The 288,358-nt window shown below is 41.1% G+C and overlaps 15 protein-coding genes across 29 annotated transcripts; 3 read left to right on the top strand and 12 right to left on the bottom strand.

The window, feature by feature from the left end:
- Window positions 1-39,082: 39,082 nt before the first annotated feature.
- smad7 (SMAD family member 7) lies at window positions 39,083-58,618 on the bottom strand. The gene is made up of 4 exons (XM_080477275.1): window positions 57,026-58,618; window positions 56,069-56,122; window positions 51,744-51,815; window positions 39,083-39,974 (listed from the first exon to the last, which is right to left on the bottom strand). Exons 1-4 carry the CDS (start codon window positions 57,489-57,491, stop codon window positions 39,436-39,438), a joined length of 1,131 nt encoding a protein of 376 aa, XP_080333401.1. The 5' UTR covers window positions 57,492-58,618; the 3' UTR covers window positions 39,083-39,435.
- Window positions 58,619-70,360: 11,742 nt separating this feature from the next.
- On the bottom strand, window positions 70,361-124,793 carry dym (dymeclin). The gene is made up of 17 exons (XM_080477706.1): window positions 124,578-124,793; window positions 122,812-123,018; window positions 121,285-121,337; window positions 120,974-121,067; window positions 119,617-119,753; window positions 118,442-118,514; window positions 116,073-116,198; window positions 114,138-114,277; window positions 105,365-105,550; window positions 105,045-105,223; window positions 103,460-103,585; window positions 103,238-103,351; window positions 103,051-103,145; window positions 99,516-99,615; window positions 85,835-86,017; window positions 82,591-82,704; window positions 70,361-71,748 (listed from the first exon to the last, which is right to left on the bottom strand). The coding sequence occupies exons 2-17, from the start codon at window positions 122,949-122,951 to the stop codon at window positions 71,599-71,601; spliced, it is 2,010 nt and encodes a 669-aa protein (XP_080333832.1). The 5' UTR covers window positions 122,952-123,018; window positions 124,578-124,793; the 3' UTR covers window positions 70,361-71,598.
- Window positions 124,794-125,665: 872 nt separating this feature from the next.
- Window positions 125,666-127,310, bottom strand: c21h18orf32 (chromosome 21 C18orf32 homolog). Its single transcript, XM_080477232.1, has 3 exons — window positions 127,186-127,310; window positions 126,237-126,446; window positions 125,666-126,026 (listed from the first exon to the last, which is right to left on the bottom strand). Exons 2-3 carry the CDS (start codon window positions 126,408-126,410, stop codon window positions 125,961-125,963), a joined length of 240 nt encoding a protein of 79 aa, XP_080333358.1. The 5' UTR covers window positions 126,411-126,446; window positions 127,186-127,310; the 3' UTR covers window positions 125,666-125,960.
- On the top strand, window positions 126,883-131,860 carry rad1 (RAD1 homolog (S. pombe)). 6 transcript variants are annotated; one of them, XM_080477229.1, is made up of 7 exons: window positions 126,883-126,938; window positions 128,170-128,371; window positions 128,492-128,600; window positions 128,712-128,869; window positions 128,970-129,070; window positions 129,478-129,576; window positions 130,525-131,832. In XM_080477229.1, exons 2-7 carry the CDS (start codon window positions 128,177-128,179, stop codon window positions 130,700-130,702), a joined length of 840 nt encoding a protein of 279 aa, XP_080333355.1. In that variant the 5' UTR covers window positions 126,883-126,938; window positions 128,170-128,176; the 3' UTR covers window positions 130,703-131,832. The 6 variants fall into 6 exon arrangements, with proteins under 6 accessions (XP_080333355.1, XP_080333357.1, XP_080333353.1 ...); XM_080477231.1 differs by lacking the exon at window positions 126,883-126,938 and adding an exon at window positions 127,304-127,414 and having other exon boundaries at window positions 128,543-128,600; XM_080477227.1 differs by lacking the exon at window positions 126,883-126,938 and adding an exon at window positions 127,304-127,414.
- bxdc2 (brix domain containing 2) lies at window positions 131,096-133,838 on the bottom strand (the record flags this gene model as incomplete). 2 transcript variants are annotated; one of them, XM_080477225.1, is made up of 10 exons in its annotated part: window positions 133,684-133,838; window positions 133,210-133,321; window positions 133,092-133,135; window positions 132,931-133,001; window positions 132,783-132,832; window positions 132,621-132,694; window positions 132,370-132,420; window positions 132,165-132,266; window positions 131,664-131,792; window positions 131,096-131,555 (listed from the first exon to the last, which is right to left on the bottom strand). In XM_080477225.1, the coding sequence occupies exons 1-10, from the start codon at window positions 133,819-133,821 to the stop codon at window positions 131,307-131,309; spliced, it is 1,020 nt and encodes a 339-aa protein (XP_080333351.1). In that variant the 5' UTR covers window positions 133,822-133,838. The 2 variants fall into 2 exon arrangements, with proteins under 2 accessions (XP_080333351.1, XP_080333350.1); XM_080477224.1 differs by having other exon boundaries at window positions 131,307-131,792; window positions 133,684-133,826.
- Window positions 133,839-134,266: 428 nt separating this feature from the next.
- On the top strand, window positions 134,267-142,180 carry dnajc21 (DnaJ heat shock protein family (Hsp40) member C21). 2 transcript variants are annotated; one of them, XM_080476325.1, is made up of 12 exons: window positions 134,267-134,672; window positions 135,492-135,585; window positions 135,944-136,067; window positions 136,641-136,775; window positions 136,919-137,223; window positions 137,313-137,470; window positions 137,598-137,691; window positions 138,331-138,501; window positions 138,597-138,645; window positions 138,744-138,883; window positions 139,518-139,602; window positions 139,736-142,180. In XM_080476325.1, the coding sequence occupies exons 1-12, from the start codon at window positions 134,576-134,578 to the stop codon at window positions 139,892-139,894; spliced, it is 1,611 nt and encodes a 536-aa protein (XP_080332451.1). In that variant the 5' UTR covers window positions 134,267-134,575; the 3' UTR covers window positions 139,895-142,180. The 2 variants fall into 2 exon arrangements, with proteins under 2 accessions (XP_080332451.1, XP_080332450.1); XM_080476324.1 differs by having other exon boundaries at window positions 139,515-139,602.
- LOC308117439 (alanine--glyoxylate aminotransferase 2, mitochondrial-like) lies at window positions 140,319-147,607 on the bottom strand. The gene is made up of 14 exons (XM_080476326.1): window positions 147,462-147,607; window positions 145,792-145,880; window positions 145,389-145,579; window positions 145,162-145,285; window positions 144,985-145,079; window positions 144,548-144,641; window positions 143,179-143,272; window positions 142,840-142,940; window positions 142,593-142,685; window positions 142,153-142,285; window positions 141,950-142,038; window positions 141,691-141,840; window positions 141,374-141,472; window positions 140,319-140,704 (listed from the first exon to the last, which is right to left on the bottom strand). The coding sequence occupies exons 1-14, from the start codon at window positions 147,562-147,564 to the stop codon at window positions 140,603-140,605; spliced, it is 1,557 nt and encodes a 518-aa protein (XP_080332452.1). The 5' UTR covers window positions 147,565-147,607; the 3' UTR covers window positions 140,319-140,602.
- Window positions 147,608-147,874: 267 nt separating this feature from the next.
- On the bottom strand, window positions 147,875-155,935 carry LOC308117440 (alanine--glyoxylate aminotransferase 2, mitochondrial-like). Its single transcript, XM_080476327.1, has 14 exons — window positions 155,653-155,935; window positions 154,165-154,253; window positions 153,709-153,899; window positions 153,490-153,613; window positions 153,297-153,391; window positions 152,948-153,041; window positions 152,655-152,748; window positions 152,000-152,100; window positions 151,639-151,731; window positions 151,134-151,266; window positions 149,977-150,065; window positions 149,723-149,872; window positions 149,237-149,335; window positions 147,875-148,902 (listed from the first exon to the last, which is right to left on the bottom strand). The coding sequence occupies exons 1-14, from the start codon at window positions 155,750-155,752 to the stop codon at window positions 148,801-148,803; spliced, it is 1,554 nt and encodes a 517-aa protein (XP_080332453.1). The 5' UTR covers window positions 155,753-155,935; the 3' UTR covers window positions 147,875-148,800.
- Window positions 155,936-156,491: 556 nt separating this feature from the next.
- On the bottom strand, window positions 156,492-170,190 carry prlra (prolactin receptor a). The gene is made up of 9 exons (XM_080476323.1): window positions 170,033-170,190; window positions 164,989-165,076; window positions 164,539-164,671; window positions 162,807-162,976; window positions 160,407-160,573; window positions 159,657-159,798; window positions 159,088-159,184; window positions 158,757-158,826; window positions 156,492-158,638 (listed from the first exon to the last, which is right to left on the bottom strand). Exons 2-9 carry the CDS (start codon window positions 165,056-165,058, stop codon window positions 157,583-157,585), a joined length of 1,905 nt encoding a protein of 634 aa, XP_080332449.1. The 5' UTR covers window positions 165,059-165,076; window positions 170,033-170,190; the 3' UTR covers window positions 156,492-157,582.
- Window positions 170,191-175,041: 4,851 nt separating this feature from the next.
- On the top strand, window positions 175,042-228,459 carry nedd4l (NEDD4 like E3 ubiquitin protein ligase; the record flags this gene model as incomplete). 7 transcript variants are annotated; one of them, XM_080477395.1, is made up of 31 exons in its annotated part: window positions 175,042-175,385; window positions 177,834-177,907; window positions 186,442-186,523; window positions 188,111-188,149; window positions 188,797-188,850; window positions 199,699-199,749; window positions 201,641-201,702; window positions 202,184-202,286; window positions 203,734-203,888; window positions 204,622-204,757; window positions 204,881-205,069; window positions 205,241-205,318; window positions 207,573-207,632; window positions 210,487-210,624; window positions 211,609-211,797; window positions 214,367-214,564; window positions 214,837-214,914; window positions 217,098-217,152; window positions 218,026-218,084; window positions 219,225-219,290; window positions 220,795-221,024; window positions 222,257-222,378; window positions 222,502-222,572; window positions 222,836-222,931; window positions 223,025-223,098; window positions 223,231-223,291; window positions 223,495-223,554; window positions 224,273-224,380; window positions 224,998-225,094; window positions 225,984-226,056; window positions 226,438-228,459. In XM_080477395.1, the coding sequence occupies 31 exons, from the start codon at window positions 175,341-175,343 to the stop codon at window positions 226,538-226,540; spliced, it is 3,006 nt and encodes a 1,001-aa protein (XP_080333521.1). In that variant the 3' UTR covers window positions 226,541-228,459. The 7 variants fall into 7 exon arrangements, with proteins under 7 accessions (XP_080333521.1, XP_080333518.1, XP_080333517.1 ...); XM_080477392.1 differs by lacking the exons at window positions 175,042-175,385; window positions 177,834-177,907; window positions 186,442-186,523; window positions 188,111-188,149; window positions 188,797-188,850 and adding an exon at window positions 193,288-194,382 and having other exon boundaries at window positions 207,576-207,632; XM_080477391.1 differs by lacking the exons at window positions 175,042-175,385; window positions 177,834-177,907; window positions 186,442-186,523; window positions 188,111-188,149; window positions 188,797-188,850 and adding an exon at window positions 193,288-194,382.
- A 2,809-nt stretch (window positions 228,460-231,268) lies between these two features.
- alpk2 (alpha-kinase 2) lies at window positions 231,269-241,349 on the bottom strand. Of its 2 annotated transcripts, none has more exons than XM_080477268.1 (10): window positions 240,595-241,349; window positions 237,828-239,334; window positions 237,592-237,739; window positions 235,592-235,719; window positions 235,453-235,497; window positions 235,068-235,366; window positions 234,235-234,323; window positions 233,929-234,146; window positions 233,791-233,839; window positions 231,269-233,498 (listed from the first exon to the last, which is right to left on the bottom strand). In XM_080477268.1, exons 1-10 carry the CDS (start codon window positions 241,345-241,347, stop codon window positions 233,255-233,257), a joined length of 3,480 nt encoding a protein of 1,159 aa, XP_080333394.1. In that variant the 5' UTR covers window positions 241,348-241,349; the 3' UTR covers window positions 231,269-233,254. The 2 variants fall into 2 exon arrangements, with proteins under 2 accessions (XP_080333394.1, XP_080333395.1); XM_080477269.1 differs by lacking the exon at window positions 240,595-241,349 and adding an exon at window positions 239,549-239,834.
- Window positions 241,350-248,914: 7,565 nt separating this feature from the next.
- Window positions 248,915-253,456, bottom strand: oacyl (O-acyltransferase like; the record flags this gene model as incomplete). The annotated part of the gene is made up of 15 exons (XM_080477756.1): window positions 253,384-253,456; window positions 251,917-252,050; window positions 251,732-251,814; window positions 251,533-251,664; window positions 251,215-251,415; window positions 250,880-251,088; window positions 250,708-250,810; window positions 250,521-250,622; window positions 250,254-250,419; window positions 250,090-250,169; window positions 249,871-249,981; window positions 249,612-249,735; window positions 249,340-249,526; window positions 249,099-249,241; window positions 248,915-249,010 (listed from the first exon to the last, which is right to left on the bottom strand). Exons 1-15 carry the CDS (start codon window positions 253,448-253,450, stop codon window positions 248,915-248,917), a joined length of 1,938 nt encoding a protein of 645 aa, XP_080333882.1. The 5' UTR covers window positions 253,451-253,456.
- A 1,626-nt stretch (window positions 253,457-255,082) lies between these two features.
- Window positions 255,083-264,345, bottom strand: znf532 (zinc finger protein 532). Its single transcript, XM_080476701.1, has 9 exons — window positions 264,285-264,345; window positions 260,307-262,659; window positions 259,839-260,020; window positions 258,947-259,123; window positions 258,258-258,420; window positions 257,831-258,145; window positions 257,502-257,614; window positions 257,119-257,251; window positions 255,083-257,025 (listed from the first exon to the last, which is right to left on the bottom strand). Exons 2-9 carry the CDS (start codon window positions 262,626-262,628, stop codon window positions 256,528-256,530), a joined length of 3,903 nt encoding a protein of 1,300 aa, XP_080332827.1. The 5' UTR covers window positions 262,629-262,659; window positions 264,285-264,345; the 3' UTR covers window positions 255,083-256,527.
- An 11,387-nt stretch (window positions 264,346-275,732) lies between these two features.
- On the bottom strand, window positions 275,733-278,806 carry rx3 (retinal homeobox gene 3). The gene is made up of 3 exons (XM_080477748.1): window positions 278,187-278,806; window positions 277,660-277,880; window positions 275,733-276,612 (listed from the first exon to the last, which is right to left on the bottom strand). Exons 1-3 carry the CDS (start codon window positions 278,449-278,451, stop codon window positions 276,160-276,162), a joined length of 939 nt encoding a protein of 312 aa, XP_080333874.1. The 5' UTR covers window positions 278,452-278,806; the 3' UTR covers window positions 275,733-276,159.
- Window positions 278,807-280,929: 2,123 nt separating this feature from the next.
- cplx4a (complexin 4a) lies at window positions 280,930-286,818 on the bottom strand. Its single transcript, XM_080477280.1, has 3 exons — window positions 286,338-286,818; window positions 284,561-284,648; window positions 280,930-282,002 (listed from the first exon to the last, which is right to left on the bottom strand). Exons 1-3 carry the CDS (start codon window positions 286,499-286,501, stop codon window positions 281,775-281,777), a joined length of 480 nt encoding a protein of 159 aa, XP_080333406.1. The 5' UTR covers window positions 286,502-286,818; the 3' UTR covers window positions 280,930-281,774.
- Between the last annotated feature and the right edge of the window lie 1,540 nt (window positions 286,819-288,358).

Here is a 288,358-nt window from a genome sequence, read left to right as displayed (position 1 = left end):
TACACACACACACACACACACACACACACACACACACGCAGACACCCACAATCATGGACAGCTTTTTGAGTCACCAGTTAAGCTGAAATGAATGTTTTTCAATTGTGTCACGAAACAGAAACGAAAAGCACACTGGAGAATTCTTTGCTGTGAGGCACAAGCACGAAACTCTTCATCGCCATGAGCCTTGCAGCCGGTGTACCTGGAAAAAGAAGTCCACAAAGACACAATGTTGAACACTAAACCGCCGTTCCGCTCTTATAACCAATAACAACCTGCGTCCGAGGCTCGGGGGGGGGGGCGCAACTTTGGTCGGTCAAACTGTAAACTTTCTGAGAATTGGTTTCACAAACAACAGAGCTTTGTTGGTACTTGCCGCTCACTGCTTCACTTGGAATAAAAGCGCAAAAAACTAATTATAAGTATTAACAGAGACTAAAAACAAAACCGAGTAACAAAACATTGTTTCCAAGGAAACTCATTTTTGACGTAACTCCATACTGAATAATGGATGATGTATCACAGCACCTAAACTGAATCAAACTATTGCACACCGTTTTGAATTCATATTTCATTCGTGCCATCCCATCATAATGTCATCTTGTTTAGTTTTTTATCTACATAAAATCAATGGCAGACACTCAAGACACGGTGAAGATAACCCACCAACAAAAACATTCAGTGACCAAAATGTGTTTTTGACGGAAAATTGGAAAATTGCCAGACTGGTTGATGGTAGAAACACAACAGTAAATCAAATAACCACTCGTTGCGCCCAAAATATGCAGGCGACCATCTCGTTGCACCTGCGAGCTGAAAGGCTTGCAGCAGCAGAAAACCACGCCGGGTGCCATTCCCGACAGCGAAGAACAGGAAATTGAGGCTACGAGTTCAAACAGGCACACCAAAACTGGACGACAGAGCGGCGGATGCGCCCTGGTTTGATGATTCTCGAAGCCTGCTCTCACATTCAGGGTCAGAGTTTAGTGTAAATAACATGGAGCTCCAGCCTGCCTTGTTCACGCTGCTTCTGGTGGTGTAACCGGGTGGGGGTATCTTTTTGGCACACTTTGGGCTTCTTACCACCAATTAAACATTTGGCTGACGGTAAAAGGAGCAAAGTTTACCTAATGTTTTGCCAGGTGTGCGTAGATAGAATATACACAACATATTCATTCTATTACTGATTACTGATGTAATCTCATGCAGGATAAGAGGAGAAAGAAGACGGACAGAAGGACAGACGAAAAAGCAGGTGGACGGATGTCTAAACGGAGAGATAGCTATACAGACAGACTGTGGAGATTTGGCTCATGCTTGTAATTCTGCCAACAGTCCTGGGAAATCGTCCTGACAACTTGAAAAATGTGCTTGAGGAGCCAAAACGCTGAGTTAATTGTAAGTAAAACCGCATCATCACGTCGACTATTCCGATTCACGGTAAGAACGGTTTTGTAGTTTTCTTGTATGTTCTAGACTTTTCCAGTGCGTGAAGGATCACCACAGAATGCTTGTGTAAGACTCAAATGGTTTTTATTAAGGCCCCACGCACTCTCACTTTCAAGCTGTATCAATAATCCGGGGTCCTGCGAGTCAGTCGTCTTAACCTTGTGTGGACGGTCTCGGGGCTGATCCCAGGATTGACTCGCTGGCCTCTCCTCTCGTCCTCTTTTGAGATTTGATCGACTTCGACCGTCAGCCCCGTGCCTTTGTAAAACATGATGGAAAATATTCATCCACAGACGCGGTGAATGAATGTACCGCGGCTCAAGGCTGACAGAAAGAGAAAAGATAGAATATTAACACCGAGCAGAGAGCTCAGCTTAATTCATCTGCCAGAATTTTTTTTTATTTTTTATTTTTTATTTTTTTGTGAGCGCATCAGTTCATTGTAACACGGCGGGTCCCAGCTGAGCTTTGAAGTTTACTAACAAACCAACAGTTAAAAGTGAATTAATAAATACAACACAATTGGCCAGCATGTAAATTATTTACAGCGTCTTCATTATTTTTGTCTGTTTCCATTCCAGCAGGTTAATTGCTCTGAAGTCTTTTATCTTACAGTAGATCCAACACTGAAAGAAATGTTTTCATCTTGCTTTTTTTTTTTTTTTTCCTCCCCCTTCATCTTTTCCCCTCGCTCTTCCTCTCTGCCTTACGGTTTCCAGTACTATATAACAATGACATACATTCACTGCACATACAAACGGCACGCATGAATATCAGGTGCAGTGGGCGTCTTTTACACATGTTAAGTCTGCCGGTTCCCTAGTAACCAAAGTTGGTGCAGCAAAAAAAAAAAAAAAAAAGAGCTTTTTCAGAAAGACACATGAAAGAGAAGCTCAAAGAGAGCCTGTTCTTTCATAAGCTACCAAAACACAGAGGAAGAAGATACAAGAAACAAGGTGAGAAGTTAGGGGAGGGGGGGGCTATTTTCTGAAGGTATTATTTTTTCACTGCAACATTTCACAGAGTGTTCAAAATTTTTTTTGCAAAAGTTTTTCTTCGTAGCACAAGATCATTACCAACCAGGATCCTTCCATATATTATCAAATGATAAAAACAATACAACAAAAAACAATCATTATACCACCTTGTTGAGATCAAGATATATTAGAATACAGTTAACACTATGTGACCAGAAGCAGCTCCTTGAATTTCACTGAATTTGCTGAAATGGTTTTTTTTTTTTATCATTTCTAAGAATCTCCACTGCTTTCTGTTTTGGTGTCACGCAACATGAGCAGCAGGGTTTTTTTTTTTCTTTTAGATGTACGTTGGACCTATAAAGACAGTTATCAGTATCGATCATCTGCAATGTTGAAATGTTTTGAACCCAGAATTAAAAAAAAAAAATTGCATTATTTTGCAGTGCATTCAAAATGGAAGCAAAAACAGACCCAGTGATCATAAGTCTAATTCAGGACTACACAGAGAAAAGCAAGTCAGCTGTTGGATTCTTTTAAATCTCAATTCAATTTGAATTTCTTTCCATGCTGAGCTTTGAACGATTTGCTGGTTGAGTAATTTCATCGTTACTATATACTATCCTGTCTTATTTACCATAAGATTTAACATAAGATTCAGGATACTATTGAGAACATGCCCTGAAAGGTGATATTATTATTGGGCTTTTCATTGTGACAGATGCTTTTGCTGGATTTGACGTCCATCAACATTTCAAACTGTCATCAATGTCAAGAAACCATCTTTCAGTCTCCTCTAACTCTGTCTGTCAGAGCCTATTTATAGAGAAACTGTTTTGTTACGACATATCTTCTCTTTTCCGATGTCAAACATATGCTGACATGAAGAAGCCATTTGTTTTTCATACTAATGTTCTTGCCTGGCTTTAAAAGGGCATTCTATATTTATATATGGCCTCAATCATATACATTTTTATGAAAATAAAAGCCAGATATGAGCTTTGACCATTCAAGTGTTTCTTCATCTCTGCATGTCTCCGTGCATTCCCGCAGATAATTTCATCTTCTCTGTCGTCGACACGACAACATGACTGACTCGGAAATCTGTCCAACTGTCCCTGACGTGTGCACGCGTGCACACGCAACACACACATGCACACACACACACACAGACATTCAATTTGAATTTGCACAATTTCTTAAAACTCACCCGGTAGTTCCACTCACCTCAAGCTCACGCTGATGTTTCCCAACATGCAACCTTGGTCTAAATTGAAAAGATGCTTTCATGTAAAATCAAAGTCCCTTTAGTGTGTGAAGAAACAGACTTAGTCGCCCACAGCAGTATAAATACCTGTAAAACACCACAAGTCATGCAGAAAGAGATTCGCTCATTTGTGTTTATAATCATGTTTTGTCCTCATTCAAGGAATTACTAGAGATTTCATGCCAACATAAGACAACTATATTTTTACTAAACAGAAAGCATAAATAACGCATCAATTCATTGTCTGTACCAATTTCTATACCATTAAATACCATGACCTGGACAGGTCACCCTTCATCACGGGACAAACAACCAATTCTTAGGATTCTCAGGAGCCAGAGGAAGAACATGCAAATTCCACAGAGAAAGTCATCTGGACTCCACCTCGCTGGGAGGGGAGAGCACTAATCACTACACCACCATGCAGCATAGCATGACTAACATAATTAATTTTTTTGAGAGGAGTCTGATTACCATGATTGATTATTAAATTTGAAGGTGAGCTCAATGCCGTGCTCTAAACTCCTCTAACACCACGACCATGAGCACGAACTTCCACCCTTATGATGTGCAGATTTATCTCAGAAACTCCACTTGTCCATATCAGGGATGGGAACTGATCACTGTGACGGCCACAACATTGGACTCATGCCTACTAACTTTATGTTAATTACAGAGAATTTATATTTTTGGACTCAGCCAATTTTAGGAAAACTCTAAATAAGGTTAAATACACTAAACAGATACACAAGAACATTCGAGTTGGTTGGGTGGTTGTGTTCCAGTGGCATTATGCCAATAAACAACAAACAAAGGGAAGAGAAACCTGGATGGCCATGAATGTTTAGTACGTCTGAAGTTGACTTCTCCTATTTATTCGGTTAAAGAATTAGGGGAAATTGCACAAGAAATGAAAGAAAAGAATGCCTCATTTTCCTGAAGGCTGGCGGGCTGAGGCTCACCTGTCACATCTCACTGAGGCGGAGGGTCACAAACACAAACACGGGTTCGGGGAGACGTATTCGTCACGTAATTCCCTGAACTGCTTTCAGTCTAGTGGGGCAGCAGACATGTCAACATCTTCTATCTATCAATTGCTTTTCTAACGATGAATGCGCCATTGTGGAGTCAGACTGAGGGGAATAAAGTATATTTTTTTCTGTCTGTCTCTGCTGTGAGACAGGGCAGACGATTCACCGTAATGTGTCTCACTGATGTTTTCAGCACAAGGGCACTTAGCGACAACAAGGAATAAAGATTTATTTTTTTTTTTTTCTTCCCCTAAATTTTATTTTCATTGTACAAGAAAGTAACATTTTCAACAAGCAAAAAAATCTTGCTCAACTGTCAGCCGGGCAAAAGCTTTTAGTCTAAACCAGATTCAAAATTAGATTTGTAGTGAGGCGTTGAATTTCTATTACAGCATCTTTATGACTCCCTGAGGTAACAATGTATATTACCACCCCTTTATGACAATAATAGCATGTTTAATGAGATCACATATGATGCGCGCTCTATATGGCCCAGTAGTCTTCATCCAACAGTCACACTTTCATTAAATGTGTACCTTTTTTTGACATTGAGCCATGAGTGAAATGCCAATATAATATATATGATAATTACATCGTGTGGGCTGGAGCATCTCTCACCTATTTAAAGTCGTTCATTATCCATCTCCCCAGGTTTCATATCTGAGCATCTGCGTGTGGAAGCAGATGTATTTGTATATGCTGGTAAATGCTTCACTTAATGTAATCTGTATGAAATGCAGACATAATGTTTCAGTCTGGCCTCTACCCTTAACCATAGAGTATCTAGTAGATGATGAGTGGATGCTACAGCGTGTGTGTGTGTGTGTGTGTGTGTGTGTGTGTGTGTGTGTGTGTGTGTGTGTGTGTGTGTGTGTGTGTGTGTGTGTGTGTGTGTGTGTGTGTGTGTGTGTGTGTGTGTGTGTGTGTGTGTGTGTGTGTGTGTGTGTGTGTGTGTGTGTGTGTGTGTGTGTGTGTGTGTGTGTGTGTGTGTCTGTGTGTGTGTCTTTGCCGGAGCCTCCATGGCTGCACTTCATACACGAGGCTCACAAACAAAGGACCATTCATCCTATTCAAGAGATGGCGAGGCCTCTCTTGGAGACACTGGGGCTGACACCGAGATTGGCGGCACCGGGCGCCACAATAGTGACATTATTTGGTGTCAGCGAGGCTACGCCACACTTCTGAGAGGAATGACTCCAGGCTCCAGCGCTGAATGCTAAACACACACAACGGCGTGTATGAGTGTGGGATGTGTTTGTGAATCAGTGAACAGTGGCGTGTGTGTGTTTACGTGCGTTAATGTGTGTGTGTGTATGTGTGCGCGCGAGTGCTGGTGTGATACAAACTCGTACAAACAAGACATTGCCATTCTGAATGCGTTTGGCAGTCGTGATCCATTTCTTGCTCGTTTCCACTCGCAGGCGCGGTGGGTGTTTGTAAGTGTTGTCATGGTAACTGAATGTTTCCCTTCTCACTCAAGGTGATCAGCTTGGTTCACGCGTCTTTGCGCCGCCTCATAAACACCCACTGTTGTCTTTGATTTGTTATGTGGCGAGCCGGTTGAAAACTTCACGGCTATTTGCAGTTCTGGTTTGTTTTCAGTCAACATTAAGCAAACTCAAGTTTGTTTCCCTTCATGGAACAGCAGGGGTTACTTTCCTGTTCTCCATCATTTGGACTGACTGTCACCGCAAAAGACAGAGAATCTGCCCTCAGTGATTTAATCTGTCAAACTGAAGTACAACCTTTCAATTTCCCTCCTCTGTCATTGTTAGAAATATGTTAAAAAGTTTGGCTTTGGTGCGTTTCTGCTGCAACCATCCAGGGTTGTCAAAGCAGATTATGGGTGTTGCTCAGCAACAAATGTATATTGACTTGATTATGTATGACTTGTAAATACTAGTATTTTATATTTTAACAGGTTTTGAGGATAGTAAACATCAGTAGTAATGGAGGCACTGTTTCGGTTCCTACAAAATGTTATTTACATGAACCAACATCATCAAACTTAATTCAAAATAAAACAACTAAGACCCCATTTGCATGATGTTTAAAGTGAAATCAATGTTGTTGGGTTTTTTTGCATTTTTGTTTCAGAAAAGTTTCACGTTTACACGATAACGACTGGGAGTCATGCCACTCTGGATACCGCCATTGTTGTTAATGTCCATCTACTCGCACATGTGTAGAAGAACTTTTTACTGCGGTCGTCGTGCGCATGCACCGTAGTAGCGCCTCCACCATCTACACTGAGCACGATGCACACGATGACGGAGTTGAAGCGTTTTTGAAAAGTTCCACCTTGAGAGTTGCATTTTAGACGTTGTCGTGTGAACGGACACCCAATCACTCCCAATGCAGGAACCTTCAAAATGAAAGTATTGAAGGTTCCTGCATTGGGATTGATTGGGTGTCAATGCAGGAACCTTCAAAATGAAAGTATTGGACAGATTAATGAAAGTTGTATTTTTGCTATTAATTTATGCTCTAATATTGATAGACCATATACATAATCCACTGGGTTTGCGAGCGCGTGTAAAAAAACCAACAAACTGAATGTTACGTTCAGGATTACAGACAAATGCACTGAGAGGCAGCTAAAACGTTGTTCTCAGTTTACATTAAAAATATGACCGTGTCTCGATCTGCAAGTGGAATAAAAATGGCTCCGCATAAAAATGCAGCAGACAGCATCAACTAATCTGAACATAACCACACTTAAAAACTGTAATGGACTGTGGGTGATGCATCGATCAGTTTGTAAAACCTCAGCCTAATCGCGACTATAAGGAATACCTCCACTAAAATCAACTTTATTGACAAACCTTTTAGACAATCAGATAAACTTGATAGATTTTTCTTAAACCGATTTGTGTATTATTGATAGTCATGCCTTGCTGGTTATGGTGAGACATTACTGCACTTGATTGTGCATCATCATTTGTGCTTCTCCCAGACAGACTGATTAAGTTATTGATTGGTCACTGCAGAACATGATCACTGTGGCGAGCATCTCCTCTGGCATGCGTTTTGTCCTCCATAATGGGAGATACTGCTCTGAATTATTAATTGAGCTCAAAACCTTAATTAAGATGAGAGGATGTTGATGGAAAGGAGGTAAAAACCCAAGGAAGGAGAAGAAAAAAGAACAAAAAAACACTTAGCGAGGAACTAGAAAAACAGAAGATGGCCAAAAGAAGCAGCTCAGATTCATAAATGATCTCAGCCATGTTCTCCTGAGCCTCGGTGAGCTTCCTTGCATCCTTGTCGCACTTTAATCCCCCTTTTCCTCCCGTGTATTCAAGGTACTGTTTAACTTGCCCGAGGAGTGACTGCCTGGCAAGCAATTAAGCTCGAGTTTGTCTTAACACTCACCTCAGAGCCAAGGGAAACACCAACGTGTCAGAATTAACATACAGGTGTAAAAACCTGTTTGGCCTGTAGTTATTACAGAGCCACAGACTTGGCTGACATAGCCACGTTTACACACATATCTGATAGTGCGAGCTGACGAACGCAGGCCAAGATCTATTTGAGAGTGCATTCAGAAACCTTTTGAAAATAAGCTTACGTCAACAAATTTGACCCTAAATCAAAAAGCCACATCGGGAAGCAGGTTAAGAAAGTAAAAGTGCTTCATTTACTTGTTATTCTTTTAAAAGGTCATACGGGTGTTTTCTGTTAATTAACAGTAACATGTATAATCGCTGCTTTATGGGAACGGCTGGGAAACAATAATAAACTTTTTACGAAGCATGGCATGATTGTAATGTTTTGGGTCAAAACTTGAGGCGGCCCTGCATTCCTCTGGCTTCTGTATGTTTCCACTGGTCATTAATAAAAACTACACACGTACAACGCTGTCTTTGTGTATTCTATATGGGACTGTTAGGTTGTCCATCCACTGTACATTTAGCTTTTTATTATATTGGAGCTATGATAGCCATGATTGCACTTTTACCTTCTTTATTAGTATTAATTCAAACATTCTCATAAAGTATAACTGTGTGTTTGAGCTTTGGCATAACATTTCATTTTCTGTGACTTGTTGTTTCTGCATATACAACCCCATTGGTTAATCTGCAACTATGAGACTTGATGTGAGCAGAAATCATTTTTCCAGCTCTCAACACAACATTTTAAAATTAATATTCACCTTTGTTTTCATGTAGTTCGTCAATTTCACCAATGTGCCATACATCTGACGGAAAAAGGTTGTTGGTGTCTCGTCCTGCCGAAGTACTGCGACGCTCCCTCATAGCAAAATCAAAAAGGTTTCTACTGCTATTTGAACATTACTGTTGTGCGCTTCTGTCTGGCATTCAGACTATGGAGCAGCGCCTGAGTTTGAAGTATTATGTGGCGAGAGACAACAATTCTGGATTTGCATTTTAGAATAGAATAGAATAGAATATAACTTTATTTATAGAGCACCTTTCACAGACAGGAGTCACAAGGTGTTTTACAGCACTAAAAACTAAGATAATTAAAACTTTAAAATACAGTTTTCCAGTGTTTCTCTTCTGATCGCATTTTTTTTCTCAAAATCCTCTGCAGTACCTTCCAATATGTGAGAGTTAACGTTTATCTTCATCAAATCACTTTTACACGAGTATTTATTTCTGGGTGGGGGGACGACGACATCTCTCTCTTTTTCCAAGTGTTCTGCTGTATGGATCCTGTGATATGAGAGACTGTCGTCCTTGTGATCTACACGGCCCAACCAATGCTGACGTCCACGCTGCAGCAAGACGTACACTGTGATGTGTGTTGCCAGTTCCTGGCTGTCATTACAGAGGTTCTTGTCTCCAGTGTGTCGTCGCTCCTGATCATGCATGCGCTGTATCGTTTGAGCACTTTAAGATGTGTCCTCCAATATACGTTCCTGGACACCTTTGACTGCGTTGTCGCTGCTTTGACCAAGCGCTTCCTTTGCTTTGCAAATTTTCCATATTCAAATACAACGCAGCGACTTATTTAAGCCACATCCACCTTAAAAAGTTTTAATTTCTACATTTACATCTGGCATACACTGCACTAAGCCCTTCAGGAGAGTCATTTAAAATGATTTGCAGTCCCTCGCAGAGTATATCCCCCTGTTTGACTTGGTGATTTGGTTGGATCTTTTGTAAACAAATGCAGGATTTTGTATGATACCTTAGCCTTCATGCTCCTTAACACTTTGTCCTCGCAGTGGAGTTGCTCATTTTCCTGTTGTGATGGCTTCTTGCTGCAAGAGATAAGAGACTTGGCACAAGAATAATCTGCCTTCTCGTCGTCTGACTTTCAGTATCAGTCTTACGTCAATGCTTTTCACATAAAGAACATCTTCTCACCGTTTCTTTGCTTTCACTGCTGAGTTGTTTGTTTGTTTTTTATGGGGCAACTAATCAACCAACTGCAGAGGAAACAATCAGCCTCCTGCATGTCCACTATATGTGACGAGTTGCTCAATGCACGTTCATGTGTGAACTGTTTTATTATTTCTGAAATTGTTCAAAAATGCATGTAACTGCAGAAAAATGCAAGAAATAACAGAGGCCCTACAGTGAAATCTACACTACAACTGGAGGCTGGTAGCGATGAAGAGGTGTCACGTAATATGTAAGTATGTAATGCTTTGGAAAATGTGTTACACAGATATCTAAACCAGTCTCATTTTTGACTTGAATCACGTACACTGAAATCTAATTAGTGGAAAGAAGAATACATCAGTGTCATTTTAAATACATAAGAATCTGGAAAAGAGAGTCAGTTAGAAGGGTGGGTCGGTTTTGATCTCAGTGATGAGTTTAGAGATTCTGCTTTTTGGAGGTTAGGTTTCAGGTAGTTATGAGGTTAAAAGCAGAACAGACGAAGAAGGCGGGGGGAGGGGGGCGCTGAGAAGATTGGATTTAGGAGCAGTGAATAGTGCAACGTTAGCTTTAGACGGGAGAACTTTTTCACCTTAATGACAGAGACAGACATGATGGATACCCCCAGACAGTAAGCTTATCTACACCTCCGTTTCCTCAACCGATGTGAGGCTGATAGATGAAACCTTCGCAATAAGCACGGGACGCTTTCTTCACAACACCAGCTTTAGCGTCCACTCGTGCGCACGCGTTTGTGTGCGTCTCCGTCTGTCTCTTTGCATCATCGCCGCTCTCCTGGCCCGCAGCCTTCCTGTTGACAAGCAAAGCAAGAAGAGCAAGAAAAAAGGAAAGAAAAAAAAAATAACTGTGAAGCACAATGTGGGAGACATGCTCGATGAACTAACTTCCTCAGCCCACCCCCATAACACACACACACACACACACACACACACACACACACACATATACGTACGCTCACGTACGCACACTCACTCTCGTGCACTCTGCTCTTTGTCTCTGCTTTCTCTCTCTCTCTCTCCTATCTTTTACTCTCCTCCTCCCCCCTCGCTGCGTCCCTCTATTCAGCCTCCTTCCTCCCAGTCACTGCCTTTGACCTCAGCACCCGTATAAAATCTAACCTTCCACGTCAGAGGAAGGTCACGCACACACGGGGGGGGGGGGGTCAAGGAGAGGTTGAATCTGTGCCCCGAGGCGCTGCCTCTGTCCCAGAGGACCGCCGGCAGTGTGACAAGGACGAGGTGGGGGGGCTCCCACTTGACCTCGGGGGGGGGGGAGATGTGGATGTTCAGCTGCACATATATACAGCTCTACACTTCCAATGCCTGAAACGAGACGACTTTCACATCAGTCTATCATTCACATTGTTCCTCAGATATTGAGAAAAATTTTAATATTTATTCCATCAAAGGCAGAAATATCTCAAAACAATGGTGTGTGGTTTTGAATAAAGGTTCAGATTCACATTCAGGAGGGTAGTTTTCACTGTATACTGTAATTCATCATATCTGTAACCAAATAAAAATGGTAGTAGCCTTTTCTCACCCACAGGGAGAAGATAATGGTACTATATCCTCATATTTTAAAGCAAGACTATTTTATATATTTGCAGGGGGAGAAAAAAAGAATCACACTTACATTTCTATCATCTTTCTTTATTTCGTGTGCGTGTGTGTGCGTGTGTGGATCCACTGATTGTCTGCCTCCTCCAAACTGATCCGTCTTCCTCAGAGCAGCGTGACAGGTCCCTCTGTGTCTCACAATAGAAAGACAACCCCCTCGTGCACACACACACACACACACACACACACACACACACACACACACACACACACACACACACATACACACACACACACACAGAGTCACACTTACCAAACAGCCAGATGGGCCTGTGTCCCCCATCGCCAGACAAATTAAGTTTGGGCCCCCAGATTAATATTCAGGCAAAGCACTGGCTCTATATAATTGAATCACAGTGCCATGAGTGTACAACAGGGGCTACTTTAGATGCAGCCACCAAGTGCGCATGCACGTGCGCACACACACGCACACACATCCACATACACACACCAACACCAACACTTGGCTGCCAGCTGCGCTCAGTATCCTGTCTGCTGGCTACGGATAAGTCATGAATACACAATCACAGCTCTCTGTGCACTGTGGTTTTTATGGTGGATTGTACCTTTAAATCTCTATTCTACTTCTGAAACACAGTGCAAATGTGGGTGTTGATTTCTGAGGCTCTTTTTCTATCACTCCAGATAAGTAATAAAGGTTATTTTGTTTTGGAAATATTTCCTGCATGCAGGTGCGTGTTATTGTGACACATCAAGAACTGTAAAAGCAATAAGAGTGGATTAATTCAGACAATTAAATTGTCATGTTAAAAGCTTAGAGGAACTTCATCATTCGGGGCTTGTCTAACAATTCCTAGTGATATTATTAGATATCACTAGGAATTGTTAGACACTATGTTCACACTGGAATTAAGTACCATCCTTTGTAAGACTATAAAAATCATAACGCGTCTCGAATCTAGCTTAATGTGTTTATCTTGAAAATAAAACGTGATTTTTTTTCTTTTTTTTTCTAAATATGTCTATATACGTGAGGGCAAACATATATAGATGAATGTTAATAATTGGTGAAGGAATAAAAGTTATTTCTGTGCTGCAACCTGAATGTTTCCGTTCGCCCGGCCCCTGATGGCTGCTCTTCATCTTCATTAGACGGGGAACCAGCTGGCTCGGAGAACTCCAATTATGTGAGTCGCAGCAGCTCCAGCTAATGTGGCCCCCACATCCCGGCTGCTATTGTGCCACCTTACATCAAAAAATTTAACTTAAAAAAAGAAAAGAAAAAAAACAACAGAAAATACTCCCTTGAGCCTGTGATGGCTTCACATATGCTGTTCCCGTATGCTGTGTATAGTGCGCGCAAACTATAGGTGAATGGAATAAAATATTTACGCTGCCTTTTGATAAGGGTTTCTTTTTGATTAGTTATGCTTTTTGAAAAAAAAAAAAAAGTTTCACTTTGGTTTTTTGTTTTTTTTTGTCTTTCAATTTTTAACAAACATGATTCTGTGTAATAGCCTCAGAGCTTCGGGATTCCTTTGTGCCCAGCTTGAAATTCATCATCGTTCACCAGCAGGATTTTAGATGGAATAAAGCAATTTTAATTTGAGGAGGGGGGAAAAAAAAGAAGAAAGACACAACAATTATTCAGTGGCTCAGCTCCTTCAAAAGACACCTTTTTTATGGATAAATATTTAACCGGATCGGTTAATTTAGCTCTTCTGTGACTCCCGGAGGGATCAACCAAGTGTTCCAATAAACCATCTTTTTTAAATGTCTGTCAAATAATCAAAACATATAAAATAAATAAATAAATACAGTGGTAATGATCTTCATCTTGACACACAAAGTGCTTTTTATGTAAAATGGGGGAAACCAAATTAAAAGTAATAATAGATGCAAAGTAAAGTAAGTAAAGTAAAAAGGCTAACAGACTACAGAGGGTAACAAGGCTATTTAAAAGCTAATATGAACACACAGTCAATAGAAATCAAGATTAATACGCAAGCTAAGCATCGAAAACAAAAGTCAGGGATAAAACGTAAACAATTTTAAAATGCCTTTAATTATTTCTAAAAACTCTTTGACGAAGGTGCTTGTCTGACATACAAGACTTCCATTCGTCTTATAGCGATACAGCTTTTATCAAATTCACGGTTGCAGAAAACTGGAGTCAATCCCAGTTGACCAACGGGTGAAGGCCACAAGTCCATCACAGACAATCGCACAAACACGTCGACACTAACAGATCATTCAGATTCCCAAATGAACCTGGAACACGTTTTTAAACCGCAGGAGGAAACCTGGGAAAAGCCAAAAAAAAAAACCACACTGAGAACATAACTGAGCACAGAAAGACCCCGAGCCTGGACTCCAAACAGGGATGTGATGGCCGAGAGACAAGAGAGCTGACCACTACTCCACCGCATGAAAGCATATGTGCATATTTCATCTTTGGCATGTTGAGCAGAGCAGAAAAAGAGTGCGCAACATATTAAGCCACATTCAGAGTGTGCATACCTAGTTACACCAATACCATGACACCAGAAATCCATTTAAGAAAAATCCTAAATGCTCCAGGCAGCCAGTGTAGTGAAGCTAAACATGGAGTCCTGTGACCTCATATTCTAGATTTTGTGGGTATTCTAGTTGCAATATTTAGTACAAAGGGTAGTTTATGTATGCCCTTCGCGTGAAGACCAATAAAATATAACATAGTATATATAACGTAGCTCAGAAAAGAGAAAATACTCAAAGAGGCAGGATCAACAAAAAAGAAAAAAAAACTCTTTATCTAATAATATACTTTTGATGTCACATAATCGCACTAAAATACACTTTTGTGCCATAATTATTACTTAGCTGTGTCTAAATGTATGTTTGTAGCATTCAGTGACTCCTCCTAAAACTAAATATTAATGCTAATAATAGGCTGAGTGCAAGGCTGCACTGCTCGCTGTGAGACTGCCCACTCATCACACACACACACACACACACACACACACACACACACACACACACACACACACACACACACACACACACACACACACACACACACACACACACACACACACAGTCTCCCCTGCTTCCTGTTCTCTCACAGGCTGTCGCCCTCTCAAGTTTTGGAGCAGAGAGAGGAGGTGACACAGACCCACCCACCCATATTTCTCACCGGGCTTTTTTTCTGTTCCTCCCACACCTCCTCCTCCTCCTCCTCCTCCTCCTCCTCCTCCTCCTCCTCTCTCTTCTTCTTCTTCTTCTTCCTCCTCCTCTCCGTCTCTCACACTCTGTCACACTTTGGGTTCAGTCGTGGGTTAGCTGGCACTGCCTCCACATATTGGATTTCATGTCGACTACACACATGATTTCTACGTTTGTTTTCATCAACACTAGCATATTTCATTAGGATTTCACATCCTGAAAGAGGCACGGACCCCAAATCATTTCTTTCCATCCTCATCGCTTACGGATAATGCTGCAGTAGATCCTTATTCCTGTCTCTGTTTCAGGCCCATAGAGATAAAATGTTGAAGACCTGGTGGCATAAAGTGGTAATGACTCTCCATCAGCACCTCTTTGGCCATATCCTGAGTGAGGGGGACGCTTGAGATGAGTAAATGCATCAATAAGAGTCATTTTGGCATGAAGGCAACATTTACTCCTTCAACTGTTCCTGCCTAGTCTCAGCACAGAAAGTGAGACGTACAGCCTTGGTTAGCGAAGACGCTCCCACATCCAGCTCTCAGTGTGTGATTAAAGCCTTAATGCCAGGGAGGCAGAGTGTGTGCCGCGGCAGAGGGGTATCTGTCATCCACAGCTGTTTGTTTGCTGTGTGAGAACCATCACAGTTGATTAAATCCCCGTGGTCATCTTATCTGAAGGCAGCAGGACAGGTAAGTGCGCTCCACTGGCAACCGTTAATCTGAGGGATGTGCTGCACATTTTCAAAGAGCCGCCCCAATTATACACACCACTTCCCGCGCGGATGCTTCGGTTACCAGGACCAGACCTAACTTCTGTGAATCTGTCCACATTGAATCGGCTGTCTTGATTCTGTAGAGCTTACAAAGAAAGAGGAGCACCAAGACAAAAATGGGATTTTCTAAAGACTCACAAATCTACCAAGCAGCCAGGTGGGATATAGATCTGTCCCACCACTCAAACATGTTGGCAGACATGTTGCATTCTCCCCAAGCACAGAAAGTATTCCTTGTTTTCTCAACATATTTCACATCTTCGATGAAGCTTTGGGCCCCGTCCACACGACAATGCCCTTTTATGTGACCGCATCGTTCCTGGTTGATCATCTACATGGCGCGGCGTTTTAGGAGTCTGTGGAGAAATTTGGAAACTCCGCCTCAGCTTTGAGGCGTGGATGGGCATTTGCGGAAAACGATGATGTCGTCGCCCCACCTCGCGACCCGATAACCCCGTGACCGTCCCTGCGACGTCACTTAACAACAACGATGGCGGACTTCGTGTTCCAGGTAGTGCTGCAAAGCTTCTGATGCTATTTCGTTTTAATAAGGCTACGTATATGTTGGATTTGTCGGTTTCTCCATTCTTGTGTGGTCCGTGTCTTCTTCTTTTTTCTGTGCATTACTGTGGTGGCATTACAGCACCACCTATCGGCCTGGCATCTTTACTACATCGTTTTTTGAGTAGTTTTCATGGTGTCGCATGGACGCAGATGTTGATCCATAAACACAAGACATCCCCTCTTTCAACCGCGCCAGTGTTTCCCCTGTAAAGTCTTCAGGCCTGAAAACATTATTTCAGACTATTACAAAACATGTGGCAACCAATACTGTGAAACAGCTCAGGGGTCAGACTGGTAGTTTGTCAAACTAGGAGAGCAGAACAGCGTTGCTGTGGAGGTCAGCACCATGTTAAATGAGAACAGTGGAGAGTGTTACACTAGAAGAGTAGAATGCGTTTGCACTGGAGGACCCTGGAACATTTTCAGTTTGTGGGGGACTTTTTTAGTCGTTAAACCTGGCTGGGTCCGTCCTTCCGCTGTCTGAAGTGCAGTCACATAGGTGTCAGTGACTAGTCAAATGTGTGCTCGGTGCTTGGGCATCCATGTTTAAAAATCATCCATCCGTCTCCTATAATGCTTTATCCAGCTTAATATTGCGAGGGGCAGGAGCCCAATCACCCTGGACTGTGGATGACGTAAGGTACAATCATTTTTGAGAGAAAAATTAACCTTAAATATATGAACTGTGGGAGGAAACCAGAGAAAAACATGCAAACTTTGTATTTCAAGGCCCTCCAGCTCAGACTCAAACTGGGGATAGTCTCCCTTTGAATTCTTTGTAAATAAGACGAGCGCCTCTCTGGCTAGTAGAATTTGTCTAAAAACATCATGTCACTACAAACAGTCATAAATAAACATCTCTCTCTTTTTTTGGGGGGACATATTTACACTTTCTAATGTAGAAGGACAAGAATGTACCAAAGTCTTTCAAGCTAGAAAGTGGAGCTTTCTGAGCAGCACACGGATGCAGCATTATGTAAACTGTAGCGTCGCCAACAACAACTACACAGTCCTGGCTTTTATTAACATTAATGTGTCTGGACATACTCGGTGTGACTAAACGTCGGCAGAAACAACACAAATCTCTTCATCAACACGGCCAACGTCACTTATGCTGCGTTGCGTCATTTCAAAAGACCCACTGGTGGTCTCAGGCTGATTTCTTTCTTTTTTTTAAAGAGAAGAGTGTTATGAGGAGACGCTGTGTTGAGAAACTAGAAACATTTTCAGTATAGAATATCTAAAGCAGGCTTAATAGTCCTGGATCCCAAGTACTGTCCCCCAAACATTATACTTTAGGTCTCTCATAACAAATGGATGAAAAAAATGTGCGATTGTTTCGTTAGACACTCACTCGGTCATGCGTATCTTCTCAAACATCTTTTTCGTACCCTGTTTCTACAAAGCAACATAAATGCACATGAGCACACCGACCGAATGAATGAAAAGGTGTAGAAGATGGAGGGAGGATGGATGTTTGTATATTTCCTTGTAAAACTTGTACAGGAAATTGTTATGATGACGTGTCACAACTTGAATTGGCATTTTAAGTTGCTAATAGAGCTGAACTCTTCTCTACAATGGTGTTGATGCATCACAAAGGTAAGAAGGCAGCATAAAGATTTCGAAACAGCAGTTCTGTTACAGAGGCTTTAAGCATAAAAGACTTTGTTTAACACAAATATAGAGACCCATGCATACATTAAAAGGCACAATATAAAGACTGTATTATGCATTTTTCAATAAACTGGCTCTACTTAAGATCCCTTATTTAATATTGATAAGCCACACATTGCTACTACGCAAAAGCATTTAGAGCTGCACGATATTCCCTTCAGACATTAAAAGCAAGCTATTTCCGTGGAGTACATGTTACATGTTTTTTTAAACCATCACTAATTGTGGGTATCCTTCATATCTTGGTGTTATTAGCTACATATAGATTCATTCCTAACAATTTACAATCTTTTGGTCATTTTCTTTTTTTCTTCTTCCATTTAAAACTTCTCAAAGTCTATATTTTGAGAATTAATTGAAATATCTTGAATTTACATTTTACATTTTGTCACATTGAATTCTAACTGAACATTTAGATTTTATTTTTGTACACAAACTAAAAAAAAAAAAAAAAAAAAATCCTAAATGTGGACTTAATGCAGCATTGTAATAACAAACAAAAACAAATTGCCTCATTTAAATAAACACCTCTTTGATGTTGTTTGACGCCCTTGACTTGGAGTAACCATCACAATCATCAGTAAATAGCATGTTTAATGATCATAGTCGCTGCCATATCGACATGCCACAACACAAGACTTCACACATTAACAAACACTAATAAAACCAGAGTGCAAATTATTTTCGAGACCCAGAATAAGAAAACAGCGGCCTACACTCAGAGCGGCATTTTCCATAACAAATGGTACACACCCAGAAACTTAGACCTATAACAACAACAAAAGCGCCACTAATGATATGCTTTTGAATGCCACACCTTTATTAGTCCACATCATAACGAGCCGGAGCGCGAGAGGCTTTGAGCTGCAGTGCACCAGTCAGCCCCACGCACAAAAGCTCTGCCACTGTAATCTACTGTACTCCTCCTGGCCAGATGAGAGTATTAGCAGCATGAATAATTAGGCCAGACGTCCTGCTCTGAGCCAGCCACTTTCCCAGAATTCAATGCAAGAACATGGAGGAGAGTCCTCAAAAAAAGACAAGCACGGGACGGTGAAAGGCAAAGGGGAAAGCACAACAAATGGTTAAATGATATCAGGGGAGAGGAGAAGAGAAGAGAAGAGAAGAGAAGAGAAGACAAGACAAGAGAAGAGAAGACCTAGATATCACTGCAAGCCCCCGCAGTCATGTTTTTCAATGTCTGAACCACTTAGTGAATGAGAGAGAGACAGAGCGAGACACAGGGAGAGGAAGAGCGAGAGAGAGTGACACATACCACATCTTTCCTGCACTAATGCAGCAGGGAAAGTGGCAGCTCTGTTGAAAAGCACATGAAGCCCCAAGGCAGCTTTCTGGACCTTGGTAATCTTCTTCAAATCTCATGCCTAATGCTCCCTCACACCCAAACACCCATCTGAAATGTTCCAAAAAGGCCGGCCGGCCGTCTGGATGACTGGATGGTCAGCTAATTGACTGGGTGAGTGAAATCAATGTTGTGAACTGGATGTGCTTTTCAGCTCCACTAGCAGTACACTGGTTCAGTAAGAGTTCAGCATGCCACAGTAAATGGTCCTGGGGATTTGTGTGTGCGTGTGTGTGTGTGTGTGTGTGTGTGTGTGTGTGTGTGTGTGTGTGTGTGTGTGTGTGTGTGTGTGTGTGTGTGTGTGTGTGTGTGTGTGTGTGTGTGTGTGTGTGTGTGTGTGTGTGTGTGTGTGTGTGTGTGTGTGTGTGTGTGTGTGCATTGGTAGGACACAGAATGGCCGCTGTTACCATGAACCCACCGCAGAGGATGCTTTACTGACACATGGCAGCGAAAGGTGAAAGAGTGCTTCGGAGAATTGTGCAAAAAGAGGGCAAATGGAGGAGAAAAGCTGGAAATAAACACATAGGAAGTGTAATGAGGACTCTGGAGGAATATATGCAGGACTACGTCTTGGCAGAGCGAACTGATTTCTCTCCCTGCTATTACTGTTTAGCGATAATGTAACAGTATGAAACTTTAATGTCATAATTACGACAAAAAATATCAGCCGTGTTGTTGTAAATGTTTAAAAAATACTGCTGCTCATACTAAAACTCGACTCTTAACAAAAGAGGAAAACAATTTGCTAGAGGAAGAGAAGCCTCGTAAAGAGTGGACATCTATCTGTATTAGACGATTCTCAGTTCACCGAGGTTTATCATACCAGACTTTAACATGAACCAAGTGAACGGCGAGAATGTGGCCCTCTTCACAGCGTCGGTCATAGGAAGCAGAAGCAGTCAATAGCAACATCAAGTTCACTCCTGAGGATGACACTTGAGGCAGTCTGGCCTTTCTAAACTGTGTGATGCATCGATAAAGAAGATGAAACATCAATATTAAGGTGCACACTGATCAATAACCACTTTTGGGCTCTCATCACCTGCTGGAACACAAGCTGGAAGTCACCAGGCCCCCGACACCATTGGGCTGGTAATTCCACCACAAGGTCTTAAAACCTGTGGGGGTCCCAAATGGACATTCTTTCAATCCATAAAAAGATAAAGGGCAGTCAAGAATAGACTTTTTTTTTTTTTTTTTTTTTTATGTTGGAGGTGTGTTGTGAAGCTCAGGAGAATTTTAAGAACCATCCCATCCTTGTATGCTTCAAATCCTGCCATACAGGCAGAAACTGGTTCACCCTTAGAACAAAAGCTCAATAGAAAGAGCACAAGCCTGCGCGCTGGGAGGACAAATCAACAGTTGTACAAGTGGAAGGCAAAACACAGGAGTCCGCTTATGGCTGAAGTACGAAGGACATTTGTTTGAGGATGGCAATTTTCACGCTCTGTCCAGAGATGACCAATGGTTGGGAGATTTAATAACACTTTGGATATTAACAGTTCCAATGATCTGAATTCAGATTTTCCAGGTAGAAGTGATCAAGTGGGCAAGCTCCGTTTCACATTTAGCAACGACCAGAGTGCGACTGTAGTTCACAATTCAACCAATTATCGTGTAATTGCTGTGAACGACAACACCACTCAGTGGTCGGATGATTTTTAACCATCAAGAAGGATTCGCCCAACTGTTTTTCCTTGCCTCTGGCTGCCATGCAAATCACCTTCTGGCCTTAGCGTTATACTGAAGAAGAGAGCGAAGTGTTCTCCTCACACGTTCCACAATATCTTGGGTAAACATGTTTGGAAATGTCAACAACTTGGTTTAACCAGGTCCAGCTGGTATTGGCTTTAACCTAAAGTGTTTTAGTTGTCTACTCAAAAGGTTACCTCAATTGGGTTGTATTTATTTTTTAGGTATTTCTATTTTCAGAAATGATTAAACAGGAAACCAGGACATTGTGCTTCACTGCTTTGTGTTATTATTGAGAACACTACATTAAGAAAAAAAACCCAATAAAAACATGTGTACCAATTCACTCCCATCACACCTTGGAGATTACGTAGGAAAATTGGTTCATTGGTCTACTCATGTATATCCGATAGTTTCCACGAGGAGGAGCTTGCACCCGTCCCAAATGCAAAATTTGATCTGGCTTTTGATCGTCACATCCACACAAAGCAGGTAAAAAACACCAAAACCACCTGTCAGTCGGCAACTGTCACAATTGCTCATATCCACTCACGCAATCACACTCTGTCTTAAACTTGTGACCTCATTGCATTTGGTTTCCTCTCCTCTAATGTTTCATAACGACGGTGGAGGGTTTTCTTGTCACGTCTCATTCTCAGCACACACACACACACACACACACACACACACACACACACACACACACACACACACACACACACACACACACACACACACACACACACACACACACACACACACACACACACACACACAGTCACAGCCACACACTGACACGACTGCTCCAAGACAGTTTCAATCAGTCTGTGAGAAAATGTAATTTCTTCCGCTGTTTAAATTCTTTGAGACAGGCTTAGCCACAGCAGGGTTGTGGTGTCTTACCCCAAACGAGCATCAGGGGGACGTGCTGAAGACCAAGTACGATACATGGAGCGCCCACTGGACCTGGATGGCAGATACAGCAAACCTTCAGAGGTCTAGTGGAGTCCATGACTCAGAGCGTGCGGGCTGTTTTGGCAGTTTAAGAGGGGCCTACATAATATTTGACAGGGGGGGTCATAATGTTATGGCTGTTCAGTTTACGTCTCTGTATGCCAACATGCTGAGCATAACAAAGTTTCAGAGTATTACAGCAGTGTGAACAGAGGGCCTCATAATGAAACAAACAGCATATTTGACATCTGTTTAAAGTGTTACATGCACTCATAATTAATCAATATTTTTGCGGTGCTTTTCTTTTTCTTTTTCTTTTTTTCTTCACTCGAGTGAACACTGCTTGGCGTCTAAAACGCACGGGAGCTCAGGAAGCTGATGAAATTGTGTTTCTGCGCTGGCAGATATCAGTCGATGTTTTGATTTGCAGTCTGATGGGACCGCCACGCTCAAAGAAATCACGTGTGTGTGTGTGTGTTTATGTGCCTTTTGTGTCGACTGCCATAATCACTATAATAACTTCTGCGGAACGTCACAGTCCCCACGGGTGCTGTGTTTGTGCATCGGGGACCAATGTAGGAGGGGGCTGAGATCGAAAAGACTGTCAGACTCCTGTGTTCTTTCTGTTGTGCCTTTTTTTTTTTTTTTTTTAGACGTTCCGTCTGTATAGGATCCCACACATCTTTCTATCCACCCATGAGCTTTTTCCTTCTTCCCTTTAGCTCACCATTATGGTCACAGGAATGAAAGAATTTCTGCCGGGTGTCTGGCCAAATATTTGATAAAGCTTCACATTGCCCAGATAGACCTTGGACTCATGGACAAATTCCTTTGCTAACAAAGGGGATTTCATTACATGAACAGGCTTTGCTGGCTGGGTGTGTGTGTTTGTGTGTGTGTATGTGTGTGTGCGCGTGTGCGTGTGCGTGCATTGCTTAAATTGAGAGACTAAATCAAGCCAATATTGGTAAAGTAAATTCAATGCATTCTCATCAATGACGCTCACTAATCTCAGCCTTGTCTACTTCCCGTTTAAATTTTCATGCTCTGCGTTTGGACGTCATCGGCTTCAGACGTTTGTTTACAACAAACTGCCTTGAGCTCCGTGTTTCTGCCTCTGTTACTAATAGATTTAATCACCACTGGTTTTCTGTTCTCTGCCCACATCAACGACACTGACTGTATGATATTATAGATTGTTTTAATTATGAACGCGCCGCTGACGTGGAACTCGTAGGATTCGCCGAGTTTCACTCTGTGAACCAATCAGGCTCGGACAAAGGCTAGTCTCATAGGCCACTCCCAAAGTCAGCTCGGAAACACAAATAGAGGTAAAACGACAATGAAAATTGAGACGCTTAAGACAAAATACTAAAATATAATTTTACCTGAATGGAATGGATGATAGAGGGAAAGCCAGTGTAAACGGATGCGTTTTGTGGTGCAATTTGAAGGTAGGTAAAGATGTAAACATCCAGACGTCCTGTGGGCGAGTGCTCCGGTCAACGGGAAGAGCGGCTGAAAGATCTCAAGAGAAAAGCAGCAGAGGAGGACCTGAGCGTATGGGAGGGTGCGTGTCTTTCTAGAGGGTTCAGTGAGGTGTGACGGAGCACGATTATGGAGGGCTTTCAAAGTGATGAGCGGGATTTTACAGTCAATATGAAAACAGATCTTTTTCAGCCAATCAGATTGAGACAGAGTAGGCGCTCTTGTACAAACCTGTATGAACAATTTCCACAGAAAGGATGGTAATAAAGACACAAAGAAAAAGGTTTTGTAGGGCTCATAACGCCGAACGCTGAATATTGCAGCTTGAATATTTTCATTCTGTGATGTCATCATGTGCAGAATTAAAGCATAATTGTCATTGAAAAAAAAAAGAAAAAACACATGTAAAATTTCTTTTCTGGAGTTATTTTTACTTTTATTTTTGTTATTCTTGACACACAAATGAGTCAGTCCTGCTTGTATTTTTTTATTTTTGTTTTTGTAATTGCTGGAACAGAATTCAGTGGAAAAATAGGCTTTCGGGGTGTGGTCTCACTTTTCATGTCTGGTGTGAATGAAACATGCCCGGTGGATTTGTGTAAATGAGGAAGCTACTCTTGAGAACCAAACAAGACCGTTTGAAAAGCCGCTTTTGGCGCATTTCCAAAATGCCATTAATGCAGTTCAATGTAAGTGTGACTGCAGTCACGCAGACTTCAAAACAAACCACTTACAGGATGCGTTGGGCGCCAGTGCCGATCTTTCAGTTTCTGCTGGTGTTTTGACCTGCTTGTATATTTTTTTAAATGTTCTTAAAATGTGTATTGCATTTAGGTACAGGACACTGTATTGTTGTTGATTTTATGACATTAAGTCTGATGTTAAAATTGGAAACTGGACTGGAAGCTACATGCATGAATTTAAAATTTTTCAATTTATTGATATATTTCTCACTTAATTCTTGCTGGAGGGACAATCATAAAAGTGAATTTAGCCTATTATCAACAAAATGACACTCCTAAGTCCATTCTGAGCAAAAAGAAGCAAAAAGCAGATTCTTCCGTCATTATAAATCAGCATATAATCTATGTGGGCAACACACTGGTGCAGCAGTTATTACACTTGCCTCATGGCGAGAAAATTCCCGGTTTGGGCATCCGATCGGACCCAGAGTCCAATTGGGGGCTTTTGAGTTTATATGTTCTCATTGTCTTTCCAAAAACATGTTTGAGGTTAATTGGGGTTTCCAAATTGCCTGGAGGTGTGAATGTGTGTGTATGTGGTTTGTCTATCTCGCTGTTTGTTCTGTAATGGACTGACGACATGTCTGTGGTGTGCCCCGCCATGTCCTTAGTCCTTAGCGTCCATTTTTCTCGCATATAGTAAGCTGCATTTATAAGCTCAGACTATCAACAGTATAGCAGCACTTTTTGAAGGAGGAGTCTGAGAGCATTCTGCTTGTTTTCGTTTGACCAGTAGTTGGACAAGGAGCTCAATATCAATTTCATTGGCGTATGTTCATTTCATAAACAGGTTTGAGACATGTTTCGCCTGCTCGATCTCAGGTACTATCCTTCACTACTTAATTCAATAGCATTTTACTTACAAACATTATAACACTTCATGCCAGAACATTTTCACAAACCTGGCCACTGTTTAAGTCTGCTTTTTATGCTGAAAAACATTTTAGATTCTGTTCAAGTTCAGCTTTATACAGTAGCAGTCCCATGTATTTATCTTATTCAACTCAGCTAAAACACGTCCACTTTTCTATAATGTGAAAGCTTGCAGTGAGTAACAATGGCAGAAAACTGTAATAAAAAACATTTTCTCAGGCTCATTGCGGAGGGAGACCTACACATCATCAGGCATATAAAGCTTGTCAGCACACTTCTTTCTCCGTCTGTGATTCTTCTCAATAACCCCTGTTGCCCAGATGAATGATGGCAGGTACTGGATGAAAGCCAGCGCCGGCTTCACTTCGGCTAAAAGTCTTTCTCGGCTCAGCGTTTCATTCAGTACCATTCAATATCAGGCATCGCTGCACAAACCAAAGAGAGATGTGTAATAGAGAGAGAAATAATAAATGGTATAAGATAAAAGAGCGCCCGGTTACTTGCCTATGATTAGCTCTATCAAGTGTGACTGAGGCAATTTAGTGTGCAGTGTTTGTCAATACACTGCTCAAAGGCAGAAAAACAAAAACAAACAAAAAAAAAAACACACAGAGAGGCAGCTCTTTATAATTTCAGCTTTGACCACTCAGAGTCTGCCTTAATTGTTTTAAACAATTACTCACAACAAAACCAATAATAGAACAGTTTAATTTAGAGTAGATGATTGATTACACTAGTTTATTGACATAAAACTAGGATGAAAACCTCGGCTGATATGCATCCACAATCTACGCCGGGCGACAATTTCCAATTACATTTCACAGTAATGAAAATAAGGTTATTGTACTATTCTATTTGATAGAGAGAAAACTTTAGTGGAAAAGATCCTATTCATTCTACTGATAAAGTCTGACGTTTTCTACTATATCTCTATCTACCAGCAGTGTAGCGTGGCCTTTTCTACGCAGTAACTCAAACTGTCTCAGGACTCTTTTCTGTGTCTACTATCTCATTTTAACAAACATTCCCTCCCTGGCGATATGTCTTCTTTCCCATCCTCTTTATCTTGATCTTCTCTCTGCCAGTCTCTCTCTCTCTTTCGCTCTCTCTCTCTCTCTCTCTCTCTCTCTCGCTCTCTCTCTCTCTCTCTCTCTCTCTCTCTCTCTCTCTCTCCCTCTCTCTCTCTCTCTCTCTCAGCCTGTTTGTTTGGAGAGTACAGCTCGTCCAGTACAACATGGAAGTACGTCAACGAGGCTGGCTCCTTCTTAGAAAAGAGCAACAGGAAAAGACCACTCAGAGAGCGAGCGAGAGGGGAGACAAGAGTGGAGGTGGAAGTGGAGGAAGAGGGGGCCTGATGTCATGTAAGAGGGAGAAAATATATGCAGGGTGAGGAGAGGCCAAGAGGTGATGCGCAGCACGTGACATCAATGAATTTATGACATCATAAAGATTTTTGTGTCTATTTACTGCTTCTTCCGGCCCCTCCTCGTCAGATTCATTGCTCTGAACTCTGCCTTCGTGAAAATAAAAGTGACATGATTGCGCCGGGGCTGTACTGTGGTAGATTGGTTGGCGCTCCGCCATCGTGCTTTGTGTCTGTGGAGTTTGCATGTTGTACCTGTGTGTCTGTGGGTTGCGTCGGCGTCCTCCAGCAATGACGTGAATTTGTCTGTCACCCATCGTCACTGCTTTTCACCTAAATCAGCTTCGTGTCCAAGTGACCCCAGAGTGAGTAAAGTAGGTGCAGAGGATGAATGGATGAACCACGTAACAGAAACCCAACTTATAACACCACGAGCACGAAGCAGGGTAGATTTCACATTTAATTGGTTGAGGTTTGGCCACATGCAACATCCATTCAAGACTTACCCTTCAAGCCCAGTTTTAGGGTGAACTTCCATTTAGCAGGTGTGTCAAAAGGGGTACATGGTGGGTAGTACTCCCTCCTCAAAGCAAATACATCCCAAGTTCAAATCTGGAATTTGGGTGCTTTTTAATGAGCACTTTGCATGATCTCCTTTGTGTGGCTTTCGCAAGATTTGCTCCCACAATCTAGAGACGTGTGTACGAGGTGAATTGTGTCTAAATTGACTGTAGATGTGAACGAGTGTGGGGCTGTTTCTCTGTCTTTGCCCTGTGATGAATTGATGACCTGTCCAGGGTGTGTCCTTACGTTTGTCCCTCTCAAGCTAAGATTAAAGCGATTGATAAGAGCAGTTTGGTTTTTTTGAGCCACCCAAATTTTGTTGCACACGAACATGAATGGTTCCTCAAAGTGTCTCAGTCCAAACAAACCGCAGAGCGGCTAAATTATTGCAGCATGGACCAAATAAATCTAATTCTTCAATGCAGTCAGCACACGATCCTCTGCCAAAGACGAATTACATCTGCAAGTCCACGGAAACGGGGTGAAGTATCTTGCTGGGTGAATCTGGTGAACGCAGTAAAATAGAAACCAGCAAAATACTACTTCACAATTCAACAAATAAATTATTGCTCCAGTTTTGATTTCTCTCGGCGAATCCTCCGCAGGAAGAAAAAAAACAATGTACATCATAATAATCTGCCAGCTGCATTCAGCTCAGCATGCGGCATTGTTTCGCAAGTTACAAAATAATGAACAATATCAAAGCATCTATAATTTATGTTTACTTCCTTTCATCTACTGTCAGAAATGCTAAAGGTAACGTGATGCAAGTTGCATGGAAGTGTCATCTCTTCTTTCTGGGTTATGCCACAGTTTGAACCAGCAGCCAGCACAAGCTGGAGAACAGACCAAACTGCTAAATATCATCGCTCCAATAGCCACATTATGTTTTTGAAGTGCATTTTCCTTCTCAGCCCACCCAACACTGAGGCAACACTGAGGCATGCGTTACCGTGATGTTGTCTGTTGCGTGAGGACGACAGTGGAGACGTCAAAAAAATCCATCAACAGATCCACTTGTACGAGCTTCATCAGTGTTCGAATAACCTGCGGGGTTTATGTCACTTAACTGTAAACTTGAAATGCTTGGCTTGAGTTTGGAACAGAGTGAAATTCAAGGAAAAAATAAATATCATCTTTTCACACCTATAACATGAAAAAAACAACCTACAATTAGAATTAACATTTACAGCAATAATCGCTTTATTTTTATTGTAGACTTCAGTTTCTTTTCTGCTTTAGTGACACATAGAACACGTTTTTCCTAAAGTAACATTTTTAAAATACTAGTCGCATGGTTTCCTTGTTTTCGAGCGGCACTTCTTTATCAAGATTTTCCATTTTGGGGGCTTTTTAAGACCCTCAAACTTAATTATTTCCCTACTTAATCAAACTGATGTCCTTGTTCATTCAAATACAGTATATTACAAGAATTTCATTAAAACATTCAATTATGGCAACAGTTTATTATTTTCTTTTCCCCAAAAAAAGCTCTTGAACTCTGTACGACCCACAGAAATTGATGGCAGATTTTCTCGGAAGAAAAAGGGCACCCTCATTCAAGGTGAGGTCTCTGGATAGACTTGACTGCCAGGTATCAAGGATATATTCTCTGGCAAAAGATGTTGCTTTTGAATCTCTTTAATAGGTAACAGTCAATGTCGTGAATAGCGCTAAAGAAAATCCATTCGAGTTTATTGTAGCCCGATGGTGACAGAAAGCTCAAAATCTGTCTTTACACACAGAAACCATGGAGGTGAATCGGTATTTCCACCCCGAGGCCAACAGTGAAGGGGAAAGTCGAGTGCGCTAATGATGAATAGGCGGCCGTTTCTCCTCCGCTCGTATTCTTCTGGCGCTGAGTGAGGAGATAATTAGAGTAAAAGCAGAAGTTATAGCATTCATCTCGGGATGTTCATTCTTTCTCTCTCTTTGTGTCTCCTTCTCTTTATCGCTTCCTCCTGCTTGGATCAGCACTCCTCCTTTGATCTGGCTCTTCACATAACAAGGCCCCAGGGTCTACTGTACAAGACAGCAGAGACGGTCCAAACTTCTGTGTGTGCGTCTGTGCACAATGCCACGCACAATCCACTGCGTGTATACATACTTAAAGTGTTGAATATCATCTTGCTTGTGTCAGACACTCGCCAAATTTCCCCTCAGGGATTAATTCTTCCTCGGGTTTTTTGTTTTTTTCTTTTCTGAGATGTTCACTCAACTTTTCGCAGTAAGAGATGCCACTATATATTAGAAGTACCTCGTGTGTTTGCAGTTCAGTACAGCAGTTAATTAATTGGCAAGAAAGAGATATAGCTGAGCCCTCACTGTAGGAGACGATGAATTGATTGCTATTAGAGGTAGAAAGGTTACAGTGGTATTGTTCAGTTTATATAATTGCTATCATCTACACATTCATTATTCCAGCACTCGATTTATACAAAATATTTTCTGCAAGTGACATTGACACTTGTCGAGTGCCAATTTCGAGTCGTGTCATCCTGTACTTGATCGGATCATTTCATCGTCACCCCATTAGGAGAATTTACAGCAGAAGGTTTTGTTCCAGAGTGGTGAGCTCAACCATCCGGGAGCGACTTGAAGCGGAATTGCTACTCGTCCACATCGAGAGAAACTATTTGAGGTGGTTCTGGCATGATGTTAGTATTCACCTGGTTGCGTCCCGTGGGATTGGCACCTCCAGCTGGGAATAGAGCCAGAGGTCGGCCCAGGACCCGCTGGAGACTATTTCTCCCGGTTGGTCTGAGAGTCTGAGCTGGAGGAAGTTGTGAGGTATGTCTGGGCTCTTTTAGTTACATATTCAACATATTCAGTTTTTCACGGTTATAAACGATCAGCTGTCAGCACAAGATGCTTGATTTTGAAAATGCCTGGATTAACTCTGATTTTATGTCTGACCTTCCCGTCTGGTTCGATCTGACGCAGCTTTCATTAAAAATATGACTTGCCTCATATTGTCCATGGAGTCTAGAGACACTTCTGGGAGGCCCGAGTCAAGAATAGTTGCTGCAGCGGCACCTGAGGAAAGTTAAGTGTTAACTAGGAGCATCATCAAGCCACCCCCCCTAAAAAACTAAACAATTTTACATACCTTCAATCATCAAAATAGGATTGGCACAAACCTATGCACTTTCTCCAGCACTCTCAGCTACAATTAGCAAATACACATATAGAAATAATATCTACTCTTCTTCAATGATGAAGACGTGGGAAAAACATTGTGCGCCAATATGTTTGATAAAGATCAACCATTTCATTTGCATCCTGTGGCATTATGTCTAGTCTCCAATACATTAGTGTTGTGGTTGGGATGGTGAGGTGGTACCTGCTTACGCAAGCGCTTAGGTTGTAAGTATTTTTCAGTGAACAGCAAATAAAGTGGCTTTTTCCAAGGAAACTGTATACCTTTTATATATGACTGTATTTTTGCTTCAGTTACTGGCTCAGCAGCTTCCATATGTGATTTTCAAGTTGCCAGCTAACAGCTGTACTAGGAGAATTCAAACCCTGCTTTATGAGCTGACACTTGAAGTACTTCAACTGTATCTCATCCGCCTTTTTGATGTTTTATTGTGAAATAATCGTGCTTTGTGTCCAAAGAAAGAAAGGGAAGAGCAGGTCTCCGTCTGCTTCCAGATGACCTCTGGTGCCGTTGACTATAGCTGAATCATATTCAGAGCGCAGCACAAACCAAAGACCAAAAAAACAGGATGTGACAGACTGCGGAAGCCGTTTATGTTTGCAGCATAACTGATGTGTACAAATTACTCCAAGTGTTTTGACTCCTTGGTACATAATTCAAGCTGTTGGTGAGACCCAAACTGGAAAAACTCCACAATAACCTTTCATGCATGTAAACAATTTAAGACTAACACAGAGTCTTCTTCCAATTTCAAGGTTAGGGGTTTGATCCCCGTCACTCCCTTTGTCTTCGTATATGGAGGTGCTCTTGGGCAAGACACTGAACCCTCAACGGAGTTGAAGCACCTTGCCCGGCAGCCGTCTCCATTAGTGTGTGAACGATAAGACTGATCATGTGAAACACATTGAGAGTGTTTAAGTGGTGTTCGGTTCAATTAAAATGGCCTATAGAAGCTGTCTGCAACATTTTGATTAGAAATAGAGAGCTAACTTTTTTTTAAATAATTTATGGTTTGTTGCAGCCAAATGTGCATTTTGGGAGCTGTCAGGTAGATTGTGTGTGAGCGGCAGGCTGGACACTCTGAAGGCCTGTTTTGGGTTAAAGGGGCAGGAGGGGGAGGGGAAGGGTTGTTCTGTCCCAGCCAAAGTGTCTCCTGCAGGAGGTGGTGTGTCGGCGTGGAGGGATTCCCGTCCCTCTGAAGTCTGGCAGTTGGTATCTGGTTACTCCTGTAGGTCTGCTATGATTACCCTGCACTCAAATTCCACAGCCCTCATTTACTCCAATCCACTCAGGAATCCGACCGAGTCAGCATCACACTCACAACAAACACACACATACAAACAAACACAAACCTCGCAGTCAGATTTTACACCGGCTCTCAACTCGAAACATTCATCCCAAGTTACCGTGTTTGCCCCCCCCCCCCCGCCCGGTCTGTTTGCCCCAATCACAAACCCTTTGTCGACTAATACAACACAACGCGAGTGTTTATATAACGACTTTGACCGTGAGTGAGGTTTGTGTTGCCGCTGTAGTGCTAACCTGGTTGTAAAATGCCAGATATGCTGTAATCCACATGGAGGCGTTTGTCACCTCACACCAAACTGTAAGGAGAGAAGCGGTAAAGTGGTGGTTTAGCCCTCGACCTCGTCTGTTGCCCTCCTGCTGGAAGGAATGCTGTCACAGACGCTTGACTAGACGCCCAATCAGCTGCTCGTGTGGCCACATGTTGCACAGTTCCTCTGTGATCAGGACTTTGTGTACTTTTACGGGGGCCGGTCAGATTTACGGCATCAGTATTTATACTCGTGTGTGCGTGCTCGTGTGCGTGAATAGGAGCATTTTTAACTCCGTGCCGCCAGCCTCGTACCGGAGAGTCGTCTCGCCGCCGCACACCGCTTCCTTCCTTTGAAAATGAATTTCCCACTGCTTTATTAAAGTCAGTTAGTCTGACATCAACCCAGCACCTCTGTGGGGGTTTTCTGGCCTCTGGGAGAAAGACCCAACAGGACAGAGGACAGTCCAGCTCACAATCAACAGGCAACCAAGGAAATGCCTCGTTTCTTACGAAGCGTAATTGAAAAAGAAAAGGGAGAGAAAATTGTAGTCATCGCAAACTTGTCTCCTGCTGATATTGCACCCATCAGTCATTTTTCATGGGTTATATTTTGTGTGTTCGCTGACATTTCTCTTGATTTATCATAGTAATAATATACACACACTATACAATAAGAAAGAGAAGCAGCATCACAGAGGGGGGTGTATGCAGTGATTTAATGTGATGTGATGTGCGTGCGGGGGTGTAGAGGGCATTATATGGAATTATAAATGAAATGACGGAATATGGACATCTGAACAATTATTCCAGTGCAGAGGATTTTATGCTGAAAAAACAGGATTTGGAAGGAGAGTCTGTTCTTAAAATATTCACTAGAACAGTCATTCAGTGTGGGGGTGGGGGGTTTAGCAAGAAAGAAGGAGAAGACAAGCATATCTAAATGAAGACAAAAATAGAAATTAAGTAGGATTGTTCTTGACCTAATTAAGTTCAGGTAAACTCTTCTGTTTATTGATTCAACTGTGGACTTATGCACAAAACATTCAGTCGAACTTTACAACTGTGGTTTGTATATGATCGGCTGAAGCAAGTTTTACTATACAAGAGCGTTTCCAGTGAAAACACGTTTTCTTCATTTTGGTTTCAGAAAAGTTTCGCCTTTTAGGAAACGTTTGGAAAACGATGTTCAAAACGCATGTGCACCACCGCCATTGTAGACAGTTCTTCTGCGACTAAATTGTCAATAACAACAATAGCAGATTCCAGAGTGGCGTGACGTCCAATGAATATTCTCTTGCGACTTGGAAGTTTTATAGTTGAGTCTCCCATAAAAGCAATCTAGCTTTGTCAGGTGTCCATTGGAATGTCTGTGTACCCGCCATTGTTCATTTTTGTAATGTATTGTTATTTCTGTACGTGTGTAGTTTAATTTCACAAACAACCAACAGTAGCCACTAGTGGCCCATCATGAAAACTACATTGTTTTCACCCTTTCTGAAGTTTACATGTAAACAGACACTTTTTTTTTCTTTCTTTTTTTTTTAAACAAAAATGCAACACCGATGCATTTACACTCGACACGTGGTCATGTAAACGGGCCTCAAGACTCTGTAATGGACCAATCCTTCTCTTAGAGTTTGTTTAGTTGTCATTACATTTAAATTATATTCAGTTCAAAGGTTTTGGTTTTAATGGAAATTTTAAACTTCATCGGCTAATATTTTATATTTCCATCTTCTCTCTCTCTTCTCTTTCATTTTATATTGTTTCGGCATTTGTCACAATGTTTACGCTTGTTGGCGTAAAGCACTGTAAAGTGCCATGTCGAAATGTGAAACACAAATAACGTTGCCTTGCCTGTCCTGAAAAACAATCATCATGATAAACATAATACAAATCATTTCATCTTTATCTCACAGAAAATGTGGTAGCAATTACCTGCATAATGCAAGAAACTGCTATTTGCTCTACATGCTCCGTGGTCATAAAGTGGTGAAGGGGAAACATCACTTCTTCCTGAACTCGTTCCTGGAGCTCGTTTGTTGCACGTAATTGTAACCTGGTGCTTCTGCCATCTCGGCCGGGGCTAAAAGTGATCCTGCAATCTCAATGGGACCCTCCTAGTTGCATGAGGAAAACGTTTTGGGTGAATTAAAAGAACCACTGATAGGTGACATGATGATATAACACTAAAACTGTCTAAAAACTAGTGGCAGCAAAAATAAAACACATATGTCTGCTTTTCAATTAGTCTGTGTCTACAAATCTGGAGTTTTCATCTCCAACAGCAAAATATTCCACTACTTAAAATATTTATGCACAATATTAATATGCATTTATTGACAATGGAAGGTGTTTTCTAGACATAAAAGCTCAACATTACTGTCAAGATGTCAGATTGTCAGAATGGATAATGTCTAAATGTTTCCCAGATGAAATGGGTCAAAACCGCCTGTGTGTACATAAACAGCAGTGTTGTAGGTGAGCAATAATAAAAACAGTAGTAAGATATTAAATCATTAAGTGCAAAGAAGCTGCAAATGCTGCCATTAGAAAATTGGTATTAAATGTCAGCATTGAAAAAAAAAAAAAAAACATGTGCATGTATTCCTAGTTTAAAAAGGACCTTTTTGTTTCAGCAATCTTAGAACTTTATTTCAAAAACTTCTACGACAAGCAACATCAGTATTTTTTATTTTTTTTGCACTCTCTTCTCAGTCACATGTCGTCTCACTAAAGGAGAATAACTTCTGGCATATAAACTCACTACTTATGGTTGTGACTGCAATCCGCGCACATAAAGAGCCCCGACATGCGACTGTTTCTTGTAACAGAACAATATTGGCTTGAAATTGACAATGAGGGGAGCTGTGCTCTTTCTACTGTCAGTTAAAGTCACACCAAGTCTTCTAATTGACCACATTTGACTGACTGGCTGTGAAGACTTTGAAATCAGAGGGTCTGCATTTTGCACCAGAGGCAAGGAACAACCCAACACACCTACGTAGTACATACACGAGTACACATGTATTTGAACCAATGGGTATGAATGTAAATGTTTTGTGGTGTTGTTTATAATTCTCGGAGGTTAATAAAAACATGACTGCAGGCCATGTGGGGGCTAAATAACCATATGAATGGCAGAAGTGGCCATCACCTTCTTTCAGGCTCCAACCAAGACTTCCACTGTGTAAACATGGCTAGACGGTCCCCACCCCACAACCCCCGTAACCTCCCATCCACAGCCCAAGCCCCCCTCCTGCTGCGGAGCAGGCAGTTGGACAGACTGCGTCTTATCTGCCCCCCAGGGAAGGGGAAGAGGGGGATGGGGTGGGTGGGTGGGTGGGTGGGTGGACGAGCTTTGTGTCTACCGGCGCGGGACTTTGTGTTACACCCCCCACTAACAGACATGTGTGCAAGAATACAGACACACACACACACACGCAGAGGTGGGAAAATAATATATGACACTGAGCACGCAAATGCAAGGACAAAGCATGCTGATTCCTTTCATCTATAAATACTGCATACCAACATTAAAACGGCTTAAGATGAGTCACGGTCAAGCAAATCTACAGCATACTACCTAAACAATCAAAGGGATATTTGTATCTAGTTCAGTGTGAGAAAAATAAATAAATAAATAAATAAATAAAAAATCACTGCGAGCATGAAAAGGTCAAGGCACATCCACACACAAAGAGAGGGCTGCAGCAACCCCCCACTAACCCCCACCTAGACAGGCCTCATCCACACAGTAATATATGATCCCTTTGAGATTTTCATCCATGTCGACTTGACTGCATCACATTATTTCTGCACATTTTGTACCCCATCCCCAAAGTGTTCAGACGTGAGAACCGCAGATCTGCCGTCTTCATAAAACTGTCTCCAGCCATTAGAAGATGGGCAACTAGCAGTCATAAAGGGACTCACAAGGTCAACAACAGAACCCCTTTCTTTCAGCCAGTCCGGCCGTTCCCTTCTGACCTCTCTCGTCAACGAGCTGTTTGTGTCCGCAGAGCTGCCGGCCACTGGATTTCTTTTTCTTTTTTTTTCCTCCCCACATCTTTCTGAGTAAACTCTCAAGGCTGTCGTGCTTGGGAATCCCAGGAAATCAGCATTTTCACTCAAACCAGCCTGTCTGGCACCAACAATCATACCACAGTCAGAGTCAATGAGCTCACATTGTGTCTGCTCTCTCTGATGTTTGATGTGAACATGACATGACCTGCGTTTCCATGATTGTATGCTATGAACTGCTGCCACGTGGTTGGGCAATTGGATAACTGCATGAATAAGTTTGGAGCCTGTGTGGTGAATGTCAATTTATTATCAATTTCCAAAGATAAAGGCTGTATTCTGTTCAAAAAGAATGTTAGATATGCTATTTTTTTTTATTATTTTATTGATTTATTTATTTCTTAAATGCTTTCATAAATCACATGTGAGGCTCTTTGGGTTATATTTACTAGCTGAAATATGGTATGAACTAAAGATTCACTGAAAGAACACAGCACAATGAACCACTGGGCACTGCAACTAATTCACGGCATGATCCCAGTGAACTGGAATATGAACACAATCATGTCCCGATAGTGATATCCCAACAATGTTGTAGGAAACATTATGTTTTAACTGAATCACCTCAATGAGATTCCTCACAATTGAAATGTGACTATCTTCAAGCAAAACCCTATAGTCCAGTTTCACAGTGCTCCAAGCAACTCAAGGTCACCACACTGTTCCTGTTCAACACAATATTGAGTTGCTTAACTTGCAACAGCCATTTGCTCCACAAACACCAAGAACCAGGGACCACAAGTTAAATGTTCTCACAGCATATTTATTCAGAACAACTGTCATAAAGCAATAATCTCACACGTTAACAAAGAAAAACAAAACAATTTGTGCATCATTGGATGGATGATAAAGACTCATTGAAATTGTAGATAAGTAAACGCTTACGTGAAGTTGCTCTGAAATTGTGTGGAATAAATCCAGGTGATAGTCTGCTCCTACTGTCTCTGGCTTTGTCACAAGGTTTCCTTCTTTTCTTTTCTTTTTTAAATCCATTTTAAATATTCAATAATTGGCTTCTATCAGGTCCCAACGATCAAGGCCGACAGGATGAACCTGTTTGGAAGGTAAGAGTTGTTTCTTTGTTTATTTGTTTGTTTTTGTAGGTGGTTGCTTCAGAGACACTTCTCCCAACACACACACACACACACACACACACACACACACACACACACACACACACACACACACACACACACACACACACACACACACACACACACACTGGATTTTCACCGGAGGGGCGCTGTTTCACACACTCCTCCATAATAGACTTACTGAAAAAAATAAACTTCTAAATTGATTTAAAAAAAAAAAAAAAAAAAAAGTTTTTCGATTAAACTCGAAAAAAGCCACATCATTTTTAAATGTATATATGTGATGTGGATTTTTTTTTTTCCTTTCATTTTTTTATCATCTTATCTGCATGTATTTGTATTTGTATATTTCACATTTCATTAAAATTCATTAAAATTTTCCTGTGTACTCTAGTTTTCCCTTTTCCATCAAATGCGCCTGTGTCTTCACTTCAGCCCATTTAATGTGATTTGTCTGTCAGAGCTCTTAATAAACTTTCTTTTTGAAGGTGCTTTATGAATAGAATCATTCATATTATCTTCAGTGAAGCCAAGGGCTTCCTCTCTTATGTGTATCCTTGTGAATAGTTTACATTTAAAGATAATGAGCGCACCTTAAAATGTCTTTATTAGACACATTTTTCCTTAGAGGAAGTTCAAACAAATATTTACTTTGTGAAATGTGTACAAGCTGGTACAAATCTGCAATACTTTAAATGGAATTATTGAATCGGGGTCACTCCGTCTGAGAGAAGTCATGGGTCATGGATATACGGCTGCATGCGAGTGCACACACACACACACACACACACACACACACACACACACACACACACACACACACACACACACACACACACACACACACACACACACACACACACGCGTGCGCGAGCGCACGCGCACGGCTCCGAGCCGCTTTAGTTGTATTAGCAAGGTGGGGGATTATTGAGAAGAGAACATGCAGAGATCCATGGGTTTTAAATGCATCGAGCCAAAGAAACAGGTCCCAACGTGTAGAAATGTTTTTTTGGCATGACCACACTGTTTCTTTAAAATTCTATGATAGATCCAGACATTTATCTGGGGGCTAAACAAAGGATTAAATCAAACAGGCGGAGAGGAATACGTGGATATATCATTTCAGAATTACATTGTCTTGTTATCGAGAGGAAATGGCAGTAAACTGAATTCCTGTGTTTGACATCTATTTGTTTCATTATTTAGATAAATCCAAGACTGAAATTTAAATCTAGAAACAGCGGACGAGACACGCAAAGATGCTCCGTTTCACATCCACTCAGTCACCGTCGATAAACATGTCGTTTATTCTCACGTTTTCCATCAAAATCCATGTGTTCTTGAACAGAGTGCGGGACGGCGGGTGTGAGTGGATGAGAGAGGGGGGATTGGATGGCGTGGAAAGTGGGTCTTGTGAATGTAGGTCTCTGAGACAGTGTGTGTGGGTAAAGCAGGCTTACAGTAGTAATCCTCTTCACAGACACCCATCTGACTAGCAACAGGACGAGGCCCAGACAGACACACAGGCACGCACACAAACACACACACGCACACACATAAATACACCCAAAAATGTGTTTGTTAAAAGGGAAATCTGATTAGTTTTGTCTTGTTTTTAGATACACAATAGGTCATAAATAGGCCATAGTCGCTCGCTGATATACGAGATGCTGATGCAAAGTTGTAATCTTCCAGTAAGTCCATTTCCTCAGGTGTGGCACAAAATTCTTTGTGTGATTGTTCAACACATAACAGTCGCCTCCTTTTTTTTTTGTGTGTGCATTTGAATAAAGTGGCTCCTTCAGGAAACCGGACTCCCTCTGTTGACTTTATTGGTTCCTGAAATTTGTCATTAGTTTCCCCGACTGTGAAGTCATCATTGTAAGACGGTTAATGACAGAGCGGAAGAGGGACATTCATGCCCAAATAACTCAGGAAAAACAGACAATTTTGAAAGGCGTAATGAGCCTGCAGGAGCCGGGGACAATGAGTTATGGCTCCGTCATCGCCTGACTCATGTTTGTCTCAGAGGTAAATGCTTTTAAGAGCCACAGTGTGACATCAAAGTCATTCAGTGGCTCAAAGTTAAGCCACGGTTGGTTTTTAGTGGCAATTATAATGAGGAAGAAATCAAACAGGCCTCATTAAAATTACCTGAACTGAATCCTATATATTATCTGCAAGAGGAAAAACAATCCAAACAACTCCAGACAAGAAAATATTATTTGTATTTTTTTTTTTTTATTTTGGCATTTCTTGTTTTGCATTTATATTAAGCAAAGTGCATCTTCTTTTCTTTTTCTCATCAACACATTGCACAATACATAAATAATGATGCATATAAAACGTCTTCATATTTACAATTAATAATATATTTATATATAACATAAAATACATTTTTTCGCTTCTTAATTAAATCTTAGTCATTTATTAAACAAAGTCCACCAGAATTTTATACTTTCTTCTTCTTTTAAATCCTTTTTTTTTTTTTGTGTGTGTGTTTGAACCTCTGGAAAAAAAAATAAAAAATGAAAAAAGGATGTCAGTCTGTTTTTGAAGGGACCAAAAAGGAGGTGATGGTGAAGAAGAGGAAGGCTGCTGCTATCGCGTGTTGAAGATGACTTCCAACCAGCACGGGCAGCTACTGATGAATTGTCTGGTGTAGCACTGTCCCCAGCCTTTGACAAAGCTTATCTGCACCGTGAAGCCCGTGCGAGGCTGCTGTGTGAACTCGTGGTCGTTCGGCCTCTGCAGGCTGCAGGCCTTGTCATAGTCAAAAGCTTTGATGGAGAATCCGGGGAACACCTTGTGCACCAGTAGCGTGCGCGAGTCCGGGTTGTCCAGTGTGGCCGACTTAATGAAGATGGGGTAGCAGCTGCGGTTGTAGACCCACACCCCGTCCGGCTCGCGTGTTAGCTGGATGCCATAACCGATCTTGGCGCGCACCATCTGCACCAGTTGGGACTTGTTGTCGGAGCAGAGCTGGCCCAGGCAGAAGCCGTTCCCCTGAGGTAGATCGTAGAAGATGTCCAGAGAGGGCTCCTGGACTGAGTAGAGGCGCCCGACGCGTGTTTTCTCCTCCCAGTAGGCCACCACGCACCAATGGGCCCGCTCGCCAGACTCCTGCAACGCCAGGGAATCTAAAGGAGGGAACAGAAAGAGAGAGAGAGATGGTTAGATCTACGGAACATGCCACCGGCAAGACACGATGAAGACATAAAGACTGCAAAATGTGCATATGGAGAGGTGAAGAAAAAAGACACGAGGGAGAAGATGGGGGGGGGGGGGGGGGGTTCTGAGTTACTGAGCAACTTCTTCCTCATCCCCGTCTGGGGGAAAAAAGGAGGATTTGCTTTAGGTCAGAGCCAAAACAAGACTGTCATCCACAATCTCTGCCATACAGGAAAACCATGTTGGAATTCCTGGACTTCAGACAAGAAAAGCAACTCAGACACTGGCAGGCAAGTGTCCACACGCAGTACAATATTTATCTAGGCATTAAATGCTTATCTTCTGTCTGGCTCGCTGTATTTTTGTAGCTGCGTGGCCAACAATGTACTGACGTCAACAGGCCGCCCTGATCATCTCTCTCTGCAGCAATGTGCTTCGCCCTGCTGGAGGAAATTAGAAACTATCTGTGACGGACAATGATGGGGCCGCCAAAACCGAGGCAGCAACAAGACGAACAAGACGACTTTCACGTAAACACATAAACCATGTTGGGCAGACGAGCGAAGCAGCCCGTTAACTCTCGAGCCTCGGTGTCTGAATCGTTGACAAGCTCGTCCTCTCTGGTTTAAAGTTTCCCCTGAGCGTAAAAGAAGTGTAGCATTGGCCATGCTCCAGTTTCCAAACTCCTCCTCCCTCTCCCGTCCCCCCTAAACAGTGCCTCCTGCGCCGTCCCTCTCCTCGTTTCATATCTCTATTCCACAGAAATCTGGCTCCCAGCTACTCCCTGCTAGAAAAATGGGAGCCAGTCAGGCGCAAGGGAAATAGAGGGAGACAGAGAGAGCGCGAGAGGAAAGAAAGAGGGGGCGGGGTGGGGAAGAGAAGGAATGCTTTTCGCATATTTTGACTGTTACTTTTGCGACTTTGCTTCCTCTCCCGAATTCTCCCGTGCTTATGGGGTCATCGCCTAATTGCTGCGGCTTCTATCAGCCACGCAACCACCTTTTATTCCCGCTTCCTCACTCATCCAGCCTCAATGAGACTTTCAAAGGTTAAGAAAACTTGGCAAGGGGAGACATTTGAGGGCGAAAAAAAAAAAAAATGAATAGAGCCCAGCTTCAGTTGCACCCATCCTTCCCATTCGAACCCCCCCCCCCCCCCTTCATCTGGCAGTAGCTGTGAATGTAACTGGTAATTTGGAAGGTCCCGTCTGAGACAAACTGCAACGTTAATGCGGCAGGATCTCTGCCGGCCCAAGCGGACTTACCCCGGCCTGTCATTAGCCTTCATTAGACGCGGGGAGAAGTGGGGGGGAGAGAAAAAGACAACATTGGGAGAAGAGAGACAGAAACAGAGGAGAAGAAGGAAGGGGGCAGAAAAAAAAACTGAAAGCATGCCTTTCCATAAAACAAGAGGGGCTGTGTGCTTTGAAGTTGGTCTGAGCCGAGCCTCGGGGAGTTTATCGTAAATCCGTCCTCGTGGGGCGCAGGGGGGAAACTAAGTACCCAGCTATCTACCTGAGACTAAATGGAGGAAAAAGGCATTTATCTTTGAGATAAGAGACAGAAAGTGTCTTTTGTGTCTCAGGCTGATGTCAGACAGACTCCAATCTTGGCCGAGCGTTGCTCCCCGGCCTGCTTTACATGTACGTACAGGAACAGATAAGGAGGAGGACGCGTTGGACTTTCTTAACAGCTGACAGTCGGCCTGCTGGTGGCGCTCACCTGTGTGTGTGTGTGTGTGTGTGTGTGTGTGTTTGTTATTGCTGAGAGAGACAGGGCCTGGCGTCAGAGGTCATTAGAGCGGCTGCCTGTCTGAGCCTGTCATTGCAGCCTGAAAACACCCTGCTATTCAGGACTACACTAACTGCCCCGTTTCCCCTCCCTCGTCGCCTCTCCTCCCCTCACAGAAACTCAGACTGGTGGTAAGTGAGAACCGCAGAGGAGAGAGAAGTGAAGGAGGCATAAAAGCAAAGGGTTTGAGGATAGAAAGAGGAAAATATAATGAGCTGCAGAAAGAGCGGCGAGTTAAGTAGCGCCGTTAAGTATTGAGATGATTTTCCCATGTAGAACTCACTACACTTCATGCCCTCTCCTGGCAGATTTGTGGCCAAAGTGTACAATCTGTGAAAAACGATGTCTTTTAGTTCCATGCTTGGATCAACAATAGATCCATCACCTCCCATGGTGCCATATGATAGTCTCTCCTGGCCTTTTCTCACTGACAAATGTCCCTGTATTTTTAAAATCCATGCCCCCAGTTTGTATCACAGACCCCAGCTTGAATGACCCCCACAGGTAAACAAACCCTAAGTTTTTTTTTATCCTCAATACAGCAGCAGGGAGAAAGCGAGACGGGCCAGACTTCCATCTGCGGGGCGCCGCCTTGTGAAGAATATGTTCACAGTTTGTCCTGACAGCAGATGAGCTTACACCTCATGAGTAATGCTGCCGAGACACAGAACATCACACACACACACACACACAGCACTTGCATACAGACAAATTGTATATAAACACACATTTATTATAGAGGCCTCACATCAGCGCGCTTTGTTCTGACTGCAAGTTTCATTTAACCGAATTTGAATTTTTAACATGTCGTGTGTTTGCGCGTCTGCTGGGCGAGCTCCTCAAGTTACAGTCTGACACTATTTCAGGTGCATGTCACATAGGTGTGTGTGACGACACCGCCTGACACGCACGCACACACAGAATGTCCCTCCGAGCAGCGCCGGGTTTCCATCAGCCCTCGAATGCTTACGGGGCCGTCTGTCTGTACATCTGTCTGTCTGCCTGCTCTCTGGATGTCTGCCTATCGGAGCATTAGCCTGCGTATCTGTCTGCCTCCCCACCTGCTCGTCTGCACCGCGGCCTTTCAGCCCTCGTGTCTCGGTCCTCTTCTTGCTGGAGATAAGCTGGCTAGCTGGCAGCCCGAGGCCATCTGTCACCCCTGCAGCCTTTTCTGTTCTGCTCCTGTCAGTTGTCTGCTGCTGCTCGGCCCCAATCTGGGTTGTCCCACAGGCTCCACATGCAACCCCCTATCCTAAGTAAATACCTCTTTCCTGACAGATCCACCTCAAAGCAAAAGGCAGAGGGCGCCTAAAATGTAGACAGATCAAATATGTGCAGTGCAAAGTGGTTACTATAATTAACAAACACTGCATTTGCAATGGAAGAAACTGAAGAAAAAAAAGCAGGTTTTGTGAGCTGATGTGGGTGTTAGCCATTAGCAACCCTGCAGAAGCAAAGGCAGAGTATTGGTCCTGTGTTTTCTTTGGTGTTTAATGGATGATCAGCTTATAGGGTGTGGGGGATGGGTGTCTACAGCAACATACCAGAAAGTTGTAAATATCTGCTCTTAAATAAACACCCAAGGCTTTGTAGACAGCAGAACATTTTTTTTTTTTTTTTTTTTTTTGCTCAAGGACAGCGGATTTGGCACACGGACAGGGTGTGAGCCCCCCCGTGGTGTTTAAGGGTCCTCTGGCTTTAAGAGTGGACGCCACGCTAGCTGAGACAATTGGACTCGAACGAAGGGAGGAGGGACGACAGTGGAGGGGGGTGACCAGTAGTGGGGGAGGCAGACTGGGTGCTTCTCCCAGGGCCAGAAACACAGTCTGGAAAGGTTAATCATTACCTCTGTCTGACTCCACACACACACACACACACACACACACACACACACACACACACACACACACACACACACACACACACACACACACACACACAGACGCAAGGGTGCAGAAACACATGCACACACACACACACACACACACCAGGCACGCACGCACACACGCACACACACACCAGATTGCCGCTATTCTTAGAAGTCAGCACAGTCACAGAGTAACACGCTTACACCGTCATGCACACAGTTTTCAACCTTCAGCTCTGAACACAACACTTTCCACGTCGGTAAATAGCGAGGAGGCTCCTGAGAACTGTCTCGCATCGATCCTTGAGAGCTTTGTATGTGTGTATGTGTGCGACTCTCTCGGCTCAGACGTGTAATGACCCTGTCGTCATCAGACACACACACATAGCGCCTGAAAGGAGGAATGAGGAAGACAAGAAGGAAACAGCTCAAGGGGGGAGGAAGGGCTCTACACGGTGCCTTATTTTCTAAGTCAACACCCTCTCTCGAGCTGGGGGAAAGTCTATTCCAAAGGTCAAGGGTCAGCCTGGAGGCATTCCTTTTGTTCTCTGCCGTGCCATATACGTTCATCCCCGTCTGTGTATTGAGTCCTCAACAGACGGCCTGCTATCTGTTACGGGATGTTGTTGTTGATGTTGTCTGTTCAGGTCACCATTCTTCGGCGACATGAAATTCAATGACGGGCCACAGCATCCGAAAGAGAAACGTCAGCTGTTCTGTTACAGTGCAGAGAGGATTGTAGTTGTCTCGCATCAATACCACAGCCTCGTAAATGTAAGCTGTAGACTGTACACACAGACTGTTTTTTTTTTATTGAGGGGTAAAAGGTTGCAGGCCAGTCTGCACTATGTTGGTTATCAGTTGGTTACTACAACTGAAGCCCTCTATTGCTTAAATGAAAAAAGACCACTGGACTCCTATACGTCCGACAAGATGGGTTATGCAGCATGGATCTCGCGATTTTCTTGATTTTCAAAGGCGTTATCCTATTCTCCTATATGCATTCCTCATTCACATACATTGCCCATGATCCAAACGCACAGCTGATAGTTATAAATTGTGTGTCTATAAAAAGTGTGCAGTGTCAGTCAAAGCGAATGTAGCTGTGCGACAAAAGCCTGAAGCAGAGGAGCAGGTGACAGATCCGATAGACTCACTTCTATTACTTCAATAGATCGACTCAGGTGATATGAACCAGCTTTGTGGAAGTCCCTCATATTTTTTCACCTACACAGGTGTACTATAAAAAAAACATGTGAAGAAATGCAGTGCTGAAGATAGAGTTCATTATTATTATCAGATATGGGAAATAAAGAACACTGCAGAGGGGGACGCTGTCACTGTATTTAAGCTGTGTTTAGTTTTAGCTTTACGTTTTTATTTTTTTTGTTAATTTTAATCTACCTTTACATGGAATGTGCTTTTGATGCATACGTGCATCATTTCCTAATAGAAAGATTGACTTAAACCTAAACAAATTATAATAGCGAATGCAAAATATGCCTCCTTTACATTTATATTTGTGGATTTGATACAGGGCAGACATAGGAAGACAAACACAATGTGAAACGCATGAATAGACCAAACAACAAGAGAGAGTGAAACATTGCCGCATAGAAAGTGTCCGCTGACTGTGGCGTTAATGAAAAGCCGATATAGTAGACGTATAACCAAAAGTAAAGCAGGTTAGCAGAGCAGCTACACATTCACCATCCACGGCTTCATTTAAAAGAACCCGGTTTTGGCAATTAACTCTTCAAACTGGTGCAAATATCCTATGATATATGGTATAGTTTTGGAGTAAATTTTAAAACCTGTATTTCTTTACTCAAGTAAAGGAGCATGTGTACTTTTGCCATCCCTAATTATAAGTCATGAACAAACACATTTAAAACGGTAGTTTTATTGCCTATCAAGTATCAAAAGTATTTAAAAAGTTCAGTTCGTGGTTCTGGCTTTACTATTATTACAGCTACGATGAGGAACTGAGATCTTGTTCAGTGCTGATAGGCAGATAAATAGGCAGACAGATGGATGGTAGTGGGTTTAGTATAGCTGCAGAGAGGAAGTGCCGCTTTTAGGGTGGCAGATTACGTAAGGCATGAAGTCCCCCCCACCCCCCATTTCAGGAAACCTAAATAAGCCCCGATGGCAGGAAAACCACACAGGGGAGTGGCACAGTTTTGCTATCTACAGATCTGAGGCCTTGCAGAAACACAGATAGAGCGAATGAGTTGCAGACACGCCATCTCTAACATGAACCATCCGGCCACGGCCCAGGAGAAGATAAGGAGAAAGAAATGGTGCATGTTTTCCCGATGCCTCCATCCACGGTATAATTTTCTCAGACTAGACGTTTCTGCTATAATTACATGATCCACATGTCTTGGTGTCACTCAGGCACGGTGTTTTCCTCGGCTCGAGATAAAACACAGGAACATTTCGTAATTAATTGGGCACCATCTCCCATCTGGACCCACATTATAACAATATCACGGCTTAATACTTTTACACCAAAGGACATTTTGTTCCCCAGTAACACCTCCTTCTTAGTCCTGCTGAGTTATTATTCCAACACTTCATCATGCTGACCCTTGCACGCACGCGCACACACACTCAACCACTCCCTGCAGCCCAGACTTCCCAGGGTGACAGGACAAATAAACACTAGCTAGTTGGATATGGGGTGCCAGGCAGGCTGTAATGATGTCATCAGCTCACTTTTGCAAACACACCAGTCAGGAGATTGCCCGCAGGATCTGTATCTCTGAGCCTTTTGCACACACACACACACACACACACACACACTCACACAGGCAGTGCCACAGACAGATGGACAGACAAGCCAAACAATCACGCACATTGTTGTGGTGCTAAAACACCGTGGGAACTTAATAATACAGGCCGCAACAGCGAGACAGACAACTAGCAGAGCGAGTTGTGTGTGGTTGAACCTTTTCTGTTGTATTGTTATCTTTTTTTTATTAATTATCATGTACATCTGTGTGTCGGCAGAGGAGTGTTTGAGTGTGTAATTATGCCAGCTCGTTAAGTCTGCGATAGAGATGTGGCGACTCACAGGGCCCAGTCTGTCACCGAAATGAAAAGGGAGCGAGACTCAACTGAACACAAAAGACAAACCGACAACATGAATGAGTAGGACGGAGGGAGGAGACAGCAGTGCTGTGTGTCACAGCAGAAATCTCTCAGACACACACACACACACACAGACACACACACACACACACACACACACACACACACACACACACACACACACACACACACACGCACACGCAGGTTTACAGGCATGTGTCTCCACTTATTTTCCATTTCCGTTTTTATCCTGCTAAAGAGGATTTTGAACGCTTTCTTCCTCCTCTCGGTTTCACACGTTCTCCCTCCTTCGTTCATATCTTCATGCATTGAGGTGATGTCAAAATTCCCTTCCACAGAGTGACTGCAAACCAAAACAATGTTCATCTTGTTCTGGGCTTCCCTCCAGCTCTGGCTCGGGGCCAAATCTGCATCGCCCTCCTTTCAATCAGCAGGGCTACACTAAGGTAGGTTAATGTTTTCAGCTGGATCTTGATGCGACCAGACAAAGAATCAAAGGCTGAGGGGGGTAAAAACCCAAAGGCACACTTTATTCTACCCCCCACCCCCCCACACCATTCTTTTTCTCTGTCTCCATCCTCTGCTGTCTGTGTGCTGTTTTTTCGATTTGTGCAGCATAATGACACAGGGTGGGGAACAGAGGACGGCCAAAACCAAAATTAAGTCCCTTGCCAAGAGGCGGCTTGGCTGCCGCGCAAGGAGAGGAAGTGGGGAGTAATGAGAGATCCTGGCCCGGCACGAAGCGGCTCGGCTCTGCTCTGCTCAACTCGCTGGCTAACACACAGCCTCCAAATTACAGAGAACAGAGCAGAGCTGCCGGCCATCTCTCCCTCCACCCAAAGCCGCCATCTTCTCTCCCTCTCTCTTCATTCCTTCCCATTACTGTTCAAGCCGGGAAAGAAATAACAACAAAAACTGTTATAGCGAACAAAGTGTTGGATTTCTCTGAAACAGTCTCAGTCGTAACTCATTGGGAGCTTTTAGATTACATAAACATGTCTCTCTTTGTAGAAAGCACACAAATGCTCACTTTTTGGTACCCACTCTCTATTTCTTGTTTTACTACCTCCCTCCTTTCTGGTTGGTGTACTCCAATGTTAGTTTTCTGTCAAGATGAGGCCTCGGCTGCCTCCCTGTCCGCTCGCCTTTTCCTCAAAGACATGAGGTCATATCCTGCGCAGCCCTTTCCTCTCCTGGCTAACCCAAACAAGGCAGGAATGCTGAGGGAAAGGAGGGAGACTGAGGGTGCTCTGTTTCTCGGTACAGCTCTTAATTGCTTAAAGTTGGTTTTGAAAAAAAAAAAAAAAAAAAAAAAAAGGGAAGAAAAAAAATCAAAGATAGTGTTTTTTGGCATCACATTAGCTACATGCCGTTTAAAACCTCCAGTCGTGATAATACCCCATAGCAAACTGATCCAAAACAACACACGGGCCATCCGTCTCTCTCCGGGTTTGTACTGAAAATGGGCCGTTTCTTTGGGGCCTTCCGTCTGACAGCAGAACTAGTTTGATTTAATGAGCCATGGTGCCAAGACTAAATTTAATCTCTGTCAGAGCCCCTGATGAAGGTTATACCTCCAGCCGATTCACCGGATGACTAATTGACTGACTGAAGGGCTGGCCGACTGTCTGTCGAGTGAGGTGACTGGCTGGTGGTATAAGAATACAACTCGGCCTAAATTTAACCTGCAGTAGGAGGAAGCGCCTGTGTGACAGTCGGCTGTGCGCCAGGGCTCGCACCAGGTCATTCTATCTGCCTGCGTGTGTGTGTGTGTGTGTGTGTGTGTGTGTGTGTGTGTGTGTGTGTGTGTGTGTGTGTGTGTGTGTGTGTGTGTGTGTGTGTGTGTGTTTTGTGTGTGTGTGCGCGCGCACATGTCACCACAGCCCGACTGGATCTTCTTACACACAGGCACTCCGGGTCAGTCCCCAATGGCACCAACAGGCATGCCACCGACCCACACACACACACACACACACACACACACAGACGCACACACCGACGCTACACATCCATGAGTTTGGCATAAACAGAAGTCTATACCGCGACTTTTCGCCTCCTGCTATGGTGCAACAAACTGACCCATTTAATAGTTGAAAGAAAAAAAAAAACCCTAAACATATATATTTAAAACCAAAACCCGAGTTCTCACCCACCACACCTGTAAATGACTTTTCTTTCTTACTGGGGTTTCCTGTTGTAAAAACAGTCAAAGTAAAATACCAGAGAGGAACTAGTTTATAAATATTATGTATTTTAGTGAGATTTAGAAAAGACCTAAAAGAAAGAATATATCAAAAACCATCCTGATCGTCTATTTTTTGCTCACATACAGGAAAACCTGTATTCTTCATTCATTTGAAATAAACCATAATCTGTGAAGTATGAAAAACTTGATTAAACTCAATAGTAATGTCGCTAAAAACAACAACAGAAATAGAGAAACCACTCATGGATGGGTTATAGATGTGGTCCAACTGAACTGGAAACTGGTCATAACATAATTACATAACACAAACACAGTGGCTGGAACTGATCTCGTCACGAGCTTGAATGTTTGGTGAGAAACTCATAATCCTGTTGACCTATTTTGTGATCACATAACTCCAGACTTAAGTCCAAAAGCTGTCAATGCAGAACAATTAGGCAAAGTATTCCACAAAATGCATTGCTTCAAAACCCAGAGTCATGATGTGCTCCAGCCCTCACCCAGAAAATAATCAGAATCAGGCTTTCAGAACTTCACATCCAATTCAGTGGCTATGTGAGGCTTTAAAATCTCAGAAAAACTTTCACAAAATGGTCTGCTGGTGACGTGAATGCTAACTCAGAGGCTCATAAACCCAAGCAAAGTCAAGGTGCGGTCTCTCTAACGAGTTGCTTAACACGCCACGGATTCATAGCCAGCAGTTCAGTGCCCTCTCAACCTCGACCTGATCTCCATTTCAAAATCTCTCTTTTGATCTCTCACTTCAGTTCCTGAGCGAGCCTAAACCTCTGAGCCCTAAGTCCCCCGCCACAGCTCCAACCGGGACCAGCACCCAGACACCCTGCTCCATTCCTCCATCCGGCGGCTACCCCACCAACAACACCACCAGCTCCGCCGCCTCCCTCTTCTTTCCTCTTCCCTCCTCTCCGCTCTCTACCAAGCTGATGACGTGAGCGAGCGAGAGGAGCTTTGGAGCTGCTAGCCTGGCAGGCAGCCTAGTTTGCATTTGCGCTTGTCGCTGTCGCAGCTCACTTTTAACTCCTTCTAGCCTGGCCTTTCCATGATGGATAAAAAAAGAGGAAGACCTACATCTCCTTAGCTCTGTTTGAGCTGTATGTTAAGGTGAAGTAGTGCTTCGTGCACTACGTGCTCCGCTCCATAGTCGGACAACAGCTGCTCAACCAGACCACTCTGGCAACAAGAACTTAATTATTCCACTACAATGCTTGAGAGTCAAACAAGCCTTGTAGATTTCAAGCCTTTGCGACTCTCCTTCCCTCAGAGCCACCCTCCCTCCTTTTCCTTCTTCCTCTCTGTAAATATGTCTGGAGAAGAACATAAAAAGGGCAGAGTGAGTGAATTAGAAGGTCAGCAGCGGGCCTCTGGGAGAGCCATGTTTCTTTTGTCAGGGCCCCTGAGGGAGGGAGCAAAGAGGGAAGCAGGGAATGAGGGAGGGAAGGAACCAGAGGAGAAATGGATTAGCCTTTTTTCTCCTCGCCTTGCCAAGGAAAGAGTGGGGCACAGCTCTCCATCCATCCTGCCTCGTCCTTCTCTACCTCTACTGCTTTTACCGGGGAGGCCCGTTCCATGAAGCGTTGGCTGCCACTGCCATGTCATCCTCGCCAGGAAGGAAAACAGGGGAGGAGGTGGAAGAGAAGGGGAAGGAGGGCTTGACTGAGGGAGGGAAAAAAGGAGGGAGCTCAGAGGCGCCTGTTAAGACTCCACTTCTTAGGTTTCACAGTTTGAACTGGGTCTAAAATGTGTCTTTAGTTAATGTGCGCTGGGAGGAACTTAGTGTCCATCTGATGGTGTGGGAGAGGAGGTGGACAAGAGGGGCAGCTGGTTTGGAGCCCCTCTATTCTTGTAAGCATTGCTGCAATATCTTTTCTCATCTCTGAACCCACACACACGCACACAGGCAGGCAAAAACCCTCCACCCCCACTACCACTAAACAAAGGAGGGGGGAAAATGGGCAGCGAACACCAACTGACATAAAACAGGCTTTAAAGGCCCAGTAATGAGAACCATCTGAGGCGACGGAAAGCAAGGGAACAGCACAGAGAAATCTCAGGCAAACGGAGAGAAAACCCGTTCTCTCATGAACACTGTCTTATTTCGCAGCCTGCGGACAAGGGCGATGGGTAAAGGGAAGCAACACTGCCAAAGGGGGATTACAGGAGAAAAGCTGAGGAAGCCTAAAACACGTCCTGCATGAGAGTTGGAAGAAAGAAAGGCGCCTGTGTCTTGCCCTTATCCCCACAAAGCCCAGAGGAGAGTTAACCGTCTACAAAGACATCCCCTGTATGCACAAACACACCCAAACACTCAAATGTTGGTTGAAGCACCCCCCCCCCCCCCTTTCCACAATACCGCACGAACACAACATATTCTTCTCCAAACAACAGTTTGGCGTGTTTGTCTTCCATTACAACATAACACGGAAAGGGATGAGAGGGAACGAGAGAGGGAGAAGAGGCGAAGAGAGGAGCGTTGTTCAAAGAGCCAGGAGGGAGGAATTTATGTGGATGTGGGAGAAATACACCACCCTCCTTCACTGGGCTTTTTTATTACAGAGGGGAAGCAGGGGCCCCCACAATCACTGCCTCATCATCACAAGTATGGAGGGGAGATGACTGTGTGTATTGGGTGGAATGCATAGGAGAGAGAAAGGAAAACAGAACGAGGAAAATAATAGAGCAAGAGCAGAAAAAGACCAGAAAATGGGTGATATAAAAATCCATTTGTAGGAGTATTTACCTGAAAGCCCCACAGGGGCAGAGTATGTCGTTCCCCCAGTATCACTGGATGAAGGTCCAGAGTCTGGAGAATCTAATGAAGAGAGAGACAGTGAATTAGTACTGTGTGTGTGTGTGTTCCTGCGTCTGTGTGTGTGTTCCTGTGTGTGTTTGCATGTGTGTGAGGGGAGACGGCGAAGCAGCAGCAGCTGTGAGGCCGTCAATCACCCCAGTGAAATCAATGCCTAATGAAGACGCTGACGATGAAGCTCACACTCTCTCACACACACAGAAGACTTACAGCAGAGAGTTCCTTACACCCCCGATAATCCCCCATAATCCACTGCTTCAGGAGGAACGTTAGCCCAGAGTCTCTGCATAGACGAGCTGCTGATCTTCAGAGAGCTATATTCTTTCTGCTAATGACTGAGACGACTGGACGGTTTGGACCGGACACTTTCATCTTCACTCAATGACCGAACACAGATCAAATATTAGAAGACTGCTCAGGCTCTTAATTGACTGTTAATTGCTTCGCTGCTCCTGAATATGTGCACATTTCAGCGATTTCACAGCCACTGTCAAGTCAAACCGAAATCAGAGCCTCCACGCCAACAGCAAACAAAGCTTCCAAAGATGCGTCACAGATACAAAGTGTGTGGCTGGATTAGAATTTTAAATTTAAGCAGCAAAAACAATGAAGCAGACAGCGCTTAGACGGGCCTCCAACGATGTTTACTAGCGAACTAGCAGGCAGACAGGAGTGAAACTACCCATTCCGTCTCTACCTTTCCCTTTGCATTTGAATGCTGAACTCCCACAAAGACTTGTAATGTGGACTAGTTTCAACATGACACCTGAATGGAGCTTTAACAAAAACCGCTGTGTGTGCCGAGTGGAGTAGCACACTGCTGGGAGTGGGCTAGCCCCACTGCAAAGCTGCCGCTGGTTGCTTGGTATTCACTAATGATACATTCCTTTTGCCGCACGTCAGCTCTGCACTACACCTACTGTCCATTGAAACACACACTGTGACATGGGTCAACTCTCGTCTCGAGTCAGGATGTTGGTGTGGAGCATTTTCTAAAGCTCCATGCAAGTGACTGTCCATCACAGAGAGGAATCTAAATAAATTATGTGAATAGTCAAGTTATTAGTATTGGTGCGGTATTGTTATACTTACAAAGCACAACATGTGTGATTGATGACTTTTAATAACATGTCCACTATTTCCTGTCTTTATAATGTTAGTGGACATAACAGTAAACCTTCAACCAACTAAAGTAGCTCATGTAGAGTCTAGGAAGCAATCGCTGTGCTCAAAATCTTCATAATGACATTATCATCTTGTTAAAATGTGCTTTAAAATCACAGAAAGTAAACTTTGATGATGTATTAAAATGTATTTTACGTTGGCCATTTTTGTAACTTTTGATTCCATGCTTTGTATAAGTGACGAGATGAGGTATACAACTATTTATGGCCACTCAAAGCCAGACAGCTCTTAATTTGCAATGGGAGTTTTATTACACCGAGGTTCTTTCTCCATGGTCTACAGACTAGTAATTGCCTCCAATCAAGTTTTCTTCCGCAATCTTGCAAAAATAAAAACATGGCTTAAGTTCAGACTTCATCCTGGCAGAAGATGTAAAGTTGGAGAAAACAGATTTTTGACATATGGGATACTTGCTGAATTTGGTTGTAGAAAAATTTACATGGTTATAACATTGCAAACTCTGGGACCAAACATTCCTGATGAGGAAGGATATGACGGTGGTTTTACTGTCCGCTTCTCTCCTCCAGCTACTGAGCTGCAGCAGCCAACAGGCAATGACCAGAGTGGCCTGCGCTCCCTTGCACCCTGCCCTGTCCGGACGCCGGCCCATGCTGATGTGGTCGCAGTAACGAGATGCACGAGCATAACCCGGCCTGCCTGGCTTTCATTGGCTGCCAGCAGCCTTTGCCCTGGTCTCCCGGGCAACAGTTCACAGCTGACCACAGGGCTGAGGGGGCATCATCAGAGAGAAAGAGCTAAACAGTGTGTGATTTATATTCCCCAGAGCTGAAACAAGGTAGCGTTTTATGTCAGAGCTGCTTTCATATTGACCGCTGCCGCTGCCGGAGCGGACAGGCACCCTGACACATATAACCCCGACATCCTGCTCGCCGAAATCATAAAACTATCATCATATAATGCATGGCTCTTTCGTTCCGTGCAGATATTTACAAGGTCTGATTGCCTTCTAAAAGTTAACTATGCTGATTTCTTAAATGTCATAATGATTTAACACTACATAATAAGAGGAAAATACAGAGAGAATAGTGTGGAAAATTGTAATAACCTCCAGTAATGGGAGGGAGCCGATGACTGACAGCTCCCCGAGGCAATGGGGGGAAAAAAAAAAACCCTGTCTTTCTGCATGATAAGCTCATCTGTCCTGTGTGTTTGTGTGTGTGTGTGTGTGTGTGTGTGTGTGTGTGTGTGTGTGTGTGTGTGTGTGTGTGTGTGTGTGTGTGTGTGTGTGTGTGTGTGTGTGTGTGTGTGTGTGTGTGTGTGTGTGTGTGTGTGTGTGAGACTGCGAGCGTGTGTGTACCCTCGAGCATGCTCCATTGTCCTATTAATATGTCTTTCACCCTCCTTGGCCAATACAGAGACGCGCAGACAGATGCACAGACAGACAGAGTCTCCTTTGACTAACCACGACCGCAGCTGCACAGACTGAATGCAACTAAATGAGGAAACTGCATAACAGGTGAGCCAGTGAGTGCTGCACCTTTGCACTTCAATACTGGCGATATGTCTATAAAGAAGGAACGGTAAACTCTTTCTAACAAGTTGTAGACAGACGTGTAACAGATTATCTTCTGTGACTTTTTTTTGGCAACACTTAATTCTCACAGTCGGGTTTGGTCAGTTTTCTCTGAGAAGGGGAAACGGGGTGGTAGCATGAGTTTTATAATCATTTCCTTTGTCCACATCCAGCTTGCATTTCCTATTTACCTTGTTGTTTCCTTTCATCGCTGGAAAACCTCCAACTGAACTCTCCGGGCTCGCTCCTCAATCAGACAGACATCACATCAGCAGAGAGCTCGGTGTCTAATGTTTACAACATTTTAAGCCTCGTTCTAGCTGCATTTTGGAGCTTTAGAACAGCTCTTCAAGTACAACAATATTGCAAGAGCGCGTTAAATAAAGATGACAAAGACCGGGGAAAGGGGGGCTTTGAAGAACCACAGCTGCAGCTGCAATGACTTCCTATTGTTTCCACTCACTGAGAGCCACTTTCTCCTCCTGACTAACTGGCTGGCTGGTCAGCTGGCTGACTGGTCATTGTTCAGCTCCGTGCTTTTCCTGCACTGATGGTCTCGCTAATAGGGCAAAGAAGCGAAATTGACAAAAAAATAAAAAATAATGGAAAAACAGAGGGCTTTACAATCCAACACTCAGCCATTTATATCTTTGTCACCTTCTCTGTGAGATGAAGAGGGGCTGCTGTACGTCTCCTATACTCTCCTCCCTCCAGTCTCGCACTATTCTGGTTATAGTGTGAAATTTAACACACTTCAAAAACCAACTTCATAGGCGATGACATAACCCGATGCCATTTTTCAACACCGGCGGGTAGAATGACCACCAGAGCTGCATGCAGAGTCTGGCACAGGTGGAGGAGGAAAACAATTACTCAGGATCAAAACATGTTTGGAGGGGGGGGAAAAAAAACTGCCGGCTGCACAACGCCGTAGGCAGAAATTAAACTCCACACAAATGGTCTCTTTCACTCCCTGAAACAAACATACAAACAGAAGTGGGACGCTGACACCCGAGCCGCACACAAACAAGCAGTCGGCCTTAATCTGTTGATTAATTCGGCTGATAAAGGCCGGCCGGCTCCAGAGAGGCTGTCCTCTGTCTGTTTGCCTCTGTGCTGCGATTCACATTAGATAGACGGACACACAAACAACAACCCCCTCCCACCTCTCCCAGTCAGACACACTGCCCCTGGTGATGTGCCAGTCAGTCTATAGCTGGTATCTCAACTTTGTACTGCCTTGCCCTGGCTGTCAGCCACGCTCAAACTGGCCAGCCTGCCAGGCGTGCCACTCCACTGCTATCATAAATCACAACATAACACGGAGCCATTTCCTACACATGCACACACACGCACACACTCACGCACACACACAAATGTACCGGCAGCATGTACAAGACTGTATGTAATGTCAGTCATATAGTCAGACAACACATAAACATTCATGAATATAATATGCTCCTTTAAGATGTGAATAACAATGACAATAAAATATACATGGGGAATTCATGTATTTATGCATGTACATGGAGCTCACCTGGTGGTTTAAGATAGTCCATGGGATAGCGCGAATATGGAGGAGGAGGAGACTCTGCATGGAGGATATAAAAAAACAAAAAAAAAAAACAAAGAGAAGCATAGCATGAGCAAAAACACAAGGGGAGAGATGTAAAGTTTATGATAAGAGTAGTCATTCTTCGGGGAAAAAGATTTGTGTCTGTCAGCTCCGCCTGGAGAGGCAGGCAGGCGGAGAGGCCGGCCGGCGGCTATTGCCTTTCATTGGCAGGCAGATAAACAGGGGGCCGCCTGGCGCCAGAAGGGCCACTATCAGCGTCTAGGACAAACTGAGATACGGGCCTCTTTTGGCCCGGGACGCCAAGCAAGCGAGCGAGCCCGCGCGCGCACGCATATACACACACACATAACACACACGCACACGCACAGTCAGAGCGCCTGGAAACTTCACCGTGGAAAGACTGTAAAGCCTCAGCTGAGTCGCTCTGCACTTTGGAAATGCCACTTATGACATGTCGGAATAGCAGATATGGCGGTTTGCTTTCAAATTAACCTGCTAATGTCTCTCTCTTTAAAAAAAGAAAATAAAAAGGTGTGAATTAACAAGATCAAAGTATCAAAAGAAGCGAACTGATGCGGTGGAATTAAAGTGGATATCTATTAAGACGTTATTAAATAAATAGGTTAAAAAAAACTCTACTTCTGAAAACATGAAGGAAAACCGTTTGGCACACTTTGGCCAACTGTGACCTTAATGGAAACTCAATACAAGTGTGCCAAAGGAGGTTATGTCATTTGAATTAGGCTAATTGGCCTTTTAGGAGTCTGGTAATTCTTTGACATAATGTCACGGCGTTTGAATTTGCACTTGATTTCAAATTAGGCCCGACCACCAGAGACGCGAAAGGCAATTTCCAGAAGTTTGGTAAAGAAGGGGGGGAGATGTTATAATTGCTCTAATAGTAATAATCCAACTCACCGAGTTCACAAAGCCTGCTCATGTGGTGCGGGTTGCAGCAAACGAGCTCTGGGTTGATTTTCCCGTAGGATTCACAGCAAGACAGCCTCTTCAGCTCCGAGGAATGCCTGAGGTCCGGCCACCTGAACACTTTGTAGAGCAGCATGGGGAGAGAGTAAGACTGTTGACCCACTTTGGCGTCCACTTTGCTGGGCAGGAGCAAGCAGGGGCTTCGGGCACCCCCCTTGGACTCCACCGCCTGCAAAAGCACCTCTAATTGTTTTTCTTTGATCTTTTTAAGGATCGAGTGGGTCAACGCCTTCAGTTCAGCCTCCGATCCGGCGTTGGACTTGGCCACCTTTGTCGTTTTGCCCATGCAGCAGCCCCCGGAGCCATGCGTCCCTCTATCCGCCTCCCCGTCGCCCTCCACGGGCGCACGGCTCCTCCAGAGTCGCCGGACGAGCCCCGATCGTTTGGTCCTAAACATGCGGGATGAAAAGAGGGTTTCCCGGCTAAAAAACGAGCATGGTGTCCGCAAATCATGAAGATTCCGGGATCCGAGTCCAGGCAATGACAAGCAGCCTGAGAAGATACAGTGGAAAAACCGGGAGGTGGATGAGCGGAGGGAATCTGTAGCATACGCCAGTCTCTGTCTCTGTCGTCTTCTCCTGCAGACTAGATCACCGAAAAGCAGTCAGGGTTCACGGGACAGTCAGCGATTCCACCGGGGGATGAACCACCATCACTGCCGGGCATTTAAGACTAGTTTCAAACAGTAAGAAGGGCTAAAAAAATGTAAAAAAAAATCTGCTACAACCATGCAGCTTGGATGTGTTACAATTTTTCACTTGGGGATGTGGTGCTGTGATCTGACCCCTTTAAAGCATGCTCCGTGCTGGTTTCCAGCAAATGAGCACAGCCACAAATCTCTCCATCTATCTGTGCGCATTGGAAATAAGAAGGAGAAGAAAAAAAAAAAGAAACCGGGGCCTAATTATGCCTATCACAGTTATCCCATGAAAACCGGAGCTCGTCGCCGTGTCTTCAGAAGCATTAATCCACAAAATCCTTGATCCGACCCGCACAGAGTGTAGCTCTCTCTCCACCGGGCTCGCTTTCTTTCTTTTTTTTTTATCCGTTTATCGTCTAAACGTGCCAGTCGTCTGCTTGCGATGAGGTCTGCCGGCTGAGAGGAACCTCGTCCGAAGAGCCAGGGAGCAAATCCAGGACTGAATCTCTTAACGCGAGTGGAGTTGCATTTCTAAAAAGCCAGCGAGAAAAAGCGAGCGAGCGAGAGAGGCAGGGAGAGAGAGAGAGAGAGAGAGAGCGAGAGAGAGAGAGAGAGAGCGAGAGAGAGAGAGTGAGCGAGAGCGAGAGAGAGACCCGGGGCTTTGCGTCCACGCACCGAGAGCCTCGTAACCTATTTTCAGCTCGAGTCCCTTTTTCGAATAAAATAATCCAACCTCGTATCTCACACGAAGTTTTCGCGGAAGAAAAAGCCGAGCCGACGAGTGATCCGGAGCGGCTCTCTGTCTGTAAATGAGGCGGATGGTTTGGGTGCCCTTGCTCCGTCTCCAGTCTCCAGTGCGCATTGACGCGCCCGGTCACGTGTGTGTCTAGACACCCTGTCGCTTAAAAGAAATGTGATTGTGTTGCCCACAGCGTGCGCGCGCGCGTGCGTACACACACACACACACGCACACACACACACACACGCAACTGTAAAAAGTTCACGTAATAGAGGAACTAAGTTCAGAAAACATAACAGATTGAAACTTTAACTACTTATAAATGTGTGTGATTATTCTTCTTTAAGCACAACTATAATCCGGGTTGTTTTAGTGCGTTTACCACAAGTATTCCATTTATGTTTCTATGCTGGAGTTCGTATGAAATTGCTTTTTATTTTTATAAAAATGTTAAGCTTCTCCTTCAATTAGAACATTTGCAGTTAGTTCAGAATAGTTGCGCTCATTTCTATCATGGCTCACATCAGTAGATTGGGACTCCAGTTTGGAATTGCCTCATAACAAATAGGCAAAATGTGTCTGCGAGCGCACACTCGGGGTGAGAAACACATATTTGACATGTCCTAAAGTCATACATGGGAGCGCACTACCGCCGCCCTCTGGCCGTTTGGGTTTCCGGGTGGGACGAGTTGAGTTTGTCCGTCTTGATTATCAACGCAAGCCGTTCCCAGCCGTCAGAATTTACCCAGTGAAAAGGGAATCAGCTGAGGATCAATTTCTTTCGTGCCTGACAGCAGATCCGTAACAGGATCAGCCTACTTTATTATTGTCTTTACAAGCAGAATCCATATTTATTATGACAGGCGCGGCGGTTTGATTTGATCAATTTACTCTATTATGTGCAGTTTCAGAGGCAAACACACACCAACACATTTATTTCAGTGAGACTTTTCATTCCTTTTTTATAGTTTATTTATAGCCTATATGAGAAGGGCTATGGTTACCGAGTTAACTCTCACGATTGCTTTCATATTAAACATTATAATGCGAAGTTAATTGTGGAAAAGGAAAAAAGAGAATCTCATAAAACTTTCACATTTTAAACAAGAGGACCTCTGTTGGAGGGAGTCTCCTCGGTGTCTCCCAGTCACATTGAAATGTATGAGCTCGGATGCGGGATGAATAAACTCTCTTTATTCCTAATATACGTGAGCGTCTCCTCCCTCCACAGACTGGAGGTCCAGAAGAGGCGCAGCGGCAGTATGTTAATGTGACAGTGTCGCTGCAGGGCAGATGGGGGGTGGGAGGGCTGATAATGATAGTGGCAGAGAGATGCACAGGGGTCGAAGGTGTGTGTGTGTGTGTGTGTGTGTGTGTGTGTGTGTGTGTGTGTGTGTGTGTGTGTGTGTGTGTGTGTGTGTGTGTGTGTGCGCGCGCGCGTGCTCGGATGGGGGGTAGTCAATAGTTCATCCCCGCTTTGTCCCAGGATCCCCCACTGGCGCCGAGCAGGAGCGACGACGCAGCAGCAGCCCGACCGGTGCGCCGCTTTTACAGGGAGTCTGGAAGCAATCAGTCAGGGGAAAAGGTTCGTCAGAGGGTTTGTGGAAGTGACTGCAAAGAGTGCAGACTCAAACTGTCCCCGCCTCTCTCTCTCTCTCTCTCTCTCTCTCTCTCTCTCTCTCTCTCTCTCTCTCTCTCTCTCTCTCTCTCTCTCTCCATTTCCCTTTGAGTATGTGACTGTTCTCCAGACTCCAGGAAGTAGCCAGTTTTTATCTCACCGTTTTCCATTTCAGTCTGGCCCAAGGAGTCTGCACTGTAACCCGCATAAAGGTGCAGGCCAGGACTTCTGCTTGAACCAGGAAACATGATTTATTTATGTCAGGCCACTAATGCAAATTAATAATGGCAAATGCGCTTATCATCCCAAGTAACTCAAAATCCTGTAAAACACAACAAATTCACCTGAAAATTTCCAAGGACAAACATTTAAATGGAATTCTAGAGCTTGATCGGTAGACTTTCGGATTATTTCTTCCCATTTCCAACCCATACCTTCCCAAATTCCACAAGGAAAGCCCCGTCTGCCTCATAAACATCAGCAAGGTCTCTTGAAATATCTTTATCCAGTTTTCAAAGAGCTAATCCACAAGGTGCAGGCTTCCTTTCAAATTGACTGTGATATGTTCTAAAGGCATGGGTGGACTAAACACCTCTTTACATCTGAAACCATTAATGTATTATTTAGGACTGCATAAAATGGCAAATGGATTTCACATATATGGCACTTTTCCACTGCCTGGGCACCCGTCCAAAAAGTGCTTTATACTGTTAATCACATTCACCCATTCACACATGCATTCACACACCAATGGAGGCTGCCATGCAAGGTGCTCAGTTCATGCACTCGAAGCAGTTTTGGGGGATTCAGTGTCTTGCTTGAGAACACTTTGACGAGTGGACAAAATCTGACAAAGGACAAAAAAAAAAAGAAAGAGTATATACACCAATGTCAGTGCCCAAATGTTTAAACGAGAAACTACCTCAGCAAATGTGTATTCCAAAGACTGCCGATCCGATGGTTACAACCTTCACAATCAACTTGTAGCTCCTGAAACTGCTGGATTTGGAAGATGTGTCAAGATGGCAAACGTCCGGCCTGCAGGGATGTTTCCTCCACATTGCCCTCTCACTGACACCATGTGTGCTTAATGTTTTGGCTCACGGCAGTGTTTAATTCAAGACTTCATTCGTTGAGTCAACATCCTTTAGCTTTAGTACCCTCATTACCAAACAGGAAACATTTGAGGACATTTCTTTAATTGTGGACTGGTAAAATTTGAGATGATTTCGTGACTTCATCCGGTCTTTATTGAAATCATCTATTCCTCTACTTTCACGCTCTCCTGTTCAGGGTTCATATCAATGAATGCTTCATGTGAAGAGTACACTCATAAAGTCTGAGTCAATGTCAATTCCACTCTGATCAGACAAGGTGAATTTAATTAAATTTTTAATTCATGAGCCCCACACATCTGTTTTTAACAGTTTATTGAACTTGTTCAATTCACATGCAGTATAACTGTTTTTGTGGTTTTAGTTAAGGTGCGTTTAGTATTTGTCTTCACTTGGACTTAAATGCAAATCTGTTGTCATTTTATGACCAATTATTGCAAGAAAAGTCAGAAGTTTTACAGGGTTCATGCACTTTTCTTTTTTGCCATTGTAATGGCCTTGATGCTCATTTAACTCCTAACCAGAAAGTAAACGAGTGCACTTCCAAAAATGCTGAACTATTGCTTTAACAGCCTCCTTAAGGTCTATCAAGTGGCCCACGGAGCTAATTGAAGAGAGGGCATGCAGAGGGGTAAAACAGCATTACGGAGAAGGAGGATGATTAATATTCCTGATAGCAATCCTGGCCTTTACTATAATTTATTGACACTGTGACTGCTTCCAGACAAGGGGTCACTCATATGCAATTAAAGAGACTCATTCTGTGTGAATCACAACACTCAGAATAGGGTGAAGACGGCACCGGGAGCTGGTCAATGCAAGATAAGGCTGATAAAAAAAAAAAAATAAGACAACTTTAATTAAAAAGATAGAGGAGCTGTTTTTTTTTTTTTTCCCTCTCCACCCCTCACACATCTGATATCTCGTCAGGAGAGAGCAAAACTGCTCACATTGGTAAATGTCACTGCATAATTACAAAAATGAGGATCCAGAGGACAGAAGTGAATAGCTCGATGGCTCTACGTCTGCTTCTGGAAGGAATTAAGTGTTTGTCAGAATCTCCAGTGATGAATAAGAAAGAGGGTCAAAGCTCCGGTGTGATGTCCTACAACACGCTGCTATGCGACCCATATTTCATCCCAGAATAGCTGTACGTAGCTCTACCTGTCCCATACCGAGTTGATCTGTTCCCTGCTATATTTTCTCCAAACGGATGTTCATGAATATGGGGTGGGGATTTATCTTGTTGAATACTTTCCCTGGAACGTGAAATTGAGTAAAATGTAATCTGACATGCCAATAATGAGCTGCCAGTGACAGCTGAATATGAGCCCCACGGAGGTCTAAGAGCTCATCTCATGTGTTCACAGAGTGAAATATTACCGTGTCGAGTCACCAGAGCAGCTCAAGAAAATATTGGTCAATGATATTACATCTCAGAGTGCAGGAGGCGACAGATATTATAGATACAGATCACAGAAATCATCTCAGCAGCACGGATACTGCTGCAGCCAACCATTATCTTCATTATAGATTCCTCTGCAGATTATTTTCTTATTCCATTAAACCGTTCACACGTTCGGTAACATTTCAGGGGAGGATTTGAAAATCCCCACCGCTGTTTTCTAAAATCCACCGAGATATCACCGTAACAAAAAACACACCTAAACTTTAACATATTCACTTGATCGACACAGAGGAAATTAAGAAGTGAAACTCGTCAGTGTTGATAGTAAAATTCACCTGAACGAGGACATTAATCCCCAGAGATAATTTAGATTTTTGCTTGAATCGTTAAAAGTAACTCATGACTAAAAACAGATGCAACAGAAAAAAATGAATATTGGTGTTGCACATTACAAGAAATGTGCAATACGTTATGAAATGAAACACTATTCTATCCTCTCAGACATCAAAATATGGAGGATGATTCTGAGGCTTACGCGTAAAAGTGTTCACTGTCAGCTGAAGTTGCTCTTGGAGGGGAAATAATCTCGAACACCGGTGCAGGTACATTGTGCAAAACAATGAGCCTGGTGTCAAATCACCATCAGGAGGATGTTATAGGGTACTGAATATGAAAACAGCTTATAATGAGCAACATTCAACCCTCAAATTACCCATCTAAGGGTTAACTTTTAGAAAAAGCTCAATAGAATCAAAACGTTAATAGAAGGTCAATGAGTACTATCTACATTGTCAGCTTCTATTGGAAACGTTGACAGCCGAGCTCTTCATTGTGGGGTTAAAGTGTACACCAAATCACGATCTTTCACTGTGAGCTACACGATACAGACAACGCCAGTGATTAAAAACATGCTCGGGTTCTCCTGGTGTTAACTCTAATACAGTATACACATAACTCAAGTCTTCCAAATGACTGCCAATATTAGGCAAATGAGTGTCATCCCGTCAAAGGAAAGTAAAACAAAGACATGCAAATGTTTGTGTCCTCAGGCAGCGGAATCCAACCTGAGGGTTGAGGCCCCTCCAGGGATCACGTGATAAATCTGAAGGGGCGTGAGATTAATAATAATAATATTGAGAACAGGTTCTGCAGCTGAAATCATGCACTGTCTGTCCCGACTCAGCTGATTTTCATTTTCATAGATAGATAGATAGATAGATAGATAGATAGATAGATAGATAGATAGATAAAATCATTGATTTAAGATTTATTCTATATAGGCTCAACAGTGCCTTGCAAAACAATGAAAAAAGTACATTCTTATGAATCTATATATATCTTAGCAGTTTCAATTCTCTCCTTCTTTCCGTCTTTCTTTCAGAGAAATGGACGACAGTGTTTCTCACAGAGCAAACAAAAAGAAAACAGTGAGCCGCAGTACGTATTGAATTCTTCAGAAAGGTTTCTGCAGCTTTATAGGCCGGAGCTGAGACATTTTACCTCCAACAGAAGTCTGTTTTTGAATTGTGACACTTCCTATATCTACTACCGCTCCACAGATGTGAACTTTAGGATTTAACTGCACTGGAAAGGTCACCAGAATTAAACCCGCACAGTTTACGAGGTAAAGAGGAAGCTAAAACTGAAGCAGGCCTGCAATAAAACCAACGTCGTCAAGGTTTTAATGTTCGGTTTTCGGTAAAACCTGTCTGAGAGGTTTTTCTCCGATCCCTCATTATCACTTTGGAGGGCGTCTACTGTTGTATCGCTTCAGATTCTTCTGCTTGCTTAATAAACTGCAGCTCAGTATGTAGCTCACTGCCGCAGACGGCCGTCAATAAAAAAGAAACGCCTCAATACAATATTAATTACTTTTAATCGATCCAGACTTTTCTGATGAATCAAGGTCAGACTGAAGCACTGTGATGCGTCGATGCATTTCTTTCTATCATATCGCCAATCATACATGTGTGCACTTGTTAAAAATTGATATGTAGCCAGCCATCACAAGCAATTATAAGGAGCAGCGAAGCAGAAGAAGATATTCAACCTTACATAAGAATCCTCCTGCTATCACAACCATATATGATTTACTCTGGCCATCATTTTTGTGTGTGAGAGTTTCTCCTATTCTTTTTATGATTATTTTTATTGAAACATATATTTCACGTGTAATTCATGTTATAAAGCTTCGCTATAGGGAACTTAAGCAAAGTAATTTGTAGCTCAGAGTCGACTTAGCAGGAGGCCCCAGTGAGCCTTTCCACTGTGGTGAAACCAGATTAAACATCTGCATCAGTCTGATAGTTTTACACGCTGAGGCCAAACGGTGATACGAGCGGAAGTGCTCCAGGTGTAAAAAATGAAGACTGCTCTGAAATCTGGTTGGGACACGCAAGGATGTCCAAAGGATGGATGTAGAATATTTAACATCTTTACCAACAACCCCCCCCCCCCCCCCCAAATATATAATAAAACTAGTAGCTAAATCCAAATTTTTATTTTGTGCTTGTGTTCAAAATTGTGTGTTGTTATAATGCAACACTAGGATTAAACCCTAATCTGTGCTCGTGGCTACAGTTTTAACATTGAGGAGACGTGAAAGGCTCGAATTGCTTCGATGAAATATAAATACTTTGTTGCATATATTGCTCTTATGTACATCCAACTTTATCAGGTGCACTAAGATATCTTTAGTGTCCATCCATCCATCCATCCATCCATCCATCCATACATCCATACATCCATTCATTCATTCATTCATTCATCCATCCATCCATCCATCCATCCATCCATCCATCCATACATCCATACATCCATTCATCCATCCATCCATCCATCCATCCATCCATCCATCCATCCATCCATCCATCCATCCATCCATCCATCCATCCATCCATCCATACATCCATACATCCATACATCCATTCATTCATCCATCCATACATCCATACATCCATACATCCATCCAATACAGAGAGCAAAGAATTCCAGCTGTTATGGACAACTTGCTCCCGGATAAGATTTCATAATTTCTTTTTGAGAAAACAAATCCTGTACAATGTACTTTTACACATTTTTATTTCTAAAATCTATTTGATATATTTGTCATATATCTAGTAGATGTGTCATATGGCTTTGTTTCTCTCTCAAATTTAGCTTAGCAAACCTCCTACACTGGCCTGGTCACACCTCAGATCTTACCCTAACCCTAACTCTAAAGGCTGCTTCAGAATAAAATATATATCTTATGTTTTTTTGTGTCAAATATACTTTGAAATCCTGCAAATCAACAATGCTGACAAAATTAGCCGTGGACGAAATGTCCGGAATCACATGGATGCGTTGTCCAGGGTTGTCCCTGGCTTGAGACTTGGAATCTTAATTATTGAAGTGTTGATAATTTTAGTGTGAAATTAAAAAAAAAATCAATCACTACATGGTTTTTCCTCTGTGGATAACCAAACAAAATGAATGTGTTAAAGTCCCAACCCGAATTGAAATGTATCAAGCGGATTCATGCATCACGTAAGTGAGAAGTTGGTTCAGTACAAGACTGAGCAAACAGTTTGTTGGAATTCTTATTATCGTTCTAATGAAGCACAGGTATCACTTGATGTCATCGTGAGCATTCACAGCCGACATAAAGCACAGCTTCATCCGGTTAACCCCCAATGATTTCAAGAAGAGAAACACAAATGTGTTTTGTTCACCCCTCACATTACAGGATCCTATCACCACACCCACGTCTTTCTTTATCCTGTAAAATGGCTTCATTACAAGCTGTTGTTGGTTTCTCACCTTCTCTATTAGTCATATCGTAAAGACTATGAGGGATTTCTACTATTTGATGGACACCAATCGTGTGAAAAACTACATTGACCTTTAAGCTTAACTATTACAGCGTTGATAATCCCCTTATGTTTCCTCTGACGTTCTCATCAGATCAAGATTTCGATTGGGCAGATTTATGCTTTTGTTTTTTTGTTTTTTGTTCATTGTGATTTGAAGATGAGCTCAACAACAGAGATGTTCACATACTAATATTGTGAGCTTAAACATGATGCCGTAAATATTGTTTTACCTGTTGTCTTTGTTTTAGATTCCAGTAGCTTCCGTTTTGAGATATAGTACAAATGTGATACTCTATTGGTCTGAATATAGCACAGGCTTATTTTCTAGGTAATAAATGGGGTTGTCTTATATTTGAAGTATAATATTCAGCTGTAATTTCAGGTGTATTGATTTCTTCATTGCAGCACAAGGGCCTCAGGCTCTGTTCACACAGCAGTGCTTTCAAGTGAAATTTGCTTGGGTTTTGGCTGTTTCATTGTTCGACAACGGCTTTGGAAGTCAGAAAACATTGCTTAAAAAAAAAGGAGCAGATTGACAACAATTAAAACACCCCGGAGTGCTGGTGCTGTTCACTCTTTTGTATTTAACAGCGCTTAGATAATAATAATAATCCATTTTATTTTCAGTGCCTTTCAAAGCACCCAAGGTTGAAGCAATTAAAAACAAATAAAAAAAACCCAACATATCAGTAGCACTAAAAACAAACACTAAAAACCAACATTCTGACATTTGTAGCAGACCGACAAAGATTAAGTGTCCAAGCATTGGATGCTTCTGATATTTGGTGGAAGTGAGTTCCAGAGCTGGGCCGAAATGTGTGTGCCTTTACATAATGTGTACATTTACTAAATCGTCATCTGGATCACATGCTGAGACTCTCTTGTGACATAAGCCAGCTACATGGTGGATCTATGCAATGAAGACAGATGGCTAGTAGGACCTTTGAATGATATCATACTGTTCTCTGCGTGCATGGTCGTACTAGAAACACACACCCACTATTGCCGCATTTGCTGCAGACGATAGCATTTCCAGCATTTCTATATGTTCGATGATCATTATTAAAGTACTGCTGTCAAACTTTATGACTTCGTATTCAGCGGGATGAGGAGCTCGGTCCAGGTAATGGACGCTGTTGATAATAAGTCATTCAAAAGCTGATGACGGCAGCAAGGAGGCGCTGTGAGGAGCAGGAGCGTGAGAGCGACGATAGCTGGAGAGAAACCAGCGAGGCAGGAAATCTGTCTGGAGAAACCACAGACCTCAGACTGAATATATAACGATGAATATATGTAACGAGGAAACAGCCGACATGTTTGGCAAAGTTACACAGTTTGCTGTGTGTTGGCCCGCACCAATGTCCGTGGGTGTATTTACCCTATTCCAGTATTTAAAATAAATGTTTACAGCAGTTTAATTCTGTGTTTTTATTGTTTTATTTTCTTAAAGATAATCGAACCACGTCTTCAGAATACCAAGCTTTTGGTTTGTGAAAATGTTGTTCAAATATTAATAGTTTCAAATTCAGACCACTTGAGTATATTCCAATTAGAAGCTAAAAATCTCAGTGTGAAGTTTAAAACGATCTGATATTTCCTGAGTAAAGCCGTGGTTGTTGACTCCAGGTGATCGATGTTGGTTATCTGGTGTCTCACAGTTGTCAACATCCTGATGGTCCATTCGTCTCTTCTTTAAACCCCTTCGGGAGATTTGTGTTTGTTTCTTTATGGGTGGTTCAGCTCTTTAAAAACTCTGTTTCATGCCAGGGAAGCTTTGTAGGCAGCAGCGACAGCAGGTGGCCCGGTGTCTGTTTATTTTTATATTTATATCGAAGTCTCTGTTGTTCTCATGCTGCGAGCGAGCTCGTTTCTCGCTGTGACCTCATCTTAAAACCGCTGAGCCTGACGACCTCCCAACGTTATCATGGTAATCTGTCATATTAATGAGTTCCGTGTCGAGGTGGGGGAGTCGGGGGGGGGGGGGGGGGGGGGGGGGGGTGAGAGAACTCGTACTTTGGCAAACTGGTCTCCGGTGCCCTACTTTCTACATCACTCAGCAGACTCTGATCTGCGTATGACCTCCGAATCGGTGTCACACTGCATCTGGCAGTCAACACAATCTCTCGGCTGGACCTCGAGGAAAAAGGTACCAGCATCCAGAGAGAAAACTACCTATCCCACAATCCCCTGCTCCATCCATCTTCCTGCTGTCACCTGAAATGGGAGCCGATGGTAAGGTGACCCCAGAGCCATAAAGGAACAAGGAGAGCCATGTCACTTTGTGAAAACCTCCGCTCAACCATCTGGCACTACGATAATAGGGCTGGAAGCAGGTGAGAGTCGGCGCGGCTGCAAAGAGAGCGAGCGAGAGAGAGCGCCGCGGTCTCCTCGAGCGTGCAATCTCGCTGTAACCCACCGACGACCCCGCGCTGAAAATGAGCCATTCTTTACATCCAATTGCGTCCATTATATTGTCCTTGAGAATAGGAGAATTTCAGGCATGAAAATCAATACAATAGAGACGAAAGGCATGAAATTCTCTTGGGAAGTGGGAGCTCCAGCAACACAGTGGGTGCCATTGTGTTGTAAACTTTTCCCCTCCGAGTGGTTTTTCTGCCTCTGTTTCTGCTGCATCTGCAGCTCTGACAAGAACTGGCAACGATAAGCCGTGAGAGACGCATTCAGCGCTCAAGTGTAATCATTTTCCGGGACACAGACGTAACTGGGCTTGACAGTTGGGGTTTAAAGCTGATATTTCTTTTGCGTTGTTTGCTGCTCAGAGGTACAAAAAAAAAAAAAAAAAGGCACTGTGGGTTTATTGAGCCAAGAAAACAAGTGAGGAAGGCCAAATAGGAAAAACATATTGGTGTATTTGCCAATTCTGTTGAAGCGATCTGAGCAAATGTATGTGATCTGCCTTGACTTGAAGATATCAATTCTGCAGGAGAGAAAGGAGCCAATCATTGGATAAATCTGAAAGGTCTTCATGATTCAAAGATCAGGACAAAAAAAAAACAACCTCTGTTACATAACAGCATTTTTCTAATCTTTCCTTCACTGCAGTTCAATATCTTCAGGGTTAAATCAAATAATCTATAAGACTGCACAAGGCATGTTTGGAAGATATCTTCATTTGCGATCATGGGAATTAAAACATGATGTAGTGCTCAGATATTAGTGAAATATATATGAGAATTGAGCCAGCTGCTGGTGAGTTTAGCATAAAAAATAAAAATGAAGGCATGTGGCTGTGCTGGCTAAAGAAACTTTATTTTCCAGGACCTGAATGTCCACTATAAATAAGTCATTAAATGAGAAAATATTGATAGGAAAAAGGAAAAATGAAACCAGACATTTTCAGGACTTGTTAATGTGGAATTAAAATGATAAACTTTAACAACAGTTGCAGCCTGTATATAAAGACCAACAACATTTTGAATTAAAAGCTTGTAACAAGTTATGTTAGTTAATGCTTTTGAAACTCAACAGCTGTTATCCAGAAAGTGAAAACGATTAGGAAATATGGCATTAAACCCTAATTTACTCCCTGGCATGAGACAGAAACACTAGAATTAGTTCAAATTTTCCTCCCACACAGAGAACCCCGGGAAAACAGAAATAGGATAGAGAAAGTGTATTCATTATACAAATTGAAGAGGTTTGTCTCTTCTGCTAGGGTCCCTTATTTGCTATACATTATCTTTCCCAAAAAACAGGATAAAAAAATGTACAAGTGGCATTCAAAAACTAATATTTTATCGAAAGCATGTTGGCATGTTTCTAATAACAATGATGTAAAAAATCTGTTTGAAGGTGAATATTCTCCCTCGGCTGCTGTAGAGCTTCTCCAATAACCACACGACACTGACTTTCTTGTTTCATATTTTTATTTAAACCCCCATCTTCAAAGAATTTTTTTTGCCATAAAATGACTTTTACAGAATATGTAATGATATAAAGCCAGTTTCCCACCTGGGAATCATCAAAGGGTCGTACCACCAATTTTTTTTTTTTTCTGTCTACCGTAGTTTCAATACTACTAGCATGTATATTTTTAGGTTCCGGATATATATTTATATATAAAAAAAAAAAAAAAAAACAATATGCATGAAAATAAATAACTTAAGTCTCTAGTTAAACATGCAAAAAAGTAACAATGTAAAAGGGAAACGGTAATTATGCACATGGGGACAGGAGGTTTAACGGCTGTCCTAGTTTCAGTGTATGTCGAGGGTTACCATCAGGAAAAAAATTAAATAAAAAAAATCAGAGTGACAAAGACGGGTTAAAGTCAAACAAAGGAGCTGGAAGCAACAATGAAATCACATGAACCAGAGTGATGCAGATGGTTAATATTATCCAGGGAGAGCAATGAAGCTTTAATTAAACTGGACTCCAACAAGACGCCTTTAACATCCAGCCTCCACCGTTTTCAGCAAAACAGACTTTCCGACAGCGATGAATTCTCTTCCAAGTTGCGACACAAACCCCCTGCATTCACGGGAGTATCATGTGGCAAACAATTTCACAGGATAATCGCACTGAAAACTCGCTATAATGAAGGATATTTAATTAAATTTCTGTTGTGTCTTTGGAGACGTGCGGTCGGCCTTGAATATTAAGTTGGAGAAATAGTTTAGCATTCGGCGCAGCGACGAACGAACCAAAGCAGTCGAACACTGCATATGTTTTAATTGACCTTTTTCTTTGTGAGCAAGGCGAGAAAAAAAACAAACAAACAAACAAAAAAAACCCGAGGGATTATCCATCGCCCAGTTCCTGAGCTCCTCGCTATGACAGGCGTCGGCGTGTGCTGTGGACCCAGGTGCTCCGATGTTAAATAGGTGTTTAATACAGGGCCGACTGTACACGGGTGGGAGCTTCACAGTGTTGAAGCACAGGACTCATTACTATGATATGGGGGGGGGGCATAAAAAGAAACACCATCCTGTACAAGGTCGAGGCACTTTCAAAAGCAGCGTGCACATACTATAAAGGGTAATGCACACACACACATACACACGCGCGCGCGCACACACACACACCCTTAAAACACACACACCCACACTACCAGTCCAGTCTTTTATTGAATGGGGGTGAGGACACACAGTCTGCTGCCGTGGGTTTTTCTCAGCCGGAGTCCATGCTGAACAGCTCGATGCCGTGCGGGCTCCAGTGGAGGCCGACTCCGGAGTTGAAGACGAGGGACCAGACGTACGGGATGAAGAAGTCCTCCGGCTGGTCTTCTTCCACGTACTTGAACTTGAGCTCGGGAAACTTCTATTCACAAACACAGAAAGGAAAACGAGAGAAAAATCTTCATGATGCACAAAGAAAAGAAAAGAAAAGAAAAAGACATGATGGCTTCATAACAGCCTTCATGAGGAACGGGACAAATCGAGGAAAATGGATCACAAAGGACAGATGCAATTAGATAGCTGTGCAATATGTAATATGTCTTAATTTGGAATATGACGACAATACATCAAACATTTATATCAACTTATATGAACGACAAGCCCGAACATATGCACATACAACGTGATAGACAATACACAGTAATGTTCAAAGTGCAAATCACACACTTTATTATAAAACATTAGTTTCGTCACTTGTTAATGATCAAACATTTATAGAAATCGAGTGAGGACTTTATCTTCAGTAGATAAATTGTGAAATATGTAGTATTTTGGTCAGTTGATTTATAATGACAAAAGCAACAATTTATTGAAATATGTGCCACGGAAACTTGGAGCTTTACTTCCAGGTACTTTTCTCCAAAGTACCTGAAATGATCCTGATACACTGGGGTTATATGTCAATAAGCCTGTTGCCACGAGGGAAAAGAACTGAAAGTAAATGCACTTCAGCTACGATTCAGTCTGGCGATAACAATACCACCACCGTCAGACACCACCTTCTAATTCACCGACCGTTCACATGGAGGAGGTGCAACTTTTTGACTGTGCTTCATCACATTGTAAATGGGTTAAATGAGACAACAATAGAAAGGAGATGAGATGAATAGCGAATTCTCAAATCCTCCAAAATGATCAATTTAAAAAAAAGAAAACAACAGGCAACTGCTGAGGCTGTTTTTTTTTTTTTAAATACTTGTTGAGCAGTCATCTAATCAGATATGTTCAGTCCTGCCGACCCCACCCAAGAGTGACTGAACCTGTTGATAGAACCATTGAAGGAGTTTGTTTGGAGGGTAAAGAAAAATACCCGTGGATCTCACCGTAGACCCTGGATCCACCAATTCCAAACACCGCTAAAGGTCATCCAAGCAAGGAATAGAAATAACTCACAAAAGAAGCCCAAATACTCGGATTTCTTCCAGAGAGGGTGGTCCAGTCTTTACAGTCCACATCATAAATCCAACCCTGTCCATGTTCGCTGCAAAGAAACACTAAATAAAATCGTCTAGGTGCACTTCACAGTTCCCTACAGATAGTTTCTGTTTTATGAGGCAGTTCTGATCAGGGTCATAAAGTGTTTTTACTCACTGACGCGGAATACAACGTCTGACAGCAAGAACAAAAACGTGTTTTGTGGCTGGTTGATCCAGCCTCGAAGCACAGTCACTTCTGCATGACAACTGATGTTCCTCATGTTTGTACCGTGGCGTGTCGTCCGTCTTTGTGTACAATCTGCGGTCACGGCAAGAAAAGCACAACCACGATTAAACATCACGCTGGGTGTACCAGGACTCCAGTTATTGGATCTACGTACACCTGTGTAAAAAAGTTAAACCAACGGTTTTTCCTTCTTCTGTGCGACTTTGATTTGGAAATGGAAAAAACAAACAAAAAAGAAAACATCCCATCATGCATCATGCTTTCACTGATGATCTGTTATTGTATTCTTGCATCAAATGTGAGGAGGTCCACTTTAAAGTGACACATCCACGAGCTTGAAAGGCTCATTTGAGGACTGAGCACTTTGTAGCAGTTCACCAGAGTCGAGCTATGGGAAAAATAATTTTAAGTGCTCCAGATTGCGCACGAACAAAAAAAAAAAAAAAAAAACCAAGAAAGAAGAATAAGAATCTGCTGTTACATTATTACCACAGACTGTGACACATGACACACACCTGCTGCTCTATTCTACACTCCTGGTTGACTCACCAAAGGATTATAACTGTGCTGGAAAATGTCAGAGGTACAATTAAGCTTCACTTGCAGCTCCAATTAGTTTTATAACAACGAGAAGTTTTATGTTCATTTTAATTTTAGGCCGCCTCTTAACTGTACAACAGATAGAAAATTAGCCGTTACCGTTTCTGTAAATATGTGAGCGCAAGGGGATTGCAGACTTGGATCAAATTCAAAGGAAAAAAACCAAAAAAAAACCCTGCTTGTATTGAAATATCGTGAAAGGCTGAAAAGTAGCAGTGCTACCTATACACAAAGGTTAACAGCTACAGTTGAATAATTTCTAATTAACATCCGGACCGTCTTGACATTTCAGGCAGAAAGCTCAGAATGAGTCCCGTGATTCACTGATCCAATCACATCTCCGGTCCAGCCGCTGTATTGACATCGAGGTATCAGCCAATTATTTTCATAATGAATTAGGTTCGGTTGATCAATTAAACAAAGGTGTCAATAAAATGTCAGAATAGAGTAGAAAAAAAACTCATTATTACAGCCCAAGGCCAAACCTGACTTCCTTCAATACCAAAGACTCAACTTGCGCTTCAATTTACAACAATATAAATCAGAAAGGTAAAGCAGAAATGATTCTGGTTTGATAAGTTAGAATGAGAAAATGTGAGCTGCTGGACAGACTATGGATACAGTCTGCTTTATCCTGGCTGTTTAGGTCTCTTGGTGGCAAACATTATATAAATAGCCCTGCGTCTAAACATTTGTATGACAATTACTTTTTTTTTTTTTTAACAATAAATCTTTAGAATATTCCAGTTAATCTGAAAAGTAAGACTAATGAAGCCATGCCAAATCGAGAATGGATTTACAACGCTTGCGCAGACATGAACAATTTCCTTCTGTGAGACACGGAAACTCTCAAACACGCCACAAAACAATTTGGAGACTATTAATATGGACCGGAATCCTCAAATGTATCACGGCTGAGGTTTGCGAGTATCTTACAGTGACAATCAAGCAGTGTGTTATTGTGAAGCCAGTGTCACGCGATTATCGAGTATTGTGTGCCGTGCAATGAACACTATTTCATGGCAGTTCTAACGACATTTGGATGACATGGGCAAAGTATCTATTCAGACAAATCATTGCAATATTGCATTTTTGCCCCCCCCTCACATAATATTTAGTCTCCAATTAAATGGAAGCTTTATTGTTTCACGAGCCTATTGGCAGCAAGTAGAAAGACTAATAGAAAGAAATACGTTTTCCACAGAAACATTCCTCCACTTGCGTCAATATTGATCAAGAGCGGCACGATTAACAACAAATCAGTATCAGCGTACGACTCTGAAGACATCACAGGAAAAACAAAGGCAAGAAGGCATTTACCTAAACAATGAGACAGAATATCAATCATCAACAATCCTCAACCGTGTATAACCTGACATTCTGACTATTCTCCAAGACACTGAAAGCAGTTCAATATCTCAGAAAGCATATTCTTGGACAAACACAAGACCACCGAACGGACCGAGCGTCTGGCAGCCCACCTAACAGCAGGTAGGCTGCAGGAGAAGAGCATCAATAATAGAGCACTGCCTCATTATATCCTCCTGTCTTCACAAGCATGTATGTGCGTGCACAGCCAGTAATCAGTCTGCGGTGAAAGACAGACGCTGAGGGCCTTTATGCGACGGTCCCAGTCCGGTCTATTGAGTCCTGACTGGCTCTATTCAAAGCCTCACTATCGGTATCATAATGACACAGACAGAGGGGCTACGGGGTCACAGGCCATATGCCGGGCTACTGAGGCTAGACCACACACACCACGGCCATTGTGATTGGGAGACACAATGCAGGACCTGTATTATCTGACTGGTATTTGTGTGTAGGTGACTGTCTCAAAGCCTGGACTGATCAAATGTTTATACGACACTGATGGTGACAGTTACCCAACCGTCACTCACTTTCACATCCTCACACAAGGGATTAAATAGGGTGCTTTATTTGAATTAAAATTTCAATTAGAAGCTATTATTTTCACCGATATTGATTTACAAGCATAATTCGGTCAACACAGAGGATGACAGCAGATCGGATTAATGTCCTGCTCTCATCATGGTGATATATGAAACATAACCAGTTATGCTAATAAGGTAATTAGGATAATTAATGCATTAATCAGCAAATACTGCTATACCAGCACACTTCAAAGCAGCATTTGTGGTATTACTGTGGTTCTATTTTTAAGCACTAAAGAATTACAATTTCGCTCATTAATATGCAGATATATGTTAATAGTGCTCCAAACACAGACCATCTAGAAGAGGTTGAGGGGTAAAGAATCTTTAATTTCCCAGTTGTGTCTCTGCAATCAGACTGAAGACATATGGGATATAATGCAAAATCAAACATGTTTCCATAGCAGCAGAATGTCAAGACAAAATATGATGTTAAGAAGAGCAAGTATAGCAATAACGTCGAGCTTGGGGGCTCTTCTGTGTGGATTTTCTCTGGGTACTCCGGTTTCCTCCCACAGTTTGAAGAACTGTTGACTCTGAATTGACCGGAGTGCGTGTGTGTGTGTGTGTGTGTGTGTGTGTGTGTGTGTGTGTGTGTGTGTGTGTGTGTGTGTGTGTGTGTGTGTGTGTGTGTGTGTGTGTGTGTGTGTGTGTGTGAGACTGTTTGCGCTCTGTGATGGGCCAGCGACATGTCCAGGTTGTACCCTGTCCTCACCTGCACCTCAGCTGGATAAATTGGAGGATGGATAATACTGTGACGTGACAATACTGTGACTATACTCAAGTGATGTCGTATTTCAAAAGAGACCAAATCTGGACTCTGGAAGCAACTTTCACATTACAACTCGGTGACTGGGTTAATATACCAGGTATCAGTCATTGGCTAAATACCCCCCCCCCCCCCCCTTTCTTTTTTTTTTAATTCAGGGATGAGAATTTAACTTCTTAAGTTTGATTAATTCATTAAGAAATGATGCCATTCATCACTGTTTCTCAGAGCAGAAAGTTCTTTTAAGTTTCCAACATGTTGATCATTGTGCATCCATGTGCTGCTCAGAACAGTAGCAGGCAAATGATCTGATATATATATACCAGATAAGAATGTATTTCTTGGCCAAGTTTAAATTTCTTTTTTTTTTTTAAATAAAGTCCTACTAGTAGTTTTATTTTTTTCAAATGTAGTTCGACAGTGTTCCTTGCTACACAATCAGATTTTATGTGACTACCTGTGTTGTTATAGAGAATACGTAGCATGAGAGAAGCTTGTTGTGATGCAGACTGTCAGACAGATATTGTGATTTGACTATGTAAATGTCATCACCCTTTTCCTCATCATCTGCATAACATGGTAAACTGGTTTAGCGTATCAATGCAGAGCTGTCTAGACACGGCCCGGTCAGTAAAAACCACAAACCAAACCACTCGCGTCTCTTTAAACACCTGCCAGACGAGACGCTGTATGCAGACGGCGTTGGTTAAAATAATAAACCATATATCTACAGATAACAACGCCTCCTTTAATCAACTGTTTCTATCACAAACAGAAGATGGAAGAATGAGAAAACAGTGTTCAGTGAACCACTGCCACCAACTTATTGATCGTATAATCACATAATCTATCATATAATATGCCTCAGAGGAGGCTGCCTCTTTTTATGATTGAGCACTCATGTCACGGCTTGACAATTGAAGCGTACAGTACGAAAACATGGCCGACGATTTACTTGGACGGTAAAAGACAAACCAACTTGCTTGTCAAGTACACGGTCTTAAAATGAAGTGAAACATCTCACAATCTATTCTTATTTTCATTTAACTCTTGGCACAAAAATGAATGGACGTGTCTCCCAAAAGTGGAATTGTTGCGTTAATGAAGTCGTTACTGTGCAGTTATATCAGAAAAAGTGGAGCGTAAAGTAATCTCACAGGCTACCCAGAGCCTGAAAAGATGATGCAGGCTGTGTGGCTAAAACAAACATCATTTATCCAAACAAGCGTTGCTCAAAACAGGTGCCCACTGGAGAAAAAAAAAAAAAAAAATCATAAACCTACATGGCAGGAACATCAAGTCCCGAGTGAGCATCAGATCACTTTCACTAAAGAGTGAGCGCAAAATGAGAAGACAGCAAAATGATCCCACAATCACAGCGACCACCATTTTCCTTCTGACTCTTATAGTGGACACAGACACCGGGGGATTTGGTACGATGGGATGTCTTGGATATCACTACATGCCTCACGGCAAAAATATGTCTTTTCCAGGCTTGAGTGCTTTCTGGGAAAAAAAAAAAGAAAAAGATTCAGAGCGTTTCCAGACTGTCACATCCCATTCTAATATCATAACTGTCCCTTTAGTCTGTCGTTACTGAAGCTTCCTGTCTGTACATATCTAGTCTGGTTCTCTGCTGCCTTCAATCTCCCTCCCCTTCTCTGTTATGGTCTCCGTCTGGCTGCTGTCTGGGCCCAGTTGGCTCAGGCTCATATCAGTTAGTTAAAGGTCCTGGCAGGTCAGGCCCTCGCCCCTCAACATAGACTCACTGGCTGGCCTCATATCTTCACTCGGGACTCTGTGTTCCCGTTCTTCCTCTGCACGCCGCTGCGCTGTACGAGCTCGGCCAGACACAGAAGAATGCAGCGGGGGAGCAAATATGAACCTGATACACACAAACACAGCTACGTGCAGGTACGTACACAAACACGAGGAGGTTACGTTTCAAATTCCAACCATCAAGAGCTCTGATACAAAAAAAAAAAAAGAAGGAAATTCACGTCTGTATTCTGGCCATTCAAATCATTTCACCTCAATGAGCTTGCGATAAATACAAATATTTTCAGTTTAACTTCACTGTCCTTGTATACACAAAGTGCACTACTAAGTTTCAAAACAACACAGAGGTGTGGGAAAGACACTGCGCGTCTCAGCTTTCAATGACTGGAAATTAAAGATCTTTGGGATAGATGCATTTATTAAGCTATTAAAGTTAATATTAGCTATTTCTCATTCTATTTCTAATCATTTGTAACAGACGCTTCCAATACACACACACACACACACACACACACACACACACACACACACACACACACACACACACACACACACACACACACACACACACACACACACACACACACACACACACACACACACACACACACACACACACACACACACACACACACGTAAAACATAAAACATGTGTTTTTAGTCTTTTCTGTCAAGGCTTGCATCAAGAATCTGCACGCTGCTCCGCAATACTGTACTACCTTAAAAAAAAAAAAAGCTCCCTTAAGCATCCACATGGCTTCTTAAAAAACGTTAATGAAGCCAACGTTATGATGGACAGTATGGGAGTGTATGTAACGCCACAGGTGAAAGAGAAAATAAAAGCTTGCAACTCCAAACCTGCCATCATCCCTGGAGGATCAACCAAACTACTCCAGCCACAGTGAACCGGAGCTTCAAGACGGCATTGCGTCACTGTGAGAGGAATGGATGGTGAATGGAGCGCACAGCTTCATGGCAACCGGATAGGATGTGACGTGCAACTTCCCAGCAAGTTAATGGATCGACAAAGCATGGACTTCATGGGTTCAGAAAGGCTGGACTAACTACGACTGATGCCGAGTCTGACGACAGCAAGACGGTGCTTAGTTAAGTACCGGACGTATTCAACCTGTTGTTCCATGTGATAATAAGCAATTCATTTTTTTTTTTTTCATCTTCATGATGCATTTTTTGACCGATGCGATATATATGCGTCGGACATCGGGACCGAGAGACCCGGCTTTTTCTTTTTTCTTTCTTTCCCGGCCGTAATCTTAAACCAATGTTGAGCTACTTTTTCAAAGGAACTATGTGTCATTATGTGTAAAAATACATTACTATTCATCCTAGGTTACTGAAATGTTACAAATAATTAACTTAGTATAATAGGGTGTCTAAATGTGAAGCGTCTACCTGGGAAGCACCTATCTGGGAAAAAAAACCCTTGTGTCTAACTGGGAAGAGGCTATCTGGGACGACACCGAAAATGTTCTTAAGGTCTTTCTTTGCAGAATTTGCATGTGGCTAAAGAAAACAAACAGACTATAAACTGTAATAGAGCATCAATTATTTTCGTGTTTAACCAGATGAACACAAATGAACATCAGTCCGAGGATACTTTGTGATGAATGTTAACGTGCCAAAGTAAGAAGGTCAACATCTTGCCCATTCACACCATGTCAAACACGTCTTCTGAAGCCACCACTCCCTTCATCTGGATAAGTCTTCAGTCCTCAAAAATGCATATTTGCTGGTAATGTGTGGGAAATAACAGCAACAAGCTATCAGGGTGACAAAGGTGCCGGGTAACAGCTGCTAATCTCCCCTCCCCACCCCTGTCTGTCGTTCACCCGGGAGCCAGGGAGTCTGTAGGCTATCGCTGCTCAATAAGGCGGATTTCAGCTGGACAGGCGAAACAACACATTCCACAGGCGCTGCCCATGAGCGCCACTCGAGCTTGCACACCCTGAAAAAACACATTCACAAAGAACGACAGACAGACAGACAGTTAAGTGAGGAGGCAATGAGGGTCGTCTCTGGGGTTATTTACCACCTTCCTTTTAACCCTTTCTTTCAGCTGGGAACTAATTTCCATGTCTGCGTCTTTGTATAGATGCTTTCAAGCCCTTTAGGTAAACACATCTTTTGTAGTCTCATGCCTATGATGCCCCCCCCCCCACAACAACACAAATCTGTCAGCAATATCTCAACAAAACGGTTTAGTTGACATGTGGCAAGTCGGGTTCAGGCAAAGACTGGTATACAAATGTCTTTCAAATTATTAAGACCTGGATTAACACTTTCATGTGTGGAGTTGGACGTGTCAATGTGTTTTGCATGCAAAAGAACTCTTAAAAGACACTTAACAATTAAATACATCTGTTCGAAATGTATGTGGGAGGAAGTAAATTATGTGGCACCCCGCACTACAATCATTGTACTGGGATACGAGCAAATGTTGCATCACAATATATGTAATGCACAATTTATTGCAAAGCAGTCTGGGTACTTCTTGGACGGTTATCTTTTCAAAACATAACAATGCTGGTATTTTTGGATTGTAAATAGTCTTCTCAAAAACTTTCAGTTTTGGTTGTTAATATAGGATTAGATGCAGCTTGATGAAATGAATACCTGTAACATAAACCAATCTGCCATAACATTATGAGGTAAAGTGAGGAACTTGAAGTATCTGGTTGGATATATTAAACGGAAAGTGAAAATCTTTTAAGTGTGAGGAGAGAAATAACTGGGCAAAGTGTAGGAATATGAACAAGCTTGACAAGAGGCAATTTGTGATGGATCAAATAATCTCCAAAACTGCAACTCTTATTGGGTGTTCCAGGTCTACATCAGTCAGTATCTATCCAAACGTGTTCTGGTGAAGAAAAGGTGAACTGGTGACACCATCACCAGCTGCCAAAACTCAGTGATGCACTTCCACCAGTTAAATCTGCTCCTAACGTTGTGGTCATTATATTATAGCTCATAGGTGTATGTCATTTGGTAATATTCAGTCATAGAAAATGACCACAGGAGAGAAAATCACCAAGAAATGAACGTGGGAGTTGTATAAACATGTACTCGACTTGGTTTTCCAGAGAGAAACAAATATCCTTACATCTTCTATATATCTGCCCCCCCACCCCCACCCCGCAGGCTCGACTGATTGAGACACCAATACTCTTTTTATGAGTAATTACCAACTTATTGGTGATTCCACACAACATTAATCTAACCTATGGATTTTCACAATGGGGGCTGAATGGCAGAATGAGCTCATAAGATGAGGGGAAGCACGAGGTGGAGAGACAGCTGTATGTTTGAGCGATGGTACTATCAAACGGCGGTGACTTCTCCCAGAGGAGGCATTGCCCAGATTTTCTTTTCGCTTCGCGTCACCCTGCAGAGCTGGAACAGCACTCAGATGGTGGGGCGTCATCGTGAGACTCCGCGGCGCTTCTCTGCACAGAAGCAAAGACCGGCTGTCCGCTCGTGGCCAAACGCAGTGACGATGACACTCAAATTTGATGACAGATAGTCATCACGGAGACACGCATTCGCGAGCGACACACGCGCACATTCCCTCCGACTGCGTGAGCTCCAGGTACGGCACTTTCCTGAAGGACGCGAGAGGGTTATCCACACGGCTCCATGTGTAATTCTCCAGCGTTACGCTCGACCGCTACATTAGCGCTCCGAGGTGCTGACTTGAGAGTGAGACAGAGAGCACATGGACTCGCGGCTGTGCGCCATCCCTCTTCCACATCGGCTCGCGAGACAAATGCCTTGCAGCCAGCCGCCAAGTATAGAACATGAAACACATGATGAAACATGCAATTAAGAGCTTCTGTGCTGGTGAGGAGTGGAGTGTGGAGACTGCTGGTTACATATTTCCTCACTGATTAATGGAGGAGCATTCGGAGGGGAGGGGTTAGCGAACCCGCCAGGAGTGTTGGGTAACGAGGCAGGGAGGCAGATTTATGTCGCCCACCCCTACCCCACACCCCTTCGCCGATCTTATGTGCCCATGACAAAGTGCCCTCTAGCCCCCCGTCCCATCTCCTTGAAATGTCATTACATGTTCGTGTGGAGCAGGCCAGCAGAGATGGAAGGAAGATGGGCATTAATGCTAATGAGAATTGGGCTTTGGCCTTTTGTTTGAAGTCCCGATGGGTCCTTCCATCTTTTCTCTAGCCCCACTCCATACTCTTATCCCGAACCTTTCCCTCATTCACCTGTTCACAAAAACTAATTCTCTTGCTTCAATATCCCCTGGACCAATTTGCCAAACCCTGCAGTCTTTGACAACAGATTGTACCCTCTGCACATGCATCTTGCTGTCCAATGAGTGCCACTCCTTTTGTCTTCAGACAGCCTCATGTTTCAAGCCTGCTCGTCGCCGCTCTCTCCCGCTCCATCTACTGTGCGACTGAATTACCTTCAGCCTGTCTGTCGGCAGCGCCTGGGCTCCTTTCATGATGACCTCCTGAACCCTCTCGACGGAAAGGTCGCTTCCAGCTTGCTCCAGACGCTGACTGAAGAAGCCGATCACCTAAAGGTCGCAGAGGAAGAAACAAACTATCACAAATTTGGTAATTGTAACATTAGAAAATCCCTGTTATTGAAACAGACATCACTAAAGCACATTTTCTTTGAGGTTGGGTCTGTTATCTGTTGAGTTAAGTTTCGTTACGGAAATTGTTTTTGTTTTTATATCGGAAGTGAACTGGATACACCAGTCGGCACACGCAGTCTTTTCTTGTGTTAATGCGTCATCAATTTCTGTTTTAAATTTCTAAACTTGGATTAAAATAGAAAAAATATTTGAAACCATAATTTTTTTTTTTTTTTTTTAACTCGTGTAAAAGCTCGGAATAACTCTGAAACGTCAGTAAAATTATCTTAACGGAATCTTAACTACTATCATAGTTCTCCATCATTCTCCAGTCTCTGTGTAGTAAAACGGATGAAGCAAAGAATGACAAAGATAAATTACTGTGATTATTTTACACTCGTTTGAAGAAATTAGGTTTATTTTCTTATTTTCCAACGGTAAAGACACATGCCTATTTATCCATTCAATAAAAAGGAAGATCCAGTGAAAGAAAACTAAAGAAGTAACTTCCAGGATTCTGTCAAGTATCCACCAATGAACCAATACTAAAATTTAAGTACAAAAAAGATGTACAGAGATTTGTAGAAGACAAATATCTGTATTCTAAATAAATACACTTGTTGATGTCCCGCATTAAACATTAACTGTTCTTTCTCATTGTATCTAAGAATTAGTCAGTAATATGAGCATTCGCCGGAGAACTGCGGAATTTAGCGTTTCTCCTGTTGGAAACTGCACACGCAGGCCCCAGAACCCATTAGGGTTTCATGTGAACACCGAGTACAATCACAGAGCTCTGTGACTCCTCTAATCCCACAGTTTGGAGCTGTCACATTAATATTGCAGCAGCCACACCCAATATGATGACACTGGGTGTAACATGGAGATCCAAGAACAAAGTGGCATCATGCTACATGTCAAGACCAAAGAGAGGGGGATACTCTGTAAACAATAACACTGATGAACATTCAGAGCTCGTAACAGCATAACGTCTGAGAGTAGTCCTTGTTAAGCCTATGTAACTACTCTTTAACAAGCTTGTTTTGATATGTTTGATTTCAGACATTTCAGACAACATTTTGTAAAATCAGCCAACAGCCAATTAGATGTACGCATGGGCTGTCATGTGTCCTAGCAACAGTATGTCATTCTAAAATGGAGCAGTGTTTAATGTAATTATATATATATTAAAAAACAAATAAATGTAATGGCAAACAGTGGAACACTTGCAAATAAGCAGAAAAGATAAGTAAATAAGTAAAAAAAAAAAACTAAACAAAAAAACAAACAAAGATGAATCATGCCCTTTTGGTCATAGGACACAAATTATAAATTCAACATTGGGTTTCTTCAACATGTTTTATCTCACTTGAAATAAGCACTTCAGTGGAGCTCAAATTATCTGATGCCTTCTGGGTTTAAGCTCAAACATGAAATCAAGCAAACAGTATTTTGTGCTTTCACTGCAGTGCTCGGGTCTTCCCCGGAGAAATGTTTGATGTTTGATAATTAAAAAGCTTTAGATTTTACTGATTGTTTTTAATGTTTGTTTTTTTTTTTTTGTCAAACCAACAGTGAAAAATGCTTCTGCAGGCAATGTTTTCCCTGCTCATGCCCCATGGTTGCTTTAGAGAATTCAACACACCACAGCGCATGCGAGCTTCAGTGAGTGTGTGTGTGTGTGTCGGTGGGTGTGCGTGTGTGTGTACATCTATCTAATACTAATCTCTTCATTAACTCTGAAGGCCTCCCATATGGGGTTAATTTAGAGGAGCAAAAAAGCAGCCTCTCATCCTGAATCTTGTGCTCACACACATGGATTTGTGAGCGCGGGGAAGGCTTCGGAGAATAGCCTTAGGGAGGCTGACTTAACCGAGGGATTCTAGCTAGCATGCCTCCCTCATACTTATGGATAACAGCAAAGCCCATGGCAATGTATGCAGCAACCCCCATCCCTCGCACATACACACTCATGCACACCAAAGCTTCCTTTCCTCCTCGACATGACTAATACGGGCATGAATGACAGCTTTCTCTTTCACTGTCCCTTCCTCCCTATGAACCGCACACTCTCAATGAATTTTTGAGATGGAGCCTCTTGGCACAAAGGGCCTGATTAATTCATCGATACTACTTAAGTTCACAGGGCCAAGTGTGCCATTCACTCAAACTGCACACTGGCTTAATGATGCACTTCACACGTGTTGCAGAGGAGTCTGAATTCTCTTAACCCTCTCCAGCAGAGAGGAGCGACATTGACAGAAAATCTTTAGAATCTGTGCAGTAAATATAATAAATCAGCTAACAGCATGCAATAAAGAGCCATTAGTCAAACCTGTGTTTAGATCAAACAAGAAAAAAACAGAGAAACATTTTCTTCCCGTTTATGCTGCATCCAGCATTTCTAATTCTCCCGAAACATGTGAACAGATGGCCTATTGAACACTTTTACAACTTTATAATGCGACACATCGGAGCTGTGTATTGGACCTTGATGTACTCATGAGATTATTGTGTATTTTTACCAGCGGAGCTCTTGATTGCGTTTAAAGTGTATAAATGAACGAAAACAAAGGCAGGAATGCCTCCATTGTGCACACAAACAAAGGCATTCTGCAAGGTGACAGGGATTCCAGCGTCTGTCAGATCTTACATTGGGTTGATTTAAATCTCCGAGCCTCTGGGAGGCGTTACAGGAGTCTCCGGAATAAAGTCGCCAGGTTTCAGGAACAGCTTTTCCCCTGACGGCTGTCTTATTCCTGAAGTTTGTCTGCATATGATACATATTGTGCATATTGTATTTACTGCAGCATGAAGCACTTCCTTTCAGGTGCAATACGGATTTTGATGATTTGTGTGGCACATGCAATGACAAAGGTGAATCTGAATCTTATGTTGGGTCTTTGCTCTGGTTCAACTGAATTGCATTCCCAAAGCCACATGGCTTTATCAGTTCATGATGTTCTTTGACTAGACAGTCTCGTCAGGAGAACAGTGTAAACTGATGCAACACAAGTTTTAAGTCACGGATTCTGGGTGACTGTTGGGAGGAACAAAGCATACTGACCGTGTCGAGGTTCTGCATGATGTCCTGGAAGGACGGATGCGTCCTGAATTGCTCGAAGAGCTCCCTCTTGTAGAGTAGCGCGTACACCAAGTTGGGATTGTGGTGTAGAGAGTTGCACAGGCAGGAGTTGATGATTTCCAGCATCATGCGGATAACCTCCTCAATCACATTTAGATCTTGGGCCTGGAGGGAGAAGAAGGATGTAAAGGTTAATTGGTTTCCCACAACACTGATTTTACTTATTATGGGGCTTTTTTTTGCACTTCTTTTTTTTTTTTTTTTTTATATAATTATGTCCTGATAGAAAGACCATCAAGGGGAACGAGAGATGGAAGAAATGACAGAAGGAAAGGAAGGACGCTGAGGGGGGTAAAAGGGGAGGAATGTCAGCCAATATCGAGAGCCAGAGGTGAACCTGCGAGCTGGAGATCAGGTCACATTGCAGTTTGCTTCCTCTAGGGGCTGAGACGAGTGACAGGTGACAGTATAGGAGGAGAGTGGTATAGGACTCTGGAGTGAAGGATGTAGCCGGTTGAGTGACTAACATGATGAGTTATTTACAAAGTTTCCCATACTAAAGCAGGCAAACAATGCCCCACAAACCGGTAAAGAACGGGAACATGCATGCACAAATGTGCTGTAGTCATAACAGCTGAAACCTAGAATATATGCCGAGAAAATAGTTTGACATGTGAAATATATTCAGGAAATGTGGCTGGTTATTTGTGTCAAACAAAGTTGAAATACCAACAGTGTCACATTGAGTAAAAGATTGAGCAAATCCATGGCTGTAGCTAAGATGAGTGTATGTTACAGCTGCTCCTTTTTGGGATCGACACAATATTCCACAGTGAGTCTAATTTGGCCAGCCTTTATCGCTTGACCCAACGTAATGATTGAAATACAGTTGAGTGCAATAAAATCCACGTGCTAGTACATAAAAGGTTCAATATTTAAAACACCATATCTCGTGAGTTTTATTCTTTCAAACACTGATGTTAAAATAAGAAATAATCTTTTGTATTGTATTTGTGCTCAATTGGTATAAAGTATTAAACGTGTAACAGTCATTTTCTTTGCCAACCGAGTCAAACACATTGGCGTGAGCAGAGTCAAAAAGAGCAGGAGCGCCAAAGAATGACAAAAATCATCAGCTGCGGACAAAAGCAGTACCAATCAGTATGCATTTCTCCATAAAGTACACACATTTTTACCACCCTCCATCACATCGGTTGGCAAATTAAACAAATCTATGGGAATGCCCCAGTTTAATTTTTTAGATTGCGCCGACTCATATTCTCAGTTTATGGCAGTTTGTGAAAAAAAACTAAACAAAACCCTAAAGCAATGAGAAAGATGTCAGTTTTTAATAAGATTAATCAAGAAATGAGGTTAAAGATAGATTCTCTATCTGGCATAGTCAAAATCCAGTCACTTCAGCTAGTAAGTTGCATTTAAACAGCACTTTTCACAGACATCACCAAATGCCTCAAATCAATGTGAAGCATGTGCCTTAAAAGTGCTCACCAGTTTAGGTTAAAAAAAATTTTTAAAATTCAACTTCAGTACCAGCGATCAAAGACAAACACACAGCAAAGACGTATTTGTTCTGAAAAAGACCCTTTCATCTTTGCTCCAGATCTCAACATCAAAATGTTCAGTCTCATCAGACAATTTGCTCTAAATGCAGAAGCCGTAGTTTCAGAACAAAGATGCTATCATGAGCTGTTCTTTGGTTAGTGCGTGTTGAACAATGTGTCTGCAAGATAGACGGACAGACGCCACCATGACCAGAGCACGCCTTGATTGGCACGCTCGGCTGTGGAAGACGCACAAAGAAAATTGCAGAGACTGTGGAAAAAGGAATAATCTTTAATGAGATTACAAAAAAACAACAGGCAGCAATGAATTGGCCAGCACAGTTCAAGAAATGTTAACCAGCCTCCCCGTGGTGTGACAACTGTGCTCACAAATTCTATCATGGACTCATGGTATTACAGATAAGATCCTGACATGATGCAAGTTTCCATCCCATTCTAAAAATACAAAAAAAATAAATAGCACCAAGAATAATCTCAATACAGCCGAGTGCTGCCTTCTTAATGGACATGAGGCAGTACAGTCTCCTTTTTGATTTCACTTGTCAAAAAATTGGAGCAATACAGCAAGTGCCTCACATTTTGGTAAAATTTATCGGACGAGAATTTATAAAAGTGTAAAATTAGTGGCTAAGAAGCTTAAGAAATAACACTAGCTGCATTGTACTGGCTTTAATCTACAAACAGTACACAGTGTCCATGTCGGGCGACACCGAGCCAGAGATCTGACTGGTCAACAGCTAAGCTGAGCTGAGACAACAAAATGTAGACTCGCAGACTCAGAACGCAGGAGTCAAGAACATTCAAAGCAGCTTAGCCAATGCCACGGAGTTCTAATGAAATCAGTCCAGTGTAACGCACGGCAAAGATTATGTGACGGGTTTCACTGCTGATACTGGCGGCATATGATTAGCCGGCATCACAATGAATAGATGTGTGTCTCGTAGCGTGAACATAGATACAAGTACAGGACGTGGACATAAACAAGATAACGCTGGGAAAAAAACAAAAAAACATTATGTAACAGACGCAGGTTTACAGAAAATTATGTCTACTTGTAAGTTCACCTCAGTCAGCTGGTCAAAACTTTAATCACCATCTTGGGTTTACGGGAGACGTCGCCAGAGACGGGACTGATCTGCATCTCCCCGTGAGTTTATATTCTGCCGCACTACCAACTGGAAATGAGCAAAGTGTATTCCCCTGAAAGTATTGTAAATCCTGTAAAATACATTAATATAAGGTGCTGAGCAAGACAGTTTAATCTTTAATGCATATGAATTAGTCAAGCTTCATGATAAGAAAAGTGTCTCTTCTGCACTATTGGACACATTTCAAATTCCAGAAAAAGTAATAAACATTCATAAAATTAGGCTCCTCTATGAGATAGAGGGGCTTTTAGGTTCTTAGTGGTCAAACTGGTGCTTCTGGATCCAAGGAAACCAAGGGTTTTTTCTGACAAACACCATTGTTCTCATGATGACCTGTTTCGACAGAGTTTTCAAGAGCAGATTTGATGCAGCAAACCCAGAGTGATATCACAAGCCGATTGGGAACTGAGATTCCACCTCCAATCTGGGCTAACCATCTGTAGCAGAACTGCATGTGGTAGCATTTTATATTCCATCTTCTGTGCCCTGCTTTGGAAACAAGTTCTTATCTTATAAATAACTTTGCTCCCTGTGTGGTTCTTTTTTTTTTTTTTAAATGTGTATATATTGTGGTCATAAGCCCCACACACACACCCACACACACACACCTGAAAGTAGCCAGGGGGATTAGGATCATTTTAAATAACTGTCTTCTGTTGTGTACTGACCATGAATTACGCATGCAACACAGATGCAATAATGTAGTGCATCGATTTCCACAAGCTGGCAGACGAAGGTGTGTGCAGCTTTAACATGCAGACGTGAAGAGGCGAAAGCAGGAGAGTCAGTTATAATGAGGATTGATTGTGCGTCTAGAAGCAGAGGTGGCTCTCTGAGCTCAACTCCAGTTCTCAGCCAGACCTGCTCCATTCTGTTCCGCCGTGGCAGGCCATAATTAGACAGAAGGCAGGGACGGATTCAGGGGACAATTGAGTGGGAGGAAGAGGGGGCAGAGAAAGGAAGACAGCGATAAAAACGGGAGTGTAGGAGATGAGAGTGTGGGGGTGAGCTGATGGAGAACACGGAAAAAGAAAAGACATGTGCGGGAAGGGAAGGCAGAGTAGGAGTGAGGGATGCCTAGTGTGTTTGTTCTCCAGCTCTGCACCCAGCTTAATGAGATTAGTCTGGCAGGGAAAAAAAATGCCACACTGGGGAATTCAGGTCACATGAAAATAGGCTAGCTAGACGTCTGCCTGGCCCTGTGTGTATGTTTGTCAAGTGGATGAGATTAAGAGGTCCATGGACTACTTGAAACCCAGACAGGATTTAAATATCTTACCGGCTCCTCCTCTAGCTCTTCCACTCCCTGTTCTGTCCTCCTGCACTTGTTTTCCCCCAAAATGTACCCTCCGACAGTCAGAAAACCCCAGATATGTGTTTGTTTGAATGCATAAAACTATTACTGCAATTCCCTCCCCTCTGTCTCTCCCCCTGTTCCTCTTCTTATCGTTCCCTCCCCTCTGCTTTTTCTGCTCCTTCTCCTGCAGTCATGTGCTATTTTCCAACCTCCAGCATTGTCATTTAGTCACAACCTCTCACGCTGCTATTTAATGTCTTCTCTCCACCCAGGAAAATACAGGCCTCAGACATGAGCTGTATCATTAGTCTCAATGATCCTGTCCCATTTCACTTGTTTTACCATTCACCCAACACACACGCCAACTGTAGCAGCGTGAGTGTGAGAGAGCGAGAGTTCTACTGCCAATTCTTCTATAGGCTGGACCAAATGTGTTATGTCTACAGGTTTGTTTAACCTCTGCCATGCTACCGACTACTGAAGTGATGAGGCTTTGGCAAATGCAATCTGCGACGAGGAAGGACACACGCGAGTGTGTGTCTGGCCATCCTATCATACCCACGCATGTTTTTATGCAAGTGTTTGTGTGTGCGTATAAGTGTGGACAAGGGTGTTTAGAGGCACAGACATGTAAATCCCTGTAAAGTAGGAGCTGGCATCATTAAACCAATAGCTTAGTGATTCCCTGGCTGGCCCCGCTGCTGACTGCAGGCTGTTGCAGGGCAGACAAACCAGACATATTAAGAAAGAGGACTGACAAAGACAAAAGGAGCACAGATACGAAATAGACACACAGAAAAAGGCAGACCAAAGGAGTGACAAGCCACACCTCAAGACCCAGACCTGCATGAAACCTGTTTGCGGTGACAGAGCAGAAATATTTCTAAGACTTTATAGACAAAATACAGCAAGGAAAAAAAAAAAAAAAAAACACTAAGCGGATGCAGGTTCAAAAACTTACAAAGACTCAAATCAAGAACTTTAAAAAAGCAGGGTTTAATAAGAGGTTGTGAAGGGAAAAAGGTGCCACATGGACAGACAGAGAGGGTCAGACTGGCTGAGCAGCAGCAGCCTGCCCTGTCTTTTGGGAGTTTTTTAAATGGGTCATTGTCTGACCTGCATTATAGTACCAAAGCCATGTCATAATCATACCATTTTGTAGAGCGCTGTGGCCGGGTCAGTCTCTCATTACCACACAGCCTCACACACACTCTGAAGAGTACATACATACTTTCAATTAGGCAGAAGACTGCTTGACCTCCGAAAACAACTGCAGTATCAACACACTTTGCCATTTTAGGTCTCAGATCGGTCCAAAAAAAGCAAATGTAGCATCACCTCTGCATTCCCGTCACGGTGGAGGAAAGGTCAAGATTATTTGCAGATTCATATCTCATTATCAGTTTAAATAAGCATACTACTTCTCGGGAGACTTCTCCGGCTAACAGTGGGAGCCATGGGTGGGGAGTGGAAGCAAAACAGCAGTAACGTCGACGATGACGGGAGCAATAGTGATTAAAAAAAAAAAAAGAAAAAAAGAAAAGATGATGCCAACAGCTGCAACGGCACTCTGGCAGATAGGTGGGCAGTGCTAATTGATTTGCTATGAGGTGTGCAGTGTGTTGCAGGGGTTCCATCACGGAGAGACCAGGGCGCAGCAGGGGGGCCCTAATTACCATTTGGAAGCAGGCAATCATTAGGACCCCAGAGCACCTGCTGCCTGCAGGGGTGGCACTCCTACTGTCCAAGAATAGATACAGAAAGAGGCAGAGAGACAGACAAAAGAAGATAAGAGGACAGACACATTGAGAGAGAGGCTAACAAGTAAACTAACAACTAGCTCTGTCATATTTTTCTTTTTTTTTTTATCTACTGGGCAGGTGAAGAAAAAAGAAACATGAGAGACCACAGAAAGGGGGGGCTATGCTGCTCTCCACGCTCAGCAGGATACAGACTTAATGAGAGTTACACAAGGAAACAGATTTATAAGTCGGAGAAGAGAACATAATGAGCTACTTAAAGACTGGTAAAAAGGTTAGAGGTTACTTGTAATATGTGATAATAGTATGATTTAATTCACAAGAGATGTCGCCATTTAAATCGTGAGTTTAGTTTATTTAGTGCAGCTGACGACCCTCCTCTGGCACATCTTACAATAAGCCGGTTTCTAGACAAACATTTCTTCAAACGTCTGCAGGTGAATTCTGAGAATGATTGGCGAGTATTAAGGTTCTTCAGCCGCCAAAATCCTGTGCACAGACGGTTACAAAGAAGTGGTTCAATACGAAAAGTCAGCACCAGCAACATGCAGGTCATCACTATGCTCAGCACTAGAACATGTTTTGTGACTGAGGGAGGAAACCAAAGTACCAAGAAAAAAAAAAAAAAAAAAAAAAACACAAATGCACAAAGAGACAATGCAAAATCTTCACCGAAAAGACCAGGCTCAGGTGCTTGTCACTACATTACGTTTTCAAAAAATTACTTATATCAATTAATGCTGATGCTAAAAGTATAGTAGAGTATGATTTTCTAACTTCAGTGTCACGACAAGGAATTTGCAGATTCACCACGCTATCTTTTTCAGCAAAATGCATTCCAACTTATTATGATCTTTAAAATGCAATAAACTAAAAAAAAATGTAAAGCAGGGATGGGTGACGTTGATCATGCGAGGACAACAAACATTTCATCCTCAATAGCCAAGGGCCAAAATGTGACCGAACGCTTCTGTCACAAAGATGTCTGATAACTTTTCCAACTAATCCGATAATGAATATCATAAAAACAAAAGGAACTAAATCTATGTGTCTAATCTAAGTTTGAAAACCAAAATGCTTTTGTGTATTCAGTGTTTTCGGCCAGCAACTACCGAACAAATCTGGAGGTGCATGTGATGATGTCCGATATTGGATTTAGAAGAGTTTAGAAAAACATATGAAGGAAATACAATTCTGAAGAAGAAAGTCTTTTCATGGTGTGAGGATGTTATTGCCCCTGACAGCTTCTCATTTGGCTACTGTAAAATCTTCAAAGACACCAGAGGTGTATTTACTAACAAATAGATTGATGAGCCTGTAGAGTATCCAGACCCTCTGATACAAATTTTACTATAAAACCCTTCTGAAATCATAAAATCTAAAAACACAAACACAATTCTGCTTAGAAACAATTACAGTGAAATCAGGATTAGCTTGGTGCACGCTGCTGCAGAAGTACGTCATTGAGCAACCCTCATACTGTATTCCTGCACTGCATAACACAAGTTTAAACCTTTAACGGCAAAAACATACAAGCACATGATAGGAAACGGTAAAGTATCAACAGTCTTTTCCTTCCTCATTTGTTTTGCCGTCTCTTCCCTCCAGTTATTTTCATTCAAAATGACAGGCAGCTCCCACTGTGAGCCCTCGAACCTCTGAGGGGAATAGTAATGTACATCAGGTGGGTGGTGGTTGGCAGGATGGGCTCAACATTGAAGGGCAATAAGGAAAGTGACAGGATAATACAACATTCCTACTTCAATCAATCACTTCCTGCTTTCAGGTAAATGCTGTTTGAAGTGAGACAATGATCTCTGCCCTTCTACATGACAGCTTACCAGAGTCTTGATCAGATGAGACATCAGAGTGAGACCAGTTTAAAAAAAAAGGAAAAATGTGAAGAATAATTCAAAAACGCATGAGGCTGGTGATTGTGAATAAACAGAACAAATCGGTAAAGACAGAGAAACACTTTTTTTGTGAAACATTTCCCTCTTATTTTCCAGCAACGCAAAACGTTCGGGGAGTACTGCAAAATAACAGCAGAAAATGAGGCGTTTGGGATTTCAAATGAACCAAAGAAGAATGTCCAACGCAAACGCCGATGCTTCACGACTGTAGTCATCTTCAAAGACACATGTTGTAGTTATCTCAGGGATACAACAGCATTAATGGATGGCTGTGGATTCAACAAAATCATTTTGTCGGTCTCAAAAGAAAGTGGCAAATTCCTGAAAGCCCTGACAATAAACAGGAGGCATAATGTTTATTATCTGTTGATATATCCGCGGGCTCTGCTTTTCCACTAAACAAGAGGAATGGTGCTCCAAAGCTAATGCATGTGTCTACTCTGGCTATTAAAAAGAGATCACAGATTGTGACTCAACCAGCACACGTAAACACATAGACAGGGTGGTCCAACATGCTTCTGGCTCTGCGTGCATGTTTGTGCGTGTGTGTATGTGAACCGGTGTTCATCACTCTTGCGGGGACTTAAATCTGAGGGTCCTAAATTACGGAGAGTCGCTTCCCTTGTGTGGACGAAATGTTAAGTGATGAGCAGTTTTTAAACATCAGATTGAATCTGGGTAAAGTTGAGGATCGTGGTTAGTATCAAGTCAAGTAGAATAGTTATGAGTGGTTGACGGCTACAGCGAGTCTAAAAAAAAAATTAATGTAGGTCAATGCAATGTCCCGGGAAAATAATGAATACACGCCCAGTGCGTGTGTGTTTTCCTGGAAAATGTGCAACAGTAAACAGAGTAAGAGGCAGAAAAGTAACATTACCATTACCACTGGCTGAGAGTATAAACATTGACACACAATCCAATGCAACACAATGCAATGCAGGGCATCACCACAGCACATACTTTCTTCTTTTCTATGTTTGTATGTATAGGCACATACTGCATGTCACTGCACATGTCTCAAAGGAGAAGAAGAAGAAGAAAAAAACATCTGCAATCAGAGGTGCAGAGGCTGCAAAGAGCAACCACGAGGCCTCATGGGAGCTGCCCTGCTTGGACTGGGAGCCTCTGGATGTTCCCTGGAGGGCTGGAGGGGCCCTCACCCTTCACTCTTTCTTCCCTGACACTAACCAGATACAGCAGCACAAACACATTCAGGGATGCGTGCGTGTGTGTGTGTGTGTGTGTGTGTGTGTGTGTGTGTGTGTGTGTGTGTGTGTGTGTGTGTGTGTGTGTGTGTGTGTGTGTGTGTGTGTGTGTGTGTGTGTGTGTGTGTGTGTGTGTGTGTGTGTGTGTGTGTGTGAGAAAGCGAGACGACGACCCAGAGGCAGACATCAAGAGCGAGGGAAGAAAGCATAGGAGAAGACAGAGAGCTAGGGAGACATTAACACCAGAGCAGAATGTGCCTAGCTTTAACCCACAGCTTAGAGCATTTGACGACGTTTTTTTTTTTTTCTTTTTTTTTTTCCTTTTCATATCCTCTTCTTAGTCTCTCCCTCGTAAAGAGAGCAATTACATGTCCGGGACAATCCCACATTAAACAAACATTAGTTCTTTCTCCAGAGCCAGACCGGCCAAATTACATTGTTTCCAGATGCCTGTCACAAAAACACACTTACACCCACTCTCAGCTCGCCTTATGTTGTCCTCCACTTTGCTCCTGCCTGCTTCTCCTCCTTTTTCTATTGTTCTTATTCTCTTCTTAGATTTTGCTCCTCTTTATATGTCCCTGTAGGTCCCTAAAACTTAAAGCAAGGGTTTGTGAACAACACCAGAGGAGTCTGTTTCCAATTAGACTGCCACATCCACGAGTACCGGAGGAGGAGAGGAGGGCCAGTGATGGAGGAAACAAAGGAGTCGGCATAATAAGACAGCAGTCCCTCCTTCACATGTCATATCTTTCAAACCAGTGACGGCCGTGGCCAGTGCATTAGGTCATTATAACTGAGCAGATAAGAAATGCAGTGTACGAGGTATAATGGGAATTTTCTTTCAAGAAGAATACTAATGAATTCGGGTGGCGATAAATGACGAGTCAGCTAATGTTGAACTTGTAGATAATATTTGCAACCATTTACTTTGGTACCAAATTATCAGCTTTTCCATTTAACATTTAATTTTATTTTTTTTAATGACAATCTCATTTTAATGTGGACATTAAAATGTCATATGAATTCAAAATGCATGAAATATTCAAAGATAGTTTATGTTCTCCTCAGTGATAGGTAAGACAATTCCTGGACATGTCCCTACAAAACAAATACATCACACATATTCACACCGACAGGGAATTCATAGTGAACAATTGACCTCAAACATGCATGGAGAACATGCGATCTCCACTCATGGACAAGCTCCCAAGTCTGAACTTAAATCCTGGAACTTCTAACTGCTAACCACTACACAACCGTGGGGACCATGTAATCCATCTAATCCAAATGCTGAGGAGCACAGCAGCCAGGAAAAAAGGGAGTAAGCGGTGCATCATATATTTGTTTTTAACCTAAAAGAAATAAGTGTAGGATAAATATAATTTGCTTTATTAAAAAGCACTTTTAGACGTGAATCCGCTGGATGTGTACTGGAGACAAACTAAATGTATATACAACTTTTGTGACAGTTGTAGACTTTATATAAAGACTTAACATACATATGAAATAAAAAGCATCTAACTCGCACAAGAATTTGTTTTTCCAAACCGCCAAGCCATTTACAATTATCTCAAAATGTGAAAATCACAAAGCTGTCCGACATTTAACCAAATATTACTGATTGGTGTGAAATAAAGCATGTGCAGCCTGAAAACCAGTGGCCAAGAAGAAAACCCTCAAAGTTCTTTTGTATATTTTCACGGACATAAACTAAGTATGTTTTGGATTGTACTGTGGCAAACAATGCCAACGTGTGTGGTTGTGATTTTATCTATTGAATCATTAATCAAAGTAATAAAAGAAGAAAAGAAGTGGGTAGGAGTTGTTCCTTTGTGCAAGTTGAGTGTGCCTGGGTATGCGTTTGCTTTTACACAGTTTACACATACATTTATATGCGAGTCCACTTTTGTATAACATTATTGCTGTCAAATAAATACATGACAGAAATGAACGGCATTATTTATTTAGCTCTCTTTTATCCAGTAAGACAAGACGCAGTGTCGGGTAAGTATCCCGGCACTAATGTGTGGCGCAAACACACAATTTAGGAGGGGCTGTAACACTCTACAGCCTAAAGGTGTATTCACATATGGCGCTCCACCTCATTATTGTGTTTCTACTGTACACAGTTGTGCTGTGGAGCAGCGGTGGAAGCAAAGCACCTCCTTTTGAATGTTAACATGTTCATAATTAGCAGGCGTAATGTTTACTAAGATAAACAATTTAGGTTAGGGGGTTTTGCGTGCAATCATTTGCCAATTCTCAGTGAACAAACAGACTGAGAAAATGCAGGGTGATCATCCAAGTCATTACTTTTTTCTCTGAGCACAGTACAAAAAAAAATAAAAAATTAAACAGTACACAATGCTGTACTCTCTGACTGACATGTTTCAGTCTCGACCAGGCAGGAAGGACTTTTTTCCTTCTCAAGTACCCTTATCAAACAATGAAAAATCTGAGATGTTTACCACCAGAGACATGAGAAAGGCAGACTGTGCAGTACTGTTAGAGCACACATGACACTCCGTTCAAGACATGATTAAATGCAATATGTGTTGAGTGTGTGTGTGTGTGTGTGTGTGTGTGTGTGTGTGTGTGTGTGTTATCAAAAGGGAAAACAAGCTAAATATGTCCCCTTTCATGAGGAAATGCCTTGAAATTCAAAGTTAACTGGCAGAATCGGATTGTAAACACCAGAACCCTTGTAGACATGGGAACCAATGTCACATTGAGTTAGTATAGTCTAAGCTCAAGGATAACGGTGGTATCAGAGAGGTTGACCAGCTCTGTCTTAAAAAGTCTATGACCCAGACGGCATGTCAGACGCTATTCAAGGAAAAAAACATTGTCAAATTCCCATAAAATAATCATGCTGAAAATCTGTCATCTGCCCTTGAGCAACAGACTGAATCACTCTGAAAAGCGGGAGAGCTATTGACCTCTTACACTACGTAACATGTATTTCTTATTCACCAATATATTCCCTCTGAATGCCTTCTCCTTTGGGAGCAGCTGGCCGGCCCGATAGCTTTAACAGATAATATTTAATCATGGCAAAATAATATGTCTATGTTTTTCTTTTTCCATTTTCAGTTATATATAGTGTGTGATTACACATTTATGTAAATACATGAGAGCATTAAAATAGGCCCGAAGGAAAGAGGCATCAAAACAAAGCTGGATAATTGCATTTTATATATTTCTATGAGTGTTTATGTCTGTCCGTATGCGTCTGTTGGTAAGGGGGCCCCATCAGACAGTCACTACATGGTTGAAGGAGCACTCACATACACTCATGTTTCCACCAACACCTAAGGGCATTTATGGGGGCCTAATCCAAACACATACACACAAATATGATTGTGTACACACACTCATCTAGGACCATACAAATCAGATGAGACAGCCAGACTGTGAAGCAGACAGACAAACCTGGAGGCACAAGGGCTTCGAACGCAAATACGGATGATGACATTTGCCAATAGTTAACAGGGAGTCCTCATCAGGTGTTGCTGCTTGTGAGATGTATTTATAGTTGATAGTACTGGAACATTAGGAATATTGAATTGGAGGTTTAAGCGTCATCACGCGGTTACAAATGTGTGACTGGTAAGATTTATATTTCACACTAACACTAACTTTTCATAGGATATTCTTTATTATTCCGTTGCCACTATGAATTTAAAGTTACACATTCAATTGTGCAATCTCTTACATATATAAATACAAGCTGCCTGACGTTAGTCGCCAAACAATAGACTTTTTGGAATAATATAAAAGAATAGCTCGAGATTAGGTTTGATCACTATGCACATTGACACACAAGGCAGCGGTAATGTCATTAGTTACTTATCCCTGACATGGGGACAGGATGAGCCAGGATCTGACAGAAGACTCGATTGTGAGCACCAGCTGTCACTTTAACTACTGCTTGGTGACTGTGGACTTGTATTAGCAATTTTCAATTTGATTTACATCCCCACCTTGTACGATTTGGTCATCTCACAGCGCTTAACATAATTCGAATTTACAATAACATGTAAAAAAAGAAATCCAACAGCTTCTGTTCAAACAAATGTGAAAGGTAAAAGAAAGACAAAAATACTCATCCGCTTGAGTTTGTTGTAAGTTCATTTAGGTTCTTAAAAGGGAGAGGGTACTCTGAAGTGTTAGTTCTTTATCGCTACATTTTTGGTAGATATGTCTTAGCACATTGGATCTCAAACTGTGAGCTTTAGTTTATTAAAATAAGGCCCTTTGTGGTATTATATCTAAATTGATATAGTGTGTTATTCATTAAACTGATGAAAAACTGGCATTACTATTTACTTTTAAGTCTCTGCTGAAATTTGAAAGCCATTGATGTTTTATTACTATAAAAAAACAAACAATAACAATGGATGCTCAATCACCTTTTAAACATAAATATTTTAAATGTTAAAACTAATTCATGAAAAAAAAAAAAAGAAAAGTGCAAACTCAACTCACTTAATCTCATACTTGCCAAACAGTCACAAACACCCCTGTCAAATTAGTGCTCCTTATCCATGTAGACATAATTTGGCAACCATTAATAAACTTAGTGCAGACGGAGTGTGTGTGTGTGTGTGTGTGTGTGTGTGTGTGTGTGTGTGTGTGTGTGTGTGTGTGTGTGTGTGTGTGTGTGTGTGTGTGTGTGTGTGTGTGTGTGTGTGTGTGTGTGTGTGTGTGTGTGTGTGTGTGCTCGCGTACATGCGTGTGTGTGTTTTACTCACATAGTCTGGCAAGGCTGTGCTGTCTCCCTGTCTGCCTCTCAGAGACTGTGTTGCCTGCTCCAAAACCTTGTTGTGCTTTTTGGAAAGCAAAGCAAATAAACTGCAGGGGAGACACAGAGAGAGGGAAAGGAATGAAAGCCCTGGCAGATGAAGACTTGTGCACTTCAATCAAGACCAGAGAGCCTGAACTCATAGTAGTTACACTTTACATGTTTTTCAGTAATGCTCCATAAATACAGTGAATAGTGACCTTTATTTACGACAACTGGAGAAAGAAAGCCTCTATTTATGACAGATTATTATTAAAGGTAGTCTTGTTTTGCTTTACTAATGAGGCCTTTAAAGAACAATGAATAACAGAGGCTTGTAAATTGAAAATAAAAGCAAAGTTGGATATACTTTCAGAAAATAAATGTCAACATACCAAATCATGTTTGTTTCACCAAGAATTGTCAATCGCAACTACATTTTGTGACAGTGCTTTTAGTGTTCCCCTGATCTTGTATATGCACATGGTTATTTAAGGAAATCCCCTCTGAGATTAATAAAGTACTTCTATTTTATTCTGTTTCTTTATTTTAGTCCGACATGCTGTGCTGTTTTCTGTGTATATTGTTGTGTGTGACGGGACTTCATGATTGCGCCTGATGGCAGGATGTAGACATACATCACACGTCACTCTGCCTGCTTGAGTGACCTTGGGTCGTAGCAATAGGGCGGCTCAATGCACACATGATGTCCTGTTCACATCACAGTGATTTACATATGTGGCTGCATATTTTTGCCACGTCTGTTTTTGCCGCTGCAGAATTATTGGTGAGCTTGAGCCTTCACTGAAACTTTTAATTCACTTTGTAGTATTTATTGTCTTTAAATTCTGTGATGATCAAGAATGGGAGGGGGAAAAAAATGGCATAAATTAGTGAATGAGAGCAAAAGTCTCTGGAAATCCAGAAACACATAAAGAGCTCTAAGCCCCTCAGAGCTACACATGTCCATCTGCCAGCACTGGCAACACATCGACTCACAGATTCTCCGATATCGTTCTCTATCTGGGATAATTGGTTATAATGATGGTTTTGTGAGCTGCTATGTGGTTTTCAGGCTTAATGTCAAAGGCTCTATTAGACAAAAATACTTAAGGACCTGTGTTAGTGGGTTCCGAGATGGGAGACCACCGACAGAGAACCACCTGGGACGCTTGCCTACAATAACGCACTGTGACCAATCGGTATGTCCATCCGTCCTTTACACAGAGGCACTGATGGACACGGTGAAGGAAACAGCAATACAAAAGATTCCCACAGTGCTTGCATGATCCCTAAATCAGTTATGAGGCTGAGATAATGACGGACATGGCTCACCCGGACGCACTGAAGCCGGAAAGAAGCCCTGTCTCCAGTGGACAGATAGCTCTGTCTTATCTGGACACACAACGTGGGTGGTTGCTGCTCTTCAGAATAAAATGCCATGTCTCCTACATCACATAGGAAACTGTCTGGTTCAGTGATTTCCAAGGTGTGGGGGATGCCCCCACAGAGGGATAAATCTGAAGGTCACTGGATGTCATTATCCTGACTGCTTTTTTTTGCTTTTAATTTCTCAGACGCAATTGTGATCAAATGAAATGTGGAGTGTAAAACTATCTATTATTTCACTCAAACACAGATGGAAAAGAATCAACTGTTTCATGGAGATAAATTGAAAGTTACATTAAAAAAAAAGAAAACCTGAGTGCAACACTAAGTGTAAAGGTTGTGAAAGTCAAAAAGCATTGAGAAAAACACAAGAAGAATTGTGCTTTTAATGGCTGTGGATCCCAACAAATCTGAACGATATTTCTTATGTGAAAAACATTAAGACGTCTGTGAGAAAATGCATGTGCAGCGTGGTTGTTGGAGCAGTAATCTGGGTTCAAGTTCTGAGAGACTCTGAGAAACTTCAAAAACATTTGGTGTCGTTTTTGAGTGGAATAAAGAATACTGTAAGTAGTAATACACCACTATGCATACGGAAAACGTGAATTGATTCAGTTTGAAAAGTAGATATTTTCTGCCGAGGTGCTGATTGATTTAAGCTCAGTTGAAGTCTGATCTTAGAATGGAGCAAAGAGCTCTCTACACAAAACCAGGAAAGGTTTAAGAAGTTTTGTATCCTTCATGAAGAAGCTGATGGAGGGAGGGATTCCTGCCGCTGTTTTAACACATAATTAGTTCTTCAATGATAATAAAACATCACAACAACAATCCAACATCACTTGTTTTCCATTTCACTCAGAAAACAGCACTGTGAAGACTTTTTAGCAAAATATGAATTTTGTTTCCTTTTGTTTTTCTACCAAGAGGTAGTATGAATAAGAAGTGACATTTCTGTTTTTGGAGAGCAACAAACTGCACAACACTGCAATAAACGAAGTCTGTTGTGAGTCTGCAGACCTCTGAGCTGACGAACAAGCTGCAAAAATGGAGAGAGGCGCAATCCAGCAGAGAGGAAATACTGATGATGAACGTGAAAAAATAAGCAACGATGTGTGGTGGCGAGGGTGAATCAACCCAATGCAGCCTTTAAATAAACAGCAGTAGCCACGATTCTCTCTGAGAGTCAATTATGGGGCACAGTTCAGTGCCGTCGAGCAGACATTTGGAAAATCCTGGCAGAAAATTCCCTTTATCTCACAGCCAAGCAGTCAGTTTAGCCGGTCATCTTCATTATTATTATCAACAGACGTGGAGTCAGTGTCTGTGCATCAGTCCCGGACAAACGTGTACGCATTCACAGACAGTGTTCCTTTCTGACTCAAAACAGCAGAGTCACAGATATGGGGAGAGACACAGGCGGGAAGATAAGACAATCCTTGAATGTGCGTGAATGTGTGCACGTCTTTGGGGGAAGGAAACATCCCTTCCTGTGCGCCTGGAGTTAAACGACTATGAATGAGTTGGTATGTGTGTGTCTGTGTGTGTGTGTGTGTGTGGTTTGGCCCCCATCCTCTTCTTCCATCTACTCATGGCCAAACCCTCTCCCTCAATTTCCCTCGTGTTACATAATGTTCTCTCTACAGGCAAAACACCCTTGATACTTTATATCTCAGCATCTTCTTCAGTAACGATTCACCATGAATCATTAAAATGAATGTTTATCCAAGTCGAGTGATGCAGAAGATTCTACAATTTTCTGACGGCCACATTAAAAAGTAAGCAGTATACAAGTGTACTATTCAGACTTACTTTAAGCGTCTTCAGGGAAAAGACCATAAATCCCCGCTTTTATAGAGGGATTGCTCAAATTTGAACAGCATTTGTCCATGACTGCCACATTTTGGTGTCAACTAAACACAAGGCATATCCATATTTAGCTACAAGCTTTAGTTTTATTTTTCTTTAGGTTTGCTGCAGATTAAACCAAATAAGAGCACAATGGCTCCTGGTATAAATAAAGATTTTAGGCCAAATTGTAGGTAGCGGTTGACATATTCCTTCATGGTCTTTTCTGCTGTAGTTGTTTAGTAATCTGTACATTAATGGTAAGACCTCACCTGATTATTCGCTGGGCAGCATACTGGTGGAGACTCCGAAACTGGGCCGACATGTTGGCAAGAGCAGCAAGACAGTTGGTGTGCAGGTATTTATCCTGGAAATAAAGAAATTTGGTTAGTAGGTAGCTTATTTATTAATGCTTTCGTGGCACTGGCAGTCATATTTATGTGGAGTAGGTGGTTTTACCCTCGTCCGGGTCATGTTGAACTGGATGGTACGGATGACTACAAGGATGAGCAAACTGCCCAGTGAAATCTCTGTCAGTGACCTCTCTGTGTACCAAGAAACATTCTTTAATACCTGTAAAGACAGACAGAGGGGGGCAGAATTGGTTTGGACAAATGATAAAATGTATATACTGACATTTGGTGGGATGTTGGCTGCATTTGAGAATGTGCTTCTACCTACCACCTCATGGATGGAACGATTAAAGGCATCGTCCTCCGTGAGGATGAGAAGAATTATAAGGGCCATGTAGACGTGATGGGAATTTCTTTCTTCTACGTGGTAAAGGATCTCAAGGATGGGCAAAACCTGTAATAAAAAATAAGAGAGCTCTAAAAAAAAAAAAATGCATTTAATCCTTGTTGGAAGTCCTTGGACTTCATTTGAACATTAAATTTCAGGGACTGGGCTGCAGCATTGACCGGGGCCGGAGAAATTCACTTTCAACCTGAGGAGGTATTAAAGAGGTCAGATGTGTGGCAAGTGTGTAAGTATTCATGGTTACTATCTATATAAGTAACTATTGGTGAACAATAAAGCCAAGAGCTGGAACACATAGACTGGCTGTATCTTTTATCCTATTGGCAAAAGTTTCTTTACAGGGTAACAAAAGGAATGCTTTGGAAAATGGAGGAGCTCCCTCAGGATCCGGTCACCACAGGGCACATCAGTCTATAAGACTTTTTCATTATTGTAGTGCCTGCTGGTGGAACTTCTGAGTGTTGCACTAATATTTTACCTGTGAATCATCAGTTGTGAGTTTTTTTTTTAACTGATCTTGATCACTTATAAAATAGAATAGTTTTAAATACAGGCCTTATTTTTATGTAACCATGGACGTAAGCGCTGTTGTTTTTCCTATCACTGATGTATGTAAGAAAACAATACATAAATTATTCAGATTTCAATTCAAAATGCATTATTTTAGTGGGAGACAGCAATAAATACAACAGATGGCAAAAGTGATCTGTTAATGACAACAGTTTCCAAACGATTTGCCTCCGAGACACATAATATCAAAGTGAAGGTACTTAGAAGCGAGCATGGTGAGAAATGGATATACACAGTGGCAGGGTTGGCTCATTATGCCGTCGTGTAGTGCTGCTTTATTGTTCAGCAGAGAAAGTGGCTAGACTCATTAAAAGCCCCCCCCCACTTAATAAGCTCAATCTAGATCTGTTAATGATGGTGTTTTATTGATACTATAAATAGGGAGTAGCACAGAAAGGTTATGGGGAGAATTTTAAATGAATGTACACGATGAAGTATCCGGCACATGTTTGGGAGTTGTCATAAATGTATCGAGGTGTGCTACTGCACTTAAGGTTAGCTGCTGTTCGTGCTTCCGTGTCCAATCCAATAAGCCAAAGGTGTGTGAAAGAGCCTCATTTGTGAATGTCTACCACTCCTCTATGTGATTCCATCTGACATGTTGAGTTTCAGATTGATTTCATTCACTAAATGCCCTGGTACATTCACTCTCCTATAAGGAATAACTGGCACTGTCCCACATGGACAGAAAAGCACCAGCTGCTGCTGCATACATCTTGCCTGTTTACTGAGCCATGGCATTGGTCCTAGATGAAACAATTTCATGGCCATACCCAAGTGTGTATGGAAGCACTGCATAATGTGTTTTATTAAGCATTACCCAGTCACACATGGATTGATTCATAGCAGCATTTTTTTTGGGCTTCCACTCGGCAAAAAAGAAAAATGTCAGGCCGGAATAATGAAACCCGAGAGTCCTCATTCCCATCCTACCCACCAGATTGTCCATGTCAGTTCTTGACAGCATGTATGTCCTCATGTTGGCGTTCTGGTGAAGCAGGGTGTACAGCAGTAGCGTAGCCTGGTCAGAGCGTTGCTGCTCACACAGAGCTGTATAGAGACTGTTGAAATTGATCTGGAAAGTGTGAGGTTGCTCCACAGGTAGCGATGATGTGTCTGCACGGGCAAGGATAAACATTGTCAGGATGATTGTCACATCTCGTCACTGTCCTCTGGTAGATGTCAAACATGCAAACAGCTGTCTCAAATTTGTATAGCAGAATCAAACAAACAAATTATCTAATGAGCAAATATTACCTTGTGTATTTCTGAAGCAAGTAATGGCCTGGCGGTAGGGGTTGGGCCAGTCCGGCCCATCTGTCAGATTGGCTAGAACCAGCAGTAACAGAAGGCTCTGATTGGACAATGGTAAGGGGTTGTGCTCCTGGTCTGTCCCAACTTTGCTGCCAGCCCCACCCAATGTGAAGACACTCCACAGGCCACCTGCAGCGAGACAGAAACTCAAGTAGTACACAGAAATAACGCCTTATAAACATGCACAGAAGTGTAATTTCCATTACTTCAGATTTTTGTATTTAATTTAATCTCATATTAACATGCAATAAAAATACTGTAAATAGTATAAATCAGACATAATGTCAGAAAGGACCATTTCACTGTTAAATAATTGCTATCCAACATCATTTTAAATGATACGAGTTATCACTCGTGAAATCAGCTATATATACTACACCAATGAATACTCAGAACAGTGACTGGACAAGCTGAAGGGGAACTTTCTTCATCACAACCGCAATAAATTCCACTTGTGGATATTCTGCAAAGGTCACCAACTGATGATATGTATCCAATTTAAACTACCATGGAAATTGGTGTTGAAAGGCAACAACCACAGTGTCAAAGAAAGAGCAAGCATCTATGCTTTGTAGAAGAAAATATGCTCTCGGAGTCAAATCAGAAAAAAATATATATATATTGACCCATCTCAGTACCACAGAAGAGTGTATTTTCAAAAGCACACATGCAAAGCCACAAAGATCATCCTCAGAGTGGATTGCATCAAATGAGTGTGAAATCAAAATAACAAGGCGAGAAATGGCAGCGAGCATCGCTTTGGAGATCAATGAAAATTACCAGATACAACTCAGTTCACAGGCCATTTGATGTAGGATCAATGAGTACATATGCAGAGAGAAAGAGATACAGCACGAATCATTCATAGGCTCACACATTAAGACAACTGGGATTAAACTTATGCAAGTACATGCACCGAAAGACTGCAGCTTATGCAGACGTGCCATTTTCAGAAGGGTTTAAAGTCAGCCTACAAGATCTGATGGTGGAGATTTTGTATATAAAAGCAGAGGGATAAATTGCAGCCGCAATGCACAAAGGGTATTAACATATGGAGGTGGGAGAAGGCAGGGTTACACCGGCTGCCTGCTAAAAGAGCACATTTCAGCACCTGTAGTATGCCATTGGGAAGAAATGTTGTCAATGACATAAATGAACAAATAGAAAGCTCTTCTGAATGAAATTTCACCACAGCCGTTTCAGGAATTATTTGAATCCCAAATTCATTTAAACTGCTTTCTAAGAAAAACGATTGGCGGCTAAATATTAAAACATTTTACCGATGAGTATGGTTGTAACAACGATCAAGTTTGCTGATTTCTTTACTGTATGAACACAACTTTAAAGTACAATACTGTGTGAACATTTTTGCTTTGCATGAGTACTGCTCGCTGTCGTAATATGGTATTTGATCAATATGACTGCTTTTGGTGCCACTGCATCACTTTGAAGTCAATATTTTAATCCTGTTACCAAACACATGCTTATTTGCATATCTAGTACTTCCAAAGAAACATCCTATTTAATACGAAGTCATGTTTGTCTTGAACCTGACAAATGCAAATCCGATGTTTACTCTATTTTTTGGGGGCCGATATCATCTCGTGAAGGAAATCTCTGACTCTTTAGCTGCTTAAAGCTCTGTTTTGTTCTCGACACAGTTGTTAACCGTGTCTGCTTTTCATAAGCAGGCACTGCACAATAGGTATTTTTCTACCGTCTTCACCGAAGACGGCTTTCAGTTGGAGCTGAGCGGTGAAGCTCCCAGCAATTCAGCTGAACAATGAGCACAGTCTCTCTTTAAACCCTTGTAAAGATGAGGGGACCTGTTGCAAGTGACTCCTTTCACGTTGTCATGTGATACCTTCTTATTATAAGTATATCAATTATAGCCACTTGTCTGTGTTAAGTACACCTCTTTAGGTTGGACTTCAATATGGCGAGCGATCTAAAGACGGAGAACTGCAGCTCTCTGTTTGAACAGAAGGGTAATCGGAGTAGGATTCAGCGAAGATGAGCAGTTTGGTTATCTATGTCGACCTTTTCATAATAGGCATTAAAGTATTCCCATAACTGATGGCTCTTCAGCCATATACTGATTTACACTTCGCTGGGGAGTGAATTGCACAAGAGTATGTGCGGTCATACTGATGTAATCAAGGCCAGAGAGGCCACAATGGAGTCACACACAATGGTTTGCAGCACCTGAAATTTGAAACAACATAGACGGCGCCACAGAACAAAGAGAAACTGGAACTACTGGCCAACAGGACTGGGGTTGGTGCTGTTGTTTTTGTGTGTGGGTGTGTGGGTGTGTGTGTGTGTGTGTGCGTGTGTGTGTGTGGGGAGGGTGAGAGAATTTCTTACAGACCCACTGAAGTGCGAGTGCTTTCAGACATCACCAGAAGCACGAGAGACATGAACAGCACGGTACCCAGACGGCATTCCGTGGCTCCTCCACGTCTAGCCAGGCAGAATGCAGGGACCAGGCTCTGCTGAGGGGCTGCCTGAGCGTTGGAGGTCCACAAAGCTCAAGCTACTGAATCTGACGAGAAGCCAAGTACATCTGTTGCCATCTAGAGGACAAGCTGGGAAGAGCTGCACTGATGTACTGGAAAAAGTAATGTTATGTCTACATCCCTCTGTGTTACACTAGTTTAATTGATTTACTGTTCTAGAAAGTCAAGCAAAGAAGAAGACTTCGGTTTGAAGCAATAATGCTTCATGTAGTCTGCAGGAACATGAGAGGCGACATATATGTGACTTCTGCTTATAGCAGCAGTGTCAAGATTGTAAAACAAATCCTTGTGTTTATACAAAAAAAGAAGAAAAAAAGGGATAATAGAAATATTGAGCACATTGAGGAAAATATCTACGAGCAGTATGTATAACATAGGAATGTCTTGAGACTCTGAATTACTTCCAACAATGCTGTGATCTGGTAAAGATTTTTTTGCAATACTGCTTGAAGTAATTCTGTCATCCATGCAAAACACGAAGCTTTACTCAAAAAGATGGTATTTTCCATATGTTATTGGTTCACACTTATGTTAAAATCAGTGTTGTTGTTAAGGAGATCCATTATGATTCAGTAATGGTGATAATTCTCAAATGATAATCTGACAAATCTATATGGATACATGAAATCTCAAGTTAAGCTACAAAGCATTTGGTCTTTATTAGTCCCCACCTCTGTTTTGTTCCAATGAGACAGGCGAGAGAACAAAGCAACAGTTTACAACTGATCGAGATCATGTGAGAGTGAAACTAATTAAGGTTTTAAACAAAACTGCACTGTGAAAAAAACCCTTTCAAGCACTTTCTCTCCCTGCCTTCCCTTTATGTTCCTATGCTGGTTTGCCTCTAAATTCACTAATGGCCTGTAAAGAGCTACTCCAACATTTGTGTATGCAACTCCAGTGTGTTTGAGGAAAGAATTTGTTTATATCTGGGCGAAACTACATCAACAAAGTGCTTTCACAACAACAAAAAAAAAAAACAATCCTCAAGAGAGGAATTACATAATTTGCATTGGTCAGTCTGTCTCCCCCTCCACACACTCGATAATCACATTTCTTTCAACTGGCTAGAACAGCCGTGAGTGTGAGAGAAAACAAGATCCAGTGAGAGGGGGCCAATTGTGACGGAGCCCTGTTCATCTCATCACTGGCACCACGGTGACTAGCCCAGCAGTGTCAGGGAGCCCGATCTGGCAGCCACATTTCCTGCACTCTCTCACACACACGCATTCACAGAGCGCTATTTTACCTTAGTGGGTGCTGTTTGTTATCCGTTTGGCTGGTTTCCCTCTGCCTGTCTGCCTCCGCACCACATAAACCCAATAATGCTACACTGCTTAGGCTGCTCCAGCCCTGGCCAGCTGCCCGGTGGAAAAAGAGGAGGAGGACACAAAGTGGAGGAAGGGGAAAGTGAGGAAAAGAGAAGGTCACACACCGACACGGAGGCTGGCACGGTGAAATCAGATTCTGGGTTTTGTGGACTTTAGGGCATCGAAGGCATCCCACTGTGAGACACGCAACACATCTGCACCCACAGAGTCTCACTTTACACGCGCTGTGACTGTTTCCAAAACAACAACCAAACAGTTGATTATTTCCTCTCTGAGAACTCTTCATTATCTGCAAACCTTCACAATTTAGTCTCCCAGACGTCTATGAAAATCCTTTCGCTGTGCACAAAAAACAGACCAAATTACAAGTTTTTGCAAGCGAGAATGAGCTGCTGATGCTTAACAAGACTTTAGCTTAAGGACAAAAGGCAATGACGTCCTCATTGTAGTCTTACATAATGACCACCAACATGAGAGACACCACCGCCGGCACACAAGTGATTTTTCTAGTCAGGCCAAATACTAAGGAGGCTTCTAAATCCAAAATCTGCTGGATAAAATAATCTTGATAAGCTTTTGTCACATCACACACACACACATGTTCTGATTACACACCTATCAACTGTGTCATTAGTAGTCAAGTAGTGTATGGTGGAAATGTAATGACTTCCTTAAATTAAGGGTTTTCACAGCGTGGGTGGATGAGCCTCAAGCAGAGCTTGAAAACACACTGTGCCCACCCACCCAACTCTCATGGAAAAAACACACTTTGTCTCACACTAACTGGTAATTTTTGTTTGAATGCCAGACTTCCTGATGCTTTCCACAATATTAGATATTACTGTTAACAGCTGTTGGGATCCAAAGACAATAAAGACTGCTCTATCTCTTAAGCTTGTGACCCTTATGGTTTTGCACAAAAGTGTCTCTTATATCTTCATTTTATTTTTATGAGACTTGAATTGAGTTTCAAAACTGTGTTTTCATTAAATAATTCGTAGGTTTACCATGTTTACCATTACCAGGGGAAGCCCATTGCACAATGAAAACAACTACTTTAAATACAATGTGTAGATGTTCTTATTCTCTATTGTAATTATGATGTTATGTAGCACATAATATAGGGAATGTTATTTTTCTGCAGCCTTTCAAATCGTTTTTTGTGCAAGAAACTTAGCTTAAAATATATACAACCCTCATTCAAAATGAGTTTAACTCACTGTGGAAAAAGCTTAATTATTTATATTCTACGTGTTCAGGATCATGTGCAACTATCGTCTCAACATGTGCACACCTCAGGAGCCTGTCCAGACTTGAAAGAAACAACAAGAAAACTGGGCCTTGGAAAGGATTTCACTGTTGAGAGCTTGTGCCTGAGTGCAGACAGAGCTGTGGATGGCTGGTGAGCAGAGACAGACACAATGTGCTACTTAGTTATTTACTTGCATAACACTGAATGAAATACAACATTGGGGCTTAAGGGAGAATGCTTCAGCCAAGCACGCAACAACACACACATACACACACGTTTTCCAAAGCTGCAATGATTAACCAAAAATGCATGTGGGGAAACAGACTGTACCGACGATAAATAAACATCCTCTGCCGATAAACTCAAGTAAGTAAAAAAAAAAAAAAAAAATAGAAAATGCTTTTTTCCAAACTCAGTCCAAAACCCTCACTCTAACATAAAAACATGTAACATATGAGAACGTTCCACAGGGCTTCTTTCTTTGCGAGAATAATTATAATCATAATAAAAATCTGTCATTAAAATAAATCATTCGCTACTAATGCCCTATTGACAGCAGTTCCCAGTAAGAACTGCAAATACATTTACTGGTAAGTGTGCACTTACAATAATGACTTCACACAAAGGCATTAAAGAGAAAGTGTGATAACTTTTTTTCTTGTTTTTTCTTTTTTTTTTTTTGGGATCACTTAACTTTTCATTTAGCATGATCAGAACTGAGCTAGATTAAAAGTGGAGAAGAGGAGAGGAGCCAGTCTGGTTGATAATCCCCATGCAGACACTTGCTCGGGCTCAGACAGCAGCCTGCGTGACTGCAGATCAGGAGGAGACATTCAAGCACTCACACATTAAAAAGGCAAAGGACATCATGATCTGCTTTGCTGTGCTGATGACCAGCGCTGCGGTTGTGGGAAATATCTAACTCAAAGCCATGGGCGATGTGAAATGCCACTGACACAAGGAAATGTCATTTCCTAATCGCACAAAGGAAGATATGTCATGTCTTGTCTAGTTCTGATCATTAATAAAGAATGCATCTGCAAGTTGTAATTAGAAGCTACTTAACTGGAAATTGCATATGATTTAGATTGTTTTACCACTTAAGCTGCAAGAAGATATTTAGAGGTGTGTGCTGCATGTTTCAAAAGTATTAGTTCATACATGGACTTGTCAGTGCTACTGCAATGCAGGATGAGATTTTTTTTATAAATGTTGGGAAACCTATGAAAGGCATAAGTGTAGATAGATTAAAAAGCCCAATTTAAATAATGGAGCCAGATCCAAACGTGACTACTATTAACATTTGTATTTCAAACTTTTTGTTGCTGATAGGACACATTAAAAAAATGAGCTTAGCATCTATATACTAGTCATTATGTTGACCACCAGAGACTTCTGCAGACCATTTGTCTCGTCCCAGACAAGAATCACTACCAGCTAGTCACCCTCTGGCAGCATGGTAACACTAAACAACTGGCAGATACTGAAAGTTAAATTTATCTTCAAAAATGGGCAGAAGTACTTGATTATTTAGGACATAATTCAAGCCAACCTGAATAGGATTCCAGTCACAAGAATGTTAACACTTAAAAACATTGGTTTCTAAAATTGGTCTTGATACAATTGTATCTTTTTGTAATATTTTCTAATAAATACTTTACTCAGAATCCAAAACTTTCTTAAAAGGCTTTTTATTTTTTTCTAAATACAGCTCGATGATTCTGTGCCAATTTCTCTCTGATGGCGCAACATTAAAATGTGCTCGTGAGGTTTTTAAAGTGACATTTGTTCAACAACTATCAAATACAATATCTTGTCATTTGGTACAGAGTTCCCTGTCCCACAGTATCACATTGTATCGTTTCAGGAGGCTGTTTAACTTTTCTTACCTTCACACAGGAACGTCCCATGACAGATATCACAATATATACTTGTGCTGATAGTGTTGAAATACTGTGCTATACAGAGACCAAAAAGTGTGGTATTTTGAAAAAATCCAAACGTTGGGCTGCTCTCTGTTACAGACACAGCTATGGTACGCCACTACAATGGAGCCTGGGCTGGTTTTCTCGATAGACGCCCTTCCTACTACAGCTGACACTGGAGCCCAGGTCCCCCCACATTTTCAGTTAATACATAACCTGATGCTCTACCGGGCGGGGCAGCATGGAGACGTGGATATGATGAGCAGGTAGATAAAGCCAAATGATAAACAGAGCTATCTTGTATTTTTAGGAAGTTTCATGATGTGAACTGCTTTTACAACCCACAGCTATGTGGTCCCAAAATTCAACTTGATGCCTTGTCTACTGTCACAAGGGCCAAACAAGATCGATATTGTCCAGGCCCTTGCTGTAAAGTTCAAGAAATGTCTGAGGTTTGTTGCGACCACGGAGCGCCACCCTTTTGTTGTGTATTCTATCAATCCCAAGTGCCAGTAAGCGTACGAGACAGAGAGACAGAGAAAGAAAACAAGTGTTGTTTCTGAGCTCAGAGTATAAGAGAGCGTGTGTCTTTGTTGGCTTGCGCGTGTGTGTATAAGGGAGGCGGCTGCAGACAGACAGGCTCTAGGGGATTACAGAACAGGACAGGGCACCATAACTCATCGAGCCGATCAGTGGCCACAGACAGACAGGCTGGGCTGAACGGTGATGGCGCTCTGATAGGAATCAGCCACCAACAACCGAGCATTTATCTGAGGGGGGAAACCCAGCCCTATTCTCACACTCAAACAAACAAACACACTGAACTTTATCCGCATCACACTCTATTCATTTCTGACTCATCGTTTTCATCCCGACTCCCATGACTGTTTTCATGGCTCGCACTTTTATTTACCAGATTAATCATATTTCTCTCACTTTTTGGCTACAAAGACAAAAAAAAAAAAAAAAAAAAAAAAAAAATCTGTTATTGTCAAATTCAAACTGTGAAAGTCTTATTTTGGATTAATCATCACTCTGATAACTTGATGAAATCTAATACACCATTTCAATTGTGATGTGTGGGCTGACGTCATCACATCGTGCACAATGGATGAGCAGCGTGAGTGGTCATAATGACAATAATGAGCAGAAACTGGTCACAAGATTATCCCAGACAAGTGAGAACATTCATGACTCTTACACAATGTACAGTTAATATTCTTGTTTTCCTGTTTTGGGAGAACATACTTGACATTTTCAAGTCAGTAAAGCCATAAAAATCCTTTCAATGAAACAAGCTGAGAAGGAAAGTCAGTACTTGACTACAACGCTCAACAATCATAGCTATAAAATATAGTTAAGTAACTTTAATAGACGATTCTTTATATAAATCACAAGCCATAAAGAAGCATAAAGGCACCTACATCTAAAATTCAATATGCTGCCAAACTGCAGTAACTTAATAATTATGTGAGCTCCTCAAAATCGTCCTTTCATTTCATTTCAAGCTTGATTTAAAAACAAAAAGCACAAATGAAAACTGGGAAAATGTTTGTTCGTGTCCCCTGGTAGCAACTGCCTTAGGTGAGCAACATGAGAATCTTCCAAAAACAATGCTTCAGATTGCACCAAAAACAATTTAAATCGTTGTTGGTGGTTTTGTTCGTGTGTGAATGTGTGTCCTCGTACTTGCCACTCCTGACGCCAGGCCATAAAGCAAGCCACCTTCAGCTTTGGACTCAAAAATGTGGGTTGCGGGAGGAGGACACTTCTCCTGCCTGATGAAGTTGTAGAGCAGGGTCTTCACGAGTCGACTGGTTAAACACAAACTGCAAAAAAAAAGAAATAAATAAGGAGAAGCAAAAGACTTTTGAAAAACAGGCCGGAAACATTCATCAGCACAATATTATCGGGGACGATGAAGTTAACATAGATCTATCACTGGGTTCACAGGAAGGTCTTTTATTTTATTTCAGTGTATTATAGAATCTCTTTACCGTTACAACTGGTAGGAGAGACTACCATAAATGAGGAGCTGCATTGGACACCATGTTCCTTTGTTTGCTTTCAGTGCTTGGCCTAGGGAATGCGAGACAAACACATCTGGCCAATTCTGCAACCGTGCTGAATGCAGATGTAGAATCTGCAGTTTATAGCTGCAGCCTCAGCTTTATCTTAGTTCTTTAGTCAGTGCCACAGAGCTGCATCTTCTCTAAGATGTCCCTTGTGTGCTGAACCAGAAGGTTTTCATCAGAATAGAGGTGAAGTCTGCCATCGCTGTGTTCCCTCCCGGAGGTTTTCTTTGTTAGTGATGCGATTGTCTGAAGCTATTTCACATTTTAACATTCATGTCGGCATGCACTGAACACAGAAAGATGGAATATGACTCATTACCAACCTTAGTTGCAAAATGTTCAAAGCAAGATGACTTAATTGAACTTTCCCTTAGAAAAGCAATAAAAAATGTGCATAGCTCAAACATAAATTGTACAATATAAAAAAGCTTCATCATCCACAGTATTGAAATTTGTCTTCAGTTTACCCAATAAAAACAATCACAACTAAAATATCCCCCCAAAAAACCTAATGCATCAACACAGAAAATAAAAATTTGATCGACATAAAACAAAACAGTCTGCATTATTGCAGCAAGAAAGTCAACGTTAAGCTTCCTTGCTGACTCAGCCTTTGTACTCTATGCCTATTTACAGGCTGATGATCACACTAATGTCTTCATGAAGCCATCTAAAAGCAAAGACTGGACATGTGTCTACAGGCCGGTAGGTGGACATCCTATTCTTAGCACAAAACGTGTGCCTACGTCTTCTTTCCTCACCACGTAAGACAGGCTTTGTTGTGTAGAGTATTTGTTATCAGAGCTGCGTTTTGGTTTCTTGCCCGACCACATCATTGCAGACAGTCTTGTGAGCTTGTCTTCCGACATCAGCTGATCAGTTGACCGATCAGACATTTTCCATTTCCTGGTCACTTTTGGGTTCACACACCCGACACTACTATTGAACAACACATCTGAATTACCACATGATCGCAGAAAACAGGGTAGGGTACACCCTGAACACATGACCAACCCTGGGACAATCACAGACATACATTCACAACTCTGTACAATTTCCACTGTGGAACTAATTAATTTTTCTCAAAGTAGGAGGAAGTCAGCATCGCGGGAGTAAGACCATACATGCAAACTCTTCATAGAAATGCCCTAAAACATATTCTTATTGTGGGGTGAGAGTGCTAACCACTATATAAATACTGTAGGAATATAGTTTATGTATTATGGTAGAAGTCAAGACCAGAGAGTGAATTTGAATTGGTTGTCTTCATTTTTTTTTAATCTATTACCATTTGAAAGTTGCACCAGTTTCAGCAGGGACAGTGTCAAGGGTTAAACTTGCTCTTGCATAAAAAAAGAAGTCGAATAGATCATAGTCATCATCATCCATTCTTTAAGTCATGATAATTTGCTGATTTCCTTTAGCTCACAAGCACTACCTTTTTTTTTTCTCTTGCAAGGTTGCTGTTTTTTTTCTTTTTTTGGGGGGGGGGGGGGGGGGGGGGGGTAAAACTGTGTTGTTTTTTCCCCCTCTTTCTTTCCCCTCTTACCATCGACCCTTCATGATGTGCTGGTAGATCAGTCCATCTCGTAGGATGTCCTTGTTGAAGAGCTGATAGGAGAAGAAAACCAGCAGGGTGGTCACTGCTTCAAACAGGATGCTGTAGGTGATGTCACTGCAGAAACACACACAAAGTTCATGTCAATAAACTTTAAAGTCCATCTTCATGTCCTCTTGTGTCATGAGTTGTTTTTTTGTTTTGATCTCTACTTTTTGTATGATCTGTATTTAATCTTTTGTTGTGGTTTTAATGTAAAAGCACTTTGCAACTGTGTTTGGAAAAGTGCTATACAAATAAATGTATTATGAAGGGCGGAAAAACACATGCTGCTTTTCAATGATGTTTGTTTAGATCATTTCATAGCGCAGATTCTGAACCTGTGGTAAACATGAAACCAGTGGCATGAAAGCTCCCTCTAGTGGTAATTAGCAAAATGCCTTGAATATAAAAAATATAAATAAAAAAAAGATTAAACCAATTTGAAAATATCCTGAAGAAATAAAAAATAACTTATATAAAACATGAAATTCATATTCAAAATAAGTCATCTTTTTTGTCTCGATATATTTTAACTAGTTCTACTGTGTGAATGTGTGAAGGATTAAAAAAACAGCAGTTATTACCATATCCTTTGCCAATGAAAGTTGGAGAAAAAGTTATGTTTTCTTAATGCGTTTGTTTACAGTGTTTTCGACAGACAAAGAGGTTCTGAGCCTGTTACAAGTCTGGTGATTTTTACATTTGAGGCTTTCTGAAATCATCCATGAATAACCGTCATATTAGAAGTAAACACGTCTCCTCCGTAAACTGTCCAAGATGCCACAACTGTATGTTCTGGTCGACTGTGGAGATGCTGCCTGCACAGCTCAACATTTCTTCAGGTGGTGCCCACTGTAAACAGTTGGAGAACCACTGCGTTACGCCATTGAGGGATCATAATCTTCAGGCAGGTGGCAAAACATTAAACGACAACCTGGTTCAATAAAGAGTGCAGAAGGCACAACTTCCCTCTTCTTTTCAAGGTTTGTTTTCATTTCTCTCTTCTGTGTAGAGAACCTGTGTAGAGCAGTTATACAACAGTACAAAACTCATGTTTGAACATTGTACAAGACGAATCTATCAAGGGATCATTTCTTTTTACACCGGTGAATGGGAACACTATCATTTAATTTATTAGAGAACAAAAGAGCACAAGGGTATGGGTGGAAGTTGGGAAAGCCATTCCAACTACAAGGGAAAAAAGAGAGAGGCAGGATTTACCTCCAAACCAGCACGTACAAAGGAAATTGGCCACAAAGTGGTGAAGGGAAGAAAAACAGGGAAAGTCTTTAGGCTCAGAACAATGAATAATGTCAAAATGTTGAGCGCGTTCACACGAGACGGGTTTGATGTCCGGAGATGACAGAAGAAACGGAGACAGAGATATGCGAGAGAGAGAAAGCGCAAGTGATTGGTAGACAGTGCGAAGAGAATGTAAAGAATGACAGGCTACAGATAAAAAGAGTTAGATGCCGCGCCAAGGAAGCAGCAAATGTCAGTCATGTTTCTTGAACTTGTTTTGACACTTTTAACAAGCCTGTGCAAAGTGCTGAGGAGATTCTCTGCACAGAGAAGTACTGTATATGCACTGTGTCTTTGCACGTCTCTCCCTGACAGCCAGTCAGCCAAATAATTCACCCGCTGATACGTAAACACACTGAAATATTCGCCCATTAATTCAGAGTGTGCACAGCGCCCGTTGGGAGTTAAGGCTGATACCATTTTTCAAACATTATGTTCCCCATGCTCTCATTCCTAAACTCCCACTTAGAGCCATTTCTCTTCCCTTAAATACCAAAATGTCCCCCGTCTTTTTAGTATTTACAGTTGCGTCCCTTCCAGGCCATCATGTTGCCAGCACAGACTTTGAACATGTCGGTCCGGCATGCTCCGTAATGGATTTCATCTTTTCTTGATTTAGTGAATCAAGAAGCGCAAAAGCACGCAAAGCTACATATACAAACTTTTTCTTTCTTTTTTTTTTTTATAAACTGCTTTTCATTAGCTGCTCAAGGACTAACATCCTGGGCAGATTAACAACAGAAGAAAAAGAAAACATCAGTAAGAGAAAACATCTCAAACAACGGCGTGAGAATCAGAGGGAATAGAACTGCCACCTAGAACGTTACCGGCTTATTGTGCCGGGGTACCACCGACAAACTGAAGATATAAAATATCTTTTTGCTGTGCATCAGAATCACGCTGCTCGCATGCGTGACCTTTTTAGTGTGCGCAAGAAACAGCGGGGTGTTTTAATTCAACCTCCTCTTCACACACGCATTCACCCATAAGCATACACAAACGCAGGAGGCACTTACAGCAGGGGCACTTCAACGATCAGGTGAACGAGGTTGGACAACAGCTCCTCGAGGAGGTCTTCACTTCCTGTTTCTACACAAGAGGTTCAGAGAGTTATTACACCAGACATGTTTGGCAGCACCCCATTGACAGCAGGCTCTTTGCTCTTTCCATCTCCCACTGCACCAAATCATTCTCTCAAATCCCCCACAGCCCTGAATGCTTCAAGGGATACGGCAAAGAGGAGTAACCCTGAGCACTTTTAGCAAATGATGGCATTTTAAGTCGCCGTTTAACGACAAAGGTATGACAGCACAATGGGACGCTGGTCGGAAAGATCAAATTCTTTATTCAAATAATCTTTCAGCGTATCTTAGAAGTTCTGAACAATGTTTTGTATTCTTCTTCTTAAGTAGGTACAAGCATTTTAAATATATATATATATATATATCAATTTAAAATTCAGATTAAATGTAAATTATTCTATTGCATCTGTAGTTTTGAAAGAAAGTGATCTTTGTTATGATAATACGATAAATCACTTTGAGCCAGAAATCTGAGTTCATGTTGCAAATGAGTTTTCTCTCAAGTTGAAGCTTTATTTGAAGCAAACGGACGTGTAAAAATGACTATGATAGATAGACGATTCAAATAACTCAAAGTAAAAATACAATGCAGCAAATCAGGACAAAACTAAATGAATTCAAAAATGAATCTGCAAATAAAAGATGAACAAATTGTATACTTCTATACTGACTTACATCTGTACTTCTGTACTCTGGGATTGAGTGTACAAATGATGTATTATTTGTTTCTTATTATTTTAGTTTTTAATTCATTCAGCATTTAAACTATTTATCTTTGCCTTGTTATTTTTACAAAAAAGAATGACAAATACATGTAGAGACATGAATAAGGAATAGTGGTAACAGAAAATAACATTCATTACTCCAAATTTTTTGTTACTTTTTTTATGTTATTTATTTTTGGTGCATACATTGATTTATTGAGCCGCTCAGTTCATGTCTTTTGTCATTTCAGTGCTTTCATGTGACCACATGCCAGCAACAACAACAGGTGTTCCCTCAGAGTCAGTAGTTGATCCTTTCAAGCGGACTTCTGGGAAACATTGAGGCCAATTTCCTGGACAGTGAGAGACCTTCCCATTCCAAATCCCGCCGCCAGAGTGACTCACCTCCACAGAAGCCTGGTGCCCTCTCCTGGTAGGAGAACTGCAGGTGCAGCTCCTCTTCGCTCATCTCCCTGATAAACACCTTGAGCAGGCAGCGAATCATGAACAGTGCATTGTGGGCCTGCCAGATAAACAGCTGACTGTGGAAGAGAAACGGGACAAAAGCGTCCCATCCAAGGTCAAACACTCATCTGTGGCGGAGACCAAAGACATCAGGTGCCTGCTGTGGAGCTTTTACATGTGGCTTTATTTCCAATGATACCGACATTACAGACTAAAAGCATTTTCGCTTAAAACTACATAAAAGCTCCTTTAATCTGCTCCGTTTGCACGTGGAACTGAAACACAATTTCGATCGGCATTTATCGTGTGCATAGAGAAAACCAGATGCTCATCAAGTATAAGTGCATATTAAAGACGGGGACATTTGGAGGTAGTCGGGCTCGTTAAGATTGCTGATATCATCTCAAGAAGAAGCTAATGAAATCCATAGAGCATAACCATTCCTCAGGAGAGGAAAAGCCTTCCCAACATCTCAAACGCACTGCTCACTCTTCCTGACTCATATGCAGCCTGTTTCTTGGCAAAGACAAAAGAAGTTTGTCTTAAGTTGTTTGTTAACTAGCCTGCCTGAGAAAGTGGCATCACACGCCGCACCCAGACCATGACCTTATTGGAAAAGAGCAACTTCATTTCCTGGCGGTAACTAATGAAGCACCAAGTTATCACACCGAAATCATTATCTCCAACAGATGGTCACTGACTGAGTTTAGAATGAGGATCAGATTTGAGTGGAGTCAAATGGTGGTCCTCACCTTGATAAGATTCTGGATCATAAATCTCACTGTGCTTGTCGGGACTCAGACAGAGGACACGATACACAATCAAACAGTCTGAACATCGAAAGCACAGGTTAACAAAAGCTTCTGCATATGGATACGACAGAAGGGCAATACGATGAGATTTCCAGATAGCAGACCCTCACACTACACAAAATACTGCATATTTATTTAAATCAGGGAAAAGGACAAGGACAATATATCAGCGTAGACAGATGCGCCCTCGAATTGTGTTTACATTGAGCCTTTAAGGCCTACGAGGAGTTCCCACCCGAAGCGCTCGACCACTTGGGCAGAATCAGTCCCTGTGGGAAAGGAGCTTGGCAGTGAGTGAAAAACATTGCCACGTATGCGGATGGTTATATACCTCAGTGGTTTTCTCATGGGAAAGTGGACAACTTTCCGTGTCTTTCTTTCTAAAGCAACACAGGGACTCCCTGCCTGCAAGCAGTCAACTGGCCCGCACTCGCTCCATCATCAATAACACAGTTCATTATCTCCCCTGACATTCACATACTCACTCTTGGCATTCTGTGGAGATTTTCAGCTCTTTGGTTCTTCCCAGGAAAACTCTCACGAGAGCGCCAAAGTTCCCGGACCTGGGATTGTTTTCAACTTAGAAACAAAGAAAATAAATAAACGGACAGGATTATCTGGACCAGAAACCTCAAAATGGGACTGCTTGGCAGTGCAGACAACACACACGCAAAAGAAAACCTTAATGTTAAAACTGAATTTTGAAGCCTGGAGATATTGCCATTCCGTGGGGCTACTCAGGTTCAGTAACGTTCCATTATTAAAAACAGACAAATTTCGAGTTTAGTCAACATACTGAGGGCCTTGGCGAGAGGAATAACAGCTTCTTCCAGCAGCTTCGAGTCTCCGCTGTTAACAAGAAAAAAAATGAAATTGAATCAGTCAAAAGTAGACGACTCGCATATATAGATGGTGAAATGAAAAGGAATTGCTGAGAGCTTTTGGGCATCGGCCTTCTGCTGCCATGTCACTAAACAGTAATGCAATTATATAGCATAGCTTTTGTCAATCCAGCCTGCACGTTTTGTGGAGTTAGAAAGACCGACGACTGTGTTTCTGAGGCGCCTTTTGGGAAACTAATTCAAAACTAGGTTGTACTGAAGCCTCTATGGTAGGCTAATTAATCTCTGTGCGACCTGTGTTGGTATATACTCAACGTTAAGTGAGCCGGGTTTAATTCACTGAATTTTCGTCATGGGTTGAAGAATGTCATGTACAACATGATTGATTGCATTCGAACAACGCTTGCGTTCATAATGACGGACAAAGAACGATGAGACCGACATTGAACGCAAAGTTTAAATTGATCAATCGCTGGAAAAGCTGCTGCTTAGCCTGATAAAAGTCATGGAAAATAAATCATTAGACAATATTGTCCAGATTCAGAACAATGAAAAATTATATATATATATATATATATATATATATATATATATATATATATATATATATATATATATAAAATAAACATAGTAATACTAAAACTTCAATTCGATTTTATTTCAATAGCGCTAAATACAACACAGTCATTTCAAGGCTCTTTCACAGAGGAAAACCCAACAGTTCCCCATGAGCAAGTGTAGGCATCGGTGGAGAGGAAAAATTCCCTCTTAAAAGGAAGAAACCTGCAGAACCAGGCTCAGAGGTGGAGACTTTCTACGGTTCTGTTTGGGGTTAGGGGAGAGAAAGAAAGAGAATCTATAAATCTCTCTAAAAAAAAAAAAAAGAAAAAAGAAAGAAAACAGTAGGCTTTACACGCCATTAAAGATGTTCAAGGTGCCGAAGGAGATAAAGTGTCTTACAAAATGTTAACAATTAACTAACCCATCTTCAGTCAAGCAGAACATTAATCCCGTTGCATCATCACTCATGTGGCTCTGCAAACATCCTGTTTCGGAATTCCTGTTGGATCTCAGGGCTTAAAATTTGTATGTGGTAAATATGGTGTGGTCGCTAAAGTACACAGTTTAAGACCAGAAGATATAAATATCTAATCAGGGAAACTTTTAAACGTTATCTCCCCCACCAAGGCTGCCGAGGTCTGCAATTCAAAAAACGTTTGCTTGTATCATGGCCTGCAAACTTTTCAGCTTTGAAATATGCAAGGTTAACTTTGTGGCTTTCTTTCTTCAGTTTTCAAGTGTAAAAAATGTGATCATCTGTGAGCGGTGTCCTAGACCTTAGAGGAAAGTGTCTGTGACTTGAGGACTGAGGTTTGAACCCTTAGACAGAACAGTAGAAAATATTGGAGCATCTTTATTTACAATAAACTGCAACATTTTGACTTTTTTTTTTCTTTTTTTTAAAGTGAGTATTTATTTACCTGCTCGTGGGACTGATGAAGGTGAAGGAGATGAGCTGGTTCCAGAAAGGGTCATTCTCGGATATGGACTCGGCACCCACCAACGCTTTAAGGCTGGGGTTATCAGACAGGTCACGGACCTGGCTGGTGTTGGCTCCCATCTTTACTGGCTCCACTCAGCCAGACTCACCACTCTTCGCTGCTTTATCAGTGGGCATATGCTGAATCCTGAGGACAAACAAAATACAGCGATGAACAACTATTCCTCTTATGGGAATGATTAAGGTGTGACTGTGAAGAGCTTTTGGTTTTACATGAACCACTGCGCAAAGAGGAGGTTGCAAATGAACATACAGCCTTTGAAGAAGTACAAATATATGCTACGAAATGCAATCTGTGTGTAAAACACAAATTAGCCCCAGGGCGGACATAACTCGCAGTCGATTCTGTTTGAGATGACAAAAAACTGTTCTAAAATAGGATCATGAATAAGCAGATTGTCGTTGCTCTAGATTTGCTCCATCATCAGTGTTTTCTGGGTCATCTTTCTCATTCGTTTCCCCCTGTCAAGAACATCTTAGAAGATAAGCAGGCCTCTCTTGTTTGTTCCTTCTAGTTACACCTGTGATGTAGTTTGTGCTTTTCAGTATGATTGCCTTCCTTGTGCTATTGTCCTATTCATTTGGGTATAAACTGAGTCGAGATGTAGAGTGGTTAACAGATTTCACTTTTTCAACAGCTTTAGAATGTTGGTCAACTTCACCCATTCACACATATAATCACACAACAATGATCCCAGCTGCCATGTGAGGTGATCAACCTCCCATTTAGAGCAACCTGGGGTTCAAAGGCTTCCTCAAGGACACCTGAACATAATACACACAGGAGAAGATGGGGGATCTAACCCACAACCTTGCACCATACAATGACCTTGGCACGCAATGACGCAAAAATCATCACTCTAATATACAAAGTTAAATTAGAACGAAAGTAATAAACCTGTTTTGAAAACATAAAGCAAGAAGGAAAAAAAAGAAGCTTGGAAGCGTTTAATCTTAAGGATGTTGCTTTTAATAACTCAGAAATAGCTCAGATATACAAGTGAAAACTAATATATATATATATATATGTATATATATGTATATATATATATATATATATATAAATGAAATCTTGAAAAATAGACAATTGTTGTATTTCAACTAGTAAATGCAGGTGTTTGAAATCAGGAAGTAGTAATAAAGAATCTATACATAGCAACTTCACGCCTCTGCATTTTGAATCGACTTTTAAGACAAACATTTTTCAACAGTCACAGATTCCCACTAGGATGACACGTCAAAAACCAGGACGTGTGTATTGTTCTTCTCAAATGACACACCTTTGGCATACAGGTGCACTATAAACGAGACATGAACACCAATATAAATATGAAAAGAAACAAAAAAAAACCTATTTTCTACTTGCAAACAGGCTGTGATTAACCTGGAAGTGTCTGACAGATGCATATGCAACCATATCTGTTTCCAACGTGAAACGCATGTGTGTTTATTTCCAACAGTTCAACGTGTTTGGCGTTAGCTAGCTTACACTGATCTCCGGGAAACGATCGATATCGCAGCGATTCACCGAACCAACGCCTCTAAACACGGGTTCAAATGAGCATAAAGTCATAGATCAGATAAGCTGCGGTTTCAGAAGATGTGCCCGTTAACGAGTGTCCAGAAAACACCATCCGGAGAGCAGCTAACGTTCACTGTCTCAAATCAGCTGACGACTCGGCTTACCTGTCATAAATGCCCCTCGCAGCTTCCGCGGCTCTTCTGGCGATCAGAGCCGCGAGGAAGCGACTGTTATCCGTAGAAATCTGAGCTTTAGTCCAATTTGTTTAGAAACCTTGACTTGGAAAGGCAATGACATAAAACGATGGTGGGTTTTTTGACAGTGAAGTTTACTCTACATACTCCTTTCCTCCATGTTTTCCACGTCGCCACCCCTTGCGTAATGACGTTAGGAGGGGGCGTCAGTTACGTGAGGTGACGTAGCAATCAGGACGCGGGACGCGTGTCGTATTTTATATTCACTAAAATATAAAAATAGTCACAAGCGCAAATTGCACCAAGAATTTATCTTAGGAAAGTTTTAATCACGGAATGTCCTTGTTCATATCATAGTTTATATCTTTAAAACTATTCTGTTCTATTTATTTTCCAAATTTTTACCAAAGTTGGAGTGAATTATATGTAAATAATGATGTGTGAAGTGGGAAAAACACTTTAAGTAAGCATTGATTTTATTTATAACAAATTTCGAAAACAAATCTTTAAAAAAAACCTTTTCAATGTGCAAATTTATATTTTCGACCAGGAGCACAGGTACACGATAGTGAAATTAATATTTTAGGTATCACATAAGAATACTAAGTAACACCCTCACAATATTGGTATCCAGTCTTAAAGTACTCTTAGTGCCATCACTTTTACACTGTCTCAAGATGATCTATCAACATGCATTTTTTGCCGTACCAAAAATCCACAATTTCTCTATTATATTGTAAAACAAACATGGCAATCCCATTTACTGAAGTATTTGTATCAACCAAGTGAGCAATGTGATTGAAAGAACCTCTCGTTTTTCTAGTATATTGTTTTTCTCCCAAGTCCCTGTGAAATGTCTTGGGAAACGTACTGTGATGAAGACAGACTAAAGACAATATAAATATTGCCATTTTAAATTACATGTGGTGACCATAATTTTTACAAGTCACTTTTAAAAACGTATCTGTGAACATAGTGCGCCCTTCCAGAAATGGTGGCTTAACTGCTTGAGAAGAAAGACAGAGCAACTTAGTCTGAAGACAATAAACAGAAATCCTCCTTATTGAACATCATTTTATTATCTCATTCATTGACTAAATTTAAGCTTTACGTACAAAATCTATTTCATTGGGACAATATCTTTAATACAGGAAGTAAACATATCTACTCATGATTAATGAAGAACTCAACACATACTGTATAATAAAAATTTTAAAACATTATCCAATGAAATAAAAGGTTGCAAAATTCACTTAATTTGAATAAAACTGATAAGTTAATTTATATTTTCCTCTGTTTTATATTAATAGAATATTTACACAGTTTTTGATGCATAATTAACATTCTGAGCTGTCAGTCGGTCTTCTTATCCCCTGCTATAGTAGACCCATTGGCAGTGACCTCGCCATTGCTTCCAGGCTGAAAGACAAAGGAAAGGAGAATTTGACAGACAAATTTAGTATAATAGAAAAGCTACCTTTTTGAAATAATCTACAAGTTCACACAGAAACCATTGAACATTACATGAAACCATTTGATCATATTACACTAATCATACTGTGGAATAAATATTAAAATAGTCAACAAAATGCACATGACACACATTTTTTCCTTGCTCAATCAACTTACCTTGCAAGTCCCATTACTCTTAAGATTTTGATCCACTGTTCCAGTTTCCTGGACTGCCTTCTTGGTCCAGAATGTATTGATAATGGGTGAAATGAAAGGATAGATGAAGGGCTCCAGGAACCTCTTGTAGACCCACAAAAGGACAGGAATCACAATGCAGGGAATGCACACCATGACTATGGCTCAGGCAGGCAATCCAATATGGAAACTCTGGAGGGATTAAAAAAAAAAGAAGCAGGACAAGTCAATGTCAAAATACACAAGAAGAGAAATTGATTTGCATGAGTAGAGCAAGCTCTCTACTGTGTTTTTATTAAAATACACATCAGCGTGAACTGTGATAAACTTTTGAACGGGTCCTCCTCGAGAGCTTTAAAAATGTACTTCTGAGTGGTTGATGAAATTATTGTAGATGATTGCTGGTTGTAGTAAAATACTTTTGAAGTAGATCATTTCTCCAGTATGTTGTTATTTGTGCGTATAAATAAATAAATCAAATACGAGACCCACACTCTTTTTTTAATATTCCGTATTGGAGCATATTTGCTAGCACTGTTTGCACCAATGACAAGAGTATATATAAACAAGGCTTTGTGCGAATAGACACTAAAGTTCAGTAAAGATAAAGCGAGTGGGAAAGCATTGCGTCACGACCAAACTGTAAACAAAGCTAACATGAGCTAGCAGTGTATCGTGGAGGAAGTGAGTCAATCTTTACATCGCTTCGTCTCTTTGTGGCTTTCCCTCTTTAGGGAGAATATCTACAACGCCAGAGTGCTGTTACTCATTGATATCAGTTACTGATCAGCAAAACATTTAAGCAGCAACGACATCCGCCTGCTACCTCCTGCTAACTTTTAGCATTAGCTCGGTGGCGAACTTGACATATAGTAACGACACGGCAGATTAACAAGCATATCTTTGTTTTCTACTGTGTGAACATCCTCACCTGTGTTGAACAATCCCAGCTGGAGCGTTTAGAGGACTAAGATGACGGGACCTGTGTGGTGTTTTCAGGAGGCTTTAAGAAGAAGCCTCTGGAATGTGATAGTCGCTCGTTTGTGACCGTAGAAGAAGAAGAAGAAACCGGAAGTTGAAACTCTGCCGGGCGCCTTCTTTCAAAACATTCGCACGAAAGCCTGGATTTTGTGAGCATCGTGCATAATTTAGAGGACATGGTGACAAACTTCGAATCTTTTACGAGTGTTATGTTTTATAATGCAAAAGCCCGCTTGTTAGATCAGCCGCAGTCTGTCTGTTTAGATGCGTCGTCTTAAATTGTGATCTCCTCGTCAGTGTAGCCTAGCTTAACTACTGTTTGTTGTGAGTATGTTTTTCATTAGTATCTTTAAAACTCTACTCTTGAAGATCAACTTAATGTCTCGGATGTGACCAAATAGTTGTATTTAGGATAGTGTGGTAACTTGCGTTGCAGTTGCTGTAATAAGATTGCTACCTTTTTGATCAAATGGAAAACTTCTGTGATAAATTCAAAGAGCTGGATATTAGAGATTATGACTGTAAACGTGTTACAAATTGAGTCATTTCTGTTATTATTGTCTGCAAGTATTTATGTCATAGTTTGGAAATATGTTAATTTGCTTATGTTGGTTTACATATGACATTTGTATTTCCATGACACTGTGTAGCTGTGGTTGGAATTCCTAACAGCATTATTTTGGTACTAATTGATCGCGTTCTCTTTTTGTTTCTCTCTAATAGCTAATCCGAGTTAATAAGTTGCTTTACACACGTTAGTGGTTACTAGCTGCATTGTTAATATTTCATGAAACAAATCAAAATGTGTTTGGTCATCGCACATGCATTTGCTGCTCAAAGGCACTAATGCACCAGGTCCTGGCTTCTTTCCCCTCGTATTTATGTGCTTAAATGCAATTTCTTGTGAAATCCACTTGCGTTTCTTTCTCCCCAGCTTTACGATGCCGCTGCTCACTCAGTCCCAGAGCGACGATGAGCAATATGTTTTGGTGGCCACTATGGATAATGCTCGCAATCTCTCCAACATACTGAAAGCCATCGCCTTCAAAGACCATGCCATCTTCACCGCCACACCAAACGGTCTGAAGGTCACTGTGGAGGACTCCAAATGTCTGCAAGCCAATGCCTTCATTCAGGTTTGTTCAGTTCTTTTGTCATTGAGTATACATTTGACTTGCACATGTAGAGTATTCAATTAGATTGAACTTCTGTGACATCTGAAGAAATTGCATTTCTGTTTTTTAATTATGTACCAGGTGGAGGTTTTTCAGGAATTCACCATTAAAGAAGATTTGGTGGGTTTTCAGGTCAATCTCACCGTGCTGCTGGACTGTCTCAACATCTTTGGAGGAAGCACAGCAACAGGTACAAAACACGAGTTAAAATGAATGGTCATTATATAAAATCAGACAATCGTACTAATGTCACACATCTATCACACACACACACACATATCTTCTCCGCGTGATGTTGCAGGAGTGTCAACAGCGTTACGGATCTGTTACAAGGGCTATGGCTACCCTCTGACACTATTCCTGGAGGAGGGGGGTGTCGTCACAGTTTGCAAAATTAACACTGAAGAACCTGAAGAAACGATTGACTTTGAATTCTGCAGCAGTAACATCACAAACAAGGTTTATTTCACTGTTTCACAAGGTTAACGAATAATCTACAGATGAATTACAGAGGTACAACATGTGAGAGGATCTAACTCGTGTCTTCTATTTGCTTTAGGTAATCCTGCAGTCAGAGAATCTGAAGGAAGTCTTCTCTGAACTAGACATGACCAGTGAAGTGCTTCAGTTCACCATGTCGCCCAATCCGCCATACTTCAGGTGTGTGGTCCAACTTTTACTATTTAGTCCGTCTGTTGGCTCACGTCATGTTAACATCATTTAACTTTGTAATAGCCGTGTTTCGAAGAGAGCGAACCTTGTTTCAACTAACAAGGGAAGAAACACACTTAAAGTGATTTGCTTCCACACCCCTCAGTATTTCGTGTAAATTTATTGCTTAGCTGATGTTCTGTTGAATGCTTTTACTTCAGGAGATCTTTTCTAATGCTAAAGAATCATTAAACACAGGGCGTGATGTTAAAATGTCCTTTGTTAACCAACAACAATAACTATTCTTAATCAGCACTTGTACTGACCCCAGGCTGAATACTGAAGGATTACTGCTCTCTCGAGTTTCACGTGTTTGTTATCAACTTTATTGTTCGTTGATTTGTTTTACTCTGCAGGTTGTCCACGTTCGGGAACTCTGGAAATGCCCATTACGATTACTCCAAAGACTCAGACATGATGGAGCTGTTCAAGTGCACAGAGACACAAGTCAACAGGTGAGCACAGAGTCACTAAAGGGGTGTATTGTCAACATCTTAAGGCAATGAATGACTATGAAGAGGAATAGAGCCTCTACACGACACCCAAAAGAAATTGTGGATGTAAAGTATTGATCAATTGATGAGAAAATTGCATTATTGTTTGTCTAATGCATGTTTTCCTCAGGTTTAGGTTGTCAGTTCAAGCAACATACACTTAAGAAGTGTGTGGTCAAATAAATAGTTAGCACTGATTCGACATTCTTGTTTACATCAGGCCAAAAGGTGTAAACAAAACACATGCGTAACTTGGCGTGAAGTATATTCACATCTCTCTAAACCCAGTTAGGAAGCACACATAAAGTAAACATTATTTTATGTATGAAATCATGGAAAATAATTCTTGAAACGTTATCGGTGGTGGAACCATTCATATTAACGGCGCGTCTGTTATGTACAGTTGAACTTCATGTTCTCTGCTTTCTAATTGTGTGGTTGAACTGAATCTTCCCTCTTTTAAAGTAATCGTTCTCGACTTGTCGTCATCCCGTCACACAGGACTTGTTCACGAGTGTTCTTGGGCAGTGTCACAATTAACTGTAAACGCTTCAAACAAGTGAGAACTCATTCATACTCTAGGTGCTTTTTTTGTTACTTCTATTATTTTCATATATTTAAATTATTATTCTGACCATGATTTGGTCCAACATGTGGGGAAAATAGAGTAAAATGCTCGTTATTTTATTAATTTGCTCAGTAAGATGTCCATACATTGTGTGTGCAGACTAATTCTCAGTGTTTCCTTGCACTATTTTGTCTTTATATGGTTTTATTTGCATTTTGTGACATTGAACCTGGAAAGTTTGCAAACATGCTTATTCATAATTATATATTCTTCTCCCTGTAATTCCTGGTAAATGTTCATGTTAAGCGTAATACGTCACTCCTTGTCGCCCTGTTTGACAGATACAAGATGTCCCTGCTGAAGCCGTCCACTAAAGCGCTGGCGTTGTCCTGTAAAGTGTCTGTGAGGACAAACAGCCGGGGCTTTCTCTCCCTGCAGTACCTCGTCAGGAATGACGACGGACAGATCTGCTTTGTGGAATATTACTGTTGTCCGGATGAAGAGGTCGAAGAGGACTGATACCAGCCCACACAATGGGACTTTGACTCGGCCTTGCAGCTTCGGTTCTTGGCCCGAGGTTTGAACTGAGCGGTTCAGATGTGAGGGGGCTGGACTTGCAACGAGCACGAGTAAAACTAGTGTGGAAAAGTTACGTTTGTTTGCTTCACATGGGAGATTAGTTGCAAGAAATAGAATAAAATCAAATTCACTTGACTGTTTTGGTTCTTAGTGGAAACAACAATTTCCAACAAGTGCAACCGTTGCCGAGTTTGGTCTGCAAATTTGACACAATTATTTAAGATAATTCTACCTTTTAAAAATCATCTGAGCCCAACAATGTTAGTTGAGAACGAGTAGTTGTATGTTTAACCAAACTTGCTTGTCTTGTACATCACTCCACACACATCAGTTAAACAGAACTGTTTATTTTCATGTCAAACTCAATAAACAATTTAGGAAAAAAAGATGGGCACATGATGTTAACTGTAACATCAGTGACTCTACATGCGTCGTTATGTCAAACTGGGATCAGGAGGTTTTCTCAGTTCACATGTGGCGCTGATGTAATGGTTCACCTCGACGCAGCATGATTCATCCGCTCTGCGCCCCCGGGATGGTTCAGTTACCTTCGGGCCTTTTGCATCCTTTGTCGTTTGAAAGCTTTGTGTTTGTTCTTCTTCACCACTTTGGGCTCCGGCGCCTCTGTCTGGATGTGAACGGGCTTCTCCTCGGCCGGCGTCAGGAAGACGTCGGCGGTGACGTCTTTGTTCAGGTCCTCCTTCGCCTCCGTCCTCTTCACCTTGTGAATGTCCTTCACCATATGCTTCTCGCGCACCTTGGCTGCTGCTGCCAGTCGGAGCGTACGCCGGTGCTGAGAGCAAGAGACAAAGCGACACATTAAAAAGGAAATCTCTAACGAACCAGACCGATGACATCTGATGGGAGGTGTTTTTTGAGCAGCGCGCGCACTGGACGTTACCATGTTAGGAGACTGGAAGTCTGGGTTTTCGTAGAGCGTGGGCCCCCCGAAGCTCCCCTGGAAGATCTTTATGAGGTTGAGCACGAAGCGAGGCCCAATCTCCACGAGGGATGCGTCTTCCTCAATGATCTGAATGTGCAAAGAGCGAACAGAGAAATTTCAAGGAGAGAAAAATAAAGTGAAAACCAACAAACTTCTGTACGATTCTGCTTCTTGTTACAAGTTGTACCGATTGTAGAGAAAAAGTTTCATAAGTGAGCGACACCAAGGAGGCTTTTGGAAACGTCCATGACTGCAACAACTCTTAAAAACGTTTTGTATCCAGCAACAAGTGAAGCTGCAAATGACCCAAATGTCTTTAAGTCGTTACGATTATTATTCAGGTCACAGAAATTAAATAACATGAATGTGTGAAAATAAATGAACATGCTTATTATATTTCCAGACTGAGGCGTAACAACGAGTGATTAAAGTCTAAAAAAAAATGCTGTGAAGCGTTACCTGGTAGTTTCTAAACCATATCCTGTTGTCTGCAATGGTGAATGTGAGGACGTGGTCCACAAAAGGCTGACTCTTTGGGTGGTAGCGAGGGGTGGAGAATGTCTGGAACAAAAAAATAATATGAGCACTTATATATAAAACACAGGCAAACAGATATTTAGGATTATTGGAAACAATTATCTTTGATCAAATACACTAATGTCACCTGGATGAAGAGCTCTTTCAGCAAAGCGTAGTGGGGCTCACTGTTAAATTTCTGTGAGGAAAAACAAGATTGTTCAACACCTTTCAGAGGACACAAATCATTCTTAACATGACTGGTTATTATTAGAATCCCAAATTACAAAGTGAGCAAGCTTTAGCAATGTGAGTTGAATCTGACACCCAAATACAAGATAGACCTGGCGAGGGCCATCATGTTGTTGTCGGGGCTTTTATTTGACTGGTCAAACTTACGGGATCGAATGAGAGCAGCGGCCGGGACCCCTTGAGGCAGTTTCCAGTCATTTTGAGTTCAGCCAGAGTATGAACTGTAAAGGTCACAATCATGAAGACTTTATAATCACATACTGTCAGATATCTGCTGCACTTCAGGCAAACAGGAGGGAAGTCACTTACTGTTTTGGACTAGAAACTTCGCAGAAGGCCCATGAGGGCTGTTCGATATCCTGCAGATTAAGAACATAATATAAGTTACTTTGCCTTTTTAACATGAAATATGCCTCCACTCAAAATAGACAGAAATGGAAAACGACCAAGTACGCACCACATGTACAGATCTTGCTTTTTCTTCGCTTCAAAAAACAGGCATTTGTTGCAGTTTTTTATTTCGCACACCTGTTTTAAAAAGAAAAAAAAACATTTCAGATTTGCCAACATGCAAAATACAATTTTGGAATGACCCCAATTTTAAAAGCAAAGACTCACCTCGTTAATGACAAGCAGCTTGTCCTTTCTGTCCATTTTAGTATCTAGACGGCAGAAATGTGATTATTGTCACTGCACATCAGTAAACGACGACTAACCTGAAGTGAACTGCACTGACCTGCTTTAGAATGAGGCATCATGGTCCTCAGATCCTGCATCAGATGTCTGGTCCTGAAGTTGATTCCTCTCGAGGAGAATATGAGAACTCTTTCCTTGTTGGTCCACTTTCCCTGTTCAGCGGAGTTAAAGTCATTAGATAGGTGAAATGATACTCGTGTGTATGTGTGTATGTGTGTATGTATGTATGTATGTATGTATGTATGTATGTATGTATGCATGCATATATGTAAGGACACGTCGATTCTCATCCATCTCGTCTTTTGTGCCACTGTGCATGAACATATAATCGTTTGAATTTTAACTAACGTGTTAATGTCTTACAAAATTACCCAATAAAAAAGTAAAGTCTTGTTGTTTCAGTAGATTTGTTCGTATACAAATAACTTAAACAGACCAATGTTTTGGTGTACAGAAGCTAGCAGATAAGATAATTACATTAATTGCTTGGTATGTAAGAATCCGGAGATCTTACCATGGAAACAGGAGCTGCGATCGTGATTTCATCGTTCTCGTTCTGCTTATCTTCGCCTCCATCCGCGACAATGTTCACTTTTTTAGCCTTTTTCGCAGCGGGACCCAGACCCCCACGTTTTCTCTTGAATGCCGCCATGTTTGGTACGCACGAGGAAAGCCTCGCGTGGTCACGGAAGCCACGTTGGAGCGTCAGCTGACGTTCCCTAGTGGAGAGGAGGAGGTGGTACAGTCGTTGTAAATTTTGCACATTATTATCTGTGATCTTTCCACTGAAACAGGCACCTATGTTATAAAGAAAAGTAATTCTTATTATTATATATTTTTTAATAATGAGTTAATAGTATCAAGTAGTTTCTCCATCTGCAGCGTGGTGTAACTCTTCCTGTCCCAACTAGAAGTAATTGTGGACAACTAATGACAGTAAAACAACCATAAAACATATTTCTACAGTAATTTTTGCAAATGTAACTGCGATATGTGACAACGAAGCTTGAGGGATGTGCATGTAGTAAGTAACTCTAACCAACAGAGGGCAATAAAGAGTCGTCGAAGCTTTAAATCATCAAAGAAAGTTTAGGCGAGAAGTGAGCAATTCTCGCGAGATTTAGCGGCAACCGGCGGCTCTTACATTCGAGCGTACTGAGACATTATAAGATAACATCTGATCTAAAATTGGAGACAGGGTTCGTCATCCAGATCTGAATATGTAAGACACAAACAATCGATTTCTGTTGCTGTCATACTTATAACACTGACCGATACTAAAGAGATCAAACAACGCAGCGAGCCGGTTCACTAGCATGCCGCAGCTAGCTGGATGCTGACATTAGCCTCTCTGAACGCAACGTGAAGATCCTCAGTCTTCGTCCTCCAGTCGGATTTCTGTAACCATGAAGTGTCACTACGAAATTCTGGGAGTGAAAAGGGACGCGGGAGACGATGATCTGAAGAAAGCCTATCGTAAACTCGCCCTCAAATGGCACCCAGGTAAATTGTGTCTTAAACATAAGCTGAAGTGTCACTGTGTGTCATAAAGGAGACATGTGTGTTTGAGATATATAGATATTTATTGTATATGATGTGAAAGTATATTGTGTCGTCTTTATTTTTAAAATATTCTGTGTGTCGCATCACGAAGATGATGGTTTGTGTGTTGTTGGTACAAAGTTACAGGTTTACTGAGTAGACTAGCCATCAAACTTGGGGTCACTGTGTTGGAGACAATCCCAGCTATCAAGGGTTGAGGGGCAGTGTAAACCCTGGATTGGTCACCAGTCCATCACAGGGCAAACAGAGACAGGATCTCAAATGGACATATTCATACATATGTGCAAGCTATAGTTATCAAAACGCATGTTATTCGACTGGAGAGCACCTGAGAAAATCCACCCATGCACATGTGGAACATGCAAACTCCAGAGTAAAAGGCCAAACTGTTTAAAGCCATCACTCTTGGTGTTGCAACGTGATGATAGATTTTTGTTGATTCATTGCTGAAGATTGTCTGTGGTTTACTTTATCATCTTGAAGCAATTGAATCAGGTCTTGAATCAGGTCACTGAACTTGGTCTTGTTTCCTGGAAGACATTTCTTCTGAAACTTAAGGGGCAATACATCTTCTCAGAAAAGTGACCAAGTCCACTTGACCTGATGGACTTGCTCTGGAATGACTCCTACTTGGACAATGATGATTTGCATTGACTTTAGTTCTTCATCTTTGTGATGTCCCGAACAAGCTTTGTACTTTGTACAATTGTTTATAATGCTTTTAATGACTATTTTCACTGTTGTCGTCCTAATTCCCAGATAAAAACCTGGACAATGCCGAGGAAGCAGCAGAGCATTTCAAGTTGATTCAAGCAGCTTACGATGTCCTGAGTGATCCACAGGAGAGAGCGTGGTATGTACACACTCCTCTCACCACTGCTGGTATAAGACATTGAATCTGTATGTGTGCATGTTACTCTCTTTAGAGTCAGATGACAAGTGAGGCCTGAGACAGTTATGGTGTAGTCATACTCTTGACTGATTAAATGCACCGTGACTCATAGGGGACATGGGAGAATTATAATGAAATTATATTACATCTCTAAAGGGACACTCACAAATGTCACACCTGGTCTTTCCTGGCATACAAGTAAATATTGCCTCAGATTCTGAAAGCAGTGAGTCAGCAGGAGGCTGCCTGCAGTGCTCCTTTTTATTTATTGTTGTACATATACCTAAAATTAAATTTGTATTTCCTGTTTTGTTTTTAGGTATGATAATCACAGGGACGCTCTGCTGAAAGGCGGGTTGAGCAGGGATTATGAAGACGACAGCATTGACCTGCTGCAGTACTTCACAGTCACCTGCTACTCTGGCTTTGGAGATGATGAGAAGGTTTGTCGTGATATTTGTGTGGTTGATGTACATTAAAACATCATTATATTGCTCACATCCATTTCTTCTCAAACACTGGGTCGTATTGACGCTGCAAAGCCTTTTGTTTCATTGGAACTTATGTTGTTTTGATGCCAATTCTGAAGCTATTTTATCTAATATCTATATTTATCTATGTCTGGACTGAGAGTAAGATCAAATTATGCTCTGATTTGGTGTTTGATAAATGTAAATATGTTTGTAGGGTATTTGATGCGCTACTTTCAACTTTATAACATATTTTCAGGCTTTTTTTTAATGCATCTAATATTGTGGGATTTTTTGATGTGCAACTCAAAAGTGGCTCATTGAGACCTTCCACTGATGTAATCGTGACGTTAATTTCAAATCAATACAAGTAAGTGAATCTCTTCTCCAGGTCTGCAGCATCCCTGCAACCACTCAATTTCAGAAACAGAAGTTGTTTCCAAGGTTACACCGCTGCCCCCAGAGGATTGTGGGAAAGGAAGTTCTTTTGTCCATCGAACAACCTTTTTACGGTTTGCCTTTGTTTTGTCCATTGTGTCTCTGCAGGGCTTTTACACAGTTTACAGGAATCTCTTTGAATCCATCGTTAAAGAGGAGATGGAGAACAGCAGGGTGGAGGATGACGAAGAGGAGGAGGAAGAGTTTCCTCCTTTTGGAGACTCTCAGAGTGATTACGACACCGTAAGGCACAGCCATACACATGTTACTCCTCATTATGTTGTCTCATTTATTTGCATTAAAGAAGAAATTAAAAAGAAGTTTGAAAGTCAAGCAGTGTACTTGTGCGGTTGACGTATTTACCGCTTTGTGTTTGCCTGTCGCAGGTGGTGCACCTGTTCTACGGTTACTGGCAGAGCTTCTGCACCCGCAAAAACTTTGCCTGGAAGGAGGAGTACGACACGAGGCAGGCGTCCAACCGCTGGGAGAAGCGAGCTATGGAGAAGGAGAACAAGAAGACCCGGGAGAAGGCCCGAAAGGAGCGCAATGACCTGGTGCGACAGCTGGTGGCCTTCGTCCGCAAGCGGGACCGCCGCGTGCAGGCGCACCGGAAGCTGGTGGAGGAGCAGAACGCGGAGAAGGTTAAGAAGGTGGAGGAGCTGAGGCGGCAGCAGAAACTCAAACAGGCCAAGTGAGTAGAGGATGTGCGGTTGTTTTCCATATGTTTGCTGTTTCTTTTGTTGGATTTGTTTCTTTTTCAATGCTGCCTGTCCTTTGCAGACTGGCAGAGGAGTATAAGGAGCAGAGCTGGGCGGCCATGTCTGAGCTTGAGAAGGAGCTGCAGCAGATAGAAGCTCAGTACGGGAAAGAGTTTGGAGATGCATCTGAGAGCGAGGAAGAGGAGCTGGGCATCGAGAAAAACAGTGAAGAGGGGGGAGGTTAGTCAAATGGACCGGAGATTTATTAGAGACATGAACAATTTTGGTCTTTGAGAAGAAGGATAATAAAGCACCTTTTCTAAGGATTGTTTATTTTGCGTCATGTGTGGAAACATTCTTCCAATAGAAGCAGATCTGCCTGACGAAGACACCGTGATGATCGATGACTTCGATGATCTCTACTGTCCGGCCTGCGACAAATCCTTCAAGTCAGACAAAGCGTGAGTGTCCTTCACTTCTCCCCTGCGCTCTGCACACCAGTTCAGCTTCTTGAGTAACAAAATACTGTGAGCAAGAGTTGATGTAATATTTCCATCTGTGTGATGACGTTGGGAGTTTTGCTTGCGCATACACAAATTCATAATTGCAGATCATAATGTGTGCATGTGTCATACAACTTTAATAGGTCTGGTGTTTGCACGCCAACGAGGACCTGAAACGTCTGTGTCCTCTCCTTCACCTCAAGTGGCATTTGGTCGGCTGTCTATTTTTACCGCTGTTACTACGGTTTTCACACACCAATAAAAGAAAGTATTGGAATTTTGCATAATTTTCTCAGGGCAATTAGTTGTTTTTTTTTGGGGGGGGGGGGGGGAGGGGGGTTTCGTTTTGGTGAGAGAATTGCAGATATTTTAAAAGGCTTTACTTGGTTTATTGACTGGGTTTTCACCCCCTCCAGATCCACAACAATGGATATTTTGAAGCCAATTTGAGTTTCTTTTTGCCCCGATCACTCGACGATCCTTGTTCTTAATTGGGCGGTGATAATACATGTCTCCACAGAGGGTTTCTCTTTTAAACACTGTTATTGTTGCTGTTCATTCACATTTTCTTTCTAACGGACCGCATTCTTTCTGTAGAATGAAGAACCACGAGAAATCCAAAAAGCATCGTGAGATGGTGGCGTTGCTACGACAACAGCTGGAGGAAGAAGAGGATGTACTCGGTCTGAACGTGGATGGAAAAGAGGGAACAGAGAATGAAGTGGAGCAACAGGAGGAGGACGAGGACGAAGAAAAGCCAAGACAAAAGTATGTGTTCTCGTCTCGGGCCAAGCATGTGAACTAAAAAAAGAACTACTTGGTTCAGTTCTGTCAAAAGTGATAGTTTCCTCTCGTCTCCGCAGGCTGTCCAAAAAGCAGAAGAGGAAAAAGAAACAGCAGAAAGTCGTACATGTGAGTCGCACTTTTTCCTCTCTGCTTCCGTGCTTTCCTCTTTTAAGATGAACCTGTCTTAGTGGATTTATCGATCCGTGCGCTCCTCTCCTCCACAGCAAAGCGCTTCAGAGGAGGAGGAGAAAGACGAGGAGAAAGCTGCACCGACCCCCTGCGAGGAAGAGACTCCCGAGAAGCCTGCGGACGCTGCAGAGCCCGAGAAGGAGGACGAGGATGTCCCTCCTTCCGAAGTCAAGAGGTTAGTTCAGGGTTGTTGTTTTTTTCATCCATCCGACTGTTGTCTGTGAGGTCATTCTCACTTCTCGCCTCCATCACCTTTTAGTTCCTGTTTCCAGACAAAGATGGAGCATTTCATGTATTTTTCTGTAGAACAAGATTGAATAACATCACTGCTTAAGTCTCGACACTGCCGTGCGTGGAAGTTATATCATTTATTAAAATTGATAATCTAGTTATAGTTAGATTTTCATTTACGTTTGTGATTTTGTACTTAACTGAGTTGTATCATGTTCTATTTATACATGTATCCTTTCATAAATGTAGAAAAACTAATTCCATGTAAGAAAGTAGTAATATAATAAAACCTGTATCTGAGTATCTGCTGTTAAATAGAAATACAACGTGTACAACAGTTTGCAGTTTTTTGTGTAAATGTGGATGAGTTTAATATCATAGAGATAGGTAGGACACAGTGTCCACCACGTCACGGTTCATTGCACGCAGCACATGTTTGCCTCAGTCAAAGTTCTTGCATCAAACTCAGCGTACCAATATGGTATTTTTTTTTACCCTGGACGGCACATTTTTAACAATACAACCAAAGTCCTGATAGTTCTGGGGTTGTGATATTTGTATTGACGTTGCCTCAGCAGCTCTGGGAAGACAAAAGGAAAGAAGGGAGGAGGCAAAGACAAACCAAAGAACATCAAGCCACAGACAGAAGAACAGTTTCCTGAGGTTTGTGTTTTTTTATTGTTAATGATGAGAGACTCCTTTAGTCCAGTCTTTGTATTTTAACGTCAACATCAAGCTTGATGATACAAGTGTAACAATAGGCCCATCACTCATCTGTAATAATCTCTAACTCCAGAAAGAGGCGATCCTCCACTGTGTTACCTGCAACACTGAATTTTCCACAAGAAACAAGCTGTTTGACCACTTGAAGACCAGCGGCCATGCGACTGCTTTCTCCAACGCTCCCCAAGGCTCCATGAGCAGAAGTAAAAAAGACAAGAAGAAGAACAGATAACGCACCTCTGTGCGGACTGATGGACCCGGAAGAGTTTGACTCCAAAACATGGCCTGGAGGAAAGAAAACCCCTCAGGAGTCTATAAAGACGGCTGACTGAGAACATGGGCTTTTATTCTTTTGTTTTAAATTCCACTACACTCGTGTCAGTGAGAGACTTGTGTCTTCCAGGCTGTAACGATTGCTCGAAGTGCAGTTTGAAAGTTTTGCCTACAACAAAACTTTTACTCTCACCATCAGATCTGTTGCTTCAGGAATCGTCTCCATATTTGTCTTGAAGATCATTGTAGTGATGTTACTTATGAAAATGATTCTGTACTCTCGTATTTGAACAACGCTGCAATCATTTATGGAAAACAGCTCATGTAGAATACATTTATGTTGTTCCCAAAAAAAAGAAGAAAAAACGCCTTTTTTTTTTTTTGCTATTTTATTGGTGAAACAAAGCAAATTTATACAAAATTCAACGTATGATACTGAGTTAAGTAATATGTAAAATCGTTTTTTCCTGCTTTTGATAAATGTATTTAATGCCTCTTTTAAATGCGTAAAATGTTGCTGACTCGGAAAGATTGCGGTCAGTGTTTTCAGTCACGATCATGAGGCGTTAAGCTGTCGAAGGCAGAAGTTGCACTAAACGGCTAATCATTACGTTTATGTCTTTAGATAATTTCCAGATATGAAGTCCGTTGTTTTCAGTTCTCCAGCTCACTTTTTGTCCATGTAACGATTGATGGCTCTGTTGAAAACTGCCAGGAAGAAATCTACATCATCCTTGGTGATGCACATCGGAGGCTGGATGCGGAAGGTCTGAAATGGTGGAAAGACCCCAGATAAAACGAAGAAACTCAGTCACTTGTAAAAACACGGAGCAGAGGGAAATCTCATTTGGTCATATCAGGAATTAATCTAGTGCAACGTCGAATTCCCTCTCATTGCTCATAAATGAGCTGCCAGGCAAAATGTTCATCCCCTTTTAACACAATTTTTAGAGTTTATTATGGAAAATTACTGTAATAAAGCTCAGATATAAAAACTTACCATGGCAACCGGTGGAAGAAATACCTCAGTATTTAAATGTGATGTATTCAACGTGAAGACAAATCAGTGTTGTAATACTAGCATGTACCACAAGATGGTGTAGTGGGATATTGCAAATCTTCCCACATTGGGTGGAGGACAGAAAAATTAGATTCAGATAGTAAATAAACTAAAGAGAGCCGTACATATGAAAAAAAAACTTTTGTCTGTAACCGCTATCAGCAGTGTGGGATTTTCTGCATCAAAGCACTGACAATTCGCAAGTGAAAGTCAGTTTCAACAATGCATGTCACATATACGCACTTATAAAAATGCAGCAGTGACATGTTAGATAATGTACTTTATTCATTACCAATTGTACACAAAGTACAAGTGAAATATGGATATGAATGATCATGTTATACACTGTTGATAAAGACATGATGTAGGTTGTCTCACCTGTCCATATATGCCTCCTTTTCCTATCAGAACGCCCATGTCCTTTATGTCCTCAAAGATCTCGCCCATCGCCTCCGGAGGCAGCGGCTCTCTGCTGGCCTGTGGAGCATAAAGACGGCTGAATGTCTTCCAGAAGCTGCGCTTATAACTCGCTGCGGCACTTAATGTCTTGAGTGTTTTCAGTCGGAATAAAGAAAAGCTGCCGCAGGCCACGCGGACGGAAGACTTCAGAATCACTGACTTGGAAGAAACAAGCCAAGATTGTCCTGGTCACACACCTGTCCTACAGGCCTCAGAGCAGAAGTGTCACTCGGTACCTTGTCTTTGACCATTTCCACACCGATCTGCAGCCCTTTCCCACGGACATCGCCGATGATCTCATGACTGTCCCTGAGCTTTGCCATCTCCGTCATCAGATAGGTGCCCACACGGAGACTGTTCTGCTGCAGGCCGTCCTCTTTGATGGTCTGTCAGATGACAAATGTAAATGTCTAATTTCTGTAACCCTTACAAAGGAAATTAGTTTCTAAGATGGATTCATCAGTAGTGATATAGAAATGCTGCTTTAGTTCTTACATCGATCACCGATGAACCCACGGCACAGGCCACAGGATTTCCTCCAAAGGTGTTGAAGTGGAAGGCTTTTGCAAAAGAAGCAGCGATTTCTGGAAAAATACACGAACGAGAGAAGCTTAAACGACCATTTAAGTCTTAACAATGTTTGATGTTTCAAAGAGACACATCGTTTGTAAAAAAAAATAAAAAGTTTATTATCTCACCTGGAGTTGTAACAACAGCTCCGATTGGAAATCCATTGCCGATGCCTTTCGCCATTGTAACCATGTCAGGAAGGACGTCATATCCCTGGAAACCCCAGAAGTGGGTTCCTGTTCGCCCAAATCCAGTCTGGACCTACCAGATACAAAGCAATTCAATTAGATATTTGTTGTTGAGGGGAAACAAACAAATCAACCCACAGAAAGCATGTCCATGCAAGGTCTCACAGTGACTTGAACCGGAGAGAAAGCGTGTTGATTTTGAGTTTCATTTTTTAGTTAATGATTTTGGTAACTTATTTTATCAGAGTTGATCTAATACTATTTTTGTTCTATTTGTAGGACATATTGATTTTAGATTTTTAAAGCTCCACAGTAAAATAATTGACAGCCAAGTTACATTATCTGCTTTTTGTATTTGAGGTTCAAGAAACAGATCCAACCTCGTCGGAGATGCAGATCCCTCCTCTTTCTCTGATAAGTTTGTAGGCCTCCTTCCAGTAGTTCTTAGGGTACTGCACCGCTCCTCCCATTCCCTGTATAAGCAATCACATTTTAATGTTTTGTGTGAAACAGCACAAATAGTCACATCAATGAGAAACCCTTGAAACATGCACACAATTCTGAATTAAAACACTATTGTTTCAATTTTCTTGAGGTTTTTTTCAATGACCCTGACATATACAGTACCTGAATGGGTTCTGCAAAGAAAGCAGCGATGCGACTGGGGACGCTCGTCGCAAATGTCTCTTTGAGCTGGCCGATGTAATGTTCATTTGCCATGCAATGGCCTGCAGGATCAGGAGAAATCGTTTTGGCGACCAAAACAACTAACAATTTCAACAGTATACTGTATGTTCCTAGAGAAGGCTCCATGTCATGGTCACTTCACACTGATTCTAAAGTCCGGTATTTACTTTACGACAACAACGTTCTTATCCTTTTGTCTGATAGAGATAAGTCTGTTTATGAGACTGAGAGTAGAGATAGCCTGGGGGAGTTGAAACTCTGGCCCATGTATTTGCGTACCTTGGGCACAGCTGCACTCTCTGATGGTCTGCACAGGTGAATCCCTGCAGTGGCTTCCTCCCCACGGACCCCTGAACACGTCAGGACACATGACCTGTGACCAAACACCAAGTGAGACACGGCTGCAGGAGGTATTTATCTGTAACAGGGCTCAGAGGAGAAATCATAAAGCTTGCAGTCTTGTCGAAACGATGTGTAAACCAGTAAACACGGCCTCCAAATTAATACTTCTTACATTCATTAGACACGCTAAGGCAAACAATTTGAAGTAAATTTATGCAATGTGCACGTGCAGTAAAATTCCAGCTCTGCAGCTCTCACAACAGTCTATTTCTTGTTATAGACCCTGAAAGTTTAGCTTAAATCCCCAGTAATGGCCATATGAAGGGATTTTGAGCAAACCTGAGAATTCTGTAGTTTTATTGACCAAATTAAAAATGCAAGACCTGCGCACATTGTTTTTCCAGCATAGGCCTCCTCACATGTAGCAGCCTGTCATACAATGTAGATGAACTACGCTGGGATATTATGCCAGGGTTTTGTTTAACATGATTGTTTACTTGTAGAGGATGAACCCCCTTCGAAGAGCTCGTGGAAAGAAGTAATTTTGTTATAATTAACAGATTTGGGGATCCACAGGCAATAAAAAGTACAACTCTTCTGCTACTTTGATTATTTTAATTAAAATATCTTCAATAATATTCTTTAAAGGTTATAACTGTGAAGTCTGGTTTTATGTCTAAAGATGGAGTTCAATTTGTCTCTGTCACACTTATAATAAATTATGTGATTTGATAAAATTATTCAATATGATAAAATAATTCTTTCACTTATTTCCTTTTATTCAGACTTGTTCTTCACAACGAATTGACTGAATTTAGCACCAGAATGAGAAGCTTTCTGTAGCTTTGTGGTCATGAAGAGGGAAAAACTCATCCACTCATTCAGCAAAAAAAAAAAAAAAAAGCCAAACTATCATGATTCTCCAAAAGATGCAGTCTCATGGAGCATGAAGTGGCCTATCTCAGCAGGGACTCATAAACAAAACAAGCATTCACGCTGTGTTCACGCCGCTCATTAGTATGCAGAGCTAATGTTGCAGCTTGTGGGTGCTTAAAGACGTCAGCTGAGTCGTGCTCAGTGGCAGTTGTTATAGTGAGCCAGGGAACTGCACAGACCACTTGCTTCCTGAGCAGAGCTTTAGGTTGAGCAGTGTTACATGATAAGCTGCGCGCTGAGAAGATGTGTTGAGCAACACGGTCGGAAGATATTGCTCTCCGCTTCTTCACAATGACAGAGTGGGATAAAAAAAATTGCTGGAGCGACAGCGGTCATGCATTGCTTCCTGGGGTATGGGACTGCCACGTACAGTCGTGCATCCTGAGCTTGTGGCAGCCGGGTATTTATACGACGAGTTGGAGGTGAGGCCCATGGTCTGTTGGGTGCCACCGTGATACGAGCCCCTGCAACAGAAAACCAGAAGCTCGACAGGAATTCATCAAGCCGTAATTTGTTCAGCAGAAGTAGGACAATGTGAATCAATATTCACAATCATCACATCATTAAAGTTGACTTATCAATTTTTTTTTTTTTTATATCTGCCTAGTGCCTACGGCCCATTAAAATGCCGGTTTTGAGGTGTATGACGGATTTTCAATAGAAAAGTCAAACTAATTAAGAAAAGTGCACGAAAAACACTTGCAAAAACATGGATTATATTCCAGAAAGAATTATGACTGATGTTGAAGGACATTATCTGTGACTTAATAAGTAATATACTAGTTGTGTCAATTGCAGCCCATGTACCTGAAGGTGATAATATCAAAGTTGCCCGTGTGGAGCCGAGCCATCAGCATCGCCAGATCATTGGCTTCCGAGCCGCTGTTTGTCAGATATACCACCTGCATGAAGAGAGACATTTGAGTGGCGGCCTTCAACGTTTACCCAGCTCATGGTCTGTGTTGATCAAGTGCAGCACAGCACCTTCAGAGGATGTGGTAAGTTGGATGTCAGTTTTTCACAGTACTCATGGAGCCCTGGATGAACGTAGATGTTTGTAGTGTGCCACAGTTTCCTCAGCTGCCTCTCCGTCGCTGCTATAACTTTCCTACGCAAAGCAAGCGTCAGAGTTGGGGAAAAGAATTAGTAGATGTTGTTTCTGACTGACGGGCACGTTACTGAGTGACACAATGAAAGGGGAAGCTCTTTACGGGTTGCAGTGACCCACAGCCACAGTGGCCACCCCGGCGAATAAATCCAAGTATCGCTTCCCGTCCACATCCCACAGCCACTGCATGTGTCCCTGGTGGATGAACACGGGTTTCTTGTAATAAGTAATCTTCATGGTGACAGGATTAATGTTCTGTCTGCGAACCTCCATCATGCGCTCTTTGGACATGCCCTGGAGAAACATGCACAGATGAGAGGTTATTAGAAAAGAGATGTTTTAAATTTGACCATTTAAGTGAAGCATCAGCGCAGTAAGTGTGAGTTACAAATCATTGAACTCTATCTCGATGTCAGCCACCTTCAATACACTGCTTTCGCGAAATATATCCGTAAAAATTTTACAAAGCAGTACTGAACGCAACGTCACTCTTACTGTATACTTACTGTATACTCCTCTGGTTTGAAACTGCATGGAGGCATCTCCAGGAGGTCGATGGGGCTCGGATTGACGACTGCTTTCTGGCATACTGCACCTGAAATGTTAGTTTGATATAAAAGAAAAAAAAAGAAAAAAAAAAAGATCAAAAACACAAACAAGGTTCGCGCCAAGTTGTTGTCTGATTATGTACAGATAAGATGCCACTGACTTTAACAAAACTTATTTAGGAGTAGTCTTCAAAAACCTCGGATTAGGCTGCTTAACTACAAAAAAGAAAAGCATCTCTATCAAATTAAATCCACCTTGTGTTGTTTTCAACAATGAAGGATCTGGTTAATGTTTGAGCAGATTAAATTTGGAGTGATGTTTTAACCATATTAACGTTTCAGCGTAGCACATGTCCTCTTGCTGTTTTGCAAAACATGGATGGGTCTCAGATTGTGCCAGTTGGATCTGGTTTGACTGACAGCAGATAGTTAACGTTTGATTAAATTTGTCAAAACCTTCTTAACAAATTCAGGCCAAGACTTTCCAGAACATTCATGTGTGCAGTTAGAACATGCCGAGCTTTGTTTTTTTAAATGATTCGCTACGTTTGTGACGCCTTTTTACATAATTTGCTCAATGAGAGATTGTAGTTTGCCTTTCAGAATAACAAATATTTTCATTCCCAAACAACAGATACAGGTCATTAAAAAAAACCAAAAAAACAACCTGTATCCAACCAAATCACTTATAAAAATACAAAAGTAAACTTTATGAACTCATTGATGGTAACATGCAGTTTAGTGTTGTTAGATAAACTGAACTCCAAGTATTTGTTTCACAGGCTCCACAAAAACTACAATTTATTATTCTAATAACACATTTGTCATTAACCATCATCAGCTGACCCACCTGCATTATCAGTGAGAACATTGTTTTGGAGCAATATAATTTTCTATGTGACGTAGAATTGAAAAAATATTATGTTGGCGCTTTTAATGACAAGATTTGCACCACTATCGACTTCTATTATAACTGCGTTTTTGCCATCTTCGTAAAAATTAAAATGAAAACATGGTTTTGTAATTCCATATCTCTGCCAAATTTGTGAAGCTTTGTAAAATCGAGGTTAATTACAAAATTGCCCTATTTCATCACCTCTGACATTTATATGATGGAATCACTCATTTGTAGCCATAAATCACAAAAGGATGCTACTTTAAAAAAAAAAAAAAATTTTAATATAAAGGGTGGCAATTTGTATTCTTATAAAGAGGCGGCAATAATGTGATTGATCATTCTTACAAAACTTCATGAAGTGTACAACAGAGAAGGCAAACCGTGACAAAATCATAACAAAAACACCTCACGGTCAAAATAATGAATACAAATGATCCTTTTAGAAAACACAATTTCTCACCAATTTTTATGTTGAGAAAGAAAAATGCCTAAAGTTATCTCTGTGACATGAAGGGTTGAAATACAAAATAAATTACCTCCAACAAAAACACAAAAACATGTGTCTATAATCCCTAATTAACACTTGATTTCCTCCAAAAATTATTTTTGTGCCGTGAGGTTTATAATCCAGTGAAATTGTTGTCTTGGAGAACATAAATATGTAAATATTATCAACATAAATAATAACCATACCGACAGGGTGCCATGTTTGACCACGGTGGTCACTCACCACTTCTCAGGTGAAATCTGGCTGCACTGGGAGAGCAGAGGGTCTGTGGTGTTGGCAGTGCGCGGCGGCGGCGGCCACTGAGGCGTGCCACCACTTTGTACATGTTGAGCAGGTGGAGACGATCTTCTGCCGCTGTCGTCGCTTCAGCGTCTGACACTCAGCAGATGCTTCAGGGTTGTTTTAAGAAACAGCATATTGCACCTTGATCCATCCACAATATCTCTCCATACAACCTCATTGTCACATTGATGAATATGTAACCAGTTACAGCCTTTATTTCTTTGGGCTCCAAATTCGAGACACCTACTTTGGAGTATTTGTGTAATCTAGTTTGATCCAGTAAAGTTTCTCTGGCATAGATAAACCTGCCTTTGCAAAAGTAATTATGTTCTTTTCTTCTTTTTTTTTTTTTTGATAGAGCATTTCTATTCAGGCTTTAGAAGTCTGAATCTGTGAATACCGTTCCAACTTTACTGAACTTAAAAAGTGCATTCATTAAAAATGAATTGGGGTGTAGTCATGATAGAATGTAGGAACCAACATTTGGGACATAGAGCAGGGCAAGAAATAAGCATAAAATTTAAAAAAGAAAAGGTGTTTGACTAAATAATTAATAAAATAATATGCAAGGCGCATTCATACCAAAAATAATAAACCAAATAAACCAAATGCAAATGAATATAATTATACACAAATCTAATGTTTTGTCTAAGGTATGAAAATGTAATGAAATGCAGAAGTTAGTGAATGAATCTGATTACACTCCAACAAAATGCTCTTCGTTTTTCTGGTTTGGTCCAGCACGACGTGAGCACAACCTCATCCAAGCTCCTCCTCTGGAGTTTGAAAGAACATTGTTACAGAGGCTGAAGCTGGCTTGAACTGGTACTTTTTTTTTTTTTTGTCTCCGGATGTTTGGGTGCCACAGTTTTGTTTGGTGTCAGTTTGTTTCTCACAGTTGTAATATATTAGTAGTTATGATTCTGTCACAATGCGTTCCTAACACCCGAATGTTATTTATGAAGACAATTAGATATAATCTCACTGTTTTCAGACAATCACCTTTAATTAGGATCAAAACATGTTGCTGCAAACGATCATACAGATTCATTAGGTTGGAAAGAGCTGAACATATCAGATTTTCTGTCACGTATCATTATTACAATTGCTCAAGTGTGTTAAATGTTTCAAGTCCTTGTGATTCCAACAGTTTCTCTTTATGTAGTTTTAAAAAAAAAAAAAACTGTCTTAAAGAGGTAGATGGTCATGATTACATATCTACTTAAACGTTGAGCTGGTCTCCAGGTTCGTCCTTCCCACTAAGCAATTTGCTGACCTTTCATTTTCTTTCCATGTAGCTGTGGAGGGACTTATCAAAAACAGCCAAGAAGAAATCTGCATCTTCTCTTGTGATGCACATGGGAGGTTTGATACGGAAAGTCTGAAATTGTTACAACAAAAAACAGGAAAGATTATGTAGCACCCTGAGAAAAATGTTCCCAAAAAGACAAAACGAGGTTCTTTGACATTTGTAATGGAGTGACACACTACAAAACCTACACCGAATACAGTTGTTTGAATATGTTCCATTTCTCACACATTTCTTTTTATTAGGTTATTCCTAAACTTAAAATAGAAAAGTAACATCATAAATGTGCTAATATAAATATGTTGTATATATATATCTTGAATATTAATGTGTGTGTTTATGTGACTAAAACATTTTTTTTTATGATGCCAGTATATTTAAAAAAAGGTTTTTAAAAAAAGGTTACCTGTCCATATAAGCCTCCTTTTCCGATCAACACTCCCATGTCCTTGACGTCTTCGAAGATCTCACTCATTGCCACAGCAGGCAACGGCTCTCTGCTGGCCTGGAAACCGCAGAGAGGATAGATGTGACTATATGCCGCAGTAACCACAGTAATTAGTAACCTGAACACGGTCCTGATAATTATCTGATTGTGGGTCTTCAAGCCTGACATTTAACTGCTAATTTGCTGGGGTGGCTATATTTGTGAACACTACCAAGGCCAAAGATTCCCATATGGCCTTTTTTTGCACTGTGAAATCAGAACCTCAGGCAGACGTAAATGCTTTGCTGTTGAGCCGCTTCCCTTCTCCAAATACAGACGGTCACTGCTGTCGCAGCTAATGGTTAACTGGGGCGCCGCTGAACCATGGCCCCCAGAGATACAGTGCAGACGCACACGTTGTTCAAGCATGTGTGAAGAGGTGAGTGCCACTTCTGCCACAAATACCTTGTCTTTCACCATTTCCACACCGATCTGCAGGCCTTTGCCGCGGACGTCACCGATGATCTCGTACTTGTCCCTGAGCTTCGCCAGTTCGGCCATCAGATGGGTGCCCACATCCAGACTGTTCTGCTGTGTGCCGTCTTCTCGGATAGTCTGTCGAACAAAGACATACCGAGTGTGTCTGTCACAGCAGATTTCAGCTGCAGCATTAGCAACGTTGTGCATGAAATGAATGGGTTGTCACTGAAAGTCCTTACATCAAGTACCGATGAAGCAATGGCACAAGCCACAGGATTCCCCCCGAAGGTGTTGAAGTGAACCCCTTTGCAAAAGGAGGCGGCGATTTCTACAGAAGACGTAAATGAACAAGTTAACGCCTCCAGCCACAGAGAGGCAGTATTCAGACTGCAAGCATCGGCGATGGCTTATGAGAACTACGAATTGTCTGCAGTTTGGGTATAAGTACAGTGAGAAGCTACTTCAACAAATAACACAAGAAACACCTTGTGATCGCTTATCATTTGAGAAAAAAAGAAAGGTTTGCACGACGGTATGAAAATGGATATAGCTGTAATTAACACATCAGGTAAGACTGATTCAAGAACGATCAACAGCAGAAGTGAGGGCGAACCCTGCCAACACTGCGTTTTCTCACCAGCAACCATAATTAGTGGCCTTCCACATTATGATTCATTCATTTCATAAATATTCAAAAGCGCAGCAGATGTTCTCTTTCCATCTTCCATCTTCGGCAGAGAGCGTTGTCGAAGTGGTGACTCAGAAACTGGCAATCTATAATTTTGTTCGCCCACATGCAGCACGGTATATATATACATATCATCATTTCAAGTCTAACTCACATCAGGTACAGCTAAAGATAGCTGGAGCTGCACTGTGGGGTATAGTTAAGCACAAAAAAGAAAGAGGTGAGGGTCTTTATGTGTGGAATCCGCATTATGGTTCCGTGCCTGAAAAGGGTGCCAGATGAATCATGTGTTGATCTGTGAAAGCCCTGTGATGGAACTGGTGACCGATCAGAGGTGTACCGTGATCTTTGTCCAATGTCAGCCAGGGTAGACACAGAGAGACAGATGGTCACAGACAATAACGTTCACACCTGCAGCAAATAAGAGTCGCCAATAAAAATCTTAAACCCATGTTTTTGAACTGTGGGAGGAAACCAGAGTACCCAGAGAAAACCCACACATGGAACAACATGCAGGCTTCACACACAGAACCGAGGCAATATTGCTCACCAGTATTTCTGTGTTTATCATCGTTTTCAGACACAACCCCTCTCTGGCTTTCCAGAATTATTGCAGTCTCGTGCATCTTATCAGTTTAATCGTCATGTGAGCACTGAGTCACCAGTGAAATGCCGGACAGTTCTTAAGAGCACAGGTTGTTTTCTCACCTGGTGTTGTAACAACAGCTCCCATTGGGAATCCATTGCCAATTCCTTTTGCCATGGTAACCATGTCAGGAAGGACATCGTGTCCTTCGAAGCCCCAGAAGTGGTTTCCTGTGCGGCCAAATCCAGTCTGGACCTACAATATGCAAAATAGATTGTCAGCACACATGAATTGATATCCTTATCTTTAAATTCTCTTGATTCCATCCAAAAGTATGTCATAAGATGATTCCCGCCAGACTTTCACTTGGCTATTTGATAAAGCCGTATTGATGAACATTTCTGTATCAATATTGGCACAGAATTGTGTAATGTAGTGTCAAATTTCATTCTTAAAGACTAAGACTCAATATTAAATACTATAATTTCAATACATCAAAACATATAGATGGGGTGTGGAATATCCAAGCAGGGTTCAAGGTTTTTTTTTTTTTTTTTTTATGAACTAAAGGGACTTTGTAAGCAAAGAATAAACAAACTATTCTAACACTGAAAATATGTATTTAACCTCGTCGGCGATGCAGACCCCTCCTCTCTCTCTGACGAGTTTGTAGGCGTCTTGAAGGAAGTTTTTAGGGTACTGCACAGCTCCCCCGACACCCTGTGTAAAGACATAATAATATCCCACAGTTCAATCTTAATTTACAAACCCCTCGTCAAACTTTTCATGAGTAAACGACAACCGCAGAGATTAAATGAAGGATTTTCATTCTGGCTTTTCTGCTTTAGGCTGGGCATAAACAGTGACTAACATGAGAGATGCACTTTGTTAAAAGGAAATTCAAAATGTCAGTAACCAACACAAATGTCAATAACAGTTCTATATTAAACCTATGAATCTAATAATACTTCAAAACAGAATATAGTACCTGAATTGGCTCCCCAAAGAAAGCAGCGATTCTGTTTGGGACACTCGTAGCTAAAGTCTCTTTGAACTGTTCAATGTACTGTACGTTTGCCATGCAATGACCTGTGGACACAAATCAACAAAAGTATTTTGGATCAATCAAATGCAGATTTTAACATGTGTGCATATATAAGTGGATGTACATATTTTGTGTTTGTAAAAATTCTGTCATGACACTTTTGCCAGAAACAGATTTTGAAATACAATTTCACGATTGCATTATTCTATCTTAAGATACGGCTGTGATATTATTGGCTTGTTGTGACAACGCTGATATTATGATGCTGTGCAGTGGTGAAACACATTGTATGAAAGGTTTATGTCGACATGAAAAGTAAGTTGAGCTTTCACTTTAAGACTCAGGGACACAGTGTATGTAGCAAGTGAACACAGTAGACCGGACTGGTAGACTTGACATTTTATCTAGATTACCAAAAAGCTCAGTTTTCTTTGTTTTTTTGTTGTATTGATATAGAGACAAACATTTGAAACAGGGCAGTCATTCCAAAATAGTCACTCATGAGTAAACAATAACAAAAAAATACAACAGTGGTATTACATATTCCTGATGAAAGGAATCGGAGTGTGTTAAGCAAGGCCTGCTTATATATGTGTACCTGGTGCACAGCCACAATCTCTGATGGTCTGCACAGGAGAGTCCCTGCAGTGGCTTCCTCCCCAGGGTCCCCTGAACACATCAGGACACATGGTCTGTTCATTGGACAGAGACCAAGTCACCTGGGTTAACCTCAGTGCATACACTGGTTGCAAATTGTTGTGCAGTGAATTTAACTGAAGTATTAACCGAAAGTAAGGATTCAAGATACAGGGTGACAGTTTATTAACTTTGATGTGCGTTGTGTGTATTCAAATGTGTGCTTTTCTTGGGACATGGCACTGTGATACTTACATTTGTACAGCCTAAACCATTGGCAACAGGGTACTTGTATGCTGCATTTGAGGTAAGGCCCATGGTCTGTGGGCTGCCACCGTGATATGATCCTCTGGAAGGAAAACGTCGAGATATTTTATGAGCTTTGAGAACTTTACATAACAATCAAGTTATCAGCATGATCATGTGAATGCAGAAATAGGCTTTTATACTGTCAAACATGTGAACAATGTTTCTGACATTTAGTCCATTACAAATGTGTAATTGTCAAATAGTGCTCTTTAATACATTGATTACTCTATATTTCTCATAAGGTCATCATATATCTGTTAGGACATAATAAAAAATAAAAAAATAATATTTGCACCTGAAAGTGATGATATCAAAGTTTCCTGTGTGGAGCCGAGCCATCAGCATGGCCAGGTCATTGGCTTCAGAGCCGCTGTTGGTCAAATATATCACCTGGACAAGGACAAGAAAACAGGCCGGCAAATATATTATTATTGCTTCAATTTATAGCCAAGCTATTGGGAATAATAAGACAAACTCCATCAGCGCACCTTAAGAGGATCTGGGAAGTAGGAGGCCAGTTTTTCACAATACTCATGGAGAGCAGGATAGACGTAGATGTTGGTCGTGTGCCAAAGTTTGTCCAGTTGCTGCTTTGCGGCGGCTGTGACTTTTCTGTGAAATCAGAGGTTAGAGAAACTTCAAGGCCTCGTCAGTTACTACATGGCAGACATGACTGTGTGGCACGGTGAAAAGAGAAAAGTCCTTACGGGTGGCAGTGCCCCACGCTGACAGTAGCCACACCGGCGAAGAGATCCAGATAGCGCCTCCCATCCACATCCCACAGCCACTGCATGTAGCCCTGGTGGATGAACACCGGCTTCTTATAATAGGTGACCTTCATTGTCATGGGATTGCAGTTCTGTTTGCGGATCTCCATCATTCGTTCTTTCGACATACCCTGCATGAACACAAATGCACAAAACGGGAATTAAATGTGTAAAATGCTAATCTTTTTGTTTTTAAAGTGAAGGGCTGAGTGCACTTACTCAGCCTGAGTGAGTTCAAATAAAAGCTCTGCTGTAAATGACAATGTCCATGAATCTACCAACATGTTTAGAAAAAAATTAAAAAATAAAATAAAAACTCTCCCGACGTGGTTTTAAAATACAAAGCCCTGTTATTTACCGTGGAGTCACTATATGCTTGGAGGGGTTTGTGTTCACCTTGTATTCTTCTGGACTGAATTTGCAGGGGGGCATCTCCGGCAAGTCTTTGTTGGGGTGTTTGAAGGCTGATTTCTGACATATTGCACCTGTGAAATCAATTTCATTGCAGTTCAAACAGAGACAATATGAACTAAATTGATTTTTTGAGACGACAAGCCAAAGCTCTTACAGATGTGATAAAAAAAGAAAATTGCTTTATGTCTGTTTTTTAGGTTTTATATCATTCAGACTTTTCTTCTTAGCGTGTAAACAGATTGAAATCAGGTCAAAATTTAAAAAAAAACTCATTCGGTTATCCTTAGACCTCACGTGTGCAGCAGGCACATGGTGACTTTGTCTGCTTATTCCTGGTTGTACAAGGTTCAGGGGAACCAGCTTTGGTCTGCCTGGACACGATCTGTTTTATGAGGTCATAAGCAGGGGTAGAAAGAAAATAGATTTGTACTCAACTGAATTGCACTATGCTACAAGTACAAGTGTTGATAATATACTATACATACTATATTATACTATAATGTAATATAATACACAATATACTCAAGTGAAATATATAAGAAATATAATAAGGGATATAAAAATGGCACGACTGTAAAGAAATGTAGATAAAAAGCCACAATTTCCTCTGTTTGAGAGGAAACAGTATGGCTACCAGCATGCAAATGAAAATATTAATTCAAATTGTGGATGTATTCAGTTGTACAAAATTGTGACTTTCAAAGTGAAGAAGTAGATTACATGGTGTAGATGTTACCGAAATATCAATAAAATCATTGTTTAAAGCCATACCGCCCTATGGGGGAAATAAAAGCTCTGCTGCAACTCTATGAAAAGCCAGTGTTTTGACTATTATTGTGTGCCCTGTTGCAATTGATTCATGGTGCTCTTTAGTGTTGCATCCTCCAGAAAGATCTATAATGTATTTAATACATACTTAATGCAGTGTAGGAAAAGAAAAGCTTTACAGTATTTTGTCTTATAGTGAGCATTTATTGTCAGTCAATATCCCTAATGCTTGATGATGATTAGTGTCTATTCCACTACTCTGTTTTGCAGAGGTCACAGCAAGTCATTGCACCTTTTACATTGCAGGTCATAAACACCTCAGAGGTTAAGACTCCGCAATTATATCTTTTCGATTTCTATGCAGGCCTGGGCGTGTTGTTGTGACACTGGAGCATAATACTTGTTGTGCAATCATTATTTGTTGAATTCAATTCTAAACGTCACTGATAATAATAAAAGCAACAACATATAGAAATGACTATACACTTGACATAAAAGCGAGACGTTTGCACACGTGCACGAAGGCAGCATTTAACAAACCAAATAGATAACTTTATATGCAAGTTATCAAAAAAGGTTTAGTTATTGAGGTCACTTCTGGCTGAACTTCCGTCTTACGACCTATAAAGGAATTTACTCCGGGTGCCCCATGAATAAACAGCTCGCGCGAGCTGGAATTTGATCATTTCCATGGTAACTCACCGCCTGCCAAATGGAGTTTGGCCGAACTTGACCGAGAGCAGCAGGACTGTCCGGATAAAACCGCACCGCGGCCGCTGAGACAGGAGATGACTTTATACATGTCGAGGAGAATCTAACAGGGAGCACAGTTCTCGCACTTCTCTCACCACAACTTCTGACTCTCTCTACTACAGCCGAGTTACTTTCTTTCCTTTTCTTTCCTTTTTCTTTTAAGCCCAAATGTGTGCGTTTACTGGGCGGTGACAGCCGACCTGCGGCTACACGTCCTGATTGGAGCGCTTTCACTACGTCATAGGGTTATTGCGCAAAAATAGAAAACAATCCATATAACAATATAAAAAAATATTTAAAAAAAGTTTTAAACGACAATTGAACGGGTGAGGTATTTTTGAAGGTGTTTTTGTGAACAAATATCAAACAAAAGTAAGTATTGTACATGTAATGGAGGCAAATTAAAATGATTAAAAAAGAGGATTCAAAGCAAACAGTGTTACAGTTGCAGAATATAAAGAAATGCCATTTCAGAATGTTATTATTTTGTTGTCTATATTGGCAAAAAGAATAGGTTCAGCATTCTAAAAACGTTTATAATCGGCATTGAGTCAAGTATCTACAGCATGAGTTGAGGCGGCTGCGATAGGGCTGAAGCTCATCTTGGCACACTTTGGAAACCAATAATCTAATACATTCAATAAAATATGTAAAAGTTTGTTCAATAAATCACATTTTAAAACAGAAGTGATACTTTGGAAAACATTAACCATTTTAAGCCACAAAGGCAGCCCAGCATTGGAAATGTTTGAATTTCTAAAAAAAAAAAAAAAAAAAGCATGAATGGAACAAATGACTTCGATCTTTATTTGATTTTCTTTTTTATATGGACTTTTTAAATATAAAACATTGAATTTTTTCACGAGTTTGAGGATTAAAAATACTTAAGAAAAAAAAAAGTGCGATATTGTAAGATGTATGGTTCAATTAATTATATTTGAAATGTATGAAAGGAAGTGTACTATTTTATGTTACAATTTCATGTAAAAGAAACAAAATCTTAGAAAAAGATAATCTCATTTCATTACTGCATCTCAGATATTTATTATAAACATGTTTATTATGGCAAGCATTCCATTCCAAAAGTTACGTCTGCATACACCAAAAGAAAATAGTCTCTGGATCAAAAATAGAATGATACATTCTAACTTTCTCAGTTTTCTTAATCTCTGTGTTTCTATACACACATATACAATAAATAGCAAACAACCTTAAATGAAAGTCTGTCCATTCCTTCATCCATTTTCTTTAACTGCTTGATGGAAGAAAAGAAAATGCTGCAGTTATACCAAACAATCTAACAAAGCAAAACATATGATGACTTACTCTGCAAAGTTCACGTGCCTGCCAAAGATCATTTATGACAGATTGTACAGTTTAATTTAAATGACCTCGTGTGAAATGAATTCGAAAAAAACAAAAACAAACTCCTTCTGCTAAATTATTTCAGACCTTCAAGTCAACTGGGTCACTGCATTGCAACAGAATACATTTTTTAATGCATTAAAATATTTTTTGGATGACAAAACTAGAAAAAAAAATATATGGAATATTTCGAAAATACATATTAAAAATAAATATCCCCTTTGCAGTCTTTGTTTGAAGAAGTCATCCCGTTGTTGGTGATTTTGGTTTTGGCTGGACAGTATCGGTAGGGCCAGCCCTGTGGATGTGAATCTTGCAACTGACTGAGGACTTTTTGTCTGGTCAATGGTGCAAATTCATATATACGGATATATTTTTTTTAAATAACAAACAACTAAATTGTACACGGTCCGGCCATATACAAGAATGTTTGTCCAAGTCCTGGTCTAATGTTTGCCTCTCACAACATTAGCGTTCGACATCTGTTGTCTGGCCTTATTGGCTATTTAATCACCTAGTAAGAGGGCAGGGTGAACATGCTGGCAGTGTCAATATAGCCAGTCCCTGCTGTGGCCTCTTCTTCCTGGGCATGCAGGGTGGAATAAATGCAGGTTGGCTTCTGAGTGTTGCTAGATGATGTATGGTAGGTCTCTGCAGCTCCATTTCCTTCCTGGTTTTCACAAGCGAACACATCCGCCTGTTCTTCCATGACCTGTCTCTCCAGCAGCAGCACATTGTCTTTACCCAAACACTTCACCTTGCTGTACTCCTCCCCCTGGAAAATCTGGGTGGAGCCTTTTCTGTGGTCATGGCCTGAAGGAACTGGATGAAGAAGCACCATATTCTCCTCATTGACCCTTTGGACTTCAACGTACTCTGTAGATCCGGCAGCAGGCACCTGTAGGCTGGCAGATGGTTCTTTAAGGCCAATGGTAGAGATGTTGGCTTCGCTGTAGGCCTGTAGCTGCTGCCGCTCCTCTGCCTGGGGACAGAGCAGATGAGGATGCTTGTTGTTGGAGCCAAACTTCCAGTGATTTGACCCATCTTTGCCGCTGTGGCCAGGCTGAGAGAGGCTGTGGGGTAAGGAGTCTGAGGGGAACAGAGTGTCAGAAACGCAGTGCTGCCTGGACGTCTCAAGTGGGCATAAGCTGTACTGGGGCAGCGGAGAAAACACAGAAGGCCAGGTCTTCACCCTGCCACTACACACATCAGGGCTAACTCCATGAGAATATGTCTCTGCCTCTTTTTCCCAGGTTGCCTTGTGCCGAAGTGCATCATTCCTCATTTGACTGCCCGCCAGATCCGATGGGTGTCTGTCCTCTTTTGCACACTTATCCATCAGGAGGGTGTGACTGTCGCAGCTGCCCCGGCCAGAGTCGCTGTCTGATGTGGAGCCATCAGATTTAAGGCACCCGTTGTGTAGATCCTTGCTTTCTTCCAGCATGCTTTCCTGCTCATCTGGGATATAAACCTCTAAATATTCAACCAACAAGTCCTCACAGTTCCAAGGTGCAGTCGGAGGGAAATCAGACAACACCAGTGCGCTGAAGACGTCCTCAGACTTGCCATTCTACAGGGAGAGAGTCACATTTACCAATTAGAAACAATTAATGGGAGAAATAGTAATTTGTAGGAGTAAGAGAGTTATAGTGTATATCAAGACATTGGTCATTATGCTGCTGCTTTACCTTGAGAAGCTGCTCATCGAATCCTTTGATTTTAGGTCCAGGGATTGGTGGCAGAATCCAGTGTTTCAGACTGCACCCATAACAAAATAGAAAACAAATGTCAAGATTAGTGAGCAGCAGTTTGATGTCAACAGGAGTTCAAGGTACTCATAACAAAACTAGTTTTTTCTTAATAATTTTTGTCTTGAACTAAACATAAAGGTAAACATTTCTCCCAAAGAAAATATATCCATTTGTTTATCACAGCAAAACAAACACTGATGCTTATAAGTAATTCTCCACAGTTAAAGAAATTGCAAAGTCGAGTGATTTTTTTAATTATCATTCTTACCTGTGGCTATTTATATGCATCAACCACGTGAGGAATAGAAAGATGAAGGCAGAAAAAACCATAATGAGGACCCACACCGACCTTTCCCGTTGGAAATCTGGAAAAAGAAGAAGAAGAAGAAAAAAAGAAAAAAAAAGCCATAAAATTTGAGTGCTTGAAAAAGACATAAAATCTTTTTCATAAGTATTTTAGTAGGGCAATAATTCTGGCTTTCGACATTTAATGAATATTTTAAAATAAGATTTCACATTTTGGAAAATACATTTATTTTCACCTTTCAACCGTCATCATGTATAAAATCCATCATACACATACTCATATCTTGATGTAAAAACTTACCGTCTAACAATCTCAATATTAAGGTTCCATTATTGTTCCTAACATGTTTTATTTGAATAAATGTCATCCTTCTTCTAAAGAAGGATAAAGCCAAGGTCACTTATCTTCATGATTTCCTGTTTCAATACACATTTTAGATTATTCCATCTTTTTAAGACCTGTGACCAGTGGAATGCATTATCAACAAATGAAATTCATGTCGGAAAAATTAAAGTTGGTGGACATCTTACAGTCAGGAACTTCGACGTGGGATGTGGAACTCCATTCACTCCAAAAGCCATGATCGGGCTTACAGCGCACCTGAATGAGGTAAGCGCCACCTGACCGCAGGCTGAAAATGTTAAACATCTTCTGCTGGCCGGCGAGGTGCACCTAGAGGGACAAACACACGTAATGGAGACAAGTTAGTTTCTTATCCATTAAGGTATTAATGGATAGGATATCGAAGTGTGCTTGCCAAATGGGGTGGAGAGCAAGGTTCATGTATCCTCTTTTGTTATTTTTTATTTTTTCTACCTTTTGGGGGGTTCAAGCTACCTAATCAGCACACTGGACAATAAAATAAAATGTAAAATGAACGTGTTTTGAAAAGGAATAGCAGAATAGTGAACTTCGCCTGAATAACTCTGAATTCTGTATACATATTTTACGGAAATTACTGGATCTACTGTATTTTCCCAGCAGTAGAATATATTATTATTGGTTGATGGTATTGGGAATCAATAAAACGGACAATATGAATACTGAAAAATATCACTATTGAAAAAGCTCATAGATTTTTTACATGAAGCTTTGCTACTATTAGACCTTTAACTTTATGTGTGTATTTTAATGAAATAATAAAAAAAAGTTAAATAGGAATGATGTTGAAATCCACCCATCTCTATCGGAGACACATCAAATCACATTCTGTGAATCTGTCAGTGAATATTTTAGTTTTAGTTTAGTTGTTCACGCAGACACTAAAACAATTTCCGTACCTCCCATTCCTCTTCCCCCTCTAACTTGACACGAAGCTCATAGATGAGAGTGATCCAGCCAGAGCGGGTGTCAGCCTTATGTGGCGGTTCCCACGACACTCGAAGGAAGGGCCAACCTTTGTCCTCCAATACGGTCACTGCAACCTTTTCTGGAGGATTTGGCTTCACTGGGGAGGAAGAGACACATTGTCTTGCATGGGTTTAAGAAAATAATAATAATTAAAAAAAATTGAAATCCAAGTGACTAATGATGTTTCCACAGAGCAACACTCTTGATGCCAACTGTGGTGGTGACAGCTGGCTTTAGCATTATGGCAATATATTTAATGGACAGTGACCTTCACAGTATCTGATGACATACAGCATGTCTAATGGCAGGGTGGGGATAAATATTTAGACTCGTACTTTTCCTCTTGGAGATAAACCGACCAGCCACTTTATTGATTACATATACAAAATTCAGCCAATTGCATGGCAGCAACTCAACATCAAGTTCAAATTGAGCATGAGAATAAGGAGCAAAGGTGGTTTAAAGCACTTCGAAAATGACTGGATTGTCGGTAACAGACGGGAGTGTTTCGGAAACAACTGCTGATCTACAGAGAGTTTCATGCACAATCATCTGTTGGGTTTACAGAAAATAAGTTTAAAAAAAATAGAGAGAAAATATACAGGGAGTTCTCTCGGTCAAAATTACCTTTTAATGCCAGAAGTCAGAAGAGACTGGTTCAAAATGATAGAAAGCCAACAGGAATTCAAAGGTATGCAACAAGGTGAACCTTGAAGCTGATGGGCTACAGTGTCAGACCACTCTTGGGTGTCACTTGTGTCTTGTGAAAACAGGAAACTGAGGCTGCAGCTCTCACTGGTTCACCAAAATTTCACAATAGGAAATTGAAAACACTTTGCCTGGTGTAACGACTCAATTGCTCCACCAATAGTCAGACGGCAGGTTCAGACTTTGGTGTAAACAACATTAAAGCACAGATCCATCCTGCCTTGTATCAATGTGTCAGGCTGCTGCTGGTGATGTAATGGAGTGGCGGATATTGTTTGGCAGACTTTGAGCACCTGGGAATAAACTGAGCATCACTTGAACACATCATGTCACGAAGCTCAAATCTTATCAAACTGGTTTCTTGAACACTACCATGATTTACTTTTCTCCAATGGCCTCCACAGTCACGGTTTGGGAACTGGTGGAATGGGACATTCATATCATCCATGTGCAGCCGACAAATTTGGAGCAACTGTCAACTGCTATCATGTCAATATGGACTAAATTCTATGAGGGACGCTTCCAGCACATTGGTGAATCTGTGCCACAAATAATTACGGCAGATCTGAAAGGGGGTTCACCTCAAGGAGTATTTAATAAAATGGCTGTTGACTGTGTTTGACAATAATGACGAATAGACACAGCTTAGGTCTGATAAGCCCATCGAGTAATGAAAAATAAATTAAGAGATGTTTCAGTTGAGTCGCTTCAAGCTCAAACTGTTACATAATATGAAGTAGGAGCTAATATCAATGGTCCAGTATTTATATTTATTGTTAGATATATTTGCCCTGGAAATGACAGCGACAGCTGGATTTACTCAAAATGAGTGTCCTTCTAAACTTTTAGATTTTCATAACCTGTCTGTGGCACTCGTTTCCAAGCCCCATTTGTTCCCGCTCTTAAAATGGGTCACAAAGATAATTTGTCATTTGTCAAAAGGCAGAGCAATTTTCGAAAACAGCTGGGCGCCGTACAGTTTAGGACCATCCCTCAGCGAGGAGGAAATAGAGCAGTTTGGAGAGTATTTCTAGACATGGATTAAAACATATCTGGTGCTCTTTGGGAATATTTTTAGCAGTCGAACAGTGCACATGAACTTCACATAAAATAAATACAAGTGACCATGTCGACTGTAGTGTTTTTGTAGTGTATTCAACAAAATAAAGGTTGAAGTGGCAAGGGGGGTTTTATTTGCACATGTGGAGTTTGGCCAAAATGGAAAATATTCATCAGGGTCATTAATCATTGATAGTTTTGTTGAACCCTTTGAGCTGCATCAAGGAAGTTAATTACAAGGATTTTGTCAGGACTTAAAGGGGCTTATATGCTATTGATGTACACACAAACAATACAGATTTCTATAACTAACCAACTTCCTGAAAACCACCATTGGAAGCCAAGCTCGTAATTTGACACCAGTGTCGTGGTAGCGAATTGCTGTGCTTTGTAGATGCTCCTGCCCCAAGATTCAGCGAGCCATTTCAGCTCGAGGGTGGGTAAATACAATGCCACTGTACAACTGCATGTAAAAATGAACCTAGGTTTTTTTTTCAGTGACATCCACTAATCAAAAGTCCCCCATTCTCCCAGAGTACCACCGTCATCCAAATTCCCCTTACCTATGTAGACTACGTCTACGTCCACAGGGTCAGAGAAGGTGCTGCCCAGCGAGTTAGAGGCTACCACTGTGATGTTGTAGTTGACCCAGATGGACGTGTCGTTCTTGTTAAAAAAGCAGGAGTTCTTCCCGGCTGTGTGGTAGTCGGGACATTCGTGCACCGTCTCAGAGCTGCAAAAGAGGCAGAGGCGCAGCATTTAACTATATGCATACATTACCATAGTACTGCACTGTTTCAGTGCAAGCAGAAAGTATATCTAAACACTGTTTCAAGATGAAACTTGCATGTTGTCCTTTCTATTCCCTACACCCTAATTTAGCCTGTTTTTGTCATCAGCATTCTGTGTGTTGTTGCTGTGTTGATACTTGTGTATTTTGAAGCTGACAACTTAACATTATCTAGAAGTTATAAATGGGTACTTCACATAAATAGCAGCTTTAAATCTTTACTGAACAATTCCCTGAGTACTTATACTTAGTACTTATATTCACCCTCATCCATTGCTAAAGTTACTTCTTAAAAGAAATAAAGGGAAGCAGAGGGTGACTTGTTGAACAGCACATACATTTAACCGTGTTTGCTTGTTGCTGCTGCACACTAAAGTATTCCTTCAGTTAAAATAATGACTTCGTGCAGAACTGAGAGTATAAATGGACAATGCTATCAGGAGATATACAAGCACAAGCATTTTGTTATTGGCTGTAACACTGTAAAAGGAAATAGCTGGAATTACAATACATGAATCAGTTTTTTGAAAGGTGACCATGTGATGGCATCATTGCACCACTAAATAGATGAACACCTGCATTTAAGCAGACACACAACATTCTGACTGTTTATTCAATGACAGTCACACAACTATTAAAATGTCACTGCTTTCATAACAATGGTGACCTTCAAACATTTTTAGGACATTTTTATACGTATGACTGGGAGATGAGGTAATGCGAAGTATTTTACAAGTATGTCCATTTACAGCTTTTTCATAATAAAGGCCTTCTCGTTTTGTAATTTCCAGTTTTACACCTTTCCTTGTGCAACCCTCTCTGGGATTTGAAGCTCAACCTTTCAGACACAAGCTTGATGTGTGGCAACCTCTGGGTCACCACCGAAACATGAACATATCTATGATTGAAGCCGATAAAACACATGTCATGTTGAGTGTTTGAGCTGGAAAAGTGAACAGCAGCTCATTTGATAAGAGTATAAGAACAGTTTTTTCCTCTGCAACATTAGCAATATTACAACCCATTATATGTATTTATACCTAATGTTTAATCATCTGACATCCTCAACTTTGCCCTTCTCCAGTCTTCATCAACCTCCTAATCCATCTATCCTTGCTGATGCAGAGAATTAAGTTGGGCAGTTGGACAAAAATCCCTTCTCCTCCTTCTCTGCCTCGCTGCTTTGACCGTCAACGTTGGATAATCACAACCATATAATCCTTCAGAATCTACCTCTTTCTACACCTAGCCATAGCGTGAACTACAAAAATGTCATGCAGCCACCGTGAGACTATGAGTGTGTGGAGAGTGTGTGTGTCAGCTACACTGGTGAGATATTCTCTCACTGAACAACCCAACTTCTCTGAAAACAGGAAACATTTCAGATTCATTGAAACCCAATTAATGTCCCTTTTCTAGTGGCTGTTAGTAAATAAATGAAAAGAAAAATTTACAAAATGAAGTGAATGTGTTAATATAATATATATAAAAAAAAAGAATATTACTTTTCCTTGCGATAGTACAACGCATAGGTCGTGGGCAGTCCTCCATCAGAGCCCGGCTCCCACCAGCAGGTGAAGGTCTCTTTTTCGGGTGAACGACATCTGGTCAGGGCAGGTTTCCCTGGAAGGCTGGAGCCTAAAGAGAGGCAGCATATAAAAGTAAATCAGAAAAGAATATTACATCACTTACTAAATGTGGCTTCTGACAAATATAGAAAACCTCTCATGTGACACATCTACAGAAAAACGACACTGTTGCGTATGACCTATTACTAATTCTGCTCTTACTCACGCTTCAAGTGTCAACAGTCAACCAAAATGATGTAAAGCACACAAGGAGATAAGAGGCCATGTTCTTTACTGGTAACAATGTGTCAATCTGTTACCTGGTCTGTTTCCTGGTCACAAGTGAACAGTTTAATTGGTGCTTCAAGTTAAGCCATAAACACTCACGCGTCCGCTCTGCATGTGTCATGGAGATCAGCAACAACAACAGCAGGATCATTCCAGCTTTCCTCATCATGGCACCACAAAGCCTCAGCTGTTGGAGGGAGGGATAAAGAACAGAACGGTCAGGATGGGGGGGAATGTCTGATCTGTGTGTTTTAATTGATTCGTGATGTTCAATGCATATCCTGTACATGGCATGCCTGCATGATTACAAAACCTGCCCTCGGCAGATGACCGGCTTTTTTTTTTTTTTTAAATTGGGTCCCATCTCGGCTGATGTGCAAGAGAAAATATTTCAACAGCCCAGACGGCACAGTTAGAAACAGACAACAAAGATGATGGCGTCCCCAAGTGAACAGCTAGTGGAAGAAAACATTATCAAATCGATCTGTGCAATAGCCTGCCATACAATAAAACTGTTAGAGTAAACATGAAAGAAGAAAATCTGAATAAAGATTCGGGTGTAATAAAATGGTTGAAAACAGTATTCACATAGACTGTGTGCCGGCTCACTAAGGATTAAAAAAACATCCTCTCCATTTCTACCTCTACCAGCTGGCACATGCGGCACAGCTGATTGCGTAACCCGAGTTCAAGCCTTTGCCTGAAAAACAGAGATGCACACAGCAGGAGGATGGCTTGCGCTGCTGGCGACCAGCTTGACTTGGAAATCTGTATTTGCATAGCCATGTGCAGATGTGTAAGTTATTACTCCACATGACCTTTTAGCTCTAAATCCGTGGGGATGGAGAGGAGAGGAGGTGGGGTGAATATAAAAGCTAAATTGACAACAGCGCTCATGTTGCATCAGCAAAAAATTGCTCACAAGCGCTCTCTCTTCTGATTTCTGATGGGCTGTTGTTATCAGCTCAAGTTTTGACACGTTGATATTTTAACCTATTTCCCCCCACAAGGACATTGAAATACTCACGGTTTGATACATGCAATTTCACATTCTTACTGTTTTATGGAGGTTTTTGAATTAAATATCATTCTGTCCAAATGAATGATAACAGATGAACCTCACACATAAAACATCAGGCTCTGAAAATAGATGTCCCTAATACAATTTGCATGCAACAAAGCAGAATCCAAGGAAATGCATCCTGAAATGGAACCTTAAAAAAAATGAAAAAATGCAATAAGATTTTCTATCACCAATTGTTTGATAAATGTTATTTGTAAAGAGAGGTCAACCCACCTCCATAAAAGCTTGACATCAAATTCAACCATTGTGTTTAGAAGCATTGTTTCATTACCATGATATTTTTCTCATGTGCCTTGTCTGGTTCTCTGCTGCCCTGTCACCAGCACCACAAAACACGGCACAAGCGACGCCTTGCTGTGCATTTTGTTTCATGACCATTCTGTTTGAAACATTAACAGTGAACTAAGCAGCACACACAGGGGCTCCGTGATGATTTCAAAGCTTATGTGGTAGATGAAAAAGATAATAAAAGCCTCAATCAGGTTCCAACAGGCAAAGACTCAAAAAACAAAAATAGTTGGAAATAGTTGGACCAACTTAATTGAAATGCTTCAACTGGTAACATCTAAATGAATCAAGTTCTTCCAACTTAATCTAAGTCATTAACTTAAGTTTTCTTTTTTCAGTGCACTAAACCTAATACTGTGTATAACTGTTAATAATTTCATGACATACAACTAAAATGGCTTGAAGATTTTCTCGCGTTGCAGTTAAGGCATATTGCTTTAAAGTCATCCCACTTTCATTACAATCTTGAAAATCTTTCGGCGAGTGACTGCTACCTGCTCCTCTTTAATGTGCCTTAATTTCAAAAACGTCACCATGATCTGATAATTGGCATTAAGATCAAAGCACTGGATGGATTAGCTTCCTGCTGCATATAGCCGTCTTACGTAACCAGGAGCCCAAACTGAATAAGCTGCTAAGCTGGGAAAGTGCTGGCCAACAGGCGAATCGTTTTCCTCACAGATAACAATGGTTTTCAATTTATCTGGGCTGTACTGAATAGATTCTCAGCAGGAGTGAATGTGTCTGGCTATAGATACATATGTCATCTATGTGTGGCCCTCATAGCATACATACTACAATTTGCTGCATGCTGCAATATTGTATTATTTACACCAAAAATGCATGCATACCTTAAATTCATGTGAAGAAGCAACAATATTGTAGGTATCCAAATAATGGAAGGTATTCAGAGTAGTCGAAGTGTTTTGTTTTTTCAGGATCGTGACTAAAACTATTTCTCAGAATTTCTGCGAACACAACGAATAAATGTCAAGTTGCTGCTGTGCTTTTAGGTAAGCAAACACCACAGAGATAAATGCCTAGTAATGTTGATTTCGCATCCCTTCCAAGTACGTGACAATCAAAACATATGAAGTTGTCATTCTGCTAAGGCCTCTACACTCAGATTAGCGTTGAGCAGTTTAGAGATAAAGCGAGAGATGGTCTGGACATGTGCTGAGGAGAGACAGGGGATATTAGTTATCCAGGAGAAGAAAAAAGCCCCAGAGAAGATTCATGAATGTACTGTAGACAAGAACAAGAAGACAAGAAGAATATGGATATTTTACAGTCCATGCATCACCAGAAGGTTGTCACATCAGATTACGTCCCAAACAACACAATCCCAACTTCTCATGATTGCACAGAGGCATGTGTTGATCCGAGTCACACAGCTGAACAGTCCTGATTCTAACAACCAATATGTATTCTCTGTGACAGAATAAGTACACAGAGTACACAGTGTTTCCTCAGCAATTTTCTGCAAAGTCCTACTGTATATGGTAGAGAATGACAAATACATTTTCTCAGGGGAGAAGTGACCTTGCTAAAACCGCAGGCTTGTTTGTACCCTTCCGTATTTTGTCCCAGAATGAGGCGAGGCCACACATATTCACAGACTAGGTTAGCAGGTTTAGCGCAACTAAACTAGTTCCTTGAGTAACAATTACTTATTGACATTGTATCAGACAATGATAGAATGAAATTGCAGCTTCATTAATTAACCATCACGGCATGAGTGGAGGCGTATGCAAAATGTGACAGAAGAAAATGTTTAATCAAAAATATTGACTGCAAAGCCTTTCTTGGAAGAACCTAAACATTTCCATGGTAGTGTAAAAAGCCAGGTTTGGATACAGGCACCTTTCTAGGAAGCTCTTTTGTTTCTTAAAAGAGAAAATAAGGGCAGTGACACTGAGTGGGAGAAGGCAGGTATACTAGAAGATGGATGGATAGAAAAACAGAGCATGGTGCAACAGAAAACAAGACACAGAACATGAAGCTGCTGAACCGTTGTCACAACAATGAAATTGCTCCCAAAAGGATCCAAACGAGAGACTTCAATGAATCTGCACCCTTGAATATATTTTAATCCTTAAAAACATTAGTTCGATAGCAGATTACTGCCCACACCTCCAACAAAAACTCTGTTATCATTTCATTTACTGCTATCATAATACAAGCTTTAATTCTAGCGTTATATTTTTTTCCAAGTCTACCAGGTGTGCGAATTTGATCCCGGTTTGAAAAGTTTGTGAAGAGAAGAATCAACATAGCACATCTTTGCACGTTCAATTAATAGAATGTAAACTACCAAAAGCCAGATAGGTGTCACAAATATTTTGGAACGCTTTTCACATAATTCACATATTTATTCCATTCATTTAATTTTTTTGGAACATGATTGCAAGATCATTAATTGACTGACATAGTCCAAAATATACTATTTTATGGAGGCTTTAAAAAGATGCTAAATGGATTTCACCTATTTGGCACTTTCCACTGAACAACCAGCCCCCAGTGTGCTTTACTTTGTCAGGCACGTTCACACACGCCAATTGAGGTGGCTGCCATTGAAGGTGCTCTTAAACCTGCAACTCCTGGACTGAAAGAGGACCGCTCAAAATGAGGAAGTCATGCAGGTCTTACTCAATTGTTTCTGTTAGAGGACATTTCCAGAAATGTTTCCACACTAGAAAATCATTCACCCAGCGTTGCAAATTCAACTGGTCATAATTTGCTGAAAATTTATAAAAAGAAATGGAAATAAAACACGATTGTTGATTGACAATCATCGTTCAGTCTGACGCAGCTTGAGTAGGTAGGCCATAGATTACGGATCTTCTCATTTTGTTGACATCATTAATTAAAAGGATGATAATCCTACTTGAAGTTTGGTATTATGATTCAGTGGTTGGTGATATTGCTCTATTTCATACTGTTCCTAATATTACACCTTTTTCATGTATGTTAATTTGAGAGTCATATATAATTAACACCCGTAGTAACATCAAGTTCAATGTCATGGCAATCTGCCACCTCAGCTATAAATATGTAATTCAAGTGTGACCACTCTGAAGTCTGTCTCTAAAGGTAGAATTTATAACAGAGCTATGTGGGATTACGTTAAATTGTACAAGTAAACTTGATCACGAGTCCAGTGAGTTTCTAACAAACATGTTGAGAAACTAACTTTGTAACTCGGTGCATGTTGGAAACAAATCAACTTTACTCTTCAATACAGCCTCATCATGACTAATCTACTTTCAAAAGACAGAAAGAGGCAATGCACTGCTTCAAAAGGTTTTAAAACAAACCCCATAGGAAGCGTTCCTGAGGCTGTGTGGCCTTATAGAGCAGTAATCAGCATGCAGGGCCCAGCACTGATGAGGCTATATAAAGCTATTGCAGGACAGACAGTGGAAATAGTCAGTAAGCTGCAGGCAACGAACATGGTAATCTGTACTGAGTTGATCAGCTTGATGCTATAAAGGCCAACAGAGCCTCTCCCGAAGTGACACCGAATGAGAAAACGTGGCAAACCTCCTGACACAAGTTGCACTTCAGCATCACCATCCTCCTACACTTTCAGAAACTCAATAATAAAGTTTGACTTGAACAATAAATGCCAGACATCTGTCGACCAAGCAAATCTGAATCCATCCGGTTTGTTATTACACTTTCCAGTCACTTCTTTAGTTTCATTGCATTACACACTGGGTTCAGTCTCAGAGGACCTGATGATAACAGGAGTATTAGGAAGTGACCTACCTGCAGCTGGCGGGACTTTTCAATCTGACTCTCCGTGGCTGAGCCGTTGTGACTCCGATGTGTCTCTCACTGCTTTACCGGGATGCCATATTACAAACACCGGGCGCACGGGGCAGCTCAGCCGTGCAGTCAGTGAGGGAGCATCTCCGAAAGTGGGTATGATCGGGAGGAGGGCGGGGCAGAGGAGGGCTGACTCACGGTGAGCCCCGCCCACAGCTGTCTCCAGACTCGTGCCACAGTGACGATACACCACGTGGAGAGTAATAAATACTCCACAAGGCAAAAAATAATAATAAAAATAATAATCAGTTGGAAAAGAAAATATTGAATTGGTTTCAGTCACATGCATGAATTTTCAGTCACTTCCTCTCCTGCTTTGCTGCCACTTGCATATTTAAAGCAGTAAGTCCAAGTCTGGGATCCAGAACCACCTCCTGGCGTTTTGTGGAGTGTATCATGTGTGTCTGGAATTTGATTTCTTCGTGCCTACTGAGTTCTGTGCCTACGCAGATTTGTGTGCACACATAAAAATGTGTCTTTGTGTAAACACATTTGTGTGCCCTTCTACCCATCTTCTCCATGACCTCCCTCCAATTTAGGGGCTCGTCATGGGTAAGGAGCCAATCCCAGCCGACTAATTTACCAGTCCATTATTGGTCAAAACAGAGAGACTAGCCTGTCCCAAACACATCTTTTTGGATTGTGTGAAGAAACACTATAGCACCCAGAGAAAACCTACTCTTGCACATGTAGAACATGCAAACTCTGCACAGAAATGCCACCAAAACCCGGACCTGAAGCTGGAGGTCTCGAGATATCTGGAAAATGTGCTAACACTACACCACTGTCATATGTTTGTGCATATCAAAATGTGTGTTTTGGCAAAAGACAATTTTTATGCGTGTCACACCAAGCTTGATTTATACAAGTCCTCTTCTCCACTCTTCTCCAACTGTTTAACATTCCTATAATGCTAGTTAAAATTATGAAGAATGTATAATGAAGTAGACACAGTACAGACCACAAAATATGAGCCCAAGCTTGAAAAAAAGAAGTAAACTTTTAGTTCAGATCTTATTACCCATGCACATATTGATATGCAGAGGTTACACAATTCTCTGTGCACACAAATTCAACTAACAACTCTCATTACAGATTCATAACTAACATTACTTACTCGTACAAATATCAAAATTACCTCACAAATTGATATAATACACACACACACACACACACACACACACACACACACACACACACACACACACACACACACACACACACACACACACACACACACACACACACACACACACACACACATACACACACGTCATTTTGCTTTAACGCTGAGGCATTGCCTGCTCTGAGATAAATGTTTGCACATCTCAAAGAACTATATCAAGACATTATTTTTTGTTTTTTCTTTTACAAGCTCGAGCTGACCTAGGAAAAACTGCTTTATAATTGTATATTAATATCACCTTTATTTGTGTGGTGATGAGCGTGGGTGTCTCTACCATTGTTTGGCTTTGCTGTAATGTTTTGACATATCATAGTTACTTTTTCCAAGAACTACAAAGGGCACATGTCTGCTACTATCTTTATAACTGACACAGGCTCTGTGTAAAACATTACACATAAGGATGACATGCCCTGATACAATTGTATTCATCCTGTTCCTTTACCTCCTACTGTAAACATAGCAAAGTTCATCATGATTCATTATAACTTTGTCAAGTTTGTGTTTGATTTATATGCTTTAAGGGTTCAGTAACACTATTATACAGCCAAGGTTTCAGAGTTTAGTTTTATTTTTCAGGTCTGCCTTGTAATTTCCGTTTATGTGAATCCAGAAAAATAAGAACTGACCTACGTAAAAATAACTTAACTTAACTTAATTTAATGTATATTGATTCAGTAAAGTAGTCAATGTGGTATTTAGGGAATGGCATTTGTGATTGCGCTGTGCTTTCAATTATCTTACCTACAGTATTTATTTTAGCTTTAGAGTCAATCGGACATCATCTGTTGATGGACTAGTTTTGTAGTTCTGTAAACAACATTAAACACAATGGTCTATTTGGTGATTTATTATTAAACATTAATGAACATTAGCATATATTTGGTTTGATTTGATCTCAATTTGTTAAAAATTTGTAGATTTTAGTCCATGTTATTGTGGTTTATTTTATTTTATTTTGTAACTTATCAGTATTTGTTCCGTTTTTTCACATTTGATCTTATTTCATTATTATTATTATTATTATTATTATTATTATTATTATTATTATTATTATTATTATTATTGTATACCATTTATTAATATATAATATATATTCTGTAAATAATAGGATAAACTGTGGTTTCAGACAGAGTAAATGATGGTGTTCTATCGGGAGGGACGTGGGAAATCTCTGGCCCTCCCCTTTTCATCTCTGCTTAGAAGCAATAATGTTATATAATGTGGCCATCTGCTCTTCACATCGATTTAAAAGTACTGCTTTTCGACGCGGCCATGTGTGGTTGCCAGCGACCAATTGAATAAGGGCGCACTTAATAGATCGCCAAAATGAAAAAAAATAAATAAATTCTTCCCCTGAATCCTTATCTTTCGGTCCTTTCTTAAGAAACAGGCTGGTTTTGAGGATGGAGCCCGCGGTGCCCCGTTATTTAAAGGACCAGCCTGTAATCCAGCTCCTCTGTGCAGGTTGTGTTGCAGAACAGTGGAGCTGATGTACAACCACTAGACAAAGGAGAAGACCTCAACTCTGGTTTCAGATCGATAAAACAGATCAGCTCTTTATATCGGTTTGCATTTTGCATTTGAATTGCCGTCCAGTCTGTGATTTGTGCAAACCGGGTCACACAGTGTAGGGATTACGAAGGTATAGCGACACCTACCGTCGTATTTGTGAACTGCTTAGCAACGAAATGCAGATATCTCAGTATCTCAGTATCTGGTTATGTATGGCACGAACAGGAGAATGGGTTAATACAAATTAAGGATTATCACATGATCATTTTCATGCATATAGAACAAGTGATATAAAATAATGACAAATGCTAACTTTTAAAGAAGTGCAACTCAACTTATCATTACAAATAATAGATGAAATGTATTTTCTGTGTTACCAGATTGAGAAATTTCTCCAATATCTGTGAACGTTTTAATATTTCACACCCTTGTCTGTATTTCTTGAATCCACAACAGACCCCTCAAAACCCCTTTTTGACAACCTCCTCTGTATCAATCTGGCCCAGACAAGGATTTCCAAATAATAAGTGGATTGCGCAATCCATTACTCACTGATAACCTTCTGCAACGTTCTATGTTCCCGATAACTTATGAATCATGCACAAAAACTAAAGATATTTGTGCTCTGTACATTATATCTTAGTTGTATTAGTGCTTATGGCAATAAGTCATATTGTTGGAAAACCTGGTTATTTCACTTGGTGCCATATTTGGAAGGAACATGCATTTGCGGGATGAGCAGTAAGGAGGAGATTGTTGGTTGTACCACTGAAAGTTTTGGCAAACCCTGCTTCTTTGCTTTTGAGTCTGAAGAAACAAGACATGATGGGAATTTACAAGAGCACTTGGAGCATATGGCAGAACCATACACAGCCCAAAATGGTGGTCACCAGCCTGGTCACACACCAGTATCAGTTGTATGTCAGCCAACATGGAGATGTTGGTCTATTTGGCAGTGGCACAACCAGCACACCCAAGCTGATCACACAAGTGTTTAATGGGGTTGACGTCAGGATTGCTGGCAAGCCGTTACATCTGCCTAATTCTGGAGGTAGTCGTTGATAAACCTCATTATGTGGGAGAGAATGGTGAAATCTCGGAGGATAGAGGTTAGTCCCAGACTGTAGATACATGAAATTGCCACCGATTGCGAATTTTTTATTTCGATATCTTTCTGCATTCGGCTCAGGTTTGTGAGTCTTTGTAGTTTTGCTTTTAATGATTGTTGTTTCCAACATGTCAAGTGTATGACACAAAGTGTTCTATAAATAAAATTAGATTTGATTTTAAAAACCTGACTCAATAGCAAACAGCAAAGAAAAACTTTGTGGCAATTATGCATTTTTCATAATTGCAATCCACATACTCAGGATTAATTTCACAAATGCACATTCCTTACAAATATAAGTACATTTTCAAGGGAAATGATCAGGCTTTCCAATTAAGGTCTATGGCATTAATGAACAGAAAAGCATGGTTATAATAAAGAAAAACAAACAAACTACCAAACCCAAATCCCCTCAGTGTTGTGCATATAGTTTAGATTTGGTGAGGATGTAGGCAATTGTTAGATTATTAAAGTCTCAGATGTCTCCTGTCAAACACGCCAAAAGTCAGATGTCTAATGTTTGTTCATAAACCATTCCAAATATTTTTTTTTTCTTGACATTCTAGAAAAACACAAGAAATATGTGAAAACAATTGTTAGATGAATGCATTACTCCAACTGTTTTTTCTCCTATATCGGGTCCAGATGCTTTAGAAGGGGAACTTGGGGCTGGTCTATTTTTATTTATTTTTTAACAGTAACTCAAACTTTCGCCTACATAGATTTACATTTTCAATCCGGATCAATCACTTGACCTAATCTGGAGCCTTTTGCGGGGGTAGGCTGTGATTGGCTGTCTCTCACAAGACCCGCCCAGATTGTGAACGCGCTCCAGGTCTCCAGCAGCCCACTTTGTATTGAATTGTGATTCTTCCGTATAAAAAAATGCTTGCAAAAATATTAAATTGCTAACTTAGAGCACAAACACAGATTCATATATACATATATATATATATATAAAACGACAGGTGAAAAAATACACACGTATTGTAGTTACACGCCCTCTCCAGATTTGATTGGTCGGTTGGAAATGCTAAGGAATTCCAGGAGGCGTTTGATTGGCTGATACTGACAGCTGTCACGTGTAATCGGCCTCTGATTGGCTGAGCTGTCAGGAGGAAGTCAAGTGTCACAACATTACATGGGATAAGCTCGGAGTTGACAAAAACGATCTGTCTGAGTCGAAACATTCTGGACACACTGCATTTCTTTTCTTTTTTTTCATTTCCAAGTTGTGTCCGTGAACGGACCACGCTGGCGAGGATTATCCCCATCCGGACCCGAACCAACCCCTTTGCCGTGGCACAGATTGGCTCCCACCGTGGACTTTACCACCACCGCACGGCAGAGAGAGGAAAGTGGGACTTTATTGTTCAAGGCTAGCCAGCTAGCTTTGCAAAGCGGCTTGTTTTTGTGTGTACATAGCGTGGACCGCAGGCTATATGGCTGCGAATTACGAGCCGATATATGGACTTTCAGAAGACGAGGTGAGCTTAAATTCAACTACATTTTTTTTTTTCTTCCTCCATGTAGACGAGAGTCTTGAATGTGTCTGTCTGCTGGGGGGGGGATTCAACCAGACATGGCTAGCGCCAACGTTAGCTGACAGTGGAGCTAACGAGCCCTCTCAGTCGGTTACATTCCTTTGTAATGTTCAGGCAGCTGTCAATTTCCTGACACCCCCCCCCTCCCGTCTCCGTCTGGTAGTTTACTCACCTGAATATCACTAAAGACCTGCAGTCCGAACCGTGCAATTAAATCCCTCCACTGTCTTTTTCAGCATGACTTTATCCACCGTTAGGTAGACACGAGATGCAGTGTTTTCATTGGTGGTTATGAAGGCATTTAAGTCCCCCAAATCAAGTCTGATTCAATGCCACGTTGACCCAAAGCAACCTTCCAAAATGTGCAGTCGCTTGATGCAGTCTGACCGGGGTGGGGGGTGGGGGTGGGGGTCTTCCTCGATCACACACAAAAAGATTTAAATAACAGAGCAGATTTCCACAATATTATAGTGCTCACACATATTCCACATCACTATGTTCAAACAGTCATGTTATGTTTCAATACATTTAAATATTGTTAGTCTTTCTTTGTGATCAAATCAACCTGGCTTTAAAATTAGGGGGAAAAAAAACAACGAATAATCCTAATTGAAACCTCCTCATCGTTGCACTCACAATATCTAAAAAGCCTCGGTTGCTGATGAGTTGGAGCACTGCATGGACCAATGATCCGGATGGTTTTAGGGGAACATCAACTGTTAAGGTCTAACAGCAAGCAAAACAAAGAAAGCAATTTGTTCTGTCCAGCCCACATCATGATTTAAGATAATTAATTCCAGGTTTGTATACAAAACCGTAACAATCTAATGGTCGATACTATGTTGTTTGTTTTTACTAGTACCTGCCCCTCATGATGGTACTTTAGGACTGATTGTTGCTTCTTTTAACTTGTATTATCCTGTTTGGATGATACGTTGATATGCTCCAATGAAACAAAAAAGAGTAATTTAACACATTTTGACTGGGTATTATTTGGTTTCTTACAAACCAAATGCTTTTCTCAGTAGTCAAAGCTGTCTGACAGTAACCTCGCTACTAAATGAGTTATAAGATAGCATCTGAAACCTATAGGACAGACATGTATTGTAACCATGAGCCATTAATACTAAACCCCAGCACAGATGAATTCAAATGCTATTGCTCTATGTGTCAGCACCACAGTCACGAGTCAAACATGAGCGCATCACTATGTGACAAACAGAATAATTTTCTAACCGAGCAGCTGTCATATCAGCCTACTACCTGTCAGACATTAGTCAGGCAGTCAGAAATAGCAAGTAGGATGGCGATCATTTTTCTTTTTTGTCTATGATGATAGGGGGCTAAAAATAATTTCTTCCCAATGTTCATTCAAGGTTCTTGGAGGAAAACAGGGGTGTGCCTCTCATTGTTGAGTTTGTCCTTAGCTCACATCTGTTGATCTGTTGCGGTAACTCTCAGCAGGATGCACAATAGATTTGGTCCTTTTAAATGAACTTGAGTTGTGTTTTAGCAGATCCATGTGCAATTTGTCTGGGCAAAAGTAATAATAAATAAATTGTAACATCAGTAGTGTTTTTATTGTTACTACAGACAATCTTGTGTTCGTTCAATTCAATACTGGCAGTTGTTTGTTTTTCTATAATGAGAGTAAATTAGGAAAAAAAAACATCCTGTGTGCTACTTTGTGGTGTTCTATAGCTCAGGCATGTTTTACAAAAACCTTCCACACTCTACAACACATTGGCTGAGGGAATAAAACGGTTGTCAGTCTTCTTAAACTAAATTCTCTGTATTATTGACCTTTAACTACATCATGTTGTCTCTATAAGTAGGGATCAAGATTATTGGGGGTCTAATACCTTCAGAAAATGCTTTTCCTATAATCATGATGTAAACATTGACAGACCTTGATATCAAGCTTTATGTAAATGTCAAGAACTTACAGACAGAATAAGTAGTTGTGTGTCAGGGATTTTTCTGAAGGCCAAAGTGACCTGGATAAGACGGTGAAAATGTAAACGGAGCTTACTGTGAGGTTTAACCGGCTCGAGACTACTTCTGAAAGAGGTACTGTGAGAAATAAACTCGCAGCATGAAATTACTAACAAAATACTTAGAAAATATATTGACAGAGCCACGCTTTAGGAAACCTGTGCTTGGCTGCATATTTTGTAATGTTATGTTGCTATTCATGTTTTTCTCTTCAAGATTAAAGAAAGCTCTTCGAATGGAGCTCATTCAATTCTAGGTCAGAATTATTGACTTAAAAAGGCAGACCGGTGCAGTCGGCAGCCCGGTACATGTGAAGTGGGGTGATTTTTGGGGTTATGAGATAATTTTCCGTGAGTTTGATTAAATGTCTTGATCCATTGTCTCTCTCATCTGCAGCATGAAACACGAGTGCTGCGGGTTAAGGTCATTGCAGGAATTGATCTGGCGAAGAAAGACATCATTGGAGCCAGGTGAGTCTCGCAGGATTATTTGAGGACGCACTCGATTACACTGTTTTTGTTTGAGGTTTCTTAGTGGTAGAGCTGTTTTGTCACTCTCCTGTCATCATTGTGGCACATGTGTGAAGGCCTGGTCAGTCCTGACTGTTATTAGTTCACACGCACCCCCCCCCCGCTCTTCTTTCACTAACCTTTAATTTTGAGTATTTTTTTGCTAAACTTTTCAGCATTCAGTTGCATGAGAGTTGTGTGTTTCTGCAGTAGGGCTGGGCAAAAATATCGGTTTAATCGATTTATTGAGTTTGTTGCTCAAAATGATTTTTATTTAGCAAATTTGAGTTCCCCCCCCCCACACACACAGTTTTTCCACATTTTTCCCGTTCTGTCTACCATTCCTTGTGGATTTCTGTAGTTGCTGTTGCACTTTTGCTTAAACTTGGGTTAAAGCTTGAATTTGTAGAAGGAATGAGCCTCATTTACTTTTTATTTTGGGATTGTTTATATGCATTTTAGCTCTGAGGACAATCACAGCAATAAAGTTTCTTTTGACCGTATATCTAATGTCTGTAGTCATTTTTATGTGCATTGAGGCCAAAAATCGAAATTCGAATTTTCCTTAAAAAAAAAGTCATAGATTTTTTTTTTTTTTTTTGGGGCCAAATCGCCCAGCCCTATTCTGCAGTTATGCCAGGTGTGACCATTATTATTAATCTCATTTTTACAGATGCAACCGTAGTGGAGCTAAACGGATTTGGGAGCAAGTCAAGAATAAGTACAAAAACATTTTTCAAAGCAGTCAGTGGCAAGGCTTCATTTTATTTTGTCATCGGGGCATAAAAATAATTGCATTTATCCCTGAAAACTCTTTTCTCTCCAAAGTGCTACTCATGATCTGTGCACCAACCAGGACCTTCTAAAAATGGGCATTTCATTTTCCAGGAGAACTGATTGGTCAGGAGATTGTGCTTTTATACTCGTTGATCTCTTATTGGTGTAAGTTACCACGATGATTCACTTCGGTAAAAGGTTAACCAGCCTTGTAGGACAGAAAACCCAGGCTTAGTCCTTGAAGTTACCTTGATAAGAGAAAATCCAGCTTTGTACTACAGGCCTCTGGTCTTTAAATGAGGTCTCCTTCAGTTTGTCCTTTGGACAGTGTGGTATTTTGCACTTTCCCTACATTCCTTGAAGTTACAGAGACCTTGAACTCATCAATGATTACCAATATTTCTATCCTGTCCCACTCATAAGCCACTTATATTACAGGTTTTCTAGGTACAAGAGCTTGACTAATAATTACACATGCCCCATACTTTCCTACTTGTGTGAACACACTAATGTTAAACTTGAACTTTTTTTATTGTGTTTGTCAATGTCTTTTTGTTTTTTTTAATTGTAATTTAAAAATGTTTTTGCATTGTTAAGCAGACTGACCTCTTCCCCCATTCATTGAAGTCACTTGCAGCGTAGGGTTCTTGTGTCAAATTAATAGTACTTCAAGTCACGAGACATTACTGCTACTAACATTACTCTACCACCTCTTATCGGACATTATTTTACTAATTTGCAAAGGGAAAAAAATAAACTGTTTCTTCTTTAGCCAAAAAACAAATTACACACATACAGTATTATGTATACTCCAGCTCATTTTAAGGTCAAACTTCCACTGTCCAGAGAAGGGCAAACTTTAGATCAGATCTGCAGCCATAAGGATATACCCTCATTTTTTGTCCTCTAAAACAAATCACACCAGATTTCGTGGATACATGCACCGCTGTGCACAAGTGACCTGCGTGCCAACCTGAAAACGGCCATTCCTCAAATAGCTGCGAGTTTGTAGGTTTTTCTATAATACCATCAATTGTGTTTCGATCCCCCCTTTCCTTTTGTTTGGAAATGTCCTCAGGCAGTGGTGTGGGAGCACCTTGCATGGCAGCTTCTGCCATTGCCGTGCGAGTTTGTGCTTGAATGCGTGTTAATGGGTGATTTTGGCTGTTTCGGTAAAACATGTTAAGAATGCTGAAATGGTAAGAATGAGCTCTTTAAGTAAATTCTGTTTACAATTTAGGCTGATGGGAGAAGCCAAAACTTAAGTCTGCCTAAAAAAAAAAAAAAAGCCTCCTCAGTGAATGAAGTGGTTGTCCTCTGATTTTTTTGTCAGTGGACTCACTTATTGACGCTTACATCTTCATAGAGATTAAAACAAATTTTATTTATGAATAATTTGACCGTTCGTGGATACTTTTGAATGTCTGGGCATGTAACATAATGTTGCAGCGCTAACACGTGTAGTCGTAGTTAAGTAATTCTTAGAAATGGTTAAGTCAACAGAGGTAGCATCTCGTCATGTTTTCTTTGGATCCCGCATGGTAAGATAAGACTACACCTTTTCAGACCCCTTTAAATCCATTTTTTCACCCCCCGGTTGAAATCTCAACCCAACCAATGCAAGCCTGATCTGAATGTGAACACTGCTCCCACTGTGTGAGATAGTGATTCCTTGTGTCCGAGCAATGAGAAAGCAGACTTTGTCAGAGGAAGAGCTTGGCATGTTCAGACTGTGTGAGTGCTACTCGCATGCCAGAGTGCATGTGTTGGCATCCCGATGCCCCGTTGGCTGTGCAGTTCAGCCTGGCTCAGGCGAAAGCTGAACTGTAATGAAGAAACACTGAATGAGGGTTTTGATGTGTGGCAAGCTACCACAGGAGACGGTGCTGACGTGGCATATCTGTCACCTCGTAAGATGCTCAAACAGTGCGAGCTTGTTCTTTTCCTCTTTTTGCTCCAAATCCGCTCCTCTTTGCTGGTCTGTTACAGCTGCACCAGTTCATTACGGATTGTCCCTTAATCTTGGTCTCGATGAAACACCAAGAGGATTTCTTTTGTTGTTGTTTCTGAGAGGACTTCATCAAAAGTCATTCAGCTTCAGGGCAATCTTACAAATGGCGGGTGAAGCTACGTTTTGAGTGCAACGGCCCACGTTATCGTTCATCTTTTGTTGACCAGAAGTCGCCTGTCTGTCCCTCTCAGCAGGACTTTGGTTAATAGAGGGAAGGAGACAAGAAGATGTCTCAGTGCTGCCGAGATACAGTAGGCTCATTGTTTTTGTTTAGTCACAGCACATCACTGAACCACGCAAACACACAATTAGAGGCTGTGGGGTTCCTGGAGATGTTCATTAGCATGCAAGCCACAGCAGCTTTGCTTGTGGTACTTTTGTAGCAATTTATTTTTAATATCTGTCAATCTTACCTGACTTTTTTTGTGTGCCATTTCTCAACGGCTGTTTGAAATTTGGCTAGAGGTGTGCTGTTGTTAGATTAGGGTTTACTTGAGATCTGGATGACAAAGACTTCAGTAGAAACTGATCAGATAGATGCCAAATTGCAGATTATTTAAAAAAAATTGACCATATAACTTCAGAGTAGTCAGTTATATTAAAAAGACATTGATGTATTGACTTATGTTTGGCTTTGACCTAAGCATTGAAGGGTACTGTAGCAGTCTATTACTTATCACTAGTCCTGTCTGAACCCCCTCCCATATTATCACCTTGACTCCCAAACGGTAATCACACTGTTTGCTCGGTTCAAATCAACAAACTGGTCATCTTATTGTTGATGGCAAAACCTTCTGAACCTGCCACAGCTTTGTTCCTAAACGTAGCCCTAGCAAATGGGCCTTCTGGTGGCAGTGGGAAACAACTTCAGCCACAACAACAAGCAGGTAGCGAGGTATCCACATGTCCTGCTGTCATTATGTGCACAAACTGTCTGGTGGCAGCTTGTATCTGCTGCTTTATCTTGTATCAGGTCTAGTAATCACAATGTGAGATGTTGTGATTTGCTAATTGCAAAAGCTGCGATTGGAAATCTAAAAATTGATGTAGCTTTCTCAGTGTTCTTTGTTAAAAGTAATTTATTCTGAGGTCAGGAGTGCTTACTTGAAGGCGGGTGCTTTTTATCTATTTGTATTGTTAATTTGCACGCGTATTAGCACTAATAGTTGCAATGAATGTTGTTACTGCAACTTAAAAATAAGAAACTTACCAGTATCACTGTAATAATTGATATCTTCAATTTTGCAATGGAAAACAAGATGCAAGCTTTGATGCGAGTGTATCGTAGAAGCAAGAACCGTGCGATTTACAGATACAATAAAACATCTTTGAGGTCTACACTTAGAAAAAAATCTTCCAGAAAAACTCAGATATTTTTTTCCCTAATCACTTCAGCCATAGTGTCTGTTGTGTTTGAGGCTGTTCTGCACAGTGAAGTCAACAGCATGTTCAGGGATGAGAATTAAGAAAAAACATTGGATCTCAATGCTGTTAGCTCACCTCAGTAATTCCTGTAATAATCCATGTTGATTAGTCCACATTGGATAAAGAATGCTTTTAAAAAAACATTTTTTGGGGGACTTTCTGATACAAAGTGCAATGTTAACGGTACATTCATCGTTAGAGACCTTGGAGCCAGCGCGGAACAATGAGAGCTAAGCGCGCAACAAAATGTTTTAGTAAATGTTTAAGCATTGTTTGTGTTAACTACTTTGCAAGTTAAAATCGTGTCGTTGACCAGTTCTTCTGCTCCAGGATGCGTCCTGTTGCTATAGCAGTCAAGCTGTCACTAATGATGTCCAAAAATTGAGTTCAAGATGATTAGAGCGTTTCTGGTATGGCCCATTATCTTCATGTCCGTGGCCATCAATGTATTTGTATCATAAGCAACATGGTCTGTAAAAATACTCAAGTAAACTTGATTGTTTATGCAATATTCAGATAATACTGAGAGGTCGTAACTCTGTGAAGACTTTATCCATTAACACTATCAGAAGGAGTTGACATATTGGATGATGTTGATGTTTTTCAAACCGCCGATGCCCGATTTTGGTGGGCCAGTGTGAGCGTTATCCTCATTTGCATAGCTGACAGCAGCAGCATCTGGTGGGTTCCTCTGTTACTCTAATCCGTCTGCTTCAAGGTTCAAGCAGTGTTGTTCTTTCACAGATGGTCTTCTCGTTATCTTGATTGTCATGAGACATCATTTGAGCTGTTGTGGCCTTTCTGTCCTCTGAACTCATTCTGGCCGCTTTCCTGCTTGGTGCTTACTGGATGATTCCTCTTTTCACACCGTTCTCTGTTAACAGTCGTGATAGTCTGGGGGAAAAAATGACTCAGCCCAACTCATCATTTAAATGATCGTTCTCCCCCATTCAGATACTTAGTTTAGACTTCATCATGGTCATCTTGTCAGTGGCCATATGATGATTAGATACTTACCCTAAAAGGCTGTGGAACAGATGCAGGGAATACTGTGACTATGTATCAGTGCTTTTGATAAAAAGTGGAGCTGCAATTTTCACTGATGTGTAATGTCATGTCTGCCGTCCTATTCTGCCTTTGAATCTGTTGGCTGGCAGACTGGGTTTATTATAAGGCAGGTTACTTATTGAAAAGATAAAAAAACAAACCTAGATGAATTACACAATTAATTTATGGGGCTAATGAATCGAATGAAACAAGAATATTTGAGATGGCACTTGCATTAAGTACCGCAACTATAACTTGTTATTGTAGAAATTATGTAATGTAAGCAATATTTGGGGAGCTAAGTTGTGGTGTGAAGGCTGTTGGTGTGTAGCCCTTGGTCGTTTGTCTACATTTTAACATCAGTTGTTACTTAGTAACGAGTTGTTATTGTTTTCAGTGAGTTATTTTTACCTCGATCCAAGATTTGCTTCATAATTCACAGTTATATTTGTTCTCAAAGTTTTTCAAGGCCATATTAAAGGGGACATATCATGCTAAATCCACTTTTTTAGCCCTTAAATGCATTTTGTTGTATATTTAGAGTGTTTAGAAGTACAGAAAAGTTCAAAGTAGTCTCTTCAGGTGCTCCGTTGATATCTTTATATTCTGTTTTGGTCATATTTTGCGATCGGTTTCGATTTTTCTATTCTCTATTACGTTTTTTGAACAATGACGTCACAGTATTCTCAGCGGAACTGCCAAATTAGGACATCGACATTTCGAGCAATCCGCCATTTTTGTTTCTCGCTGCGATTTTGTAGTCCAACCGAAGTTACGAGAGGATAAGTCGAAATGTTCGGTTGTTGGATGTAGTAACCCACAAGCTTCGTTACACCGTCTCCCAGCATCAGAACCTTTTCCAAGTGCCTGGTTGAGTTTTATTTTTCACAGAAATGTACCCACATCTGTGGGTAAGGTCATTTTTGTGTGCGCGAATCACTTTAAGGACGACTGCTTCAGCAACCTCCGTCAGTATAAAGAAGGATTTGCCGAAAGACTTGGTCTGATTGAGCGGTCAGTTCCTTCTATCTATGGAGACGACGAACAGAGCACTTCGGTAAGCTGTATATAACGCTAAAAAGTGTGATGATAAGACGTCCCTGTCATTGTTTTGTTAGCATTAGCAGTTGCACCGTCTTCATATGTTAGCGCTGTGTGCTCGTTTTAGATTATAATGTAACTTCTGTGTTAAATAGTCGTTGTAATACAGGCAGTTTGGTAGTAGTGGGCATGGATGGAGAAGTTAGTGTAAATATAGTAACACACCATTGCGTTACATCCATATGAAGACGTTGTTCTTCAGGTGCATCATCGTCATTTTCATCTCGCTCCGCCGGGTCCGACTCTGGCTCCAACATGTATGGCTGGATGGACAAATCTTCCGTTGTTGACATTTTGTAAATAATGTGTGAATATAAAGTTTCTGCGCCGCTAGATAATTGTATCTGTTCTATCAAACTACAAAGATGGCCGAACAGGGTGGCGTTGAACCGAGTATCACCTCTGCAACCTGGAGACGAGGAGGGGTATGAAGTGTCTCATTTGCATTTGAAGAGACCGCCCCAAAACCAGTTGCTCTCAGAAGCACATCAGAAAAGGGGTAGAAAAGGGGCCTGTGGAGCTATAATAATGAGGAATTCAGACCCAAGCATTGCAGTTTCGCGTTGTATAGACCACAACTGTATGATTTATATGTAAAAAGGAAGGATTCAAAAGCATGATATGTCTCCTTTAAGTGAAAACCTTAACATTATGTTCTCACTTTTGGTACGTTATATCTTTTAATTGAATTTGTTTTGTTAGTTTCTTGTTGTTGGGCCTCTCATGTCTTTCTTTTCCAGGACATCCAGGATCATTTTTGGTCTGTGTCAAAACTATGGCTTTGAGCTTCTAATTTTTATTTATTTTTTGTTCATTCAGACAGACATTTCAAAATGGAAATACCATAATGGTCTGAAATAAGACTAGCTGAGGTTTGTCCCCCCTGTAAATAAGTCGGTAAAAGTAAAGTTGTTTTATATTTGGAGTTTAAAATTCAACTCCCTTGTGTTCTGCATAAGAAAAGCACAGGGGCTTCAGAAACAAGAGGAACTTGGTGATCTGTAGACACCTGATTGAGCTATTCAATTCTTAAAGTGCAATGAACGGTGACTTGGTGATCTTAATAGAGGAAGGATGCGCCAAATGAAGGGAGTGGTCGTTTTTGTTAACAAAATGTTTCCGGGTTTTCAAATTTTGCTTCTGAATTGCTTTGGATGGCAGGGAGGGTGATGCAGAGCAGAAGCATGAGTGTCGATTGCTGCAGTGAACTCAACACAGCCAGAGATCTGTGTGTAGAGCTGGCTGAGGGCACTGGAACCCACTTTATGTAAAACTTTATCCAGCTCACACAAATACATGCACACATCTGTAGCTACTATAGTTGGTAAGATCATGAAAAATGTTACACAGGACTTTATGTGGTGTGCTGGGACCCGACGGGAGTAAAGTAGCTGTTCTGCCTCGTGAACAGCGGAGCTCCACCCCTCTGTCCAGAACTCTCTGGAGATTTCTACCCCGTCAGCACCTTCTAATAAAAAAGTCAACACACACACTTGCACACACACACACTGCTTACTATTTGCCCTGCTCACCTCAAAATGTTATGCTGATTCTATTTTTACCACACCCTGTTGATAAGACGTAAAGGCCTTATCTCATAATACCTTAATGAAAGTGCTATTTTATATGCTGGGCAGACTCAGTTTTCAGGAAGGGAAATAGGCAGAATGATAAGGGTGGCAGAGCAACATAGGCTCTGACACCTGTGTCCAGGGTTAATGTGATGTTAGATTAGGAAAATAATTCAATAAAGTCAGTTATGCAAGGCTTTGTTTGTGTGTTTTGTAATTGTATCGAATAGAATTACCTCATGATCATTAAAAATTGTAGAGGTCATCAGTATAAAACTTTAAGAAACTGTTATTTGTCATCTGTTTGTGATATCTAGTCATCTCTCCGAAATGAAAAGCAAAAACCAAAATCTCTTAATTCCAGAAAATGTATTCTGTCATAATGTATACAATCTGTCAGTGTTGTTGAATTATTTCCTGTTTATGTCAAACAAACAGTCCTGAAGTTGTGACAAGCACAGTTGTATTTGTAAAAACATTGTTTGTTAAAATCCACTATGTAATTATATATATAATTGTTCCTCCATAAATTGTAAATAATCCTGTTTTTGTTTTTTTTGCAGTGATCCTTATGTCAAACTTTCCCTCTACGTTGCGGATGAAAACCGAGAGCTTGCCTTAGTCCAAACAAAAACTATTAAAAAGGTAAGTCCTGTTGCTGAAAGGTGCCGTTGACGTGTTGGCCTCTTAGCAGCAACATTAATTTCCTGCCACACCCTGACCACACCTTTACCTCACTGCGTCTTAATTAAGGCTTTGTTCATTGTGGTTTGAGGTCACTGGCTTAAGATTGCCAAATCTCTTTAAAGTCACCACATACCGACTATCACCTTTTCCTACAAATCAAGGCAATCCTGGACAGGAGGAACCACAGGAAGGCACCAGAAGGTGGTGCTTCCTCTTTCTGTTAAGGAGAATCTAGAGGGAGACATTCGCCAGGCTCTTTCCCCCAGTGGCCTATTTTGGGGGAGGAAATATGCTCACAGCAGGGGGAGCTATTACTTGCGAATACAAAATGCCCATTTAGGTTTTATCTATATTTCAAAAGTACTCCTCAAACAGTGTATACATTTGCAAGCACTGTGCAAAGCTGCTAAAATTTTCAGTCAAATCTGCATGTGATTTTCCTCACTTCCTAGACCATGTCTGAAAATATACACAAAGGTGAGACTAGTCTGACACTGCATATGATTTTTTTCTTCTTCTTCTTCTTCTTCTTCTTCTTCTTCCTCCCCCTTCTCTTGGTATTCGAGGTGAGGTACAAGTGGGTGCCAACAAAACCTTCTGTTGGAGTCGGGCTGCTCCGGCCTCCATGCAGGCAGACATATGCTGCCAGTGGCCACGGTTGCTTTATAGGATATAAATAGCTGACAATGCACTGCTATGTGGAGCAGAAAAAAAAAGAAGCATCACTGCTCAGCTCTTCTGTGGGCTTCATGTGTCTTTAAGTGGGACACCTTTGATGGCATCTTTGTTGTTGATGCTAAGGAGTTTGGCTCTTGGCAACATTGCATTGAAAATTATTTCAAGTATGACAGGAAAAGAAGAGAGCCCGTCTGAGATGCCATACCTTTGTTATCTAGCTTTGGCCCTTAGCATTTACCAAGTGCTGATGTTTGGCATGCCATTCTGGACATTTATATTCTGTTTGTTGAATATGAACTATGTGTTTTAGATTTCGTATTCAATTTGCGGTTTGGTAAAGTGCAGCAGGTTCATTTGTTAATGTCGTGTCTCAGCAGATGTTTGAACAAAGATGTTATTAAATCACTGCTGTTAAAATGTCTGTATTAATGCGAGCTACTTGTGGAATGCTTCATTGACATTCACGTGTTTAAGGCTTTTCAGCCACCAAAAGAATGTTAATGAGGAGTGTCACATAGGTCCGAGTCCAGCAAAATTTCCGACGTGTGAGGCAGAAGCAGAGAGTATCTATCTGCTGAGCTGTTCCATCCACAAGGTGGGTGAAAAATCCTCATGGCTGTAATCTACAGACTAATGCCAATCGCCGGAACATGTTGTTTGTGATAAACTTCCTCTCACAACGTAAGAGGATCATTGACGTACGAGTCGGAGACCTAATTTCTCACTTGGTCTCTCTTCTTCTCTCGCTCTCAGTTGGAAAGGTTTCATACATCTGCTCTGTTGTTGCTGCGAGCTAATAATTTCTGTTCACTGTGTCTGTGACAGTTATTCTGTGGGCTAACGAAACATATACCTTTTGCGTTTCAGACCCTTAATCCCAAATGGAACGAAGAATTCTACTTCAGAGTGAGTTCAGACTTTCACACTCGCACTTATTAATGAATTCCCTATTTTCACTATGGAAGTGTGCAATCGCACTCAGAACTCGGAGCCCCCACCTCTTCGCCACTGTAATCAGACAGACCATATTACACTTTACAAGTCCAGCCACATACGTATGATAAGGCCTCACTGTTTATTTATAAAGGAATTATAGGTCAGTCCTGTGTTGCAGTGATTACACAAACTCACCACCTTCTGGTCACAGTACTTGTGAATTATTGTGACGTAGAAGCAGACGTACTTCAGGACTTGTCTTGTGAGCTCCATATGAGGTTTATATGTTCTTTTACCCATGTCTGGTTTTCTACCTCGATTTCCTCCATTTTTGTCTCCGAACATCTCTGTACGTCAACGTCTCTATGTCCGTGTCTTTTTCTGGCTTCATCTGTCTCTCCGCTTGTGTTTGTCTCACCTCTCTCTCCCTCCGTACATCTGTGTCTCTCACTGTCTGTCTCGACCTCTCTGTCTTATCTGTTCAGACTGTTTCTGAGGCACAGAGCAGACATTTTGAAGATACAATTATTTGACTTTTATTTTATTTAGGCAGACATTATTCCCATTCCCATATATAATCTGAAACATCTCCTCCAAATGTTTTCTTGTCAACACAGGTCTGCCCACAGAACCACAGGCTACTTTTTGAGGTGTTTGATGAGAACAGACTGGTAAGATTCATATCTTCTTAATTGTTCACTCTCTGTTCTCCAAATTCCACATAATTGTTTTTTTTTATAAGTTCCGATTTATTTACCTGCACTGTCTGAAAACCTTCTGTCTGTTTTAATTTACTACGACAAGTTTTTTCCTAAAATTGATGAAATGTGTGATACTGTGTTTCAGTTCATCTTTGGTGACAGTGTTTTCTTCAAAGAGGGTTTTTTTTTTATATATATATAAAACATGATGTACCAGAAGCCAAAATGTGATGGCTATTATATTGCTGCATTTTCCCTAAAAAGATCTGCAATTATTCTAACAGACATCATCAATACCCTGGGGAGACCATGTACTGACTTCATCTGCACACATGGGTCCTCACAGTTTTATGTGAGTGAACGCTTCGATGCGACACAGCCTGATTTGATATCCCGGGATTTCTCATATAGGCTTCTACATTGTAGAACTCTTTCTCCTGCTGGCTTCATTCCTCTGCTTTCAGACCGTTGTCCTCCTACAAATCAGCCTATGGTAAATTGCAGAGACTCCCCTCCTCAGACGAGCACACAAGTTTCTTTGACTCGTGAAATTAAACCCGTTAAAGGCTCTCAGTTGCCATGACAACTAGATTAAATGCCTTCACAATGTCAAGTGTGGCACCAATTAGAGGACAAGGAGATCTGGAGAATCAATTCACTAATTTAGTTTTGTGGATAAACTTTACGACAGTGAACTGTGTTCCGAGAGTTCAGAGGTGAGTGAAGTGGTTATTGACATTATGAAGACAGTGAAAAGTCTTCCAGGCAATCTTATTTGTTTCTCATTGTCTTTTGAGTAACTCAGCAATGCTTGTGTTGGTTTAATAAGTTTAGAGTTTTAAAGGAAAAACATTGAACGTAGACCAATATAGTTTCGGTGTAGCCCGGTTAAGGCACAGTCTGGCCTGACCGTTACAGGTTCCAGATGTGGAGGACTATCGAGCATCTGGGGTTTGGCTTGGACTGTCTTTTTGTGAGAGCAAATTCTGTAGATTTTCTGATGGGTTTTAATCAACTAAATGAAGAAGGATTTTAAAGGTAGTTCTAAAATCTGGTACGTGTTTCACTTGACTTTGCAGAGGGGAATCATTCACACTTGGCCCATCATAGGAAGAACAGCTTTAATTTGTTTTTCCTTCGGTAAAGTGGATGACACAAGAAAGAATAGCGCCAGCAGCCTTGAGCACAGTCCTTTCCTTATATGTCTGAGGAGGTGCTTCGTGTCTTCCTCAAGGTGCATGCCAAGACAGCTCCTCCACCATTGGTCAATATTTTTTTGAGGAGCCTGCTCCTTCTTTTGCAGCCATTGATTTATAATTTATTTGCCAATTGGGCTGAGCTTGTGCTGTTGCACGCATGATAGTCTTTTATTTTTCTTTGCAGTTGTATCATCTGATTGTAATACACTTAATACCTTCTAATGGAGGTGCTTTACAATATGCTGTATATGTGTGAGATCTCTTGTGAATTCTAAAGAAAAATAGATCTTGAGTACAGTACAGTGTAGTGTCTTGTTTGAAGCAGGCATGTTATGTCATTTGGCAAGCTGGGCTTGCTGCCATTGGACCACACATTGGCATTTTGTTTCTTTTATACAGTACACTCTCCATAACGTTTCACACACACATTTATTGACTGTGCCTAACATTGCAAGCAGTGTGTCATCACTGACTGTAACTGGCTGCCAAGAAACGATTTCTTTTGTACAACAGTCTCCTCCTTTTGGTTTCTCAGCTTCCAGTCAGTATCACTCCTTTCTTCGATGCCCTCCTGTTCACAATGCAAACCCTTCACTCTTTTGTTTCTGTCCTTTTTCTAATGTGACCCTCCATCAATGGCCTGCAGCAGATTGCCTTTTGAGATAGAAAAGTTGACGCACTGTGAGCTAAACCATAGGTTTAAATAGTCATCGAACTTGAAACAAGGCAGCCACTCTTCGACCAAGCAGCTCTGAAATGCCAGATTACGATGGGGGCTTTGTCAGCTCTGTGCGCTGAGGCAGACAACGCCTCTACTGACTCTGGCTCCAGGGAAAAGAAGCCCAAACCTTTTCTTTTTTTTTCCTTCTTCTTCTTCATCTCAAGCTTATAATCTGTTGAATCACTTTGCAACAAAGCAATATGAAGCTTTCTTTCTTAAATATATAGTTTGTTGTATTTAAAATTGATCACTGTTTTGAGTTCTGCCAAGTGTATTACCATTTCTTAAGCTTTATGATATATTTGGTTCTGGTTTCATTCAGTACTGCAAACACTGATCACAGCTGAACAATATCTTGGGAGGATTTTTTATTTATTTTTTTCTTGGATGCAGATTGTCCCATAAAACCACCAGCTAGTTAAGTGTTTGGCAGTGCATGGGAGACAGTGGATGTCTTTTCCTTTTCAAGTTGACATATCTTTCCCCAGAGAGGCCTGAGCTGTTTGCCTTATCAAAGCTGCAATCTGTCAGATATTCTGCTGTTTACTCTGCTGGCGCTAGGTTTTTTGGTCCATTTTTAGCAACAACTTCCTTATGCTGCTTTATCTGTTTCCAAGTTACACGAAGTAATACCATCGCTGTGGCAATTTTGATCCGACTTCTATTATTTGACATTTATTGTGTCCAGTGTGCTTCTTGGAAAGCAACAATGGATGTCATATTGCGAGTTTGTTTATGGACGTGTTTCCTTTTTTCCCAGTGTTGTTGTTTTGTTTTGTTTTTTCATTTCTGGTTGTTTATTAGATTTACAAGGGAATTTTGTTTTTGATACTTTTAACAATCAGCACGTACACAAATGTTTTAATGTCTTATATCCAACATTAGTTCTTTTGAAATATTTAAAGGGGTCAACAAAGTAATGAGTAAATGGTTAAATGTTGTAGCTGTATAGTTGATTTGGGGGACAAAGGTAGAACCCAGATCATATGACCTTTATAAACCTAATTTATTTGGTATAATTTTGCAAAGTACAAATATCTTCCTTCAACATCAATTAAAAAAAAAAAAAAGGAGTCAGTGAGGATATTAAAAAATGCAAAAATGACCTGAAAGCAGAGAAATGGAGTTTTGCTCTCATAGATCAGTAGTTATAGGAGCTTTCAGGACTTCTGTAGTGTTGACAAAGAAAGTTGTCTCGCGTGTCATATATTTGTAATATGAGCCTCTCAATACCATCAAAAACATATAATGTTGCCAGATAATGAAAGTCTAAGTTCTATAACCTTAAAATCTACATTGTTCCAGAAGTCCTTGTGAAATTAGGGTTAATAACTTCCAGCCAGTTGTTGACTGAAGGAAGGTCAATTTGAAGCCAATTAAGCTTAATTGCTGCTGACGTTAAATGTTTAGGGAGGTTTTTGCCATTTCCGCTTATTCCGTCTGGTTGGTCACCGAAATTCAGCAAATTCATGTCTCGGAGAGACATGTTCCCTGAGAATCTCCTGTATTTTCCCCCCAATGATTATCTTAAGATTCCACAGGACAAGAAGTAGTCTTACTCATGTTCTCCATCTGCCTGACTTTTTTAGGTTGTCGAAAATATTGAGTGTCAAATAGTAATGAAAATATTGAACTTTTTAAATATAACTACTAAAACAACAGATCATTAACATTCTCGAAGGCTTTAAAATGCCAAACTCTTCTCAGGAGTGGGACATGCCTGCAGACCTGCCTTAAAGGACAGAGCAATATACATCCTTTATAGTTTCCCAGATTCCTGTGGGGAACCACTAGATGTGTAGGCACCAGGGCAGTAACTACTTGACAGAGTCTATATAAATGAGGGGAAGGATGGCAGGGGTAAAGGCTCTGTTGCTGGGGGAGGGGGCAGTTGGCACTTGATGGCAGAACAGGGTTGTAACACAGTTGTGGGGGGCATTAGTGGTCACGTGATTGACAGACTACCCACTGTCACCTCGGAAACCAGGAGCGCCGGTTGCTCTTATCCAATCATGTCAGGAATGCTGGCTGTCACTTGGCTTAGGCTATTTCTGCTGTCTGTCGCTAGTGCTTGGTAGTGTTAGGAGTTGGTTACTCTGGGATCCTCCTGCTTTATTTTTTGTTTATCCCCCCCCACCCCCTTGAGTTTCTTCTCTTTCGCCTCCATGGTGACATACTTTAGTGCGTAGTGTAAAGTTGTTAACTGTTTGTCTCGTTGCTGTTAGGTTTTTGTGGCTTGATTCCTTTTCTCTTTACAATTTGCTGTGGGAAGGAAAGTTGTGGAAGAGACTCGGAGAGGGTGGGAGGGGGAAAGAGGGAGGGCGATGGGGGTGGAAGAGGGGAAAAAAAAGGGGGGATCAGTCATCGAGCCAGCCAAAGGAGAAGTGGGCGACATTAGTTAGACTGAGACGGGAGTCAGAGGAGAGAACTGAGAGCCAGTCAGAGAGAAAGTGAGAGGGAACGAGAGCTGTGGGACACGGGGTGAAAATGGCACAACGTCTGCGTTTGTACTTTGGCTCGGGCCGCAGCAACACAGCCCCGGAGATACTGGAAGGAGAGCCTGAGGAGCAGCAGGGACACAGCGGTGTGGTCATGGAGCGGCACGTACAGCCACCTCCGGTATCGAGGCCTCGTCAGGAGATGGCTACACCACACAGCCCATCGACACCTTGCTCTTTGCGCTCGGAACCGTCTCTTAAACGCAGCTCTTCCATGTTCATACCCCAGCTCGCTGCCTATGCTGAGCCACGTCCCACTAAGAGCTCGTCCATGCACATCTCTCTTCAGCGCGCCAATGGATCTAGTTATGGAGATTCCAGTGGTCTTGCGGATGATGTCCCACCGCCCTGTTATACTCCTCCAGGACCTGCGCCTGCTTATACGGAGCCACAAATTGAACCGGACTTTCCACCACATCCACCGCCTCCATATTACAGCCCAGATTCTTTGAACTCACAACCCTTTTCCTCAGAACCAAACCTTCCGAAACGCAGAGTGTTTAGTATTGGTTCCAGTAGTCCTACTTCGTTCAGCAGAGGTCAACCCGGGATCAGTGTCGGTTCCATTTGTATCCAGAGGAATTCTCCCGATGTTTCTGATGTCCAGCATTTCAGGATTCTTCCGTTTGGCGGTGGTGCCAGCTGGTCTGTCCAGCAGCAGAATATGGAACCATCGTCTGGTGTCAATGGTGCTCAGAGACTGATATTTCAGCTCCAGCAAAATCAGAACTTGGATCAGGGCCAGGAAAGACAACAGCCGTCAGAGGAACAATGTGGAGATGATAGCTGTAGCAGCCCAAGAAGTTGCCGTACGGTACGTTACCCCAGAATTCGGCTGCAGAGGAGCTCGTCCCATCAGAGGCTGCTCCTAGACAACAAACATCTGAGAACTGGTGCTGACAGTCCGACAATAGAGGAGAACCAAGCAGATGAGGAGACGGAGGCAAGAGACACACCGAATGGTTGTACTTTTAAAATCAGTGGGGAAGCACCCAGAAGGCAACCGCGTTTGAAAATTTATTTTACCCCCGGCGGAGATCAGGATGTGAGCCTTGGCAGTGCGTCAACAACAATCAATCCCAAGGTAAATATTATTACTAAAAGTGTTGTAGAACTGAAGTATGTATGCAACATGTTCAGTCAGAAGAGGCTTTTTTTTTTAAAATCTCTTCATCAGCTCACATTTTAATTTCAGTAAATGATTTACGTGTAATAAGCATTTAAATGAATGGTGGACTTTAAATTTGAACAGTAGCCAAAGTGTGAGGCAGTCAAACTGGTCATAACTAAGATGATCTGAGCCAAATTTATGCTACCCGTGTCACAAAGTTTCCTTTTAAATTCATAAATTCCGCCTTTTATATCACTTAGTTGACTCATTGAATCCCACCGATGCAGGGAGAGGGTGGTGGCATTCTGGGAACTAAGAGGCACAGACAGTTGCTGAGCTAAAACACACAGACACACTGGCTTTCCTTTCACTTCACAACCACAGGCATTTGAGATTATACACACATCAGCTAATTCATTTACGAAAGAAAAATAGGGACAGACGACTGGATGAATGGGTCATTTTTCTCCCCTTACAATTGTTACCTTCTTCCACAGAAATGTGACACTCAGATTTTGATAATACCCTTAACCATGGTCGGTGCTCTTTAAGAGTCGGCTGTTTCTATCTTTAGTCCGTTTCGAGTGTGGATGTTGATTTTGAGAGCAGGCGGGTGGCGTTTCTTCACTGGTTCTAGGCTAGTATGGATCGATATCCTTGCAGCTGCTCTGTGAACAATTTGAAAATTTCTGACTGTAACCACATCTTAGTTTCTGAGATCATCAATATTTAATTCCAAGTTATCTTTGTTTTTAACGCCCGTGAGACACAGGCAACGTCCAATTGGAGTGTGGGACTTTCTAGATAGGGAAGGAAGGTATGCTTATTCTGTACACAGTCTTTGTGGTTTAGCTATAATAAAAAGCAAAGTATATGAAATAAGAGCAATAATATAATAACTCTAATAATGAAATGCAAGAAAAACTGCCAAACGCAAAAGGTTAAAATGAAAATCACTTGAAATTGTGTAGACTACTTCTTAGAAGCAAGGCGGTCTGTGACCAGTTTTCCGGTTCATAGCTGCAATCATGTGTAATTACCTGGAAATAATAAGTCATTGACTCAAGTATGATCACCCCGAGAAGCTTGGTTCATGGTGTCTAAACATTCTCACCTGACTTTTATGTGACACAACCTTGGAATTTTTCTTGCTCTACCAGAATGTCCCAAATGGTTTGGAGTGATCTCAAGCAGGTACACTCTGTTTCCCAAAGTTTGAAAGATGGCCATGAGGGAACCTTGTTTGTTTTCATGTGACTACTGCAAGTGCTGTCACATTTTATTGGGGAAGGTTCGACCTTTATCATATGTTTATTGTACCTCAGTAGTCATATAATATAATCTTTGATTAACAACATTAAACACTAACGATAAATTCTACATTTGTTAATTAAAAAGTATCCAGGATACGTTTGTACTGTACACTTTTTTGCAGGCCGTAATTATAGAGTGAAGCATAATTGCTATTGCCTAATTATCCTGGGTCTAATTATAAAAACATTCAACATCAATGCCACATTAAAAGTTTTTTTCAACATTTTATCAAAAATGGTAACACCCTGAGCAATTAGGCTGGATAAAAGTAGACCTGCATATCTTAGCCATGAATCTAACATTCTAAATGTATATTTTGAAAACACAAGATAGTTTTTAAAGCCATTTTGCGGAAGTGGAGCCCTGACCCAACGCTACTGATATGTGGGGTTTATAAAATGTTTGGGAAGCCTTGTCTTGAACTGCAGTTTGACTTGAAGCTTCTATTTCTTAACTTGAAATGGCATCACTTTCTTGGAAAAACCAGCTTGTAGCCTTTGAATTGTTGAAAATAATACGACGAGCTGTTCCTGTTCTCGCGCTTTGTGAGCATTATAAAAACATCACGCTATAATTCATTCACAACTGTGATACAACATCATACCGACAGGTCTCTACAAGACATTGAAACAAAAAAAAGTGTAAATTCTATGAAAAAACAAAAACAAAACACTGTATATTTTAATTTGTCCCACAGTACACTTTCAACTTGAAATTGTAACTTGAGTCCAAAAAGATGTTTTGAAGTGAATATTCCAACATAAAGGATTGGAGTCTCTTACAAGCCCGACGATGAAAACAACTCAGAATTCAGGGGCCAACTGGAACACACTATGAGTTTGGCCCCTTTTCAAGAATCAAAAATGACTTCCGAATGCACGTTCTCTTTCACAAATGCAACTACTGTCTTCAGTTGTATTTTTAACAGCACTTAAACCACACATGCATGTATTTTCCACGCCTTCTCCATTCCCTCGTGCACGTGTTGCGTGACTCCGGGGCTTCCTGTTTCTCATGCAATGAGGAAATCCTCTTATAGACCAACATGACAGGTCTTCCCCAACTGGCTGCCCTGGATTTGAGTGCCCCTTTTTTGTAAGCCCTGCTGAGGATAACACAAGTGTCTATTTGTGTGTGTTTTTGTGTGTGCCAGACAGACTAGCTGCAGACAGCTGTGCCACAGTGCCATGCCCTTGTTTCAGCCCAGCCTCGACAGCCCTCACTTGCCATTCATAAAGAGCTCTTTGCAGGCCACTGGGCTGGCTATATTTACCTGGATGGATGTGGGGGTTCTCCTTTTATTTTGGTCCAGTTGCATGTGAGCAGGATTGCGATTGCTATTGTTGTGAAGGACTTTTCTCTGACAGCTCCGATATCTCACAATTGCATGTCATTGTAATTCAAGCAATCCAGTCGTGTCAGACAGCCTCCTCACACCTCAGCGTCAGTCTGGGCCTGTTCCATGTCTTCCTATATCTCTGCTGTCACTTTATAACAGATCAACTCAGCTGCAGTCAGCATCACTGATTTGATCTCCACATCTACTGTCTTACAGTTGAGAGGGAAAATACAAGTTTTCCCAGATATCTTCTGTTCAGCATGTGTTCTGTGTGTAGCATGTGGAGGAAAATATATGAGTTGCACAGAATTTTTGTTCAGTAAACCATGAGCACAATCAAGTTCTTGTCCTCTGTGGATGATCTCATATATTTTATCTGAACTGTGGGTTAAAAAAAAAAAATCCTCTTAAATCTATGGAAGTTCATGATGTGGTTACCAGGTGTTTTGATGTGTAGGTAGCTGACCGTTCTTTGTTTAATTCTCTTAATTTTCAGTCTTTCGTCTGCTTCAAGCCTTTAGCTCTGTTTCTCCAACCTTTCTTCCTGTGGCCTTTTCATGGCTCCCTCCCACCCAAAGTGTAACCCAGTCCTGGGGAGGCAGCTGCAGGCTCAGATGTGACCCTTTAATGACTCTGCAATTATATCTCTCTGCATTCAGAAGCCCAAAGCTTAAAATGCTTGTTATGGTTAAGACCTTTAAAAAAAAAAAAAAAAGGCCTGGTCCTCAGGGAGGATATTTGTTCAATGGCTACTACCTTAGTTATACATTAGTAGGGTCACGATTGTTGATGTTGTGGCATGGTATTCACCTTGTGATTTAATGCTCCGAGTAACTCATCAGTTCTAAAAGATTTGTGCAGCAGAGTTTGGCACAGACATTAATTGCATTTATAAACTTGGAACAAAACTTTTATACTGTGCAGGTGGCTGCTGTTGCTCTCTCTCAGGTCAAATAAAGCTTATGGCTGTTTGAAATTGCTTGAGAGTTGCACCGGCAATGAACTAATTGTATAGTTGGTTTGGGAATGAAAGCAGATACTGCTCTCATTTCAACAGGAGCGGCTTTTCCTTTTCCAGGAAGGAGCGGTTTGCTAATGTGTGTCAGTGTAGGTGGGTGGATGTGTGTGGGGAGTATACACACATCCACAAATGCCTGTTTACGTGCCTGTACATTAATAACTCACTGTCTTTATGTGACTCATTTGTAACCTTTCACCAATGAATTCCAGGTCTGTTAACTATTGGCAGGGAGAGCGGTGCACTTGCCTCATCGCTCTGCTCTCACCTTTCATTTTGATCATCTCATAAACAAGCGAGGAAAAAAAACAACAAGAACCAGGTTAACAGTTTCAAAACGACACCAGGCTTGCAGCTTACTGTCTATAAAGGAATGTTCTGCTTGTTTTTTTGCATTAACTTCACCTTCAACAAAAACGTCCTCATGAGATTTAATAAGGAGGCGAAAACCTTTTATAAACTCTATAAAAGCCCCTTGTTGCTGGCTTAAAGTTTAACCACAATTATTCCTTTAATTTCACTGTTAAATCAATTGCATATGCAGGATTCACCACACGTCACTCGGTATCGTTTTTATAACTGTACGTCTTTTATGCTCACTCCATTTTCACGCAGCAGGCCTCCACAGCTGCCACAACAAATCGAACACTTCTTATGTCGTGCATTTAGCTCGGAGATTGACTGATGGGAGTTCAGTAGAGAGACACTGTGCAGCCTGTAGCTTTGCTCTTGTATTGTCAAAGCATCCTCAACTGACAGCAGTTTATTGTTGATGCTACGACAAGCCATTAAATCTCCCACAACCCACAGGTGGTTCACCACTCAAACCAGATTATGGTGGTGTAATACTGTTATTTTTTTTTCTTTCTTTCTTTTCAACCCTGCTTTTCTTTCAGATCAATGCCAACAAGCTGACAGCATTGTTAGTTTATGCCTTTGTATGTCTAAATGAGTTATGTCCCACACACAGGCGTCCACCAAGAATGGGCTTTTCCATCTGGGACAGGTAATCACTCATCGATCACGGAGACCCTGTGGGCCTCTCCAATCTGAAACGCAAACCTTCCCTGGTTCTTCCCTGTTGTCACTTCTGTCCTTCTCTCCCTCCATCTAGTTGATTTGGCTTTTTTTCTGGTGGCAGTGAATGTTATTTTTCCTTGCTGGGTTTTCAGGTTTTTCTCCTATGATGTGATACCAAAGGTCTGTCCATGAATAAAAAGCATTCTGACTGGACATGTGGAAATCTGTGTCGATTGGTAGAAGATAAAAGTGCACCTGGCAAACATACAGTAACACACCACTGCTTATGTCATTTTATACTTTTATTGAAATATTTGTTAAAATGCTCATACCCGGTTGACAACCAAACAACCATCTGGGGATGTCAGATTTCCACGTGTTCTCAAACCAGGCTTGAGTGTATTTCTGAAATGAAAAACTTTCTCACACACATACTTGTGGATATCTTGACACATCAGGTAAATCACCTCAGCATTGTGGTTTTTCCCTTGACTGCCCCTGCTGGAAAATTGTTTGGCTTTCCTCACACATTTGGGAACTGCTGCTTCTAAAATTAACCATCTGAAGGTGACCTTCCTTTTGTTTTTGTTTTTCCCAGACTAGAGATGATTTCCTGGGGCAAGTGGATGTTCCTCTCAGTCATTTACCGGTAAGTTGTGTATGTGGACTGCTTGAAGACCGTTTGGAATACTCAGCTGTTTCTTATCTTTAAGTTTGCTGTGCCTGATTAACCTCCATGAAGGTCGGGCAGTGGGTGAGCTTCTTGGTGCCTGTGGTGAGTGTGAGAAAGTGCTCGCCAAACAAGTAGAGTTTTGTTGGGATCAAACAGCCCTCTCCTTGTTAGAAATAGAAAGCGGGCTGTCTAGAATGTAAACAGAATGACTGTCCTGAGGGCGGGCTACCCTTCGAGTCCATGGAAAGTGCTACACTTGTCAGATTCACACACACACACACACACACACACACACACACACACACACACACACACACACACACACACACACACACACACACACACACACACACACACACACACACACACACACACACACACACACACACACACACACACTCTCATGTGTACTTAAAGTGTGGAGTGCAGGGAAACAACACCTCTATAATAACAACATGAAGGGTCATTGTGGGTTGCTTCAGACTTTATGTAAATCAGAGGCTGTCAAAGTGTCGGGTGGGTTTTCCCTTGGGGGGACGCCTATGAGTTTCAGGGGTGCAGCAGCTGCGGAAAACTGGGCATAATACACACATACACACACAGATCCTACAGAATCTGCTTCTGAAGTTGCAACACCACTTAGCTGAGAAGTGAGCACTTGGTCGTGTTGTAACTCTCTTAAGTCGTCTGGGTTAATTATTAATGCCCTGTTTGGGCCCCTTAGGTCCACAAAATTATTAGCAGATAAAAGCTACAGCTGAGTCATGCTTGAGAGGTGGATGAGCGAGAGAGAGTGTTTGACATTGGCTATTAAACAAAGTGGTTGAGAGTGAATAAGTTATTATAGTGCTGATACCCGTGTTTTCATTTAGTAATTTGGGGCATTATGGAGATGGTTAGCAGGAGGACAGTTAATAGGCGGACAGCTACTATGTTACTATGAGGGACAGTTGGTAGGAGGACGGTCAGTAGGGAGACAGTTAGCAGAAGGACAGTTAATCTGAGGGCTCCACAGACTGTTTGTTCTTTTAAAAAGGGACTAAGAACATTCCTGTTTTACAGCTCTTATTGACTTTTATCTCTGTTTTATATTTGCTTCTATTGATTTTTATTGCTGTCCTTTGAAGTGTTTTATATTGTTGCTTTAGCCTATATTGTTGTTTATAGCACTTTGTAATGTACTTTACATTTGTACATTTCAAGTAATATCTAATAGGAGGACACTTAGTAGGAGGACACTTGGTAGGAAGACCGTTTGTGTCTCTTTCATAGTTAACTTACAATACTTGAGTCATCACTGTTTTCTTTTCACTAGCTTCTCATGGATCTTGTTCCATTTCTCCTGAATCAGGGCGGCACCGCTGACTCATTGGAGCTGATCCAATGTCTGCATTGTGGTGAAATGTTAAGCTTTGCTTTTCAGTTTCAGTACCACACTGAATAAAACTGTGCACTAAGTATTTTATTTATTATATCTACTTTACCAGTAGTGCTTTTGAACAATATCTTAGATATATATTTGCACTCATTGGTCTACATTTCAAATGTCTCTAGTGAAACCTTTTTCAATATCAAAATTGGCTTCATAGTATCATAAAAAACAGTGTGTGATGATTAGCCAGTACGAACTGGCTTGGCCCAGTCAACAGAGCAGTGTGAGGTTGCTGTGTATTTCCAAAGACCTTTCTGCTGTTCAATATGTAACAGGAGACACTCGGGATTGCATAATGATTCTCAGATGGTGTCTGCACAGGGTTGCACCCATGCTGCGAGCTGGTGACTTAACTGTTTTGCTCGTGTCCAACGTTTATGTTTGCTTGTGTGTTCAATTAAACTCCGTCAACAAACACTTCCTCTCAATTTGCAGACTGAGGACCCGGCCATGGAGCGTCCCTACACATTCAAAGACTTCCTGTTGCGGCCTAGAAGGTCAGTTTCTGCAGAATGTGACAGGCAGAGTTCATATTTTGTGTGAAATAAATATCAAAATAGTGATTTCTGAATAGAATCTGTTTAATTTGTTTTCATTCGTACGTGCAGTATATATTACAGATGACATTTTTGTAGACTGATTATAAAGACTGCTAATTATAAGCATCCTGGACTACAGGTGCATCAAGAAATTATCATGTGAAAGCTAACTGAAACTTTTTAGTTTCTACATTATGAGTGTAAAAAAAGATAAACAAATCTACCTTCTTAAAATTGTAATTGTTAAAAATTGTATTGTTCGTTGAGTTAAAAATTTATAAAATCAGCGATAGTTGTATGTCTGATTTTCATGAATAATGTCTGTAATACATCTGTTTATGGGGGAGGAAATTATTTTTTTGAATGTTTACATTTTTCTGTGATAGGAAATTGCAGCCATCATAATTTCAACACATTTCAACAGATGTTCTCATTCCAGTCACAAGTCCAGGGTGAAGGGTTACCTGCGCCTGAAGATGGCCTATCTTCCCAAACAAGGGGGACATGAGGAGGAGGCTGGGGAGATGAGGGAGGAGGCTGAGGTAAGCTTCTTGCCACTGCTATTGTAGAATTACTTTTAGTCTGCTGACTAAACATTACCTAAGGTACCACTTGTCTGTTTTTTTTATATATATATAATAATGTGAAGCTAAAACCAGATTGTAGTTTCATTTTCCCTTTCCAACAAAGACAGCACAGCTTAAAGATTTATGGTGAAAATAAACGGTCCTCTTTGGGTACAATATAAATGTTAGAGGATATATTAGTGAGCGGCTAAAGGAAGGATGGGTCTGTATTTTCATCCTCTTTGTGAGACTTTGGAAAAGAAGTTTACCAGATCCTGGCAACAAGATGCTTTCCAATCTGTCTGGAAAGACCATTTATATCACAGCCTGTGATTCAGAGAAATAGGAAATTTTTACTCTTTTAAGATGTGTTCTTTCATGTGTATATGTGTTCAACTGTGGATTTCTCGTCACCGCTCGAGCTGACAAAATGTTATGCAGTATGAGACACTGACAGATTTCACAGATAAGACGACATTTAGCAGCCAGAGTCCAAAAACCTGAATGCCAAGTGGCTAACCTTCCCTGACTTTATGTTCTCACTGTCATTATTTATTCTTTTTTTTCTGACCCTGTTTTTTTTGTCATTCAACCTTTAAAATGATTTGTGTTATGCCATCTGTGCTGGTGTTTTTCCTATCATTTTCCTATCGTTAAACAAATTTGTCTGAACTATGAGCGCTACCGATGCCCAAACATTAGCTCATTAGCCTTGGATTGTGGTCAGAGCTTTCCCAGCCTGCCAAACAGCAGCTTGTCAGACATAAAGAACAGTAAATGTCAACTAAAATGTTTCAAACCACAACACAGCAGTTAGGAAAGTGTGACAAACTGCACCAATATTAAAATCCATCTAAATTAGACAGTTTAACAGACTGGGGCATCGTGTAGCCCGCAAGAGTGGGTCTGTTTAGTTTATGCTGCTCCTTGTCAGCATACATTTCTCTCTTTGCTGAGTTATCTAGCAGAGCTAAGTTACCTCATTAACGGTGGATTATAGTGTTAAAGAACGCAATGTTTTTCATAATACACAGATTTCCAAGTACTTTACTAGGACTGTTGTATTGAAAGATTACAATTTGTATCGCCGTAACCAGACAAAAATGCAGAGAAGTACAAGACCTTAATAGATATTAGGCGAGAACAATCACTTATACATCTTTACATCTTTATTTTTTTATTTTGACATGTATCACTATTAAGTTGATTCAGGTTCAACTTGTTGCTTTACCTTCCACAGCAGTCTTACTTTTTCCATGTGTCCTTTCTGTAAACTTTATTTGCCCAGCACTGCTCTGGAAGGATCCTCATGTTTGTCTTGTTAATTTGTGCTGAGATATATTACTTGGGGATTTCTGGCCTGAACTGTGAGTGACTCAGTTATTTGACCTTACTTGACTGAAATCCGGACTTTGTTCTGCAGGGCTGGGATGAGTCTGCAGACTCAGGCTCTCAGCGACCCCAGCAGCTGCTTCCCCCTTTGCCTGCGGGCTGGGAAGAAAAGGTGGACAACCTGGGACGGACGTACTACGTCAACCACAACAACCGCTCTACGCAGTGGAAACGACCATCCAACATGTACTGCTGAGTTCTTTTGTTTTCACCTTGAAAAATACAGTACTAGTACAATTTTTTAATAAAAATTTTTTTTATTGCACTGTATAAAACCCTGTACGGTAACAAAGACCAAATCTTTATATTATATATTTACTTTTACAAGTCCATAGCATATACATGCACTTAAATATGGGTGTCATTGCAATTATCTTTAGCGGATGTTTTTATCTACAGCAACATCTGTCTATGAATTAAGACCAAAACAATGAGTATAAATGCAGTGTGCATGTTCAGATTAGTTAGCTATCACACAAGTCATTTAAAGAATAGTTTTATTTTTCATTCATGCACTTTCTCGAAAAGATTAACATTTACAAAACCACACTCTAATTACCTGCTGAGTGCTAAATCAGAGGCTTGAGCAGTCTCATTATTGCAGGGGAAATGGAATCAAACTTTTAATGTAGCTCTCAGCAAGAAAATCAAAATGTCAAATCTTTTCCTGAAAAGATGATTTCTGGTGAGATGCGAGATTACCTTGATAGACAGCTAGATTAGTAAGGTACTTTTAGATACGTGTTCAGAATAGACCCGTGGAAGTAAAAAGGAGCATTGGTACGCGCCAAAAGAAATTCTTTGAAATGAGCAACCTTAATCTGGCTGATTTGAGGCCTCCTCACTTTTATGCTTCGAGTTTTTACTTTATATATGATGCTTTTGGGGCTTTTCATGATTCCACTTCCCCCCCTCACAGGGACGTCATATCAGAGATTGAGAGTGACAATCAGCAGCGGCAAATCCATCAGGAAGCACATCGTGTTTTTCGTTCGCGGCGTCACATCAGTGAAGACTTGGAGAATGAGCACCTGGAACCCAGAGACTTGGACAATGTGAGCTAAAATACTGCAAATGTACAGTATGGTTCGCATTGAGCTACAAGCGTTTCTATAGCAACAATGCCACTAAAATATTATTTTTGTGCCCGTGGTTGTGTTTTCTTGTTGGCCCTGTAGTCCTGGGAGCTCATCACTGAGGAGGATCCTATTGACAGTCTGGACCAGTCGCTGCCTGGTCCGTCCTCCGTCTTGACTCCGCAGCACCCGCCGACACCGGTCACCCAGGAATTTTCTGAAGATCTGAACCTGAGGCTGTCCCTCACTCCAGACACCAATGGAGAAGTGCCAGGGCCCAGCTCTGCTCTGGTGAGACTTAATCTCTGTGGTTTACCATAATTGCAGCCAGAAGCACTGCACGTTCAGATCACTTAACGGTGTGGGTGTGGTCAAAGTGGAGTGCAGGCTGGTCCTTTCAGGTAGACATCAGCTGTCACAGGTTGGTAAAACCTTTCTTCTCTCCCTGCTTACCTGGAACAGAGCCACCTGTCAAACAGACTCCGCTCCTCGAGCATGACGGATGGCGTCAGTGATCAGGCCCAGGCTCCTCCTCTCACGGTATATATATTTCTCCACCCCTCAGTGTTCCTCCATCTTCTCTTTTATCCCCTCTCCCTTCTTGTTATTTAAGCAGGTTTGTATCGAGTCATTTCGCCCCTCTGTGCTGACACGTCTCAGTCTTGTGAATGTTCTGCATATGAAATCACCTTCCTTTGCTCTTCTTTGCATTACCAATTTGCACCTCCTCATCCCAGACAGGCGCTGCAGCCTTCTCACCTCTGCTTCATTTCTCTCCTTTCAAATTTACCACTCCCTGTACATTTTTGTCTCTGCAGGATCACCACACTGCTTCCTCCTGTCTAATACTCTCTGATTCACATTTCAATGTGTCTGATGTATCGCAGAAACGTTGGCTTCCACATATGTGTGCCATCCAAATAATAATAATCTCAAAGCACACTATTGATTGCAAACGCAGTTTTAGACAGAGTCCCACACTGTTTCAGACGTTCCCCCGTAGAGTCCTGAGTCACACCATGAGTAGAGAATCAGCTCAGTAAAATGTCACACGATCTGAATCAGACTTTTGTCACATGGCTGAGTCACAGCACCGAGCTATGGCTATGTCAGGCCAACGAAAAGTACAGGTGCTGATGTCAGCTACTTCCATGAATGATTTGTTTCTCACTGGCTGGTGGCTGGTTAAGTGGGATATATAAACTGAATATTTTGCTGTCTATAGCAGGTTCAAGGGTTTTGAGTGGGTGTAGTGAGCAGCTGCCGTCAGTCTGTATTCATACGGAGGCAACTATGTACAAAATCTTCTTTTCTCCAGTTAAGTTTTTAGATATCTCTATTATACTTGTGGGTTTTTTTGTGTGCGTACTGCTATTGGTACTTTCTAATCCTTACATTTTAATTTACAAATCTCAACTTATTCTATACCATCCGCAGTGTGGACGCGTTAGTAACTCGGTGAATAAGATGTAAATGTACTAACGGGACATGAAAGATAAAACTAAACATGCTCTCATCTTAAGTTAATTAACACAGACACTTTGTTTTGGTTATATTCTTGAGTGTTTTGTGTCTATTTTATTCCAGGGCTCCTATCTGTTGGCATCTATTGTGACTGATTTACTTTTATCAAGAGTGTTGCCTTTTTTCTTTTTTAATCCAGCATGATGTGGTGCTGCTGCTGTAGCTTTATTTCCTTTTATGGATTAACCTAGTATCTCAGTAAACCACAGGAACAGGCATCAGTTCAGTGAACTGGTGGGAGTGAACCTGGTATCATTTATCACTCATCAGATTCAGAGCAGCAACACATTCCTCATTTGTGGCTCTAATTAGGAGAAATGCTTGAAGAGGAGAAAGGTCCTTTATTATGCTACTTTTGGCTTTTATACTTTGAATATCTGTGGTTTTACTTTAACAAGCAACATCTGGTGATGATGTGTTAAAATGGAAAACCTGGTTAAGGTGTAATGATTCTTTAATTTTTATTGTGTCGGTGGATCGGTGCTGTTTTTTACTAGTCCATGAATGTGTGATTGTTTCTCGGATAAAAGCAGCCTGGAGGTTTGGCCTTTAAGGGCTGGTGCAGCTGCTAAGTGCATATCGAGTTGCTAACTGTCCTCCAGGTTGTGCAGTTAAAAATAAGCAGAACAACACCCAACACCAGGCTGAACTACACTAATGTTGTTATCTTATTTGTGGTACATCCTCTGGAAACAACGAGTTTCTTTCCTCTGTATTTGATCTCAATGTCTCAGGATGGAACTGCTTTTCTTAACTCGAGCACAATAAATCACTTCCCTGCTCTCACAGCTCCGGGATACAGCTCTTCTCTCAAACTCTTAAGCTGAAACAGAAGTTTGTACTCAGGTTGAAATTAAAGATGGTGCATTGGCTGTGGATTCAATTTCTAGTTCAGGGAGAACAGACTGTGTCCAAGAGTTTCTAAGAGCACAGAGCTTTAAAACTTCTTTTTAATCTCTCCCTTGTGTAATCAAGTCATCCAGTCACAGCAGCAGCTGCTTGCCCGATGCTTCACTTGTTGTTTTATCTCTTTTTTTTTTTCCAATATGCACTGCCGCTGCGGTTTCTCACCATGGCACCAAAATCAAAAAGATCTCCCTTTCTGCCACTCCTCACCTCTTTGAGAATGAATTCTTCCCTGAGCACTGAGTCTTTCCTCACTTGACCTGCACTCCTGCACAAATTGTTGCCCCCCCCACCCCCACCCCCACCCCGGCAATGAAAACATACTGTGGACTAAAGACCATCTTCCCCTGTTGTTTACCACCAGCAGAGTTCCCAGCCCAGAAGAACAAGAGCTCAAACAGTCTCAGGTGGTGAGGAGTCCATGGTAATACCTCAGTTTATTTACAGTGTAAACCCCGTCAGTCGTACTCACCTTAGTTTCCTTACACCAAGTAGAATGGACCCTGTGTTTGTTTTTCTCCAATTAAGCACCGTTGAAGCATTTTTTTTATTATCTGATACAGATAATTTAGTTAAATATGTCAGTGTTTTAAGAAGAGGTCAGTATTGTTTTTCACATTTGTCTTTTCTGACAGCTGATTTAGTTTATTTACAATAACATCAGTTGCTAATTGATATCTATCTATCTATCTATCTATCTATCTATCTATCTATCTATCTATCTATCTATCTATCTATCTATCTATCTATCTATCTATCTATCTATCTATCTATCTATCTATCTATCTATCTATCTATCTATCTATCTATCTATCTATCTATCTATCTATCTATCTATCTATCTATCTATCTCTCCTTTCTATAAGTGCATCTAAAAAAACTAGAATATAGTTAAATGGGTTGTTTTGTCATTGTTGTATACTCATCATTTAAACTAAAATGTCAACCATTTACATTTTTTTTAAACAATAATTATGACCTCCAGTTGAAAATATCTGCTCTTATGAAATATTCAAATATTTTGAGATACTTTATTTTCTGAGAATAACAGAAAAGTTTTGGAATATTAAATGTTTTAATATGCAGGGAGTTTCAAAGTTTGAGCTCAATTAGCGGGAAGTGAACTTTCACATTGTATTCTAATCTGAGATTAACTTGTGACTTCCTGTGGGGATGGAAGTCTTCCACGGATTTCCTCCACTTTGAAATTACATTTTTTTGTGCAACATCGTAATCTGTTGAAATATTTTAGTGAGGCTGAGGTACCTAAATTTTATTGCTATCATCAAGATTAAGGTTAATTAGTGTTGAATCGTATCGAAGTCAAATGTCACACAACTGTCTCGCTAACAACAGAAAATGAATCGTCATACAGATAATCCCTAAACAGATCAGTGATTGGCTGAGAATGAATGATCTCAAAAATGAGAATTTTCATTTCACTCCGAGTCAAACATATAATGCACTGTTTGTTTGAGTCGAGTGACGTTGGAATAGAAATACTATTAGAAAAAAACATCATTTGGAGCTAATGAATAAAAGATATTTACTGCAGAAGTGTTACTGTTAAATTGTTTATTTATGGGCTTATCTTCATTAACTCTGCAATGTAGTTCTGTAACTTAAATCAAAAATAGTTGAACCGAGAAATGCATTGTCAATGTATATTTTGAAACTCAAGAAAATAAATATAAATACATAAATGATAGTCATCTTATTGATTACCAATATGATTTTCATTATATTAATTGATTCGATTGTCATTGGAAAATTTGGTCCCAATCACTACTTGTTCTTTAGATAGGAATCAACTATTATCATCATTTAGACTAGTACTGGTGTTGAGAAACTGTACTATGAACTAACCACAATTCTGCCGAAAATATGTGTTGATCATTGAAGAGAGACTGTTAATTTTCTGATGTGAAGAAGTGTGGACCTAATGAAGTGACTTATTTTAAGGCTGTTCAGCAGATATCGGAAAGAGTGTAAGTGGATTTTCATTAAACATGTCAGATTTATTCCAGGTCTTATGTTGTTTTTAAACAAAATATAGTTAAATAGCTTTAAAGTGGGTATAAATACCTTCAGTTTCAGGGCGACCTAAGGCCCCCAAGAACTCCAGAACTTTCGCCTGGAATCATTTTTTTCCTGTTGCCATCCCTGTTCCCTTGTTTTTTCCCCCGTTATTGCTGACATTGTGTTAGTACAGCCATTGGTGTGTGTGTGTGTGTGTGTGTGTGTGTGTGTGTGTGTGTGTGTGTGTGTGTGTGTGTGTGTGTGTGTGTGTGTGTGTGTGTGTGTGTGTGTGTGTGTGTGTGTGTGTGTGTGTGTGTGTGTGTGTGTGTGTGTGTGTGTGTGTGTGTGTGTGTGTGTGTGTGTGTGTGTGTGTGTGATGGCTACACAACGAAGTTTGTATTCTTATGGCACTCGGATTTATTTGCTTGTTAGTGATTATTGACTTACACCACAAGTAGACTTTGTTTCACACACATGAAGAGTTGTGCAGCTCTTCCACCAAGCAAAAAGGGGGTTCCTTCTTCGAGAATTGTTGTACATGTAGAAATTCCACAGTCAGTGTTTTTCTAACGTAATAACTTTTTCCAGATTCCAAATTTATTGATATAAATAGGTTTGGTAATTGTACTCCGCAGTGATGCATAACAAAGTATTTACTACTTATGTACTTCAGTCCAAGGAAGGAGCTTGAACTCCAGCAGTGTTTTTAGCTACCTACAATGTGAATGCAAAAGGGGGAAAAAATGCATTTGCGTAATGTAGTACTGGTAAAGTGTTTTCTCACGTAGTAGCTTTTCACTCTATGTAGTCAGTGTACCAGGCAACAAGAAACTCTTTCAACTTTGTAGTCGGTAATATGTGTTACAAAATAACTAAGTAAATCTGTGGGCTCCTTGTTTTTGATTTGTATCTCTGATATTCAAAAAATGAAAGGACATTTTTGTGTTGTTTTTGGTTAATATTTGACTCGGTATAGAAGAGATGATTCACCATTTTCCGCCTTGAGCAGTAATCAGTTATTTGTGTGTGAAAGTTGAAAAGCTTTTATGTTCTGTTTCTATTCACCGCCCCGTGCTGTAAACGTAGGGGAAGAAATTGTTAATTTCTTGTGATTTCATTTTTTTACTGACCAGATGAATTTCTGTTGACCACTCCAGAATCGTTTTACGGTATTCAAAGATTCCCTCCTGGTCTCTCTCAGCATATGAGCCTGTACTGATTAGTTGTCTTTGCTTTGCTCTCTCTCCACACTTGGCCAGTCTCCCTCTGCCACTGCCTACACCTTGACCACCCCTGGCCTGCCCCCTGGATGGGAAGAGAGGAAGGACGGCAAAGGAAGAACTTATTACGTCAACCATAACAACCGCACAACTACTTGGACTAGGCCAATTGTGCAGGTACAGCAGGTGCGAAGGGCTGGCCGTCGGGCTTGCCGGACTCAATGCATGGGACAGGACGTTTCCTCGGCTCCTGTCGTGCCCTGTGTGTCGACCTCCTCTTTCCCCCTGTCCTCTTCTTCCCTGTGTTTCCTTTTCTATATAGCTGTAAAGGAATGATGGAAAGAGACACTGCTTGAAAACCTTGGGAGTCTCTTTTTCTGTCTTATTTTTTCTCTGTCTAGTTTCCTTCACAGTACAATTTCATGGTGTCTTCCCTCTCTTGTTCAGCATTTTGTTTGATATTAGGATGCCGTGCAACCATGTATTGGTCTCACCTCTTTAAACCCTGGCATGGAACTACAACCACTCCTCCCTGTTTATTCCCTCATTTCGATACTGTGTCTTCACTCGTTTTCCCCTGTCTTTCTGTCTGTATATGAGGCGGCACCATGTGGTGTGAGCTCACGGAGAGGCTGCTCCATGGGACTAGGTGTATGTTTGACCCTCATATCTCTACTCTTTGAAATCTCCCATTTCATTTGTGTTTTTTCCCCCAGTATGTTTCCAGCTGTTTAATGCCTGTTCATCATCTCATAGTCTTTGACTTTCGTCTGTTCACAATATTGCTCGGAAGGAACGGACACTGCCAAATGATGCAGTTGATGTTGTCTTTTGTACATTTGTTTTTACATGTTGTAGCCACTGTGAAGAGCATTTAATCTCCCAGAGAAGCTTGAACTTCTTCCATGCCTCTGTCCCTGTTTTCTTGATGGATACATGATATTTGTGACATATTCTCCTTGTGGGCCTGGATGACACTTTTCAGGTTTTTGGAGCTCAGTTTTTGAGAGGAAAAACTTGCATCCAGACCATTGTGATGCAGGAAGAGTCATTGCCAGTATTGCTCATAATCAGAAAAAGTTTTTTGTTTTCTTCAAAAGCAGTCTCACTGCTTTATATTAGTACACAACTTAACCATCAAAGTGCTGTTCTCACTGACAGCTGACTGAAGACGGAGCCAGCACCTCAGCAGCAGCAGCAGCAGCAGCAGCATCAGGAGGAGCCTCGGCCTTGGCACCCCCATCCACTCCCTCCTCTTCCAATTCCTCCAGCAACCACCTCCATGAGCCCCAAGTCCGACGACCTCGTAGCCTCAGCTCCCCTACTGTCACCCTTTCCACCCCCTTGGAGGTGAGAGTCAGCTCCCTGTACCTTTCCACCCCATCATGCCAACCTGCCTATTTTTATTTACCCGAGGGCTTTTTCTTTCTGTCCTCCTCCTTCCTTCTTTCTTTACCCTTCCAAACTTTCTTTTCATGCAGTCCAAGATGACTAAATTAGTCCACCCAAGTCATCTGTCAGTCTGTCTTCCTCCATTGCCTTCTTCGGTGCCATACTTTCCATCTGCTTGCTCCCTCTTTTTTTCAGGTCAACTCTGTCCTGATGCTGCTTTTCATCTTTTCTTTGGAAAGTAAATCTGATCATTTAACCATTCTTCTCTTTCTTAATTTCATCTCTTCTCTTTTCCCCATTGACGAAATTCTTTCTTCATGCTGCTTTTTCTTTCTTCTCATCAATAAATATTGAGCTGATGACTGAGCAGCCACCGCTTGCAATGCTTAATCAAATGAAGCTTGACCAATTCTGCTAGTGAGGAAGGCTTTTGCTGTAACCTTTATACCCATTTTTTGCTGGATAATGGCGTGATTTAAAGTAATGTTCACAAAGTGAATCGGTAATCGTAAGAGGTATGGTTCATTCACCGTTGAAACAATACATTTATCGAAGTTCGTAGCTTCTAATCATTTTCAATCTGCTGCTGCAAGTCAGGGAAACTACAGGTCAGTGTATATTATTAATTCCAGACACTTAAGCTCTTGAGTCACCTGAATGTAGATAACCAGAAGTGCTGCATAGAATATTAAATTTCTTCTTGGCCTGTTGGGAATTTTCATCTCCCTCTTATGCGTTTTATGAAGTTAGAGTTTAATTATGTTGCTTGGCGATGTTAATAATAACACTGCTCAGGTGGTTAATTGTGTCATCCAGACATCATTTCAGGGGACTTGGTGACGTTTCTGCTCACCGTTGAAACGTTTTAAAGGCTGTGGCAATAGAAAAATTATTTTTAGGATAATCAAAAGGCTTTGCACAAACAAAAGTTGTTGTGGCTGTTATTGCAACATGTAGGCATGTGTTGCATTGGGATTGTAAGGGTGATTATAGTTTCACTCTTAACAACCTGGAGCGGCAAAATAGTTCTGATGCTGCATTTGCATAATAACACAATTTCAAGACTCTAAAACTTACATAAACCTTAGAATGTGGGAAGAGGTGAAATCATGTCGCAATGATGAGGGCTATAATCATAGATTTGAAGCACGTATTATATGCCTCTTTTGCATTTTATACTCAGATTTCAATGAGTCATAAAGCATTTTCGTTGCAGTAAGTCACAAGCGATGAAATTACCTTAAACACCCTCAAATCACACACAGCTCAACACAGAAATGTAAACCAATCATGGAAACAGTTAGTGCAATCTTCTTGAAAGCAATGGTGTGTACTCTGGTGGCATTTTTAAAAATATAATATCAGCATGAATATGCCTTTTATGACTCTATTTCCTCACGTTTAAGAGGCTCAGCGCTCGCTCAAGAACCAGTGTTTGGCTGAATAACCACCGTTTGGGCCATTTATTATTTTTTGCAAAAGAATAGTTGTATTAGTTTCAAATCATAATGGGCTGACAGAATATATTTTAATAAGAACTTATTTCTAGTACTTAATGGTCTTTGAATGAACCTTGAAACTATTTTGATTAACCAATTCTTCCTGTTAAATGAAAGACATCTTAAACTTTAAATTGAACAGAATACTTTTGAGTGCAGCTCTTCCACAAAGCTCAACTAATTAAGATCAACAATGTTAGCTAAAAATGGATGACCTCTTTTTGACCTTTCTGCTGTATTCAACAGCTTCTCTCGGTGGTGGAGATCTTTTGCTGCTACCGAGGGAGGAGACCCGAAGGGGGGTTAATTAAAGAGCGTGTGAGCATGTGTGCATTAACGAGCCATTGTGGAAGTAAAAGGAAGTGAAACGCTCACAGTACAATGTCATAATTACAACTTCCAGAGGAGGTGGGAGGTGTACTATTAATTAACGTGCGTTTCTTGTTAAAATCAGACCAGGCTGTGATAATTACTACCAAAAAATAATGTGAGGCAGGGACACTTATTAGTCCAGGCTTTAATTGTTTTTAAGGTTGCTCTAGAACTTTGATAAAATAGCCCAGATTGTAGGTTTCTCATATATGAATGATTTGCAGATTTTATAGGGGTACATTTTTCCCCTTCGGCCTCGTCACTGACAGCTTGTGTTTATGGAGTAGAAGTGTTGATTAGCCGCATGTCTCTGGATGAACAGTCGGGTCCCTTACATTCAGTCTCTCAAAAAGGTGAGAGCACATGTTCGATGTGTTTCAGTTTCCACACTCAGGTTCTTCACACATCTTGATGGTTGTGAATGTACAATTATTTCTGTACCTCATTTTAAGAATCATGCATGATTGTAACTGACAGTGACATTCTATGATTATTATTTTGTGAGATGGTGCTGTACAACAGTCATAAGCTTTCTAATCTTGCTCTTTTCTTATCTTGCTCTTTTCTTTGTGTGCAGAAAGTGATGACAAAATGAAAAAGTGGTGTTAGTTTTTGCAATTTCTGACAAATTGACAAATTATCCATTTCGTTTCCAGGGAGCCAACAACATCCAGGTGCGGAGGGCGGTTAAAGACACACTCTCCAATCCACAGTCCCCCCAGCCGTCGCCGTACAGCTCACCAAAGTCACAGCACAAGACACAGCAGAGCTTCCTGCCGCCCGGCTGGGAGATGCGAATAGCCCCGAATGGGCGGCCCTTCTTCATCGACCACAACAGCAGAGCCACCACCTGGGTGAGCTCGCACACTGTGCTGACGGGCCCAAGTGTGAATGTTACTGATCATTTCATGCAATATTTATGGCAGAAAACACATCATATTTCAGGCAGTGGTTTGCACTGGTGTGAATGGGTCATTTAGTGACATCTGGTGGTGGCAGTTGTATATTTACCTCAACTTTAGTGATTCTTTTATCTTTTCCCCTCAAAAAAAAAAGTAGCAATACGAGAATTTCCATTACTGTCTGGTTTAACGGTCTATGTTTTCCCTCTGTTGATGACAACCAGGAGGATCCCAGGTTGAAATATCCAGTCCATATGAGGAATAAGAATTCGATGGAGCCTGGTGACCTCGGGCCTCTTCCTGTAAGCACAGTAACAATTAAATCTACTAGATGCTTAACCTCTGTCCCACAAAGCATGCTCGTAACAATCTCATGAATAACAAAAGCTTTGTTCTCTCATCATTACATGCATAGCAATATATTTAGATTATTTAATAATGTAATCAATTTTTAAGGTGTTATACTTAGAATTAACTGTTCATCTTGCTCCCATCTCGCTCCTGTTGTACTGTTTTTTTGTTTATAGTTGGCTCAAGTGCTGTTAGATTTATGTGAAAGAAACCATGGCAGCAAAGATAAGGCATAATTATGTTCTCTCACAGTGTTCAATAGCTGCAGTTACATGAGACCTAAATAATCAAGTTAAAACTGCTTCAATGTAAACATTTTGGTCTGATTCGATTGGCCCAATTCAATTGAAATAATGAAGAGGGGAGGTGTTTTAACACTGTTTATGATTTGATCTGAGTCCATGTGAACCTAAGATCGGATCCTCTCTCACTGTCGGAGCTTTGTGCCACGTGTCTGTTACGTAATTCCCCACGAGATGCTTCATGCATAGTCTTCTCAGAAACATGCCAATGCCGCTCTTAAACCTATTATAAGACATATTGAAAGGCTCGATGGACCGGAAGGTTACAACAATGAGTTAAATTTTTTACCAAGTTCAGGAAATGCTGGATATGGGATCATGTCATAAGTTTTATGAGATTGATCCAAAGACTCAATCATTCAAGCAGACTCACACGTCAATCATATGACTTTATCTAGTGTTCATGTAATTAGGATAATTGAACCCTTTGATTGAAAAGGATTTAATGACACCATGTAATTGCAGCTACTGTTGTGTTGGCTATTAATGGTTTAGTGGTTAGAAATAATCAGCGGATTGATTGTCTGGGCTGCAATGACCACTAATGATAACAAGAAGTTTAAGTCACAAACCACTCGCAGGTGGTCTAGCTGCGACTGTCATTATATGCTAAATAATCAAAACTTCATGGGCTTGTACATCTCACAGGCTTGTGCGTGTGTGTGTGTGTGTGTGCGCATGTGTGTTTGTTCTCTCTTTCCCTCTCTCTCTTTTTCTCTCCGTTCTGATGGATCTAATGTATGCTATTTCTTCTACACCTGGCCACGTCTGTTTGGCAGAACCTACCAGAGGAGGTTGGTTGGTGCCTCCCTCCCTCTGCCTGCCTACCTACCTGTCTGGTCCAGTCTGGTCTGGTTAAATGCCTGCAGACAGCCTTGTGTTTTATTTATTTATTTATTTTAATTTCCCTCCTCTCTCTTTCTGTCTTTTCTCTTTCTCTCTCATGACCGGCATGGATGGACTGTACCTCTCCCTTCCTTTCAGTATTTTTACCCCACTTCCTCTCTCTGTGAACATCCTCCCTGCACCACCACCAACCCTTTTGTTGAGGATTAACATTTGGAGATCTGCATCAGCGATCTCTCAGACCGCCGTTTGTACTAGTGTCAGCGCGTCTGAGGCACAGTTAGACAAGTCGAACCAGCTTTTTGTAAATGAGGAGGGGAAACGTGAACAAGAAGAACTGGTGGAGGAAATGGGGTGAATAAAGGGCAGAAGGCGAGTGAAAACGGGGGAGGGAGGTTTGAAAAGACGTCCTTGTATGTCAGAGGAAGGAACTGGCTGTATGCTGCATGTGTTATCAGCTTTTCAGTCTGGTCTCCACTCATGCAGCAGCAGCATACTAAGAAGCACACACACCCTGTTTGACAGACCGTCAGACTCTGTCCCTCTCCCCCCACCCTTTACTCTCAATCTTTTCATTACATCCTTTAATTGCTTGATTGCTGATGCCATTACGAGTGTGCGTGGCCTGTGACACTGTACTGAGTGGTCACCGTGTCAGTGGTGGTTTACTGGTTTGAGCTAGTAGTGGTGATTAACCTTTGTGTTGTGGTGGTACCCCTGCCTTGCTGATGTGTCAGACCCAACTCAAATAGGAGAGAAAATCCTTTCATTTCCTTTGTGGTGTTTGATTGAGCTTGCCTCGCCTGCGGTGGTGGGGCTGCCAGTGTTTCAACCATTTAATGGTCACTCAAGTTCAATTAAACATAAGTTTTAAACAAGAATGGATGGATTTAAAATACTATTTGAGCACGGCCTGTTCAAGTGTGTGATCTAATGATTCCCTCACTCTTCTTCTTTTTTTTTTTTTTTTCTTGCTTCTGTTTCAGCCTGGATGGGAAGAGAGAGTTCACACTGACGGGCGCACCTTTTACATCGACCACAGTAAGATCACGTCTCGCTCTGCTTCATGCTTCAGTCGTTTCATATTTCTTATGTCTTTTGACACTCTCAGAAATCAGTCATAGATGTTTCAAGTGTAGTGGATAATATAACACATCACCTTTTCCCTTGAACAAAAGAGCCTTTTTTTTTCCCCCTTTTAAAATCAAGCTTTCACAGCTTCACATGGATCAGGTTGGATTTGCTTATTTTGGTGCTTGTATCAAATATAGTTTCTGAATTATAAAGGAGTTGAACAAATCAGCACCTTGGTAGAGAATCCCAATTAGCCGCCTTTTGCCCATATGTTGAATATCATTGATGCCCCTCATACACAAGTTGATGGGAGGCACTTGAAATCTCCAAAATCGTCAGTATTTTATTCATTATAATACTTAATAATAATATTTAAGTTTGACATTGTTCCTTTAGAATTTTTATTTTCATAACATGAGTGGCATCTAAAATGTTTAGAAAATTTGATAGTTCAGTCTAACGATAAAGGGATACAAAATAAATTTTTGTAACTTTCTAATCTAATCCAGCACTCCTTTTGCAAGTTTTAAAATGTATAATTAGTCAATATTTAATACATCCAAAAAGAGATTTTTGCCAACTTAAAAACTCATTTTTAAATCCTCAACATCTCTGAAGCTAAAATAAACATAAATCTGTGACTTTAACCACTATGTATTTGCTAAATTAGTGTCATTTGTGTACAGTGACCCTGTAAAATGGCCTAATATAGTGAGTCCACGTCACCCAACTGAATGAGGAACCACTAGACATTCAGTAATAAAAGACCACATCTTGTCTTTGTGACTTTGGTTTAACTTAAAACATCAAGTTTGATTGCTCTGTATTCAATTCTTCTAGATACAAAGAACACACAGTGGGAGGACCCACGTCTACAGAGTCCGGCTATCACAGGACCTGTGAGTAGTTTCCTCTACCAGCTATTCACAATATGGAAACAATGAGACTGATGACAGTGTAACAGCCTGAGCTGCAATGGTCAATGTGTTTTTTGCAATAGGGATGCATGATGACGTCGCCACAACATTGGTATCTGCTTATAAACACAAAAAAAGTTTGACATCGGCATGAAACGCTGATGCCGATGTTTGATTGACAAAAAGAGAGAGAGTGACGTCATTACTTTGAGCCCAAAAGAGGGAGAAATCACACGTCTGCTGTGTGGAAATTTTTTAAGTTTTAGAAACTGATAAAGTCACCGTTTGCAACGAATGCTCAACATCAGCCATTCGAGGATGAGTTAAAACTGGAAATCCAAGCATGCTTGCTTCCTGGTTCTGGTTCATGTGGCGCGCCGATACCTCAGTGTGCCCTGTACAGGTGTTGACAGTCAGTCTCCAGTGTTTTCTCCCTGTCATAGACGAGAAGAGAAATCATATAGATCAAGGGTGGCAAACATAAGGCCTGTAGGCCAGAGCTCTCCTGCAAGACACTTAAATCTGGTCAAACCTCCAAGTAAATGGTAAAAACTTCAAAGAGCTTTAGCCATAAAGCCATGCTGTCAGGGTGAGTTTGTATAAGCATGCATAATGCATCCCATGTCTTAGTTATTGTCAAAACATTCTGACAATATAAAAGAAGGAGTTTACTAGTTTGCCTTTAAAAATGTTAAAAAAAAAAAAAAAAAAAAAAAATTATATGTAATTTATATGTAAGTTGCATTTAGTTTTATTGTTTTTGTCTGGAAGCTGCTACAGAACACCAGTCCCATCACTGGGTGGACAAAAAGTATCATCATTTAATGCCAGTATCAAGTACTGCATCAAAAGCAGAGGTGAAGTATATTGGCATCCGCAATATTTTGTTTTGAAAATACCAGCCTATCAGATTTCAGCGCATATTCAATATCGTTTATCGTTTATGCAGTTGTCACTTAATGTGCCGACACTGTTGTGTGATTTGCACTCTACTTGAGAAACTGTCTTCATCCGTCCTCGCGTTGAAATCTGTGCAGTTTCTATTCCGTGTTTATAGAGGCATTAACAACACATTTAGTTTTCTTCTGTTTGACTGCTTTGTTTTGCTTGTTCTTCACACAGGCTGTTCCATACTCCAGAGAGTTCAAGCAGAAATACGACTACTTCAGGAAGAAATTAAAGAAGCCGGTAAGAAGCGGTTGCTGTCTCGTGTCTCGGGTTTCTTACTGGGGAACTTTTGCTTAATAACGCTAAAGATAAAACTTTGTGGCTTCACTTTGCAGAAGTAAAAGATTTCATTTTCCTCAGATGAGGCTTGATTGCTTCTTGTTCACCTTCTTTTACTTTAATGCCGTCTCAGCGCTGCGTGACCGAGTTTAATATCTTTGTTGCAAAAGTCATTATTTCACAGTTTTTGAGATGCTGTGTGTTTTTTCAGCATTCGTTCTTAATGCTGAAATGTAATCTTGGGTAATAATAATAATAGAGATTGCGTTGATTAATGATAATAAATAATAATTTGGTCCATTTTAGGATGTGAGTTTTGTACTATAGCCTGAGGAAATGTTAACTAATTAGTTTGGCAGCCATTATTTGTTCTGTTCTGTTCTGACCTGGATATGTTTAGGAATGATTGGGAAATGTGACATGGTTCTAAATAAAACATGTCCTGCCCCAAAACCCCTTACGAGATTTTTGCAGACCAAATATTGTTTTTTAGTAATACATGAATTTTGATACTGATATGACAACAACAAAAACCCACGGGATGTTAACATTTAAAAAGAAATGTATAGTAGTGGTGGCAGACATTCTTAACAGTTCAACCCTATCGAGCTTCTCAGATGTTTCATTGTTCCATATTTTCCGTCTTTGGTGCAAGGAGCAGGCAGAGGAAAGCAGTCTCCTGCCTGTTTTGTTTCGCTCCAGCTATCGCTGCTCTCATGTGGCAGTTCTGCCTTCTCCTCCTGTAGCCTGTCGTCCTCGCTGGCATCCAAAGCATCAGAGATGCATTGAAAGGCTTGTCGTCCCCTCGGTGTGATTTCTGTTCATTATCTCGTGTTTGAGCGGCTCGGTCAGGTTTCTGTGGATCCATTGTCTTCTGCCTTTTTATTTGAAGCCCCCTGCCCTTATTATGAAGAACCCAGAAAAACACTGCGAGTTCAGCATTAGACCTTTTCTGGGAATGGGTTTTAAAACACTGGGGTTGTCTTTATAATGATTTTATTGATAAATCCAATATTTCAAGATGAGAGAAATGTAATTTAAAATTTTTTTATCTAAATGGAGGAGAAAGACTAATGAACTGACACAACAGCTCAAACAGGAACATTTTCTCATTTCAACTCAATGGCCTTGTTTGGCACCAAGCCAAGGCTTTCATTCTCCCAGCTTTGTATTGATCTCGGTGGATGCACACGTGTCATACACGACAGCTCGTATATAATTAATTCAACTATCTTCTGCACCGCTTTATCTAATTCAGGGCTGCAGGCAGCACAATCTACTAATATTGCTTTTAAAGAGGAAACAAAAGCACTTTATGGGATGCAAAACTCAGATATTTCGTCTTCTACCTCTGGATATCTGTTCTTGTTGGCGTTACAGCCTTCACAGGAGAGTAGAGGTGCATCTGTGTTTCTTTTCCCACATGGATCTTGTTACAAACTTTAATTTTGTGATTCTTTTTCAGGCCGACATTCCCAACCGATTTGAGATGAAGCTCCACAGAAACAACATCTTTGAGGAGTCGTACCGTCGCATTATGTCCCTAAAGAGGCCGGACGTCCTGAAGGCACGGCTATGGATCGAGTTTGAATCGGAGAAAGGCCTGGACTACGGTGGTGTGGCCAGAGAGTGGTTCTTCCTTTTGTCTAAGGAGATGTTCAACCCTTACTACGGCCTGTTCGAATACTCTGCCACGTAAGATTGTTTTCTTTGTGCTTGCTTTTAAACTCGGTGCTGCTTCAGAATGAAAAGAGGGCTTGAAACCCCCGAGACTGTGAACAGGACGTGGTACAGGACGTAGTGTTACACAATGCCGAAGTAGTTAAGGAACCGAGCGTTGTATTCTGAGTCGTGGATACATCCTCCTGTGCTCGTTTATTTGATTAGCTTTTTCCACAGAGTGCAGTAAGACACAGCTCTGCCTTGTTTTTCTCCCGTGGGGCTTGTGAAAGTTTCCTTTTACTTTGATTGACTTTTCCTCTCATTCAAAGAGCCATCCTGAAGCAAACATTTCCCACATAGGGTACACACCGAGATAATGAAATTGTCATGTGTTTACTCTTTTCTTGGCACCATCATCGATACGTGATGACTTGATTCTCTTCAGCTTTTAATACTGCCGCACAGTGCTGTTGGAAAGACAAAGAAATAAACAATGAAAGCTTAATGAAAAACGGGGTGATTCGACAATCCACTATAAAAATTTAACTAATGTGAGATCGTTCATCATAGTCGCTTAAGACTTTTAACAGCAGAAAGTAAATGCTGTGAAATGAAATGCAGATGCTCAGCAATCACCTTCATGATTTCTATTGGAAAGTGTTACTGCAATATTTCCAGAAGGACTTATTGTACTGAAAAAAAGTTTCCACACATCTGGACACCAATGCTTCCGGCTGCTGTTGATTTGTCTGCCATAATGCAGGGAATGGAGACACATTGACTTGATGTATGTGCAAGAGTGATGTGACTCAAACAAGAGAAGCATCCTCATTATGAATCTGATGCATTAATATTCATCTGACACAGCAGTCAGAATGCAAAACATAAAGCAAAGTGGTTTGTGTTTTCACACATTACAGATGCTGAAACTACATTCTCTGCACATGTACATCTCTTGCAGCCCACTTAGGTCTGTGCTGATGCCCGGCTACTCTCTATACGACAACAGTGACTCGCTCACTCATTCATGCTCTCGTTCAGGCAAATATCCACAGTGCGGGAGCGAAGTTATTCTGTTGACACACTCCTTTTTTCTTCTTAATGACAGAATGTAACAAGGCGAGCTTTCAAGTCTGACTGAAAATTACAATTTGTATCTGTGTCTTCTGACAGGGAGAAATTAGAGGACTAATTTTTTATTTTTTTTTTTATTGCTATCTGATCATTACAGACAGTTTAATTGTATGGTTATTGTGTCAATCCAGGGACAACTACACTTTGCAAATCAATCCCAACTCTGGCCTGTGCAACGAGGATCACCTTTCCTACTTCAAGTTTATCGGACGTGTGGCGGGAATGGCCGTTTTTCATGGGAAACTACTGGATGGTAAGCTGTGCCGTGTAGGAAACTCTCCATGGTATTAGAGTGATGGCTTGTTTTTAATAACAACATCGTTGTTGTAATTCAGCCGTTTGTTCACATGCACACTGTCTATATGTTGTTTCTAAGGTTTTTTTATTCGACCGTTCTACAAGATGATGTTGGGGAAACAGATCTCTCTTAAAGACATGGAGTCTGTGGTAAGAACATTGATAAGTGAATAAAAATTATGGACCATTAAACTTTATCCTCCAAAATCGATGGAGATGTGTGTTTGGTGGAGATGCTTTCAATTAGTTTTTTCACTGCTGATTTTGAAGTAACCGTATGCTGTTGTTGTTTTTCTGCACCAAACAGTTCTGTATTCATGAACACTTGACAGTGCTAAGAATGAAACCTGACAATCTCACAAATGAAAATTAAAGGGACCTAATTGGTTTGAATGTGATTTTTGTCTCGACAGGACAGTGAATACTACAACTCACTGAAGTGGATCCTGGAGAACGATCCCACGGAGCTGGACCTGAGGTTCTGTATAGATGAGGACAACTTTGGACAGGTGAGTAGGTTTGGAACGAGGACAGTCTTTTCTAGTGATCGGTGTTTCAAGTAGATATTAAAGTTGCTTTGATTTTTATTTTGTTTTCCTCAGACGTACCAGGTGGACCTGAAGCCCAGTGGGTCAGACATGGTGGTCACTAATGACAACAAGAAAGAATACATAGAGTAATTATGTTTCTCATTGCTTCTTTTATTTCATAAGAATGTCAAAGCATGATTACTCCACAACTACATAATTCAAATTATATATATAAATGATTTAGTCAGATTTTATCTCACTAATGTGTTTTCTGTCAGTTTGGTCATTCAGTGGAGGTTTGTTAATCGGGTCCAGAAGCAGATGAACGCCTTCTTGGAGGTGAGTACGTGCAGTATTGCAGCTTCCACTGGGGGGCAGTGTCATCAAAGACTTTGAGCTGGTGTGTCTGAAGCTTTTAGTTAAATTAATCTGTATTTAAATGGAAACATCCCTCATTCATTGATATACCGAATAGCATGTTTTTGTATTTATGGTGAGAATTATGTGTTTAATAACCTTTCTGTTTAATTTTTTTTTTTCAGGGTTTCACAGAGCTCATTCTTATAGATCTGATCAAGATCTTTGATGAAAATGAGCTGGAGGTATGCATACCCTGTCTATTCATCCTTTATACTGGTTTTATCAAAGCTGGGTGGCGGGAGTCTATCCCAGCTGACCACAGCCTTCCTTACAGATAGCAAATACTGGCCGAGGAAACCCAGAGAGACACAAACGGATCATGCAAGCTCCACACAATAAAGTCCAAACTCATAATCGAACACCAGGGTCCTTGCCATATTCACGATAACACCATCTTGTTGTTTCACATATTTTACTAGTGTGCTGAGGTTGAGGAGCATAATACTAAATGTTGTGTTTTTTTAAGAAACAAGCTTCAAATCGAGTTTCCAGGGTGGTATAGGTCAACTGGTTCTTATGTGAAGAATTTGTGGAAACAAAATCTGAAGAACCTAAAATGATCAAGCTGATTACTGTGACCTTAATATCCCTACATTTCTGCTAATTATTAGATTATAAGCTGAATGTCTTTGTATATTCTGTAAAAGTGTGTCAAAGATATATACAAAGTTAAATTGTACCAGCCTGCATAGAAAGTGATCCATAAAGAAGGATTTAGTAAATGTGTTTTGATGTAGAACCTTTTTAAAGGAGTCAGATTGAATTGGAAAGTACTTTTGCTCATTTAACAAGCATCTTCACTGAAAAGTTTTTAGTTCCACTCTTGATAGAAAACTCTTAAAATACTTGCTGTGAGAAGTTGGCTGTAAAAAGTTCTTTTTCTTTTCTTTTCCTGTGTAGTTGCTGATGTGTGGTTTGGGTGATGTTGACGTCAATGACTGGAGGCAACACACTGTTTACAAGAACGGCTACTGTCCCAACCACCCCGTTATACAGTGGTTCTGGAAGGTAGGTTCATATGGAGACTCAGAACGACATTATCAGTCATTTGTTCACTGGATATTTCACAACAAGAGCTGGTTCCAAAACCTGCCTGGTTTTTTTTTTTTTTTTTTTTTGAAGACCAAAGTCTGTTTGGAAGAACAGGCCTGTTTGCTCTGATGAAAGAGCCTGAAGTGGCACCGGCTGCCGTTATCGTCAGTCTTCACTCTGGGTGTATTTGATGTGCGTTTGTTAATGCTCCAGACAGCCAACACACACAAGACATAATCTGTGCAAGAATTCTTGTTTACACACACGGTCCCACTGTGTCATGTCATCAGATTAGATGAAGTAGCTGATGCAGCTTCTGGTCTGCCACTGCTTTGTAATCTTTTTTTTATATAGATTTCACTAACCTCGACCTAAAATAACCACAAAGCCCCTCAGAGGTAGTAATCAAAGACCACACAGGGCTTCAAATCCTAAATTTGAGGTAATTTAACTTTTATTATGTCTTTACACCAGGTAACAGGAAAGTAGCCATTTCAATAAATAGGATTAAAGGTTTTTGGTCCCTGCTTGGATCTTGTTGTCATGGTTTTCAGCTGTTTGTCACTGAGAACTAAATTTCCCCCCCTCATCAGGTGGTCCTGCTCATGGACGCTGAAAAGAGAATCCGACTGCTGCAGTTTGTCACGGGAACATCTCGAGTGCCCATGAACGGCTTTGCTGAGCTCTATGGTACGTCCCCTCCTGAAATACCTGCATGTCTCTTGCCCATTTTTAATCTTCCATCCACGTGGCCCACATTTCATTGAGCAAGTTACAAACAATTCCAAAATGTTCATGTTCTGTTGGCTTTTGTCAGAGCGAACACGAACATTTATAGAAATAGTCGTCTATTGATTGGTATTTTGTCTCGTATATATATCTGGTTTTTTTGCTTCCAGCTTTTTGTTTTTGAGACGTGTAGCATTTCATCAAAGCATAAAAACATAAGCACTCGACTGTCATCATGCAAATCAGCTGATTGTTTACAGATTGAGTCTGCAAACATAAAACTAATCAGATTATGAATTATTCTATAAAGAAGAATTAATATTTCCTGGAATATCTCCCTATCTGAATGCTGATCGTAACACCAAGGAGACTGTTTGGGATTACATGAAGAGACCGAAGATTATCTGTGTTTAGCTAATCTTACCTTCATAATCTTGATAAAGGTCAATCTCCCAGAACCTTAGTTATTAAAAGTTTTTCTTCAAAACCTGTTTGCAAGTTAATTTCAAAGAATTGACACTGCTTTAGATGCTAATGATATGGTCAATGTAAAGACTGCCTTCTCTCCTGATCATTCCCTTTCCACGATGCCAAGTGATTAAAAATAAACAATGAACATCTTTATTTGTACGAAGCATTTTGTCACTCTTGCTTTTAACCTTTATATTGACAAAAATGCCTTAAAAACTGAATTTAATGTCCACTTATGTGTACATCCCGGCGCGGGAAAACCAGCGTATTGCACTGATCTTGCACACGAACCAGGAGGTTGGATTTGTGCTGTAATACATGCATGTCTGCATCTTGCCAACAAAGGGCGTCATAAGTTGTTGTTTCTTCTTTGTGCCAGGCTCTAACGGCCCTCAGCTGTTCACCATCGAGCAGTGGGGAACACCAGACAAGTTGCCAAGAGCTCACACATGGTATGACACACACACACACAAACACACACTTGTACAAACTGGTTTCACTTGGTAAAGTGAGCAAATGATCACTGGTGTAAAACACATGAAGGAATATAAAAGCTATTATAGTTCAACCTGGTGGAGTCATTGTGAGACAATCTACTCCATACATGAAGAGCTCATAACTGCAGAGTGAGAAGGATTTACAGTCTAATCTCACTGAATTGAAGAATCAAAATCAAATATTTTGAACAACAGGAATAGTGGCAATATGTTTTACTGGAAATGTCTGAGAAAAGAATAAAGATCAGATGTAACCTACAGAGACTTTCTCTTGTTAAATTCATCCAACATCTGGAGACTTTTGCTCATTTGGCTTCATCACTTCTTCCTCTTCAGTTTCAACCGCTTGGATCTGCCCACTTACGAGTCATTTGAGGACCTGCGGGAGAAGCTTCTCATGGCTGTGGAGAACGCGCAGGGCTTCGAGGGGGTCGACTAAAAAAAAGGCGGCGGCGCTCGACCAAATAACGGCGAAACACCGAAGAGCCACAGGGATGTCAACCCAGCTGCCGTAGCAGTTCTGTGCAAGCATGTTGTACTGTAACGCCAGACTGAGCCGCCTCCACAGCACGGTGGCTTGAGACTGTACAGCGACTCGTCAAGCCGATATGCCTCCGTCTTTATATCTTTACAGTGTGGCGGGTCACTCGTCCGAAGGTGCTGGGGCAGGACAGGACCGTTTCGAATGCTGAAATCTTATTAACCACAGGCATGAGTGATGAATGATGGGAGCTGGCCCCTGATCCACTGTTTCTTTCCCCCTCTGTCCTGTGAAAATCTACAGTGCTGGAAAACACCAATGCATTTCAACATTTCCTTTACGTACACGTTAGCACAGTATTCAAGCCCCCTCCAGGGGGGAAGGTGGGGGGGTGGGGGGTGGGGGTGGGGGGGTCTTAGCATGGCCTTAATCTGGCTCCTACATGCACTATTTCTCTTGAGAAACTGCAAATGGCACTCTGATCACAACTCTCTCAATTACTTCGACCAACACCAGATTACCTTAGGAATGCTAGCCAATCACATTTCAGGAAATGGGCCACACTCCTCCGTAGAGCCTTGTCTGCGTGGCGTGATCAGAAATCGCCACTGCAGCCTTTTGTAGAATATAGTCTTTGTTTTCCTTTTGTTTTGTTTTTTTTGTTTTTTTTTGCCACTGGTAAGGATCCAAGACTGAGGGGGATGAACTGAACCCCCAGACGATGACTTTTTATGGTAAAATTCTTGCAGGAAAGTACTTTCAGTGTATTTGTACTGATGAACAATGTCCTTTACTATTTTGACAACTATATATGACATGGTGTGTGAAGTGCAAATTTGGCTCGTCTGAGAAATGACTAATCCTTATCATTTGTTACTGTGATAGCAAATGTGTTGGAGAAAAAAAAATCAGTTTTTATATTGTAGTGCTTTGAAAGCAGCATGAAACTGTATCTTGTGTTTGCTTTGACGACATATTAATTTGGACGTGTGTTTGGGTCTGGAGGTCGGGTAATGGAAAAAAAACAAAACGTGGGGTTAGTTTCTCTGAGATGTCATGATTATATTAATATTCTCATGCCTGTTGCTGTTCATAATGCTGTAAATTGTTCTTGGAAAAAAAAGACATTTTAAGTTCTTTCATGCTATATAAATATATGTATGTATGTATTACATTTAACAGAAGTATTACTGATCAAGAACGCTAAAATGAAGCTGCGTGTGTGAGTGCGGGTGTCTGAGAGAAAAGCTGTGATTGCCACTGAATATAAAGCAGCACGTTTCTTACAAAGAAAGGAAAATGTGTTCCTCTTCTTTTTTTCTTTTCTTTTTTTTTTTAAATGTTCTTGATTCTCTCTCTCTCTCTCTCTCTCTCTCTCTCTCTCACTCAATCTCTCTCTCTCTCCTTTTTCTAACACCATTGAACCTAAAGGGCACTTTATAGATCACTGAGGTCATGTCGCCTGTCGTATGTCTTTTGTCATTTACTTGAATGTGATTCTTTTTATTTGTTGTTTTCATTCAGAGCACGTACTTGGTGCAATATAAATAGTCTGTAAATCTGGGCTGCTGCTAAGATAGAAAAAGTTGATAGAACTGAAGCTGAAACTTTATATTCTTCAGTACTCTTGTGTTTTTATCTCTTCTGTTGTCCTCATTATTTCCTCCCTTTGTGTTTCTTCCCTCCTGTGATCCCGTCACTCCAAAACTGATTTACAACAGATAATTCTCTTTTTTTTTTTTTTTTTTTTTTTTAAGAGGCTTTTCATTTTTTAATCAATGAGGGGAAATATAATTTTTTTTTGGGTTAAAATATTCCACCACCACCTGCAACTCTTTGTGGTCCATCTAAATTCAGTCGAATAAAAATGAAACTTCTCGGACTATTTGTTTGAATTCATCCAGATTTAACAGAATCAGAAGAACCATGTGATTAAAAATGCTGGAGAACAATTTTAATTAGCTCTTCTATAATGAATCTGACAATGGCACAAGTGGAACAGCGGTGACATGATATGATCATGGGCTAATATCAAGTATATTGAATATTTTTGTCGATAAATATTCTTTGTTAGAAAATTACTACTTTTTTCCTTTTCTATGATATTCCAAACACACCAACCCAGTTTGGTTAATTGGTGGCTTTAGATTGGGACTTTACAGAGATGGTTATAGTAGTCATGTTAGATATGTTAAATATGTGTGTAAAGGGTTTTTCTGTAAGTAAAAATATACTGATTAAATGTCTGTAATCTTGCAAAAGTAAAATCATGCAAGTTCTGAAATGGACTCGAATACAAAAGAACACATTTTTAATCTTTATTGATTAAAATGCATGTGCTATAATGTGCACACAAATTTATTACAATTCATATTGTATATGGATATATTATCTATTATACTATATCGGTTAATACACCCGTTTGAGTTTGAATGTTCTCCTGCATGTTTTTCAGTCCAAAAACATGCATACATGAAGTTATTTAGTAAGACTATCACCCGTGTGTGTCCATGACTGCAATTAATGTGAGTGTTGTAAGATGACGATCTTTAAGATTTCTATTTAATTCTTGTAAAGAAATCTATTGAAGTATGTAGAAAGTACACGTAAACACAACACTTACACTCATTTGACAAATTAAATACTACCTGCTTTTAAGTCTCTCCACAGAAGACCTGAAAACATGTTTCCTGGCCTCCGAGAGGTCAGTGAGAAATTCTTAATCAATTTAAAATCAGAGTACATGAAGTATACAATTCGACTACTTTTATCTTAAAGGTCATCAAGATTGTGGCTTTACAAATGACACCTTAATCCTTAAACCCATCTTCATTATGTAACAGGCTTTACCCCACAAGAATGGCACATATTTGTAAGAAAAAAGTAAAAGGGGGCTGATGAACAATCGAGAGGTTTAACAATATGGCAACGTTTCAGTATTTATTTACTAAAGTCCAAGGTGAAGCCATGCAGAGAGATTGTGGAGGACAGATCGTTGTGTGAAAATTCAATCGTCGTCATCAGATAAAACAAAGAGGAATACAAGAATCTTCCTGATGCTTAACGGTGAAGCTGTTCAAAGACATCTGACATGATGACTTTTAATATTTCAGCACTTTTTTGACACTACTACTTTTAATTCACAGTGAAACTAAAAGTTATTATGATCCTTTGTGGATATTTCAGATTATAGCTGTCTTTCATAACCATTTTTAAAAATATATATTTTTTTAATTCTTCAAGTTTAACCAACCTCAACACTTTATTCACATGTCAACTGATCTTGAGGATAAGTGAGTCCACTGTCATGATAGATGAAATAGACTTTAGGACTCTTTCTTTGGAGGTCTTTTTTGGTGAACGTGTGCACGTGGTGTGGTGAAGGGACCTCAGTTCATTCACACAAGCAATCTAAGAGTTATCAGCTCCAAGGACGAGCAAATAAAAGCCACCCTGCCAGTCCGGGGACACTTTATCAAGCCCTCCTACCCTCAATCTGGTCACAAACAAGCCGAGAGCGAGCTCTGTGTCTAAAACTAACAACTAAAACATTTGACTGGCTCAAAAGAAAAAAAAGAATAAATAAAGAGAAAAAGAATCAACCTGTGCGTCTGACTTCAAACATAAATATTAACATTTCAACAAAGGAGAGCAGAGGTCTGACACACACACGCACACGCACACGCACACGCACACGCACACGCACACAGTGGACTGTCCATCAGTTGCATCACAGCAGTGACCTGAATGAAACGTGGACAAGCAGGTTTAAGCCAAAAAGTAAAATCTGAGCAAACTGAGAAAAGCAAATGAGTTTCGCGGACATGTAATGCTGTCGCCTTGAAAATACTGTATTTCCAAATCTCCAATAATAGTTAAATTGATATGAAAATGAAGTGAGAAGTAAAGTTAAAAGTAAAATTATTTTTTCACTTCTGTAATTTCTATTAGTGTCTATTTCTGGTTCACAGTTCAAGATACATGCCTTTCTGTTAGTTCACCTTACATCCATCTGGGGCCCCGAGTGGCCCTAAGCAACTGCTAGAATGGATTTGAGGGTGCCGGCTATGCTTTTATTTTTATAGTATTACAATTATTATTTTAAATAAAAAGAAAAAAAATCAGAATATTTGACTGCATTCAGAGTAACTTCATTCAGTTTCCACAGGCTTTGGCGGCTTTTCACCTTTTCATCTCCATCAAAATGCAATCCTATGACGTGTACCTTTCTTTGGTCAGGTCACATCACCTGCATTCGTCTCAGTGGGATTTGTAGCTTTTTTTTTTTTTTTTTTTTTGGGTCTACCCCTCCTCCACTCTTCATTCACCCCCACTACCTTGTGGTCAGGGTCGATCAATACTTCCTCTGTAGCTTATCACTAATGTGCAACTGGCTGTTTGTCCGAACTCTGCTCTGTCTACATAAAGACTTGGACGAGGCAGCAGCAGAACTAAATGCTCGGCGGATCTCATGGTGAACCTGCAGGATGGACTTACACCCACATGGAGGAAGACGGAGCAGGAGGCTGCACGGTCGTCCCAACGAACGAATGAATGAATGAATGAATGAATTCACCAGGATTCACACGGTTAGAGCTCTAAGGTGAGTTGGTTGCATCCTTCATCAGATCTGACATCTTGAGTATTATTTTAATTTATCTTCATTTTTTTTTTTTTTTTAATGTTCGTTTATCTTTAAATCCTGCAAAAGTTTTTTTTTTTACAGCTCACACATATTGTGTATTAACTATAAAAGTGAAACAAAATCTATTGAGAATTGTGCAACTTCTAGTCTATTTGAGATAACATGAGGCCAAATTGATTATGAAACAAAGAAATTTAGACTATATAGTTTTTGTTTTTTAGTTTTTAAACAAATAAACTTTCTTAGTTCAAACACACAGTAAAGCACACAGCTGCACTCGTCCCCACAATCAGCAGAAAAACGACGAGTGGACTTTGGACACGTCAGCTACTCCTTCAGTATTTACTTGCTGCTATTTGATCTCTGTGTTCTTCGGTTGGTAGAAACTAAACTGAAACAGCTCAAATTGATTTTGGTTCACACCACAAGTGTGTTTTATTCTCTTTGCTTTAATTTCACCCTCGTGGCTAAACTACATTTCCCTCTTCAGCTTTTCCTCCAGGTGGCCCACCACCGACCTCGTGACCTGCACGTCTCCAGAAACGGTGTCCTCCAGAGCTGTGGAGTGTGACAATGGTGTTTGTTTCCTGTGTATCAAACGCCATTATCACACTAAATAGCTCCAGTGTGAACAGGACCTCAATGCGATTGCAATTCTTCTTGTGGTTTGTATTTTTTTATTTTATTTTTTTTAATGATCTTTACTACCTCGCCGCACTCACGCTCTGCCAGAGGAGGCGAAAACAGAAAGACACTGTACGCCGGTGTGGCAGAGGCAGTGATGGAAATAGATGGTTGTGGTGACACGTCGTGCACGATGTTGCGCCTCGAAGTGTCACCCACTTACTTTTGCAACTGAGGTGCTAATATTCTGCCGGCGATCTCCACCTGTATGAGTACAGATCAAAATAGATCATTTGTTTCCAGGCTAAAGTCAGGCGACTGTTTCAATCATGTAAAATAGGAAACTTTTTCTTTGTTTTTTTGTCGTTAATAAACCATTTATGTTTGTGTGTTGCCATGAACTTTACTCCCAAGCCATTATTAAAACATGCGATTATACACGATGGTCCTCAAGCAAACTATTCTTTGTGCCATACAATCTGCCACATTTGGCTTTTAAATCAACGTGGATCCCCTCCAGGAGCAGATGCAGTCCGTCAACAGAAATCAACACTTCGCTCACACACTGAACATCTCGTGCAGCAATGTCGACAATGTGGGTCGGGGATTTAGAGGGGCAACGTGAGAGCAGGACAGAGGGGCCTATTATTCAGACTGCTGCTGAATAGCTGGAATAACCCGGCGATCACGTCAGGTTTTCATGTCAGGTTAATGAGTGAATATTGGCTTCACTTTCACGTGCCTCTCACTCTGCGTCCAGTAAACGGCGGACACTCCATTCAATGATGCTGCACATATGAAAAACAAAGCGACAAGCACGAATGTCTCTGGTAATATATTCACAAATAAAGAAACCTTCACATTTCTCTTTGAATCCTTTCAAAGACGTCCCTCACATGAGCTGAATTATACAAATGACTCATCATGAAACAGTAGCATCACTGGCTCAGCAAATGTAATAAAATACTTAATATATCTTCATCAAAAAAAAAAAGTAAACTTTGTCATCTCTCACGTCAAACAAACAAACAAAATACTCTCATACAAACTACTTCAAGGACATTTCCTCTAAATAATTAATCAACCGGTCCATTCATTTAATGAACCGTTAGTCTGAAAACATCAGAAGTAGAAAAACAAGAAAACATCTGTAAAGAAACTCATTGCATCATCTCAGTCAAGCAGCCTAAGACATCACGGGTCACAACTGTGGACACGCTCATCGTTCCCAAGTCGAGCTAAAACGAACGCAGTCTTTCCAAAACCTGTCACATAAAATGATAAATACAACATTTCTCAAATAGTTAACACGAGACGGAGAGAAGGGAAAATCCACAGTTGCAAGGGTCACTTAATTCATTATGAAGTCCAAAGAAAGCAGGAAAAGTCCCCCGTGATGAATTTCACGACAAATCCTTTCGCCCGACATTGTCCCCCTTTTCTGACTTGCCCTTCAACGTTGGGCCAAATGTTTTCTTTTTGGGCGCAGCAGAAGGCTGGGGTTTGGGTTTCGGGGCAGCTGCGGGTTTTTTAGGCTTCGGTTGAAGGGATTTGAGTTCCAGGAGCTCACAGTAGAAATTACACTGATGCAAAGCTTTGAACTGGTCGATGAAGGAGGTGGCACAGTTTCCTTTGAATCCTTTGTATCTGAAAAGTAAAAAAAACAAACAACAAACATTGATATAGTACTTAGGGTAAATCAGAAGTTTACATTTAGACCAATCAGACATATCAGATTTTGCCGCAGTTTGAATTACAGCTGCTTAAAGTTTTAAAGATGATCCAACCATCCCAACAGGGCTCTTGTCAAAATACTCAAATTGGCAATTTTTTTGCTTTAAAAGCTTTTGATTTAAGGACAAATTGCCCACATGTTGTCACCTATGGTCATAATGTTATGGCTGATTGGTTTGTTGTTGGTATCCAAATAGATACTTACCCCTTCTTACAGGTGGCTATACCCACGTCAGTAAGCCTCATACCCACTCCTGAAAAATAGAAAGAGAGGTGTCAGTACAGTAAAGACTCTACGTTAATTCCGTTACTATCGGGTCTGGGTATTCTTCGCCTTGCTGACCTTGCATGTCAGTGACCAGCAGGTTGCCCTCGGTCTTCTGGTAGACCCAGTGCTGGAAAGCGCAGCACTTCTGGCCGGCCTCCGAGTCGCGTCTCATCAGGTTGATCTCCTTGCCGTCCTTGACCGAATACTTCACAAAGTCTCCGATCAGCTCCTCCTCCAGCGTGGCGTAAGGGATGTCATTGGACGGCCGGTGGATCAGGTAGATGGGAATGATCCTGGCGTGTGCATGAGACAGTGTCAGGGATAAACGGCAGGAACGCCCTGCGTGGAGTTAAGCAGCGGCGTCCTGAGGGTGTGACTCACTCTGGGACGTCTCCGAAGGCCTCGATGGACTGAGCCGCCGTGGTGTACGCTGTGATGTATTGCCGGGCCGTGTTCTGGACGTGACACTCCTGCAGAGCATGAAGACGATCACATTACAGTTACTCCTACAACACACCAACAAAGGATAATTGTGCATCAGTGAAGCTTCGATGAATCATCAGAGTATGGCTTTCTACTTTTACTCAATAGAAACCCAACAACCACCGTAACGTAAGGCAAATAAAGAATCAGACATTTTAGCATTTCAAGCGATGCTCACAACAAAGCCAGGTCAGGTTGTTCGATGACTGCCGCACAATCTTTTATGAGTCTCCTAAATGTCGATTTTAAGTTTTCAGTTCTGCGAAATAAATTCTTGATTTCAAGAAATATAGATGTTGCAATGCCAACCAGGGGATGTAAAAAAAGAAAACTATAATATACAAGTATACAGGATGTTCTGGTGAATTTGTCTTTATTGTCATGCACCTCACTATTTCTGCTCATTTTGTAACTGCAGCAGCACAGCAACTGTTCAGTAAATGTATATATTAAATAAAAGCCTCATACGACTGTTAGTGTATCTGCTCATGATTCTGAAGGAATCAGATTTAAAGTAATCGGATATCAATGTGAAGGTTGCCATACTTACTATTAACTGTACACATTTCCATGAGTTACATTAACACTTATATTCAAACTTAGAAAACTCTACATTCTGTGCTCGATTGTTTACAAAATGTACAAAGAATATTGTCCAAGATCTATTATTTCCATCTCGTCAACAATGAACGCATGTCGGGCGTACAACATCCTAACTGTGATGCTCTCACCTCCACAGCCAAAGTAAAATTCTTCTGAATGAGCTCCTCGTTGTTTTTGGTCCCGTAGCTGATGGCGTTGTGTACTTTGAGCACACAGGGATGTCCTGGCACGAGCAGGGGTATCTGGCCCCCGTGCAGCTTGGTCCGGAAAGCCCGCCGGTGCATCCCTTCCCCAAAGTGGGCCTTTTCAGTGAGGATGCTGATTTGTTTGTCCTCTCCAAAGTACTGGTCTGACAGGAAGTCCTCCTTGAACATCAGTTTGGAGAACTGGACATCTTCCTCTTCACTGGCCAGCTCCACTGGAGCAGCTGGGAAAAGGTAGAGAGTAGATTGAGTTATTCTCTTTAAGCTCACGTGTGGAGAGAAACCAAAAGGTTCTGGACTGAAAACTCACTTGAAATGATCTTTGGAGATTGAGGGATGACGATCTCGCTGAGCACTGCCAAGAGACAAAAACACGAGATTAACTTTTTATTCTTGTTTGTTCAGGATGGTAGCCCTTCTTCATATTTGCCTGTCTTTATTTTTCTTACCTTCGTATGTGAGCACATAGTCCAGGGTGACTGACCCATGCGCTGTGCTGAGACGACACTGGTACTTGCCAAGATCCTTGTGAGAAGCATTGTTGATGGTCACTGACACTCTGCTCTCGTCCCCTGCACTTCAAACAGAGACACACAATCAGAACATTAGGGTGAATTAAAAAAAAAGAAAGAAAAAAAAGTTCCGTGGGAGTTTAAAGTGAAAAAAGTTGGTTTCAAGTCTTGCAAAATTAGCAAAGTTATGATTAATAGTGAGCAGATCTCCGGCCCAATGTTGATCTGTATTCAAATGCCATTTTACACACTGCTCATGCTTGATTGGAGGAAAACAGAAGTGCTGTTCAGTATGTCCTTCTTTCATGTATCTTTTCAAATAAGACATTTCACTGAACAATTTTCTAATTACATGGTCCAGTGAATAATTACAAAGTGAGATCATGAGTTTCAGGTGAGACAGTTCTCGCTGAAACATCTATAATGTCTTGAGTCACATTGATTCTGTGGTTTTTCCCTGAATAAATATCCATTACAAGCTTTAGTCTTCAGTAGAAATACAATTCGATTAATTACAGAAAATTGTGCAATTAATTAATTCTTTTATTAATCGATTGACAGCACTAAATATAATATAATATGATTTGATATGATATGATCTGGTCTGATATGATGTGATATTACATGAATTGTTTTTAAGTATTGTATTTACTTTGATAGTTGCTGCAAATAGATATTTACCTGTTGAACTAACTATTCAGTCGTTTGTTTCAGGAATCAGCGGGCTTTGTGGCGTGCATAAACTTAAACCTGTCAATCAACCCACCCTCAGCCAATCACTGGTCTGGTCTCCGCTGTGCTTCACAGTGATTGGTGACGGAATGAAAAGAGGCGGGAACTGAGCAACAGGCGCTGTAAACCCCTTCAGCTGTTACAGGTAATGCTAAGAGAACCAGGTGTTTCCTTTCTGAACGTGGGCTCGCTATGGTCACAACTTCCATGTGACTTTTACTGCATAACAGGTCATTCAAAGGTTCAACAGCCTCTTTGTTTTTACTACTACAGTGGCTAACTCACTCTTTAGCCTCTCAATAGCCTCGTGTTTTTGTAAACATACAGTAGCAGTAAACATTTTTACATCACATGTATTTTGGCTCCACAATCATGTGTAATGTTACCTTAGAAATCCTTAATGTTGCCGTCAAGAGGGCTCAGTTAGATTCTCCTCAACAGTCAACAGGAGTTCAGATCAACAGTGACCATTTGGCTCAGTAGACAGGATGGAGGAACCCAGAAGCTGTTCAACTGTTTTCATGTACAAGTGTAAGGAACCCACTGAAAATGTGGTCATTTTAACTGTTACTGATTTCATGAAAGTAATCAATGGGTAACCCATTATTGTCAACATTAGTGGTGCCATAATATGTCACTGTGAAGACGTTATTTGCAACAATGGTCATTTATGAGTGTAGTTTTTTTTTTTTATTATCCTTTTTTAAGTTTGGCATGTTTGACCTGATTGGTTGTCTCTGATCATTTTTTCTTTTCTTCTTAAATCACTGACACTTGATTTGTGTCTCTGTCATCAGTCTTATGTCATTTGCATATGTTTATGTAGTAAATAGTACTGATTTGTTAATTTATTTAAGCTTTATGAAAAACTCAAGTATTGCCCATCTCTCAGGTTGTCTCTTAGTGTTTAATTTGTAGTTACCAAATGCTCCTGTTGATATTGTTTCCTGGTCAGTTTCTCCATGTTGCTGCCTGCTTGTTCCTTTCCTCTTGTTTTAATAGGAACTGATGATGTCACCAGACTCTCTATGGCTTGTTGGTTTTGCTTGCTAACTGCAGTGAACATTGAAGTTACATTAAAGATCACAGTTGCACTTTCGTTAGAGGTGCACACCACTAGCAAAGGCTCTGTGTCAGAAAAGTAGGTGGTCTGGTACTACGTGGAAAGGTCACGCATGGGATTGTTGTAAAATTAAACTAAATACCTTCTCTTGAGCTCGGCCAGGACAGCGCCCTCTCTGCTCCAGGTCACAGTGTAGTTGGAGAAGACGGCAGCAAACTGACACCACAAGCACAGACTCTGAGGGTCGCCGCTCACAGACACTGCCTGGATCGGCTGCACCACCTTGAGTTCTGAATTCATGAAGATGGAAGTCAATGATTACAATGATTATCAGAAGAACAGGTTGAACGCAGCTTCTTTGTTAGTATCTTTCCTTACCTTCCCTGGGTGGGATCTTCTGTTTGACCACTTCACTGTACGCCTTCCTACGATTTGCTGCGACCTCGGCTTTGGGCTCGTCTGCCTTTGCCTTCGCTGACGTTCCAGGTAGTTTGGACTCCAAAGCGCTCAAGATCTTCGCAAACTTGTCCTCTGATAGACGCCGCCTTTTGATGGCGTCATCTTTGAGGGGACTGGTGAATTTTTTGGGCTGGTGGTCTTTGTGGTCAGTGTGTTGAGGAAGTTTGGCGTCTCCCTGGGATACTTTAACCTCCGATTGGGCCTTTTTATCGGCACCGCCTGACTGATCGCTGTCCTTTTGAGCTTTAACATCCGGTTTCGCCTCAGAAAGGTCAATTCTGCCTTTCGCAGTCTTTGGTTTTGCTCCATTTTCCACCTCAATCAATGGCTCCCCGAGACTCACGCTTGACACTGCAGTCTGACCATGTTTCTTTTTCTTCTTGCCGTGTACCTTGGTTGTACTTTTCTCATTCAAAACATCAGTATCAATCACCAGTTTATCCTCCTTGACCTCAAGCCCGGCTGCTGTGTTCTCACCATTGTGATTTTCTGCAGTAGCAGGGTGTGTTTCATGCTTTTTGCAGGTCTGCTGTGTGGAACCGAGGTGAGATACAATGTCCTGCTTTTTAGAAGCTTGTGCACCGTGATGATGTCCAGTGGATCTGTCCTTTTTGGAACGCGATCTGTTCTCAGCAGAGCCCTTGTGAGTTTTATGAGGCATGTTTTCAGTTGTTTTCTGATTCTCGGTCTGTTCAGCTATAGAAACTGGTTTTGGAGCCCTGTAGGTAAAGGGCTCATTCAAATTCAAAGTGATGCATGCAACATGGTTCTTCCTCGAGATGAATAGATGATCCCCAGGTTCTGCGATTAGTTTATCACGTTGTCTGTTGAAGTCGGTAATCTCCTGGAATATAGTTTTTTCTGCATTAAGGAAACAATCTGCAGCATCACTCGTGCCTGTTCCCACCTCTGGTGAAGATTTCCCAGCAGCGCGTGCTCTATTTTCCTTTTGATGAATCAACTCCGCACTTTCCTGGGATGGCTTGCCAGTAATTCCATCTGAGGCTGGCGCGACAGTGCACCGTCGTAACAACTCACAACTGAGGCCTCTGTCATTGAGATGCCTTTTTGCAAAAGTCTGATCTCCTTCCAAACTGCTGCTTGCCCGACACACGAGGGAGGAGCCGATACTCAGTGGGGCTAAGGGCATAATAAACTTAGGACTCCCCCACTGTGGCCCCACCTGACAGGCCCCATCAAGGTCTGGCAAAGTGTCAAATGGCAAGTGTGTGTAGACATTAACGTGCTGGCCAGGTTGCGTGTCCACACCTGGCACACGTGAGCCCGTTGGAGAGTGTGCGGGGAAGAACCCGGGATCTGCTGCAGGTTGGTTTTCCTCCTTATTGGACTCAGCGAGACGACAACGCCAGTCCAGCTGGGGGACACTGCAGTTGTCTGTCACTTCACGCCGTCCATCACCAAAAGTCTGATAATGAGAAAGGACAAACACAAAAATACAGTTAATATAAAGAATTGCTGCACTTATCTGACTGATGTATTTATTTACTTCTCTTTCAAGGGGTTAGAATGCATAACTTAGAACGATATTGTCAAAATACTGCCTCAAAAGTCAATAACAATCTCACTGTACATTATCACAGTCACTTCAGATCTTTTCACAGTTTGTAATCCACACATACCTTTCTGTGAAGCCACAAATCAGACGTTTATGAAACACCATGCTCCTATATCCCATCCACCAGTCCATATGTCCTACAGGCAACTGAACCCCTCAGTGTCACTGTCTTAGCCCGGGGCTCCGGCTATGCTTTACACATGTAAACCAATCAAAAGCAGCCTTCTAGGCGTCAGGACCTGGGGGTGGGTTTTTAAAGGAGTTGTTGTGGGTGTGTTAAAGGGTAAGAGAAAGAGAGTAAGTGGAGCGTCGTGTTTCAATCCTCAGCTGTGCTCTCCTCTCAGTCCTCCACCCTGACACTTCGTGGATGTATGCTATTATCATCAAACTCTTCGCTATTATTAGATGCCATTTCTGACCATCTGGAGTTTTTTTTTTTCCTCTAAGGCACTCCAGTTTTGTTCAGCCAACACACACACACACACGTACACACAGCTGTCTGCCTTTGAAATGCGAGCCAAAGGACTTATCCAATAATATAGAATCAAACATCTATGCAAGTCCTTGGCTGCACAGCTCGTGGCTCCAATCCAAAGCAAGCCGATAATGCTTGTAAGTCTCACGTGTGGGTGACATACACAGATTTTGGATTTGGTGCATCAGCTGACAGGCTGTCAGTACTAAAGGTATGACAACACTGACAAGGACAAGAGCGGGAATGTCTTTTAGCGTTGTGTCTTTCCAAAGCACATCATGGATTTGTCTGTTGGCCAGTGCTCTAAAGGTGACTGCTTATTTTTCTCTTGTGTGAAAGGTGAATCTTTTCCATTCGGCCCTGTCTTCTTCCACCACAAGTTAGGAGGGAGCAGTGTGTGTGTGTGTGTGTGATGCGATGTTGCTTTGGCAAGTAAAGACACAGGACAATACAATACTTAAAATTAGTTGGAAAACATCAAGTCTAGTCTTTTTCAATCAAACTCAAATTTCCCCTTACACTGGTTTTTATTACAAAATAAGTTATAGTAGGACAAGGCAACAAACATTCACTTGTATGTAATGCTTCTTCAAATTAAACCATAGTCACAATTCCATAATAATAAGCAGTCTTACCTTTGCTGGAGAGTCCAACTCTGTATCCTCCGTTATGTTCAGAGTGACTGGCTCTCTCTTGCTGATAAAGATGTCTCTCTCCGAAGATGTGACACGGCCATCAAACTGAGAAACATCCAAAACACCATAGGCCGTAGATCTGGGTATATCAATGCCGTATCCTCCGAGGCACCCCACGGTGACATCGGATGACCCCATGAATGAGTGCTTGGAGGTAGTGTGAGGAGAGCTTTCTGATCCCACCGGATAATTTTCTTCTTGTGTTGAGTCACACAAAGATTCTTCACTCTGGGAGCTGCTTCTGTCACAGAGTTCAAATCCTGGAGCTTCGAGACATAAAAAGCAGCTTTGACTTGAATAAAAAGAGCCCTGTGGGGTGTTCTGCTCCTTAACTGGCTGATCCTCAACACCCATAGCCGACTGTAGTGGTGCCTGCTCTGTTGTTTCGAGGTGCTGTGCCTTTTGGCCGCTGGGAGTAGTCACTTCAGCCAACGCCTGCGTCAGAGCATCTATCTCAGCGCCGATCTCTGTGAAGGCGGCTGTGAAGTCGTCTGGTGGAGCCTCGATGATCCCTGTCCAGTCTGAGAGTGCACTTGTCCAGCTGTCCACTGATGACCACCTCTCAACCCTTGGCCCCCAAACCCTGGTGTCATCGCTGGACCAGCCAATCCCATCGCTCCCATCGGGGTCGCAATCTGACACTTGTGTCTCCCCTGGGAGAAAGGATAAGTCAGCTGAGAACCCCGATTGCATCATGGCGTGGTTTGTCTCATCGGAAACGTATGGATTTTCAGTATCCTCACCAGCCAGGTACTGGCATGCGTCCAGCCACAGCTCAACCGGGCTGTCGTTGGACCGTGATTGCGGGGTCAAACCTTCGGCCTCTGCTTTACCTTGCCGCGCATCGTTTCCTGACAACGATCCTGCCTGCCAGGCATGTGCAGCAGGCGGCTTTAGCTCTGACTCATTGATCTCTGTATCGCATTCCTCACTTGATCCTGGATGACACTGTGTCACAATGTCTGTTGAATCACACATCAGTACATGCGTATCAGACTCATGGTTAAAACTTCTCTCTTGTGTTTGTGGTAATGGATGGTATTCGGGACATTTAATCTCCACCGGGCTCAGGATGAAGTCTTGTGTGTCACTTTCAAAGATATAAAGCTCTGATAGTGGGGCTGCACCGGCTGTATCGCTCTCTAAACTATCTGAATGTGGTGATAATGACCTTGGTAAAGAAGAAGCTTCACTGTAGTCAGCACTGAAGTTGTGGCTGGAAAAAGCCTCAGTGGTGAATGAGTCTATCAGACCCTCAGAATATTCAGAACTACTATTTTTCTGTGTGCGAGATTGATTTTTCGCCCCATAAAACTCAGAGAAAGTTTCCGAATGGCGTGAAAAAAGATCCCGAGAGAGCTGAGGTAAAAGAGGGAAAGCAGATTCTGCTGAGCCGAAACAGCAGTGAACCCTGAAGTCGTCATCCTTTGATGTCTCCGAGCAAACTGGTAAACACTGTGATAAATCATAGTCGCACCACGACGACGTCAAAGCCACAGAGTCGGCGCTGTTCTCCCGACGGAGGCATTTGTGAATGTTTAGCGGGGATTTGTCGGCGGAGTCTGAGTGTCGGGATGCACACTCTGTTTGTGGTTCAGGTGCAGACGATGTGTTCTCTGCTGAACTCTGCAAATGAAGGTCTGCATCCTCAGTTTGACCGTCTGTGATCGGTGGAGGCGTCTGTCTTTGACCATCTGGACAAAGCAGTGACCGATCCATGAAGACTCCTAGATGAGGTTGTGGGGTTTAAAGCATAAAACAGATGTCAGTCTGTCTGGATTTTCTTGCCTCATTCCTCTCATTGTGGGGAAAAAAAAAAAAAAAAAAACAGCCAATCCTTATGATGAATTAAATACCTGCAAAGTGACGCATGAAAATGAGCAGAAAACACAAACATTCACAATTGGATCACAAATTCAAGTGAAACCTGGATTGCAGGATCTTGCTGGATGTATTTAAAGTAAAGCCCACTATCTCCCTCTAGCTGTCACTTAGTGTGACATGTTTATCTAAACGGCAGGACATTGCTCATTTGTAGTCTATTTTGAGGACTTTTAAAAACACTTCACATGCCTGAACAACAGGAAACCATCCTGATTGGTATTTGTTGCTAAGAACAACTCCTGCTGTGGTGGTTGTGCTGCTGGAAAATAAAGTTCCTGCCCAATACTCTCAAATAAGCTGTGGAAGGAATGTCATACTTAAATTGTGATTGGGGACGAAGGGATCTTTCTTTTCTAAGCTTTAATGCATAAAGACTTATCCTTAAGGCCTTCACTGTTGTTAGATGGGTGTGCAATTTAATATCGTTGCCAGTTTAAGATTATACTTTGTTGTTGTTATCGTTTTACATGGCTCCTAACTTGAAAAACAAGGATTTTGGCTTGTGTTTTCATATATCATCCAGGTTTTGTATTTTAGGCTTTGTCTGAATCATCCACTCATCTGCAGAATAATGTTCACCTGAACCCTAATATTTATGAAACAACGATTCCAGTGATCTATATTAAATATCTGCCTAATAGTGATTTATTTTTTTATTTTTTTATTTTTTTAATGCATAATGCTTTGCCATTCTCTAAGAATTCTACTCATGTTCATGAGATCACAACTCCAATTATTAGGGTGCTTGAGGTCACCATATGACAAAGTTGGGTCGTGAAACCAATTGCCGGCGAGCTGGCGTACGTGTGCTGACCAGTGGATTTCATGTGTTGAACTTGGAGACTTCAAAACACGCACCCTGATATACAAGATTGCAGGAGGGGATCTGGCAGCACAGACACTGGAAAAATACCAGCACTTCTTCACCTATGACCTGCATTTGTCACATTCCTGCTGTAGTGAAGGACACTTAACCCAGCCTCAGATGTTTACTATTTGAACAACTGTACACTGACAAACACATTGCAAAGTAACAACTTTTTTTTTTTTTTTTTTTTTTTTTTATGTTTGAGACTCTTGACTTATTGAATTGTGTTTGTATGCATCCAGTCACATTGATCTAATAAACAAGCTCATGCAGTGAAATAACTTTTTGAGGATGACATTTTTAAATTGAACTCCGGGTGGGTTTGGTTGGCGCCTCAGATCGAGCTCATTCGGTCCTGGCGTTACAAAACAATAAAGCTGTCGCCACCTTAGTGCAATCAAGTGTAATTTGATTTTATCTGGAACATCCGTGCCAAAATAGACCCCCCCCCCGGGCCCCTCAACCGCCCATTGCGTCTTTAAACCCTCGGCACATAAACGACACGCTGGAAAGACGTGAGCTTAAGGAACCACTGTCATTTTTGTTTTTCCACACATTTTTGTTTTCTGGAATTGTGTTAAAATGGATGGGTTTTGAAGATGTGACAGAAATTAAATAAGCCAGGTACTACAATGTAAACATATTTCTAAGAATGATATTTTAAATATATTTTATGAACTCAAAGTCTGACGTTCAGCTGATTGTGTCATGCTTGTTAGGCATCTTAGCAGAGTGTGTATCATAATATTGGCACTGCAAGTGAAGCAGTGACTGACAACGTTCACCATTCCCAAAGAAAACCACAAACACATGTTGAACCAGTTACCTCACAGATGAATCATAACTCATAGACGCAATATAACTACTTGTGGGATTAAAACTGTTGCCTGAAGGGACTTTCCAGCCATGCAAAGCGGTACGTACCCTTTTCATAGCCGTGTTGTTGAGGATATAGACCTATGATGTAGGACTTCAGCATGAGCTCAGGCAGAGTCGGCGGTCTCGGGGTGTGAGTCTATTTTTAAGTGTAACCCCCGTAAGTACAAAGTCAGTTACTTGATATTGTAGACATGTGCCGATCTTGAACATCTAACACTTGATATCTATATTTACAGACCATTTCAGTGATGACCTACTTTGCAGACTGAAGATTTTCACTTTAGACATTTTTTTTTTTCCCATTGAAATAGGATTTAGATTTTTGTCTGCATGACTTTTAAGGAGTGGCTTTAGTCAGGCAGCAATAAATCTCACTCTCCCATTGACACACAAACACATATCCTTTAAGGTATTTTGCAGAATGAAAAAGTAGAAAAATAGTGACACCATTTTGTGTCATCACACATAGCAACAATTAAAAAAACAACCCAAAAAACTAAACTTGGAACAAAGGTTGAAATACATGTGAAATTTACATAAAAACAAGATGCGATGCCTTGTATTGCAGATGTCTTAAAATAAATATTTTCATTTTTGGTATAAAACAAATCACTTGTCATATATTTGAAATGAGACATTTTTCTTTCTTGTTTTCTTTTTTTTTTTTCTTTTTTTTGGAGGGGGGGGGGGGGGTGTTTGTAAATTGCACATATTTTACATTTTTCCATAGACTTTATAGGATAGGCATAGGTAAGCCAATATTTTCACCTCATTTCTTTTCATGGTCATTTAAAGTGAACTTTATTACTTGGTGTTTGTATTTTGTTGAACTCTGACTAGAAATAGTAAATCATTCATTCACTCATTCATTCACTCATTCATTCATTCAAACGGGAACAATAGATGGTTAGCACTGTCACAGTGAGATGAGCCCTGTTGAACTTTACTTTAAAAAATAAAGACAGTAGCAGCAGAATATTATTGTTTCTTGAGACATTGTAGGTACAAACCTTGCAAAAGGTTTCAGTTGGTGATTTATATATTTACAATGAAGAGTTTGAATTCTCTTAACAATAGGAATATCTCTCTCTGTCACTCTCTCTCTCTTGCCTTTCATTGTTGTTTTGTTTTGAAATCACATATTTCGTTCGACCTTCACTTCTCAGGGACTGGAGTATATTATCTATTGGATTCTGAAATATTCCACACTATTTTCCGCTCCTACTTTCTTTAACCTGTGCTCCTATCTATAAGTGTATGACACTTTTATGGCGGAGTATCTCACTGTTGTGACATAATTGCTCCTGTAAACAGGTGTCCGTTAAAATCAACACACTGTAAAATAGAGATGAGACTACGGGTCTCTGTTCTCCAATAAAGCAGCAATGCCTCACATCTGTACTTCAGTAATTTGTTCTATATAAATTAGCTCCTGTTAAAGACTATTTTAGTTTCTACTTCACTGATGCCTTCCAAACTACTACAAGTGTGCCGAGCCACTATCGTTAGTATGTGCTACGAACAAGTGACACATTTTATGAATGAGTACATGAGGACAACAACCAGTAAATCTACGTCATATCATTTTGCGCTTTCTGTTCCATTACATAACACCAGTGTCCACATACCTGTAGAATATTATCGGCCTTCAGGTGTTTAGATGTGACTTTTTTTATTTCTTTCACGAAAAAGTTTTGACTGCCTGCAAATGCTCAAGAAGTACTGTGATAGCAAACTCCAGTTGAAAACTCAACCCAAATAAAGCAAAAGGTTTAAGTGTAGAGAGTTATTGAAAACATCTATTTGTTGATTTTTTATTTATTTTTTTATTCAGGCTCAATCTAACTTTGGGAAGTTGGAACCATGGACCTATTTCAACTGACACTGCACTTAACAGAGGGGCTGAAACACTCTTATTTGCACATTTGGAATCATATCAACAGAACAGGCAATTATTTGGAATGTGGAAGTCAGTTAAAGAACATGGAGGAAGATTCTACACAGGGGGAACATGTCGACTCCACAGGGAAAAGAACCCCGGCGACAATGTTTATAAAACTAGAGTACCAACCCCCTGTATGAAGCAAAATACATCCTCATGTTAAGAGTATTCTAATACACTAGTAATCTTTCTTTTTTTAAAAAATTTTTTGTAGTGAACTGTAACAACAATAAACTTGCGTAGAGATAAACTTTGTTAAGGGAGCCACCTTTTGATTCTCTAACGGAGAGCATTAGGGCTGCAGAGAATGTTCATGTTTTTAAAAGCAGGTTCAAGACCGTCGTTTTTAACAAGACTTTAACTAGTATCCCCATTTAACTTTAACTTTAAAATGTATCTTTGGCAGCTGGTGTGTGGGCATTGCTCTGATTTTATTATGTTTTTAACCTGTAAAGCACTTTGTGCTTTATTTAATTGTTCTAAAATAAATATGCTATATAAATAAAGATTGATTAATTATACCCCAAACTGCTTGGTTTAAAAAAAGGTTATGTTTGCAGTAAAATGACAGCATTGGTTAGTATATGTAGATGCTCTGAAATTGATTTTTCAAGTTATGTTTTCACTGTGTAACACAACACGTGCATTTTTTTTTAATATTCTACACTTGCATTATTCTATCTATGTTGGTATTTTTATACAGATGTTTGCAGTTCTCGTTTTATACGCAATTTCTCTGTTAAGTATGTGTGTATCCTTATGTGCACTGCTGCTGACAACACTGTGAATGTCTCCGCTGTGAGATAAATAAATGCATATCTAATCTAATCCAAACACCAGCCCCCATCCTCTGGGAACTTTGTAAAAAGAAAAAAAGTTCATGCGGTAACTGGACTTCATCTTGCGTCCAGCTGAAGTGCTTTTATCTAACATGTCAACAAACATAATGTCCAACATCCCTCTTCCTATGATCACAGTTTGTTATGAGGACAGGCCGAACCGTCACATTCAAAGCCATAAAACAGCCCCTGGGACAGGTCCTAAATAAGTCAGGACTTCTTGTAATGTGGCTGATGGATGGCATACTTGTGTCTGTGCGGGGGGGGGGGGTTAATTAGGCGGCTTCGAAGAAGCACGACTATTAAAGTTTCTGCAAGCAACTGCTGATGTGTCGACTTAACTCCTGAATGCAAAGGCAATTAATGAGACCTTTTATTGGGAGTAATTGAAGTTTTGTTTCGGCTGAAGTAAACCGTAAGTATTATATGGTGTGGGAACATTTATCTACTAACATGAGGAATAAAAGTGCGAGTCTGGTTAAAAGGAAATCTCGATATTTCTTGAACTGTGTTTTAAAACAAAAAAGAAAAAAGATCTAAGACAGCGTTGTTGTTAAACATTTGAAAATACTCTGACAGTCTCAGACATGTTGCACCATCCAGGGCATGTTGTTCTGAGGTTTTGGATTGGACACTGCCCCGTTGAGTCACGCAGTCATGGAGAGAAAAGTATCGGCTTACCAAAGCAAGATATATTTTTACACCGTGTTGTTACACAGTCTGCCTCGGCCTGGCGTCCGCTTTCCTTCCCCAAAACTCCCAGGACAGGACACCAGGTGAAAAACTGTGCCGCACATGTCACGAGTGTGCGTCACGGCTGGTTTTTATTTGTGTGGGTTGTTAAAATCAAACGATGCTGCTCCACACCCAATTGAGGCAGATTAGAATCGTCATGATGCATGAGACATAAATAGTGAGCCAGTGGTAATTCTTAGATTAAATCTTCATCTTGACCTGACCTCTTGGGACTAGATGTTTCAAACGATCACACAAGAGGCGCATTGCTGTTTATGCGGTCAGAGATACCCTCAGCACGTGGATTAAAGTATTTCTTTGAAGCTGCTCAACCAAGCCTGTCCTGGCTTCAGACCGCACACAACAAAGTTGACGGCCTGCGTGGCGAAGCTGCGATGGAAACGTAGCCGTGTGCTCATGCGTCAGAGGAAAGCGAGCGTCTTTTATTATGGACTCATCAGCTGAGTCAGTGCCGCTTTGTGAAGTCTGACTCACAGCCATGGAAAGTGCAGTAAAATGATGGTCCAAGTGTTGTATTGGCTTACACCACAACTGCTAATAAATAGTTTGGAGTGGGAGAGGCGTGAGATCAGCAATGTATTAGTCACACGCAGCGCAAATTAAGTAATTCAATATATCAGCTATCTGATTGCCAAGTAGTTTCTTGAGATGGAGCGAATCATACGATGTTGTAGAGGAATAATGTGTGAGTAATCTTGAAGTAATTTCTTTTTTCAATGTGTATTTTATCACAAACCGAAATCATTTTAAAATGTATTCGAATCTTAACAAAATCCAAAATCCAAGATGACAGATTATATGTTTATCATATATTTATGCATATTGTGGGTGCTATGAGCCATTTGAAGAAACGTTTAGGACATTTTATTTTTTCTGAAACAGCATTTGGCTTGTTGCTCTATTCATTCATAATAACCATTTCAAATGGTAACCTCAGGAAACCAGTGTAAAAGCATACTCACACAGCTGGAAACAGATTTTTTTTATTATTATAAGCTGATCTGAAGGCATACAGTAAGACATCACAATACACATAGTGACATAACAAAATGATTAGGTGGGTGAGCACTCGGTTGTCTATATATTCATGTACTACCATTTTAGAAGAAGATAAGGCCTCTCAATTAATACGGTCAGCACATAGCTCACCGCCATTGTCAGCACCAGGTGACCAAGGAATAGGTACATCTAAAGAAGGCAGATACACAACAACATATTACAACATACCAACAACCTGATATTGAATAACTAAAGAAGTTCCTCCTGAAATACTCACAAAATTAATGTCCATGTAGTGGATTGGAGTCTCTTGTAAGCCAATGTATATGATAATGAAGACGGGATGGACCAGATAGCAGGCAAAACTGATGTTCGAAAGAGGAACCCAGATGTTCAAAGACAAGAAACTGTTGATATACCCTAAGAAAAGTGAAATTAGAGTTAACTGAATTGGCCTGTATAATTTAGTTGCCATACATAAAAAAACATATATAAAAACATGAAAAAAACCCACTGACCTCCGTACCCCTCCTCACAGGCCAGGATGATCCAGGCCACCGACAGAGCCCAGGCCGGGCGGTGCAGGCCCTGATACAGCGCATGTGGTATGGACGGGTCTGCTGGGGTATCTCTGAGGATGTACGCCAGTCCGACTACCAAAGCCATGACTGAAAAGCAGCTGACCCAACCGAGCGCCGCCTGCCACTGGAAACAATGGCAAGACACGGCAAGCGCGTTGGGACGGCACTACAACCGATATTTATTTTACTTGACAACCCAAATTTCTCACCTTATATTTCAACAGCTGACATTCCTTAGTTGCCAGGTATATTCCCATCAGTATTCCTATTAGAAATGGCGCATATCTCGTGTAGGGTTTCACGTAGTAAAATAAAACATAATTCTCTGATGTCCTGCAAAGTTGAATAACTTAATTTTAAAGAAATGTTTTACATGGCAAAAGAAATGTTGAATAGGAATTTGACTGCATGTGGTATATATATATATATATATATATTGCATTTTGTACATTCATTGATGAATCTTACATTGTAGACGGCTGAAAGACTGGAAGGTGATGCAGTGCGGTTATGATGATACTGGCCGCGGTGGTCATTAATAGGAGGAGTCCAGCCACGGCGGCAAACACACCCTTATTACTGGTGAAAGGAAAACAAAGATTTTAGTTGGTAACACAAGGCCCTTTTCACTTTAACTCTACAAACCTAAGCCATAATGTAAAAGTGCACCAAAGGAAGTGGACATACAGTCTGTAAAAAAAGACCAACAGAGGCGTGGTGGCGTAACACTGGAAGTCCAGAGACAAGTACCACGTCCAGGGAATGCACTGAAGAGAGAGCAGAAAGCAACTTGTTAAAATATTTGGCAAAACTATTGAGATATATCATCCGTTTTTTTCTGAAATACTTACAATCTCATGTACTGGAAGGAGGTTGCTGATCAACAGCAAGTTGGCCCACCAGTATGTCTTACAGTCCATCAGGGTGTCGATGAATGGGAACCAGTAGGGCCCCCACTGGACCAAAGAGATCAGCCCGACGGTGAGGCACATGATGAATACATGCAGGGGCTGAATCCTGCCGTTTGAAAAAAAAAAAAAAGAACTTTTATTATACTCTCATCAAAAAGCATGCAGCAATACTAACATGTTACCTGATTATTTATTGAATTAAAGCACCTTTTGATCCTCTTGAAGAGATAGTTTGCCACCAAACCTGGGCTCAGTTTGTCTTCAGCTCTGTTGATGCAGCTCAAAAGTGACCTGGCACTTAGCAAACCCCTGCAAAACAACAGAGCAACTTAAGCCAAAACAGAAAAAAAGGCTTGTCATATTTAAATAAAATGCAGCGTTCGTCCATCCTCACCCCAGCAATAGGAAGGTGTCTACGGCCAGAAAAACGGGCCCGCTGATGGTGAACACATACAGCGGGCTGCTCTCTACTGTTGTCTTCCAGTTTTTGTAGTTATCTGCAACAGAAATGGTGCCGCTTCAGTGAAATGATGGGTGGCTGATTGAGTGACTGTATCCTCTCATACCCAGGTTGTTAATCACAGGGAACTGTGCAGAGTGGCCGCAGATGATCCACAGCAGGCTGAATACACGGATGCCGTTCAGCGAGGAGTAGCCGCCTCCTGGGATGGGTGGGGATGTGCTGAGGACGCCTTCCCTGGCCGTCTGGAGAGAAAACGCCCGAAGGCACCTCTGCAAAACGCTTTGAGGAAAACACAGTGGTCTCGGACCAGAACTGGCTGCAAAGGGAGGAATTCAAGAAGGTGAATTCAGCAGTGAGGAAATGCATTTGTACAACCTGTTCTTATATCAAACCTACAAGGAAAATTGAAATTCTGATCACACAAAACATTTTATGAACTTGCCATTCTCCTCCGATGTGCTGCTTTCAGCTTCCTTGTTAGACGGCCCGTTGGTCTTCAGAGCCCCGTAAAGGTTGAGGTCTGTGCTTAAACGCCTGGACTCCATCGTGGCTCTCACCTCTCTGTTCGCCCGTAACTTTGTTATTGCTGTATACAGCGTGGCCGCAAGAGGAACCGCAACCATCACGCAACACACAAACCTACAGAAAAGAAAAAGCCCGTTTTAACCTTTGAATTCAAACGTTTAATCACTTTTATTTTGCAAGCAGGAACACTTGTGCATGAGACAGAAAGGAGGGCAGAAGTGGTCTACTGACAGGCAGGCGACATCAGATGCATCAGGATCAATTGTGTTGGACAGACAGTGAGTCATGATCATCTCCTGAGTCGACTCGTTGACCAGGATGGGCGGTAAAGGAGGAACAAGAGACATCTGATTAAACTGGAGCCTGTCTGTAAATGGATTAAAAGTCAAATTTTATACAAAAACAATCATAGATTTTTTTTTTTAACTACTGACCGTACAACACCAACAGTTCCACCTCCTCCTCCCGACAAGAGTCAGGAACACAAAGACCTACAAAGTATTGGATTCTTCCCTGTGACAATGACAATAAAACACCAACACATTAGTAAATGTAATATTTCTACCAACTGATGTCTGACAGTAATGATGACATTTTTGTTTGTTTGTTTGTTACCTGCCTGAGGAACACCTGGCAATACTGTCCGGAGAACTCGGGGCCACGCGCCGAGCGACACTGATGCAGCAGGCCGGGCCGGTTGGCGTTGCCTCCCTCCACGTTACTGCCCATCTTTCCAAAGGCGTCATACACTAACGACACACACACAGGCAAGTGAACAACTGCTGTTTCAAAGAACAGAACGCCGATTGAGAACTGAATCGGTAATGTATGATGTGATCAGCTGAGAATAATTGTGTATGGACTTTTGACAAAAAACGCACTGAATTAAAGACATAATTATACATTTATACACTTTAGAACGTTCATCTTTGTGTGAATGAGGGAGGGATGACAACAACCAAGAACATTATTTTTTTTAAATGAAATGTTAAATACAAACCTTTATGAACTGAGCGATGCAGATTTCTGATTTAAAGGACGTTAGGACCGCTCACGCAGTTGAGAATCTCTTCATAAGTGAAGTCCAGTCACCATTTACCATTCTTATAAAGCGACAGTGCAGATTAATGAACACGTGACTATGCAAGCTTATAGCCAGATCTAATATCCATCTTCAGATGAGTGCCAGCCTTGTAAAACAGCGCTTTACCTAAAACAATAATAATAATAGCAGCACGACGGAATAAAGTGCAAAATAATAAGTGTTTAAAAATTAAATGTTGATTTGATTGAAGATGCTGGAAGTGCGTCACATAATTGAAGTGCATTAATGAGATTGTAAAGGGTGGGTGTTATCACACGTCATGCTGTTTCACAATTTTCAGCTTAATGACTCCCTGTTCCACTTGTGTGTAATATTGCACCAGGCTGACGAATATGGCTGAACACATACACATGCAGGTAGAATTGTGCAAATGAAAACACATATGAGGATACATATACAGCAGGCACGCACATACTTTTCTTGTATTCATTAATGAGCTATACCACCAATATGATCTATATTAAATGTCATTTTAATTTGACTTTTTTAATGAACTGAAACATAAATCTATTGAAATGGATTCAATAGGAGGTGAATATATTTTGGTAATTCCTCTAAACAAAATTTTACTTTTTTCAACCTACAACCAAAACTAATTTAGACATCACAATGGTGATATAAATTACGCTTCATTTTTTAGATTTGAGTGTCTTTAATCCTTCTGTTTAGCAGCTCAGTGAAATCCTAAAAACAAGCAGAACCCCCCCCAATTCGATACATCAATTGATGAACTCAATTCAATGTTTATTTTTTTCATGTAAGGTTGTTTACAGTTGCTTCTTTCAGTTGTGAACATAATCTTGTGCTTTTACTTTTTCTAATGAGTTCATTTGGATGACTTTTGAAATGCAGATTTGTCTGAATGCTAGTGAAGTGCTCACACTTTCAAAGTTACAGTTTGCTGTTTCCTGCTGGGCTGCCGCACACTGATGTACACAGGATGTAAGAAAAGCCTCGTAAAAGACAGAAAGACTTACTTAGAACAGCATATTCCTTTGGATTTTCCTGTTTCAACTCCCAGAGGAAAGTGTCTGTATCCTTCATGCATCTCTGTGACCCGGCCGAGGCCTGAGGGTTTCCCCGAGCGACGCATCCTCCCACTAACAGAAGGAACGCTGCCTGACCGAGGACCATCTTAAGACTGACTGCATCCCTTTTCCTGAAGGAGGTGTTTAAATAACAAAGAATTGGGACACCTCATCAGCGGGAGAGGGGCATGAAGTTCATCTCCCTCAAGCTGCTTCATTCACTGCGGGCTCCCCGACACCTGGTTTTCTCCGCCAGGTGTGAAAAGGATTTTGTTTCAGGAAAGGGGATGAGAGGATCACAAAGAGATCCATGCTGTGATTTTGTTACGGCACAAGGGAAACAAAATTAAAGCTCAGGTCCAATATTGACAGGTGACCTAAAAACAAACCTGTTATGCGAACAACAGACATTTCACTGTGTTTAGTCTTTGGATATTTTTTTAGTTTACATGGGAGTAGAGTATTATTTTTAAACTAGTGATACAGAACCAATATATGCAAGTATACATATTTGTGTGATCTGGTGACCTTTGAAGACGTTTTTACATGTTCAAAAAATAAATAGCTGTTGTTGAGCAATTGTTGAACATATTTATTACAGTCTGTAGTTAGATATCTTTTTTTTTTTCTAAAGTTATAGAAGAAGCACCTTCAGCCTATTTCTTTACAAATCAGTTCCAAAACAGCCACTAGAGGGCGACGTTGTCCACAAAGTGAGATGAATTTCCAATGTACAGAGATTGACAGTAAGCCAGACACAAGATAATTGTTATGCAGTCAGTTATTAGTCAAAAACAGACACAAGCTATACATGAAACAGCATCACTTATTTTATCCATCAGTCTCTTTTTAACTTGAACAATAACACTTTGCTGATGAATTCACAAACAGATCCACTCCTAATCTTTGAAGGCAGGATGCGGCTATTATTGTAAGTCTAGTAATGCGTTTACAGCAAGAAAGTGCATTTGTCGCTCTTTCTAGTTTAAGCGCTTTTGTGTGATTTAAGAAGCAAATGAATGCTCCTGGACTCATGCAAACTCTCACTAGACATCAAAAACAATCACTTTGTCAGGAAAGTGCGAACCACACTGAATCTAATGCTGTCCACATGTTGAAGTGTCCTTGAGCAAAACACTGAACCCCAAACTGCTCCTAATGGATGGACTTGCAGGCGCCTTGTATGGCAGCCGCCTCCATTGTGAATGTGTGTGTGTGTGAGTGGGTGAATGTAATTAACCATGTAAAGCGTTGAGGGACTGCTCAAGCAGTTGGAAAGCGCTATAAAAGTGAAATCCATTTACCGTTTGACGCATGCGTCGTGTTTGTTTGTTCATACACACAGTTTATTACAGATCTTTAGTTAAATGGAACTATAAAACCAAAACAAAGAGCTGGAAGATGCCAAAAAAAAAAAATCAATCAAGACCTGAGTGCAACCGCTGAGTCGTGTAATAGTGTTTAACACTTTCAAACACCCATTATGAAACGTTTATTTAATGTTCTAATGGATCTAAAAACCAGTGCAGCCTAAGTGCTAAAGAATTTACTTCAGTTGTCAAAGTAACGCAAACAAATACGATTGTAACCGTTAAGCATTTCGTTACATTAGCGGGCAGCATCAAGAAGCGGGACTACGAGTCATCATGAGAGGAATTCTGATATAGTTTCATGGAGAAGACCTGATGTCTGCTGTGCTCTCGACACCTGATCTCACTCCTGCCATGTTTCATCATTTATTGACATCAAGGACAACTTTGTATACAAGCGTCAGGTACTTCTAAAAATAGCGGCGGTAGCAGCAGTAGGACACATTCTAGTAAACAAACACTTCACAGACTGCTTCTCACATGCAGTTTTACAGCGCGACACGTTCAAAGTCTTATTGTCTTTGTAGAAAACACCGGTCCGAAACACAGTGTGTTTTTAACGTGAATGAAGCAGTTGATTACAGTCACCTAAGATAGTGTTTGAGTTTGCTGTTTTCTATGAAAAACTCACTTTTATTGTCAAGTTTACATTCATAAATTCCATTTAGTTATGTGTGGGTTTCCCAGTCTAACTTATATCAGCGAACATTCATTGTTATTCCACATCACAAAGAACCACAGACTAAAGAAAAAATATAACAAAAAAAGGTTAAACTGAAATGTAGTTATCAACTGTAGAGTCATTACAGTGTATAGTTATTGGGCTATCATGACAGATTTCATACAGATGAGTGTTTTTCTGTGAAGGGCAAGTGCTTATATGTTTCAGATATACAGTACATGTACATAAACATTTGTAAATGAATTTCAATCTCAAACAGCTGCCATTTATTAGATATTAAGACAGAAATGAAGCATCAACAAAATACAAAAAATAATTCAGGAAAAAGTTTAAAAAAGAAAAATCTGATTTGGCCCAAGTTTTTTTTCTTTGAAATAAAAACATCATGTATAAACCCTGGACCTCATTTTAAATTATTCCACTATCGGGGATTAGTGTTGTGTGTATTTGATATGTAGATGATAGTAAGGCGGTAATAAAATAGAGCTGATGATCACTTTGTTCTTCAACTGATTGTCCTAAAATTCTACTTTGTCCCTAAAGATACAGCAGTGATTATGTTTTGGGAGAATTTCTTTCCAGCTGTATAATAAATCGAGGATCCTGGATATCTATGCTATTTATAGAAAGTTTGAAGCTACCACAGTTATTTACATTTAGTTTAAAAATACATTCATTGGACCTCAGCAGCATTTACTGCTGACCGTATGAAGATTATTCCCATTACACAATTGATCTATACATCTAGTTTTAGTGAGAAGCTGTTCACGATAAAAAAAAAAAAAAAAAAAAAAACTTAACTAAAGAAAGATCTATTCAAGTCCTATAGAAACATCTACATGTGTACAAACTCTGGTTTAATCTGCTGAAAGACACATAAAGTGGCATATATTACATATATTGTGTGTATATTGTATACATATGGTAGTACATATATGAACAGTAAGTCATGTATTTACAGCCAGTGCAGAGGTGTGTTTGAGAGACTGTGTAGGTTGAAAACACATCTGCTTGTGGTGGAATGGTAAAAGTGTCTCGCTCTCACTTTTCGGCGGCGCTCAGTCTCTTTGCCTTGATGAACGCCATCCCATGTGTCCTCATGTGCGTATTCAAGTTCCCCTCGGTTTCAAACAACTTCCCGCACACTTTACATTTGGTATTGGGTGTCCCGTCGTCGTTCTCGTCTGTCACGTCCAACTGGTTCTCCCTCTGACTCTCCTCGTCGTCCCTGCACCGTCCGTTGTATCGGCCGAGACCCTGCGGCTCCTTCAGGCGGTGGACGATGAAGAGGTGTCGGGCCAGCGAGCGGTGGGAAGTGTAGCACAGGCCGCACTCCCGGCACTGGTAGGACGAGCAGTCCGACTTGTGCTGGGGAATGTGCTCGTGGAAAGCGGCAATGTTGTCGGTGGTGAAGCTGCAGACGGCACACTTGTGAACTTTGAGGATGTTCACCTTGAGCCTCTTTAAGGGCTGCGAGTCGGAGCCTCGGGAACCGGGAGGCCTCTCGTCGTCTGCTTGCTTCCTCTTGGCGCTGCAGCTCTGCAGACGAGATTTTGTTCAAATGAGTGATTAACGTTGGGAACTCGATGCTTTAAATGGAGAAAATTTCTCTGTAATTGTGTGCCGCCGTACCGTTTCCTTGCCAGATAAGTCCTCGAGAGCATCAGCAGTCTTTCCTCCTGCATCTTTCACTTCATGCATGAGCTGAATGTGCTGATCCAGCAGAACTCTTTTAGTGAAGGGTTGACTGTGAGCTGGACAGTGCCTATTGTATTACGATGAAACGGTCATAAGGAGTGTTAAGATTCAACCACATGACTCAGCCTTGTGAAATGTGACAAATAAACCTTTTGTCTATAACTTTAAACGAGGAGGTTTAAAGAAACTATGATAGAGCAGATCAGTTTTATTTTTTCCTTTTTGGACACTAAACACAGTCATATCCAAGGAGGAGAATATGATTGAGTTTGTTTGGGGTGCTGTACACTGATCTATGTATATATAGATATACTCACGGGCAGGTGTGCATCTTGCGGAGTCCCTTGTGTTTGAGGCGATTGTGTCGGCAAAGACTGTGTGAAGAACTGAAGGACTTCTCACACTGTCGGCATGGGTGCTTCTTTAGAATCTGCCGCGTGAGAGGAAGCAAAAGGAAACAACATTACAAACGTTGGGGTTATTTAGGTGTTTCACTTTGCTTTTACGTTTGTTTTCATTCAAACAAGCTTTCTAACAGGATTCGACAATCGGGTCACTCCATTCTTTGCTCCAAAGACCTTTTATTTTGCAATACCGAGCATGACGAACTCCTGATTTCCTCATGCACGTGCTTTCACATGTTCACCTTGTCGTGCTCTCGTCTCATGTGCGTCACAAACATCTCCTTGGAACTGAAGAGGCTGTTGCAGTCCCTGCATGTGTATCCTGAGCTGGAAGGACTCTTGAAGTCTGCTGAACAGTTATTGTTGGGTTTTTTAAAGGGTGAAAGTGAGTTCTTCTTCTCCCTTTTTTCTTGAGCATTGACAGTCCCTGTGTCTTTATTGTTGTTAGTGTTATGGGGACTGTTGCTGCTGTTAGAATTCGTGGGCTTTGTGCTCAGAGGGAGGTTGATACCCAAATTTGGAGGACCCTCAATGGTTTTTAGGGTTCCATGAATAGCCTGAAAGAGAGACACATGGACACAATTCCAAGATAAGATTTTGGCATTTCACACACTTTTCACATTTGACTCAAACTACGAGAGTATCAGGGGTCAGAAGATTCATGTCTACCTTGATATGATCCAACATGAGTTGCTTCTGAGCGTAGTGCATGGAGCAGTCAGGACATTTGAACACGGACAATTTTTGACTGAGGAGGTGCTGATCGAAATGTGTGTAGAGCAAGGCCTGCAGAGTGAACACTGTGTCGCACATGGAGCATTTATAGATCACCCTGAAGGACAGAAAAAGCAGTGCTGTTAAAAACCCCAACAGAGAAATCCAGTCAAGGCCGACTCCCTGTTTATTTCATATCGAACTGCTAAACATTGTTTTGACACAACAAAGTGGATCAGTCCATTATTTAATGTTGAAAATTCTACTTTGCATGGCAGAAACCATGCATCAACAATGTATACAGCTGCTCATGGGCACCTGTGCCATTACTAGCGTACTGATGACTGTTTGTCTTCAAGTGAATGAAAGGTTACTACGTGGAAAAATACCAACCAAGTTAAGCCACCACATCAAAACCCACAAATCCTGCCATTTTCCACGGGAAAGATAATTCGATATGGGTATCGGGTGATGTTGTTGTGTATCTTTGTCAGTGAAGTAGAATGTGTGACGATGAGTGGAAAGAGATGCATTTCAAGCTTTCGGCACATGTACAAGTTATTTTGACAATAATTGTATATATATATATATATATATATATATATATATATATATATGTGTGTGTGTGTGTGTGTGTGACTTACTTGGGCTCTCCAGCCTTCATCCCTGGATGCTGCGTCTGTGCATGTGAGTGCGTTCCAGGTGCAGATTTGAAGGCCATTGGGCACAAAGGACATTTGTAGAAGGTCTCGCAGTGAGTGCTCTGGACGTGAGACTTGAGAGTTGCGACATCAGCAAAAATCACACTGCAGTGAAGACAGCTGGTGGGGAAAAGGAACGGAGAACCAGAGAGTTTGCAAAAAATACAGACAGCAAAAGTAAATGTTGCCTTCTCCCAAAGGGTGGCACATTGATTTAGGTTAAAAAGGGTCTGTTTTCTTTGCTTGTGTATTTATAGTTTGCGGTCAGCACTGGGCTCGAATAGTCACATTCAAAAACAGCTCGGCATGTAGGGAAGAGGGTATTTCCCTTTCCCTTTCAAGGGATCTTTTTTTAAATATACAGGTATAAATAAATGATTTATTTCAACCTGTATTATGGCTGGATAGATTTTGTTAGCTTAGAATAGCGAAGTTTGGCAAATCGTAAGCGAGTTTATACTGTATGCATATGATAGCACATGATCATCATATGTTTTCTTTTTCAAATTCTTAATATTAAGGTTGACTTGACTTGTTAATTGTGGTTGTCCGTTTGTTCTTTTTTCATGAAATCTCATTGTGGAGTACATCATTTTGTAAGACACATAATGGGCACGATGAAGCCAACATAATGTAATAATAATGGTTATTAAAAATGACATTTTAAGTGACAGTCGGGAAGAAAAGCAAGTACATGGAACACTTAAGTGAAAGTACAGCCACTTACAGAAGAACATGACTCAATATGATACATACGTTCATCACATTTCAGAATAACTGTACAACTGAAAATAAACGAGGGTCTCCTCAGTAATAAGATTTTTGGTCGACTGACCGGTAGCCAACTCTCCGAGTGTAATGCAGGCAGGTCTTGGTGACGTGCGACTGGAAGTGAACAGAACGGCAGCTGGCACCACACTCCGGACAGATGTAAGGAGACTTGTGCTGGTGGATTCGCTGGTGTGACAGAAAGCTGCACTGATTTGGGAGGAGCATTTGGCAAATGCTGCACGTTTTCTGTTGGAAAACAGCAAAGGGAGAGAAAATTTACTTTTTAGGACTTTTTTTTTTTTTTTATGAGAATAATGCAATAGGGGAAACAGATTACATGGAGATACAACATCTTAACATAAAGATCTTTACAAGCAGTTGATGTCAGTTCAGGCAAGAAACACAGCAACTTAGGCACAGTATTTGGTTTATTATTCTCAACTGCAGTTTTAAACCTTTGCACAAATGACCAAAGCTCCCTAAAGTAACTTTGCCTCAGTCCCTCAGCTGTTCACAGATTGTATACACCTACCTGACCACTGGACTCCAGTGCTTGTTGATAGTGCGTAGCCAGTGAGCCGTCATCCTGCAACATTTCGTTGCACTCCAAGCATTTTAAACTGTTCCTGCAGAGCTTTGAAGCGTCATCCTCCAGCGGCATGGCTGCCACTAGTGGAGCACTGCAAAGAGCTGAGATGACTGCAGCTTGCGTGGCACCGCCAGAAGATTTCCTTTGGATTTGTCCTGTGTTGGCTTGAGAAGTTGTGCTGGTCCCAGTGATGCTGGGTGATCCTGATGAGATCGATGCACTGATCATCTGATCTGCAGGTATGGGTTTTAGGATCAGGTGTGAGCATTGCATCACCATTCCTTTGTCTTTGTGGCTCCTCGCATGAGACAAGAGGCTGCATTTGTTGTAGAACATGAGACTCTTGGCACAGTGGTTGCAAGTCACCTCAATTCGCACACTGCGGCGCTCGTAATGCTGCGTCAGGCTCTTCTCAAGAGCAAACGAATCTCCGCACTCTAGACACTTGTAGCCTCGTGAGGGTAGAGAGATACAGGCGGCAGTTGGTGGAGAGAGGTTTGGGATGTACACCGGGACTGGATTCATGCTACTCAGCACTTTATTGAAAGCATCCACGACAGAGCTTTGCGAGCTACTGAACACCTGAACGCGAGAGACTTTCTTTGAGGCTTGGCCGGAAAGAATTTTCTGCAGTTTTAATTTTGACGGTTGTTGCTGGGACTGTTTGGAGGAGGACCGGGCCTGTTGGAGATCACAGGAAGCAGACGACACTGTTTGAGGCAGAAGATTGAGGTTACTAAGATGGACTGTCTTTGGCACGAGTTTGGCAGTGGCCAGACTGGAGGCAGGTACCATGACAGTCTGTTGCTGGATAGCGTTAGCAGCTTTTAAAATGGCGCTGCTGGCACTTTGCATTGATGCAGCAGGGATGACTGTTGCTTTGACTGTAGTGTTGTTGGCCAACTTCAGGTTGATGACCTGTGAACCAGCCGTTTTGACTGCTGAGACTGGCAGGAATGCTGTTGCCACTGGTTTAATAGTCATTTGCTTGGTTATTTCAATTGAAGGGCCTCCAGTTGTGGCTACTACAGTGGTTGGGAAAGAGGATTTAGTGGGAGGTGAGAAAATTGCATTTGTAGTTGCCAGGAGGGATGGGTTGTTCTCTCCTTTTTTAAGAACCTCTAGATCAAGCTCTGGGAGGATTCGAGTGACGGTATGCTTAATATGTCCGGATGAGGTTTTGATTGTTTTGATTCTCACTTTAGGGATGACTGGTGCAGTGTCTGTGTTTGAGGAAGGAGAACCTTTGCTGCTGCTTTCACTGATGATACTTGATGGGCTGCCTGGTTGTCTCGTTAGTAACCTCTTTGCAAAATCCAGGGCGGACTCCTGCTCCTGAGATTTCTGTGGAGCTTCTATATTTTCAGTCCCCTGAATGGACCCTTTTTGGGTCGTTGGAGAATCCAAAGTATCTAAGTCCACAGTTGTGGGCTTTTTGGCACTCAAAGCAGCGATGGCTGCTATACAGAATGACAGCTTGGTAGGGGACTTAGTTTTAACTTGGGCAACATTGTTCATATTTACAACTCCTGATGATTCACCAGCTTCTCTGCCTTCTGGATCTTGAGATTGGAGAGGGATTTCTTTGAGTGCCTCCTGGTCAAATGTTGGTTGAGAGGGCTTGGGAAACTTAAAACAGCTCACTGTGCTGTTGTTATTCTGATCAGGTTTTTGGTCTCCTTTGGTTTTGGACTTGGAACCACTGTCCACAGTTGATTTGAGATTCGGGTCTTCTTTCTTAGCTGTGAGCTTATTGGAATTCTGACTTCCTCGCTTGTCCGTGGGATCGTCAACTTCAATTTTCTCATCCTCATCAAACTCCTCTGCACTTGAGATTGGACTGAACTGATTAAAAGTAGAGGATTGGTTGTTAACCTTCTGTCCGTTCTCTTTAGGAGGTTTCCAGCCATTCTTGTTGTGAGCAGCAGATGAAATTGAGAGCAAAAAGCCATTATGAAGTCCATTGCCAAAAGAATGCGGTTGAGGATGGGAATTAAAATTCCCATTCCTCTCCGGAGTAGGTCCATCATGTTCACTGGGGTCTGCGTTTCGAATGTTTTTAACGATGACACTGACTCCAACATCCTGTGCCATTGAGACACTGTTGGCTTCTTCACCAGCAGTCACGCTGCCGCCGGATTGCTTCAGTTGTCCATCACTGTCGTCGTGGTGGCTGGATTCTAGAGCGGCTTTGGGATCCACCATGTCGGGGATGTCGAAGGCCGCCAGCAGGTCATCAAAGTCTGGTGTCTTCATATCTCCCATGATCCTATTCCTGTTTTAATGTGGAGATCACCTAGTGAACACAAACAAAAGGAAAAAACAAGTTAAAATGAAAGTCCACCCATGTTTTTTTTTTTATTTTATCCTTTTATCTTTAATTAATCTTCATTATTTCACTGATGTGACACAATGAGATCCACATTATAATACATGTTCTGTAGCTAGGTCCTAGCCACAGAACATTTGATATGGGTTTATTTGTTTATGTAGTTCTGAACATCTCTGTGTAGTTTACAGTATCAGTTATGATCGGTTTTGAATGAAGAGTGCATTGCATCAACCTTTAGTTTTGCAGTTTACCTCATCTCCACATGGTGTGGCAATGTGCACATAGCATGTATCTTTTAAATATTCTACAACTTAATAACTATTTTCTGGTGCTTAATATTACTTTCAATGCGATCTCTTGCCCTTCCTCTTACAACCCAAGTGCAAAAAGGAGTCCATTCATGTACATTATGGATGTATGATAAGTACCTTTAGTGCTATTCCTGAAACATGTTCTTATATTGGTAAATTTTATTGACCTGTTTCTGAGAGAAATGCCAGGGAGCCACATGCTCATCCACATTTGATGACATTTTGATGACATTAAAAGTGAGTACTCGGCAAAACATTTTCTTTCTTAAATCACTACATGCTCAGAATTGCTATGATTCTGAAACATTAAAAAGCAGAGGAAACAATACTACACCAGGGTATTAAAGAAATGAATGTTCACTTTTCACCAAAAGCTGTTGATGGAGCATGGAAAGACATTTTCTCCACAACGATTACATATTTTTTTAAAAGCTGATCGTGATACCCCCCAATCTGAGTGTTTAACACAAGATGACTGTTTCCCTTTAAGGTGATTGGCTCTTCTCAACTGATTACAGGGTTAGGGTAAGACATGTAAACAAAACATTATCTGGAACAAATAATAGGAATATACTATATAAAAAAACACAATGTATAAATATACATATGAGGATCTGCTATTTGATAAGGAAAATGCTTTGTTACAATACATTAGCAAAGCTGTGTTAGATTTAGTTCATTTTAGAAATCAGTCATCTTTTATTCAAGTAAACCATATTATGTGTATATAATGAGCTGTCTGTGTGCATTGTGGGTGTTCTGGCCGGTTCGAGCGGCTCTGCTTGTATTTCTTCTTGTTTGATTCAAATGCTTTGCTGCCAGTTGTAAACATCCGCATCTCACAATCTGAGCATTGGCTCAAAATATGAATAATATTGATTTAATCCAGATCATTGGATAGCAACAAGGATGTGGCAGACATGAAGGGAACGATTGGGAGAAGGAGACGTGTTATGGAGGGAGAGGACTGGCTGTAAATGCAGTGAGAAGGGGGGGGGAGAAAAAATGGCTGCTGAGCTTGTGAGGAGCTGCAGCAGAGAGAGAAAGGCCTGGTGGAAGAAAAAACAGCCATGACAGCGAGAGATGCCGGACGTAGAAAGTAAATGAAGTTTAAACACATGAAAAACACACAACACAGGGCCTGTCCCAATAACAACACTTTAATACACATGCATTCTTACCACCTGAAACTGACAGACTGTGTGAAGGACCGCTGCAATCTCAGTAACGTGAAATAACAATGGTGGAAGCATGCAAGTGAATCAGCAAACTCCTCACCCTCTTGCCTCCGTCTCTCTCCAGCCACTAGCCAAACCTTCTTGCCTTTCTTCCTTCCATCCTGCAACAAACAGAGTCACAATAGTACGAACCCACAAAAGCCATCCACCCCACCCTGCCTGAAAAAGAAGTCTTGTTTCTTTCCAACCAGGCAAAGGCCCAGAAAACAGGGTCAGGTTACATCCAGGGATGTGGTGAATAGTGATGGTCCTGGTCAGGATCGTCCTCAGTCACTCCCTAGCAGCAGCAGCAGCAGCAGCACAAAGACATATAAACAGACAGATGGATCATGCTTCTGTGAGTGTGTGTATGCATGTGTGAGGCTGCAGATTCACAGCAGACTTCCAGCCAGCCACATCCCCCCCCCCTCACCCCCCCTTGCCCTTGTCCCTTCACAAATCTTCCTGCTCTCCTTGCGGCGAGACGCTCTGCATCAAGCCTCGACGTGCAGCCTGCAGCGAGCAGCAGCCTGAGCTGTGCCTGTGTGCCATGGCTGCAAAGGGATGCCATGTAGCACCATGTAGCCCTCTACGCCTGGGTTGCACAGAGACGGCATTGTTCCTGTCAGCCCTCCGTCTGCCTCAAACCGGTTTCAGCTGGTTCCGGTCACCCAGCAAAAAGCCCTGTGCTGCAACACGGCCTCAGAAACACAGAGGCAGAAGCACTGTGCCCACCTCCCAGAAAGCACTGCAACATTTCACACTGAACCCGCTGCACGCTGTGATGTGGATGATGTGAAATTACTATAGTTTGGACGGGTGGAGAAAGGGTTACAGGAGATTGCACAGCCTTAACATCAAGGCAAATAGAGGTAAACAATAACAATGCTGGAAAATATGTTAGTCTGAGCAGCAGAACGTTGAAAAAAAACATCAAACAAGATGAAATGGAAATGAAATGACAAAAACATTCATGTGCACAAAAAGTGTGCAAAAAGGCAGGCAAGGTTAAGTGCAAATGTATTACTCAAAGAAATGATCAAGGTTAAGTGATTTTTATTGAAGCTGAACTCAGTCTGTTGTTTTCGTTTCATTTTCAGCCCTAAAAACTTTTGTCTGAATCACATTTGACCACTAAACACTTCCAGTTTGAAAGGAGACTGTGATGCTGTGATAGAAGACAAGAAATGTAAACAAAAGACCACAGCCTAATATGAGCAAACACAAGCCATTCATGCATACCCCCTTCCCCGCATGCCACCCTTGCCCCACGTACACCCCCACCGAAACACACATGCATCTTAAGAGGTAAACATGGCATACCCTTGTCAGATTTTTTCCCCCACACTGAGAGATATTCAGGGGAAAGAAGTCTTCCTGCAGAGGCCTCAGCACCTGCCTTTACTCAGGACCAACCATCCGAGCCTCCATCCTCCTCCTCCCCCCTCTCTTTTCCACTGTTCTTCACTGTGTCAGTCCTCGATTTCAGTCCCAGTCGAGGCCTCGTTTTTTTTTTTCCTGAAAACCCCCGCCACCTCCACCTCCACCTCCACCTTCACCTCCACAACCACCACCACTATCACGGCCGTGCATGAAGGGACGGGTGGAGAAAGGGGGCACTGTTCAGCAGGCGAATCAGGCCTTTTGTCTGTGTCTGAGCAGGGGGGTGAGGGGACTCTCCACTCTGGCTCTGAAGCAGCAGCAGCAGCTGGTGCAGAGAACGGAGAGAGAGAGGGGAGGGGGGGGGACAGAGAGGAATGGAGGAAAAGGAAGTGAGCAGCAGTAATGCATAATCTGAGCTTGAATATATACGCAGTGTTCAAACGTTAAGCCTTTGCCACAGAACAATGTGACTGAGTGATTCCTCTTAGCATGTGATTGTGGGATCCTCATACTGCACGTTTATCTCTCGTCGGTGGTGTTATAGTGTCGATGACTAACACTGGAGAGATAATGGGCCTCTGTTTAGGCCCAAGTGAATGTCTTAAGGCTCTGCAAGATAAGGTCAATGAGTTCCATCCTGGTATTCATATATTCACAAATGCAGCGTCTTTTAATTCGATGTTGATCCGGCTTTCCCTTTTAGCAATACATTTTTCAATGCTTGCACAGTAGCAATGAAAAAGAGGATGGCTCGATTCGACATACAGTAATTGTGAAATGTACTCCCTCTTGTACAGGTCTTTATGTGCAGACATCACGTTTGAGTATCATGGCCCACGGGCACATAAATAACAATAGTATTAAGCAAATCAGATGGTGCAAAAATGACATAAAGCTGAGCATGTGCTGCAGATAAATTATTGAATAAAATGAAAGAGGTATTAACCTACCTGTGAGACAGCAGAGAGGCTTTTCAGTAGGATCAGGATGACTCGTTTAGGCCTGCTACCAGTCCTGGACACATCCTGGAGACCTAAAGGCAGCCATGATTTGCTGCAGCATCAACTTAATTATCCTTCATTGTGTAAGAGACGGTACCAGATTTATTCATCAGACAACATAAGTGCATTTTACACACTGCGATTGCGAGTGGAGGGAGCATATATATGATAAAAAGGCCCTCATGGTGCCTCCTGCCTCTCTACACTGTGACAGATTTTAGTGCAGGAGAAGAGGCTGAGGTTACTCCCCACCCCAAACAGAGACAAAGTCACATGACGTCATGTTGCCTCCATTCATGCTGGCAGTAAGAGGAGCTGCTGAACACTAACCATCCCCTCTCTCTTGCTCCAGGATTTCCTGCCAGGGATGTCACTCGAAAGCTTCCCTCGAGCACAGAAGAAAAAAACACATGGTCCGTCTCCCCATGTATTATTGTGGGGTATCATGGAAAACAGTATACACATTGGAATTAGGGAGGTTTTTGCTTTGTCAGAATCTAAAGTGGAAAAAAAAAAAAAAGAGTGTGAGCTTTTTCTTTGATGCCTTTGAAAGCAATGTTTGGATAGAAACATTCAGAACTGAGAGAAACGTTTTTGTAGATTTGGATCTTACAAGATGGCAGTTCTCTTCTATTTGATGTTTGGTCACTTCCTCAAGTTCGAACCAACCATGACAAATGCAGAACATGTATAAAAGCCGACATGATGCCAACGCACATGTGGATGTTGCATCCATAGAAATGTACAGCCACTAAATGTTTTGTAACAGTGAAATATGGGCCCACATCTCATATCCCCATGCCCCTCAGTGACCCCGGGCCTCCAGCCTTTATGTAGAGACAATCCTGTTTCACTGTTAGCTTCAGCTGAGAAAAAATGGCGATAGATGACATGTTTATGATAAAAGTGATAATTAAAGAAAGGTATCTTAATTTCATCGTGTTGCACTGGGCTTGTGACCACATTTTGAATGAATACAGATATCTGCGAAACAACAAACAGTACGTATGAAAGTATTTCCTTCCTCTGTGTTGATGGTATAACAATAAGAAGCACGCAGACTGTGTCTTTAAATCTCTTTGCTGCCTTGGTGGCTAATGATCGCAAAGCTTCCTGATACTTTTAGTCAAAGTTGTGACGGACACCCAAGACCTCATAATAGAAAAAGATCCATTTTAATTGACACTCTCCCTACTGAAAGACGTCCCTTAAACGTCCCCCCCCCCCCCCATTCTTCTGATGGCGTCCATACAGCTGTGACACCATCAGGCCACTTAATGAACCACTTGGCATTTGAAAGGAATGACTTGTATGAATAGAAAATAAGAGGATGTCACTGTTGCAGCAGAAAGGGATTCTTTTTTTCAGTTTGTAGTTGTGCATGAAATAATTAGATTGAAGAAACTGGGGACTCTACAATAGTTATACATCAGTAGGAGTCTCGAGTGAAAACAACCTTGAAGTGTTTATCTCACATCTTGGATAATATTGTGACACACACATAATACATCAAACTAAGCAAAGTAATGCAGGTAAAAGCGACTGAATCTTCTCTAAATTCACCTACAGCGCCCTCTGGTGGTCCTCCTTTCAACAAGCAGCAAAGCATAGTTCCCATTTGAAAATGCTGAATCTTCTTCATTCAAAGTTGAGTTTAAAAGTTATCATCTCTGCCTCACATGTGGCATGTGATCAATGACGTATGGTGCTTCAAGTCAGCTTGATTTGTTATAATTGTGGTGTCTGAAAATAAAAGAACTGTGGCTTTTAGTGCAGGTAATGCACGCCTTGCAATCAGACATGAGTGGCTGTTAATAATCACCAAGTCAATTAAAACCTCCTTTGCCTCTCAGCATGTGGTGACCCTAAAATCATAGACGGGAGAGATTGTATGACTCGTTCATGTATTTTCCCCTTTTTTTTTTGGAAGTGAGCCTTTAAAAAAAATACTTTTTGTGGTATAAACCTGTGACAAAAACATAAAACAGCAAATAACATTATGTATTTTCCACCGAGCGTTTATATTTTCTGGTCACTTAGTCATATTCAAGACATTTTCTCTCTGCATGATCTTCTTGTCTCCCGTAAAAATAAAGCAGCAGATATTTCAGACGGCACAGAGCTGCGGGTCCTACTTGTTTCTGCCCTTTGAGCATACGTGACTCATCCTGTTTGTTTAAGGTCATCCTCTGGATGAAGATCTAATATGTTTTTACCAGTCAGATGTACTCTTTAATATCCTGCTCGGAACGTGTATGTGGGGTTGTGACCTGACGGTACTCGGTGGAAACCCTCAACCTTTTCAGCACTAAATATTATTTCTGCTTATCTCTTCCTCCAGCGATCTGTGTGTCAATACGGCCCCGGTGGGGATCCTTCAGGTATGAGAAGCTCACACAGACACGTATGTGGGCTCTGTTTGAAAACTGCTCCATTCCTGTTGTTGACCTTTCCAGAAACATAGATACTGTGCATTAAACTATTATCAAAGATGCAAACTGTCACGAGGAATCAGGAATATTTTGCTGCAGATGCCGCCTGCTGTGTGCTCACAAGAAACGAACACGTATAATACATAATTTGAATCATTGATCACACACGCTCTTCTCTAATAGACTGCGATCCGGTGGAAAGAGTTCTAAAGATTTCCACTCAAGTATTGTAAACGATGGAAGTTACGCTTGATATTTAATGAAGTCTGCATACTCTGCAGTGGTATCTAGGTTACATTATGTGAATTGTACTTGAAAGTTACCCACACAACGGGTACCTCAAGAAGTACCTCAAAATACTATTTGATTACTGCAATGACATTGTATCACTTCCTTGTTTCAGTTTAACGTAGTTTGAACCTATTGAGCGGATTTTAACAGGCCAAGAATTTGCCTCTCTTAAAGTATTTTAGTTTCATCAATCAAACAGCAGAGGGAGTTAACGAGCGGCTAGAATATTAAACATATGTCTTATACCTTCTTTTATTATTAGCACCTGTCACATATCATAATATAATATTGAGATGTGTGGACTTAAACACATCTTGTAAACTGAACCTGTAACTTGTATCTCACAGGATTATATTGATTTACTAGTACACTTACAAGTTTGAAGTACTGCCAATATCAGTCAGATTAAAGGACATTTCCAACAACATTTACCGGAAACCCCCAACACTTTCATGAGGATGTTACAGCTGTTAGATTTTATCATGACTAATCAGACTTCACAGTCTGATTAGTCATGATAAAGTCTAACATGACTAATCAGACTTCACAGTTTTTTTGTTTTATTTACTCTTTAAGATACTTTTTACTGTATGACTCGTGTGTTTAGTTTTTCTTGAGGAGCCCAGTGATACCCACAAGGCAAGAGAAAAGAGATGTTTAAAGCTCTGTTTTATCTCATTCTGATTAGAAAGAATTGACAATAATGGACAGTGAGGAGGTATTCCTACAGTTTTCTCCAGTTAATGTCTCCTAAAATGCATCATGTCATCACATTCTTTCCACTTGTGCCATAACGATACTTTGATATGGAAGAATTGCAGGAATTCTTCAGTTTTGTTAAGGATGCCTCAGTGTTATTGTGCAAGATGTCGACGCAAGAAACCCAGATGAACCTGTAGAAACATCTTAAACTGAGTATCTGGACCCACTTCCACCACATGTTCATATGTTCTGACGTATTTGAGTTGACTTGTCCATGACTCTCTGAAGGCTCTTAACACAGAAACAAGGTTTCTATGTCCAACTTAGTTAAGCGCAGGTTCGACAGTTTGCCTGGTGGAGGAATGAAAGTGCATTATAGGCTATAGTGTTTTTTTTCTTGTTTTACTAACAACATTACAACTCCAAATAATGTCAGACTGAAGGAATCCAATTTGGTAACTTGTCTGTTTAAAGTCAGCTGCTGGTTACAATAAAATTAGGAATGATTGTGAGCACGAAGCCTGAGACAGTCTGGAGCCTGCTCCAGTGGAGCAAAGCTCGGCTTCTGCCAGTAATTTGCATTATGGGTAATGTCTGTGGCAGTTCCTACGAGACAGAGTGAGAAATTAGTCAAATGTAAATGCAAACTAGAGGCAATCATTTGCAATTTCTCTAAATTATATCACAGTAGAGCATAAACAGTATATCAGTTCTTGAAAGTTCTTACTGTTAGTGGAGCATCTCAGAAAATGTGTGGACAGGGAAAACAATAAATTGGGAAAGTAATTATTTAAAAAAATGAATAAATCATGAAAACACAGTTTGCAATGCATTACAAAAATGCTGTCATCTTCTCTCCTCTTCATCACCTCTGTGCCTGTTTGAAATGGACTGAGGCTGAATGTTAAACTCTCTTTCTTCTGTGGTCAGACTGATTAATAAGGTTTGAAGGTTCAGGATCTGCATTAAGCCAGAAAGACGATGTCAAATACTAAAAAAAGGTACTAACATCCAGATGAGTCCAGACGGTCTTTTTCTGGATGGACTTGATGGTTAAACAGGGTTTGATGAAATTTGCTTTTACCATATGCAATAAACATTTTGAGAGAACGTGTCAGTCTATTGGGTATTGCTGTTGAAATAACCATGATCCTTAAATTGTATTAGAAAACAGTATATTTTTCAACAGCTTAAAGTGGCACACTTGTAATTTTCCTCATGGGCATCATTTAAAATAAACGATAACTTATTATAAATGCACTTCTAAATGTGTTTTTTTTAGCTGTTTTATTTGGGCATTGCTTTTTTAAAAATTTTTATATCGGGAATCTTCTCAAAATTGAATGGGAAAAGTATCATTCTGGGAAAACAAAACCTTCAAAATAAGATGCATCCAGCTGAAGCTCAAATCCAAAGTAAAGCTTTTAAAGTACTAAACCCACCTATGCACAGGCAGAACATGTAAACTCAGCAGAGCAGGAGTTGAACCAGGTGAGCGTGTTCGCACCGCTGTGCAGCTCCACGTTTCAGCCTGAAACACATGAAAAATACAATAAAACGCCTCCATTCAGTCATAACAGTACCAACACATCTTAAACATTTCACATAGTGGACATGCAGGAAAAGTATTTATTGTATATATGGAAACAATTGGCAAGTGGTTCCTACATGTGGTTTTTGTTCCAGGTTCTATTCACACGATATTCTGCAAAATGAGTGTGTTTACCTGTAATAATTGTGATTCAAACATGTTGAATGTGAGCAGAGGTTCCCAGCATCGACACAGTCTGAACTCTTATGTCTCCACTTGCATGTTGAGACAGAAACCATTAATCTCAAGTCTCGTCCATCATCCTGATGTGACGTTTCCACCTCCTAGAATCTCAGGGCAAACAATGATCAATAATTATAGAGTCCAGATGATGATTAGTCATCATCACTTTTTTCACTTTGCTCCATGCACAAAGCCTCTGACGCACAGCTGTATCAGGAGGGGCATTTAACTTTGAACATGAGGCATTTCTTTCAAACCCACCGGGAGTGGAACTTCTGCAGGTCCGCACCTCTGCTTCTTCCTCTGCAGCGTCGGACAGATCCACTATGCTGGAGCTTTTCCAGAGTTAGATCCAGCCGATTAACTGCACTCCCAGGATCATTTAACGCTGTTCAGAGCCGACATTGTCCGTGGCAACATGGGCGGAGTGTGCTTGTGCTGCTCGTGGACTTGCAGACCAGTGGGGCCACTTTTCATCCTCCTGGCTGCAGTGCCTGTCATGTTGCACTCCTCACAGAGTCCTGCAGCTCCTGTGGGTAAGGTGTATCCCCGAGGCAATCACTGGGCTGTAGGTAAGAGGAACTTCTGTTTTTTTTTTTCTTATTTTTTCATTCATGGTCACTTTTATAACAAATTAACAGTGAGAACTCTTAAAATGTTCCATTAGGGTCTTGTTGACGTTATAAAATTTTCACTGTAATAATGTTATTCTTAATTATTAGAGAAAGTGTACTTCAGCTCAGACGACTGCGCTTGGACACAATTTATGTATCCTTATTGCTCATCCCACAAATGTATAGTCCTGAAGAATATGGCACCGTTTGATAAAGACTTTCCAGTTGTGTGAGAGGTATTCCATGTTTTTATTTAATGGGAACAAATAGGAACAGAGCACAAAATTATTGCGCGTGTGTGTGTGTGTGTGTGTGTGTGTGTGTGTGTGTGTGTGTGTGTGTGTGTGTGTGTGTGTGTGTGTGTGTGTGTGTGTGTTCATTGCCCCCCCACCCCCTCCCCCCCTTCCAAATACAGACTGAGGCTCCATACTGCAGACAAACATTGTTTTTAAGTTCCAGTCAAATTTTGGATCATGATTCGGCTTCGATTACGTGTTTTCCTTTAGATGATAGAGGAAATGTCTATTTAGGTACATTTTGGATTAATAGATTTCCACCAATATTCTTTGTCCCCAAATACATTTTTGAGGTATTTTCATTAATCATTATCATTTAGTGCTGTCAAGTGGCTGAGATTGTTGATTCACACAACAGTTTATCCCAGTCATTGAAAGGCAGTGACAGTGTTTTCTGGTTTATGAAGGGAATAAAAGATATATCAAGGATGTTCAGGTTATTGAAATTCTGTGCTGTATTCAATTAGAAAATGACTTTGTAAACATTTACAAGAGTAATTGATTTGATCACTGTATTCACTTAATTTCAGAATATCAAACATTGTGTTTGATCTTGTCTGTGGCACACTGCGGTCTGTGTTGGAGCCTGGTTTAGTGGACTGGTAGTTGGATTACAAACAGAACTGATGCACACTAATTGATCCATGTCACTTCGCTCCACGCAGGACATTTGATGGGTAAGAAGAGCTTCGAGAGTCGGCCCGAGCTGCAGGAGGCGAATGCCGTCGGGGACTACCTCAGCCCCTCCGAGACAGCCAGGGTGACAGAGCTGGAGAGAGACGAGCGATTTGAGCATCTGATGAAGGCTCTCATGCAACCAAAGAACCAAAAACCAATGATTTCACCGAGGGCAAACCGACTGTTCCGGCTCCACAGCAGCTGGAGAGGAGAGGACAGGGAAGAACATTTCAGAGAGGTCAGTTTGTGGATTTCGCCTTTCAGTGATTCTTCATCTGTTACTGTATGACATCAAACTGTGGTCACATTTATCCATTTGATTGCTGTTTTCTAGATGTCAAACCTGCTTCTTCTGGCTTTGGAGCTGCAGGACAACGACTCCACCTAAATACAAGGGGACATCTGTTTCAAAAAAGAGGCGTTATTATCTCTTCGTGCTCCGTAAACACATATCCACTCTATTTTTTTTTTTTCTTTCGGCAGGGAAACCCACAGATTTATTTCATTCTGTTCATTCATACAGCATTTTGATTACTGACTGATCTGATCAGGTGGTGTGCTGTCGTCTGAGAACCTGAAAATAAATCTATCATTGTGATAACTGCATTGTGGAAGTCAAATCATGCTTTGCATGCCACAAATGTCATTTTATTTTTATTATTATTATTATGTTTTATAGATCTCGATTTGGTGTTCATAAAGTTCATTTTTTATTCTTTTGGAAATAAAAATAAACAAATGAAAGGTATAAGGGAACTAAAACAACAACAAGTCAGCCACTAGGGGGCACCATATGAAAGCCTTTTGGTGAACTGTTCTATCAGACTGAGTACTCCTGAAGTCTAATAACTCCTCGTCGTGTATGAGGAAATCGAGTCTGTTTCTCTAAATGTGTGACAGATTAATTTCCTCAAAACAACATATTAAGTGCCCTTCGAATAATGTTGTTAAATAAATTACAATACATATCAAATATATAATTTTGTTTGTATCACTTGGATGAAATGTGTCAATTGATGAAAAAAGCAATACGTCTACTGCAAAATGTATTGCTATAAATAAGTGATTACTCAAGTATTATTCTCCTATTAAATAGGGGCTGAAATATGCAGTATTTTAATTCATATGAAATTATATAACTGTCCCTAAATGTGACAAATAAATGTATCGACTTAATGAAGTGTAAGTGGTCAGTTTTGGTGTAAAAGATTATCTTGATTAAAAAAAAAAGAGGACTGACGTCTCACAAATAAAATAAAGTAATTTTTACAGTAAATTAAATATTTAACTACGTCTGGAACTGATTATGTTATTTTAAAAATCAAATAACAATAATTATTTGTGAAAAATAGTTTCCTTCTGGAATTAAGACCGTATTTCTATTCTATTCTATTCTATTCTATTCTATTCTCTCTGCTCCATTAATCTAAATATGGATAGTAACCAATTTTCACCACTAGATGGTGCACAACACTACTTTTAGAAGTATTTAATGTTTCGGCGATAGGCTTGGTGGAAAATGGAACATTAAACCTTCATACAAGAAGATAGACCTTCAGGCCTTTTCACAATCTGATGGATTTTGAAATAAGAAGGAAGAAAGAAACAATCGCAATGTCTGTGTCGTATTGAGGATCACTTCTTGAAGATGAGTGGGACTATTCTTAGTCCTGAGGGGATGGAGACTGTAGGAAATGCCAATTGAAACAATTTGGTGACACACATCTTTCTTCTAAAGCCAAAGGAAAGTGTTCACTCTGGTTCTCTTTACTCATTTGTCATGGATGATTGGCCAACAATGGAGGTACAAGCCACTTTCACCCCCATTATGGGTCTAATCCCAGCGCCGAATGAGATAAAGTTTACAGGAGTTAATGGGGAGGAAATAAGTGGTTTGGGAAATTCATTGTTTACAATAGAAGGGAGGAAATCTGGGAGTTTAAGCTGCTTCTTTGAAACACACACACAATATTAGGCAGTGCCACTTTAAATTAAATAATTAAACGGGAGCGTGGACAATCCACTGTTAATTACATTTTATAACTTTTGCATGTATCGATAGTATAATCATATTTAGTGTATAACATAACATCTACAAGTTTATCTTCATGACTGGCTTTCAAACCTGAATGATTGTTTTTATTGTAGGTATCAGTGACTCACCACTAGAAGGTGCTATATTCAATATATATATAAGGTTTCCTGTTTTTAGTATATAGTATTTTAAGTATTTCTTTAATAAATATGAAAAAAATTATGCTACTGCTATATATCAAATGGATATATCTCCCATGAGGCAGAAGTTCTTTAAAATTGGCAGGAAAAGAAACTTTTTAATGACTTTCTATATATTTTTTATTGTATAGAGAAAATATTACATTTGATACATCTTTTGAAAAGAAGATCAAGAACTTTGATCAAAACAACCAGCAGGAAATAATGATCAAAACTGCTCCAGTACACATGAATAAACAGATAACGATGGGTTCCAACTGCTTTTTGTTATGATGACGATATACCACTGGATGGAAATTGGTCTGGATGTAATGACTCCAAAACCTCACAAACAATACAGAAATAAGTCAAAGGGGAGGGGGGAAAAATACAAATAAAAGAAAAACCTTTCGAAGCACTCATTCAGTAGTTTTTCAAAGCTTGTGCCACAGCTTGTTGGAGCAATCGGAGTTCCCACTCATCCAAAATAATAGAATCCCAGCAGCCAGGTAGAGTCCATTCTCTGTGATGTTTTAAATCCTCTCTCAGCATCACCACGTCTTCCCAATAGACTGAATGTGTTCCTTGGCCTTCATCCTGAGAGAGGCAATACTGGAGTTCCTGGGATCGGCCGAGCACTGGTATGCTGGGGGCGGGGGGCACATGGAGCCGATGTGCGGCAGGTGAGGGCCGTGTCCCAGGGCAGGAGAGTTAAGAAAGGAGGCCGGTAAGGAGGAGGGCATGGAGGGAGGGGGAGAAGGGGTGTAAGTGCCCGTGAGGCCCTGCGAGCTGCTGATGAAGCCTGGGAGCGACTGCAGAGAGGTGGAGGAGGTGATGGGGGTGGAGAGCCAGGGGTCCAGCTGCAGGCCGGAGCCCAGGGAGCCGCCGGGGGAGCGGCTGAAGGAGAGCAGGGAGGAGGAGGAGGACATGTCCTGGAGCTTGATGGAGCTCACCTCCAGCTTCTCCTGTCGACGCCACTTGGCCCGCCGGTTTTGGAACCACACCTAAAATACAAACCCGACAGAAATGCATTTCAGTTTTGTTCAATTTGTACAATTTTATCTGAAGGGTGCAAAGGCTTGAAATGAAAAGTATTATAACAATGAATGAGTCAGCTCACATTGCTTTACACTTGCCTCAACACATTTAAATCAATAGAATAAATTCTAGATTTGTACTGAAAAAGAAATAAATAGATGGAGAACATTAAAACGTGACAAGACTATGAGCTCTAAAAAGTAAAACCTATTTCTGAAAAAAATTAGGAAAAAATAAGGAAAAAAATCAATGCAGGAAAGAAATAAAATAAAAACTACTTACAAAATAGAAACTACTGAATAACCGAATTGTTTGTCTCCATAAAAAAACAACGAATTTTATTGACTAAGTAAATAAAGAGAAAAAAAAAATCATTACACTATAAACACGATAAAAATAAATCTATATTAACCGAGTGAATATTAGAATAAGAAAGCAAGTCAGTAAGCTTTAAAAATAGATTATTTTTTTACTATTTTAGGTGCTAGAAAATAAAACATAAGTATACTGGTATAGAGATGAAGAGAACTATCAGTGGGATTTGTTATTCCCGCTCCCTGTGAGCAGTTTACATTCAATTCTGTCACTATAACCACTAAACGTTAATAATATGAATAATAATAAACCCATTGTGCCATTTATTTCTCGGATAAAACACGCCTGACCTAAACCAAGTCAAGCATTTTATACTTTGATTGAAAATAAATGCTTGATTGATGATGTGAATCTATAACTATAGCAAAGAATCGTTAAACTTTTCTGAAACACTGACTATCTCAGTTATTTGCTATAGATTCACATCATCAATTAAGATTTTACAACAAATATTGTTATTTTTTTACATACAGTCTTGTAATTTAAAGGAAAGTAAGGCCATGCACAAAACTTTTGATGTGAAAATTATTATTATTTGAATTCTTGTGTTTAGAATGGAAATAATGTTGGTATAACACAGAACATGAGCTGACGGGTTCTGTCTGTGAGGACAGAACAGAGGGGGTCTTCGTTTGTACCTGAACTCGGACCTCCGGCAGGTTGACCTTCAGGGCCAGCTCCTCCCGGCTGTACACGTCCGGGTAGTGGGACTTCTCGAAGGCCCGCTCCAGCTCGTGCAGCTGGAAGGTGGTGAAGGTGGTCCGGTTCCTCCGGTGCTTCTTCTTGTGGTTCTCGTCGTCTCGGTCCGGTGAGTCCGGACACACCGAGGCTTCACCGGAGCTGCTGCCGCAACACGCACCTGCAGGGCGGGGGCGCGAGCGGTGAGATTACTCCAAAGTTTTTTTTTGTTTTGTTTTTTGAGAAATGGAAACCTAATGTAACGCAAATGTCATATAAGCAAGTGTTTTCTTAATAAATAATAAATAAAAAAGAATAAAAGAAAGCATGTTTCTTTTTCCTATACCGAAAAAAAAGTTGCGTCTGACAGAGCGAAATTAAAATTAAATACTTTTTTAGATTACAAAAAAACAACTTTCTGAACAGTTTTTGAATGATTTATTTGTTTTTTAAAAAAAAAAAAAGAAAAGAAAAAGAATGCACTTACTGTCACAACTTTCAGCGTAGTGGCTTTTCTTTATTTGCGCCACGATGACGTTCCCGTTCCGCTCCGCCGCGTCTTTCCCCAGGACTTTGTCCGTCACGCTGTAGGAGGTGGACTTGTGGAAGATGGTGTCCTCCTTGAAGCCCAGGATGGCCTCGATGCTGTGGACTCTGGCCGGGTTGTTCCCGGGACTCTGCGCGGAGCGGGCGGAGGGAGACGTGCGCTCTTCCATCATCATCACCTGGGAAGTTGATCCAAGAAGCCACATGGAGTCGATTATTCAAAGTTTGTGGTGGATGGTTGGAGGTCAAACTTGTGCATGTGTCTCTCGGTGACTGTGGAGCATCTTTGGAGGCGGCTTTTAAAGTAGTGGCTGCTTGTAAGACCCCCACCTCCCCTCCTCTCGCCTCCCATGCTCGTGCGGCACCCCAGCAGCACGTCACAGAGGGGATGTCCTGTTGGATTTGGCCCTGCTGGATTGTGGGGGTAACCACACACACACACACACACACACACACACACACACACACACACACACACACACACACACACACACACACACACACACACACACACACACACACACACACACACACACACTAACTCCTCCCCATCTCAAGTGCATCAGTCAGTACTGGCTGTAAACCTACTTACATAAATCTTAAAACCATCTTTCCACTCCTCCAGATGTCATGTCCATGTCAGTCTGTGAAAAAAAAAAAAAAAAAAGAAGAGGAGGAAGATTAGGCACACAGATTAAGGTACAACAAAATCATAATTACAAGATTTCTGGTCAGGGATTGCAAGATGGCAGCTTAATATTTAATCAAAGCGTCAAGATATTGTTGCCAAAATGAATAGACAGTTCTTTTTAGTCGAGTGTTTTGTTTTATTATCGACCTAAAGAAGAGGTCACATGCCTCCAGAAACATGACCAATCAAAGCAACTTAAATTAGATAATGAGCTCATTAAAATCAATTAAATCATTTTTTTTGGTGACATTGTTCCTCTTTTCTTTCTTTCTTTGAGCACTTCTTACAGGTGTTGAGTCAAAAAGTGGGTAACAAAGCCCAAACAATAACAAATCTGAACTATAGCCACTTAACGGCAAACAAAGATTGACAGCAGTGTGGTAATCCTTCTTAATTACATTAAGAAGGGATTACATTATTTTACTCAAAAGAGTTAAAACCCCTAAAACTATTTAGCTCTTCCTAATTAAAGAAGGTGACCTTATCCTTTGTTTGGAAAACCTTAGAAGGGGGGTGGTGTGTGTGTGTGTGTGTGTGTGTGTGTGTGTGTGTGTGTGTGTGTGTGTGTGTGTGTGTGTGTGTGTGTGTGTGTGTGCTTTCAACATTTTAGGTCAATTTTGACATTTTAACAACAGGTCTACACAAAACTCAAAGGCCATAGATGACAAGCATGAGAAAGAGCTGCAGAAATGTAGGGGGGTAGTAACTAAAGCCTTAGTGAGGCTTGACCAAATTTAATATTTTCTTTTTGGTTTACTGGAACTGGACTCACTGTGATATATAACTACAGCTCCTCACTTCTTGAAATTGTGCGGAAATAAAAATCTCGTCTGCAATGATGCGGCTTAAATCGCGCCGCCATTTTCTGCGTGACTCGTGGCAACGTCAAGTTTCTTTTCTTCAAGTTTCTTTTCTTAATCAGCCCACTGCTTGGCTGACAGTTAACCTTGCTCGCTGGCTGAATGAAGCATCTGCATCGGCTCATAACACGAAAGAGCTGTCAGTGTTATTATTAATATAAAACAGAAAGACCGCAGACTCTTCATGTAGACTCTACATTTTAATACATTTTTTGTTCATCTGTCAGATATGTAGATAGATAGATAGATAGATAGACAGACAGATAGACAGATAGCACATGTACAGTATCTATAAGTTAATGGAGGAAATTCACCGATTTCGATTGCTATAGGAATTTTGCTGTCATACATTTAACGGTGGCTGTTTCAACCATTCATCCGATAATTACAGCCAATTAATAACTATTTCATTATAATACGACCAATTAAACATGTTATTCCCCAGGTCATTACATCATTTGAGCTATTCCTCTGTAGTTAAACATTTATGCTTTTAACTACGACCATTTGTAGCCACTTAGATTGGTACAATGCAAACTATATAATCACCAGCAAACCATTCATTACTGTTAGTTGTCTGTATTGTTCAGTTATTTGAACGATCCTCCATAAACTGTCAATTTAAACATTTACAACATCAGTTTCATCTATCCGTAGATCTTTTGTTTATGGATGTCGTTATTTTTAGCTTAATATTTATTGTAAAAGCTTATATTCAGCAAATGATCATATCAAATATTTTCAGGAGAGAGAGAGAGAGAGAGAGAGAGAGAGAGAGAGAGAGAGAGAGAGGACAGGCTGACAACCTTGGCTCTGCTGATCCTATTAGATGTAATCTCCAGACTTCACAAATCCACAGCGTTTAAACTTGGGTTCATGTGAAACTCTAAAGGCTGTGACTCCTCGTCCCCCTGATCCCCCCCACACCCCCACCCCCCAAACCCCCATACACCTCCTGCTTAATCATGATTGTGTGAATAATGCCCAATTAATTTAAGACCGATTCCTTTACCCACCGAATTAACTCAAGTTAGATTGGATTAATTGTACTTACTTAATCTTAAATTCCTGCACAGCAGAGATTCTTGGTGGAAGACGGAGCCGCATGAAACATGAATATTCAGACGCAGTGACACGTTTCTCGTATCCAATATACATCTTTATTCGAACGACACATTTGTTTTCTTATCCGCGTCTTCAGTGTTTATGTACAATGTTTGTGTGTTTTGTTCAGCACGATGAAACCACAACCTGTGCAAATCTGCAAACGTCTCCGCAAATGTAACAGGCTCGGACATTTCCTTTTTGCCCAAACTTGAAATGGTGACCAGCTTTGAAGTAACACAAAAGAAGACGATTTAATCAAACTAAATACCGTCATTAATTTAAACACCACGTACAGAAAAACTCTAGAGTACTCATGAAACTAACAGGAAGGTAAAACAGGACTGGATTTCTATCAGAAGGTCTTGATATAGTCTCACATATTTGACTGGAAAACACACCTTTGGAGACTAAACCGTCTCATTTTGTTACAAACAGAAAAAAAATTGACATCATATCACAATTAATAAAAGCTTGAGCTTTTTGGAAGTTGTGACCATATGAAAGAGACGTGAGAAGGAAAAATGAATTTCTACATCATTCATCTGAAAAAAACAAACAAAAAACAAAAAAAAAACAGGAAGGAGTAAGAAATGGGGCGACCTTGACATATATCCTTTGATTTTATTTCAATATTTTGAAAATGTATTAAATCAGGAACAACTTTACATCACCGCGTGATGTGCCTCAGTGACATGTTTGTCTGTATGGTGAATGTTATAAACGCAAATGACTGGACAGAGTGGCTGAATCATTCACGCTTTAACCCAGTTTGGTCTTTTCAATCCCAGAAAGTGGTGAGAACTCATTTACTTCGTCTTCCTCACGCCCTCTCCTCGCCACCGCTCACACACAAACACCCTCGCAAGGCCGTTCACATGACGGAGCACTTCTCCTCTGCTTTGCTCTTCAGCTCGGTGACCGTGGCCGAGGCCTTCTCCTTCAGCTGGTCCATGTCCATGTTCTGCAAGTTTTGAAACTGGCCCATGAGGGAGTCTTTGCCCTCCTCCTCCGTGGCGTCCTCGTCCACCATCTTGAGCAGCTCCTCGGGGACGTCCACGTCGTCCCCGGCCATCTCAATCATGTTCTCGTCCTGCTCGCTCTGCGGGAGGCAGCGGTGGGGACAGAGGAGACAGCAGAGGTTGGTGTTTGAGCCAAGTTTAGTGGCAATAAACCTTCGAATGCCGGTTTGGTGTGTAGTTTTAACTTTACTGTTGCTACTTCCTGTATTATTGGGCACCACAGCCCTCTATTTTAATGTATCACATGCAAGAAGTGAAATAAATATGAATTACACATAGAAACTGAGTTACATGCACCTGTGTTATATGGACAGTCGTCAATTTAACATTGTTGGTTTGAAATGAATAAAAAGAAATTAGTAAGTCATCCAATAGGATCAGCTGTTTGATATAGGGTGTACATAATACTTGAATATTTATAATGTACAACGCTTCAGTCTTTCTCCATTAGAGGAAATGCTCTTTTTTTCCCCTTGTTTGTTTACATGTGCTTTCGGTTAATTATTAGGTGCCAAAGTAAATGACCTAAAGGCTAATTACAGGATTAACAAGATGCCTGGCTGCCGGGTTTCCTTTTTTGGCTCCACTGCTACACTGGACCCACAAACACATATTTCTGAGTTGATCAAAAAGCACAAAATCAAATGTATATACCCCTAAACAAATACAGATCTTTTGAACATATTACAATGTTTTAAGTATATTTTGACTTCAAACAATACAATATTTCAATTTAAGGTCATTTATCAACTTTCCAGGTCAGCATAGCGACGTACGAGGAGCAGGAAAGCGACACAGTCCAGGATCCGTCTTAATCCATGTTCATCTGACAGCATTCGAGGATATTCCTGCCGTCTGTCTTTTTCCACATTTTATAATTTACACAAGTTTCTCCCATGGGCTTATTGTCGACAATGCTACAATAACATATACAAACGCTAAATGTAAAGCCTTCACAACAAACTAAGTCTAATCACTTAATATGTGGAGTAGTCATGCAATAGGCGCTGCACTGTGACTACTTTAAACTTCAATCTGTGGGATTATCTCAGACCTGCTTTAGCCTCTTCTCTCTGAATCCCAACCATAGGCTAAAGATATCTACTATAGCGTTGCATGAGACCCTAATTCCATTAGATGAAGAGCAGAAACTTCCCGTTTCCATACATACAGTACAAAACCACACACTTGTTCCAGTAATATGTGTGAAGGTTTTAGTTCAGACCTGCACTGTTTGCAAGCACCTATCTTCTAAACTATAAGAAAAGATCCAGTTTGCGGTTATTGTTGTTGCTGAAAACCCATTCAAACCCATGCAAACACTTTTTCTTTTGTCGTGTGGTCCCTTTCAGACTAATGTGCACTGTAAACACCATTTGTAAAGAAATCATCACATTCAACAGTCATTGTCATCTTCCTCTTTGTGTGGTCTCAATTTAAAAGAGAGGCCGTGTAAAGAAATGGACCCATTGTTTAAAGCACACCACTGAACAATGAGCATGTCTCTTGCAGGTGATTATTATAAATTCCTCCAGCAGCCAAGGTCGTCACTGTATTCAGATTAATTTAATTATCATATTAGAAAACCTCCATTAGAGACTGACTTTACCTTTCCTCCGTGAAGCACAAGCAGTTCATCACGAGCAGTTCATCACGAGCTTCCTCACTTTAATAATTCACCACTACATCCATCTATCGGGTTGAGAGGATTTCAATGACCTAAATTAGAGTTGAACGTACCTTCTGTGCGCCCTCCATTTTAGTTTATGATTCCTTTACGGCTCTTCTGAAATCTGGTGGCTCCCTTTATATATCCCTGAAGTAGATGTTGTTTGACAGAGCCAGTTCACTCTGCCGAGAGCTCCCTAATGATCCCAGGACACCTGCTCAGTGGCATTTGGCTTTGTAAGACTCAAGGTGCAATATGGGAAGCGTAGGCCAGCGTTTCGAGGACGCTGGCTGAGTGTCTTTCTCACTAATCTGCCGTCATAGCCTCCCGCCTCCTGTTGCTCAGGCTGCAGCTGCCAAGAGCCGCAGATAAATTAAGATCACCTCAATCAACTATGGAGCAGATATTTCTACCTGGGTGAGCTCAGTCATCAAATTCAGATCTTCTCTTCTGTTGGATTACTTCTTATGTGGCTTTTTTTGATTGAAACAGCCAGAGTCTAAAGACTTTTATAATACAGAGTTTCAACTTTGTTGCCAGAGTGTGTTTATTGTATGATTTGTGTGTTGGATTTGGGCCAAATATTTAAGTAATGATTGAAATGAGCCCAAACTGAGCTCATTATCCTCAAGTTAATTCTCCTGAATGTTTTCTTACTGAGCACATTCTCTTTCATTATAGTGTGGTAAAAGTATTTGTGAAAGTTTTATGAACCACTTCTGCTAGTTTGATGTGATGACTTGTCTGTTTAATCCCTGGTCCAGTGCACCACCATTGGCCAGTATTCATTGTTAAGGTCACATGACCCTTGGACACGTGGTCACATGACTTCATTCTGACCTCTAACCGGGCAGCCACCGTTCCCCTCGCAGTTCACAAGACCCCATTTTAACGCAATCACCTTCAAGATTATTTTAATTTATGGAAAATATTTTTAGTGTGTTGTGTAGAAATAGAAACTGTGTTTACCTTTGGCAGCCTGTACTTTTCCCTGAGACACACCCTGAGCGTTGCCCTCTCTGCCTTCTTGTTTAAGAATTCGCCATCTCTTTCCATCCTGCAAAAGAAGAAAACATCCTTGACATTGTTTGTTGACATTTGGTTCGTTTTGGAAATTGTTTGTCAGCCATGGATGAAACGCAGCATTACACTTTTATTGGATTAATTTCTTGTTAAAGCTTGTTTTTTTTTTCTTTTCTAGGAATATTCACCAATCTATCATATTTATAGGCACTGCCACAGAGATAACAACCAAAAATAAGCTTGAATAAGAACATCCTTCCAAAGCCTCTGAACACTGAAAATCTACATTATACATTTGGTGTAACTCTGCTGGTTGTGATTTGTAGAATGAAACTCCATTTTAAATCCCATGGTAGTGTAACAAATAATACTTGCAGCCTATATAAACCTGGAAAAATTGTTCATTTGTAAGATTTCTTGGTAATTCATAAAACAACCGTGGTTTATAAATACAGATTAATTGATACACTGACCTATATTGAGTAGGAAAGATAGGACATGAATTTGCAGCGAAGTATGATGGCATTTCCCAAACAATAATTTGCTTTTATTTTATTGGATGAGGTGATGATCTTGCTGTTTGTGGGCACGTTTACGTGTGAGATGTATTTCCAAACGGTGAGTGGTTTCTTGTTGCTGTGAACATCATCACTGTTTTTGCAGTTCCTCAGGGGGGGCCTTGAGTATTTGACAATGTGACACTCACGTACTTTCCCTCAGCCAATTAAAGATAGGATTACTGGGTCAGACTGAGTCAAGCAGATTTGAAATGAAGCCAAGACTCCACAACTTGAACTGCAGAGAAATAACAACTGATGAAGGTTTGACCAAACCTGAATCCATTGGAGAGAGGAGCAAATCATCATTGCATGCAGATGTTAGTTTGGCACATAGTGTGTTGCTCATTTTATGGTATGTTTGAAACAAAATGAAGTATTTAAATATGGTGGTAAAGAAACTGAATAATGCTATGTGATACAAACTGCATGAATCTGCTGGAAGAGAAGAAGGTCACTGGATTCATGAAAAAATGTTATAAAAATGAAAATCACACTAGTTTCTGAATAAGTTCTCCTGACAAGTCATTGGCAATGTAATGCCATTACCCTTATAAATATTTCTCAAAAAGTTGCAGGATGCATGACTGCAGGAAAACCTAAAGTGGAGTATTTTAGAGCAATCACTGACTTTATCAAAATATAATCATCGATTTTCTTTGAATGCAGCGTTGTTTCCCTCGAGATTACACTGATACCTTTAAACAACTGCTAGGAAAACTAGAAAGTGAGTCCAAAATATGCACAATAACTGTTCTTGCAGCAGAACGAGATGGCAGATTACAGGAGATTATTGATCCAGGACCAGCATAACATTTAGCCAGAGTGGATTATTGTGTAGAAAAAGTGCAGGAAAAAAAACCAAAAAAAAAACCAGGAGAGAAGCAGTATGGTGGAAGCTCTGCTGTGACCTTCAGCAACAGATGCATGTTTTAAAAGGACTGCCGTGAACTTGTGAAAGTAACAAACGCAAAGCACATTCAGGTGATTTCAGATGGGAATGTTGAAGATGATCGTTGAGACAAACGAGGGAAAACATCGTCAGAGTGCGATGAGAAAGAGAAAAGAGCTTGTTCAAGGTCAGATTATTCACTCCACAGCCGGTCTGTTGTCTGTGGGCCGGTGGCATCAATTCAAAGTGGAGTACTCTCAGTGTTGTTACTTACTTTTCCTCCACCAACTGTTTTTGGTACTCTTCATACTCCTCACGCGTCATCCCTGCCGCCTTGGCTGGATCTGTGGGGGTGGCCTCCTCTTCTTTGTCACCTCCACCACCGAGCCCCATTCCTGAGAGGGGGTTACCAATCATGCTCTTGATCAAAAAAGCCATCTCGAGTCTCGTGAGTGTCTACTCAGGGAGGATATATGGGTTTTTTTTATAGAGAAAAATGTTGCTGCTCCCTCTTCGCTTTGACTTCCTATAGCTGTCAAATCCAGTGGTAGCTCTGTAGCTAACCTGCTGCTTGTGTGTGCAGCCAAGGACACACTGACGACGGGCAACACACACACACACACACACACACACACACACACACACACACACACACACACACACACACACACACACACACACACACACACACACACACACACACACACACACACACACACACACACACACACACACACACACACACACACACACACACACACACATGGTTTGCCCCGGCCATAATCTGGATTTAATCCTCACTATACTAAGAGGCAGATGGCCTGTTTTCTCTCTATTTTTAAATCATGCAGACCTCTGAGGATATTGATTTTCCTTCTAATATCACTGACACTTTGTGCGTTTCTTTGTCGAAACTCAACGCAGAACTTATTGTGAAAGTGACTCAGAAGCTGGGAAGCCTGAAGTTTGTGACGACGCATGTGTTGCTTTTGCCCACTGCTGCTTAATCATATTAGTACAGGATGGGCCGGCCTGTGTGCAGCTTACACTGCTGTGAGAGAGAGAGAGAGAGAGAGAGAGAGAGAGAGAGAGAGAGAGAGAGAGAGAGAGAGAGAGAGCGAGAGAGAGAGAGAGAGAGATTACAGTGCTGTTTATCCTCATGAAGCCATCCCACATGCAGTGCCATTGTTCAGAGGGAGATGATTGACAGGAGAAGTTGGGTGGAGACAACTCTCCTTTCATTTCACCGCTGTCACTTCACCATATCTTCAGGATCAGTGAGAAACCTGTGGATCACGCCAATGTTTCGGAGCTCTCCAATATCTCTGGAATCTTTAATTTGCAACTGAATTTATCCACCATTATCCATCTCAGGGAGGCAGGAGCAGCTTCACCACTGGAAGGGTCGAATCCATCACAGGCCAAACTCAGGTTTATTTCTACGTCGTTGGGATGTGGAAAGAAACAGAAGTACGTGAAAATGAACCATGCAAACATATGAGAATTCCACACAGGAAGGTTTGGTCTCAAACCTTGTCGCTGTGAGGCAACGCTGCTGACCACTAAATCACCGGGTCCCAAAATAATTCATTCAAAAAGCTTCCATCTAAAATATCAAACCGACTCCACAGTCTCAGTGTTTACATTATTTTGGTGTCTGTTGTCTCTCTGATGGTTGAATCCACGATCCTCTTTTACTGCAGTCCTGATACTGACTTCAGGTCCCGTGAATCGTGAAGTCAAACCTTCAGTTGCTTTTATTTGTGAACTTGAGGCTGAGCAACACACACATGCTTGCATCTCTTTTGCATTGGGCTCATGCCAACAGCTGCTTTCTCTGTGGAGTTTGCATGTTACCCCTGTATGTATGTATGTATGTATGTATGTATGTATGCATATTCTCCGGAATAAATAAATATCACCTTTGCAGTCCTGTGGATCAGGGTTGTCAAACACAGTTTAGACAGTTTGATCTCTCAAGTCGGCCGGACCAGTGAAATTATTACATAAAAAGGTTTTAATAAACACTTCAAGTACTTCCCTTTGTGGTTGTGCAAAAACACATGCGTAGATTGTGGAAAAAAAACCCAACAACTTTATTTAATCCATTTTGTCTTTTCCTAAAATCCAAACTCGTTATCAAAGAAAAAGGGTCTGATGAACTGTTCCTGTTGAGGACTTAACTGATTTGTTGAGATGAACAAAACCTTAACTTTTAGCAGCTTTTGGCAAATCTGCAGAAAGATCTGAAATCAGGTGTTCCACAGTGTTTCTCTTCTTAGTGCAAACGGTTTC

This window comes from Lipophrys pholis, assembly GCF_963383615.2.
Source record: "Lipophrys pholis genome assembly, chromosome: 12".
Lineage (NCBI taxonomy): Eukaryota > Metazoa > Chordata > Actinopteri > Blenniiformes > Blenniidae > Lipophrys > Lipophrys pholis.
The sequence above is the reverse complement of the archived record's forward strand: the minus strand, read 5'-3'. Positions and strand labels throughout refer to the sequence as shown.

Bases quoted from the DNA above. Each gene is read 5' to 3' on its own strand.
- rx3 (XM_080477748.1), bottom strand. From the start codon at position 278,451: ATGTGGCTTCTTGGATCAACTTCCCAGGTGATGATGATGGAAGAGCGC. The intron at 277,881-278,186 runs GTAAGTGCATTC...CCCGCCCTGCAG, and splicing joins CTACGCTGAAAGTTGTGACA to GTGCGTGTTGCGGCAGCAGC. The intron at 276,613-277,659 runs GTACAAACGAAG...TTTGTATTTTAG, and splicing joins TGCCGGAGGTCCGAGTTCAG to GTGTGGTTCCAAAACCGGCG.
- LOC308117440 (XM_080476327.1), bottom strand. From the start codon at position 155,752: ATGTATAAAGTCATCTCCTGTCTCAGCGGCCGCGGTGCGGTTTTATCC. The intron at 154,254-155,652 runs GTGAGTTACCAT...TTGATTTCACAG, and splicing joins CAAACTCCATTTGGCAGGCG to GTGCAATATGTCAGAAATCA. The intron at 152,101-152,654 runs GTACACATATAT...TTGTGTCCACAG, and splicing joins AGATTGTGGCTGTGCACCAG to GTCATTGCATGGCAAACGTA.
- LOC308117439 (XM_080476326.1), bottom strand. From the start codon at position 147,564: ATGTACAAAGTGGTGGCACGCCTCAGTGGCCGCCGCCGCCGCGCACTG. The intron at 144,642-144,984 runs GTACATGGGCTG...TTTCTGTTGCAG, and splicing joins TTTGATATTATCACCTTCAG to GGGCTCGTATCACGGTGGCA. The intron at 142,286-142,592 runs GTTGGATCTGTT...TGTATCTGGTAG, and splicing joins GGATCTGCATCTCCGACGAG to GTCCAGACTGGATTTGGGCG.
- c21h18orf32 (XM_080477232.1), bottom strand. From the start codon at position 126,410: ATGGTGTGCATTCCCTGCATTGTGATTCCTGTCCTTTTGTGGGTCTAC. The intron at 126,027-126,236 runs GTAAGTTGATTG...TTTGTCTTTCAG, and splicing joins AGAGTAATGGGACTTGCAAG to CCTGGAAGCAATGGCGAGGT.
- alpk2 (XM_080477268.1), bottom strand. From the start codon at position 241,347: ATGCAATCGGGGTTCTCAGCTGACTTATCCTTTCTCCCAGGGGAGACA. The intron at 235,367-235,452 runs GTGAGTTTTCAG...ACCTTTTCCCAG, and splicing joins ATCTCCAAAGATCATTTCAA to CTGCTCCAGTGGAGCTGGCC. The intron at 234,324-235,067 runs GTGAGAGCATCA...CATGCTCTGCAG, and splicing joins ATTTTACTTTGGCTGTGGAG to GAGTGTCACGTCCAGAACAC.
- cplx4a (XM_080477280.1), bottom strand. From the start codon at position 286,501: ATGGCTTTTTTGATCAAGAGCATGATTGGTAACCCCCTCTCAGGAATG. The intron at 284,649-286,337 runs GTAAGTAACAAC...CTTCTTTTGCAG, and splicing joins AAACAGTTGGTGGAGGAAAA to GATGGAAAGAGATGGCGAAT. The intron at 282,003-284,560 runs GTAAACACAGTT...TGCCTCCCGCAG, and splicing joins AAAAGTACAGGCTGCCAAAG to AGCGAGCAGGACGAGAACAT.
- smad7 (XM_080477275.1), bottom strand. From the start codon at position 57,491: ATGTTTAGGACCAAACGATCGGGGCTCGTCCGGCGACTCTGGAGGAGC. The intron at 56,123-57,025 runs GTGAGTTGGATT...TCCTCCATGCAG, and splicing joins GAGCAGGCTTTGTGAACTCG to AGTCTCCTCCTCCTCCATAT. The intron at 39,975-51,743 runs GTAAATACTCCT...TCCCTCCTTTAG, and splicing joins TGCCCCTGTGGGGCTTTCAG to ATTCCCTGGCGTTGCAGGAG.
- dnajc21 (XM_080476324.1), top strand. From the start codon at position 134,576: ATGAAGTGTCACTACGAAATTCTGGGAGTGAAAAGGGACGCGGGAGAC. The intron at 136,068-136,640 runs GTTTGTCGTGAT...GTGTCTCTGCAG, and splicing joins GCTTTGGAGATGATGAGAAG to GGCTTTTACACAGTTTACAG. The intron at 137,692-138,330 runs GTGAGTGTCCTT...TTCTTTCTGTAG, and splicing joins TCCTTCAAGTCAGACAAAGC to AATGAAGAACCACGAGAAAT.
- dym (XM_080477706.1), bottom strand. From the start codon at position 122,951: ATGGGAGCCAACACCAGCCAGGTCCGTGACCTGTCTGATAACCCCAGC. The intron at 105,224-105,364 runs GTAATATTTGCT...TTGCCCGTGCAG, and splicing joins TTGCTTCAGAAATACACAAG to ACACATCATCGCTACCTGTG. The intron at 103,586-105,044 runs GTGGGTAGGATG...TTTTTATTACAG, and splicing joins GAACTGACATGGACAATCTG to GTTTTGCCCATCCTTGAGAT.
- prlra (XM_080476323.1), bottom strand. From the start codon at position 165,058: ATGATGAGGAAAGCTGGAATGATCCTGCTGTTGTTGTTGCTGATCTCC. The intron at 164,672-164,988 runs GTGAGTGTTTAT...GCCTCTCTTTAG, and splicing joins GACACATGCAGAGCGGACGC to GCTCCAGCCTTCCAGGGAAA. The intron at 159,799-160,406 runs GTACGGAAATTG...TTGTCCCTCTAG, and splicing joins AGGGGGAAGAGGAATGGGAG to GTGCACCTCGCCGGCCAGCA.
- rad1 (XM_080477226.1), top strand. From the start codon at position 128,177: ATGCCGCTGCTCACTCAGTCCCAGAGCGACGATGAGCAATATGTTTTG. The intron at 128,601-128,711 runs GTACAAAACACG...GTGATGTTGCAG, and splicing joins TGGAGGAAGCACAGCAACAG to GAGTGTCAACAGCGTTACGG. The intron at 129,577-130,524 runs GTGAGCACAGAG...CCTGTTTGACAG, and splicing joins ACAGAGACACAAGTCAACAG to ATACAAGATGTCCCTGCTGA.
- znf532 (XM_080476701.1), bottom strand. From the start codon at position 262,628: ATGGGAGATATGAAGACACCAGACTTTGATGACCTGCTGGCGGCCTTC. The intron at 259,124-259,838 runs GTCAGTCGACCA...TTTCCCCACCAG, and splicing joins ACTCGGAGAGTTGGCTACCG to CTGTCTTCACTGCAGTGTGA. The intron at 257,026-257,118 runs GTACGGCGGCAC...TCTCGTCTGCAG, and splicing joins ACTTATCTGGCAAGGAAACG to AGCTGCAGCGCCAAGAGGAA.